This window comes from Microtus pennsylvanicus, chromosome 2 (assembly GCF_037038515.1).
Source record: "Microtus pennsylvanicus isolate mMicPen1 chromosome 2, mMicPen1.hap1, whole genome shotgun sequence".
Taxonomy (NCBI): Eukaryota; Metazoa; Chordata; class Mammalia; order Rodentia; family Cricetidae; genus Microtus; species Microtus pennsylvanicus.
In genome coordinates, this window is record NC_134580.1 from 114731431 (window position 1) to 115019788 (window position 288358).

A 288358-nucleotide genomic window follows, 5' to 3' on the forward strand; every position below is an offset into this window, starting at 1 on the left:
TTGAATTTGCAATCTCTGATCCATGCTGCCCAAACCGTGAGAGCACTGAGACCGAAAATGTTCTCTTAAATGTAATGCCAAGGCTATCAGACTGCTTACAATGCCTATTTATCTCACTTACTGAGAGTTTATATCTCAGTGTGGAGATTTAAATGTGTTTGCTATAGAATGCAGCTTTAGATCCCCTTGGACTTGGAATGTGATGTGCAAGGCATGTGCTGAATTACAAATGACGATCCAAAATTTTCATTTCCAGAGCATACCTGGGACCGTGGAAATGTAATCAACTATTCTTATACAAGAGTAGCGATGAATTTTGTTTGACGTCTGGAGGGATCCGGGTTACATTTAAACAATATTCTGATGCTATAATGAGGTATTCCAGAGAACTAGAGGGGGGCAGGGTAGGAAAACCAGTGGTTTAGATAGTAGTATAATGATAGAGTCATGTTGCAGCAGGACATTGTGCCATCATTCAAACAAAAAAGACAAAACCAGTTGGTACAAAAATGGCCCATGGAGGTGACCTCTAACTGACCTTTGCTTCATTATAATCCCATCTCTGTCTATATCTTTAGTGTGGGCAAATGGCCTGTTCCTTTCACTCATCTGATATCAGGCCACCCTATCGCACCTGGTCAGTTTTTAACTCCTGTTCACATCAGAAGCTGGGTAGAAACCCACTAGATCTGGATGAAAAGATAGAGAAAAGATACGTATCATGACAAGAATTTGTTCAGTGCTGGATCAAACCCAGGGCCTTTCTAGCACTGAGCTCTTTATGGCAAACTCTGGTAACCCAACACTGATGTGTCTGGAACCAGTGATAAGAAGTCAGCTTCAGGAGCGAGAAGTGGCTCAGCAGATACAAAAGAATTCATGCAGCTCTTGAAGAGTTTGCTTCCCAGCATCCACACTGGGCAGCTCACAACTGCCTGTAACTCCAGCATCAGGTCATCCAACACTTGTGGACCCCACAGGCACCACAAGTACATGAGTCGTACCCCTCCCTCAACAAACACATAGCTAAAAGCAATTTCTTTGAAAAAACCTTTTAAAAGAGGAAAGAAAGAAATGGCTCTCAGGAGTACATTTGATATACTTCTCTCAAATGATAGAAAATTTTAGAATAATGGTCTGAATGGAGACTAACTGCCCACCACTTAAAGTCCTCTGTGTACAACAACAGTGATAAAAGATGCATCATGCATGTAAATCCAGTAAGTTCAAGGCCAGGGGGTTACATAGCAAGATAAGGGAGGGGGACATAGTGAGACTTGCCAAAGCAAGAACTCACATGTTAATTTAGTTGAACTTTTAAGACTGTGAGCATCAGGCTTAGGTTCACAAAGCATCGGGCACAGAGAAGACATGGTAATTAAATCAAATTTCGTACCATTCATTTTCTATGTTAACTACATATTGGAAAAAATGATGACTGTGTTTTATCTTTACAGAGTTGAGTTTGCTGAAGGCTCCTTGTATGTGAATTCTTAAAGATACCAGATGATTCTAATATGTGGTGAGGATCAGAGATTTGGCTTTTGAGATCTCTTAGTTACAGCTTGTTTTCTCTATATTTTACAACAAATAAATATGGAAGCTTCCTCCAGGCTGTCTAGCTTTTATAATTCCAGAAGGTGCCAGGCAACCTTCCAGGGGAGAAGAGGTACAAGGACCCAACTGTGGATGCTATGAACTATACCAAACTACCAGGAAAGGTGTGCCAACTGATGCAATAATGGTATGACTATAATGGGAACCACCCTGGCTTTGAGACCCACTCCACAGGAGGGATTCCATGCCTGCTAATATAAGTCCAATCAACACTTCAAGGCTAGAGCAATCATCTAAGGGGTGAGGTTACTGCTGTTATTTTCCTAGATTGACACAGTTTCAACTGCCTTATAAAGTTATTTTTTTTACATTTGTTTATTTCATGTGTATGGGTGTTTTGTCTGTATGACACATGTCTTTGCTTGTATGCCACATGTGTGCAGTACCCTTTGAGGCCATAAGAGAGCATCAGATCCCTCTGACTTAGAGTTATAGACAGTTGTGAGGCCTGAGGGTGTTGTGACTTGAACCCTGGTCCTTTGGAAGATCAGTCAGTGCTCTAAACGACTGAGCCATTTCTCCAGAATGTAGACATCTATGATTATACCTATAGACAAATGCAGCCCAGCTTTAATCACCAAAGCTTCTCTTTGCAATGAATGACAGGGAATGCAGAGACTCTTGGTTCATCAAGATGCCGAGAAAAAGAGATGTCTGTGTGCTCAGCACTAAAGAGTGTATTTACAGCACTCCCTCTGAGGTTTGGGGAATATCATGGATGAGCAGGCAGACAGAATGTGAGACTTGTAGGCTTTGCACTTTTTGTTGAAGATGTAAGCTCTCCGCTTCCTGCTCCAGTAGCTAGACCAGCTGCTTGCTGCCATGCTTGCCCTAATGATAGGCGCTAATCCTTCTGGAACTATCAGCACAAATAAACTCTTCCTTCGATAGTTGCCTTGGTCATGTGGCAGGCTTCCTTAGCCTTATTCCCCAGGGAAACATGAGTGCACTATCTGCTCCTTCTGCAGCCCCACGAGGCAGGACAATCAGATTTGGAGCTCCCATGTCTAAGGACAATCAGATGCGATAAGAAGTCAAGTCAAAGCACAAACTGTTTATGACTGTGAACATCAGCTTATATAGGTTAAGTGACATTGTGTGATGTGGGGGTCCCTCCAGCCAATGAGAGACAGCCAAGTCCTCCCTCTGGCTGGAGGGGCATCTACCTAGATTTTGCTGTCTCATCCTTGGTAGTTTTGAGACTATCCCTTAAACTCAAGCCAGGCTTTTCTCTGTCCTACAGGCCTCGAGGTACAGGTCCTGAGATAATTTTGGCTCAACAACCATGGTGTTCTATTACAGCAGCAAAACAGTAACTAATACAAAATCTAACACAACTGAAAACACTAGTAAGACTATGTATATATCGTATGAACGCACACACACACATGCAAAACAGAGATTACAAATTCCCTTGGCACACCGATTTGGCTGCCTGTGTGCTTAGAGCTGCCCCCGCCACCTGTGTGTCTGGTTTTTTTTTTTTTTGTTTGTTTGTTTGTTTTTTTGTCTATCTCTGTCTCTCTCTGTTATTTTCCCGACAGAGTCTCACTATGTAGCTCTGGCTGTCCTGGAATTTACTATATAGACCCGCTGGCCTAGAACTCACAGAGATCCACCTGTCTCTGCCTCCTGTGTGCTGGGATATAAAGGTGTACATGCCACTACACCTGTCTAGGACTATTTTATTGAGACGGAATTGATTAGCTGTTAGCCATCAAGAGTCACATGCACAGAATTTGGAGATGTGTGTCCAGCAAAGGAGACTGTCTTAGTTACGGTTCCTATTGCTGTAAACACCATGCCCTTAGCAACACTTATAAAGGAAAGCATTTAATACTTGATATACTGGACCAAAGAAAGACTGCAACCCAGCTGGGCAAACTCTAAACTCTGCGTCTCCATGCCTATTGTCAAAGTGCTCTTCAGATCTCCAACTCCTTTCAGCTTTGTTGGTGGCAACACACTTATTTCTCCTGAGCTGATTCCACTTACTGAGCGCTGAGGAAAGCTCCTCAGCAGGTATTGTTAATCCCGCTGGTTGAGAATAAGACCATTACCACAATGTTTGAGCCAAATTTGAAGTAAGCTTTAATTAAATACTGGCTAAGAGGATGTCATCTGGCCAGATCCATTCCTGGGTTCCCAGAAAATGGCCAAAAGTCACATTTTGCAGGGGCTTAAAAAGGCAAAACCATAGGGCCACCATCTACCCCCATCAGGTCCAATCAGGGCAAGTATACATCCTGGTAACTTCCTGCCTGTGATCCTCCTACCTTCATGTGATCAAGTACATTTGGTGTTGTTAAAAATGCTGCAAGATCCCCGGCGGCAGTAGGCAGCGGGCCCACAGAGCAGCTAGTCCCAGGCAGAGACAGCTGCCGGTTCCCGAGCAGTGGCTGGTCCGGGGCAGTGGGGGGGGGGGGGGGGGACGGAAGTGGGAAGAGAGACAGGAGCGAAGCTGCCTCTCTGAGAAAAGACGGAAGAGAGTGCAAGCTCAGGCCAGAAGCTGAAGATCAGCCTGCCTCAGCGGATAAGGGAGGGAGTGGGTGTGGTGTAGTTGGGTCAAACAAACTTGTTCAGGGGAGTGAAACATGTGGCTTGTTATCGCCCATAAATAATTGTTTCCAGGATTTCAGAAAGTATATGTCCTTGGGCAGGAGGCTTACTGGTTAGAGGCAATTCTGTTTCATGGATCTCTTAGGCATAGTATTGAAAGATTAAAACATAACTTTCGTTCTCACAGTATTCCATGACTCTGGCCATCTTCAGTGAAGTTGGTACCAGGGACTGAGGAATTGCCTCAGCCGGTATCCCACGACTCAGGTATCTCCAATACCTTAGGGTCTCCAAGGCAACCAGGGATTCAACTTCACAGTTTCACAAAAAGGCCTCTCTAGGCCTCTACCCAGGGACAACCCTGACATATGACCAACCTCAGCGGTTTTCCTTCATCACGGAGGAAAATGCTATAGCCCCTTACTTCTCCAGAACCATGAGGTCAATGCTGCCAAGTTCTGTTGCTTACTGGGGCTGGAACACAGTCCCCTCATTCGGTTATATATTCACCACCTTTCTGTTTTTCGTGAGTTCCTTCACTGTTGCCTGCTTTGAGGACTCTTTCCTCCTTCTGGGTTGCCTTGTCTAGGTTTAATATGAGAGGAGGTGCCTAGTCTTAATGAAACTTGACATGCCATGGCTGCTTGACATACAAGGGAGGCCTCCTGTTTTCTGAAAAGAAAGAGGGAATGCTTGGGGTCAGGTAGTGAATGTTGGGGGAAGGGACAAGAAGGAGAGGAGAGAGGGTAAACTGTAACCAGGCTGGAAAAACTATTAATAAAAAATACATTATACTTTTACCATGATAATGTCTATATACTTTATGCAAACTAGTGAGGTCAAAAACAAACTTCTATCAGAAGAAACAAAAAATGCATAGTTGAAGTACCTCGAACAAACTATTTCACTACAGTGCAGATTTCCTAACACAGTACCAGTGAGGTAGCCCTGAGACCAATCACTGAAAAGTCCTCTTAATATTAGCTTTAGCTCTTCCCTTTCTTCCTGCTCCAACTTTGATTTCTTTTGATTAGTAAGATGGTAATCCTGCTGGACCCTCTTGGTCCAATAATTTTACTACTCTATGTCCTGTGCACCCTGAAAAAAGGACACTGTCACAGATTTCTTTCTTACTTTCTTCTTCTTCTTCTTCTTCTTCTTCTTCTTCTTCTTCTTCTTCTTCTTCTTCTTCTTCTTCTTCTTCTTCTTTTCTTCTTCTTCTTCTTCTTGTTTTTTTTTTGTAGCTATCAGTGGTTCCTCTCTATGTGCTGATGTACCTCCTAAGGCAATACTCAGGTCTCAATCTTACTTTATAATTATTTTATTATATGTATGAGTTAAGTTTGATTGTATGGATCTCTGTACACCATGTGCCTGCCTGGTACCTGTGGAGGTCAGAAAGGGGGTCAGATCTCCTGGAATTGGAGTTACAGAAGGCTGTGATACCATGTGGGTGCTGGGAATTGAACCCAGGACCTCTGGAAGAACATGCAGTGGTCTTAACTGCTGAGCAGTCTCTCTTACTCCTCAATCTTACTTTTAATCACAATGTGCTTATGATTTATTTTTTTTGTCATTTGTTTCTGCCAGAATGAGCTTCTTTGAAATTATTTTCATCAAGAATTCTCATGCCATGGTTTACCATCTGAATTTGCATCATTTTCTTCAAGTATTAGTGAAGTGTTGTCTTCTACTTTGGAAAAGAATCCTACTACTGCTTAAGCCTCAGGCATGGCAGTATCATTGCTTCTGTATTAACTTCCCAAGTAGTTGAGATTGCAAGAACATGTTACCTATGCTTAGCTATATTTCCAGTATTTTCTATTATAGGTTATATATAGTTTTAGGAAACACAAATGATTTTATTAAAACATCCTAACAAAATTTCACAATATTTAAAATAAGCCAACAATGTTACACCAAGGAAAGTATCAAGTTTTATAAAAAGCTAAATGCGTATGAACAATGGCTTCCATGAAAAGGGAAGACTACTACCTTGCTAGTGGGAAAGGTTCAGGGGTCACCCTTTATTGGAGCAACTCCCATATTTTAAGGTGACACACTATCTTTAGTATTTACAAACCTCCAAACATAAATGCATGGTACAAACACCAGATGTGGTACGATGGTGACAAAGCAAAGGCATCAAGAATTACTATCAGTCTTTACATTTCTATTTCACATTCTTGTCTTTCCTTAAGAAAGTAAGTCTACATTTTTATAAATCATTTCTCCACCAGAACAGGCCATTGGGAGAGAACAACCATTTTTTTCCTTAGACATCTGAACTAGTTTAATAACATAAATATACCATTCTCTTACGTTAGTTTTTATCTTCAATGACATAGGAAAGATCTAAAATCAAATTGGCTGTCTCCACAGCCACCTGCAGGCCACTAAGCTTGGCAGTGAAACAGTCCACGATCAGGTTGCTGGCTGAGTCCACAGCTGCCTGTGACAGGCAGGTTTGTGGTGTAAAAGGATGATAAGTGCTTCTTAAGGAAGACCAGCTGAGTCCTTCCTGGCTGTTGCACAGGCCACAGCCACACCGTGACAGCATATCTGGCCAGTTAACAGAAGCAGAAGCCGCTTGACCTGACCAAAAGTGTCCATACTTCATGTCAATGAGGATTTCACCGCCATCGTGTTCCAAAGAGCCAGCAATGGCTTCTAGAGCACTGCAAAATGCTTCAGCAGCAATCCGGAGTTCCGCTCGAGAATAACCATCCTCTTTGACAATGTCGTCTGCCTTATTGTGAACCTAAAGAGGAATAAGACCAGTGAAAACAGACGGATCAACTCATATAAAAATGCTTCAGAAAAACATGATACTCTATCAAAACCTTGTTCAAAAGGTTATTCACCTTCATTTCCTTAGATCTCGCAACAATGCTGATTGGCCTGTGTGAGTCAACCTGGTTGGCCAGAGGACAATGTATATTCCCAGTCACTAACCAGAATGAAGGAACAGACCTTTTTATCAGTTTATTCTAAATGGCTGACTGGTGGCACCTCCTTCAGTATATAAAGGTCAATGCAGATTATAGGATTAACAAAACAAAACAAAAAAAAAACATGAGTATAGAGCAAAATTGCTAAAGACTAATGTCCCAAATAAAGTACTTATTATATCAGCTAAATGCTTGAGAGCTGCTTAAAATTATACTGCAAAATTACAATTAAGACATCATTTAGGGATATGTGTAATTTTCACTTCAATGTTTGAAAAATGAAGATTCTTCAATTTAATCAAAAGATATTTAGACTTTAAACCTCCTTTTAGTTCCAATATCCTAAATTATTCTGGGGGAAGGGAAAAAAAGGAGAAAGGGAGAGGGAGAAGAAAGAAGAGAGGGGGAGAGAAAACAATGTTCATGTGTGGAGGCCAAAGGTCAAGGTCAGATACCTTTGTCTCTTGTTCTCCACTTTGCAGTTTTGAGACAAGGTCTCCCACTGAATGGGGAGCTCCTGACTGGCTATGCTGGCTGGCTGGCCAAGGAGCATCAGGGATTCTCTTGTCTCCTCCTCCCGGAGCTAGGATTCTTACATGGCTGCAGGACTCAGGTCCTCCTGCTTACCTAGCAAAGGCTTTACCAAGAGCCTTTACCTCCCCAGCCCCATGGAAACGTCTTAAAATAGAATTGGTAAATAAGCAAGTTACGAACTGAATTACGGTTAAAGAACCCATATCTTTGCTCTTTGTAAACAGTTCCTATCTTCTTCTGAAACCAGACTTAAAATTCAGATGACATGGTTTATATTATACACCCCCCCCACTGTTCGATACTGTCCTGTTTCTTCCAAACCCTACTTAAGATATCTCTTTTCTCCAAAACATTTTTTCTACGCATTCAATCTTATTTGTAGATTACATTATCACCCATTGATTATCATTAGATTGGCTAGAAATTGGTTTTTCATAAAGTATAGTTTGATAACTTCTCAGGAATTGGTTTTATCTTCAAATGCATGTGGAGTGATCTGGGAAAGGTGACAGGATTATGCCTGTAAAAATATTCACTGTCTCTCTAGGTCCAGTTACGCCCTGGAAATTCTGTAGGGCCTCTCAGGAGCTGGTCAACCAGGAATATGTGGGGAACATGCTTATCTTTTTGTATCTACTTTCAAACAAAGTAGGCTAGGACTATGAAATAACTGATCAGACCTATAACACACTTATCTAACGACTTTCAGTAAATGGAGACTAACGAGAAGTCTAGATAGTGGGGTTGGTAGGACCCAGGCAGATACCCATTTAAAAACCGTCATGACAGTCTGGAGAGCTGGATCAGTGGGTAAAAGGGCTTGTCACTCAGCCTGACGACAACATGCATTACATGTTGTCCTCTGACTTCCACATGTAGGTGCCATGGCATGTATGAATCCATGTATGAATGCACACATGCATGCATGCATGCACACACAAAGTAAATAGTAAAGTGAAATCTGATCCTTGGGAAATGTGTAATCCATGAAGTTGGCTCTTCTCTTGATGCTCCAGAAAGTATTATACATATTTTGAACCACAGTTTGTTTTTTTTTGTGAGCATTAAAACATTAGATGCTGTTAAATTTCAGAACATCCAATAACAGAATGTCAGCTTCAACAGGCATTAAATATAGATAATGCTCAGAGAACATGGCCAGTTGTTAGGCAAGATTTATGATAACCAATACAATCAACTCAGCACCTTGTATTTACAAGTATTATTTTCCTAAAATATTTTCCACTACATTATCTAAGTTTTGAGAAGTATCAAAGCTTGTTGGTATCATAATTTGGCCATTGTCTCATAAAACAAAAACTGCTGAAAACTTAAGTAATGCAAGGAGAATGTCTAGCTTACCTTGTGTCTGATATGAGCAGCCAAGTGTGTTTCCGTACAGCCACCTCCCAATAATACCCATGGTTCCTTGATTGTTAGCTGTAAGACATGCAGCGCTGTCTGACATGCGAGCTAAGGAACAAACACATCAGAATCAGGATCTCACCCTGGTATGTGAACTCTACACACTCTCATAGTAACTTATAGAGACATAGTTTCAATTTTTAATTCTCTGTGTGTCAGGGAAAGGTGCATGCCAGAACACATGAGTAGAGGTCAGAGGGCAACTTGTGGGAGTCTGACATTTCTTTCCACTGTTTGGGTTCTAGAAATTGAACCCAAGTCATCCACCTTGGATTTTTTTTTAAATATGAAAAGGCTCTGTTTATTGATTTTGTGTGTGTACAAGGGGTCAGTTTGCAAATGAGTTATGACAGGTATAGAGCTTAGAGGACAACTTGTGGGAGTCAGTTCTCTTCTTCCATCATGTGACCCCTGGGAACTGCACTCGCGACATTAGGCCTAGTATTGAGTGCTTTTACCTGCTCAGGTATCTCAGTAGTGCAAAAGGTCCAGATTTCAATTCATAACGAACAAAATCAATTTTCCCAAAATAGTACGGTGACCAAGAAACATTTCCGATAAAGATTAGAGAATGAAGAGAGACTTTTTTTTTTTTTTTAATTTTTCAAGACAGGGTTTCTCCGTAGCTTTTGGTTCCTGTCCTGGAACTAGCTCTTGTAGACCAGGCTGGCCTTGAACTCACAGAGATCCTCCTGCCTCTGCCTCCCAAGTGCTGGGATTAAAGGCATGCGCCACCACCGCCCGGCCTGAAGAGAGAATTTTAAGCCATACATCTGTTTTCACGGAATTAGATTAATATTTCTTTCATATCTACTTTGCTCACAATTGCACAGCCTAAAAACATCAGTGACAATGAGGTTTGCTGGTCCTTCCATTAAAATCCAAATCTAAACCAGGAAGTTGAACAAATGTTATAAAGCCTGTTTATAGCACCAAGCAATAGTAAGTTAAAAAGCATGCAAATCTTTGATTTACTAAGGATGAATTTTTAAGCATGTATGAATCTTTAAACTAACAAACAGTCCTGTATATTGTCAGTTCCCTTATATAAAACTTGCAGAAAACAATAAACTCTACTAGAAAGTAGGTGACTGGGAAATTCACTTTCTGAGTCAATTATTCATACACATTAACAGCAGTACACACAGTCCAGGCATGATCAGCCTGTGGTGTATGGGTTACATGCTTCCCACAAGAGCTATGAATGCAGCAACACATTTGTAGATGGCAATGTGGCATCAAGTCAAAAGGTTGGATGACGTAGGCAACTCATCCTATTCTTAGGAAAACTTCACATCAAGAACCTTTAGGTTTCTTATAAAAAGCAGAAATGATAACGTACAATATATTCCAAGTTTACTATAGCAGCCAACTAAATTAGCTTCTTTGAGCCGTTGCCTTTCCTCTTCCCTCATCTGGTGCTCAGATTGGATCTTGTCTGTACCAAGCTCCACTCTTGAGCTATACCTCCAGTCCCTACTTCTGTCCCTTTGTGACTTATTATATCACAGTGGAAACTATGAAAAATTGTGAAAAACAAAAACAACACAGCCCTTAACCTGCAGCACCTGCTATGACTCCTTCATCCATGCTGTAGGCCCTGGAAATCCACCTACCTTCAGCTCCTCCCAGGCGGTGTCGTTTCTACTGCAGAGAAGCAAGCTGCAGACAGTTGTCTCATGAGGAGTAAGATGGAAAAAGTGTTTGGAGCCAAATCTTGCAGGGTGCAAATCTTTCACACTTCCATAAGTAGTAGAAGCTATTGTGTTTAGGGAACCAATAGGCGTTGCTCCTATTTTTATAAAGTATAGAAAATATAAACTGCATAAGCAAAGATGGAACTCTTAAAATGAATAAGTATCAAAATTCCTAGCTAGTATAAAACCCCTCACCAAAGCTTATCATTTAAAATATGAAATACAGGATAAAGAAATAAAACACATTTTAGATCTCTGAAGTTCATATTCTGCTATTAAGTGATGCTCTTTGCTTGTGTAGGCTCTTTTGGTTTATGAACTTTGTCATAGCTGCCTATCTGTTGCTGTGATAAACACTCTATTAAGGGGCTGGAGAGATGGCTCAGAGGTTAAGAGAACTGACTGCTGTTCCGGAGGTCCTGAGTTCAATTCCCAGCAACCACATGATGGCTCACACCCATCTATAATGAGATCTGGTGCCCAGAACACTATATACATAATAAATAAAATTTAAAAAACAAAACAAAAAACACTCCATCAACAGGGGTAAGGGCTATTCTGGACCACAGTTCCAGGTTAAAGTTCATTACAGTAGAGAAGTCACGGCAGCACTAGCTCAAAGCGGCCATTCTTACCATAATCAGGCAGCAGAGGGATGCGTGCATGCATACTAGTGCTTAGTTTGGCTTTTCAACTTTATATCATCTAGGAATTCCTGCCCAGGAAATAATGCCATGCACAGTGGTCAGGCCTTTCTGGTAGGCAGACTGATAGTATTTATTCACTTGTGCACGTGTGTGTGTGTGTCGTTAGGCATTATACCCAGAGTCATGCTCATGTTAGGCAGATGCTCTACCACTGAGCCACACTCCCAATCTTACAGACCTATCTGAACATCTGTTCAAAGCTATTTTGTACTCTCTGGAAAAGGCACACAACAAAATTACCTATATTTTAAGGAAGTTCAGGATCCTTGAAAGCCTAGAGATCAAAAACCACACGTTAAGGAGAACCTCATTAATTTGAAGAGTGGAAAAGTCCTTTTTTAAAAAATTCATTTATTTCTTTGGGAACTCTAGGGCACACACACACACACACACACACACACACTCTCTCTCTTTCTCTCTTTGCCTAAGAGCTTTTACAAAAATGTAAATAGATATGCAAGTGCCAAAATAAAGAATATAACATACTCATTTTACTTTTCTTGTCTTCCTATTTCTATTTGTTTATCCTTTCACTATCATGGGGGAAATTACATAAACCACAAGTTAAAATGCAAATAGAGTTGATTTGGGTATTAGCAAAATCTCTTAATGTAGTTGTTATACAGGAATCTACACCAATTTCTAAGTAGATGTAAGAAGTAACATTTAACACTTGCATATCAAAACTGTAACTTGTAGCAACTCACTTTTTTGGAGGCTAGTTTTTGTTTGTTTGTTTGTTTTAAATATACTTCCATGTAGTCCAGGCTGTCTGTCCTTAAACTTGCTATGCAGGGGAGGATTGAGGATCTCGATCCTCCTGCCTCTTCCAAGTGCTGGTATTAGGTATGTGCCACCTTGTCCACAGACTAGAAAACTCTAGAGTCGTAATTTTCATGGTGTGTTCTTGGTATCTGAGCTAAGTCACAGAACTGAACTAGCACAGAAAACCAGTGCCATTTACAACACTGGTGCTATGGGAAAATGTCTCAAACTTTAACTTACCAAATCCAGAATACCTAGTATGTTAGGCTGAAAACAGTCAGACCAATGCAAATTAGTACACAATTTAGGTCTGTCCTACGATACCAAGAATGAATTCCAAATAATTACTCAAATGTTCCTAGTAACTTTCATTTTGATAATCGTTTGGCTGACAGTATCCAATGTTTGCCATACTAGTGAACTTTAATAGTTCATTAAGCTGAGAATCACAAGGCAGGTACCATATAGTTGTAGCTATTTGGGAGACTCAAGTGGCTCCCTTAGGGTCAGCATTTGGAGACTAGTCCCAACAACATAGCTGGACCTTGTTAAACAAAAAGCAACCATCACAGTCAATATGGATATAACTGATAATTCCTGATTTTGTCACTGCAGTTACAGGACACTTGAGAAGTGGCTCACATAAGGGACTCTTTAACCTTTCTCCTGACCACATATGTGTGTTTAGTCTTTTAAGTTTGTGATTGTTATTCTAGATATCAGTCTATCACATGATTTTACATGCCTGAGGACTAGACATGTTAGAAACAGAGACTGTAAAAGAACCTAGCTACACGTAGTTTTGGTAAATGTCAAACATGTATAACGTATACCTGCCTCTCAAATTAGGGACAACTATTTGGGCAGAAGTACGGAAATCTCTTGGAGTTAGGATAAAAATGAAGGTGAATATAACAGGATTTAAAAGCTCTGTCAATTTTAAAAATTGTGTGTACAGTATTAAAGACATTATTATGTTAGACTTCTCGACTGCCTATAAAACACTAAGGGTTAGACCATAACAGACTACACTTGGGTTGAAAAAGCCAGCACCACTGTTTCTAATAACTGGGAAGAGATCTTTGAAACTACTTTTGTTGCCAGAGACGAGTCAAATGCTATAAGGTTTGTGGCTTCTAAATATTTTCAAGGTATTAACAGTGGCACAAACCAAAGTTCTCTGCTCAGAAAGGGAGGATGATATATTAGCTTTAATGTACAAAAGCCAAGAGGAGTTTTTACCTGTGACTTTGCTCAGGGGTTCCATCAGAGTCCCTCCAACTCTGTCAATGGCAATAATGTGATGCTCACTGAAGAACTGTTTCAAAGATGGGTGTATAACTTTTTGGCACAGGACAAGACCTACATGGTCACTGACTAGCTGCCTTCCCAGATTAAGCAACTGCTCTAAAACTGCATTCTCGAGGGACACTTGGTAAGGGACCACCAGAGTTCCTTCTCCAGCATTAGAAAAATCTCCCGATAAAGACACACAGAAGAGCGCCACCTTGAGGGCACTTGACTTCCGGGTGGGTAATCTCCTTAATTGAACTTCGGACATTTCAATGAGCAGTCCAGGTAATACAGTGGAATCTGTAACTCCTTGGCCCTTTAAGGGAACAATTATACTCTTCCCTAAAATGATTCGGTCTTCTGTACTCTCTGGAATTGTAAGCAAAAAAGCTTTCAAAAGCAAAGCACTGATGTGATCTGTTTCCTTTCTGGTGAGCATACAGGCAGGTTTGCTGGTTAAGATACTGTGGACCAAGCCGAGGAGGATACGTGTACTATTGAAATCAACCGGGATTCGACAACTACAGGCTTCAGACTTGAGATAACTGGTGCAGAAACTCAGGAGGTCTTTATTTAACTTAATAACCTTCGTGGGTGTTAAGCCTATCCTCTGAGTATTTTCAATCAGGTTACAGCAGAGAATGGCTGTAAATAGGCCACAGTCACTGAAGCAGGACACATGATTCTGCACAGACGCTGTTAGGACCTTCAGTACGGGATGGGTGACTGAAAGGTTGCGAAGCAGGGCTGAGGACTGTGAGGTTGTACACACACTGCCTCCCAAGCCATTGTGCAGCTGCTTCAGCCTCCCTGAAGGGCCATAGCAAGACACTAGGATTCCTTTCAAGACAGAAAGTGTGGACCTGACTCTCTCACTTGTCAATGGTTCAGCTTTACACAGCGATGGCTTCTTAGCTTCAAAACGAGACATCCTGCTTCAGGTGGAACCTGTACAGGTAGCTTTATTTTGTTCACATGTTTTTCATTTATTGCACTGCCATGTGTTTTAACATTAGAAACATTTTTTCACGAACAAGAGTCTGCATTCAGCATTGCCAGCTACAAAAATCAAGTGGTTTACAGACAATAACCAGTAGACATTAATTTAATGACATTAATAATTCCAAGTATTTATTTTGCTTCATTCTTCAATATTCTTTTGTTTGTCTCTGGACTGAGACCTCACAGACTCTTTTGCAGCTCTCTGCATAAAGTATGTTCCAAGATGGACACCTACAAAAGTCACCCCGGCCACAAGAAGCCAGTTCTTTCTAATCCAACTGGGGTTTTTCATTTCTTCTTTTATTAGCAAGTTCAGATTCAAAGTTGCTTCTTTCTATAAGAAATTAAAAAAATTTAGAAGAATAATTCCAAAGTATTTCATAGGCAGCAAATTTAATCATTCTAATACTCTGCTCCATTTTTAGAAAAGGATCTTAACTATCACAAGCATACTGGAAGTGAGAGAAAAGGAAACCAATGGACTTCATACTTTTGCTTCTAGAAAATAAGCAACACATTATAAATCTAAGTTTATTTTTTACCCTTACTGACTAATAGTCATGGTACTAGGTACTCTATAACTCCAGAAGAGAAAAGTAAACACCACCCCAGCTACCTACAGTAGTGACCTTCCTGCAGGATATGCTGGCGCAACAGTGGCACAGGTGCTGGAGTAACCAACCACTATAAAATTGGATTTGAGGCCCATTTCATGAGATGGAACTTCTGTCTGACATTGCCAAAGTGGCCAATAACCTGAGACCAGATAGATACTGGACCTAGAGAAAAACCTAATTATTCTGCTAAAAGATCATGGCAGTAAAATGACATTCTGCTATACTCGTATTAGTGCAGTGCTCAGACACCATCAGAGAAGCTTCCTCCTGCAGGAGACGAGAACTAGTAGAAACCAGAGAATGAGAGACCTCAGAACACTTGGTCCTAAATGGGAAATCATCAAACCCTCCCACCTCAGCATTGAGGAAGAGGAGGTGGAATGATTGTAAGAGCCAGGGTGAGGGATGATTCCAAGGAATCAGTGTCTTACATAGCAGGTCTGGAACATAAACTCACATCAACTGTGGCACCATGTACAGGTCCAAAACAAATGGGAGTCCCAGTGCTAAGATGGGGAAGTAGACATAAGCCTCCATTCCTAACCCAGAAGTTATTTCCACTTGACAACTGCTTTCAAAGAAAAATTAGTTTCTCCTTGTTTCATTGAGTATACAAACAATACATAAAGGCAGGCTCCATGATCAGCAGTTGGACAACATAAAAAAAAACTCATAGGTGTTACTGGAGGTTTTTTTTTTTTTGTCTCATATTGCATTTCTTAACCCCATAGGTCTTTTGTGTGCATATTATGGTTTTTGATTTTGTGTTTTTATGGTTTTGTTTGTGTATGTCTCTGCATGTGTTTCTTGTACATTGCTTGCTTGTTTTCTTTCTTTCCTTTCCTTTTTTTTCCTTGTTTGTTTTGAGAGAGAAAGCCTTGATTTGGAAAGGTGGGGAAGTAAGGAGGATCTGGAAGAAGATGAAGGAGGGGAAACTGTGATCATAATATATGAAAAAAAAATATTTTCCATTAGGAAAAACAAAAAAAAAAAAAGGCTTTGTTCTCTTGGGAACTTAAAAACAAGTTTTTATTTATTTGGTGTAATTTTTATTTTTTAATTGTTTTATTCTGCTTTGAAACTATGCTTAGACAGGACTGCATTTAAACCAAATCCTTTTTAAACACATGACAATAGGATAGCTGTGATGGTTAGTTTAACTGCTAACCTGACACATCCTAGAATCACTGTGATAGAAGCTCAGTGAGGGCAATTACTCAATTAGTAGAAGACTTGCACACTGTGGGTGCACAACTCCCTAAGGAGAGGATTCTAGGTGATGTGTAGAGAGTGAGCGAGAACTGGCACCAATCCCACTCAGCGACTGTGAAGATGAGCCCAGCCACTTCGAGGTCCTGCCACCTTGACTTCCCCAACAATTCCACAACTTGGAATTGTGAGTCAAAAGCAAAACAAAACAAAACCTAAAAAAAGTTCCCTTCTTAAGTGTGTCAGGATATGTGTTAAAGCAACAGGAAAAGAAAGGAAGTCAGCAGTTGTGAGCATTCCTACTGTAGAACTCATTATTACAGTCTAGATTTAGTTGAATCAATCAGTTAAACAACTGTATTAGTATACAAACTATGCTTTATAGACTTGGTTAAAGTCAGAGTTAATTTTATAGTTTCATCTACTAGTCAATCTTTTTCAAATCCCTAGTCAACTAATGCTCTCTAAACTGTTGGTCAATGCCAATTTAAAAAAAAAACAACAATTAAGAATGTGCTCAATGACAAAGAGAAAAGGAGCTCAAGCTTTGCGATTCAATTTCAAATTCTAAGCACCACACAATGTTACCACATACAAACCGAGAAGCAGAAGTGCATTAGTAGTCTATGTAAGGCACTAAAGTGCAAGCCTTAAGGCATGACATTCTGATGTCTTAAGAATGATGTGTAAGAAATTCAGTTTATGGATTTTATCTGTTGAGGCCTGGTGTCATAAAAACAAAGGTTTACCTAATTATTAAATAATGATTTTCAGGAATGTACTAACCACGTTTGCCACTTGAACTGAATTTTGTATTAGTAAACTAATCTTGGGTCAGCAAGATTAGTTTGGATAAGTGGATAAAGCACCTTTCACCAAGCCAAACTGATCTAAGCGATGGAACTGTCTAAGACATGTACCAAGCCTATCTACAAGCACTGTTCAAAACAAAGCAACAACAAAAACTGAAAGTGGGCTTTTGTTCTAACTCCTAGTTTACAGAAACAGATGCAATCCACCAAATTCACAATGTGGGAGATTTCCAACAAAGCAGATGAGGGGTGATATACTCCACTCCTGCAGAAACAGATAATCATTCACCAAATGTGTGCTTGTCTGGATCTAGATGCTAAAAAACTCAGTTTGTTATTCTGTTGTTAACTTTAAAGATAAACTGAAAAATATGATCAGGAACTGGTCACGAAGTCATAGTAAAGAGTTCCTCTTAGTTTTCTCAGTGTGGTCAGCAAATGTTGGTCCCACTGTAGTAGTTTGGATGTTTACCATTACCATTAAAAATACAGAAAGGGTTTACTTTAAATTCTTCTATCAGTTAAAAGAAAAGGATGAGGAAAAAGGTTCCTAGCTCACTGGTAAATCACTTCTAACATGTGTAAGGCTCTGGTTTCAACCCTTAGCACTGCTCCCAAACCAAGACAGAATCACAATACTGCTAATTGTTAATGTGTACTTGGAGGGTCTAGTTTCTACCCTTTCTTTTCTCATAATGTTTGAAACTTTCTACAAAATAAAAACTATCAATGGACAGACACAGCACTTGTTTTCATGAGCTTTGCTTATTTGGAATGTTTAACGTACTGTGAACTCGGCTTTAACTTCCACCTATCCCAAACCAATTTAAATACTTAATTCTCTTTGCCTATCTAGCAGTGTTGGATTTAATTTTGTTTGGTTTCTTGTATTTCTTTGGAGACAAGGTTTTATTACTATGTAGTACAAAGTGCTTTTGAACTTGCAATCCTTCTGCTTTAGTCTCCTGAATCCTGGGATTACAGGTGTGGGCCACCACACCCTAGCCTCTCAAATCACTTACTGCTCATTGGTTATCTAAGGTTTCTTACTATGTTCACCTAACATTTTAGGAAATACTTTCTTTTCTTAGCCTTAATACTTCATTTTTGAGCAAGGAAATTTTTTTTTCTCTTGAAGTCTGACTATAGATCGCCTCTATAAACTTTAAAGTTCCACACATATACCCTAAATGGTCTTACAGCAATCTGAAAGAACTTATCTATAAATATCAAGCATCTAATAAATCTAACTCCCTTTTCCTATCCATGAAAAGTCTTTCTGCATAGGAGCTGGGTATGTAGACAGAACTTTCTGACCTGCCTGGTCCCTCAGCCGTTTAGTCCCAAAGAAACACATAGAGGCTTACATTATAAACTGTTTGGCCTACTAGCTGAGACTAATTATTAACTAGCTCTTACAATTTAAATTAAACCATAATCCTTGCATGTTTAGCTACGTGGCTTGGTACCTTTTTCAGTGAGTCATTTTCATCTTACTTTCTCTGATTCTGGCTGGTGCTTGTGCCTCTGCCTTTCCTTTTCCCATAATTCTTAGTCTGGTTCCCCCCAACCCCCACACTTCCCACCTGGCTACTGGCCAATCATTTTATTAAACCAATATGAGTGAGAAATCTTTATAGTGTACACTATCCCACAGCAAGGGTACTTGTTGCCCTTTTCAAAGGACCTAAAGTGACTCCAGGTCTGGGGATTCTGTCACCTTCTGGCCTTTGCAGGCACTCACATACAAGTGGCGTGAGTACACACAGCCCCACCCCCCCAACAAATCCTTTTAAATACATATAAATTTTATAATACAAACATTATCCCTAAGGCTATATTTTAAATTGCCAAGTTCCTAGTAATTGTTTTGCTACTCAACTTTTCATACCAAAAAAAAAAATCTAGTATTTTAAATCATGCTCTTTATTTTTGTCCTTATGAACATTTAAAAATAAAATCTTGATATATAATAAATTTTTGTTGCTATTGTTGAGGTAGGGTCACTACACAGCTAGGCTGCTCTCAACTCCTAATCCCCTTGCCTCAGAATCCAGAGTGCTGAGATTATAGGCACCGGCTCCAATGATCAATGTTTTTTGTTTTTTTTTTTTTTGAGCCAGGTTTCTCTGTGTAATAGTACTGGCTCCTTGATGAGCAAGCCTTGAACTCATGGAGATCTGCCTACCTCTGCCTCGCCAATGCTGGGATGAAAGGCGTGTGTGCCACCACACATGGTGCTATGATCAGTTTTATAGCAAGCGAGGATATCAATCCTCTTTAAATGAGTAACACTGCACTGAGGTTCTCCTAAAGCTACGGCCTTATGCCAGAATTTACAGCATATTTCTTAACTCAAGGTAAGAAAAGACATACTAGAAAAAAATGGTAGCTCACACCTATAATTGCAGTTAGGAGGCTGAGACGGGAGGACTGCTCTCAGTTTCAGGCCCAATTGGAACTTGAGTGACACAATTACAGAGTTGTAATTTTTTACATGGACCCTTGGGGCCAGTGAGTTTCATCCTTCAGAATTTCTTGGACCGTATAAATAAGTAATGAAAAAGTTAGTGCATACCACAATCAACACAGCACTCATCATGAAAGGCACTTCTGCAGAGAACCTAAAGTTATGAATTAAGTGCAAGAAATACTTCCCATTGCTTCATGTCAGTTAAAATCTTGTTTTGCTGTTAAAGGAGTTTCACAAATGTTTTGCTTTTTAAAACTTTTCAGATTTTGGAATTATGGATGGCGGATCATAGACCTGAACTATATATAATCACACCCTCTTGAACTCAGTGATTTCTACACACAGAAAATTATTCTGAAACTATATCTATTTTTATCTTAAAAATGAGTTTTTGAGTATATCTTAACAAACACATAACTTTTCAATATATATATATATATATATATTGAAAAGTTATTTTTTTTTTTTTGCCAGAGTGCTATAAAATTAAGTTCCCTGTACTGGAAATTAACAAACGGTTGACCAGATTTAATGAAACTTACCTGAAAACTGCAAACTGCTACTTCAGCTACGTTTGGCTCCTTGGTTGACTTGAAAGTCCAAGACTATCTGGCTCAGTGGTATCGTCCTTAGGAATTTGGAAGACAGGGCTGCTTTTGATTTTGTGCCACCCCAAATGTATGAATCCAATTAAAGGTACCATAACAATCAGAACTTTGTATTCTCTCCAGAGGTTCTGAAAGCTCATAGTTTGTTGACATCAGCACACCTATGAAAAGATTACATTTAAAAGAAAAAAATTAAAATTAACCTAAATGCAAAAACATAAACAGTCTTAAATCATGCCTACAAACACAAACAATATACTACACTTCAATAAAGTTCTCTCACAGGCTACCGAGATGGCTCAGTGGTTAAGAGTTCCCAGCAACTACAAAGCAGCCCACAACCACCTGTAACTCCAATTTGAGGGGTTCCAACACCCAGGTTTCTGCTGGCATTGAGCACACATGCAGTGCAGACATATGCCGAAGACAACCTCTAAGACACACATTGAAAAAACTCACTATGAGCTCTTGCTTGGGGGCACTGGCCTAGAATTTCCAGAATGCGATGAAATGAACTCCTCAGAGTGTTCTGAACCTCTCATGGACTACAGAGCTTGACAATGGTCTCATGCTACCTGCCCTAACCAGGGCACAGGTGTCTCTATCATTCATTCGGTTTAGATCAGCTACATTACCTAAGCTTGTTCTTACTACAGAAGAGCAAGGCGGAACGAACAGATATACTTCTACCTTGCTATAGTATGTGGCTAACTACATCTAAGGGTACAAAAGGAAAGGAATGAGATACAGACCCCATTTTTTAAATTTATTTTATTTCTATGAATGATGGCAATTACCCTCTCTTCTCTTCTGTAGTAAAAGATCTTAAAAGTCTTTCCCAGGAAGACTTTCGTTAGGTTTTCTGCAATTGTTATATCCCAAGCTAAAAGACTTCTTGGTGGCAGAAGGAGGAAGAAAAAATATCCCAAACACTTGGGTTCTAGAAAGATATATTAGACTATCCTATTTCTGTGCATTAAAATAATTATGTGGTTATTTTTCATTAACAATTTGAATACAGACCTTTTTAATATAAATTTTAATTTTTTAAACAGGAGATTTGTATTTTGCCTTTGAGGCTTCCTGGGCGCCATCTGCTGGTGCTTTTTTTAGGCACAGTGTAAGGAGTTCATTCTGCTTAAAATACATGAAAAACAACGCTTGCACAAAGTGCAACATAGTCATAGAGAGAACATCAGCTAGGATGCTAAAATTAACTAACCCAGATCTTGTGTTTAGGATGTTTGTTAGTTAAATAACTTCATGTCTTTAATGAAAATGTTGGTGTTGGATATTGAATTTCTGAATTCCAAATATTGACTTGAATAATTCTTTTAAAAATTTAGTCTTTGTAAAAGTAGTCCTTGTTATTTTCAATTTAAACAACAGTTCAAGCTTGGTCCTCAGTGTAGGCACCAGGTACAACTGCAAAAAGCCTAGAGGAAAGGATTCTGAAAGTTTTCATCATAAAAAAATAACCTTTGAAGAGACAGCTATGTTCAACCTAATTCATTGTGTAACACATACATTATCAAAACACCACAAGATGCCTCATATGTACAGGTTTAAAGAAAATAAATGCATATTGTTCTCATGCCTAGCCTGCCCAGAATGGTAAAGAGTGCCTTTCCGCACATTTTCTAGACATATCTCTTAAAATGGCACCAATTTTATTAGACTTTTCTAGTCTTGTAAAACACACACCCCAAACTTCAACTCCTGATGAACCAATGGTTCACAACCGAGTTCTACAGTTTCCACTCCACATAATCCTACTCCTTCACTCAATCAACATCTAAGTCAGGAAATTCATCTTTTTTCAGCAAATGTTAAAAGTTGATACATTATGAGAATTTTACGGTCTTTTCTAATCTTTACCATTCAGTGTATTTATAAGGAAAAGCAGACAACACTGAAACCCTTACAAGATGGTGTTATTAACTGAGTGGCTGTGAGGTGACAAGCTCCCGGCAGTCTGCGATTCGCCAGGAAGAATATGGTGGATTAGAAGTCTCTGAGGTCTCCCAATCCGTCCTTTCACTGCTTTTCCTGATTACCACCAGATATTGTATCTGAATTATAATTATCCTGATTATCATCTGACTTTGGGACTGGTGGGGGAGAGGGGTTGGAAATCACGTGGACTGCTCTAGATTAAATATCCAGTTGCTTGGCTCTCTGTCCCAATCTGCTAATTTTCAAAGGGTAAATTTCTACTCTTCATTGGTTTTTGAGATTTTCATTTCATTCTACTTTTGCTTCTGTAAATAACTTATTGTCTAGAGAATGATAGTTACGGGATAGGATATTAATACCCTGAATTTCTTGTCCACTTTAAATAAATGTCCTCATTCCAACTCTCATCTTAACCTTCCTACTGTCTAAAATAAGGGAACAGTTACCTGTGGTCCAGTCTCATTTGCCACCACACTGTCAGCTCTAACACATTGGTCCCTCTCTTCTGTTTTCACCTACCACTTCTAAGGGTCATCTTCCTCTGCATGCTCGTGACCATTTTTCTCCACTATAAAAAACCAAAGCCTATAATCTTAGAACTAGGAATCACAAGAGATAGCATTGTTCAAGGGCATCCATCCTTCAGCAAAATAGCAAACAGCCCGGGCTATATGAAACTCTATCTCAAAACTAATAAAAACAAATAAAGGCAAATCAATGAGTCAACAATAGTAACAAAATCCTTTTTTCTTGCCGAACTGCTGTTATGTCTGGATTTTGTTTTTGGAGGTGGGCAGGGAAAGAAAAATATGGAGGGAAGGATGGGTCTTGAAGAGGACTGAATTCAGGTCCCAGCACCCTCATAGGTAGCTCGCAAGTACTTGTATGTAACTCTAGTTCTGGCGGATTGAATACCTTCTTCAGGCCGGAGGGCACCTGCACTCATTGCACATATCCCAACAAGCACACACACACACACACATATAAACATAATTAAAAACAAAATCAGGTTAAAATTTTCTTATATTAAGCTAGTAAACTCTGAGAACTGGATATGATGTATTCTACCCTCCTCACTTTTCAAGCCAGTCACCATGTCTTGCTGTTTCACATGCCCCCCCCCCCGCCCAAAAAAAAAAAAAAAAACAAACCCATAGCCCAGACCCTCATGATCTGTAAATGACTTTCTTCTTTTGTGGTCCCATCATCAGTAGCACTAGTCATCACCTGAGAACTTAGCAGAAATGTAAATTCTCCCTGCGTGGTGGTGGCGCACGCCTTTAATCCCAACACTCGGGAGGCAGAAGAGTTCGAGGCCAGTCTGGTCTACAAGAGCTAGTTCCAGGACAGGCTCCAAAGGTACAGAGAAATCCTGTCTCGAAAAACCATAATGAAAGAAAGAAAGAAAGAAAGAAAGAAAGAAAGAAAGAAAGAAAGAGCCGGGCGGTGGTGGCGCACGCCTTTAATCCCAGCACTCGGGAGGCAGAGACAGGCGGATCTCTGTGAGTTCGAGACCAGCCTGGTCTACAAGAGCTAGTTCCAGGACAGGCTCCAAAACCACAGAGAAACCCTGTCTCGAAAAACCAAAAAAAAAAAAAAAAAAAAAAAAAAAAAAGAAAGAAAGAAAGAAAGAAAGAAAGAAAGGTAAATTCTCAGACTGCCCTGACCTATGAAGTAGAAACTCCAGGGTGGTGTCTAGAAACATTTACAATTCCCAGGAAGTCCTAAAGCTGAAGTTGGAGAGCTACTGTGTGAGTGACCTCCAAAAGCTTCTGTACTCCTAAGCATACACAGAGAAATGGGAAGCCATGTTTCTGTTTGCCTGCAAGACTGCATGGACACTTTAGACTACAGGGTCAAAGTATAATCTCATAAAAATACACAAAGGCCATCAAGATTTAGTTTCTACTGACTGGTTTTTCAAGACTAGAGTAAGTCAGGTTAGTAAGAATGTATCATAAAGCAGTGACTTAAGGGAATGAGCTTTGGACTCCTACGCTTGGGGTTCAAATCTTCCCTGGATCCTCTTTGTAAGTACACTGCCTTAGGAAGCCACTTCTTGTCCCTACCACTGGCAGAGAGTAACGATGACTTCCAATTGTGTTGAAATTAACATGCCAGAAACAGCCTCAACTCTGTACAGATAGTTTTATTAGCAGTCTTATTTGGTCATCTGAAAAGGGAGGATGCCCCCCAGCTTTTTTTCGAGACAGTGTCATATATAACCCAGGCTCGCCCCCAATTCATGGATGCTAGACAAAAGCTAAAAATATCCAGATTCTCAAGAACAGGTTTTATGGTTTCAAGAGCTCTTATTTGGAGGTGGGGTGAGGTGTTGTGCCTATACTCAGAATGTAAGAAGTTACAAGATTGCTATCAGTGGAGTGTGTAAGTCAGGTAAGCTGTGAAGGAAATAAGAGAACTTGTCAAGCACAGAAAAGCAGCAAACACAGAGTAGATGCCACGTATGCTTCTCTGGTGACAGTTAATAAAGTTAGTGACCAGGTGACAGTCCTGATACCTGATCTGCACTTCAGAATGTTGGACAAGAACAAAGGCTTTGAGCAAACGTCCTTAAACCTTCATCACAAACCAATTAACATCTTGGGAAAATTGGTTCCTGCCTTAATCTCATAGCCTATCACATTATAAAAATTATCATACATATTTACAACACTATAGTGTGAGCATGGGTAAGTGCTGGATACATTGCAGCTGTTACTGGTGCATCAGCATGACTTCTAATACATGAAAGTAGCCCCTCCAGAAACGCCTGCTTGGGCAATGGGATCATGTATCTAATCTTTTGCTTATAGTTTACAAAATTAGGAGAATACTGGATTGATCTAAATGTCTCCACTATTCATGTCAATTTTCACTTGAGGTATACGTGGAGTTACTTTTATTCAAATGTCCCTGACTGTCCACACATGCTGGCAATACTGCTAGACTAGGGAAACTACCACGGTGAATAAAAAACGGTGCTTGTCCTCCAAGCCAAGACCAAATTTAGAAGGTGGTGATTTTAATAATCTATGATTGAACACCTTATAGGAGCAAAAACAAAAGACCTAATTCAAGTCTGTAGCAGGCTTTCTTTTGGGCCACCAACCAGCTCCGAAATCACGACACAGAAATTTATAATTAGGTATGAATGCTTGGCTTAAGCTTATGCTTGTCCCACTAGCTCTTATAACTTTAATTAAACTGTTTCTCTTCACCTATGCTTTGCTTTGGGACTTATTTACCTTTCGTTCTGTATGTTTTACTCTCCATGTCTGGCTGGTGGCTGCCTAGCTGGCCCCAGGTTTCCTCTTTCTCCCTTGTTCTCTCTTCTTCCTTATTCTCTCTGCCTAACAGTTCCACCTATCCCTCTACTACCTAGATACTGGCTGTTCAGTTTTTTTTTAATTAGACCAATCAGGCGCCTTAGGCAGGCAAGGTAAAAAGAGTAACACATCTTTACATAATTAAACAAATATAGCATAAACAAATGTAGCACATCTTTGCCTAGTTAAACAAATGCAACAACTTTACATAGAAATATTCTGCAGCATAAACAAATGTAACACATCTTTGCATCATTAAAACTAAGAGTCTACAACACAAGTCTCCTGATTTTTCAAAACCACACTTCTCTGTTTCCTCTGAATTAATCCCAGTGTTTTCCAGTCAATATTCACGATTAGTTAACAGCTCCTTGTTTTGTTCCTCTACTTTATTCTCACTGTAGCACAGTTACTAGGGAATCTCGCTTTCTTAGTCCTCACAGGGTGGCTCATTAGGATAGGGAAGGAGTAGGGGCTTGTTTTAAGCAGTTTAGGTGGTTTATTTCCCCAGGGTGTCAATGCTCTGCTTTCTCAAGTTGTCAGCAACAATAAGTAAAGTTTATCTTAAAGATTCAATATCTGAGCTGGGCAGTGATGGTGCACACCTTTAATACCAGCACTCTAGAAGCAGAGGCAGGAGGAGCTCCCTGAGTTTGAGGCCAGCCTGGTCTTCAGTTTCAGGACAGCCAGGGCTACACAGATAAAACCTCTCTCGAAAAACCAAAAGAGAGGGGGGAAAGAGATTCAATATCTGGTTCTTGTAGTATTATGGGCCTGGCATTTCTTTCACAATTCTTGAGCTTCAACTCTTCTTTAGGGTGTCCGCTCTCCGGAGAGCCTTGCTCTAAGCACTTAATCTAAAACTCGGCTTTCCTCCCCCTCTTCATTACTCTCTAGGACTTATCACTAAACTGTTATTCTTAGAATGGTGGGAAGAACCCTCCCAGTCCAGATCACTGATATATGCAATACTGTCACATACACATACACACATCGCAAAAGCAGACAGTATTAATCAAAAACATTTTCCCTCGAACATCAAAAAGGATCCAGGAGGATGAACATAACCTCCGCTCATGTCAGATGTGCTTGGACCTCCAATATATAGTCACAAGTCCGAGTGCTGTTTCTGCTTTCTCAAAGTTGACACGACAATGCTACCAGCTCTATGCTCCAGTGTGGCGTTTCGGGGACGCCCCCACGTCCCGACAGCCCCGGGTGTACCGGCACCCTCCCCGTGAAGGAGTTACTCAAGTTTCGGGCTGCAGACGGAAAGCGACAGCGCAGGTGACCTCCGTCCAGTTCACCTCACAGGTGACTCTAGGAAGCTTTATTCCAACTCTACCTGGTACTGGACACTCCTGGCTACCCACACTCGCACAATCATAGGATAATCACGTCCTGAAACAACTTTCAAAGCCGGCCTTGGGGCTCTCCGTGGCCAGCAGCCTCCGGGTATCCCCGCCCCCAAATACCCTTGGCCGAGGCCACCCTCGACCTTCGCGTGTGTGGGGACTCGCAGCGGGAGCGCACGGTGGCTTCTCCACTGGCGGCTCGGGCGCTCTCACCTGCCCACCAGCAGCTGCACCTCGCGGCCAAGCCGCCGTCGCCGCCACCGGAGCGCAGACCCGGGCTAGGAAAGCACACACGCTACGGACTCCCGCTCCCTTGGCCCAGAGAGACAGGAAGGGGCATGCGCAGCTCCGCGAGTCCCGCCCTCTCTTCCGGTATTTGCTGGACTCTCCGGCGAATGCGAACTGCGGCCGTCCCCGAGTGTCTTTGTCTCTGCAAACTACCGAAAGTGAAAACGTTTATAAAAGCGCATCGCAGCATCAAGGCGGCGACAGACTCTGCGACCTTCCGCTTTTTTGCCAGGTATTTCTGGAATGAATGAAGAAGTCACCCTGCTTGGCCGCTTTTCGGCCTCCGACCAATCAAAAAGCGCCTTCTTTTGTCACTCCGCCTCAATTCCCTCCTCTCTCAGCGTGCAGAACGTGGCCCCGCCCTACGGTCCCCGAGGGACGTCGGAGAGCAGGCATGCGCAGTCAGTGCAGGACGCCGGGCAGGAAGCTTCCGCCCAGACTTGGTGTCCATTTATGCAGAAGTGTAAAGTCTCCAGCTCAGTGCCGGCACTGACTGGTTAAATTCCGTGCTCATGCCGTTATTTTTTCTACTTTGGGGATAATCTTTTGCTCTCTCTGGCCACCCGAACTATTATGACGTTATGTTGAAGCATACTTTCAATTAGCTTTTCTCTGGCATTGTGAAAGCCACCTTTGTTTCTCAACCTTTCTCATCAAAATATTTTTCACACCTCACCGTGTAGTTTTGCGATACCATAGAAACACTACGGTTTTTTTTTTCCCTGTCTATCACTACGTATCATTGGATTACAGTGGTTCGTTATCTGCCAATCGTATTCATGGCATGCCCAGCCTCTAAACAGCCCGCTTCTGCCGCCATTTTTATTTTGGTCTCTTTAAAAAGCTTTGAGGTCAGTAACGGGAGCCATTTTTCGTTTGGGCAGATTCTTCCGGTTATCCCGCTACCTTGACAAGCGTTTTGCCATCATCTTAGGTCCTGGCACTGGCTTCCAGCCCCCGTGAAGCCGGTCTCGCCATCTTGTGTTTGGGCGGTGGCTGCATTCTCAAACGCGCGGGGCGACACAGGGAAAGGGAAGTGAGCCAAAGCCTCCGAGGCTTTGCCTGCCGCCTTTTTGGTGTGAGTTTCCACATCCAGGTACTAGTCCACCAGTGACCCTGGACAGTAACAAAACATAAAAAGCCCGAACCCACCTCCCGCCACCAGCATAGGTAAGAGCATGATACTCTGGCATCTAGCAGTTCCCTCAGCTGCACTGAACTGTTAGCCCATTTTCTATACCATTGCGTGTTTTTGTTTTGATTTCGATACTTTCCACAATCTTCCTCTTAGGCCTTTTCTCTTCGTTACTTTTTGAAAACACTCCGAGTGCTGAAAAATTGTTAAACATCAGGGTGCAAAAAGACTGATACTTAAAATGAAAATAATGTTGAGGGAATTTCTCGCGAATAAAAGTGCCAAACGGACGGGACAGCAATGTGTATGAAATTACAGCTGTCTATGTCCATAGATGTAAAATATAGCCTTCAGAGATTTTTTTCCCCCTTGAGACAAGGTTTCTTGTGTAACAACTCTGACTGTTGTGGAACTTGCCATGTAGACCAGGCTGACGTCTAACTCAAAGAGATTCGCCTGCCTCTGCTTCCCAAGTCCTGGAATTACAGGCGGGCACTACCACTGCCCGCATTCTCAGAAAATTTTAAGATGTGATTTAGGGATTCTGTTCGTTCGTTCGTTCGTTCGTTCGTTCGTTCATTCATTCATTCACTCAGTCAATGCCTTTGTTCAATACTTAACTAACTTTGTGCTATAGAAAGCAAAGAACAATTAAAAATAAAAAAAAAAACAACCACTCAACCCTTTCTTGGGGCTCTCATTCAATATCCTTGCCAACTACCAAGCTGGGACCAGGAACACAGTATTCTATAGTTCTTAGCACTACTGGACAAGCAGCTTAATAGGTTCTTGCTTCTCCTATTTCTTGGGTGTTGTATGTAGCCATAATTGTAAACTAGTTGGCTCATGTTCGACTTACTATGGCCTTGTTCGGTCTGGTCATCTACCAGCCAGGTCAGCACCATCTGGGAGTTTACTTTGAATGATTAGAAGTTGCATGTTGGCACAGTGTGATGTTGACTTGGAAATTTGGGTTGTGGCTTACAGTGACTTTCTGTAGCCCCAGGTTTTCTTCTGTGTCTTCCTTTACTGAGAAATCAAAATCAGGAATTCTCAGACTTGGCTGCCCATGGCAGTCACCTGGGAGGCTTCTAAACCTGACTTGAGACTGGTTATAGACAGAAATCCAGACTCTGGGAGAAATCGAAGTGCTACTAAGGTATTTGATGGCACTGAAAGTGATGTTTATATTTTTCATGCTGTTATGAGTAAGAGTGTGGTGTTTCCCCCCACCTCCCACCCCCAGGACTTTCCTTAAAATACTTAGGATTTTGAAGAGGAATATCAGATTGGGAGTTTGGTGAACCATCTTCCCAGTGACTAGTTACCTTGCCAGTCAACTGCCCAGTGATTGGTTACCTTACACTAGCTACCCTGCCAGTCAACTTCCCAGTGATTGGTTACGTTACACTAGTTATATTGCCAGTCAGCGTCGCTGTCATTGATCACTGTGTGTCTTTTTTACTCAGTGTATTAAGTGGGAAACAAGAATGGAAGTCTCTTGTTCTCATGAGTCTCGCGTGGATGTTTCCATCGTGGAGATGCATGTTTTATCACTGTGAAGGTGAACTTCATTACACTGCAGTATTGATTGTCCACAGTTTAAACACTGCATGGGATATTGAGGGGTGGTTAAGAAAATCTGATCTGAAACTGTCTGTCCTGGCCTCACATCCTGCCTTCTCCACTTTCCAGCTCCACGCTCTGGAATCTTACAGACATCGTCTACCCTTGTGCTTCAGTTTTGTAACTTGTAAGGTAGAACTGTGTGAGAGTTAGCTAAGTTAATACCAGAAACATGCTTTTTAGAAGTACCAGGCATGAACTGGAGGGATGGCTCAGCAGTTAGGAGCTGTGTGCTGTTCTAGAGAACTTGAGTGTAGTTCCCAGCGTCTATACCAGGCAGTTTACAATTGCCTTTAACGCCAACTTCTTGGGGGATCCATGGTGTTTGACTTCAATAGGTGTCTACCCTCCCACGAACATACCCACACACAGGCATACTCCTATATCCATAATTAAAAATAGTACATATTTTTAGAAGAAGTACCTGGCACATAGTAACAGCTATGAAGATATTAGCTGTAGATGTTTATATTATATTATAAATCAATCTTTGGGTTATTAAGATTTTTGTTTACACAGTCCAATGACTGAAATTCTTTGGCTTTCCACTGTGTTCATCCATTTGAAAAAGAGGGTGCTCAACCCGGGTGGTGGTGGCGCACGCCTTTAATCCCAGCACTTGGGAGGCAGAGGCAGGCGGATCTCTGTGAGTTCAAGACCAGCCTGGTCTACAGAGCTCGTTCCAGGACAGGCTCCAAAACCACAGAGAAACCCTGTCTTGAAAAACCAAAAAAAAAAAAAAGAAAAAGAAAAAGAGGGTGCTCTAAATCCATTTTTCCAGGCCAGGAAGATGATTTTCAAATAACTTTTTAAACGAAAAGACCTCGTAAACATAGCTTTATTGAGATAAAATTGCGGTGCAAATAGCAACATCCATTTAAAGTATACAGGGAGGTATGTTCTACACATTTATGCTGGTGTATCACAGTCATATAGTTAACATAACCATCACCTTCAATAATTGGTCTGGTTCCTTGGTAATTCCTTGAGCTGCTCTTTTCTAAGCAATTGCTAACCTATATATAATATAAATAAATAAACATTTTATAGATTCTTATCTCAAAGAAGCCTTGTACCAGATGTTTTTATTCGGGGGTATGTATAGCTATTTTTAATATGATCTTTGTTATATATAGCAATATATTTATGCTGTTATATATGTTAATAGCTCATTTCTTTTTTTTTTCCTTCCATTTATTTTTTTTTCTTTTGTGCTGGAGATTGAAGTTAGGGCTTTGTGCTTTTTAGGCAAGTGCTTTATCACAGAGCTAAACCCACAGACTCTTCAGCTTGTTTGAATTGCTGACTTATCAAGTGTGGCTACATAATCATGTGTATCATTCACTAGTGGATAACCATTGGGATTTTTGTTTTCGTGCTCAATTTCACGTAGTTTTGTTTTCCAGCTTATTTAAATTGAAAAAAAAAAACCCTAGTTTTTAATGCTTACTATATACAATGAAACCAGAAGAGGATAGTGGCAAAACATTTTGTGTTGTTATTTTACTTGTCTTTTATATAATTTATGCCTTAACTTCTTATGAATGAAATATGACATTTTTTAAATTCCTTATTTATTTTTATGTATGTGCATTGGTATTTTGTGAGGCTGTCAGATCCTCTGGAGGTAGAGTTACAGGCAGTTGTGAGCTGCCATGTGGGTGTGGGGAATTGAACCCAGGTCCTCTGAAAGAACTGCCAGTGCTCTTAACCACTGAGCCATCTCTCCAACTCTGAAATACAACATTTTTAAAATGCAAAATACGGTGCTAGAAGTGTATCTCAGTGGTAGAGTTCTTGCCTATCGTGCTCTGGTCCTGGGTCTAACATGAAACTGTGTGTGTGTGTGTGTGTGTGTGTGTGTGTGCGCGTGTGCATGTGTGTGTGTGTGTTTTAAATAAGTTTTCAGGATTGAACATTTCACTTACCAGGCAAATGCTTGACCACTGAGCTGTTATTCTAGCTACTCCTCTCCTGCACTTTAGTTTTGAAACGGAGTCTTGCTAAGTTGCCCAGGCTAACTGTGAACTTCCAGTTCCTCTCTGTCAGTCTCTGGAGTAGCTAGGAGCACAGGCTTTGTCCACCTGGATTATTTATTTCTAATAATTTTTAAATCGTGTGTATACATATGTGTCTCTGTGTGGGTATGTGTATATTAGTGCAGGTAGCTGTAGTGCTCGGGAGAGGGGGTTGGGTCTCCTGGAACCCGTGCTGCAGATGGTTGTGTACTGACTTATGTCCAATGCAAGAGCTACAAGAACTCTTACTGCTGAGCCATCTTTCCAGCCTCAGGATTGTTGTCTCTTGATCTGTATATGTCTAATCATTTAATCTGCCTTAAATCTTTAAAGGTTAGTATGAATATATTGCTTTGAGGATTTTGGAGAATAGTCCATCTACAACTGAGAGTCATGAGATTCTACAAAGTATAGATTTGTAAAGCCAAGCCAGAGACATCCCAGAGCTCCCATTTGTCAGGAGATGGAGAATGCCGCTTATGTATTAAGGTTTAGTGTTTTTCTTAGGGAAGAATGGTCCATCAGTTGCTTTTAGTAGTACTGACACATTATGTTAGAATAAGTCAAAGCTGGCTTAAAATTGAATTTGATTTATGTTACTATGGGGGTTATACGAAATGCAGCTGTTAAAAATATCTTGGATAGAAAAGTTAATTCACGTCACTGTTTTGATTTGTTCTCTAGAAAACATTGATGTTTTGTAATTAAAAACAGTTTAAATAGTCAGGCATAAAAAGAAAATCTTTCTTGGTTTAGTATCTTGAGTTTTGATTCCTGTGGAGTTATGTAACCCCCACTGAAATCGGGATATGGACCAGATCTATCTCTACCCACGCGCTCCCACCCAGTTTCTCCAACTATCCCTTATGTACATCTGTTCTTCAACCCTTAGCAGCCAGTGAAACAATGATATATTCTCCAGTGATACAATTTTTGCACCAAAAGATTAGATTTTAAGAAGAGTATTGATGATATTCAGAATGCCTTTTCTTTTGTTTGATTGTTTTCAGTGAAGGTGAATGGGAAACAGCAATTATCAGAATGGATTTTAGGTTCTAAAGTAAATTGCATGGTGTCCACTTGTACGTTCTTGGGTGTATTTAAGACTAATCATTCACTGAGATTCAGGCACAGAGCCAAGTGATGACATACCACTGCTCAGAGCCCAATGACTGTCCTGTTTCATGAAGAAGAGATCCAGAGACACAGAGGAGTTGAATGGTCTCAGGCCATCCGAAAAGGCAGAAGTGAGAGTCTCAAGTCATTACTAGAGTGCATGAGGATGTTTATGTGTGCTTCTGATAAGGAATCAGATGATAAATAGATCTGACTGTCAGCGCAGCATCCCATGCAGGGTTGACTGGCCTGAAGACTCAGCAGGAAGTGGAGACATAGGTCTTGTGTCATATGATTGGCGTGACAGCAAAGTTACAGAAAAGTAGAATCAGTAATTGGAATTGATCTTGTTACAGTGTTTCAACATCTGTACATTTCGTAAAGGAAAGAAAAATAGTCAGATTTTGTTGTTTGAATGGTTCTTTTTCCATTGTTGATGCTTGTTTTGATTTGTTTTTATGAGCATACTAGGCATTCAAGGTTGCGGCACCCCACCCCAAGTCATAGGAACATCTAATTCTTTTTTGTGCTGAGGTTTCCTTTTAACCTTTATCTAAGTTGTCACTAGTAGGACTTTTGGTCATCTGTCACTTTTTGACCTTTTACTACAGTTTGTTCCTAGGTATCAGTTTAATAACAACAGTGGTGTGTTGGTGGGCAACAGCTATGATTTCTCACGTTTAATTACAGTTGTAGTGGCAGAAATCCTAGGGCCCTTACTATTTTCTGTTCTCCTTCCATAGCTAGAGAGCTTTTTAGGAAGATGATAGAAGCACAATAATTTCTTCAGTGAAAATTGAAGTGGAGAGGTTAGGAGGCTAGAGTTAATATTTGGCCTTTTAAATTGAGGCAACTGCTTTCAAAAGCTGGTCACACAGGCCAGAAATCCTGAAAGAAAGACAAATGGGGATTTCACGTTGCCCTAGATTTTCCCACAGAATAATCTAGAAGGTCACTGACTTTCTTTCTTTGAGTTTATCTCTGCTCTGTATTTAAATGACAGGAAAATCATGTGATATTGTCTAATCTGCTTCTATTCCTTCCCCAAATTAATTTCCCTAAACATCTTAGGCTGTCTGCCTCCGTGTCAGCTACACATTCAAGTGCATGAGTTTTGTTGGGGTCACATGTTATCCAAGTATCCATTTTGTGAAGGAATGCTTGTGTCCAGTTTAGAGACAGTGTGCCCAGGAATGCAGAAGAGAGGACAGACGGTCGTGTTTGTAAGATTTATGTTGTGCTGCAGCTTCCCTACAGGCTTATGTAAAATGTATGGTTTCCATGTACTTGGAAAATACATCTTTTTGGAGATTGTCCTGGATTTCATAACACTAGTCAACAAAATAAAAATGCCAACGACTTTAGACTTTAATAGATAGCTCTTTAGCAAGGTGGGTTTTTTTTTTTGTTGTTGTTGTTTTACATTAGTGCTTGAAACCCTAAGCACTGAGCTTTCTTTTCTTGCAGAAAAGTGGTTTGGAAATTTAAAACTTAATTCCAAGGCTAATATCTTTTCTATTCAAATGAATGTTAGAAATCAGTATTTTTAACAACAAAAGGCTACACTGAAGTGGACTAAATTTCAACTGTTGTCCATTTCATTTTTAAATTTAGATTTGCTTATTTACTTACTTGTGCTGGTTCACTGTTTTATAACTAAGGATTGAATTCAAAGACTTGAACATGTAAGGCAAACCCTGAGCTACATTCCTGGCCTCATTGTACATTATTCCCAGCATAAAACATTAGGATCTATGTATTAATCACAGCTCTTTCAACTTTGTCTGATGCATTAAGTATTCAGTATTTATTACACTGCTTGTTTCTAAACATCTGTTCAGAGTACTTTGCCTTCCATGTAAAAGATTTAATGGAAAATTTGGGATTGGAGACAATAAAGTTTCATTGGATAAATGGGTGTAAATGTAAAATATACTAATAGCCTATAGCAGCTGACTGTTAGAGGACAGAAGCATTGATTAAACAAATTCTGTTGTATATCTGTGTGATGGCTCAGCTATTAAGAAGGACCTGAAAAGACTTTGTCCCTGGGAACTTCCGGTTAGGCAGAGGAGATGCTCTAAGGACCAGGGTGGCGTGGAGGCTAGTGAGCTGAGTATGAGGTAGAAGCTTAACTGGCCGAGAGAGAAACACTTCAGTCTAAATAGTCATGACAGGCTCCAAGGAGCCTGTGGTGCCGCTGTTGGGCGTTGGATGATAGGGAGAGAACATCAGTTCTGTACAGCGTGGGAGGAGGTAGAAGTACCTAGAGATCCATAATCAAGGACGTTTGCCAAGGGCTGTTTGGGTGAAGTCAGTGCAGGTGTCAAGGAGGTTGGTTCTGGAAAGGAGGGTGGGCAAGGATTCTAGTCAGAGGCTTGTGATGCTGTGCAAAGCCTAGCCATTTTGAGTACTGGCTTCCCTGTCACACCCCCCTCGTAGTGGGTGGTGTTCGTTATCTAAATACTGAGAATTGAGAATGAGATACCAAGTAGTTCTCTTAAGAGGCAGTAATTGTGGGGCACCATCAGGATAATACTCTTTTTGGGGTTCAGAACTCTTGGCATTGACATGTGTTAGTATGTGTGGGCTGCTATCACAAAGTACTTTATGTTGGGTAATATTTATTTATGTCCTGGTCAAGGTCTCTAGTCCAGGCTGTCCTCAGACTTCTAGATAGCCAAGGATGACCTCAGCCTCCAGTCCTCTTGTGTATACCTCCAAGTACATCTTCAGCTTTCTGTCTTTCACTGCGTAAGCTTGGTTGTCCTGGAACTCGCTCTGTAGACCAGGCTGGCCTGGAACTCACAGAGATCTGTCTGCCTCTGCCTCCCAAGTGCTAGGATTAAAGGCGTGCGCCACCACCGCCCGGCAGAAAGTATTATTTTAATGTGACCAAAGCGAGCATTCTTTTAGTTGGAGTGCACTTTTTTCTTAGTTAAAAACCTCTTTCCTTATTCTATGCTTAAATAAAAAAGCATATCAGTCTCTCATCCCTTCCTATGACTGAGTAAAGTCTCATGGCATATTACACCGTTAGCCCTTTATGTATTGCAAATACCCAGTTTCTTCCTGTCTTACTGTGGGACTATTTCCCTGACACACAGTCTCAGGAGTGCCATTTTGGGCTGTATGTTAAGTGTGTGCTTAGAGTTATAAGAAACTACCAAGCTGTCTTCCAGAGTGGTGCTACTGCACTGACGTGGCATGTCATCGCTAGCATTTGGTCCTGTTACTGAGTTTATTTTTTTATTTAATGTCCTGGTGAGTATGTAGTGATTCCTTAAGGTTTTATTTCCATTTCCTTGATAGCTAACGATGTTGATTGTGGTTTCACATGTTGACTGCCTTCTATGCTTTTGTTCAGTTCTCACTTCTGATGGGATTGTTTGATATTTTTTGATTGTTGAATTTTGAGAGTTCTTTATGACTCCTAAATATCAATTTTTTTGAAGGCTATGTGAATTGTAAATGCTTTCTCATATTTGGGAGAGAAGTTTAAATTGCTTTTTTGTTTTTACAGTGTTAATTCCAGGTTATAATAAACTACATATCCAGCCTCCAAAATTGTTAATTTTTTTTTTTTGCCTTTATACTCATGTACCCCCAAGTAGTTCATTTTTATACTCTTTGGGGACCTGCCTCCCAGCTACCAAGTAAATACATGGTGACTTATTCTTCCTTTTGACTGTCTAGCCTTAGTTTGACTTGTTTCTAGACATTTTCCTTCCTTCCTTCCCTTCCCTTCTCCTTTCTTCCTTTCTCCTTCCCTCCCTTCCTCCCTCCCTCCTTCTTTTTTTTTTTTTTTGATTTTTTGAGACAGGGTTTCTCCGTAGCTTTTGGTTCCTGTCCTGGAACTAGCTCTTGTAGACCAGGCTGGTCTCAAACTCACAGAGATACACCTGCCTCTGCCTCTCGAGTGTTGGGATTAAAGGCGTGCGCCACCACCACCCAGCTTCCTTCCTTCCTTCCTTCCTTCCTTCCTTCCTTCCTTCCTTCCTTCCTTCCTTCCTTCCTTTCTTTCTTTCTTTTCTTGTGCAAACAAAATCCCCTACTACCACAAATTATGCAGTTGAGTTTCCTGCATTTAGGGAAATCGCAGTTTTCAGCACATCTGGAGTACAATGAATAAGCCTCATCCTGGGAAAACCACCTTGGTGATCATGGTATCTCCCCAGCCAGGACAACTTTAACAACTTAAATTATCCCTTTTTTCCTTAATTATGTTTTGCCTCTGGGCTTTTTATTTTTTTATTCTATGTAAATGAAGGCAGAGCTTTTGTTTTGTCCCAACTATCTGGCCAGTCACAAATAAATACACAAAAGGTTATACTGATTACAGAATGCTTGGCCTATAGCTCAGGCTTAGTGCTAACTAACTCTTATAACTTAAATTAACTCATTTCTATTAATCTACATTTTGTCACAGGGCTTGTGGCTTTACCTGTACTCTAGCATCTTGCTTTTCTTGGCTCATCTCTTTCTTGACTCCACCCCTTTTCCTCTCTGTATTTTCAATTTGGTTTTCTCGCCTAACCTTATTCTGCCTGCTATAGGCCAAATCAGCTTTATTAGCCAATGAGCACAATACATATTCACAGCATACAGAAAGATTATTCCACAACAATTCTATATATCTTTCTTCTTACTCTGTGGCTGGCCCCTGGTGTCCTCCTCTTCTTTTTCCTTTCTCACTCTTTCCTCTTCTCTACAGCCTAGGTTTTTCCCCCTATTTATTCTTTTTACCTGATAGCCCCACCTATTTCTCTCTCCTGCCTTGCTATTGGCCATTCAGCTCTTTATTAGACCAATTGAGTATTTTAGGCAGGCAAAGTAACACAGCTTCACAGAGTTATACAAATGCAACATGAAAGAATGAAACACATCTTTGCATCATTAAACAAATAATTCACAGCATACATGAATATAATCAAATAATCCACAGCATAAATGAATGTAATACATCTTAAGCTAATATTCCACAACACTCATATGTGCATGCACACACACATGAATATACCCACAGGAGTGTGGACATACACCACACTTGAAGATCAACAATAAGATGTCAAAATAAAAAAATTGTTGCCTAAATAAGTGATCATGAAAATTTATAATTTGTGTTTTCTTCTAAGAGTTTTATAGTTTTAGCTTTCACATTTAGGTATTTGATGCACTTTGAGTTAATTTTTGTATGAAGTGTGATAGAAGGGACAAAGTTTATTGCTCTCTGTGTGTTGTCCCACCACCAAGTGTTGAAGAATTCTTCCCCATCAAATTGTTTGACACCCTTGTTGAAAATCATGTGGCCATAAGAAAGGATCTATTTTTTGCATTCTTGATTTTAGTCAGTTGATTTGTTTATATACTTGAATGCAAGTACCATGCTTTGTTGATGGTTTCAATTTTGTGTTAAGTTTTTAAATGGGGACATACAAGTCTGTGTTGTCTCTCAAGATTGTTTTGTGTATGCATATGCCCTGTATTCTCATAGATATTTTAGGATATGCTTTCAATTTTGTAGAGTTAGGATTTGATAGATTGCATTGAGTTGGTAGAATCAGTTTGGCGGAGATTGGTATCTTAATAGTATTAATGTCCTAATGAGTGTAAACATGAAGTATATTCTTATTTACATAGACTTACTTTTCTTTGACTTATGGCACTAGCAATTGACAGTAGGGACTTGCTCATGCTAGGCAAGCACTCTGCCCCAGAGCTAACTCAACCCATTCTTTAGTTTCTTTCAATAATGTTTTATGGTATTTAGTGTACAAATAATATATTTCTTTACTTATATTTATTTCTTTGTATCTTCTTTCTGCTATCAGAAATGCAATTGTTTCATTAATTTCACATTTAGTATTGTTCTTTACTGGCATACCAAAATACAGTGGATTTTAAATTAGTGATCCAGTTACTCCACAGCTCTCTCAAAGTTACTAATTGTAATAGGTTCTTTGTGTTTGTGTGTGTAAAAAAGAGAAAAAGATGGGAGACAGATGAGAGAGGGAAATAAGAGAAAGAGAAAGGAAGACTTTTCTGTATGCAGGAGCGTGTTATTTGTGAATAAAGTAGTTTGATCTCTTCCTTTTCTGGATGCCTTTTTCTCTTCTTTCTCTATTTGCTTTTCAGTACAGTTTTGAATAAAAGCAGCAAGAGAAGAAAGACATTGCCCCTTGCTCATCTTAGTGGGAAGAAATGATTACTCATCATGTATGATTTTAGCTGTTTTTTTCTCTTTTAAAGAATTTTATTAGTTGTTATTGTTTGTGGTGTGTGTGTGTGTGTGTGTGTGAGAGAGAGAGAGAGAGAGAGAGAGAGAGAGAGAGAGAGAGAGAGAGAGAGAGAGAGAGATCATGTGCACAACAGAATTTTTGAAGGTCAGAGGACAACTTTTAGGAGTTGGTTCTCTCCTTTTGTTGTGGATTCTGTGAATCAAATTCTCTGATTATGTGGTATTTTTGTTGATTGCTTTTCAGATGTTAAGCCACCTTTGCATTCCTGGGGTCAAATCAACTTGGTTATAAACATGAGGTGGGCAACTGAAGGGAAGCCCTCGGAGCTTGTACATTTTTCTTGTCAGTTTTTAGGTTACCATATTAGCATAATATTTTAATTAAGGACAATTATAATGAAAATTTTATCTTATACTTATTAATGATATTTTATTAACCAGACCTTCTATATAACATCCCCCAAAGAGAGATTTTTTATATATCTAACTGTATCTTTCCTTTTTTTTTGTCTGTGCAGGTTCTGTAGCTCGTTTGGAAATCAGTAAACCATGGCATCTAAGAAGTTTGCCATTAAAGTAAGTCATGCTCAGCAGCTGCTTTTTAAATGTCCCTCTCTCTCCTGTGTATGAGTTCCGTGTTAACTAAAAGTTGGAATTTTTAAGTTCATCTCTACTCTTTAAGTTTAGAGGTTTGGACATTTTAAGTTTGTTAACATCAACGTTTTAAAAAGAGATCGGTGAGATAACTAATAATTTTTAAAATTTAAGGAATTCTTTGCTTAAAATCTTTTGTGTAGGATCCTTTTTAATCATAAACTTTGTCCCTAATGCTAATATTAATCATTTATATCGCGTGTCCGCGGCATGACTTCTGAGGCTAATGTCCAAGGAGCAGCCTAAGCTGTTGTATCTGGGTGCCTGAGAGAGTGTGCCTGCTGCCTGCTGCCTGCTGCCTGCTGAGCTTTCATTGTTAGCTTTACAGAGGAGAGTCCTCAGTGGAGGGCCTCAGTGAGGAGTTGCCTAGATTTGATTGGAGGGGAGGGGGGATTGTCTTATTTATTGATAAAGGGAGGCCCAGCCCACTATGGGCAGCTCTCTGTTCGGAGGCAGGTGGTCCTGGACTGAGAAGGTGAGGTAAGAAGTGCTGTAAGCCTGAGCATGTTAGTAAGCCTGTGAGAAAGCTAATGGGTGAGCCAGCACAGGGTCCTCCATTGTTTCTGCTTCAGGCTCCTGCCTTGAGTTCAGGCCCTGACTGCCTGCATCCAGGGGCTGTGATCTGGGGCTGTAAGCTAAAATAAACTTCTCCTCTCCCAAGTCGCCTTTGGACAGTGTTATCACAGTATCAGAAAAGAAATAGAACAATCGGTTTCTTTCATTTTTCTCTTTTAAATTTGCCTTCTCTATCCATTAATAGATCTGAGAGCTTAGGTACAGAGTGTTAAAGGGTACTGTGTGACTGAAGATCAGGGGAAGACTTGATAAATATCCTGTGTGAGATCTTGCAGATACTTTCATGTATTTTGACTGTTCTCCTGGCCAGTTCTGTGTAGTACGGTCATTATCTTCCATAGCAATTAAAAACCCCAAAGCCAGCAGGTAAGGGCACTTGGCACAGAGCCTGACTATCTGGGTGTGATCCTCAGTATTCCTGAGTCCCACATGGTGGCAGGAGAGAACCAGTTTTTGGAAGTTTTCCTGTCACCTGCCTTGCACACACACAAGTACATATGACAATCGAAGCCATTGAAGAGAACTCTTAGAAACTGTGACAGGGGAGCTGAAGTAGCTCTTCACAGTGGGTGGCTTCGGGAGGGGGTGGCAGTGGGGAAGGACTTGGGTTTTTTAAGGGGCCCGCACCTGGGAGTTTGGCTATGTTGGACTTGATTTTTTTTCTCTCTCTCTCTTTTTCTTCTTCTTTTGTTTTTGGGATGGTCACAAGGGTGGGGAGTGTGGGGTGGGGTGAACTGGGAAGTGAATGTGATTGAGGTGTATTATATGAAATTTCCAAATAATCAATAAAAATATTATGTTAATAAAAAAGCTCAAATTTCAGTATTTGGTTAATCAAATTGTGAAACAATGTAAAGTTGTCATTTTATCTTATTCTTAGTTATGTCAGTGCTTATTAAGTTTGCTAACATATTTATAAATTTCATTGCTTGTAATTCTGATATGCCTATGCTCTTGAGTATTTCTTTCATAAGGGTGTCTAAGTGGGGAACATTCACTATTTGTTTATAAAAATTATTTTGATCTTCATCTAGATTGCTAGAATCTAGTATGATATTAAATTGATTTTAGAATAATAGTTTGAACATTATTTTATTGTGTAGCAAGATTCTGCCTCAAAGGACAAAAGTCAATAAAATTATCTGGTGATATGCCCCATTTAATCCCAGTTCTGAGGAGGCAGAGGCAGGTAGACATCTGTTAGTTTAAAGCCAGCCTAGTCTGCATAGTAAGACCCTGTGGCAGGGGGTAGAGGGAGGGAGAGATTGAGATTACTGGCTTAAAGTAATAATTTAAGATAATCTCACGTTTCTTTCCTGACTTTGTATCAGTGGTTTCTCCTTTTGATGTTAGCTGGGACTGCAGTTATTTAGAGACTCATGTTTAGGTGAAGCATCAAGTGTGGCATCTTCATATGGTAGCAGTCATTGTTGTTGACTTTGGTTCTCCTAGCATAGTGACTAAGTATAGAGGCCCCAGACAAGAATTCTAAGTACAGAGTAGTGTACTGTGCTCACCCTCAGAGACCTAGATTTAAGTCTCAGCTACTGCACCTGTTGCATTCTCTTGGTCAGAACAAGGACCAGCCCAGGGGAAGGAACTTGACTCGTGAAGTAGGGAGCTTCCTGGGTGGGGAGATGTTGGACTGTACCAGAGCCCAGTTGTCACAGGCATCTCTTGACAGCCCTTGAATGATCAGTCTCTTTCCTGATGGCCTAGTATGACCAACCCTTTTCCTTGTTATCTGTCCTTTGTCTCTGCTGGTTCGTAAGATTTTATTTGTCTTTGATAGTCTACAGCTTTGTTCTAGGCATAGATTTATCTGTTGTGGAATACAGTGTTACACATTCAGTTTTGGGAAATCCTCATCCATTTTTCTCCTAATTGACTCTGTTCTCATTACAACTTATATTTGAAGTTTGCTGGGTAAAGTCATGATTTATTTACACGTTGGAAGAATGAGGTTAATCCGTCGAAGACTGTGCCCTAGCAAGCTCTGTGTTCTGAAGTGAACCAGGCTCTTTGCAGAGTTCATCAGAAGCTTTCTGAGGCTCAAGAGGACACCTGATTTTGGTCAGCTGTGACATGTCAACCCTAGCGCTCTTTCATTCTGTCAGAGATGATATGCTGACCCCATGCTGTCCACATTGACATGACTGACTGACTTTGCTGCCATATTACCCCGTCTCCCAGCTGTGTCTGAAAGGCTTGGAACCCAGCTTCCAGATCAGGGGTGTTACCACAAGCGTGAATTTCAACTTGCAGACTAGCTACAGAAACCGGTCTAGCCCACGGTGATCACGTCCTCCTGCCTTTGATCACACAGCCAAGGAACCAGTTCCCTCACTGTGGAGTTTAGCAGCTCACAAGGGCTTTCCTTTGGGTTCCTTTTCCAAATGTCTGACATAGAGCCCTTGTGAAGGACTCTGCTCTGCTCCGTGGTGCCATTGGTGCTGTCAGCGCATGCCTTCTGCAGTGCGCAGGTTCAGAAGGTGTATATGCTGCACGGCCGTTGACTTTTCCTAGCCGTTAGCTCAGTGCTTCATTCAAAGAGCCCCTCCCTCTTTCTAGCCTAAATATCAGTGTTTAGTTCCAAAGTGCCTTTTCGTCAGGTGTCTCTCACTTAGCCAATCTTCCCATCTGTATTTACTGTACAGGTGAAAGAGGGACGTGCGCACTGTGGGGTGGGAAAGGCCAAGCCAAAAGGTGTCAATCAAAAAGGATAATAGCTATTTAATATTAGTTATGATTTTTCATTTGCAAGTTTATATTTTTTCATTTTTAAAAAATTTAGATTCCACTAGTTCTTTTTTGTATGCTTCCCCAATTTTTAAAATGATTCCATTTTCTCATTTTGTCATCTTAATATAATTCTACAATAATTTATTTCATAATGGTTTTTAAGTTTTTCTATTATTTCTAATATTATATACCAAATATGAAATAAATTGGTCAGTGAAATTGCTGCATTGTTTGTACGACATTAACTTTAATTTTTGTGTTTTGAGATGAGGCCTTCCTATATTACCCAGGCTGTCCTAAATAAAACTCATGCCTTTATTGCCTCAGCCTCAGAAGTGCTGACATTATAGTCTATGTTTGTGTTTTTTGGTATTGTGTATAGCATTATACACATGGATTCATGTCTATGTAGTCCCCCCCAACATACATGGGTAGAGAGATGTACTCTGAAGAGCAGTTGAGCAATTTTAACCCTATTAATTTTTATTAATTGTAACTTTATTTTTGCTGGGACCATTGGCATTCTGCTAGTTGTAGACCAGATTTACTTTCATGGCTCAGGGGTCTACTAACCTGTGGACAGTATATACTTAGGACTCATAACGGAGTTGGGTAGGAGTTTTTTTTTTTTAATTTTATTTTTAGTTGCAGATGCTTTATTTCCTTTTTGTTTTTTCCTCCCTTCCCTGCATCCAGGGTTCTAAATGGATGGACCACTGTTCTCGCTGGTCACTTCTAGGTGTGGAAAAGAGCAGACTTAGTTACATTTTCACAAATGGCAGCTACTGTTTCTCACAGGAATGAAGTAAAAAGCTCAGTTGAACAGCTCCAGCCCCAGAAAACTTATATCGTTGGTTATAGAAAATTGAGCTGAAAAGTATTACGTGATGATGTCTACAGACTGAGTACTCGTATGCTAAACATTGAATTATGTGATGAAAAGATACACAGATGTACGCAGAGGGTTTTTTCTTAACTCCAGCCTCAATGGAAGTGGCTTCAATTGTAAGGCCCCCTTCTTGTCAGTGCCCCTAGGGCATCATGAGTCCTCTCCCCACTTTTCCCAGTCCTGGTTCTAGATCTCCTGACAGCTAAGCTTGACCCTCATAAAGTCATGGTTATTGATAGTGCTGCGGGCATTTGTTACTTTTACTGTTCTTTTCAGATAACCACCTTCTGTCATGACTTTTTCCTGTCTGCAGTAAGCTTGTTTCTGTTTCTTCAGTTTCTTATCTATGTCTTTCTTTCCTTTACTTGGGTATATCTTGGGTATATCTCTTCCTTTCCCAGGTTCTTAAGGCAGAAGCCTAACCCTTTGCCATCAAACCTTTCTTTTCTGTTGTGTGTACTTAAAGCTAGACAGTTCTGTCAAAGCATGTCCCACTTAATTGTGTCCTTCACAGTATGCAACTAAATTGGGGATTTGGTCAAATAATTCATAAATTTCCTTATGATATATGTTTCAGTATATTGGCTATCGTAATCTCTGTTCTTTCTGATAGGGAATTTCTATTGCTCGTATTTAAATTGATCATATTTAAATTCTGTTTTGATAAAATACTGCTCTGTAAGAATTTTAAAATGTGATATTATTTAGAATGATTTTATATCACTGTGTAACATCAAGTATAGTAGTAATATGTAATATTTATGTATATGTAAAACAAGTCAGATTTAACATTTGTATCATTTTGCTATATCGTTACTAATATTTTTGTCCATTTGTTCAATAAGTTGAAAAAATATTAAAATATCAAACTGTGATTTGAAATGTATGTATTTCTCCTTTTAATTTTATTAAATTTTTTTTTAGTATGGTGTGAAACTCTTTCATAGATATATACAAACTTATAGTTACCCTCTCTATTGAATTACATTTTGAAATGTCTTTTTATCTCTAATCATACTTCTCAAATTATAGTCTATTTGTGTGACACTAGTGTAACCTACATTTGGGATCCATTAATCAAGCATAGGCTCCAATGGGAGTGTCAGTGAGCCAAGCCCAGTCGTATGTGCAGTGCTTCCAAAACCACTTCATTGTTTTAATAATGAATGAAAAATAGCATCAGCACAAATTTAAGGAAAGCTTAGAATATAAGAAATAGAGACAAAAGTGAATGAATAAACTTAGAAGGTCAGAGAGACTTTTTGGGGGGATGAAGATTATGAAGTTTAATGTTTATTTTCGCGCTGTTGTAATGACGGAACAAGATCAGGATGTTATAAAGAAGAGAAAGTTATGAGAATCGAAAAGAGTACTTATAAAACATGACAGAAACATAAATTTTTGATCATATCAAGACCTATCAAGGAATATTGCTCAGAAACTAAAACAGAAGTTTTTTTTAAAAAAATGTAGGAAAAAACCCCAAGAGGATTAGAATTTGGTCTTGATATCAAAAGTTGAAGTTCTAGAAATAAAGACAAATAGCAGAAAGGAGCACTATGAAAAGAAAAAAAAACAGTATAATAAGAAATTCCACAAAGGACACAGAGTTCCTGTTTAAGAGCTTGAGTGAGGACCCAGCAAAAATCAATGGAAAAGTGTTGTGCTGAGGCCTGCCTTTCTACAGTTTCACAACAGAGACTTTGTGTGGGGAGGAGGAGGGGAGGGGAAAGGAGAAAGAACAGCAGCACAGAAGGGAAGGAGTGAAGAATTAGGGCAGCCTGCTCCACAGCAGCGAGACAACAGGAATAGTAATACCTCAGTGCTCACGGTTATCACTCAGAAAACCATTTTCCGGCCAGAGTCTCTTCCCAGTCCAACCTTTAAGCACATGTTATGGTGGAATGGAGACATTTTCAAAGATGCTAAGGTCAGGGAAATTTCCTTCCTGTGTGCTCTATCTTAGGATGTGGTTCTCCAAAATGGGGTGTAAACAGAGGGTTAGACATGAGATCCTGGCCATAGAGAATCCAGACTCAGTGCCTAAGCAAATCCCATGCTGATCATTATGCATCAGGTTCAGAGTGTGGTCATTTCCATTGGCCTAGAAAGGAGGGTTCCTGGCAGATAACAAAAAGTATAAAGGAGGAAGAGGCCTCCAGCATTTAAATAGATAAAGAAAAATTCTTTCTGGGCTGTCAGAGGGCCTGGAGTAATTTAGTCAAAGGAATCTAGGAAACTTAACAAAAGAAAAATGATGTAACTCTTAAGTAAAAAGAGAACTGTGTAAAGCAGCAGAGTCAATATGATCTATGGCTCAACACTGAGCAAAGCTTCCATTGCATGACACCTTCAACTCTAGATTATGGAAGGTCGGTGAAAGAGAAGTGTGGGAAGATGATTGTAAGCACTATGCCCTCATTTTCCAGACTGATATAGAAAGTGGAAATGGTAAGAAAATGTAGTTCAAGCATAGAAGTTCACATGATGCTTAATAGCAGATGAAATAGCTAAGTTTCCAGTCTTGTTGCCTCTGGTACATGGCATTTGGGGCCAGAATGGGCTCCTTTTGCTTTGTTTTGTTTTTTGAGACAGGGGAGCTCTAGCTATCTTGGAACTCGCTGTGTAGATTAGACTGCCCTCAAACTCACAGAGATCTGCTGGCCTCTGCCTTCTGAGTGTGAGGATTAAATGTGAACACTATCATGCCTGGCTTCTGGGCTTAGTTTAATCTGTCTATGCAAAGTATTCAGAAAGAAAGTGAATGTAGCGATATATTGTTTGTGCTTTAATAAATAAAGCCTGCCTGAAGATCAGAGTGCAGAGCTAAGCTACTAGAGGCCAAGGAGTGGTGGCTCACACCTTTAATACCAGGGCTACATGAGATTGAATCTGTCTAAAAAGAGAAATAGAACTCATGCAAAGGTATCCCAGCCCTTGGAATTTCATACCTTTAATCCCAGCACTATGGAGGTAGAGACAGGAGTGATATGGCTGGGCAGAGATATATAAGGAGGAGGAGACAGGAGCTCATTGGAGTCTGAGGTTTGATGGAAACAGTGCAGTCTGTCTAGCCAATCTGAGGATCTTTGGTCTGAGCCTCGGTAGAAGTAAAAGGTCTCTCTAGTGGTTACTGCCCTGCTTCTCTGATCTTCAGCTTTAACCCCTAGATCTGACTCTGGGTTTTGATTAATTAAGACCATCTAGAATTCGTGCTACAAGTGAATAAATACATTTTAATGAAATAAATTTATACAGAGTTTTCATGAAGATGCGCCTACTTTTTGTCAACTTGGGGTGAAAAATATTTGAATAGATCAAGTTTTCATAAGTAGCAGACCAACTAATGGCACCAAATAGTGTGTCCTTAGTGTCTGGGTTGTTTGCTCTATGACTTTCCACTGGGTTTAAATTTCTAACAAACAGCTTTTGCCTTTTAAAGTGAAGGTTGTTCTCCAGACCTTCGTTAATCAATGTTTGTTTGTTTTTCTCGTTAATTCTTGGGTCCTTGGTCTTGAACTCTCATCTATAACTCCCTCCCAGATTTCCAGGAAATGGCAGCACCATCTAAGACAGGAACCCTTGGAGCAGCAGCTTTCATGGGGGCATCAAGTCCAAATCCCTGCAGTTTCCAGCAGGGAGGTCTGTCCTCCACTGCAGTGACTCATCCTACTTGATAAACATGGTGGCAATAGCCATGATTCTCTAGTTATCTTAGTCGAAGACTTTGCCCCATCCCAATGTTTTAAAATATTCGTTATTGCGTAAATGTTCTGAGTCAAGGGAAGGTCAGGTTTAGACAGAGTTAGCAGATTATAGCACCCACGACAGCCAGTTGTTTTAGAAAATAAAGTTTTATTTGTACACAGCCACTTCTACTTGGTAAGCTGTTGTTTCTGGCTGCTTTTATGCTATAGTGGGGCTGATTTGAGTAGTTATAATACAGGCAGAACCCACTGCCTACAAAGTACACAGACATGTATATACACATATTGCTTATTTGTATAATATGTGTATAAATATTTCCTAGAGCATATATCACTTTCTACTAGCCATATACTAAATACTTAGTAGGTGCAGGTGGCTAGTAGTGTGTACACATGCACACGCACACATATACACACACGTGTGTACATATATTGCGATGCTTCAAATCCAAGCCAGGGCCTCATGCATGCCAGACAAGAGCTATATATACATTTGAGCTACTCCTGGCCCCTACAGAACAGGTCTAAATGGCTGTATCTTTTGCTGCTCTCACCTGCTTAAATCATGATGGAGTAAGCATTCAAGGAAATTAACCTTGTGTTAAATTGGCTGCAAGCATCAGACAAGCCCAAAGCAAACAGAAATAGATATGAACATACAGGTATTAATCATAGATGTTTATCCACTGAAACACAAAATGGTAGAGAAAAGAAATCAGAACAATAAATTATTGCTTTAAATGTCCAATAACATATATGGTATGTGCCTTGGGGAAACTTCACGGTCCCATTCCTGACTTTAAGAAGTGTAGAATGTTGCCAGGCCTCATTCCCAGTAATTACATCTTAAGATTTAACATGTTTAACTTGGGCTCCAGAGAAGCCGTACAGCGCAAAAGCTCCCAAGCTCATTGTGTGTCTCTGTAGATCATTTCCTCTGCTTCCTGCATCTGTTTTCTTGGATTAGTTTGGTATTACAGCAAAGTCTACGATTCTTTTGGCCATGAAGACTGCTTTGCCGCTTCCCCTCCCCACAACTTTTTTTGTGGGTGGGAAAATTTTTGTTGTGAGAGTTGATTAATTAGAAGGGATTCCTGGCTTCCCTAGCAATGGCAGCCTGGGAAGATTACAGAGCCTGGCTTAGTGACAGGCGGGCCAATCTGTATTTAAGGAAAACTTGGACCAGCCAAATTTCCCTGGAATGTGGATCTGGCTTTGTCTTCTACAGGCAATGTGCAGTGACCCTTCGCCCCTTCCCACCATTGCAGAAGGCTGTCAGCGTCTACTTCTGCTGTTTAACACTGTCCACTTTTTCTTGGGTATGTGGAGAGATAGTGCTTTAGAAAGCCTGAGTTGTTTTCTAAATTTGAAGTAAGAGCTCTAAAGGTTTAGTCGTGTTTAAAAAGAAATAAGAGTTTACTGGATTTTAAAAATTTCTTTATACCCTTACTGTTTATGCTTTTTCTTCTTGATAGCAATTTTAGTTTTATGCTGAGATCTAGATTTTCTTTCATATTAGTTTTTGCATTCTGCAGAAAACCACACAAAGTTAAATATGCTCAAGAGTTGATGAAAATCCTTGGTATAGGAGCAGTGAACGTGAGGAGCGATGCATTCCATTTCCAGAGAAAGAGACGGTTGAATAGCAGATGGGCTGTCAGTAGGCTTTTGTCTTGCTAGCTTGCCTCTGTGAATCACTTGCATCCTGTGTCCTAGGTTTTTGGTGTACCTAAAGGGGAATGTGCCACTGACTGTGTTACCATTGCTTCTTTGAAAATTGATGCATTGATCCGCTGTGTCACATTGAAAACAAGATTGAGACGAGCTTTGCTTCAGTATAGGTTTACTCGACTCATAGAGGTTGAGTTCCACTCTCTGATCTTCTAAGTTTTAAGAACGACAAAACTGAAATGTTCTTAAAGAATAATCAAAAGCATTTTAAGCATTCTGTTCTTTACTAGAAATAAATTTTCATATGGAGAGTGATATGTAGCCCTGAGAACATTTTTATAAAGATACTTGTCAGTACCAAATTTTCAGAGCCTAAGAAGGACCTGCGTGTCTCTTTTCCTGATTCTTAAGTTCGCTGCCTTTTAGACCTCTGTAATTCGGTTTTCTTTAAGAGCTTTGTCTTTTTGAAGACATATGGGATGTGGTGTAGTGGCTGGCAATGTGCTCCGCTCATGTAGGCTGCTGTTTTTCTCAAAGTCTGCTTTGCTGTATTGCCAGATTGGGAAATGTGTGCAGCTCAGTGTGTGCTGATTACTCGATGGAACTGGAACACAGTTGCTCGCAGCTTACGGGCCTTACCCAGTGAGTTCTGCCGTGGGTGCAGAGATGTGGGCTACCTTCTTACACTAGAGGATACGTGCTCTGAGTGCTGATGGCTTTGAAACAAGAGGATTTTTGTTTTGTTTGTTTGTTTTGAAATATAGCTTCTTTTTCCAAGTGTTTTCTATCTGGCCAGATGGTCAGGTCTCAGGCCTCCCTTCTACAGTCTTTTTCCTTGATGTATAAGCATTTTTTTTCTTTTTTTTTTATAACTGAAAAATGTTTAAATCTAACCTTAGCTTCTCGTCCTCTTTTAAACCTCAGCTTCCCACTTGTTTCTAAGTAGTTTCTTCCTAAGTTCATTGCTGTAGCTTCAAACTCGGGGCACGGCTTCTACTTTTCCTCTGATCCGGCTTTTGATTCGCAGGTTCCCGGCACGGCTTGTGATGTCCTTCTTGTCCTTGCCTCCTCTTAAGGTGTCCGTCCTCTTCTGCCTTGAGACTGTTCCTCTTTCCCGTGGTACCCGTGGAAGCCTTTGTTGTCCTCACCTGTCTCTCTGCCAGTCTCTCTGTTTGCCTCCTGCTGCCGCTCTCATCATCCAGACAAGAGTCTGGGCGCTGTTTCCTTGCTCAAATGATTGAGCAATTCTCTTTGTTTAATCAGGTCTAATGTCAACTCTCAGACTGCACTCTGGTAATTACTGTCCATTTCCTCCTTAGCCTGGTCTTAGTTTTCACTTTGCAACTTGGGAAAAAGATCCACCTGTTCCTCTGGAACTGATATCTTTGTATTTTGTGCGGTCACCTGGCCTGTGATTTTTTTTTCTCTTATTTCTCGCCTCTTCTTCTGTAGTCCGTGTTACTTGTGACCGTCTTCCAAGTTTGCCAGATGAATGGATCTTGTTTTCTTTGGTTCAGAAGCCAAACTTTTCCTATGCTAATACACTTCTACTTTCCTTTCAGTCCCCAGTACGTGCATCTTATTGCCATACATTGCACACATTGGCCTAGAACATCTCCTGAGACAGACTTCTCTGCTGTTTCTGCTATGGAGTCACAGGTCCCAAGTAGTCTAGAGTATTGCTGGGGTGACCAGAACCACTCTTTTCTTCTTTCTTTCCTCGTGACCTTTTTTGCAGTCAAGTAATGCATAGTCTTCAATCTGTAGTATATTCTTTACTTTGAAGTTCTGTCTTTTCTTATTTCTTCCATAGTGATCTATAGTGATTTTGAAAATAGTTCAAATAATTCTTTTACAAACAGCCTCTGTTGCCGGGCGGTGGTGCCACACGCCTTTAATCCCAGCACTCAGGAGGCAGAGGCAAGCAGATCGCCGTGAGGTCAGACTGGTCTTCAGAGCAAGTTCCAGGACAGGGTCCAAAGCTAGAGAGCAACCCTGTCTTGACCACCCGCCCCGCAAAGAACCAAACAGCCTCTGTGTATTTGTTTGTGTTTCTGAATGTTGGCACGTGTGTGTAGTTGGTTGTGCAGATGTGCACATGTGTATGGCCAGAGAACAACCGTGGGTGTCACTTGTCAGCATCCATCTATGCCTTTCCTCTTAAGTAGGGTCTCTCAGTGGCCTGGAGCTCAGCAATAGGTTTCAGGAATCCGTCTGTCTCTGCCTCCACAGCTCTGGGATTACAAGTGTTCTCGGCTTTGGAATAAAGTCAGGCTCTCATACTTATTGTGCTGTTTCTGAAGCACACCCCATTAATTCTACTTAAACATAACCAGAGTGACTGCATGTAGAGTTTGATTTTGTGTCATTCAAGATTATGTCTTAGTTAACTCTTCTGGGTTAAACTGTAATACTTTGGTATTTTTCCTGATATACATATTAAGTGTGTGTTTTATTTTATCTTCTCGTGTTAGAAAATGTTTACTAGGAAGGCAGACTCAGGATCTTTGACCAACTGTATGGATTCTCTCTGAGGGCTGTAGAGGGCATCATCGTTCTATATTTCATAAGGTAACTCCTCTAGATACTGTGAGCCAAGGAAGCAGAGCAACTGGCGTGTTTTTTAAAATGGCTGGCTCAGTACCAGATTATCACGCAACCAACCCCAAATGCCCGTCTGTTCGCCCATTGGTTGTATACACACATACATCCAGTGTCTGTTATGTACATGTATATATTTATTGCTTCTGCCTGAATGTACTTACTAGGATATACCACTCTGAACACTACAGTGGAAACAGTCACAAGGACCAGACCTATCCAGAGTGGCCTCAGAGAAATCCTTCTGAGAGTGGCAGAGGCCACCTGTCGTGTGCTTTCTTCTAGGTTCAAGAATCTAAAAATAATGTACTGAGAGGTTCTCCCCTTGTTTTGGGGGCGCCTTAGGGGTCCAGGTCTGTCCGAGCAGTAGAGGCTAGAAGGGGCCAAAAGGGACCGAGTAGTGTTGTTCTGGTTACTCCTCTTCCTGCTCACCTCTGCTCATTGTTCTCGTCAATGCTGCTTTGGGGATATTTGGTTAAGGAAGTTAGGGCTGAGATGGTATTGCGTGTCCTTGGACTTCTCAGCCACTGAGAACTCTGTGGCAATAACATTGTCTTAAGTGGGCAGCTATCTCCCCATTACCTGTACACTGTAAGGATACATAGTGTTTACCTAACCTCTCTCTAGATACTTCTCTGGGAGTACTTTTTGGAACATCCTCCATTAAGTAATACAGGAAGTTAGGTCTCTGTGTGTGTCATTCTGTCACATGTGAGTAGCATGTGACAATACTTTGATCTCAAGACTTCTTGTTATTTACACAGTTGTTTGGCATTCCTGTGTATTCGCGTTTATGTGTATACACACATGTGATGTATTTTGTGTGACATTAGGAAAGAATGTTCTGTTGTTTGTTTCACAAAGGTGTAACATCATAATGATTCTGGTGAAGCATACACCAAGTCTAGCATTCCAGTTCTTGTTATTTGAAAGATGTATTGGATATGAGTATTGGCATCTTGCCCGTGATGCCATTTCGATAATTCTGTCATTGTGCTTGTTTCTGTAGGCTCTTCGATAGCACATCTTGAAATGTGTGTGTATGTCTATGTGTGTGTGTGTATGAGTGTGTCTGTGTGTGTGTGTCCACAGACGCATGTTATGTATGCATGCTGTGCCTCACATTCAGAGATCAGAGAGGATAAATTGGGGTTTGGTCCTTACCATCCACTTTGTGACAGTGTCTCTTGTTTTTCAATGCATATAGCAGGCTAGCTGGCCTGTGAATTACTGCAGTTCTCTGCCTCTGTTTCCCATCCTGCTATGTGAAAGTGCTGGGATTTGTAGACCATACTACCATAGCTCACTTTACATGGGTCTTAGGGAGTGGACCCTAGGCACTAATTATTGGGTGGCAAGCACATCTTCCAGTCACTTCTTGAAATTAGGTCATTAGGTTTTTAAGAAAGAATGCTAGAATATGAAACTAGCATTAGGTTTTACCCAGGATTTCTTAGTTCATCTTGTGGTTTCACTTCTAAAATGACACTTATGAAACCACATTAATCTCTGAACAGCCACCTCCTTATCTATGGAAAGAAATAACAGTATTATCTGTTTCACTGGTTTTTTGATATCAGATTAATAATGAAAGGTATAATGCTATGAAACTGTTTGGAAAAATAACATTCTATGCATGCCATGGAGCTCTCAGTAATTGTTTTACAGCCATGTTCTGGGTAGCAAAGGGACTTGGCCTTGACTTCTTATTTGTTCTTGGACTCATAATTCTTGGGAGTGAGGACTCGTCTAATTCTTTTCATATGTGAAGTTTCGGTTACCAAGTCTTTATTTGTCTTTGCCTGCAAAGCCCTGGTTAGGCCTTTGAGCCACAGGCAAGCCTGATCATCTGCCCCTATCCTCGGGGAGTTTGCAGTGAGAAACTGTGTCAACCTTTAAAAGCAGCAGAGTGAAGCAGAGGCGCTGGTGCACTCTGCACAGCCTAGTCATGACCAGGTTGGATAGAGAAACCGTCCTGATCTGCTTCTGAATGGGCTCTGTGGCCCGTCAGTCTGTTCAGTGTCCTCTTTGTCAGTCAATGCTCTAAGCTGCTTATGGTGGCGGGCAGCATTGATTAGAAGACAGAAAAGTTAGATTGTCGTCCTCGGTATTGATTCCCGACTAGAGACAAGGCAGGCAGCTTCCATTATCTTCCGTTATCGCTGTGTCAATAAGCAAACTTACACAGTACAGTGAGTGGGGAAAACCCGGCTGGATGGTTCCTGCTTTACATGTCGTCTCCTGGGGTCACTCGCTTGGATGCTTAGAGTCAATGACTGCTCTACAGAATCTAAGACGTCACTTGCTTGTTCAGTTCTTTCCAGGATACTCCCCTGCTTTCAAACTAGGTAGCTGGCTTTAGTTTGCTTAAGTGTGGCGGGAACTTCCTCTGGGCATGCTGAGTGCAAGCTGCTGACCTTCCTGAGGTTTCTTCGCAAGCTATGTCTACTGTGTTGTGTCACATCCAGGAGAGGGCCGAGGCCTTGCTTCTTGATGGAAAATCAGTGTCTGTTTTCAGAGACAAGGGAGGGACTCACATTGTCAGCTGAATTTTGAGATTGTCATGATTTTCTTAATTTTAATTAAATGAAGCGTTGCATTCGAGAGTTTCTGGGCTCCACAAATATATATATAGCCTGGCATTCCCATAATACTAAAATTTGTATTTGAAGAATTCTTTTTGTGACATACCTGAAGGAATTTGGACTGAGCTCGTGTCAGGCCTCATTACTAACTGGTACTTTGGAAGGGTACGCTGTTTGGAGTGTTTGTACCCATTTGTTAAATGTTAGGCTTAGGACTGGAAAGATGACGCAGTGGTAAGAGCCTGTCCTCAGTTCAGTGGACCTGAGTTCAGTTCTGAGCACCCACACTGGGTGGCTCATAACCACCTGTAACTCCATCTCCAGGCGATCAATGCCATCTTCTGAATTCAGGGGCATATATACTCACAGGTGAACTCATGCTTTGTGTACGTCTGTCTGTCCTTCCCCCCGCCCCATGAAAAGAAATCCTTAAATATTAGGGTTAATTAAATAGACATTAATAACAACCCATAATTAGGATTAATTAAATAGTGTTTTTTTAAAACCCATATTGAAGTTTCTGACATTGTTTAATATAAAGATATTTGGGTATTGAATCGTGTTTAACAGGTATTAGCATATGTTTCCCTGTTTTGACGTTATAAATTATTCCTAAAATAATGCAACTATTTTTTTAATAGGCTTAAAATTAAGTGTAGGTTTGAAAATCTATGTTGGTATGCGATCGTCTGAGTTACATGGTATTTCAGGTACTATTTGTGTGGGATGGCTAGCATTTGGTTCTGTTAGGTGGGCAGTGATAGTGCTAAGCCTGTGGATTGGGCCCGATGGCTAAGACGGGAGGTGGGGGAGGCTCTGTGCTTCTGGTTTGATGGTTAGAACCACCTGAGCTAGGAGGCTCAGCAAAGAAGCAAGGTTGGGGGGAAAAGAGTGTGGTCTCTGAAGCACTGATGCTCAAAGTGTGCTCCCGGGAGCAGCAGCACCTTCTTCTCTAAGTGTGGCTTTCTAGCACACTGCTCCGTAACCATCTTAATAAGTATCAGGCCTTGGCTATCACAGTTAGCACTATAATATTAATCATTGTGATTCATATCTTTCTGGCAGGGTATTTCATAAAGCAGCTTATTTTGAAATTCTTCTCACCGAGTCCTGGTTAGTTCTGAAAATCTAGTGTCTGGTCTGTTATTCTGACCGTATTGTGCGTCTAGGGAGAGAAGACCCGTGTAAGCAATGTGTGCAGGTGTTTCTCAGACAGGCCCAAGATTCTGAAGGTGCTGTTCTAAATCTGCTATTGGAAGATTGTTAGCTGAACTGATGTCGTTACACACAAAGCCTGAGTGTTTGCTGGAATCGCCAGTGTCATTTTAGGAGTGTGTGCCCTCCCCCCTCCCCCCTCCCCCCAATGCTTGAAGTCTGGCTTTGCTTTGAAGAGTGCTTCTCTCCGGACTCCTGCTTCTTCAGTTCAAGCACAGTTGCTCTTCTCCAGGTAGAGTTTTCTCTTTTTCTTCTGTGGTTAAATAAGGATCATGGTTAACTCCAAAAGGAAAACCAACTGCGTCCTAGATCTAGGCCCCGCTGCTGTGCCCAAGCCAGCCGGGGCTTTTCCACTTCTGCTGGCAGCCTTCTTTGCTTCCTCTTTAAGCCAAGCTCTCAAAGTGAGAAGCAGTTTAGCCTGTGTTTAGGACCTGCTGATTCAGAGGCAGCCGTGCCTTTTGACATGGCACTTGGCTGCCAGGCCCTTGCCCTGACTTGCTTTGGCTTCTTGTTAGCACCTGCCTTCAGGCCAGGCCGCCTTTGCCTTCGCTTTCCTCCAGGAAGCTGTGGGTTTAGGTATGTCCACTGTGGGAAGGCTCCTCTTCCCCGCCGTGCTCCACACTAGTCCTCCCCTCCCCCTCACGCCTTGCGCTGTCTTTGGCCAAGAGTGGAGTGGCTCATGTGAAGCCAGCTGTTCACATGCAGGGTAGGATGCAGAGCCATCCCCCCTGGAGGGTACTTTATGACCTGGGAGTATGAGTGACTCTGAGGGAATTGACCAAGGACTGTTGAGCTCGTGAAGGTCTGGGGGCAGCTCTGGGCTGCTGGTGACCACACTCCCAGGCAACTCCACTATGGGCCGGTCTTAGAGAAGGATTTTAGTCTCTGCATTTCCGTGGTTACTCCCTCTCTTCTGGTCTCTGTGTGCTCCTCCGTGCTCTTTGGAGGACACAGTGACCCATTCCCCAAGCAACATATCCTGCAAGAGGGCTGCACTTCTGCCAAGCTTCTGGAAGCTCGTTGAACAGGTGTGGAGATTTGCTGCCTCAACGGCGGTTCGAGGGCAGTACCTCTTAGTGCGCACACATGGCTGTTGCCCACCCTCGGGCATGGCAGTTGTCCAAAAACAAGGCACAGTTCCTCCAGAAGTTCTATAGTACTAACTGTAGGTTAGAGGCTTGAAAGCTGGCTGGGTTTTGTGGTTGTTCTTTTGTTTTTCTCTTGGCAATCCCATACATATGCTTCATTCTTACAGATAGATCATCATGATGAGTGTTTGTGGAGGTAGGGGCTTCAGTGACGTTTAAGAGCTAGCTGGAATAAATCTAATATTTGACCTGGGCTCCTAGGGCTAGAGAAATCACAGTGGCCTTCTGTGAAGTTGGCAACTGGTTTTGTATGTGATTAAACATACTATTGCAGGAAAGTAGTAAGGAGCATGCCATGTCATTCTAGTAACATTTCTGGATGTCTATCCCGTTGGTGACCTTATGTGTCAGGAGCGGTAACCGGTCTTCGGCAGCGCGAATCTGTTCTTAAATCTTCGGTTTTGAAGCCCTGACTGCGTCCCGGAGACTCATTAGTCATCTCTGAGTCTGCATATTAGCTTCTGACTCAGCACTCCTTGCATACTTCCTCCAGCACATGAAACGACCGAGAATGAGCTGTGGCGTTAGCATTTTTAATCGCCCCTGACGAGTGCTGCTTGCTACCCTTGCTACAGGCTGCTCAGCCTTGCCAGCGGTTGATGAAATGCTTGCTGTTTGCAAGGGTGTCCCGAGGAATCAGATGCTGCTGTATCAGTTCCGATGCTCCTTGCATGGCTTTCACTTCCCACAATGACTGAGTCTCCATCTGCCATGACATGGCATTCCTGGGCCCCTGCCCCCTCCTTGGGTTGGTGACTGGAATGTTTATTTTTAGGAAAAGTTAAAATTATCCATAGAAGGGTGTGTTCTGCAAAATTTACATTCATCAGCCTTGCACAGCAGGGAGCATGGGAAGGGTATGAATGTGTAGATTTTAAAGAAAACCTTTTATGGGAAATTTCACAAAAGGGGAGGAATGTGATGAACATTAATGTACCCATCATCCATTTTCAACATTGAAGGGAATTTTAAATCGAGTGTCATTCAGTCTGAATGCCGATTTTTAAAAAACTACCACGGAACACTAACCCCCATGTGTTTAATCTGTTTTTTTTTTTCCAGGTCTCAGTATCAGTAGCAGTTTTCTCCATAATGCCCCAAAATGTCTTATCTCCTTCCTCTGGTTTAAATCCTAAGAAAAATTACTAACAGTGTAACGGTTATACCTCAGTGCTTTTCTAGCACGCCAGGGCCCTAGTCTTGGTCTCTAGCATTGCAGAAAGCAGACAAAACCTGTGTGCAAGCATGCCCTTGTTGTATGTATGTGCACACGCACGTGTGTGTATGTCCGTGTGTGTGTGTGCGTGTGTGTGTGTGTGTCTGCATGCATGCACACACACAGATGGAGGAAGACAGCCACAGAGACAAGCACAGGGACAGGCACAGGTAGCCTGACTGGGCAAGATCTAGCTCTAAGGACGGGCTCCTGTGACTTGCTTGTTCCAGTGAGGTTCCTATGCCTCTTAAAGTTGCCCTAGTACTGGGGGATCCACTCTTAAATCCATGAGTCAATAGGATAGTGGTTCTCAACCTGTGGGTCGTAACCCTTTTGACAAACATCTGTCTCCGAAAGTATTTACATTGTGATTCGTAACAGTAGCAAAACTAAAGTTATGAAGTAGCAATGAAAATAACATTATGGGTGGAGGTCACTGCAAGGCGAAGAACTGTATTAAATGGTCGCAGCATTAGAAAGGTTGAGAACCGCTGCTATAGGTGATATTTCCTATTCAAACCAAAACAATGTCTGACACAGCAGAGTCAACAAATTAAAAATACCATCTAGAGATACCAGTTTTAAGATTATTTAGATTTCACTTCATCTTCATTGGCATTTTATTTCAGCAGTTTAAAATGTGAATTCAAGAATCTTACATTTCTTTTCATATTTGGTTTATTTATTTATTTATTTTTGAGACAGAATCAGAGGCTGGCCTTGGACTCCTGGTCCTCCTCCCAAGTGCTGGGATTACAGGTACATAGTGTTTTTCTGTTTATAGCCTTTCACGTCAAAGCTCTTGTGATCGCAAAAGAAGGCAGCTGGCACTCATCTTACCTCTTAGTAAATTAGGTGCTTTCCTGTCACCTGACTTCATTCCCACAACACTGGAGCTACACCATATTGTTGACCAATCTCCAGGGAGGTGCTAGGCAGAGACCAGTCACGTCAGAAGCAGGGACTATTGGAGCTGGCCGCGGATACAAAGCCATGTACTTAGATGGAGCTTGGCACCGCTGTCTCTAATCTTGTAGAAAGGTACTGACTTAGAACCATCCTCATCTAGAGTAAGACAGCTACTTATGTTATGGTGATCTATAATTTAAAACTATGTACTAACCACACAACACCAATTTTATGAAGTTGGACAGCAGGTGGAATTCAGAGAGGGAACCTGGGTCCCCTGGCTCCTCTTTTCACTGTCCCTGCCCTTTAGAAAAGCCCTTTAGGGAAATAGATGCACTGGGGACTGAGGTGGTCAAAGGTCAATTCTGGGCCCCCAGCCTCCTTTGTGGAATCTGGCATTCCTGTGTCTTTCTTGTATTCTCTTGGGGGCCGAGCACATGCCTTCTGCATGTGCTTGTTTCTTTTTCTCGTGTTGTGCTTTTGATGGAAGCAAGATGAAAGCTGAGCTGTGAACCTTAATCTTGTCTTTGTGCGTTTCTTTCACACATCCTGTTTGTCTCGGTGTAGTGTAAATGAATGTTTATATTGCTCCCCTCTATTTGATGCTTCTTAAAGCTGTAGCTTGAGGAGCAAGCATTTGCTTGTCTTTTCTAAAGCTGTAGAGAATGACTTCTGCAGGGGAAGTTCAGTGGAGGTGAGGTGATTATCTGCCATCGTGTCTGGATCCTACTTGCCCAAGGTGGTGGAACTGCAGCTGGGAGTGTGCCTCTCTTGTTTGGGGATGGACATCCTCCCCTCCCCATAGTTAATTCTGCTTCCCAAATAGCCATTTCCCCACAGTTCACAGAGGAAAAAAAATGGTTTGCAAGATAGGTGGATATATTGGGCAAGATGGAAGTGGTTTAAAATTAGATTGTGTAGAGAGCTTATTCAACAGCATACATTTACTAGAACCTATAAAATAGAAAATTTATGATATGTAATATATGCTAATAATGCTGGTTCTTTCTATTTATCTATCCATCTATCTATCTATCTATCTATCATCTATCTATCTATCTATCTATCTATCTATCTATCTATCTATCTATCTATCATCTATCTATCATTGTAGTGCAGAAGTTCAAACCAAGAGTCTCGCCAGCAGCGAATGTCTGCCATCCCAGCACCAGGCAGGCTGAAGCAGGGTGACTGGCGTTCATGGCAGCCGGTGCTGCATTTCAGGGTTCAGTCTCAAAACAACAGACAGAACCCTCAGAAAAACAGGAAGGAACTCGAAGCCTTGTGTATGCGGAACGCACTCTTACTATTGGGCTACGCCCAGTCTAACAGCGTTATTTTTGTAAGAAACAGGGCTTTACCTATGACTCACCTACCTGAGAATTTGCAGCATCCTCCTGCCTCTGCCGTTTCCCCCTTGAGACAGCTTTTCACTGTGTAGCCCTGGCTGTCCTCTACAGCCCTCTACCGAACTCCCTCTATAGACCAGACCAGCCTCAAACCCACAGAGATCTGCCTGCCTCTGCCTGCCGAATGCTGGGGTTATTGGCATGCGCCACCGCTGCTTATCTTTGCATTTATTGTCATGGATCCATAACACACAAGAGGTGGCATAATTTTATGGGTCGGCTGTATTCTCTTTAGTTTTAATGACAAAAATATGATTACCAAGAAGGATTTTTAATATGGATTGGGTGATAGTTCGATGAAAATAGAGTTGGGTATTGCAAAAAGTTAGATTTTTATTAATTCCTAGCTATAAAAGAAACTAGAAGCAAAAAGGAATACATTCTTCCCTATGAAAATTTTACCTCAATGACGGGGTTCAGGACATACTGTCCCCAGCTATGGCACCATGATATTTGTGAAACATCTATCTCAATGATGGAGTTAAGGACCCATTACCCCTACATATGAAACTGTGGCATATGTGAAGCAGCAGGCACCGTCAGATTGTCCTTACCTTTCCTCACCTGAGAGGTTTCTGACTGTTTTCTTGAGAAAGTTGTAAGATTTGTGTCCCAGACGAACCCGCCCTGTACTCCGATGAAAAAAAGTCCCTAATGTTTGTCATAGAAATACCTGAAGAAAAGCATACCCATTAGAGCTTACTTTGTATGCGTCATTGTGTGTGTGATGTATATGTATATACATGTTTATGTGCATGTAATGTATGGATTAATGCATGTTTGTGTGTGATGTATGTATGTATGTATGTATTTATACATGTCCATGTATGTGTGTGTTTGTATGTATCATGGGAGCCAGAGGTCAATATCTGATGTCCTCCTAAGATACTCTTTACATTTATTTTTATTTATTTATTTATTTGAGGCACTGTCTCATTCTGTAGCCTTAGCAAGCCGTAACTTGATATATAAATCGGATTGGCCTCAAACTCAATATGTAGATTGGGTTATCCTCAGCCCCACAGATCTACCTGCCTCTGCCCCCTGAGTGCTGAGATTGAACACATGTGTCACTAGGCTTGGCACCTTTACCTTATCTTTTGAGACAGGATCTCTTCATATTTGTGTAGCAAGTGTTTTATTGACTGATTTATCTCTCAGCCCTAGATCTTTTTGTTTTGTTCTAAGACAGGTTGTCCTGGAATTACTTTGTAGACCACCATAGCCTCAAACTCATAGAGATCCTCCTGCCTCTGCCTCCTGGGTGCTGGCATTCAAGGTATGCACCAGTGTACCTAACTTCCAGTCCGAGAGCTTATTTGGGTAATTTTTTTAGTCACACTTTTCCAGTATTGTTCACTTATACATCAACCGTAACATAAAAACAGATTTATTTACTTGTTCAAGTTTTCTTTCTTGTGAATGTCCCAGTTTTATGTGCAATTTATATTAGATACATTTTTGTTTATTACAATTTATATTATATGCATTTTGTTGGCTTCATCTCATTTCTTCTTATGAAAGCTTCAGCCATAAACTTAAGAGGAGTGGGAAAGAATTTTTACTTTTCTACAATGAGATATTTATTTATTTATTCATTCTAAGAATAAAATCAGGTCTGGTGTTAGTTTATAAAATGTTGTTAAAGGAATTTAGGATAGCCTTCACTTCTTTTAGCTAGGAGTTTCATTCACTTACTTAAGTTATTCATTGAGGACTCTGTGCTTTGGTGATAAGCTAATGGCATACGAATAAATGTATAGCAAGCTTCCCATAGCCTTTTCCTAAAGACCTCTTTGTGCTTGTCACTTTGTGAGGCATTCTGGGAGATACTGACATTGTGAAACTTTATGGATTTCTTCTTAGATATCCAGCACTTTGTCTGTTACCTGTGTCCAGAAGAATTTTATGCCTACGTGAATGAAAGAATATGTATGTTGTAGTCATCCTGAAGAAATGTTCTCTTGTACTTAGGATATTGTTTTGGGGTGGAGATAGTTTGCCCAAAACTCACGCTGTGGCTTGCCCCTGATTGCAGCAGTGTTGGAATTCTTTTAATGGATTGCTGGCTTTCAGGAGAGTTTTTGCTCTGGTAATGGTGGAATGGTTCCTGGAAGAACAGGTTGTGATAGTGAGTCTTCCTGAGTGTTGGTCTTTTTGCCCGTTTTTTAGCCATGTGTCCAGCCTACACAAAGTCCTCAATAAAATGTGAGCAGGTGCTGGCACTGTGTTGGACTTCCCAGTCTCCACAACTATGAACAAAAACTCTCTTTTATCTATTAATTTCTCAGGCCCCGGGATACTCTGTTTTAACAACAGAAAACAAACTAAGAAACTTAAAAGCCGTATTTATGTGAAAAAGATAGCTAATCATATGGGATTCCCTGAGTCCCTAAGAGCAGGACCCACTCACTATGACACATACACAGACAACATAGTAGAGATGAAGATGGCTCCGCAGGGAACATTAAGGAGGCAGCATTGACTCTAGCCAGGGAAAAAATGGGAGTTAGTGTTGGGTGCAATAGTGGCTACAGACCTTCAGGAACCTGAGAAATTAGGTTGTGTTTTCAAGGACTGAGGAGTCACTGGCTCTTGAGTCATGAAGCCGTTGGTGGGATATAATAATTAACTCCAGCACCCAGTAAGCAGAGGATGTGGGTTCACTGTGAGTTTAAGGCCAGCCTGGTCTATGAGTGAGTTCCAGGCTTGTAAGGGCTATATAGTGAGACTGTGTGTGTGTGTTTGCGTGTAAACTTATTAAAGTCACTAGGTTGGTAATACTGGTTTTTACATCTCTTATATGCAAGGTGTTTATGTATTTAAGGGGATAGAGTATTTAATTGTCTCATTCTTGTTTTATTTTCTGACATCTTAAGGTAATCAGCAATAATCCCCACTGCTTCCCTTACTAGATTGAGATAATTCTTCCTTTCTCCCTCTCCTTCCCTTCCCCTCTTCTCTTTTTTTCTCCTTCCTTTCTTATTTTCTTCTTTCTGAGACAAAGTCTTTCTGAGCAGCCAGACTTGCTCTCCAGCTCTCTGTGTTGCTTATGTTGGCCTCAATCAAGATCCTCTAGCCTGAGCCTTACTTACAGATAGGTATCACTGGCTTGGAAATAAGTTCTTTTTTATTTGTTTGTGTTTTTTGAAGTATTTATGCGTGAATTCACTGAAGATGTGTTATGTTCATAAAAGTTCAGGAGTAACGATATACCACGCAGGGTAGCTAAACTAGTAGAAAGGCAGGGAGGGAGTGCTTGTGTTGAGAAGAAAAGGTACCGTGTTCTTTTCTGAGCATCGAGCTGAAGAGATATTCTGTGTGTCAGGCACTCTCCTTTATTTCATAGTCCCTGCAGTATCCCAGGAAAAATGTTGATCTTCGGATGAGGGAGAGGCTTAGGGAGCTGTTATGTGTGGGTATGAATCTTAAGTCTTGGGTTTGTATGAATTTGGTTTTAGAAGGAAGATTGATAGGAAGGCATTCTATTAATTCAAAAGACCTCTGTGATGTCCTCTTCCCTGGAGTAGATGATTAAACAAGTATATAGCCAGAGTGCCTCAGTGTCCCTGGTCACCAAAATGTCAGGATCTAAGGTGATGTGAATGGTCTTCTATACTATCTGAAGTCAAGTTAGGTCCATTCAACCTTCAGCTCCAGCACCTCACTCAACACTTGAAGAATTACTCTTTTGGAAGGGTTATAGTCTGAAAGAACATTTCCTTATTAGGACAAAATCATGTCTGAATTTCTGCTTTCCAAACTGACTTTAAAAAATAGAGTGTGTGAACATTCATGTGCATTGGTGTGTGCACATGTGTGCATGGAGGCTTGATGTGCTGTTTCCCTCAATCATTTCTGAGACAGTCTCTCACTGAAGCTAGGCTAGAGCTTACTCGTCCTGCTAAACTGGTGGGCCAGAGAGAGATCATCCTGCCTCTGCCTCTGCTTCTGTGATGATATTTTAGGCCTTCTGTCTAAACCCTGCTTTTTCTTTTTCTTAGAAGACTTTTTTTTTAAATAAAAAATTCAGTAAAGACTGCAGTTGATTTGTGTTTAAATGCATATACCCTTTAAAATTTTTTCATTGACAGTTTTTTTTATAGAAGTATATAGTGAATTTTAACTATTTTTACCCCCTTCACCTGTTCTCATCCCCTTCCCTCTCTCCTGAAAGGAGAGGTGCTTCTTCCCAACAAATTTGCCTCCCACTTTGATGTCTTTTTCTCTAAATGATGAATCACTGAGTTTAATTAGAGGTGTTTGCATGAGCATGATTTGGGGGTTATTTACTAGAGCATGAGCAACTTATTAGTAGCTACACTCTTAAAGAAAATGACAGCCTGTGCCTTAGCAACCGTTACCTACCCGTAGACCCTCAAGGAGGGCTGAGGTCTCATAAGTCTTCTCCTGTGCATGATGGAGTGTTGATGGTCCTAATCTTGCATAGGCAACTGCACCTGTGGTGAGTTTATAGCCATAGAAACCAAATCGTGTTCAGAAGACGCTGTTTGACAGCATTGCTCCCCATCCCATGGTTTCCACACTCTTTCCATTCCCGCTTCCTCTGTGTTCCCTGAGCATCCCTGACCATGTTTGTAGATATGTGATATAGGAGCAAGCACTCAACAGTAACTTATTCACAGCTCTTTGACCAGTTACGGTCTCTGCAAGAAGAAGCTTCTTCAGGGGCAACTCAGGGTAGCACAGATTGTGTGTGGAAACGTAAGTATTTAGAAGACAGTTTGGCAGTGTTTCCATTTGACAAAGCGTCAGTTGTGATTCCCTGCTTGGGTTTATGACCAACCCTCCTTTTTTCACATTAGAACTGCTGATTAGAGTCAGGTCTTCATGCCGATCCTCCAGGCACATGGTTTTCTATAGTCAGAAATGAGTAAGTGCTGCCTGTTAATTTGCTTGCTCCTTTGATTTGTAGACACTTTGGTTCTTTGGGCCTTAGTATCTTTCTCAGTAAACTGAGTTTTGGGTTAGAGTAGATCACATGCTCTTCCAGCTCTGAATGTTTCTGCTGTCTGTGGAAAATGATTCCTTAGGGCCTTAGCTCATAAATGGTTAAAAACAGAAACAACAAAATCAAAATCTAGTTTAATCCCCTTCACTTTGCATTTATTACGTTAAAAAGGGACTGTACTAACGTGTTAGATCTTCTGCAGTTAAACATAATTCCTAATTTTCCGAGGCCAGCTGTAGATCAGGATTCTAAAGGCCTAATGGAAAAGGGTGGGTAATGTGTTTGTCAGGAGGCCACTTAGAGAAATCAGTTCCATGTAATTTTTAATATGGTTCCTTGGACAAAATTTTTATGACTCAGTATTACAGATGTCATTAATTTATAATGGAAAATAGTGAGACAATATGACAATTATCTTTAGACTCAAGAATACTTAGGCAGCAGGGGGAGTGATGATTGAATAGTTCCAACAGAGGCCATTTCAAAATGCTGCTAAGCTGAAGCCCTGGTGGCACCGTTGAGCCGTGGGCCCCAGTGCCTCTGAGCACCCTTATATGCCAGCCAACTGATAGAATGACATCAGCGTCTGTTGGCAGTGCCAGCACCTCATGGTTTTTTCTCACCGAAGGAAACCTACACACATTTGCCTTTCTGGGGAGGCTGTGCTGCACGGGAGGGAAGCCAGTTTCATTTGTTCCTCCCCAGTCAGATTTCCTCCTCCACCTTCCTCTGAACTCTAGGCATTTTAGAGACGTTAGCAAACCTATTGCAGGTGCATTGCAGACATCGTTATAGGGAAGAAGAATAAAATACATCTGTCTTTTGTAAAGTAGGAGCTATAGTGGTGTATTATTTGTGTTTTAATAAAAAAAAAAGCTTGCCTGAAGTTCAGAGGGCACAGCAGCCACACTAGTCGGCCATTGAGGCCAGGGTGTGTGTGTACACACTTTTAATCCCAGGAGATTGAGGCAAATGGATCTCTATGAGTTCAAGGCCACCCTGGGCTACACAAGATTGCTCCAGAAACAGATGCAAGTGGTGGTGATGGTGGTTTACACCTTTAATATCAGTGTTGGGGAGTCACACACTTTTAATCCCAGCACTGGAGAGGTGGAGACAGGATCAATATTGCTGGGCGGAGAGAGGAATATAAAGGGGAACAGACAGGAACTCAGTGAAGTGTGGTATCTGAGGATTCCTGGAGACAGGATCTCCCCTTTCATTCTGAAGATTTGGTGGAGGTAAAAGGTCTCCCTGGTGGTTGGCTGCTTTGCTTTTCTGATCTTCAGCTTGAACCCCATTATCTCTCTCTGGGTTTTTAGTCTTCATGGACGTCATGTCTTACTTTAAGTAGAGCCTCTTACCTGTGCAGCCCGCAGTATCCTAAGAGTAGAGAAATCCTGTAATAGAAAAAGCCACTGGCCTGAGTTGGGAGGTCTGAGTTTTACCTACGTCCTGAGTAGAATTCTGAGAGTTGATTTTGTGTCTTCCAATAAAAATATGTGTTGACATTCTCTTTTGTTTCTTGCATTTTTACATTATTATTGTTGTTATTTGGTGCTCATGCTTCTCATATCTTAATGGACTGGGGAAATCAGACAATAACTTTGTGGAGTCGCTTTCTCTCTTTCCACTTTAAATAGGTTCTAGGAATTGAACTCATGTCACCAGGCTTATATGGCACATAGCACTTTTACCCACAGAGCTATCTCACTGCTCCTGTATGTTGACTTAGCACTTAGAATCATAGTACTTAGAACGTGACCTTATATGGAAGCATGGTTTGGAAAGAGGTCAACAGAGTCATTTGCACAGCTCCTATAGGAAGTGGGCAGTTGAGCACAGAGACAGACATGTACATGGTAATGTTTGAAGAACTCCTTCAACAAGGCATGGGGCTCCTAAGCCCTTAGAAACCTGAAGAGAGAAACGGAATATATTTTTCCTTTGCAACCCTCAGAGAAGCCATCATGCCAACATCTTTCTTTTAGATGTATGGCCCTGGAATTGGGCAACTTTTGATGGTTTAAATCACCCATTTGTTGGTGCTGTTGTGGTGACCTCAGGAAAGTACAGGCATGATTATGCAAAGTCATGCAACTTTGGACAAACGTCTTAACTTGGACATCTGCTTCATAATTTGTAAAGTCAACTTTTAGAGTAGATAATATCAGGACCCTCCCGTTCTGCCGTTTGATGACTAAACTTCAAAAAGTGTGTTCGGTTTTCAGCAAAGTAATTGTAGTTGTATTTCTCAATGTAGCTGAAATATATAAACATGCTGTTTTCAGTTCCCAGTTTTGCTCTTTTCATTCAAGAGTCATTGATGATACTTCCCTTAAGCCTTAGGGTTGGGCAATTCTGTCTCTTCCAAGTTGACACTAAACAATGACAGCATGTCTAGTCTATATGTGAGTATGCTATGTGTCCTAAGAACATTAACACTCACAACCGTATACCTGTTTTCTAATGATTTGGGCTAATGTAATTTGGCAGTCATTTTGAGCTTTTCTTCACTAAACCCTTAGAACATTTTCCTATGAGCATCTATAGGCCTACTGTAGAGTTTCCAAAGCAATCATTTGGTTATTTGCTGGAAGTCTCACCTTGGCAAACAATAGCACAGCAGCTATGTTATGGAATATTTGATTGCGCTGTGAAACTCTGAGACTGTGTTGACTGTGTTAATGAAAGTAACTTTGGATCAGGGAGTGGAGCTAGTGAATAGTTGACAAGAATTAGCCATAGAGAGTTTGGAGGAGCCAGGAATATGGGTAGAGAGATGCACAAGAAGGAATAGGGAGGGACTTAGAGATTCATAGTCTTTTTGGTTTGGATGAGTGAAGACATGCTTCTCTTGATGGGTCTCTGGACAAAAAGGTGGGTCTGCTGGTTGCTTCTCAGCCTCTCTGATCTAGCGGATTTTTACCCTAACATCCGAATCCTGAGTCTTTATTGGTAAATAGAATTACAGAGACTTAGTTAAAACCTACATTTGTTGGCAGAGCCGATGCTGGCTGGACTGGAAATCCTACCAGACAGTGGTCTGAGCGATGGGGTGCTGACTGTGGGGGCCACAGGGCACAGGCAGTGGTTAAAATATCAGTCAATTTAGGTGTTGCCTCTAAGCCAACAGGAAAACAGCACAACATGCTTACACTATTAAGTGTACTTCAACACCAGATTTCCCTAAGTTAGGCAGCTCAAATGGAGAGGCCTTCTTCTTTGGCTTCTGCATCCGTTGCATGCAGTGGTTCAGTGATACAAGATGAAGACTTTGTAGGCAATTATATCTCAGAGGGATACAGGGAGGAAAGAACCACTCACCTCTGTACCAGGAGCTTTTCTGAGGAATCTGAAGCACACACTGTCTCTCTGAACTCACTAACCCTGGACTTCAGGATAATTTTTTAAATGTGCCTTAAACTTTAAGGAAAGGAAATTAATATAAAATTATCTCTTATTTCTAAAAAAAATAAATGATGTATTTGATTCAAAACACATTTTTTAAAGATTCATTATTTTAAATTATGCACATGAGTGTGTGTGCAGGTGCACATGCGTGAACAGGTATGTGTGGATATGTGTGTATACACACGCATGAGTGCATATGCACTTGACTGCTGATGCCCACTGAGGCCAGAGGCATTGGATCCTGCTGGAGCTGGAATTACAGGTGGCTGTGAGTTGCCCCACGTGGGTGCTGGGAATTGCTTGTTCGTACTCTGCCAGGGCAATATGTACTCTGATCCCCGAGTCATCTCTCCAGCTTTACAAAATGAAATTTTTTTTTTAATGTATGAAAAGTTTCACTTTGTTCTTTTATCAGGGGCTTTCCCTAGTTTTCCCAGAACCCATTCATGCCTTATTGCTCTGCTAGGATGCCCACTGCCCTCAGCCCGCCATTATACAGAGACCAAGGGCCTAGGTTGGGCAGTGGATCAGCTTTGGCTAGATGTTCTGATGGCCTTGATGGCTCCTATTTCCTTTGTAGTCTGCACAGAAGTGGTGAAGGTGCAGGACATACTCGCTATATGCAACCAAGTTTAAATTGAATGGAGCTTTTTTTTTAAGGATTATTATTCTGCCTTCCTGAAGTTTTTCTAATACCTATAATTTAAAATATTTTCTTTGATTTAAGCTTTCTGCTTAGTTTCACCCACTCATGCATTTTCTGTAGGTCAAAATGAGGACCTTAAACATCCTCATTGTTACTAGCTAAGTCTAAGGCGGCTCTGATTAGTCACTTGTGTGTCTGTGATTATGAACACTGGCAAAGCACCCTCACTGTGGGAGGACTTCAGATAAAATCTCTCCCATGAACATATCTCCTTTTGAAAGGGGATGCTTTTTTACCATTTTAAATGGGAAACTTGTGGAAGTTTTTTTAATGTTATAACTATCTTTGTATAAATATATAAAGTTGATAATGCTATTTATAATTTAGGTTGTTAACGAATAAATGGTGATTATTAGAATTGTCCACCTCTGAGTCTAAGGGTGGCTCTTTCCCTTGTAGGTTCCAAGTCTTTGTACCAACTTCAGCAGGGCAGTGCTAACGGGAGATACTCCATTTATTTTGATCCATGTTTTCCTGTAAAGTTTTTTTCTTACAGTTTTGTATTGGTTACTTTTCTGTTGCTGTGATAAAACACCATGACAAAAAGTCAGTTGTGGAAGACAGATTATTTGGGCTTATGGTTCTAGAAAGACACGAGTCCATCATGGAAGAGAGACATGGCTCCAATCTGCAGGCAGCATGGCAGGAACAGGAGCGGAGAGCTTATATCTCGAAGCACATGTAGAAACCACAGAGGGCAAAGTAGAAGTGGTACAAGATTGACAACCCAAGGCCACCCCAATGATGTACTTCCTCCAGCAAGGCTGCACCACCTAAACTCCCCAAACAGCACCGCCACCCAGGAACCCAGGGTTCAAATGCCTGAAACTTTGTGAGTCATTTCTCATTCAAGCCATTACAGTTGTGAAGAGAAGATTAAAAATCAGCAAAAAACCTCAAAGATTCTTGATTAAGGGTCATCGTTCCATCGTCTCTTCGTCACATTGCTCAGGAGCCATGCTCTCTCTGCTGGTTAGCTTATACAGACCAAGAAGATTCTAGTAAGGCTTCTAGGAAAGAAAGGTCATCTATGGTTTTAACTAAAATGAGACCTAGTATGCTACAAGAACAATATGACAAGTAAGTTCTGCCCACTGTGCAATGTGTGTGTGTGTGTGTGTGTGTGTGTGTGTGTGAGAGAGAGAGAGAGAGAGAGAGAGAGAGAGAGAGAGAGAGAGAGAGAGAGAGATATTGAGGGGGAGAGAGAGGAGATCGCTATCCTGTATAGTCCAATTACTATTGCATATATGCACATGGGTATAGGGATAGGCACTTGGGACATAGACAAGTTTATCATGGGGCTTGTGTTGAAAGACAACTAACTTTTATATATTAAGGGGCTTCTCTTTGGAGAAGACTCACTCATTCACTCATTCATTCATTCATTCTCCCCCCCCAACAGCCACTGACTGCCCTTTTCTTCTGTTGTGGGGCCTTACAAAATTTCCCCTTTGATATGTTGGCATGCCAACTGGTATTGTCACTATGCAGTCCTCTTGAGAGCTCATGGACTTACCTTAGTATTTCTGTCTCTTAAAGTCCTCTACCCTATTTTCTGCAATGTTCTCTGAGCCCTTGGTGTAGAGGTTGAATTGTAGATTTATCAATTGTTGTTGGGTACTGTCTTAGTTAGGGTTTCTTTTGCTATGAAGACACACCATGTCCATGGCAAGGCATATAAAGGAAAATATTTAATTGGGGGAGGCTTACAGTTCAGAGGTTTAGTTATTATGGTGGGAAGCATGGTGGTTTGCAAGCAGACGTGGTGTTAGAGAAGTAGCTGAGAGTTAGTTCTACAAGTGGATCTGTAGGCAGAAGGAAGAGACAGTGAGTCACATTAGGCCTGGCTTAAGCTTCTGAGACATCAAAGCCCACCCCCTAGTGACACACTTCTAACAAAGCCACACCTCCTCTGACGAAGCCACACTTCAAAATGGTGCTGTTCTTTATGTGCCAAGCATTCAACATATGAGTTTATAGGGGCCATTTGTATTCAAACCACCACAGGTACCTACACTCATGGTCAGTTCTCTGCATTTGACCAGTTGTAGATTTCTGCCACAGTCTCCATCTGTTGCAAAAGAAGCTTTGTTCATGAGCTACACTTATCTGTGTTTAGAAGAGTAAGTGTTTATAGAGTCCAGTTAGAAATCCCATTGGTTTAGGGAATTGGCAGTAGTAGGTTCTCTCTAGGGTCCATTGGAGTTGAATTAAACAGCTCTTGGTCACTCCCAAGATATCACTGCTGCTTTTGCACCTTTTGTTCCTCTTTTTCTTTTTTTTTTAAATTTGAGATTATGTTGTTTTGACTGGTCTGGAACTCTTTGTAGACTAGGGTGATTCCAAATTCACAGAGATCCTCTTGCCTCTGCATTCTGAATACTGGAATTAAAGGTACAATCACTATTCCCAGCTTCTAACTATCTTTTTCAGTCAGTGGTTTTCAACCTGTGGCTCTCTACCCCTTTTACAGGGGTTGCCCAAGACATTCCTAAAACACAGATATTTGCATTACAATTCATAGCAGTAGCAAATATGCAGTCATTAAATAGGAAAGGAAAATAATTTTATGGTTGAGGGTCACATACCATGAGGTATTAAAGGGTCACCGCATTAGAAAGATTGAGAACCACTGTTTTAAGTAGTTATGGTTTGCATTTTTCTCTAAAATCTTTATATCTGAGTGAACTCATTCATTCACTCACTTTCTACCTTTCTTCCTTCCTTAACTTTAGAAGTGATTTCTTTGATTAAATCATCAATCTTTTCTAATATATAGTAACCATATTTCCTAGTATAATATATATTAGAGAAGATTTAGGATTTACTGTTACATATATATACACACATATTCACTACACATTTGTAGGATGAATAATTGATTAATAAATCTTCAGGAAGTCATCATGAAAGCCAATGGCTGATACATAATCTGTATTAAATATAAGCTTAATATTATAAACATTATGTTCTCCTGTGTATGTCTGTTCAGCCTATAACTTTTGGTTTAATAATAACCATTTTTATTTTGTATTTATTGTTCCGATGTATGTCTTATGCCTTTCCTGTAAGCAAATGTGTCCAGCAACAACATTTGGAATTGTTTTGCACATTTTCAAACTTACTCCAGTTGGTGCATGCTGTGTTGTGATGTGCAGTTGCTTTCCTACTCATTCGGTTAGGGCAGGGGAAGCCAGCATATGGATGTGTTTAACTCTGTGATTGGCCTGTTCCATAGTTTTCCCTCTTGTAACTATAGGCTATTTACCTTTCCTAGAAGAATGTTTAAGTTTTCCCTGAGTTTGTGCTGCTCTCAGCCATTTGCTGTGGACATTTACATGTGTGTACACAGGAAGCTCCCGACAGAGGTCTTGGAATTGCTCAACCGCAGAGGACCACTCAGCCTGGCCACACTAGACACTGTACTTTGTTTTATATAGTAATGATGTTTTTCCTATGTCTTTCAGAATGTTTGCTAGTGCCACAGTTTTTGCCATTATTGGTCTTCTGTGTGAAAAAAATGAAATTATATGGTTTAGTTTTATTGTTTCTCTTGGTAGTTGGTGTATGCCCTTCACTATTTTTTTTCTGCAGATTGTTTTATCTCAGTTCTTGTTGTTGTTGACGCTGTGTCTCACACTTTGCTAGGTTGCCTCGACTGGCCTGGACTTCACAATTTCTTGCCTCATCCTTCTAAATGGTACCTCCTCTGACTTGCCTTTATCTTTTGATAGAAACGTTTTTTCCGCATAGTGTCTGTGTCTTTTATATGAGTTAAAATCCTAGCTGGTGACTTGGCTTTGTATGTTGTCTGTAGCATGCTTGTTGTGAGCAAGTTTTAAAGTTTAATATCTGGTTTATCAGACTTCTATGGTTTCTGCTTTTCAAGTTTAACTGAAAAAATACCTGTCCAGCCAAAATCCCGAATGTGCCTCTTATATTGAAAACTGGTTCTGCCCCTCACTTTCTTTGAAATTTGATGTCAAGTGTGTGATTCTTCTTCCTTTGTCTCCAGAGTGCCGGGATCACAGACATGTGACATCATGTCCAGCTTTGAAATTTTGCATTAGTTTTGTCATGTGTGTGATCTTTAATGCCCGTCTAGCCAGTTCTCCATATCTGTAAGTTTTGCATGGATTTGCCAAACTACAGATCAAAAATATTTGAGAAAGGTTGTCTGTGTTACAGATATTCTTTTCTTGGCCTTATTCCCTGAAAAAATGCATTAAAATAGCCCGTTTATATCGTGTTTACAATTACAAGTGTTTTATGCAAAACTTCCCATTTCCTATAAGGATCTGATCGTTTGTGGGCTTTGGTTTGCTCAGGTGGTCCTGGAACCCATTCCCACAGATCCAGGAGGACAGCTGTTAGTGTGTGCATTTCCTATAAGGATCTGATCGTTTGTGGGCTTTGATTTGCTCAGGTGGTCCTGGAACCCATTCCCACAGATCCAGGAGGACAGCTGTTAGTGTGTGCATTTCCTATAAGGATCTGATCGTTTGTGGGCTTTGATTTGCTCAGGTGGTCCTGGAACCCATTCCCACAGATCCAGGAGGACAGCTGTTCGTGTGTGCATTTCCTATAAGGATCTGATCGTTTGTGGGCTTTGATTTGCTCAGGTGGTCCTGGAACCCATTCCCACAGATCCAGGAGGACAGCTGTTCGTGTGTGCATTTCCTATAAGGATCTGATCGTTTGTGGGCTTTGGTTTGCTCAGGTGGTCCTGGAACCCATTCCCACAGATCCAGGAGGACAGCTGTTCGTGTGTGCATTTCCTATAAGGATCTGATCGTTTGTGGGCTTTGATTTGCTCAGGTGGTCCTGGAACCCATTCCCACAGATCCAGGAGGACAGCTGTTAGTGTGTGCATTTCCTATAAGGATCTGATCGTTTGTGGGCTCTGGTTTGCTCAGGTGGTCCTGGAACCCATTCCCACAGATCCAGGAGGACAGCTGTTAGTGTGTGCATTTCCTATAAAGATCTGATCGTTTATGGCTTTGGTTTGCTCAGGTGGTCCTGGAACCCATTCCCACAGATCCAGGAGGACAGCTGTTAGTGTGTGCATTTCCTATAAGGATCTGATCGTTTGTGGGCTTTGGTTTGCTCAGGTGGTCCTGGAACCCATTCCCACAGATCCAGGAGGACAGCTCTTAGTGTGTGCATTTCCTATAAGGATCTGATCGTTTGTGGGCTTTGATTTGCTCAGGTGGTCCTGGAACCCATTCCCACAGATCCAGGAGGACAGCTGTTAGTGTGTGCATTTCCTATAAGGATCTGATCGTTTGTGGGCTTTGGTTTGCTCAGGTGGTCCTGGAACCCATTCCCACAGATCCAGGAGGACAGCTCTTAGTGTGTGCACGGCTTCACATTGGCATCTACTTTTATTCAGTGCCATGTGGAGAGCCAGTTATCCCAAAGTACTCTTCCCCACTGATACACTGTGCTTTTCTGTTTTATATTATTATGCCAGCAGACATAAATATACTTATATATTCTTTTACAAGGCTTATTTTTATTGCTTTTAATTATGTGTACCCGAATGTGTCACTGTGTGGGTATGAGCATATAAGGGCAGGTGCTCACTGAATTCAAAAGAAGGTGTCAGGTTCCCTGAAGTTGGAGTTACAGATGGTTTCAACCACCAAACATAGGTCCTGAGAACTGACTTGGATCCTCTGGAAGAGCGGTGAGCACTTCTTTTAACCACTGTGTTTTTCATCTCTCCATTTTTCTGGCTCCTTCCTTCTTTTTGCTTTTTCTTTTCTTTCTTTCTTTCTTTCTTTCTTTCTTTCTTTCTTTCTTTCTTTCTTTCTTTCTTTCTTTCTTTCTGTTTCTTTCTTTCTTTCTTTCTTTCTTTCTTTTTTTCTTTCTTTCTTTCTTTCTTTCTTTCTTTCTTTCTTTTGTTTTTTTGTTTTTTGAATTTTTAGGCAGAGTGTTACTCTGTAGACATTGGTGGCCTGGAATTCACTGTAGTCTAGACTGGCCTTGAACTCAGAACTCACAGTGATCCATCTGCTTCTGCCTCCCAAGTTCTGGGATTAAAGGTATGTGCTGCTGGGCCTGACAACGTACATTTTTTTCTTTCATCTCTTCACATGTCATCATTAACTATTTTGATTGCTTTTTCATTCATTTATTTTATTTATTTGAAGTTAGGGTTTCTTTGGGTAGCCCTGACTGTCCTGGAACTCACTCTGTAGACCAGGCTGTCTTGGAATTTACAGAGAACCTCTTGCCTCTGCCTCCCAGTGCTGGGATTAAAGGTGTGTGCCACCAGGCCTGACAGTTTATGTATTGTTTTGTCTTTCATCCTTACTTAGTTTGCCTTTCATTCAATTCTTAAGTATCCAGTTTTTACTTTTTTCTTTTCTTTTTTCTTTCTTTCATTTAAAAAAAAATTGTTGATTGTTTTAAGACCAAGACTTTCTTTGTAGCTCAGGCGGTCTTTGAACTTCCAATCCTCCTATGTCAGCCTCCCAAGTGCTGGGATTTCAGTTATTTGCCGCCATAACTGGTCCTATTTTTTATGTCTATCATAGCATAATATCTTTATAAATGTTCTGCTTTCCTTAGTTCTTGTATTCCTGGAAATAATCTTTGCTGTGATTTCCTGGTAGTAGAATTTATAGTTATTGAAGCCACTTTTTTATGAATGAGCTTTATTGTTTGTTTTTCTATTCTTTTTTAATGGACTTTTTTGTTACTACTCTCATTAAGATGAATCATCCTCTTCTAAGTATTGATCATAGCTTGTACCCGACTAAAACGTTCCTGTGAAACCGCCTAAACTGGTGGTGGGAAATGAATATATAGGACGTGATTTTTCAGTTTCTTCACCAATATTAGTTTGTATTCTTATATTCCTCTTGAGTCTTTGCTAGTAATTAATACTTTTCTTCATAACCACCAGTTTCATTCATGTATTCAAATATATTTCAAATGATATTGGATGGTCTATAATTTTTTCCTGATTAAAAAAAAATCAAAAACCAAGCATTTAAGGTTATACCTTCCTTTTATGTAGTATTATTTATCTGGGATGGAAGCTTTTCTGGTTCATTACATTCTTCTAATGAACCAGAATTTTCCCTTTAATTTCTGCTTCTGTTTTCTTTTCCTCTTGTTTTCTCCTTTCCACTCTGATCTATCTGCCTACCTAGATTTTTTTCCTTTAGTCTGTTGTACACTGAGTTAATTTTCTTTTCTATTTTATATTATAGAAAATACACTCATGAAAGGGTGGGAAGGAAGAAGAATTAGAAAATAGTAATAAAATACAAAGTTTCAAATAGAAATACATTTTGGTGTCTTTTGTACAGTTGGTATTAGAGTTATTAATAAATACATTTCAGACTTTATAGGAATGAATTTCAGATATCTTGCCGGAAATACTGGCATATAACCATGGCTACAGAATGCCAGTTAGCTTGATTCACTTATTCCCCTTTTCACATCAAAATATCCCATTGTACCTCATAAGTATGTTCAATTATTATTTGTTACCTTCAGCATGATAGGTTTTAATATGTATTACTTTCATCATAGTCCATTTATAAATATTCTGTGATTGTGTTATTAGCCCTCTTTGATTTATTTAGAGTCATGTCTTAAATTTCTTAAATACATTTTTTTTTGGCATTTATTTTATTTATTTATTTATTTATTTATTAAAGATTTCTGTCTCTTCCCCGCCGCCGCCTCCCATTTCCCTCCCCCTCCCCCAATTAAGTCTCCCCCCATCCCGAAAAGCAATCAGGGTTCCCTGTCCTGTGGGAAGTCCAAGGAACCCCCACCTCCACCCAGGTCTAGTAAGTTGAGCATCCAACCTGCCTAGGCTCCCACAAAGCCAGTGCGTGCAGTAGGATCAGAAACCCATTGCCATTGTTCTTGAGTTCTCAGTAGTCCTCATTGTCCGCTATGTTCAGAGAGTCCGGTTTTATCCCAGGCTTTTCCAGACCCAGGCCAGCTGGCCTTGGTGAGTTCCCAATAGAACATCCCCATTGTTTCAGTGTGTGGGTGCACCCCTCGCGGTCCTGAGTTCCATGCTCGTGCTCTCTCTCCTTCTGCTCCTGATTTGGACCTTGAGATTTCAGTCCTGTGCTCCAATTTGGGTCTCTGTCTCTGTCTCCTTTCATCGCTTGCTGAAGGTTAATATTCAGGAGGATGCCTATATGTTTTTCTTTGGGTTCTCCTTATTTAGCTTCTCTAGGATCACTAATTATAAGCTCAATGTCCTTGGTTTATGGCTAGAAACCAAATATGAGTGAGTACATCCCATGTTCCTCTTTTTGGGTCTGGCTTACCTCACTCAGGATAGTGTTTTCTATTTCCATCCATTTGTATGCAAAATTCATGAAGTCCTTGTTTTTTATTGCTGAGTAGTACTCTAATATGTATAAATTCCATACTTTCTTCATCCATTCTTCCATTGAAGGGCATCTAGGTTGTTTCCAGGTTCTGGCTATCACAAACAATGCTGCTATGAACATTGTAGAGCATATACTTTTGTTGTATGATAAGGCCTCTCTTGGGTATATTCCCAAGAGTGGTATTGCTGGGTCCAGGGGTAAGTTGATCCCGAATTTCCTGAGAAACCGCCATACTGCCTTAACTACCTAAAGTATATTAGGTGATTTGTTGAAATTTCCTTTCTGACCTGGTACATGGTCAGTCTTAAGTTTTAATTTATTTTAATTTTAATATATGTATGTGTGTGTATCTCGATATATATGCTATGCTGGCTATGCTGGAGGGTGCCTTTGGAAGCTATAAGTGGGCACCTGATATCCTGAGGCTGGAGTTACAGGCAGTTGAATGTCACCTGACACGGTGCCAAGAATGTAGCGTGGGTCCTCTGGAAAAGAAGCAAGTGTTCTTAACCGCTGAGCTCTTTTCTGATCTCATCAGTTTCTTTTTCAGTCATTGTATAATTGAGATAATTTTACATTCTATATTTATTAAATTCAAAATTCTATGTAATTTACAGATCAATTTTTATTTGGTTGTCATTAAAATGTTTTACCTGATTACTAAGCTTCTGGCAGTTTTTCTGGGTATATTCTTGCCATGTGTAGTTCATTTCCTCATTTTCACTTCCTGTTTGTGAAAGCTGCTCTGCTAAATCCAAAGTTTATGATTATCATCTTCATAGGATTTTCTGTTTCTATTATCAGGTGTTCTTAGTGGCATGAAAACTTTTCCTGGAATAGTCTATTTTCTGATGTTAATATTTTGTTACAAGTTTTTTTTAATTAAAATTTGTTAGACATTTATTTTCTAAACTTTTCTATTTATCATCTTTAAGAACAAAGAGATGATATTTATCATCTTCTATTTATCTCTTTCTTTGTACCAATTTATTTCCATAGTGTAGTAATCTATACTTATTAACAGGTTGTACTTATTGCAAATAGTAATAAAACTGAAATTTTTTCTGTTATAGTATATATTTTGTTTGATGTGTATGTCTGTATCCTTCTTGTCTTCGGATTTTACCCAAATGTTTTGTATTTTTCTGCTATTCTGACGTCCATAGATGTGTACTTATTCTGTTACTTTAGAATAATTTTTTCATTTCATTGTATAACAAAGATTGTAAGCAGAAGAAAATTCATCTTGGGAACCGCAAGCTAACAGATGTTATTTTTCTTGTAGAATATAAAATCTGGAGGAGGACACCCCACTAGCAACTCAGGCCCTGTCTTTCAGGTTCTCATCCCTTATACCATGGACTTCACCTCTTTTTGTTTGTTTGTGTTTTGTTTCATGGCTACAGACCGGTCTTTTAACTTTCAGATAGCACATCAGTGTACCAGGCAGACAGAGGTTGGGCAAGGACAAATGGGAGAAGAGAGATAGTCATTAAGAAGTCCACTGTTGTCAGAAAAGGAGTGCTGGCCAAGAGATTTATTTCCATTTTGTGGTCCAGAGCTGTGTACCTGACCATCTGTAGCTGGGGAGGCTGGAGGAAATTGAGACTCAGAATTGGAATCAGAGTGTCTACAGAGCTATCTCTCACATGTATTTAGTTCCCAAAAGTTTGCAATGAGCTCTTGTTATTCAGTATTTCGGTTCTTTCTGTAATGTAACTTAGACTAAGCACATCTTGCTTAGACATTGAACAACTGGCACAAAATGAATTGGCTGTTGATATTTACCAAGTACTTGGTATTCCCCTGTTCCCTACTAACTTCAGATCCGTTTCTGGGCCATGAGACGACTTGCTGCATTATTTCAGTTTACCCTTGGAATGCTAGGCAAACACTACTCATCACTGAACTATATCCCAGCTCAGTTTTTTTTTAAGTTTTAAACCTTGTTTTATTTATGCTTACAATCGTTTATAGATGGTTTCAAATGAAATAGGACCAGAGGGATGCTTTTTTTTTTAACAAGTTTATTCCTATAGAATTCACAATTGGTGATTGCCAGTACATCCTATTTTGGATTGCTCTCAGAGCCCATATTTTTAATAATCCATATTAAACCCATTTCTTTTGAAAACCATCCAATATTTAATTTCATTTTAGACAATTGTATCTGTCTAGACTATAACAATAGCAGTTCTCACTGCCTGTTTTCTTCTAAGTGAGAGAAAAGAACGTAAGCAATTAGATGGTAAGTTCTCACTGAGAATTGCAACTAAAAATAAAGTTTTTATACTTTATTTTTCAGATACTTTAGATAGTCAGTCATCACCACCCCTTAATGTGACTCATTGTTATAATGTTACTATCTCAATGAGGAAATAAATAACATTCAGTTTTGAAACAGATACATAGATGCATAGCCTGCTTTATTCAGTTCTAGATTGTTCTTTATGTTCACCTAAAAAGTGACAGGGTTGTGAAATTGTAGCCAACCTTGCTGTATAGTCAGGCCTTATCTCAGACAAGCAAACAAAATTATCCCCCCAACAAAAAGCGAAGAGAAGACTTTGCATTTATGAAAATATCTGTCAATAGTTTATGGCTTTTACCACCCATGGACTAGAAAATATGTGTGTTTGTAAGACCTACTCTTACTACATTCTTTACTTCTCCTTATACCCCATGTTCTTTGGGGGGATTTTTATCTATAGCCAGTACTGTTTTGAGATAAAGTACTTGGCAAGGATGCTTCTGAACTCAAACATCAAATGTAGAATATTTGAGGCCAGCATAGATAGCTAAAAACTTTGTCTACACCAGAATTGTGCATAAATACCAGGTAACCACTCTCTCCTTCCTGTGTTCATTTGGTAGAGCTTCCTTTTCCACTGCCCTGATGCTGTTGGATGAAATGAATGGGTAGTTTTCCAATGTGAATTGTACCTAAAAAGAAATCATGAACGGTTCCATGCAAAGCACAAATTCGGTTGTATGTGCTTACATTGATCGTCCCTAAAACGGGTGAAGATATTACAGTTGCTCTATAGCAGAAACATGAGTGTTAGTAATGATAATGATAATGGTGGCCAGCAGTCTTTTGCACAACAAGCGCTAATAGACAGGACACAAGACAAGCAAGCTGTCTTGTAACCTTTTCCCAAGAGGAAGAGCTTTGTTATACTACTATACCCTGTTGCTATTCATCTAGACCTACTTCTAGTTCAGATGCTGAGATGGTATTAGTTCAGATGCTGAGATGGTATATAAATATACATGTGTATAAACACAGACAGATAGATACACACACACACGCACACACACACATACACACACAGAGAAATTGTATTAATTAAATCACTGCTTAGCCTATTAGCTTATGCATATTTCTAGCTAGCTCTTATATCTCAAATTAACCCATTTCTATTATTTTATATTTTACCACGAGGCTCGTGGCCTATAGGCAAGGTTCCATCTGGCGACTCGCATCTTTCTCCTCTGGCAGCTACATGGCATCTCCTTGAAGCTGCACACTCTCGCCATATCTTTTCCAGCCTGACTATATTCTGCCCTGTCAAGACCCAAGCAGCTTCTTTATTAACCAATGATAATAAAACACATTCACTCACACAGGGAGGAATCCCACATCACATGATGACCCTGAGGATTGGGAGTTAAAGACCAGCTAGGGCAGCATAGTCAGACCAGATACTGCGTTTCTTGAGTAAAGCACATTATTTTCTTCCAGTCAACTAAAGGACTAAAGCTTGGACCCCGAAGAAGGAAGTTTTAGCCTTTACACTGCCTTCCAGGCCCAAGCTTGCATCAGCAGCTCCCCCGTCTCCCACCTCTTGACTTGTCCTGCAGATTTCTGACTTGATAGCCTCTAAGCTGTTGTCTTCCTCTTCCACAGCCCTGCAGTTCTGTTTCTGTGAAGAACCTTGAGAAGTGGCGGCCACTATGCCTTTCCTAGTCTTCACGTTCCAGACATCCTCTTAGCTAGGACAGAATGCTCGCCATTAAAGCTACAGAGGAAATCACTCCAATTTAAATTTGAGATTCATTTATTCTCTTTTCCCTCCTAAGATCTTTCGACAATGATGTTAGTGGGTGATAAAGGAGCTGGGGATACTTTGAAGAGAGGCTGCTGCTATCCATGAATTAATCTGTCCTCACTGAAGTAACCCTTGACAGTTCACATTTACCAGACCACTTGCTGACACCTGGGGCATTACGGAGGCTTTTATACTGCAGCAATACCCTCCCCTCAGTGGCCAGACTCTTTATACTGCAGCAGTACCCTAACTTCAGTGGCCAGACTCTTTATACTGCAGCAATACCCTCCCCTCAGTGGCCAGACTCTTTATACTGCAGCAATACCCTCCCCTCAGTGGCCAGACTCTTTATACTGCAGCAGTACCCTAACTTCAGTGGCCAGACTCTTTATACTGCAGCAATACCCTAGCTTCAGTGATCAGACTCTTTATACTGCAGCAATACCCTCCCCTCAGTGGCCAGACTCTTTATACTGCAGCAGTACCCTAACTTCAGTGGCCAGACTCTTTATACTGCAGCAATACCCTCCCTTCAGTGGCCAGACTCTTTATACTGCAGCAATACCCTAGCTTCAGTGATCAGACTGTTCACCACACATACTCAGTCTCCACAGAAGCCTCCTTGTTTCACTCCCTCTTGATGTCTGCCACTGCACTTAGTCCTGTGGATGGCCACCGCTGCCACTAAGTCCTCTTGATGTCTGCCACTGCACTTAGTCCTCCCTATGGATGACATTGTATTTGTCCTAGAGGCTGGTGGGCAGAACTGTCAAAGACTTTCTTAGTTGCCATTCTTGTATCCACCTCCATTTCATTGTCTTTGCTGCTGTTGTTTGTGATGCTCCTCCAAGATGCTCACAGTATGCACTGCTTTCTATCATGTGATCTTTACTCAGACCACCCCCTGGGCCGAACCATCTCTGCCATTTCCTGTTCTCTTTTCTGTTTTGCTCCTTCCCAGCACACATGAACTGTTTATTAATATGGCATCTATTTTACCTTCCCCTTCTCCATCTTTATCACAGCACAAACTTCTTGAAGGCAGGGATTTTCTTCTTCCCTCCCTCCCTCCCTCCCTCCCTCCCTCCGTCTGGGACAGTGTCAGGGTGGGAGCACTGCAGTACTCAGGGACAGTGTCAGGGGTGGGAGCACTGCAGTACTCAGGGACAGTGTCAGGGGGAGAGCACTGCAGTACTCAGGGACAGTGTCAGGGGTGGGAGCACTGCAGTACTCAGGGACAGTCAGGGGTGGGAGCACTGCAGTACTCAGGGACAGTGTCAGGGATGGGAGCACTGCAGTACTCAGTGTCAGGGGTGGGAGCACTGCAGTACTCAGGGACAGTGTCAGGGGTGGGAGCACTGCAGTACTCAGGAACAGTGTCAGGGTGGGAGCACTGCAGTACTCAGGGACAGTGTCAGGGGGAGAGCACTGCAGTACTCAGGGACAGTGTCAGGGGTGGGAGCACTGCAGTACTCAGGGACAGTGTCAGGGGTGGGAGCACAGCAGTACTCAGGGACAGTGTCAGGGGTGGGAGCACTGCAGTACTCAGGGACAGTCAGGCGTGGGAGCACTGCAGTACTCGGGACAGTGTCAGGGGTGGGAGCACTGTAGTACTCGGGACAGTGTCAGGGGTGGGAGCACTGCAGTACTCAGGGACAGTCAGGGGTGGGAGCACAGCAGTACTCAGGGACAGTGTCAGGGTGGGAGCACTGCAGTACTCAGGGACAGTCAGGCGTGGGAGCACTGCAGTACTCGGGACAGTGTCAGGGGGAGAGCACTGCAGTACTCGGGACAGTGTCAGGCGTGGGAGCACTGTAGTACTCAGGGACAGTGTCAGGCGTGGGAGCACTGCCATACTCAGTGTCAGGGTGGGAGCACTATAGTATTCAGGTCCGTGTCAGGAGTGGGAGCACTGTAGTACTCAGGGACAGTGTCAGGGATGGGAGCACTGCAGTACTCAGGGACAGTGTCAGGAGAGGGAGCACTTCAGATCCTTGATGAGGTCAGGGAGACGAGCATTTTTGCCTTTTGAAAATGTAACATTGAGCTTAAGTTTCTCTCTGAGCACAGGAGGTTATTCCTAGATGTGGAGAAATCGCAGCAGTTACAGGGTCTCTGCAAGGCTTCGGGGGTTTTCCTGGCCCCAAAAATGGCAGCTGTGATGGAGGAGGTCATGTTAGATGGCCTTGCTCTATTCCTGCAGGGAAGAGTATGCAATACACATCCAGCAGGGCTTAGGTAGCCAGAAGTGTGGTGACTCCTTACCCCCAAAGTGAATTTTAAAGTTCACTTATTTACACTGTTCTCATGGCAACGGGAAAACTCTCCTGACCTATAGCCACAGAAGACTCTGTAAAAGAAACTGTAGGAGGAAAAATAGAATAATGCCAGGAAAAAAAAAGTTTTTAATGAAGTACCATTCTTTCGCTTCCTCGGTCAACTGAGAGTAACAGTGTGTGCATTTGGCAACCAAAAGGGAAAGCTCATCTGCTGCTGCAGCATGAACCTGCCCACATTATGAGATTTGGTTTTTGTTGACACACAGTGTAGTATGAAGGTTGGTCCTTCGAATGGAAAGTCATTAAAGACGTGAGAACCAGCAGTGCTCGCTAACCTGAAGCATTTGGGACTTTGAGGAATGGTAAGTGCAAACAGCCCCGAATCCAGAGACTGTCCCAAGCGTTAAACTCTAGACTCTGGGAATGTGGACATGTCTTCAGTTACACGGATGTAGATAATTTTTCTTTCTGTGAGGTCTCTTGTCACTTCTATCTTGTCTGGACAGGGTGGAACTTCTGTGTAAATTCTATTTCTAGCTTGAAGAAACACTGAATTGTCAGCCAAAGCCAGGGCCGCTTGGAAAGTGGGAAAGACACTGAAGATGGGGCCTGTCTTCTCCTTTGGCCTGGCTGTGAACTTGGGGCCCCTGCTCTGCTTGGTGCTTTCTGGGCTGGTGCCCATGGCCTGTGCTGAGCCTTCAACTGGGCCAAGTTGAAGCAAAGCCTCTTCTCATTCTCAAGTTCGTCCTTAGGATCTCTGCTCAGTAACTGTTTTGTAGATCTTTTCTGCCGTGGAACTCTGGGCTTGGAGTTACTGAACACGGTGCTTGGCATATTTCTGTGATTTTTGTAAGAAATCTATAGGCTGAAGACCTTGTGATCCCTTCCTGTTCTCTCTCTCCCTCTTGTTTCTCTACTTAATAATATACATTGCTACACAAGTACACATATAACCAAGCTCTATTAAGTTATTTTTTTCTCCAAAACTGTGTTAAAATAAATAAGATCTCTTCCTCCCCCACCCACTTTAAACCTACCTGCTTCTGAGTTCTCGGCTAGTAATGTCTTGATTCCCGTTTTGGTTGAGGAACTCCATAGCCAAGTTTGTTGCATGCTGCCTCACTTTGTACTCATGGTTATGATATTGAAACTTCAGGACCACACACAGATAGCAAAGTCTCTGGCCACTTAAGCATGTAAACAGTCTGGCTTTTTATAAAGTGGAAAAATATTTCTTGTGCACTATTTTAACATGATCAGCATGTTGAAACTTGGTGTGCAACTGTGTCAACATTTCCTTGGCTCTGAAGAACAAACCTGGAGAGAGCGCCTCATGGTAACATATAAAATGCAAGCTGGTTGTTTACTACTGGGATTTAGGCTGCAATTACACTCTGAAGCAGACTTCCAAACGTGGAATACAAAATAAATGAAATACATTTTCCTAGCATTGTAATTATGCCAGGTACATAGGGATTCCTTTCCAGATGACTAATATTCTCTCCGAGAATCCGAAGGAAATCGGGAGTTACAGTGCTGTGAAGCGCCTTCTTGGTCCCTTATCAGGACCAGCCCCTGGGGTCTTGGTTGTATCCATGGCACACATCCTGAGATGTGTTGGATTTGTTACTACCCGCTGAGCATGTGGATTAAACCGGCAGTTTTCTCTTTTCTTGCTTGTCCCCACTCTGGTCCTCTGGAGGAAAACAAGCAGTAAACAAGCAATCAGGGAAGCAAGCAAGAGGATACTGGCACTTGCTAGGAAGTGGATCTATTCCGCATCAGATGTTTACTGAGGCACTGTTAAGACCCTTAGTTGGTGAACAAAACATTCCTTTCTTCCCTCAATGGGACTCACTCCGGAGTAAGGAGATAGGCCATGAGCAGTAACCAGAACAAATCCTCAGATGATAGAGGTTGGTAGGTGGCAAGTCTTACCTAGCAAGAGAAGCTAAACAGGTGAAATGTATCAAGAGTGGCATGAGGAAGCTGATTGATTTTGATTTTGTTCTTATTTATCCACCTTTACTTAGGTACAGTTGACAAATAACAATCATATATGGTCAGTACACACTGTGATTCTACTGTGATTCTATGTTAGTTGTGTTTACCAATTCCGTCACCTCACACAGCTACCATGGAGGGGCACATGCGAGGAAATCTCAAGGGACGTTAAGTAGGGCAACCCGGGAAGCCCCGGCTGAGAGAACCTGAGGAGGTGACAGCTGCACGCCCTCTCCTTGATTCTAAACCTAGAGGAGACCAGTGTGTTTGAAAAGTAAGGAGACAAGGTGGGTGGGGCGGAGACAAGTGGGGGACTCTCCCGGATGAGTAAATCAGCTTGAAAAGCTCTTGAGTTGTGTGACTGAGGACGTTAGGGAAGTCTTCTGATGGAGTTACGATAATTTTAACTGATGCCCAGAAACTGCCAGGAGCTTATTATATATAAGAGTTACATATTATATGTTCCAGGCAGAGAAACAGTAAGACCAGAGGTTTTGAGAGTGGAGAATGCGGTGGGAGAAGGAGGACCATGCTAGGTGAAGCTGTGCTCTGGGTGGAGTTCTGCCCCGAGTGAAACCGCTCACAGAGTGATACTCTCGTCTCTTCGGTCTTCTCACAAGACCGCCGAGGAGAGACGACTAGAGGATGAACTGAGCATGCGCACGGATGCTGCTTGTAGACAGCGATGTACTTCTTTAGCTCTTCAGTTCTAGTAGAACAGCCAGTGCTCTTAACAGCTGAGCCATTCCTCCAGCCCCAACATTAAAGGTTTTAAATTACCGTTCTTCATTGCTTTCCCAGTGTTAGAGGCAGCCGTGCTGGAGGCTGCCATACCTATACACATAAATTTAAAAGTAAATCTTTTTAGGAAGTATCTGGTGCCTTCCAATGATTAAACAAATGTTTTGTTTTGTTTTTTGCTGAAAGATGTTCATTTGAGCATTATTAATAATACTTAAAAACTTAAGATGACAGTAAAAGTCATTAAACTAATAACTCTATATATTAGAGTTAAAATGAAATAGAATTTCATTTGACTCAAGCAGAACAAAATTGTATGTACAGAATTTTTTATAATGATATTATTGACAAGGAGACTGGCTGTTTTGATTTTAATTTTATAACAATACCTCAAGCAGGCAGGTATAAAAAGTAAGAAATGCAGTATAATTAAGTAAATATTCAATTTCTTTTTTAAAAGAGTAAATGGTTGCTATAAGCCAAAGAGTACTTTAAACACAGTCTTTGCCCTCATACAGTTTGTCTGGCATCCATTTGAAGTCCCTGGAAGAAAGGAAGTTAACAACAGTACAGGGCAGAAAGGGGAAGAGTGTGCCCTGTGTCATGCCAGGCCAGGCCTCTTCACCAGGACTAAGTGAGAAGAGTTGACAGGTGCTGTTTGTCCATTCTGTGCTGGAAAGTAGCAGATTCTAGCAGATGCGCCTTCTCTGACTCTTTGCTAGAGCTACATACTAAAGATAAGGACCGTCATCACTTTTCCCGAGGAGACCACTGTGACTCAGCTAGCACTTGGTTGAATGGGAATTTATACCTAAGGCTGATGGGTCAAAGCCCAGACCATCCTTCTCCCTCCTGTGGAGCCAGCATGCACACTCCAGGAAGAGCACCGGCCCCGGGAGTATTGCTGTGCAGCAGCTCTCTGTTGCTAGGATGCACGGGTAGGGATCCTGGAGGTGGTAGGAGATGGGCAGAGAAGACAGATGTGGAACCAGGCTTGCGAAATCTCTAGAGCTCCGCACCCCAATGTCCTCTTCCTGTCCTTTTTCTAGAAACTGCTGATAAAAGGCGGGGGAGGTATTGGGAAGGGTCAGTGCAGTGCTTTGCGTGGCAGTGAGAAGGGGCTGGTGGGGTCTGTTAGGGGAGTGGAGGCATCACCTGCTCCCAAAGCAGCTAAGCTCCTTTGTCGTTGCCTTTCATCTTTCTCTTCCTATCAGAGCCACTGCTAACACTGAGGGTGGATATTCCCACGCCTCCTTTCACATGGGAGCCTGGGGACTTGTCCCCTCCCTCTCCCTGCTGCAGTACTACACAGGCAGCTGAGGTGCTGGCTCCTCCCACCTCCTTCATCCCTAGACTGCCCTCCCACCCGGGTGCCTTCACACATGCTTTGTGTCAGCAAGTCCTGGTATGATCTAGGGTTTGATCTTGTCGTGGCTAGATTTGAAGATGGCATGAGATACGGAAGTCCGGGAAAAGAATGAATCTTTTCCCTCCGCACTTTACTCTTTTCCCACCCTGTCTGAGGGTCTAGCACTCAAAAGTTGTCTAGTACGGTGATCAAAAGGCATTGGGTTGGCAGACTGTGATCTCATTTTTACTCTTTAGGTGTGAGGCATTGGCTTAGTGACAATTTTGAGCCTCATTTTCCTTATCTGCAAAAGTGAGAGTACAATTCACCACTAGACTAATTGAAGCACCCTGCCAAGAACTTCATGCTATGGACTGGAAAGTGCATCGAGGAGGGCTTGAACTGGATAGCATCTGGGTTCAATATGTATTTGAAGAGTCATTTCATATTCATAATTCCAGAGGAGAAATAGACTGTGAGCATTAGTAGTCCATTTATAGCTGGGTTTTCTTTTTGTTTTGTTTTGTTGTGTTGTGGTGTGGTTGTTAATGTGACATAAACCTAGAGACACCTGGGAAGAGGGAGTCTCAGTGGAAGAATTGGCTCAATCAGATAGTCTTGTGATTGTCTTGATTGAAGACTGAAGTGAGGGGAACTATTGACTGTACACATAGCACCAGCGCAAGGAAAGTAGGCCTGGGCAGTCCAAAGAGGTGAGGTAAGGTGTGAGCCAAGGGATAAGTAAGTAAGAAGCCATCCACCCTGGCTTCTGCTCCAGGTCTGTGCCTTGAGTTTTTGTCCCGACTTCCCTCAGTGTAAGTGTAAGCTGAAATAAATCCTTTTCTCCCCATTGTACTTTTTCTTATAATGTTTATCAGAGCAACAGAAAGCAAACAAGAACAATGTGCATTTATCCATTTATTGCTCTCACAACCACAATGGCTTTTTAGTGGCCCATCTATTTGCCACGGCAAGCCCATGTTTTCTCTTCTCTCCTGCTCAGAGAGAGAGAGAGAGAGAGAGAGAGAGAGAGACTGACTCTTGATTTATATATCAACTCTGAACTAATGACCCTCATTCCTTTAAAATACCACGAGCCATGAGAACTACATATTGTGGTCATATTTATCTTTCAAGCTAGATTACTATAGCTCAGGCTTTGGCCCCATGATGCAGTAAGCTGTCTTCCCTGCCTGCCACTGACAGCGCAGAGCCTGCCTGTTAGAGCTTGCCTAGCTCTTCTGATAATAAGGCAGGCTACAGTGAGAGGGAGCTGGCTGTAGCCTTAGGCACCTGGCAAATTATTAATGGGCCAGCATGAATGGACTCAGCTTGAATCGGGCACAGTGTACCTCTGCAGGATCCTGTCAGCCAAAACCACTGTGTCTGTTGTTTGAAGCAATACCTCTGGCTGCTTCCCAGGTGCCCTCAACACACAACTGTGGAATTGTGCCATGTTCTTGTCCCTTTGTTTACCTTGCTGACAAAAGGGAACCAGTTTGTTTTCGTACTGTTTGGAGTTGCTGATGATTCTTCAAAACTTAAAATGTTTGCAATACATTGTCCCCTTAATCTGGAAACATCTATTTAATCTGCTTTATCTTCTTTCCCTGTGATATAACTTTCTTGATCAGAGTCTCTGAGGAAAAAATAAAAACAAAACCCTGGGACCTGTGCCAGATTCTTTCACGGTCTCTACTGCATCCTTCCAGCCACAGGGTCGCAGCCGCTGAACCGCTGGAGATGCTGGTGGGAATAAACACGGGTCTGAGGTGTTGGCCTCCATCTGCTCATCAGATGTTTTGTTTGGAAATGAAATGTTTCTCCGAAACCCATGTTGACAGTTTGGTACTCAATGTATCAGTCCTCAGAGGTGACTGGATCTGAGGGTCCGACCTCCTGACTAGATGAATCCATTTATGGATTGACAGGTTAATACTTTATAGAGCAGGAACTGTTATGAAGCCAAGCGCATTATCCATCCACCCACCCCCCCTTCGTGAACACTGTGAGGTCAGTAGACTTGCTCTGCTATGGTCTTCCTGATGTTCTGCCTTAGCAGACAGGACCGAACTAACTGGGTCAAGTGTTTGAGGCATGAAAACACTGGACTCATGAGTCAAAACCAACATTTCCCCCTTTGATTTGATTTATCTCAGATACGTGATCAGAGCAGTGGGAAACTGACTTTCATGCCTGATAACCAGGTAGCTGTAAGGGAACGTCCTGAATGGACATCTGCCTCCCTGAAACCTACCTTGAGTTTGGTGTTGGTCTTTTTTTTGAGACAAGATCTCACTCTGTAGCCCAGGCTGGCCTTGAAGTCTTGGCACTCAGCCTTCCCAGTGTTGAGACTGCGGGCTGAGTCACATCAGGCTCCTTAAGCTATTTTAAATGTGCCAGGCCGTGTCCACCTGCCCCTTCACAGCCGCGGTGTCAGTGATTAATACAAGTGGCACCCAGGCATGGGGTGCTCTCTTACGGCCTGACCCCTCGCTCTTGGGAAGGAGTTACTTCTCCAGCTCCCAGCTGAGCAGGTGGAGGTCTGCTGGTAGGTAGGCAGCCTGAGGAGTCAGCCCCCAGTTCCTGGCTGTGCCGACTCGTGCTCCTTGTGACAGTTTTGCTGCCTGCCACAGCCACACTTTTGTCTTTCCCAATTTGGTCTTTTCTTCTTCCATCCAAATAGCTGAGTTCTTCTGGTGACCCCACACATGCTTTCTAGACATCACACCCAGCTTTTCCTTCCATTTTGAATCCTTTCTCCCTTGACAGAATCCTAAAAATGTGGTGCTCTTGGGGAAGCTATAATTTGGTCAATTTTAGTTTCATTTTTAATATGAAATTGCCACAAAGTGAAAATTTATGCTTAATCAATAGAAGTACCCCCCCCTTTTCCTGTTGGAATATGGGGTAGGAGTCTTGAGACTCTTGAGCAAACTTTTTTGGGGGCTAGCAAACGTTTCCAAATAAGGCCGTTTTAGTTTTGCAGGTCATATAGTCTTTGCTTATATTAGGAGAACTGTGAGGCTAGCCTGGGCTTTGTAGAAAGATCTTGTCTCTCAAAATAAATCAACAGCAGCAACAACAAATCCCTAGGAAAACCAAAATAAACAAGAACAACAAAATCCTTCAATTCTGCAATTATTTCATGAAACCAAACATAAATAGAATGCAAAGAAATGAGCATGTCTGTGTCCTAATAAGATTTTATTTACACAAACAGGCCAGAGCAGAGTTATGACATGGATCATAGTTTGTATTTAGTAGGGTTGTTCTTGATAATGAAAATTTTGCCAAAGGGCACGAAGTCGGACAGTCTATGTTGTGTTTGCGTGTTGATTTAATACCTACACCTTTTCTACTCCAAGTCAGTGTTGCTCAGCAAATGAATGTGTTGTCACTGTATTGTTGTCATACTTGAAAGTTCTTAATGAGACAAAGATAAACTAGAAAGGCTGGCTTATTGTAACAGTCAGGGCTTCTGTTTCATGTGACCCATCAATAGATAATCTATACGAGAACCCGACAGTCTAAGAAATTCAGGGGGGGAGAACAAAGACCTCCCAGAGTGTCCATCATTCATTTTGTCGGTAGTCCCTGCTATGGACCTTATATGGTTTATATGTTGTATAAATGCCCTTCGCATCAAGGGCTTTATATGGCTTATCACAGGAAATTTACCTAGGACCACAAAGCTAACAATTAGATTTGGTTGTAGTCCTGGACTGTCTGACTCTAGAACCTACCTTCAATTATTATAAAGTAATTGGATTTAACAGATCAGTCACCTGCAGCTAGAAGACTGGGTTGAAATGGCAGAGACTACTGCTACTCCTTCCTTACCCCTCTTAGACGTAAACATCACAGCGGGTGGCTGTTAGGTGGGACCTTTCAGTGGGAGTTAAGAAATAACGAAACCTGAAGACCTTTGGGTTGAATTGATCTTCAAGGCCCAAGAGGAGCATGAATATGTCAGGTGTGTGTATCATCCACAGATTTAAGGGATCATAGGACTTAAGGAGGAGGTGTAGGCTCTGTTTAGCTCAGAGTTTTGCTGGCTAGGATACAGGATGCAGAAGACAGAAACACCAGGTCTTCTTTCCACCCACCAACCCTCTGCCTCAGAATAAAGAAGTCTGTGTTTCACATATATCTGGGCATCCACTGAGGTACACATTTTCCTGGGATACCTGTGCCTTCTAATGAGGCCAGTGGAGGGAGGGCAACCCACACTAATCAGGACCTTTATTAGTTTCTCATCTTTCTAGCTCAGTGATTTAAAGAGAATACCAACTTGTATCTAATTTCCATTGGGAGTTGCCTTCGTTAGATAAACCTATGCCAAAAGGAAATCTTTAAAAATAATTTCCATTGCTCTGATTATTTGTGGGTGGTATTTTTTTGTATGGTTTCCAAAGCAGTGACCCTAGCCACACTGAGGACAGTCATTTGGTGCTCTTGCCAACTCCTCACTCAGTGAAAAGTGCAGAGAAAGGTGCCTGTAGCTTTGGTTACAAACTCCTTCTCCTGGAAGTGGAATGGGTGGGTAGCTCTCCCAGCCCCAGCCTTTCAGTGTATATCCATCAAGGTATAGTCTAGTTGGTGTGTTTTTCCCAGATTCTGAACATTGCCCCAGGACAACTGTCTGAATTCATTTTGGCACCAGGACAAATGAGAGGATGTTTCCTGTTTGCCTGACTCTTGCCCCAACTTCTTTCTCTGTTCTGTTAAGCTCTTGGCTAAATTCTTTCCTCTTGTAGTCCACATTTTAACTGATGTTAGGGCACCGAGTGCAAAAATCTGCAAACAGTTAGCTTTTCATGTTTGAGCATTCCAGTCAGAACAGACTGAAGTTAAAGTTCTCGGAGCACGGCAAGATCCCCCTCTGCATAATGCATTAAACATTTAATAACTGTACTAATAATCCCAAACACTTTTAATGGGCCACATGGGAGCCTTAATGTGGTTTAAAAAAAAAAAAAGCGTGTTTCTTCACGTCAAGTTAACTTGCATCAAATTGAGAGAAATTCTTCGAAACAGCTTTGAGGGGCTGGAGGTTTCTAAGCCGGGAAACAAGTAGCATATCCTTAAAGTAGTTCCTATGTAGAGAAAGACAATAAAAATATGGTGAGCGCTGACCTAGCACTGAGCATTTGTTTGCAGTTTAATGCTTTTTGAGTTGAGAATCATCACAGGGCTCTGGTGTCTCTGCTGCGTGTCAGGCTAAGCGATTATGAGTAGGGTTGGCAGCTCAGACCACTCTTGGAACACAGGTCTCTGGCTTCAGGACCTTGTTCTTTGATTGGGAATGTGAACTGTTTGAATTTGGTCCTTTTTGAAGTATTGTAGGAAAAAAAGAACATGTAGCATTGAAGGCAAAATTTTGAAGGACAATGTGTTTTGTGTTAAACCGAATTAACATTTATTTCTAAGTTGAATGTTTTACAGAGTTCTTCTCCGGTGAAACAGGTGTGCATTTGAAGCAACACAGTTGCTCTCTGAAACTCGGAAAGAAGTCGTTAGAGCAAGGATGAGTCCATTATTGCAATAACCAGTTTTACTTTGTTTGGCTTGTTTCAAGTAGGGTTGGCTCCTTGCTCTAAACATAATCCAGTCAAAACACTTGCAGTTAAAAAACGTGAATACACTAAGGACTTAGGAAACTGATATTTTTCAAGCATTTTCAAGGAAATGATGTCTTCTGGATAAAATTCATGACATAAGCCTAGCCTATCAGCTCCCTAGCCCTGTACTTCAGTGATAACTTTAAAAAAAATTAAATAATTTTTAATTGAAAAATTTAAAAAATTGCACATATCACCGTCAGTATGGCTATTTATATGGTAGTTATCAGAATATTGCTATAAAACTCATATTTTAAGAGAAAACAGAGGTTTTGCATTGATTTTGCTGTGTAATCATCTCTCTGTCTTGATTCTTGATGATGTTTTTGTGTGGCCTAGTGTATCTGGTCTAGTGTTGCTATTAACATGATTAATGCACACAAATTGTAAATATTGGACCCGTTTTTATTCTATGAGGGAAGTTTAGTTTTCCAGTTCAGAGAAAATAGCAGACTGTTGACTATCATAGATAAACAAAGTCATTAACATTACTGACCAAAGTCGAGGTACGACCCGAAAATCAAGAGGCTAGTTTTCATGTAAGGCTTTGGAGCTGGCTGGGGCGGGGGGCGGGGGGGGGCTGTTGGAGAAATTGCTGCACATTGGCAGCACCCGGGAGTGGGCATTCTGCCTTTGAAGAGTGTGTTTGTTTGCAAATGTCAGTTCCAAGATGCTTTATAATAAACAGGTCTGTTCCTCCCTGACCTTCTCCATCCAGAGAGTTCCAGCCACAAGCAGCTCACCCCATTTAAGGACAGCAGTGATGCAAGCATCTAATGACAGTGAGTGTTCCTAAAAGGAAGAACAAAAAAGCCTGGCTTTTTAAGCAGGAATTTACTGGTATTAGCAAAGAAACTCTCAAAGTGGCTTCACTTATCTCCACTGGCTTCCATTCATCTTTCCTTTTAGCAGAATGAAAACTGGGTGGATAGTTACAGCTTTGTTCTAAAGTGGCCCGTAATGTGCTTCTGTGTTTTACATCCCAGAGGACAGCGAAGTCCAAATATGGCATTGGTACTCAGAGAAGCCTCGTTTCCTTTCATTTCAGTCTATACAATAGGTAATGTACTCGTGTCCAGGTCAGGATTAGCGTGTAGCAACTGCTAACCCGAAAGCTTGTGTTTCTAAGAACTTGAAAGGAGCTGTTTGTCCATTCAGATCAGTTTAAGTGGTCAGGTTTTTGTCTTTGAAAAAGCTTCAGAATCTGTGAATGGTTTTGAGTCAGTCTTTTCCTTTCAACTTCGTGCCATTATCTGTTTCTCAGTCTCTGTAATACCTGCCCTCTGCTGCTTGAAGCTCTGCTTTGAATCACAGCATGGCCAAAGACCAGGTTGATGTGGTACCCGGGTTGCAGTGTGTATTGCGACTTCATTCCTGGAAATGCAGACATACACAGGAAGGACCAGATTTAAAACTTGGGAACTGCAGAGGCCAGAGCTCTATGCAAGTCTGAGGTGGAGCAGGGTATTCTAATAGAAATGATGTGCAAGTTTTCCTGTGTGTTTTCAATGTAAGTGCCAACATTTACTAAAAGAGGGAAATGCTTGCTTTATGGAACTGGGCAGATTCTGTTGGTTAGAGATTATTTTTGTGGTCGTGGGTTGATTGGACAGGCTTGTCGGGACTCTTGGTTCACTTCTGAGCTTCTTGACTGTCGGGCTGTTTGTTAACCATGCAGTCCCTTCACTTGTCAGTGAGAGATTGGGCCAGGTAATATTGACCTCTTTCATGGAGTAGATGAGGAGTAAGTTTAAGAATATTAAGAAAGCCATTGATTCCTTGATTCCTTCTAACTGAGGCTACTGCCTCTGAAGATGGCTGACAGTTGAGCAGACTGATATTCCTAGACAGGGCTTTGTCAATATCTGATCAATATTATCCTTAACAAGTCTTCCCATGCTTCCAGTTCATTACCAATTTCAGCCTCTGTAAGAGAAGGGATTTTTATATTCTAGTGTCTTACAGAGGGAAAATTTACGTTTTTAAGGTAAAATTGTATTGCTCCCCCAAAGCCAACTGTGGTGGTTTAGATAAAGCCTCCTTAGGCTTATATATTTGAATACCTTGCAGTGGAACTGTTTGAGAGGATTGTAAAGATTAGGAAGTGTGGCCTTGTTTGAAGAAGTGTGTCACTGTGGGGGTGGGCTTTAAGGTTTCAAAAGCCTGTTTCAGGTCCAGTCTCTGTCTTTGTAGCTCCCAGCTACAGATCCTGCTCCCTGTCATAATGATAATGGACCTCTAAAATTCTAGCGAGCCCCCAATTTAATGTTTCCTTTTATAAGAATTGCCTTGGTAATAGAATCTCTTCCAGCAATAGAACAGTGATAAGACACAAACCAAGAATGAATACTTTAACAATGAAGAATTCTGTTAGCGGGTAGTGGTTAGCACAGGCCTTTAATCCTAGCACTTGGGAGGCGGAGGCAGGGGAGTCTTTTTGTGAGTTCGAGGCCAGCCTGGCCTATAGAGTGAGTGCCAGGATATGCTCCAAAGCTACAAATAGAAACACTGTCTCAAAAAACAAAACAAACAAAACAAAAAAAAGAGAGAGAGAGTTTTGTTAGACAGTTAAATTTCTATTAATAAAGCATGCTTGCTAAAAATGTTAGGAAAAAGTTAATTAAATCAACCTTGTTACTTTTCTCCTGGAAATTCATCTTGGCACTGATGGATGGCCATTCTCTCGATAGCCCTGAAGCTTTTCCAGTAGACTAAATGATATCTCTTGCAGAGGATTAGCGCTGGCTGTAAGAAAGATGGTATACTACTGTGTTTGGTTTTATGCCCTTTCCTGCTTGCTGTGTTTTCTTTTATGGGCTCAATGCATGTTATACACTAGTTTTTCTTTCTAGAACCCTAGCCCAAGGAGTGGTGACACTAACATATAGGGTGAGTTTTCTCTTAATTTAAACGTCTCTGGAAATACCCTCATGGCATGCTCAAAGTGTATCTTCTGGGTAATTTTAAGCAATGAAGATGAACCATCAGAAGTCCAAATAGAACCAAACACACTACTTATAACTCATAACATTTTTACCCCTGCTCTTCATGACTGTCTGGTAATGCAAAATGGGTCCAGCCCAACTAACTGCAAAAGGACACGTAGTCCTTAAACACCTCAACAGAGCTCAAAACACCTCAGCAGAGCTCAAAAAAGCTCTTCAACTGTGAACCTCTATAAAGTAAGTTTTTTTTAAAAAGTTACTACATATTTGTAATATATAGAGTCACACAGTAAATATTTCTATTCCAAAAGCTAAGAATGGGAGTATAGAATGGAAAGACTAGAAATATGTATTTTATACATATACATATGTGCATGTATAATAACAATTATAATTTCAAAAATACAAAAACTATGAATTACTTAAAAATAAAGTGAAAGAGGACTGACTGTGGAAGCAATTCTGACATAGTTCATCAATGTCTGGCCTCCATAGGTTAGTGTTTCTACACACACACACACACACACGAACCTTTGTTTCTGGGAGGAATAATGAGAATTCTATGTTCAAAAAGGACAAGAAGCTGCCCCCTTACTCTGGGGAAGTGGCCATGCTAAGAACAGTGCCCTGACACAGCATTTTCAGTGTAGTTTTTAGTTTAGCTTGTTATTTAAAAAAAAAAAAGGCCCCTTTTTCATATCCATTATCTGCTCTGATAGATTGCCTCCTTCCTTAAGTCGGTGTACTAACACTAGCACATGGCAGAGAGGTCAGAAGGCATCGTCCAAACATCACTCAGGCATGCACATATCACACACATGCGCTTTTCTACCTTCAGGACATAGGGAATTTTAGAGATAAAATGCCATTTGTGAGACACTTCTTACAGAGTGCTTTAAAGGGATAAGGCAGGAAGATTACAGTTTGAAACCTATTTCCCAGCAGGTGTTAGTAAGTGAAATTTACTTTTCTCAACGAAACATGAAATTCTGTGCATTCACAGTGCATTATAGTAGATTAGTTCAATACATGCATACATATATTTCAATACATATACATATATAACAAAGAATGACATACTTTTTCACTTTTTCAAATTCTCCCACTCTGTTCTCCCTCAATTTTCCTCCTATTTCCAAAAATGCGCTCGCTCTCGCTCTCTCGCTCTCTCTCTCTCTCTCCTTCACACTCACACACACACACACACACACACACACACACACACACACACACACAATTCTATAAATGAGGGAAAATGAGAAAAAGTGATACTTTCTTCTGCTTCACATGATCTCTGCTCCATTTTTTTGCAAATGACAATTTAATATTTTAAAGTTGTTTAATAATACTGTTTATGGTCTAATATCATTATAGTTTTGATTTGTAGTTACCTATATTTAGTGTTCATTTGTTCTTCTTTTTTTAATATGTTAGTTGACCTCATGCACCCATCTGCAGATTGATATTTGCTCTTTCAGTGTTTGACTATTTTGTTGTGTATCTACTCTAGATATGTATTCTCTTTTGGCTGCATTGCTGGCAAACGTACTTCCCCCCATTATATCTAGTGTCTATTTACTGGGTTAATTACCTTCTTTCCTGTGTAGAAACTCTTCAATTTAATTGAGTTCTACTTGCCAGTTATCGCTGTTATTTCCTAAGCTTGTGGGGTCCTGCTCAGAAAGTTATTGTCTGCATCAGTATTTTTGAAGTGTTCTCCAACGTTTTCCTCTGGTTATGCCAGGGATTCGGGTATTAGGTTAAACTATCAATTTTTGATTTTTTTTTTCAGGGTAAAGCATAGTTCCTTTCCTTTCCTTTCTTTCGCTTGTCATATGGATATCCAGTTCTCTGAGTATGACTGTTAAAGGTGCTGTGTTTTCTCCATGAGTGATTATGACTGTAGATGTGTGCACTTATCTTCTGTGTCTTTTGTTCATTGAAGCTGGTCTGTGTATCCTTTTGTGGGCCAGGAAGCTCCAGGCTGTTTTGTTACTGTAGCTCTGCAGTATTTGTTTTAAATTAGGCTTTTTAGTACTCCCAGTATCACACCTTTGCTCAGGTTGACTGACTTTGGGGTCTCTAGTGATTCAATATTAAGCATCATATTTCTGTGGCTATGAAGAATGCCACTGGGGTTTTGACAGAAACCCTCACTTAGGTATTGCAGTCATGTTCACAATGAACATGGAGATCTTTTTTTTCATTTTCAGGTTACTTCTTTCCTATTTTGCAGTTTTCCTTGTAGAGATCTTCCACTCGTTTGCATAGGGTTACTCTTGAATTTTGTTTTTATTGATTTTTTTTTCAGACTCTTAAAATAGGATTGTTTTCTTTTTTTTTTCTTGACTGGTTTGCTGGGTTTGGTATATGAAAAAGCTACTGACTTTTATTTATCAATTTTGTATTCATACTCTAATGAATTTAACAATTCTAAAGTTTCTGGTGCTACCTTTAAAGTCTTTTAGATATAGGGACATGTTGTCTGCAGGTTTGGATAAATTTACTTCCCTATTTGTAGTTCTTTTATTTCTTTATTTTGCTTTCTTTCTCTACATAAAACTTAAAATACTACATACATTAAATAAGAACACTCCTATTGGTCTCATCACTGATTAAATGAAATGTTTTCTTGTTTTCCTCCATTCATCGTGATGCTGGCTATGGGCTTCTCGTGTGTTGCCTGTATTGTGTTGTGGTATGATCTTTCTGTACCTGTTTTCTTCCAAGCTTTTATCATGAAGGGATGCTATGTTTTGTCAGATACTTTTATTTTATTTGCAATTTTTATCTTTTGTTTTGTTTGTGTGCGATTGTGCATTTGTAGACTTGTATGTGGTGAGCCATCCTTGCATCTCTGGAAAGAAACAAACTTAATTATGGTATATGATCTTCATGTTGTGTTCAATCTGACTTGCAGGTGTTTTGGTTAGGGTTTTTATATCTATCTTTACCAGTGGTCTTACCAAAACTTCATCTAGCTTTGGTGTCAGGGTAATAATGGTGTCACAGAGTGAGTTGGAAGCATATCTTCTCTTTTTGTGTTATGAGGTCATTTAGAAACCGTTGATATTAATTTTTTTTGTCTCAGAAGACCTTATTGCCATAATACCATTATGTGGTATTGATTTGTTTAGATTTCTTTTTGTTCAGTTTTGGGAGATCTTGTTTGTCTAGGAATTTACATGTTTCGTCTATATTTTCTAAATAAGTTTCTTATGTTAACTCTTAATGATCCTCTGGATTTTCATAGTGTCTTTGTATCATTTTATTTCATTATTTTATCTTTAGTTTGTACCTTAATGTTTTTTTCTATACCCTAAATATCTAGGTTTGAATTTCAATCATTTTACAAAAGTCTTATGTTCTTAATTGTGTGTGTGTGTGTTATTACTGTGTGAATGTTGTAGTTCATCAGTCATGTATCCATTCCTCAGATTTTCTGTCCCCCTTCAACTATTGGTAAAAATTGAATTTTTAAAGTTGACATACTGACATACTAAGCCTTTTTAAGATTTCTGGGTTTTCTCCCAATAACTCTTTGTTGAATTTCTCATTCATATTCTGCACTGCTTTCCTTAATTCATTTATTTAGTTACTTTTCTTTATTTTCTTGACATCCAGTGATCTTTAAAAAAAAATTCCTTTAAATTCTGCATCCAGTATTTCACGGGTTTCATTTGAATCTTTGGAATCATTTGATGGAGAACTGTGAGCTCCTGGAGGAGTCATGACACCTGTTTTCTCATATTTTTTGTATTTTTAATGCTGAGAGATTTTGGATCAATTCTAATTAATGGTTGTTTGGTTTTTGTTTTTTTAGTTTACTTCAGTCTTTGTGGGGACTGCCCTTTTCTTGATGACCTGTATTGGGATGGCTGGTTATGTGTAATAAATTTCCAGTTGTGTTTTATATAACTTTAGTGAAACTCCTATTTCTTTGAGGCATTAGTATTTTGACATAGTTTGTACTGTGTTGGAGCCTGAGGGTCCTGTTTCCTTGTAGGCCTTACAAGAGTGACATGTGGCTAATAAATCAGGCAGATGTGTTTTATACAGTGGAATCCGTGAGGTATGTCCTTTGTAATTGCTACTTTAATCTTGTCAGCAGCACGTGATCTGAAGAAGCATGGGAACAACCTATGCTGTGATCTATCAAAGCTGTAGTGGACATAGTGTTTTTGTTATTTCTCTCTGCTGTTACTGGGGATGTATAGCCAGGAAAGAGTGTTCAAGCCCCACCTACCCATGATGTCTTGGCGCCTTGTTGACAGTTTGTGGGTTTTATTTCTTATTCTTTGAATTATATAGTCACTAACATTCAAGCTAGGATGTTTTGTGGCTGGAACAAGCTGTGTTGACACATAATCAGACTAGGAGGGTAGTTCAAAAGTAGAGCATTGACACACAATACTAGAAAAGTGTTGTGCTTGATCCTGGTACTGCCTAGAAAGGATCAAAGAAATGAGAATGACAACAACAAATAACAATGAACCATTTGTAAAAATAAAGTGAAAACCAAGTACCAATTCCAAAATCCATGATTTAGGATAGAATTTGTAGAGGCATAAATAATAGCAATAATAATTATAATAGATGTTTTAAATGAGGGCAAAATAAAAAAGAATAGGGAAGGTTAAAAGCAAAAGAAAAGTTAGAATATTAAAAGATGCAGAAGGATGAGAATGCAGAAAGATGAGAATGCTTCTCATTCACCACTGTGGCTCCCTCTGCAACTGTCTTCTTATTTGCTTGTGTTTTGTTTTTACACGGTTATCAGATTGACTAAAATGGTTTCTCTTTTGTATGTTGATGCAGTTAGGTGCTTTTCAAGACTAATTTCTGGGATGTGATTATATTGATTATTTATATGGTAAATAATTTCCCTGTTGCATTAAAATCTTTGTTTCTAAAATGAAACTGTTGTGGAAAACAGGGACCACGACAGCTTATTCATGCCCTCCCCAAGCCTGGATGGTGCATGGCACCAAATGCAGTGAGTATTCTTGAATGATAATAGTAATGATAAATGAACAGATGTAAATGAAAGGATGGGTAGACAAATAAATGGTTTTTTGCAGGAGATGGTGTCTTTTGACTCTGTGCTAGAGATAACTTGTGGGGAAAGCATGGTAAGTCTTAAAATCACAAACAGAGTAAGAAGTCTTATTAAAGTTACTTTTATATCCGAAGTTACGTCATCACTTATCTTCAACTAAGTTCTTATTGAATATATTAGATGCTAAGTCTGTGCTTGAGGATGTGCAATGCAGGTGAAAAGTGCTACCTTTACAAAGTGGGCCAGAAAGCAAAAGCAGGTGTTTGGTGGGTTTTCTGCCCCTCGTTTGTCATAGCCTTGGGAAGGCTGGGCTGGATGCTTCAGTACAGAGGCTGCAGTCATACTTGGGGCTCCCCATACTCAGCAAAGCATGAAGACTGGTGTGGTAGGTGTTGAGAGAGCGGAAAGACCTCTCTGTGGCAGCAGGCCTGAGGTAGGACTAAACTGTGGGAGGGAAGAAGGCTGCCAGTATCATGCTGTTGATTATATGACTTCTTGTATCCATTTGCAATCTACTACACAGTTACAGGGCAGAGCTCACAAAACTCACAGAACCTCAGTGTCCCTCAGTGTCCAGCTTTGCATGTTAGAGGGATGCCCATTTCAGGGATACTCTGTTGACCATGAGCCAGCCTTAGTTCCATGTTGCTGAGACCCACGATTGTTCCATCTGCTGTGTCCAGGCTTTCAATGAAGTCAGAAACCAGAGCTCCCTGGGGCCTACTCAGTGGTGATGAGAAAACAGTCATAGGCGAGAGGTTTAATTGGAAATTCAGTTTGCTCTATACATAAAAATGCCTTTGATGTTTAAAATAATTAATATTTTTGTGAGTTACTTTCAAGTTTTATTTGACCAGTGTGGTGCAGGGTGGCAGTAGTGTTGGCTAGCCAAGTGATGTATGTGCAGAAAACAGCACAGAGCTGGCTTGTCTTCCACTCACTTGGTACATGTTTGAGTCTCATCAGAGCCTCAGTTTACAGATCTCCAAACTGGGGTAATGACAGTGCCTGCTCATGTCCATGTCAGAAGCTGAGTCTGTCCCAAGGGTCTGATTGCTTTCCCATCTTATTGCTTATTTCTTGGACATTTTTCCTTGTGATTTCTTGATTCAGGCTGACTCTACCTCTTGTTGCCAGGACGACATAATAGACTCTTAACTAGTGTCCACATCTGGTTTCTTCCCTCAGCTCTCATCATCTCCTTTGGAGTCAGGATGATCCTGTGTTTCTTGTATTAATCCTGTATGACTAAGAAGTCAATGACACATTATTGAACATAAAATTTAAAGAAAACAAAATCTTTATAGTATATCTAGCCTTTTAATTTTTTGCTCTTACTTTTTTCATAATTATTTCTATAATTCATTCATATTTTAAATATGTCAAATAAAATACTGCGTTTTGACAAAAAGTAGCAGATTCCCATCTCTGCTCTTCTCCTCCCTCAAATCATCTAAACCAGGAAATATTTCATTTATTTAGTTAGAGTATAATTTCATGCTTTGTCGAATTTTGACACAACCTGTTGACATCTGCTATGGGAATCTAGCACTCCCAAACATCTCATTTTCCCATTTATGCAGAGAGAAGCTGCCTGTCTTTCTAGCATCCATAGTTATATCACAGTGTTGATTTAATAACTACATGAGCATTTTCACTGATGATTTTCAACTTTCTACCATGAATCTATTTTCTTATTGTTATAACGGAGTAGGGCTTTCCCCCTAGGAATTTAGAGTCATTCCTGTTAATTTATTCATTTGATACAGTATTTTTTCTGTGACTACTTCCCTCAGAGTTTTCCTAATGAGTTTTATAGTCCCCCAAAGAGCCCCCTTCTCCAAATCATTAAACCCATCAAGTAATGCATCCCTGCATCCCTTTCTGAAGATATTAAGCCACTGCTTTCAGGATTGGTTATATCGGATGTCCTTTTCAGCCCATGTCTCCCTCCTTCAGAGGGGTGCTCTCTTTCCTGCATGATGCTTTCTCAGTTTATTCTTTTGTTTGTTCTTATAACACTCTCCCAAGAAAGGAATGTGTGGAGTTAGGGACGGCTGCTCCTTCCCCTGCTGCTTGTTGGCAGCCAGTTTTTCATCTGTTTCAAGGCTCATCTGTCCCATGATACTGTCTTTTGCTTTTCAGTGTGGACACAAGCTTTGCTACCCTGCAGTTGTTCTCTTTGCCATAGGCTGGATGGCTCTCACTCACCTTTCTACTTGCATAAATGCATGCCATCAGGCTATGTCTTCAGGTGAGATGGTTCTATGGAGGAGAGTCAATAAGATAGGTGATTTCTCCTGGTTTTCAATTTAGGTGTAACAAAGTACTGAGTCAGCCTTTCTCAAGCAGATGCATCAGATTTGTGAGGCTTGCTTTATAAATTGATGCTTTTTGGAATGAGCTAGAGTATAATTCATTAACAAATAAGATTAGTAGTATCTCCTCAAGGAGACGCTTTTCAGTGTGACAGGATGCTTCAGAAGCAGTGAGGCAGCTGACAAGTGCTAACAGTGGAAAATGAGCACTGGAATGGAGGCTGCCCTCAGCTGCTCGCTCCCTTTCCCAGGCTACTGTGACTAGTTACCACAAATGGATAGAACACAATATATAGCTGCTCCTTCACAGTTCTGGAGCTGGCAGTCTGCGGTAAGTTGCCAGCTGGACTAGGCTTTGTCAGCTCTAGAGGAGAATTCCTTTTTTGGTTTGTTCCAGCTTCTTCTGGTTGCCAGTCTTGTTGTCTTGTGAACACATCTGTTTGCGTTCTTTATGCCACCTTCCTGTCGGTGTGGCTGTCTCCTCTGTGTCTTTTCGAAGGGCACTTGTGATTGAATTTAGGGCCCATTTTGCTAATTCAGGGTGCTGTCTTCAAAACCTATAACTTAGTTATATCTATAATGATCCCTTTTCTAAATAAGGTAACCCACATTCTAGAATTAGGGCATAGACAATGGAGCCACCATCCAGCCCTAAAGTAGCTCCGAAAGCACGAGGCCCTTTAAGATATGTGCTCTCTACTCCTAACGAGATGGTATCTTTCATCTGGGCACAGTCATCACTCAGCAGGTGATGTTTTGCTGATTCGTCCTTTCACTTAATGGGTATCATAGCATAAACCAGGCCCTTTGCTGCAGTTCTGTATAGAAGCCAATAAAACGTAAATCCTGGCACTTGAGAACATCCTTGTGCCCAGACAAGACAGTTTTCTCATGACGGCTGCAATGTCCATGTTCATGAATAATCATAGAAATGAGGAGGCAAAACTATGAAGAGAAACAGTCAGTCATCTTAGGCACGGATAGGCCGCAGGAGGACCAGGAGGAAGACACCACGATTCACCCGCTGAAGTATCTGAACTGACTCTTGACTGTGCAGGCTGGCCTTATGACACAAAACAGGGACAAACTTGAAACAACCTAGGTAGCATCATCTCTGTTTATGTAATCAGTCCCCAGATCATCATGTTAGGGCTTTCTCAGACAGTGCTGCCTTTGCATCTCCATGCACCTTCGGCGAGTTGTTTACTGCTAAGGAAGTGTCAGTATTTGTCTGTGACTTCTTAGCCATTAAGAAAGGAAGGCAAAGGGAAAAGGACCGACACACACTTACCGTTACCTCTCATTCTAATTACTCCTCATCATTTGCATTCCATTCTGCTTTTTCATTTGGGAAAGTGAAGGGTAGAAGGAACAGCTAGTGCCTGTGGAATTATCCGGTCTTTTCTGTACATTCTTGGGAACAGAAATGCCATCCTCTGTCATGCACGATCCTTTAAAAATCATGTGTACATAAACCCCCCATGCACACGCCCACATGTGTGTATGTATGTATATGTATCTATGCATATATATGCATAGATACAGACCTGGTAATTATATAAGTAATTGATCACTTTGGGTGTCGAACAATTATTTGTAAGAGAATTTTTAAAAATCTTGTGTGCGTGTATAATGTATTTTCAGGGGAGACATGCTATAATGTATGACAGAGGACAACTTACAGAATCTGTTTTTCAAGCTTTATATAAGTTCTGGGAATGGAATTCATGTCATCAAATTTGTGTGACAAATGTCTTTAACCATTATATTATCTAGCTAGACCTAATTTTAAAATTCTGTTTTCACTTTTGAAATTGATAAAAAATAGTGTGCATTCTTAGAAAATGATTATTATAAAATTGCCAACGTTTTGGCCTGGCCTGCTGGTGCATGCCTGTTATCCCGGCCACTTCAGAGGCAGGAGGATCTCAGGCCATTAACTGCATAGTAAGTTTAAACGTGGGCTACCTGTGAGCTTGTCTCAAAACAAAAACAACAACAATAACACCAACAGGAGGTTTTCCAGTTTGTACCACCTTGCTGTGGTTTGAAGTTTTAAGAGATCAAAAGAGCATCCCGGGATGGAACACAAGGGGAGGAGCTGTGTGCTGATCCTGATTCTCATCCTCTGTGGGAATCCCACATTGGATGTCATCATTTTTGAGATGACATTAATTTTCATAGGGAGGTGAATCATTCAACAAAAATTCGTACCTTCCCCAGTTACTCTTTTTTATCTGATGCCTATAAGCAACAATTCAATGTGTATAGACAGAAATTAATTTTAGTTAGAAGCTAAAGTGCTCTTGGGGAATAAGCTCCATTGGCTTTGCAATACTCTTGGGAAAACCTTTATCTCTTCTCCTGTTATCCATTCTCCTTTTCTGGTCTTTTCCTTGTGCCTCCTGGCAGTGAGTTGCCATTCTACCACTCAAGCCCATTGAATATCTGCTTATGGACCAGGATTTGGGGCGGGGGCAGTGTCCGGCCTTTCTGCCCAGTCTTTGATCCCTGAGGAGAACACCATGGCACTCCCTGTGAAAACCTGTACCCACCTGCCCCAAGTAGCTGACCAGCATTCCTCCCACTAGCTATGTTTTTCTAGGCTTAACAGTTTGACTGCTCAGGTCAGAGAAGTTTGTGATTTGCGATTTTGCCTTCTAACATAAATGTCTCAGATCCTTCAAACTACACTAAATGAAGCCCATGTGAGTCTGTGGAGAAAACCCAGGGCTTGCTTTATTCATGTGACTAACATGGCAAATTTATTATTCCATTTTGACCTGTTTGTGGAAGGAATTGCTTTGATACATTCATGGCTTGTTTGGAGGGCATTGTAGTCTATTTTGTTTTCAGGTCTTTGGTTTTTGTGATAAATTTTGGATGGTGTCCAGCAGTCAAAAAGCATGATCCTAGTTTGCTTCTGCTTTAATGCTGTTTTCAGCCCTGAGGTTAAGAGGACTGCTTATGAAATGGAAATCTCCTGTCTAACTGTTAAGAGGTGGTTTCTTTTTGTAATTTTATTTTACTTTCTGCTCTTTAGCCATATTATAGAAGAGATAAAATCTATGTTCAGAGTGATCACTCCGATCACTCACTTTCTCTTTATAATCCCAGTGTTTCTAAGAAAGGAAGAGCACCAAAATCATGGAAAATCCACAAACTTTCCTGCCATAATTGCGATCAATAAAATGTTCTTTTCATTCTAGTCCCCCTGGATATAAACTAGCACAAGCCAAAATTAGCAATAATCTTCATGCCAAGAGAATTTCATGAGTTCGGGAAGCCCTTTGAGTCTCTGCCCTTAGTCTGGCAATTGTTTCGTCTCTGTGTTAATGGCAGAATCCAAGACCATATTCAGTCTGCAGAGGTCCCATCCACAGAGCGGGGGTTGGGTGCTGAGCAGCAGAGCTGGCAATGTGCAGCTTCTAGTTTTGTCTGCAGTGATGCTGGCTGCCCAGACAACACTCCAACAAATACCTGGTCCTCAGCAGCAGCTTTGGGGAACCCATACTGTGAACAGAGGATGCTGCCTTCATAGCACAGCCAGTCATGACATAAGGGTCACCTGTTTGCAAAGACTGAAAGACTGTACAGAGTTTTATAATGGGATGAATAAAGACTTTTTGGAAGCCTGAATAGCATAAGAAGGCTTACCTGTGTCACCCTCCCCGAGTAAGGGAAGGCAACCCCTGCTGTGAAACTTTGGAGCTTGAAGCTCAGTAACACCCTGGCTCATACTTTCATCTTACTGGTTCATCTTTACATTCCTGGAATGAGTTTGTGTGTTTACACAATTTAGTGAATCTTTGAGCTCTTTTCCTTGTGAAGTCTGTTAACACATTTGGAAAGTCAGTAAACACAGTACCGTGGTTGCTTTGTGGCTTTTAGGTTTTGGCTTTTCTCTGAAATTACCACCATGCTATTAAACTTTGATGAAGTTAAGAACATCTGAGGATAGAAGAAAATAATTAGCAGCGGTTATTCATGTTTGGAGTTTGGGAAGTGTGCTGTTTCCATAAAGGAGTCTGAGGGCTCACATGGTGAGAAGTTCCTTGGCCACATGTAAATCACGAAATGCATTTCAAAATCAGTTTTGATTAAGATGGGAATTTGAGCCTGCCATGGAGAAACAACTTACTTGCACACTATTTATGGCACGAGCATAAAGGTTTGGTATAGAGACGGCGCTTTCTCATCTTTCTTTAAAAATAGTTTGGATTATAAAGAGAAAATAACTGCTTGGGCATAGAGGCAAATCGTTTTCCAAAAGTGGGTTTTAATCCCCTGAGTTGATATCAAGGTGGAAAATAAAGGACAATTACTAATAACTTTTCAAAAGAACCAAGGTTGCAGCTCAACCCTATATAAAAGTGGAAGATCGTGATGAACAAGTTACACACATCCACTGGAGTATGAGTGTGTGTGTGTGTGTGTGTGTGCGCGCGTGCGCGCGCGCGTGCGTGCGTGCGTGCGTGTGTGCGTGTAGTCCTCGCCCCAGTCCACCCTCTTTTTAAAGCGAGGCCTCATTATGTTGCACAGGCTGGTTTCAAAGGCCTAGGCTCCCAACTGCCTGTAGGTGTGCACTATCACACCCTGCCGGAGTCCTCACCTTTACACAAATATTCCAGTTCTGAATCATATTGCTTCTCCCACGGTAGGCTGCCCATAACTTGTCTGCTGAGCAGAGACAAGGACCGAGTGACACAGTAGGCAGACCTGAGCAGCTGACCAGCTTGGAGTGGGGTTAGATGCCCTCCACCTGGCTGCTCTGTCCTGTTAGAACAGTGCTTCTCAGGTCACGTCACGTATCAGATATACACACAGCAATTCCTAACCATAGCAAGATTACAATTATGAAGTATCAATGAATAACTTTATGGCCGGGGGTCACCACAACATGAGGAACTGTATTAAAGGGTCTCAGCATTAGGAAGGTTGAGACCCACTCCACTAAAGGATCAGGCCCCCAGTCCTGCCTGCCTCTGCCCTCCCTTGACAGGTCAGGGTCACTTGGAAAGCTGAGATTTAGTTGGATGCACACACAGATAGCTTCCTGTGCATTTGAGAAGGTGTGTGCTCTCTGCTTTCACTGGGTAGTTTAAGGTGTATCTGGCAGACTCGCATTATGTGGGATATGTCTCCTGCAGTCCTGTTTGATTTTGCCTTCTTGATCTGACATGTGATGGCAAGTGGGTTAGTTGTCTGCTGCTCTTACGTTTCTCATAGTGCTCTTAAAAAGTGGTGTCTTAGTTAACAAACTTTAGCTCTTCTTTCCTGTGAACCGGGAATAATTCTCAGACTGGAAATACAATTTTAAAGACCACAAGGCCTTTGGGCTCATGAAGGTAGCATAAGACAGTGTGCAAAGGCGAGGCCATTTCAGATCCAGACTGAATGTTGCCAGATCTGTTAAGTGTGAAATCCGAAACGTTTCAGTGTTGACATTATAGTTCAGGAGACTTGGATTTGGGACTTGGGGATTAGTGGAGTTCAGCTGGTAAAGTCAGTGCAAATATTCCAAAATCAGACAAAGTCTGAACTCTACTGTGGAACATTGGAGTTGAAAGCCAGGGAGGCTCTGCCCCGGGTTGTGGGCGACACAGCTCCAGCAGAAGAAGCTGCAGATAGAGCCATGGGAAGCAGGATGCTGCTTCCCAGGAGCAGTCTCTGGTGCTGCACTTCTGTGCTGTTCGGTCCCCTGAGCTCTCACTCATAGCTTATGGGTTGTGATGGCTAAGGGCCTACTTTTCAGTAGATTCTTGTTGCCCCAGGTGATATTATACCCCAAATATTGTTTTCTTTGCACTTCCTAGAAAGATTTGCCTTTCTTGATCTGGGCTGTTCGGACATTTCTGTATGTGATTGATGAGTGGGCCCTGAGGGTGTGGCTTTCCTCAGTTAGAAAGGGAGCGGAATGGTCCACTGTGGTATGGGAAAACAGCATTTTCTGTGCTTGGTTTATTTAATAATAATAATCAGGTCTGGAGTTGCCTCTCATTTGTTAGAGCACTTGTCTAGCATGTAGGAAACATTGCATTCAGTCTCTAGGACCACATACCTATGCAGTGTGTATCTGTGTGTCTGTTCTGACCGTGTGATGGTTTCAATGAGAATACCCCACAGGCTTTTATTTGCATGCTTAGTCCCCAGCTGCTGAATTGCTAGGGAGGGATTAAGAGATGTGGCCTTGATGGGACCTTGTGTCACTGGGGTGGAGTTTGAGGTTGCAGACGCCCACTACACCACCACCCTGAATGCTGCTAGTGGATCACGATGTAAAGCTCTCAGCTACTGCCCCAGCACCATGCTTGTCTGCCTCCCACCATGATAATAATGGTCTAAGCCTCTGAAATTGTAAGCAAGCCCCCAATTAAATGCTTTCTCTTTATCTGCTTCCCGCCATGGTAATAATGGACTAACCCTCTGATACTGTCAGCAAGCCCCCTATTAAATGCTTTCATGGTATCTCTTCTCAGCAATAGAATAGAAACTAAAACACAGAGACACATACATGCATATACGCATACATACACTTGCACACACACACATACCAGACAAATCCATGCACACATAGAAACACACATAAACATATGCATGTACACATACGCACAGATATACACATCCTCATGTACACAGACACGTACACAGCCTACACCCTCATACAGGAAAACATGCACATAGACACACCCGTGGACACCCATGCAGTATACACACACAGGCACATGTGCACACACGTTGAGACATAGACACAACACATGCACACATGGGTTCACATACATATACATGCATATACATAATGAAATGACTGTGATTTCTATAAAGAAAAGTGCGAGAGGAGATTAATATTTTAATAAGCTTGATTTAATCCTTCCTCAGTGTCTACATATAACATCATGATGAATTCCAAAATATATGTAATTAATTATATATGCTAATTAATTATAAAGAACTTAATGTTAGCACCTTTATCTACTAGTTGCATGCGAGGACTTTCCGTTTAGAAAGCTGAGTTGAGGGAGGGAATGGGATCTCTTTTCCATGTGGACAATACCACCCTTTCAGCTATGGCATGGTGCAGCTGTGCGGGACAGCACGTTCTCCTTATAACTTACTTCGTAAGAATGACCCTTGTCTAGTGTCCACCTTACATCTGAATCCTTGTTGCATAGTATAGTTACAAAAAAATACCCATCCTGAGGAGCTGTAGAGATGTTTCAATAGTTAAGAGCACTGGCTGCTCTTCCAGAGGATCTGGGCTCAGTACTCAGTGCCCACATGGAGGCTCACAACTAATTGTAACATCAGTTCCAGGGTATCAGATGCCCAGTTTGGCCTCTGGCACACAGAGGGCACATAGACATACATGTAGGCAAAGTACCCATCATGTCAAATAAAATAACCCGTCTGAATAAAGGTTCACAGCCTTTTGTTGTTTTTATTCAAGCTGAAGTTTGGACTGTTTTATGTTTTAATGTTATGAGTAGAAGCTGAAAAACATCGACCTTTATAAGTCAGAAGCAGTAGATTCTGTCAAGGGGAAACCTTAGTATTTCAGAACCCCGTTTGGGGAAGCTGTCTAAATAGGCTTTTTATTTGTGCAAATACAGCAGAGATCCACTGTGCAGTGGGGAGAAGTTTGGCTAAGTCATAGCAGTGTTACGGTTGTTCGGTGCAAGAAATATTTGACTTGATTTTTCTGGATAACTTGGTGCTATTCAAGTAGAGCATCTCTCTGCTTGTAAGTGCTTAGTTAGAAGCTCATTATGTCACCTTTGGGTATGGTTTCTCAGGTGAGTCTTCCTCTAGTGTCTTTCAGGGAGTAAGAAGAATTGTGTTGGGTGCCCAGCAGAGTGATGTTGAGGTGATGGAGGGGAGAGACGGTTTCTCTTTACTGACAGATCCCTAGAGCAGCTTTGTGCCTTGCAGGATAAGAAGGGGCAGAAGCCAATGTCAGGGAGATGGATTAGATCTGAAGTACCATACTATCTTAGCTATCCAAGGACCAGGGAGGAGAGTTGGTTGGCCCCAAGGTGGGGAGCAGGTATGCTGTCCCTCTCCCATCTACAGTACCTCGTTGAGCATCTCTCAGACTTCGTAAGCTTTGGCACATCAACAGATAACAAAACCAAAACCAAATGCAGAACTTACCATCTCATGGAAGAATCTGGCTGTCAGACTAACCATACAGCATCTGGAGAATTTGAATTCTTGAGTCAGTGTGTGAAAAGGAGAATCATGATGCTGCCAGCTAGATATAGGGAGTGTCACCTCAGTATGTAGTAACATGTTTCTATGAAGAAGACACAAGCCCAGACTGCAGAAATCCATGGGTTGAACCCACAGGGAGGTGATGGAGGCAAGTAGAAAGTGCCTTTCATCAGAACCAAGGTTCACTTTATGCTTGTTTGCCTTCTGACATTGGGCTGGTGTATGCTCCGTACATAGCAAATGGATGAGTGGCTAGTGGCCTGCAGAGAAGGAACCCTGCAGAGCACAGAGTTCCATGAGACTGGAGTTCTGGCAGGGCACAGCTCACAGCAGACCATGCAGCTCTTATAAGAACTGAGACCAGTTGCGCAGACTAAAGGCTTGCTGTTAATAGTTAGCCTGGTAGTGGGCATAAACTGTAGGTTACCTGGGCAAACTGGGATGTATGGTTAGCTTCTCACCGAGTTAGCCTTTTCTCTGAGAACAGCAGGGAGAAAACCCCTTAAAAATCTTTTAGTGGAGTAGGGGCTCGGGACAAGGCTGATCACAACTTGATCCCTGAGGAACAGACTGTAGGTATATGGAGGGAGAGAAGTAGAAAAGGCTGATGCGCAGGACCCAGCAAGACAGTGATTGCTTGGACTGTGGGTGGAGGTGGGTAGGTGGGACTCCAGGGTGGGCCTTGTATTTGGCTTCTGGAGAAGGGAGTGTCAGGTCTTAAAAGAGAACCATTGAGCTAGGGTTGGGGAGGAAGCAGATTGGGGTGGGTGGGTATGTAGTTTTAGGCAAGTTGGAAAATGGAGGTATGAATATAAGTTTTCTTCCTTATCTTATGAATTCCCCAAGTGGGAGAGAATGATGTAAACGTACACATTCTTCATGTTCTTTCCTCTGCCCTCTGCCCCTCTACCCACCCATTCACTATTGACTTAGGCCTGAAATGTAAACTGAAAACAATCCCTTTCCTTCCTTAGAGGTGACTGTGTTTGCAAAGTAGGTGCTGAGTGAGCCTGCATAGCAGAGGAAACAGTTTGTCCAGTGAGAGAGGATTAGAAATTTCTTTGCTTCTAGTGAGCTTTCCTGAAGACCCTGAGCTCCAAACAACCTGCTTGGGAATATGAAATTGGGAGCACAGTCAAGAAGAAAAAGAAGCTAGCATGGGGTCTGGAGATGTTCCCACAGGAGCCGGAAAGGCTGGAGTGCTTCAGGGGAACTTAGTTTGTGCTTGGAATTGAGGCTGTGGTTTACAAATATCTTATGCCCCATAGTAATTCCTCTACAGGATCAGCCGCTTTTGAAAAAGCATGGAGCATGAAGCATGGAGCTAGCGTTAGCATGTGGAAGGTGGCTGGCCAGTGGATAGTACTTCTGTTTCTTGAGGTGTACGCAAACCGAAAGAGCTTGGTCCTCTAGACAGCTGTTTACTTGTCCAAGAGAAAAGAGTCCCTATGTCTTCATATGCATGACCCTTAAGAACCAGCATCTCCCTGAGGTGTTTATGAGGTCTGTGTCCTGTGGCAGGTGCTGCCTTCATGACAGGTAACTTTGTACTCTGTGAGGCATGCCAGACTGACCACCCATTACCCTCTTCTGGTAAGGGGCCAATGCTACAAATACACTGAGTTTTTACAACAGAGAAAATTTTAACATTGGTTTTCACTTGGATCAACTATGCTCTGCCAGGTGACATAAATCCCTGTAATGAAACGAATGTTTGCTTTAAAAAGTATAATATATACTCAGACCTTAGAACCACAAGAGAGTCTAACCTTACTTACAGTTTTGACTTGTGGAGACTACCTTGGATATCCCTATCATTTTCCATTTCTTTTGCTTTTTCCCCTCTGCTTAGGAAAGCCTGTCTGGCTGCTTCATTAACTAACACACGTATGCATTTGCATCACTGATAATGCCAGCAATTGCAATGAGTATGGCTTTAATCAACCTTAGTGTCTAATATCTCCGCAGGCATTAGTGTAGCAAGTATTTTAGGCCTGGGATAAACAATTTATGTTCATTAGGGGCATCTTGGTATTTCTTGGTGACATATTTATGTCCTTTATAATTCTGAGATTACTTCATATCACATGGTAAAACTTTGACTACACTGACTAACCGACTCCACTGGGAAGGGGCAGGAGAATATGGGGTTTCAATGCTTATTTGTGGGGTACCTCTAAGAATTTTCTGAATAGTTTTGGCATCTTCTCTTTCCCTTCCAGCAGAGAAGTAAGATACCTTTCAGGTGAATGAATTGACTTTGTTGTATAGAGGAACCACAGTGAATACTTATAAGGGAAATAATGTTTTATGAGGTGTTTAAGTAATTCTTTAATGTAACCCTTTTAAAACAGAAGAGTTTTAGTTAACCCGTTATGCAGCTACTTGACACTTAAACCTGCAGAAGCTAGCCACCATGCTTATTCATTTTATTAGGATATAAAGACATAATGTACGTCTTTTCAGCTGGATCGATTTGATATCGAGAGTTAAGTTAATTGGTACACCTTCCTAGGGGTTTAATAGCAAGAGGAAATGGATCTAATGCATGAGTCTTATTGTGCGATGAATGATGTTGTGTGGAAGGTACTGTTCCATCTATCGCTGTATAAAGAGCTCTATGCAGATTACCCACAATAACAGTGGTCAGTATTTCCGGAAGAGCAGTGCTGTGTTTCTATCATAATATAGTCAATTTCTAAGTATCTGTTGTAGCTCCTACATTATTTCATAAAATGTGATCCCTCACTCGGTCCTCCTTTCCTTCCCTCATTGTTGAAAATGAGCGGTAATGTAAACAGTGCCTTATGGATTAGTGTCGTCTGTCACTTGTTGAGGAGGTGAATCACACGCTGTGGTTGTTTTCCTAACATGTCACATGGCGTTCCCATGAAAACCCTCACCAACACCATCAGTCAGGGCAGAGAATTGGAAGCTCTTTCCTTTGCTATAGGCAGTAGAAGGATGAACGGCAGCCCAAGCAAGCTCTTACTCCACTGACTCTGGACCATTTGCCCTCTTTTGCTTCCTCCTCCTCCTAGCCTCTAATCCTTATAAATTCTCCAACGCTGAGAAGTCAGCCAGCTCCATGTGGGAGCTTCTACGTGGGCTTCTTTACGTGGGCACTAATGACAGGATAAGCCAGATGATCTTTTGTTGTGGGGGCCGGCCTGTGCCATGCTGAATGCTCAGCAGCTCTTGTAGTCTGCCCACTAGATGCCAATTGTGGCAGCCCTAAATGTTTCCAGACATGGTGTGTAGGAGTAAAACTGTATATTGGGGCCAGAATTACCCCCATGGTTTAGAAGTTGAATAGAGTTTTAAATCTTCCTTTAACCATATTATTTGGAGGTTATCGGCACTAACACATTTCACCAATAGCACCAGTGCATGGCATACAAAGCCTGCTGCTTCCTTAAGTTGAGGAGTTGAGGATGGGGCAAAAATTTCCTGTTAAGGGCCAGTGCCCAAGGCAGAATTAATCAGAAAGCACATACCAAAAATAATTTAGCTGCTTTTTTTTTCCCCACCAAAGAAAAATATTTAGCCCCTCTGTCAGTTAAATTAGAAACAGGCACCAACCGTAGAACTTGATTTCATGAGAATAATTCTCTACAAGCCATGTTAAGGCAAAAGCAACGAGGGGAGGACAGCCTCAGAATTCCAGATAAGTAGGAATGAGGAAGATGATCTAGAAAGAAGAAAAGAGGGTGTGCTGCACAGGGAAGAGACCAGGAAGAGCCTCAGAAGGTTTGGGATGTTTTGAAATCGTTACCTGCTTGCTGCTCAGCTTCTAGAAGTCTCAGGTCAGAGTTTATCACTCATTGTTTGAAAGAAGCACAGGTTTATCATTTTCCCCATATCTCCAGTTGTTCTACAGAGGGAATCTGCGGCAGCAGATGCCCAGGCAGCATTGGAATACATATGGTAATGCTTGCGCAAAATGGTCATTCTATTTTGGTTTCTAAGAAAAAAAAAGAAAGTAAGTAAGTAAGAAAAGAAAAACAGCCAATGAAACATCTCGGCCAAGGAATGGTGGGGTCATGCAGTTGATCTCTGTGTGTGTCCAGGGACACAAACCACTGTCATAGGCCTTTGATTGGCAGACTGTTGCCCCCAGCTGCATTAAGGTTACCTGGAATCCTGTTAGAAGTGCAAATTCTCAGTTCCCCCTCCCCCTCCAGGGCAAGCTGTAGCAATCTTTAGTTTATTAGACATTACTTATACATATACACATTAAAGCTAGAGGAACACTCTTTTAGGCCACGGAGACGTGTAGCCATCCATCAGATCCCGAGAATCAGGAGCATCTTACAGTAGATTTTGTAACCATTACTCCAAAGTCAGTGCTGCAGTCTTCAGAGTTCAGTGGCCTCAGGAGACTCTTCTCTTGCCAAGAGGAGGATGCCTGGGAGATGTAAGTTTCCACTGAGAACCTTTATAAGGCTTAATTGCTAATGTGTAGGTGGCAGCTGATACTGACTTGTCCCTCCCACTCAGTTCAGCTCCGCTTTCAACCTCTCTCTCAATATTCTTAATTAATGATCTGCAGCTTCTGAAGCCATTTCATCAGGGGTCTCTTGTCCCAGCATGTTTCTCCTTTGAGCATTTCTTGAAGAGGGTGTTATTCCCAGCAGTCAATTAGAAAAGGAAAGTAGAGGTGGCTCCCAACAAGCCCTGCGACCAATTACCTCCCTCCCTTTATCCCTCTTTGTAGTTCTCCAAAAAATGGGCCGGCCAGGCGAGGAAAAGCTGAGTTCTGACCAGCAGCCCTGGCCTTGTTTTTCTAACGTTTTTGTCCCGTTTGGATTTCGGTTTCCTGCCTTAGGCAGGAATTGATTGAAAATTCCCTTTGAACTCTTGATCCTTTTGTGGAAAGCAGTTATAAGATTGTTTCCCTAGCTGGGAGACGTTGAACACACAGAGAGAGGGGAACTCAGCACCAAACGTTAAAGGTCGTTCCCACCAAAAGCAAGGGATGATTAGACAAGGGACTGCAATCATTTTAAGAATCATACTTGAATTTTGGCTTTTTTCCCCTCTTGATTTGATAAAGCAGGGTGAAAGATGAATGAGAGCTTAACTTCTTAATCCTCCATTTCTAAGTAATTCTTTTTATTGGCTCACCTTCTGTTTACAAGGAAAATACCTTTAAAACTTTTATTGGACCTAACACCTTCTTTGGTAAAGTTCATAGAAATTTCCCAGGTTAGTACCTCTCATCCCTCACGGGCAGTGCTGAGGAGTGTTCTGGAATTCCCTGTGGGATGGGAATCCCCTTGGTTCACTGGGCAGGTCCTATTATGGGGTCCTGATACTCTTTGTGGTTTCAGTCTCTCACTAACATAATGTAACCCGGATTTTTGAGCAAAGAGTCACTTTGGGGAAGTAATTACAGTGTCCAGTGGCTACATGCAGGTTTTGAAATTAATGAATAATCGTTAATTAACCAATCTCATTTGTCACCACTTCACACATGACTCAATATACTACAGGTATTGAATACCCCCATCATCACAGAAGGACACTGGGCTGGTCAGTTTTTTGCTTTGTTTTCTTTTGTTTGCCTTCAGTGGTTTGAGTTACTGGTGAGAATGATGTTATTTATTTGTTAACCCCTGTCAATTTATAACTAATTTATTGATATTGTTACTATCTTCACATTCTACATTGTCATTATTGTTCCCTATTACAGATAGGGGGATTGAGAATCAAGCAGGCTTAGGAACTTACATACATAGGCTTCCAGGAAAGAGACTTTATGTACAACTCTCAAGCCCCTGCTTTCCATGTTAACATTTTCCTCAGAAGGTACATTCTCTGACTCTTGAGTTCAGTAAGCCCACATCTTTAGAGACACATTTTAGAAACACAAAAGCCGGTAACCAGTGTGCATTCCTGGATGTTTGAAGTGGCTGGCATGAACACACGAGGCAGCCGCTCTGTCCTCCCTGTGTGGTTTTGCTCACTTCTCACAGGAAAAAGGCTTGTGTTCTCTAGTGACAGTGTGATGATTCATTCAGTCTCCCAATTTTACGGGTTTGGTGTCAGTATAGTTTGATCTTCTGGGTTGGGTGGTGAGACCACTTCCTGTGACAGATCACTTCCTGTCTGGAAGACCTTTCTGGTCTGTCTACAAGTCTTTCTCACATGGAGCATATAGCAGTCTCCTCATGTTTGTTCTGGTTTGCCTAGTTCCCTGTCCTTAAGGCCCTGAAGAACTAAAAAGGAGTATTTATCTACCGGTTTGGAAGCTATTTTTTCTTTTCTTCCTCAATCCTTGTGACCTGATATTTAAGTATTGCAGCTTCCTTGAGGGCAACCCTTGCTTAACTATATGACAGATTCTCTCAGTCTGAAAATGCATAACAATTAAGCTCTAAATGCATGTAGCCAGGTAGCAATTCATTTCTACTTAGCACCGTTCACCTATTTTAAGACTATGTTCAATTCCACCATATAGGCAAAGGAGCTTTTTAAAAAGGCAGAGTGAGCCTGCAATCAAAGGAAATCTTTCCCATCTCTTCCAAGATGTAGATGCATCAACTGGCTCCTATGGCTCTGGTTGTTTACTATTAATGTTTACCCAATTGTTCATTGCTCTTTTTGTATATAACCGAAGAAATGGGACTCCTCTAATCATTGAAAATCCCCAGTTTTTCGCTTCAAGATTCCTTGGTTCTACCCAAGGAGGTAGGAAGGTTGTGCCACCCCTTCCCCCCTTCATGAGCATCATTCACAAATCTCCCTCTGAGACTACCCTAGATTCAAAATTACCTCTCAGTCTAGGTACAGGTCACTAGGGGAATATTTAGAGGGTTTTTCTTTGACTCATAATAAATTTTATAAATTCCTTCAACTCACGCCAACCTGATTTTTTAGTTTGTCGTCAGGGACATAAAAGGTCCCTGTATACACACAGCCATACACATGTATATAGTCTCTCACACCTGTGCACACCACATGTACACATATATACTTACACAATCATAGAGAGGGAAACTCAGCACCAAACGTTAAAGGTCGTTCCCACCAAAACCAAGGGATGATTAGACAAGGGACTGCAATCATTTTAAGAATCATACTTGAATTTTGGCTTTTTTTCCCCTCTTGATTTGATAAAGCAGGGTGAACACATACACACATATCACATATACACACGCACAGAGAGTAAGAGAAATGGGAAGAGGGAGGGAGAGAGATTTATGATGAAAATTTACACGGACTGATAATTTTGTTGTTTTCCAAACTCCACTTCAGGGTACATAAGCCATCGTTGATCTCAATCATGTCCCAGAACAGCCTGCATGTTGCTAACTACGGATGGGGCCTGCTCTGCAGCCCTTCGGAGACTCTCAGTAGTCCACAGTAATTTCTAGTGAGTTATCTTTTCTTTCATGTTCTCTGTTGCAGAAATATTTAAGAGCAGCATTGATATTTTTTTACTTAGCCATCTGTCATGTCTATAAGCCATCTGCCTGCTCTTCTAACAAACAATGTGTTGCCAGAGTAAAGCTACAAAAGAATTTTGAGGCATTTATTAGATCTTAGTATAGATAGGTAAATACTTATATTGCACATGTGTAAAAGTTTTTAATTGATAATACAGAGTCTAACTAAAGTGTCCTGGAATTTGAAGCAGATTCTGCCTTTGGCAAAAAGGACAGAGATGGGAGAGAGGGCGTGACGTCATCTGCCCTACGGCTAGGCCAATATATCCCTCATCGCTATACATGCTCTGAGCCTGCCATGGGGGCCAGATGACTGACATGAGGGGTCTGCAGATCACATCTAAACATTGCTGGGGAACGGATCTGAAACAGTGTGCGACTGGAAGCCTGTTCTTACAGCACTTTGCATACACTGATGGATAGACTTTCTGGTTTTGTGTGTGCGCCCCAGTGGTGTGCCCCTTCTCCAACTCCATTTTCAGTGGCCTCTGCTTTATTTCCAGCATCATGGTATATCCCTTTCCAAAACTTGTCTGTGATTTGCCCTATCATTAGGCAAAAGGCTTTCTCCTTCCTGAGTAGACCAGAAATAGTTTGCTAAAGGACATCAACCAGCCTCTCACTCTTTTCTCCTTATAGACACCATCATCAAACCCACTTGTTCTGCCTCTCTCTGTCTTCTTCATTTCTTTATTATTTGCTCTTTGTCTCTAGACTCTTTGCCCTATCTTATTAAAGAATCTCCTGGAAATTTTGGAATGACTAGAAGATTGCTCACCCTGACCTGTAGTTAGAAGCCCTACAGTGAGCAAGCAGAAAAAAAAACAATCTCCCAACTCCCTTTGGTCTCAAGTAGGCCACCCTTTTCTCTGCGTCCATTTCAACTAGAAAAAATTGAATTCAAAGAACAGGTCATCCACTGACTTGAGCCAAGAACATTCCTCTGATAGATCTGGTTCACGAACCCTAGATTTGTCCTCACATCGTGCTCTACTGACTGGCTTGAAGGTGAGAAAGTAGCCCTTGGCTTCATCCAGTGGGTGATGTTGATCATTTCTGTGAGTATATGGGGTAACCTTACTTGTAAGCCATGAGCTTGATTCTGTAGTCTTGTTCTAAGGATAGGGTAGAAGAGACAGGGAAGTGGTTCCTCCTAGAGCAACAAGACAGGTGAGCCATTTTCACTAGTGAGGCTTGCCCTAAACTAACAAATCCCCTTCTTTGGTACCTATGTATCATACTTAGTACTGGGCATGAGAGCTTCAAGGTAACAGGAAGGTGTTCATGCAGGCCTATGAGTGGGACGCATAGTGATATAGTCACGTGTTTGCTGCCTGTGGAAAGTTTTAGTGCAGAGACAGGAAAAAGTGCCGTGGCAGTGCTGAGTTTACTTCTGCCAGGGGGTGTCATGGAGTACCATAGGGAAGAACATATTCTTTGTAGAGATCCTTCCCTTGGCTATCTCTAGCCCCAATTCCAGTAGTTCATATGGTGTTTTTCTGGCCCTGCAATTGGCATTTTACATTATGTGGAGTTTCCTAATGCCTTCGTATGGGCCATAGTGGAGTGATAGACAGGACAAGCTGCCATATTTTGCATGTCTCTGTGGTAACAGTTACAGAAGAATGTGCCTTATGTGTGAAGGTGGAAACAAGTATATAGATAACTGTGGAGGTGGGATCTGAGAGCAACAGTCCCTTTGAAGGAGATCTATTGGGTCCTCTTATTTCACGTATGGGAAAACTGGTACCTACGGGATCTCCTTGTCCCCTCAGGATGGCCTTCTCTTGTGTCTTCTTTGTGCAGTTGGGATTAAACACATCTGCCTGGCTCTGGTTTCTACTGCCTACCATACTCCTCTCCCCTGCCTTGGAGGGCTTTCCAGCCTGCCAGTCCCTTAAGGCTCCCTCTGCCCTTCCAGGGCTCCTCTGTAGCCTGGGGCTTCCTGCCCTGTTAGTGCCATGTGCTGACATTGATCTGTATGTCTGCATTAGGAGACTTGAGCATACAGAGCTAACGGGGTCTCTTTCTCTGAATGCTGTGGTTGATTTTTTTCCCCCACGACTTGCTGTTCCACGGGATTCACTGAGGCAACACCTCCCAGGCAGGGCCTTTACTCTGCTGCCTCTGGTCCTAGGGTGAATACCACTAAGGATGGGAGTGGATGCCAAGAGGGTGTGGTACGTGCTGCAGTCCTATGTTGCTGTGTTCCTCTGTTGATGAGGGACTCGGGTGATGTGAAAACCCTTGCACCTCTTTGATCTGTTTTGATTTTCGTGGTGAGCCACGCTAGCATTTTCAGTTTCATGTTAGAGGTACTCTGTAAAGTCAGAAGACAAGGTCTCCTGAAGACTCAGAGAGAAAGCACAACATAGAGTTACACCTCTGACATTTAGGGGTGCAGTAAGTGAAATAACCAGTGTGCTTGTCTGGCACCAAGTTTATGGCCAGAATCCTTATATTTTAAACTTTGAACAAATAATTGTTGCTTCTCATGATGACAGTCGTTATCCCTATAGAATAAGGAGAGAGGAGGGTATCAGTTCTTCGGTGTATTGGGTTGAATAGTGGCCTTGTTCCCAAAAAGGGCTTTTGAGCCCTCACCTTCCTGTTATGCCTAAAACTCGGGGTAATTTGTTTGGTCATATGTTTCTTCTTACTGCTAAATATGAAGCATGTTCATGGGATTTAGAATCGACGTGGGTGTGCGGCCATTTCTACTGGGGCTCATGTTCTAGCAGGATTGTCTCCTATATAGACCAGTCATTTAATGCACAAGTCTGTAAAATCTTAAAGAATGCGTCTGACCCAGAGGAGGTCAGACAACTGTTCAGAAAAGCTTCCTAGAGCTTGCTATGCACCCGGTAGGCTTGGAGGCTAGTGGGGGAGCCCACTACACAATGGGAAATAGTGGTGGGGTTTGGTGAAGGGCCGGACTGCCAAGTTTGGCTAGAATATGAATCCCTGTTGATGACATTACAGGTTCATCTGGGACACCACGAGAAAAGATTCTGATAGTCTAAGCAGGAATGATGTGAACAGAGAACAGGATGGATGTCTGAGAAGTCATCCGAAAATAAATAAATAGTACTTACAAGATGAGGTGACCTTGTCAAGAGAACTAGGGAAAGGCAGTGTGGGGGTGTGTTGATTGAGGTTTCTGTCCCACCCGGTTCCCACAGTCATTCATTCCCAACGAAACACACAGAGGTCTACATTAGTTATAAACTGATTGGCCTAGTAGCTCAGGCTTCTTATTAAGTTTTATAGCTTATATTAGCCCATAATTCTTATCTGTGTTAGTCACGTGGCTTGGTACCTTTTTCAGCAAGGCAGTCACATTTTGCTTAATCTGCGTCTAGCTTCCTCTGTGTCTGGGTGATGACTGCAGACTGAAACTTCCCTCTTCCCAGAATTCTCATCACCCCGCCTCTACTTCCTACCTTGTTTCCCCGTCGATACTTCGTGCCTAGCTACTGGCCAATCAACGTTTATTTAAAATACAAGTGTGACAGGATACAGACCATTGTCCCACAGCACTCTCCCCCACTTTTTTAAACAAGAACTCTAAATTGAATCTCCTTTGTTTAGCTTTTCTATTGACCATTATCTATAACCACTTGTAACCAACGTTCTAAACAAAGGCAAACATTCATAATTCATTTTTGGGGGGAATGTGGGCATGGTTTTCTAGGATACTTCCTGCTGATTGGTGGCACTGATAATCTTATGGGGACTTAAAGAAAATTTAGAATTATGATCAAGTCCTGATTGGAGTATCCTAAGGCTTTATCATCTCAGGCAGCAGTCTTTGAACTGTTCTGGATGTAGAACTCAAGACATCTGGGCCATTCCTCCTATCGGAGACTTCTCAGGGGATCTTCCTTGGTCAAACCTGATTTTTCTTAACACAGTATGAATCCACAGTTCCTCATTTCCTGTGGAAACAAAAGCAAAACCTCTTATCCAAAGTAACATATCTTTTGACTTAAATTTTAAAGTCAAAACTAGAGCTAATGTGCCAAGCAGCGATTTAATTAATACAGTTTCTGTGTGATTATTTCGGGGCTAAGCAGCCATGAACCAACAAGCGGCTCTCTCCTCCAACAGGGGTGTTTCCCAGGGTTTAGGTTGCCACCTCTAGATGGAAAAGTGAAAGTGAGAGTTCCCTGCCTGTGCATGCACAACCCAGTGCACGGGATGGGAAGCTATTTCTCATTGCCCTTGGCTTCACTTCTAATGACCGCCTCTGGCTTGTGGAAGAAGTAATGGTTCCCATGTTTCCTGTCCTGAAGAGAACTGGAGAGTTTTCCTTCTGAGAGTAGCAACAACCTCCTAATTAAGGCTGAGGAGAAAGGGAGACTTTGCCTCCTGCTGTGCTCAGAAGCCTATTTGTTCACCTCAGTTTACTCATGGGAGAAAAAAGTGGAGCTCTGAGAGCAGAGAATTTTAGAAGCCACAGTACTCCTGATTAGTGTAGATAGCTAAGCTCCTGCTACAGAGAACCAGGGCTTGCTCGCTGCTCAGGGAGAACCTCAGAACAGAATCTTCCAGAAACCTAGGAAACTTCTCTCTTACATTGCCAGTGTAAGAATTGAGGATTTATTTATTTGAGAAAAGAAAAATCTAATTAATCTACAATCAAGCATAAACTGGTCTATGAGAAACTCCAGCCTGAACCTTGTGTTTCATTGGGAGCTTCTCTGGACTGAGAAGGGATAGCCAGAGCTTGTTTCTGACCACGTTTTCACGGAGGCAGGCCTCTCTTATTATGATTGTAGGAGTCACACGGCAGTGGTTTTTAGCAGTGCTTGTGGCCTCTAGACATCACAGCTCTCTGCGGTTAGAGTGGTCACAGATATTTGAAAATGCCAGACGTACTTCGCAGCCTTCAGTTTGCCGCTGTCACCGCGTCCATAGTCTGTGATACAAACCATTGCCTGCAAAACATGCACACATTCTTACTGTATCCCAAATTTGGGGTCACTTTTTAAGGTTTTTTTCATAAATGTGCTGCAGAGTAGTCAGTTTTTTAATCCTATATATTACATTTTATGTATTTCAAAAACATTCTAAGCACATTGTGTCAGATTTTCAGTTGGCCGAGAAAAGATTCGTGGCGTACAAACTGTTAATATCCCCCAGCTAAGATCTTGTACTTGTGGCATATGGCCTCCACCTGGTGGCAGCATACTCCTTAAAGGTTAGATCTATAATCAACAACTGCAAAGAAATTCTAAGCATAATAATATACTTGAATATGGCTTTCAAACTCTTATTTTTACTGCAGCCCACAAAAAGAAATTGACCTGTTATCATAAATCACACACAGACTTGCATTTCACAAAGCTTCTCAATCTTACCATGTGGTATATGATATTTTTTCTGGCTTTCTAATGTTCTCTTGGATCTCTTTTATTAAAATAAAATTCTGGATGCATCAAACTAACATTCAGATGACCATAGTACGCCGGCCTCATAGGAGGCCATATAATGTACACACAGATTCCGACATCTTACTTACATTTAAAAAATATTTATTGGTGGTGATTAATTTACACATAGTGAGAATAGCAGAACTACTTTTAGGTGTACAACCCAGATTCCCTTCAGGACCCCGTGGTTTCCTGTCACTGAATTTGACTTCTTTGTGTGCCTCTCAGACACCACCCTGGCGCTTTACTAAACAAGGCTCTTGCTGTCATGGAGCCGGAGAGTAGGCATCCATTAGTCGGGCCTCATTAGCTCGTTGTTTTTGAGATGAGTCCATTTTGGCCTTGTCACCATTTTGGTACATGCCATTCCACTGTGTGAGTAGACTACAGTTAGTTTATTTTCCTGTTGCTGGGCCTTGAGTATGTCTTCAGTCCGGATTAGTGTGAACAGAGCTCTGTTGCCTAGGTGAACCTGTAGGGTGGCCTCGTTGGCCTAGTCCGTAGTCACATGGCTAGTTGTAGGGAACAGGCAAACCATTTGACAGAGTAGTTCAACCCAGTTCCATTCCCATCAGCGGGTCAGAGTGAACTGCTCCATCTTCTGTCTGTTTGGTATGGTGTTGGTCTTTGTAATTTAAGACCTTCTGCATTTCACGGCTGTAGCTACTGCTTGGGAACTGCGTTTGACTGTGAACAGTGATGGTGATCACTCTTTCATGTGCAGCCATCTATTTTTCATATTTGTGGTATCTGTTCCAGCTTAGAATGTTAAAAAGTCTACCAGTCCATGGACGTTGTTTTCCTATTTTGGATACCAGTCCTTCATGTCAGACGTGTGTTTGTGAGGGCGTTTGATCCCGTTTGCAGCGCACACGGCATTCCACTGGTGGTATTGCTGATGAGCAAATATTTCTTCTTTTGATCGTGTCCAGCTTTGTCAACAATTTTTCCTTCAATGTTTTGTGTTTTCTAGCTCACACATAAGAAATCCTTTCCTGCCTTTACGATGAGAATAATAGTTTTTGGTTTTCATACTTAAGTCTGTAATCCATCTCAAGTTAAATTTTGTGTCTGGCAGATGCCAGGAAGAGTTTCATTTTCTGTGTTTGTATCTGATTGATGCTCTCATACCATTTGTTAAAACTGCTTTCACCAAAATTTAAAGCAGAAATCAAAGATCTCCTTAGAGATTTATAAACGTGACTTTCCTACAGGTCTACAGACTGAAGCTCTGGGTCTCTTGGACATCCCCAACCTGTGGTCCTGGTTATACATTCTTTCCTTTCCAAAATGTTCATTTACTATTATATTGGGAATCGCAACAATGACTCCTAAGGTGTGACGATTTTAAGGTTCCAGTCTATTTGTGTCTGGCTACATCTACTCATGAGATCCATGTGCCTGTTGTGGAGTTTGTGGGATTCTCTGCAGTTTTCTGCTAGGCATGAGCTGCAGACACATTCTGCTGTTAATAAGTATTCTCCCCTTCTCTTTCAGTGTGGAAATTTTGCTGTCCTCGTGGATCTTCATATAGTGCCACAAGGTCCAAATAAAGATTCCAGTTGGTTTTCAGAGCAGAAGAAAGAGGTACAACAAAGAAATTTTGTTCTTTAAACCTACTTCTTATTGTATCTGCTGGAAGAAATGGCAGCTCCTCACAGCTTTCATTTTCATTAGTGTTTTTTTTAAAAAGTTGAGTGGTAGTTAGGATAGTTAGGAGTATACCCAGTGACAAGTATACATGTGTTCCCACCTCTGCCCTTGAGAAACTGACACAACCATGTTTCATATGCTAATCTATTGTTGGCGTGTGTGTGTGTGTGTGTGTGTGTGTGTGTGTGTGTGTGTACGTGTACGTGCTTGTGGTGTTAGAGATCGAATCTAGGACTTTTACGTGCTTGGTAGGCACCTCGCCATCTCTATGTCCTCATCCCAGGCTCTGTTGTTTAAACCAAAACTCTAATCCCCTTTACTTTGGGGAAAATGGTCCTCAATAATAAAAAGGGAGGACAAAGAAGCCAAACTATTCCAAGCAAGCAGGGATTTTGATCTGAGTGGTGAGAAAGCCGGCAGCACCTGGAGCAGTTGTGGAATTCACACAATGCTAATCTCCACATCTGTATTAGTCCTTACCTTCCTCTTCACCTCTTCTCATTCTCATGAGCCTGTGACAAGGGAAGCGGAGCTTCATTCTTCCCCCGCTGCTGCTGGCCTGCCAGTGAAGCATATAGTTGGTACGGATGGATTGAGTCTGAACAACACGGGCTTGGAGCATGTAGGTTTGCTCTGCTAATACATGAAATTTTAGGAGAATTTGAAAAGAAAAAACTGTTGGGTAGACTTCATAGCCTAGAAATATTGAAATGTTTAAGTACAATTATTGTACTGTTTGCTACCAACATTTGCTGCCGTTGATTAAGCTCTAGCGTGGTCTCAGTTGTGAGGGTCAGCCTGAAACTGGGTGAGCAGCTGTTGCCACATGAGCAGTTTGTCCTTTCACTAAATTGCATGCCAGAGTACACAAAAGTCTCCACTGTTCCGAAGTACTTGTTTAACCATGTATAATGCAGCTAAAACAGAAAAGGTATCACTTAAGTATTTTTTTTCCATTAGTAGGGCGTTCCAGTCAATAGTTAGCTATTTATTAAAGAGATGGCTCATTCCTGGGGACCTGAGATGAGTTCCCAGCACACACATACGCACAGACACACACATCAGAATCTTTCACACCAAACAAAAACCCGGTTATTAATAGTTAAGTTACAGGACAGTCACCAGTTATTCTTGTTTGCAAGGATTGGTTCTGTGATATCTGACCTCCCCACGAGCTTCCACCTTCTCTGTCTTCAAATTAATGAGTTTGACCAGATAAAGCCTCAGTCTCCTGTGGTTTCAGTCCCCTCTCTGTGAGCTCCTGTGAGGAGAATCATTGTTTCCTTCGGTAGAGATCAGGGACAGGTACCAAGGCAGAGGCCTATTCAAAAGTTTCCCAGCAGGCCAGTTGGATGACGCTGTGGGTAAAGTGCCTGCAATCCAGTACTGACCTGAGTTCAATTCCCATGACAAGAAAGGTGGGAAGAGAGAACTAACTCCGACGAGTCATCCTCTGCCCTCCACATGTACACCGTGGCGTGTGTGTGCCTGCACAGCTGCACACGTATGCACTACAAGTCAATGAGTAAGCGTAATTTAAAAACCTTCAAAACACTGTTCTTCATTTCCTCCATAGTATTTGCCTGCTGCCATTACTTTAGAGAGGTAAATAAGCGTGAACTGTATTGAGCAGTAGTGCTGAATAGAAACAGAACAGTAGCAGAAGAGGGGGAACTGCTGTTTGTGACCAGGGTTCACATCGCTAAAACCAACCTACCCACACGTACATTATTTTTAAGAGTACATTTTCAGTAAAATGGTAGTACCGCCAGTACTTGTGGCCATTATTTCACAAGGATGCCTAGTGACCTAATGCTGAGAAGACACAGGTTTTGTGAATTTCTCATGAAGGAAATTGACTATGTGCTGTCCTCTTGAGGACTTTGTGTATAGCAGGTTAGGACTTTTCTCCACTGTTCTCTTTCTTGTAATCTCAAATTTTAGGTCACCAACCCATGTCCACATGATTCAAATTAGAGCATTCTTTCCACCAAAGTGACTAATATTTCACACAAGGGATCTTGCCCTGCTGACTTTGGAAAGGTTCTCAAGTCCACCATTTCAGGCCCTAGCTCTCCCATGTTCTTTTGCAGCTTGAAGACTTAAGCGGTAGACCTTAAATACTGATTTTTAGGCAGTTTTGACCAAGACATGGTTGATACGGAATGCTCTAGAGCCAAGAGTCACCTCCACTAGAAAGCGCAAGGCTAGATTTCTTGTCAAGTGCCACATGCAGCCGTGTTGTTCCAGCGAGTGTCTATTCCGGGGCAGTGAGGCATAACTTGGCAGAGGTGCATGATGGAACCTGCAGAGAGCTCCTTCAGTGGTGACTGCAAGAGGCCTGCTTGCCCTACCGAGCTGATCTTTCCTCTCCAAGCAAAGCTGCCACCTCTACTTTGAGCAATTCCTTCAATTTATGTTCGTTGCTCTTCAAGTCAGTCAGAGATAATTTATGTCTGTGTCCTCAAAGGGAGATGTGCGGACAGCTTATGACTTCACATATGCTCAGTCAGTGCTTCCTTGTTTTCCATCTCTAGATCGCCTCATGATGGGGACGATCTAGAAACAACCAGCTTGATTGCATTTTAACAGGCGCTTTGTATGAAAAGAGGGCTGGGCCATATGTTAAACACGCGTTTCATTCCCGAGTCCAACTCATGTAGTCGTTGGAGTGAAGGAGACAAACTGAAGTTGTCTCGTATGTGAACTTGAGGAAGCAGACAGAAGCCCTGTTAGCACAGGGAGGTTGTGCCTGTTTCCTGCCCGCTCGTGGGTACTTTACTTGGTCCTCTCACCTTCCTCTCAGATATTGCTGGCTGTTTTCTTCCCTGCATTGCTCTAGGCCTGTTGAGGATGCTTTCCCAAGCCCGGCTGGATCAGTTCTTAGGTATCCGTCTCCTCTGCACATTGCCCATCTTTAATCCCTGAAACCTGATTCCCATAAGGAACGCCTGGAATATAGTGAGAAACTTCATGTGTATGGGCTCTATTTTTGTCTAGCTATTTTTAGTTCTAGCCTTATAGGGTATTTATGGCCAAATTTTAGCAATCCTTGTTGCCTTGTGTGTCTTCCACATATTTTCTAGCTCAGTCATACTTGAACCCTGCATGTGAAGCAAAAATCATTTAATTGCTAGAACAACAGTACGAGGCCAGGCTGCCTTTGTGTTGTGTGAGCAGTGCCAAGCATTCAGCCGTAAATGCTATCTTTATATTCCACATTTAGCTGCAAATAAAAAGAAAGAGGAGACTGGCATTTGCATTTTATGTAGAAATGTCTATGTTTGTGTTAAATCAAGGATTTTATATCCTGTTTAAGGGATATTTGCAATAAAGGAGCGAGCAGCCAAAAACCTGGTTCATGCTGTAATTAGGAAGAATCTCAGTGATTAACCTGTGCTGGCTTTCTGAGAAACAAGTGGAACAAGTTTGAGGTGACCAGAACAACTCTGAATCTGCTACAGAACTGCTGGACATTGATCTAGGATCTTAGTTTTAAAGTACCTGTCCTATATGTAGCTTCCCCTAATTTCTTAAGGTAAACTACACTTTTCTGGTAATGCAGGAAACACTACACAAAATATTGATACCCATTGTACATTTGGATTTCTGAGTTATTTATTTTGTTTCTGTTCTTTGCAAATATTACATGCCAACTGATATCTCTAGAAATGAATGATAATTCTGCATGCTGAAATTGAATTCAGGCCTGGTTCGGCTACCTAGTAATATCTACACCAGAGACATGAGAAGTTACTTTTATCATTCATGAATGAAGACTATTAATGTGATTTTGGAAAGTAATTGGGTCTACGACATCATCACAAGAGTGAGAAGGTCATACTGCCCCTCCCTGCTTCTCTTTAACCTACCACTCTGATCTCTTGTGTTTGTAAACCCAAGGCCAGAAACTAATGAATGATGCTGTTTGCTCAGCAATAAAATTTAAAAAATAAATCTAAACCATGCTGGAAAATGGAAGTTTCTGGCTTTTCTTACACAAATAACATCAGGTAACACTTTATCTGCAGGCAGAACAAGAGTGCAGTGGGATAGTAGGGCCAGAGCTAGTGGCCTCTGTGACCTGTCCCCATGCCACCCATCCTGACTATAGGAGTGTTCTTATACTCCTTTCTGCGTCTCTGAGTACCCCTGAGTCCCATGCTGAACCGTGTAGAAAGCTCCATGGGATTTATCCCCTCCATCCATCACAGTGTGATGGACTGATACTTATATGAAAACATTCTTGAAGCTGTACCCTGCTTTTGAAGTAAGCTTTTAAATCTTTATTTGGAATTGTGAAACTAAGGCAGAGAGAACATCATCAGGCAGAGCCAACACCAGCCATGGAGCTGTCTTTGATAGCCCATTTTCTGTGCACTGCACTCCAGAAGGCTGTACAGTGTTCCTTTCTGTGTTCACAGCTAGGTTCAAAAGCTAACTAAATGCCAGCATTTGCCTTTTCAGTTTGTATAATCTTTTCTTCTTTGCATTGCATTAAACTTGATATGTCTGTTGTTTTAAATTTACTTTAGGAAGTTTGTTTGCTGTTAAAAGAAACCATTGATTCCAGAGTTAAGGAGTACGTGGGCATTTATAAACAGCACAGGCCATCAAATGCAGAATTCACAAGATCCAGTCCCTTGTCCTTAAAAGGTAGGCAACAAGCTCTGAGATTTTGGACAAAGAAAATAAAATTTCTGCTTTGTAGAGATTGCAATTACATTTGACTCTGTTGTGTTAGCATAGTGATACATTGAAAAAATATGCTGTAAAGAAGATACTGTGTTTGAGTAACAAAAATTCACCAAAAAGCCTTAAAGGGCTTTTAATGGAAGGCAAAATATATAAAAATAGCAAGTAAAACATTCTTAAGGAAACTGTAAAATTTTAAAGGTCTGTTTTGTTTTTTTGACAAATAATCTTACAAATGGATTTATATTAATACTGACATAAGTTGATTCAGTGTCTTATGCTTTTAAAAATGTTTTTCCATATGTCACTCAGATGTTCTCAAACAGGAGCAGTGTTATTCCCAGGGGACATTTGGAGATGTGTGCAGAGAGTTTTGGTTGCCATTACTGGCAAGGGGTGGGATGCTGGCCCATTGTTGGTAGAGACCAGGGATGACATTATATTCACAGAACGCAGAGCAACCCCTTCATAGCAGGCTACTAGCTCCCAAACCTAAAGGGCACCATCTCTGAGATTCTATCTGTGATGGCGCAGGTGAGGAAACAAGAGTCTGTAGGTTCAGTGGCTTGATCAAGTACAGGGTCGTCTCAGGACAGAGACTGGGGCTTATTTAGTGCCTTCCCCTCATCTGTCCCCAGTGCTTAGCTTGGTGGCTGTGATAGTGATGTAGGGGCATACTGAGTGAGAACCCTCGTAAGGGATGAGTGGCAGAGCTCAAATCCAGACTTAGCTCCTGTGGCCTCCACCCCAAGTTTTTTCTGTTTTCTCAGTCTTCTGCTTTGATTTTCTGTTTTGTTTTCATTGTTTGTTTCTCACTTAAAATCAGCATTTCATAGAAGCCTGTGGTACAAATACAGTGAGAACATGGTAATTATCAGACTACAGTGGGTAGACGATTGTGAACCCCGTTATGCTAACAGCACACCTGTTTAAGAAAAATACTGAATTATGTATTTCTCTGAACCTTTCTTGATCCAGAGAACTCACCTTTTATAGCTGATAAATAAACAAGTAGTTTTTGTCACCCAAACTGAAAGTCTTAAGAAAATGACATTTTCAAACCAAACAATGTTGCTTCTCAGTGACTACTAACCTATGGGTCTCGACCTCACGGGGGTTCTGTATCAGATATTTAAATTATAATTTGTAACAGCAAAATTACAGCTATGAAGTAGCAACAAAACATTTTATTTGGGGGGTCACTGCCATATGAGGAACTGTATTGAAGAAATAGAAAGATTGAGAACCACAGCTTTAGATGATGCTCTCTGATTTGCCACTCAGTGTTGTTAAGAATTTTAAGTAGACCTGGCCAATCTCACATTTTATCTGGTGCAACAGGAAAAAGAATGGATCCAGATTCTAAGACTCCTATCTCTGTCACAGGTGTTACAGTAGGTGGCTTGATCAGAATTCAAGCCAACCTTTCCATTCCCATCCCAGCCCTGACTGCTGAGGGAAGAGACTAAATACTCAGTACCCAGATTCTCTCACAGACAGTTTTGGTCCCAATATGGCAAGAAAATGTCCTCAGGTTTGTGTGAGAAAAAGGTTTATTGATTTTTTTTAAAAGAGAAAGTGATCTTATTGTGTATACAATTTTGTAACCTTTCCATTATATCACCATTATAAACTGTTGTTGTAAAATGCAGATAAAACTTACTGTTCAAAAACTTTCAAGTGTACACTTTTGGCAGGATAAATATGCACATATTTTTGTACAGTTATCACTTTTACCAATCTCCAGAAACTTTTCATTGTCTAGTCTGAAACTCTGCAGGCATGACTAATGTGTCCTCATCCTCTTGCCCGAGCCCCTGGTCATGGAGGTCTCACTTTCTGACACTCTTGTTCTTTCTACATCAGTGTCTCGTGAATGAAGCCATATAATGTCTGTCATTTTATTCTCTGTGTTATTTCCATTACAGATACATTTTTATCATTCTTACAGCTGCATTTATCACAATTTCACATTTTGTATCATCTTCCAGTATATGTCACAGTACCTGTTCATTCATCTACTGACAAAGTGTTTCCATGTTTTGGCTGTTATGAACATTGTTGTTGCAAACACTCATATACAAATTATCTTTTCAAGCTTTTTGGCTCTTTTGAATATAAATTTGGAAATTTTTGGATCATGGAGTGGTGTAGGACAATTGTCTATATTCTATCAATTATGTTTTAAGTAAATGCTGATTGGCCAATAGCCAGGCAGGAAGTATAGGCATGACAACCAGACAGGAAGTAGAGGCGGGTCAATGAGAACAGGAAAATTCTGGGAAGGAGGAAGCCCATTCCTCCCCAGTCCTGTCCCAACCACAAAAGAAGGAAGATGTGATTGTTCTTCTGAAAAAGGTACCAAGCCATTTGGCTAACATAGATAAGAATAATGGGTTAATATAAGTTATAAGAGTTAATAAGAAGCCTGAGCTAATGGGCCAATCAGTTTATCATTAATATATACCTCTGTGTGATTTCTTTGGGGCTAAACGGCTGTGGGACCTGCTGGGAGGACAGAAACCAGGCAGGACAGAAACCCAAACAACAATGGGATAATTATTTTGATTTTGTTTCTGAGGTTAACATACTGTTTGCCACCATGACTGCATCATTTTTACATCCTCACCAGCATGAGGGTTCCATTTCCCTACATCTTTGCCAACCCTTATTCTTAATATTTTGATAATAGCCATCTTAATATATGTAAAGCAATCTCTAACTCTGGTTTGTTTTGTTGTTTTTGTTTTGTCAGCTCCCTCGTGATTAGTGACACTGGCCATCTTCTTATGTATTCATTGGTTATTCATATGTCTTCTATGAAGAAATGTCTATATTTCTAGTCCATTTTTAACTGGGCTTTTTTTGGAGGGGGGAGGTTGTTGTTGGAAGGCTTTGTATATTATGCATATTAATTCCTTATTAAATATGTAATTTGTAAATATTTTTGCAAATTTTCTGGTTTGTCTTTTCCCGCTCTTGATGATTTACCCTGGTGCATAGATTGTTTTGAATGTGATAAAGCCAGAATGCCATTTTCTTCCTTTGTTCCCGGCCCTGTGATGCTATGCCTATGGAAGTCTTCTTCAAGTCCTGTCTTGTGAAACTTTTCCTCTAAAAGCAGAAGTTCTATGAAATTTTAAAAATTAGCCATTTTATTTAGGAACTTGACCCCATGTGAGTTACTTTTTATATGTAAATTAAAGTTAAAACCCACTTTCATGTGGATGTCTTGTTCTCTTAGTATCATTTGTTAAAAGACTACTTTCCACACTGAATGGGTTTGGTAATCTTGTCACTAATCATTTGAGCGTTGATGCCGGTTTATTTCTGAGCTTTCTCTTCTGCTTCAGTTGTTTGTGTCTGCCACTGGTGCCAGCGCTGCAGCCTCTTGATATACTATAGCTTTGTGGTAAGTTTTGAAATCAGAAAGCTTAAGTCTTGTAATTTGTTACTCGTTTTCAAGATTGTTTTGACTTGTTCCAGGTCCACATTGCTATTTTGATGACTGCAAAGTATTCTATTAAACGTCAGTGCTCATAATTTATTGGTAGAATTAGATTGCATCTGATACTGTTCTAAAGAAGAGTACAGTTAACATTCTAGTAATACACATGCTTGTAACTTCAGAGTTGGATTTCATGTTTATAGTTTTGTGAACTTGAGAGAGAGAGAGAGAGAGAGAGAGAGAGAGGGAGAGAGAGAGAGAGTGTTAGTTAGTTACTGGGGCCACATAGACTCTGAAAGTGTTTTACTAGCTGTATGAGCTACAGCTTTTTCTTTTCCTTTTCGTTTTTTTTTCTGAGCATGATTACCTGAGTTGTTCAGAGTCCAGGCTAGCCCCAAACTTGATATCCTTGTTTCAGCCTCCCAAATACTAGAATTACAGGCATGCACCACACCCAGCCTAGAAGAGCTCTTTAAAGATATTGATGGATGTGTGTTTAAGCATGTTGAGTGTATGTCTGTGTATACAAGTGTGTGCAAACATGCATGTGGCAGCACAAGGCTGATGTCAGAAATGATCACTGTCTACTCTTCTGCCCCATCCTTTGTGTCCAGTTTTCTTAGTTGAACCCAGAACTCATTGGTATGAGTGCTCTTGCTCTAGGGATCCCCTATCCTCATCTTCCCAGGCAGGAATTCTAGGGAGGCAGTTGTGCCCACTGACATTTACATGGGCTGTGGGATCAGAATCTTTGTGCCATGCTTGTGCAGGAAGTGCTTTAATCCCCAAGCCATCTCCCAGTCCCCTGCAAATGACTTCTCTGTTATCATCTGCTCTTGACTTTCTCTAGTTGCACAACAACAAACCAGGTCCTCTGTGCTTTGTGTAGCCCCTGGTGACCATTAGTGGTATAAAATTGCATTTAGTGTAGTGAGATGATAGTATAACCAGAGGAAACCAGGATGGTGCCAATAGAATATTTCATCACTCACTCTTTGAAAGTAAGCTTTATAGGAAAGCCCCATGCTTTGTCTCTTCTCTCATTCTAACAGCCTCTGAGCATATCTGTTGAGGGTCACTCCATGGCCAGTGTCTTTCCCTGTAACCACCAGCCGGTCTGGATTCCCACTTCACCTGGACCGCTGTAGCAGGAACCCCTCTGGCTTCCTTCCATATGGTCAGTGTGCCACCTTCTGTCCATACTGTAGTCGGGCCATCCCTTAAAATCTCATGTCTGCTCTTGTGAAGATCTGTAGAAACCCATTCAGGATATCCTCGGGGTCTCTAAGATAAAGGCCAAGCCCCCTGGGGTCCTGCACGTTTATTTTCCTTCTTGTTTAAATGCCTTTAATTCTTTTCTTGTAATGTTTCATTGTCCTGGAGCCTTTGCTCAAATTAGAGCCTCGTTTTTCCCTATTCTGTGTTGTCTTCAGCTCTCTAGTCAGAGTTCACTCAGGACAGTCATCCTATCTGTAGATCACAAGTACTCTGAACTTCACCTTCTACCATTTGATAAACATCTGTCTTTCCACACATGTGTGAGCCTCCCACAGACCAATTCTGCCCTGTATTTTCTCTGTTGTCTCTCCATAACCAAGGCAGTTCGTGGCATGCAAAAGCAGCAATATATATGTGTGTAGGTGATTGATCCATTAATCCCTTCATCTTTCCTTTTCTCATCAGGTCAGTAATTGCTGTGACTTGCCTGGCCTTTCTCATTTCCTACAGACCTGCTTTGTTTCTTCCTCTGTGTCCTCACTGTAATAGCTTCTCCCCTGTCTGACAACAATGTTCCAACTCAAAAGTTTTATTTTTTTCATCAATTTCCTCATTTCCCCTTTTCTCTGACCACGTGTTGTTTGGCACTTACGTCGCCCACACCATATTGCATCCTAACTGAGCGGTGCTCTACTTACCTGCCTTCCTCCCTCCCTGTGAGGGGAAAGCTGACTGGCACCCCTAGAGCCTCCTTCCCAGATTGCCTTGCTGCAGAGAACTGTCTCCTGGGTGTTCACCCTCCCCACATACTGTTTTCCAGGCATGAATGCTACACAGTTCTCTCTCCCACCGGATCACTCTTCTCAGCTGACAGGTTCACCGTGGGCCAGTTTCTCTTTTCCATTTCCAGATCCATATCAGGGTAACATGCCTCAGCATGGCATGTAAACTGAATGTGTAATCCTGGGTAAGCCGAAATCTACAAGCTCATAACTCTGCTCATTGCTCTAATAAGATTAATCTTATTCATGCTTTGTGAATGTTCTTTATAACAACTGCATAAGCTCCTCCGAGGCTGTTTCCTTAATCTTTTATAAAAATAAAAAGCACAAAGATAATTCACAAAGTCAATGAGCAGCATAATACAGATATTAGCTTCATCCTTCATAAGTCATCTGGAAAGCCCTTTCAGGTCAGGCTACAGTAGTGACATGAGGGAGTCTTCAGAAAGACGTCACCTTCAGTTCCCACCGGCGTCACCTCAGCTCTTTCCTCTAGCCAGAACTGGGTATGACCAATGACTTCCGTCTTTGCCAGACCAGCAGACTAAAGCTCAACCAGGAGAATTGTGCTCTTTTATCGTCATTTATGTTTTTATGTGCTCACTGACTGGACTGTACAAATGCCTGCAGTTTGGGCTTGTTTTAGATTGCTTGCTTGCTTGCTTGCTTGCTTGCTTGCTTGCTAGCTTGCTTCCTTCCTTCCTTCCTTCCTTTTTTCGTTTCTTCCCTCCCTCCTTTCCTCTCATGTTTCCTTCCTTCTTTCCTTCCTTCCTTCTTTTCCTATTGCCATCCCTTCATAATCAGTTACTGACTTACTGCCATTGCCTCTAGGTTCTCCTTCTAATTCATCCACACCTCTACTGCCAAAATAGTCATTTGAAAACAAAATTGACGGCCCTCAGCTTGAGATCCTTTTTGGTCAGAAGCTATAGTTTAATATCCTTCTTCAATTCTTCTTTCCTTGACACAAGCCAGAGTGTATCTGGCTCTTGGTTGAAGCTGATGGGATCTCTGAGGGCCAGCAGTCACTGTTCTGAAGCACAGCTTCTGGCACGGGATGGGGACAGCTTCAGGATACATACCATTTTAGCACAAAACTGATGTTCATCTGTAAAACTCAGGACATAGTACCAAAGCCTCTGCCCAGCCAGAAGAAATTGGTCAGCGCCTGGCCAAGCTCTATGCAACAAAACTGTATCTCATATCTGTTCTGTAGCTGCGGATAAGTCTATGGAGACAAAACATTTGGCTTTTACCCTGGGAATATAGACTTTATTAAAATATTGTAAAGACGAAAAGTCCAACCTTTGATTGGGTGGAGTTTATCAACTGAAAATTTACTGTTATCTTCCTGTTTCCATGAGTTTCCAAGTGATAACAACGAGCTGTTCCCCCCACCCCACGCTCGCGCGTGCGCGCACACACACATACGCATCAATTTCCAGCTATACAGGATATGTCCTCCTCAAATAGATAAAGTTCTAAAGCCCAGCTCCACTCTACCACAGGGGTTCTGAGTGATAGTTTTATGCATTTAACCATCTCTAGTTTATTCATAGCCCATATTTGCTAATTGTCTAAATTTTGATACTAACTATAACCACCATGTTTTAAATAGAACAAATGGAAAACAGCAAAAATGCCTGTCTTAGTTCTTGCACCTGATGCTGCAAGGAGGTCACAGGCACCATATGGGTGCAGGTCTCAGGTACTATTATTATTATTATTATTATTATTATTATTATTATTATTACTAATATTATTGTAATCATGAAACATGTAGTTACCATCTGTTACTCTCTTCTAATGTGTTTTCGATTCCTGTGTCTTTAGCTGACCTGGAGTCTTCATGTTGGGTTGTAGGGTGCTCTAGCTATTAGTAGCTCTGCCTTGACAGGATTATCCTTGATTTTTGTTCCACTAACTTTGAGAATGCTCAGTGGGGCAGGGTGGTAGTAACACATAATCCTGGCACTCAGGAGACAGAGGCAGGCATATCTCTGAGTTCACGATCAGTCTAATCTACAGATTGAGTTCCCAGGAAGCCAGGGCTGCACAGAGAAACCCAGTCTCAAAGAAACAGAGGAGGGGGGAGAGACCGACAGACAGACAGAATGCTCAGTAGATGGGACTGGTGATATTCCTATATTTTCTCCGTAGGGTCCCTTTTCCCTGTGTGCTGTCATTAGCCACCACTTCACTTCTTCCTTGGGCCTCTCCCAGCCTCTGTGTAATGGCTGAGGAGCCTGAAGTAGTTAAATGGCACTTTGAGCTTCCCTACCAGCCCCTGGATGGTCTTATGTGTTAAAGATTTCCACTGAGTCCTGGATTTAGCAGAATCAGGAAGGCATAAAGCAAGTGTTTGCTGAGCTTGTCCCTCCTACATTTGTTTCCTAACACCATGTATTTTGCCAGGACAATACATATTCTGATCAGAGTAAACTTTTCATCCTTGAGCCTACAAGCTTTGCCTGCTTCCATCAGGTCCTGGCCGATGCTTCACATTCCAGCAAACCTCCCCATTGTTATATAAGGCTGCTACATTTGAGTAGTGTTTGATTACATAAGACCACTGACTTTTATCAGTCCATTGTCTTATTTTGACTAAGTGATTTATGCAGTTATGGCCTTTACTTGCCTCAGTATTTTTAGCCATTCAGTCATCACATGACTTCCTTCTCCAGGGCTTTGGAGGTTTACAGACACCATCTGTTCTAATCATTAGTTCTTCCAGTTCTTGATGCTCTGAGGTTGTCTCTAACCCTAAAGGAGGCTCATCCAAGGACTTTATGGCAATGCTCTTCCCACACTGGCCAGGCACCATTTTGCAGAGGATTCTGGGAGAACAGGGGAAATCAAATGGTAGGGTGTGCCATTCTTAGGCAGATCTTCTTGAATGTAGATTACCATTCTCTTAGCATCCTTTTACCAAGCTATGTTTGGCTGGGTCTAACTCAGTAAACCTTACAGCTGAGTTCTGGTAAAGGAGCCCAGTCCTCTCAATTGTCTTTTTTTTATTGGACAGTCATGAGAATGACCTTCTCATCTTCAGTTAAGGTAAGGTAAAATCTGACTGTTAAGAAGAATGCTGGGAAGCTAATCATCTAATCCTATAGACTTTGGAGGATCTCAGGGAGATCTATGAGACACTGAGCTTACAGGAAGTCCTTATTCCCTGAAGAGAGGGGAGTAGTGCCCCAATGGCCTTGACCAGCATACCTGGAGAGCTCCCTGGCTAGTCTTCAGTTTGTCCTTCTACATTGACTAATCAGTAGTCCACAGAATACAATGCTCTCCCAACTCTCATCTTTTATACATGTAGCCTTTCAAGAGTTTTCTCTTGGCAAACTCTCATTATTCCAGGACAGGGCCCTGGTGTTGTCAGACACTGGGGAGGAGCACAGTGTTGGGAAAAACTGAGGAATTGTGGCTACTTGTTGGTCACCTGTCTCTTGAGGATGCTTCTGGTCTGTTGCCACTGCAGCAGAGGTGGTGGTCTGTGGACTACAAATCAGTAAACTGCCTTTCATGTTCCAAAACCACATCCTGTCCCAGCGTAAGATTGCAGGACAGGGGAATCACCCAGTACAAAGGGACAGAAAATGGTATCCCCTAAGCCATTCCCTCTGGGAAGCCTAAGCATCTGCCTACTAGTGCCTGCTACGGAGTGTCCGTCTATCCCCAGTGTCAGCTGTGCTGGTGTCTGACTCACAGCCAAGGCAACCCCTGACACAGGTGTTTTTAGCCACTTTCCGTCCCCATTAGTGGGGATTAAACTGAGGCTTTCTATATCTACACAAGTGCTTCACTGCTGGACTCTGGCTCCAGCCCATAGCCCCCATTCCTGACCTTTCCTCTGAAGATGAGAAGCAGGCTTGGAGTTGTGTAACTTGTGCAAAGGTCATGTGACTTTGAAATGTCAGTGGCTGGGGATAGTACAGCCATCTAATGTCTGATTGTCTTGTGTCTCCCTTAAGGCGAGTGGTGTGTACATATGCTTTCTTTAAATAAAAAAAAAATCTTGTTATTAAAGCTCAGCTCTTTAGACACAGGAGCAGTGTTCTGCTTTTATTACCATATGTGTATCTTTGTGTTAGACTTTGCATATCCCGCCTCTGATCTTGAGACAGGAAAAGAGACATCCAAATAGCTCATCTCCTACTTCAAAGTACTTGGTGCGATAAATTGTCTGTAAAGATAGCAGTCCATTTATGCTTGTGGAGCAGTAAGAACTTTTTAACTTATTACTCTATTCTATGTAACCTTTTCTTTCAGCTAACATCTAAGAAACCCAGCCCTTTGGAAAAGTGTAAGACAAATTAAATTTCCCTGGGTACTGTGGTTTCTGCCTGCCGAAGCTTTTTCCATGACTGTTCTTCTCAGTTGACTACTCCCCAAAAATCTTAGCTGCAGTCTCTAGCCAAAATGCACACCCATCTGCTCATCCTTTTGTGGCATCGTCCCAGGTATGGCATGTGAGTGACCAGGGCAGGAGGACTAAGGCTTCCTCTCCACCTACTTCCTTTGTAGCCTCTGGTGCTGGGGCACTTCACCACCGTGTTAGAGAATCAACGGGTGTTCACACAAGAGAAGAAAAAGACAAGATTGGCCAAAACAAGCAAGTTCTTCCTATTCTTCCCTCTGTCTGAGAAACGTTCCCCTCCCTTCCCCAGTGCCTGATGCAACACAAGGTCCTGCCAAAGAAAGCTTTCTCTTTGCTGTCCAGACTCGGGCTTGTGGTGAGCTCTACTCCCCGATGTCCCTGTGAGTGAAGATGTGTATGTGGCATTTTGTTGTGTATTTATTTTCCCAGCTTATCGAAAACAGAGCCTTTTCCTAATTAAAATAAATTTTGGAAGTGAAACCCGTTTCCCGTGAGCCCAGCCCTTCCTCAGGAGACCCCTGGCACTCTCAGGAAAGCCTGCAAACGGTCTGTAACTCACCACCTATGTGCTTTCCTTCAGCTGCCGCTTCTCTCCGATTTTAAAGGCAATTTAAAAAAAAAAAAAAGACCATACATCATCCATCCAGCAACTGCTAAATCTCAACAAACACAGGCCCTTGATAGATGCGATTTTTATCATCACTTCTGGTGTTGATTGGGCTCCTACTCTGGAGCTCTGAGTGCACACCCACAGCAGGAATAAGTGTGCTTCAGTCACAGACAGAGGGGGTGTAGGCCCTGTCTGACTCTCCCGAGCAGGGGAGAAGTGACAGAGGAGGAAACGCTCACTTGTGTGGTTTCTGGATAGTAAGGCAGCACGGTCCATTTTTAGTTACCTGCTCTGTTAAATGTTCTCAGTTTTCACACAGTGTTTTTTTTCTGATCGCAGCCACTTGAGAATTAAAATGGACTTCTCTAGTCTGCCGTAGAACATAGTGAAAGCATATGTCTTCTTTTTTACACATGGTTTAAATAGTTTTGGCCATTATTTACATTTTTTCCCATAATGTATTCGGTCAAAATATTTTCTAAACTTTCACCCACATACAAAAAAACTTAAAAGGACAGTAATGAAAGTAAGAGCCTGTAAGCCCTCTCGTGAGTGTCACTGTGGCATCAGCAGAGATTGTTTTTCCAAGAATGGGAAACTTGTAAAGCTTGAAGTTTTAGACATTTTACTAAAAGTGTGCTGAAGCAGCAGCGACAGCTGGAGATGCTTTTCTTTCTCAAATGCAGGGGAGGTGGTCTTCACCTCTTACCACAGTAAGTGGAAAGCAAACAGCGGTCCCACCTGGCTCAGCCACCCGACAGGGAGGGATGCTGCGGCGCTGCAGGTGTCTCGTCCGTTGTTTACTGCGTTTTGTACAAAATGAAATACAGAAGTGCTCAGAGACGGGTCTGTGAACAGAGGAGTGTTGTGTTCAGCCCATGAGGTGCTTGATTGACCCACTGGAGACAGTGCTCTGGCTGTCCGTATAGACTTTATTAGAGTGATCTCACTGGCCAGTGAGTGGACTGCTGCTCTCACTCCCACGGCCCTTCCCCCCTGATCTCACAGCCTGAGCATCACAGAGACTTCTTGAAACAAAACCCATGTTGCTTTCGCTTAGGTTCAAGTTATACTTCCAGCCCCTGCTGGGGTGTTTGTAGCAATTCGAGTCCCGTGTTACTTTTGTTGGAGCTCTTGTGACCATTGCAGTCCCCTGTTACTTTTGTTGGAGTTCTTGTGACCATTGTAGTCTCCTGTTACTTTTGCATCTGCTTAAATCTGATCACTTTTACAACTGCAAATTTTGCAATTTAAGTTGCTACATGTCAGTGACTCTACACAGCCCCCAGGAGTCTTAGATGCTAGAAGGATTTTTGTTGTCAAACACTGGTTTGTAAGAATGTTGTCAGAGGTTTGTCTTTCTGGGTCTGGGTTACCTCACTCAGGATCTTTTCTAGAGCTATTCATTTGCCTGTGAATTTCAAAGTGTTGTTGTTGTTGTTGTTTTTACTGCTGTGTGTTCTCCATTGTGTAAATGTACCAAATTTTCTTTATCCATTCTTCAGTTGAGGAGCATCTGGGTTGTTTCTAGGTTCTAGCTGTTACAAATAATGCTGCTGTGAACATAGCTGGGGAACCTGCATGGGACTGAACTAGACCCTCTGACAGTTATGTGGCTTGATCTGTTGTAGGGCCCTGGGAGTGGGGCCAGGACTTATCCCAGGTGCATGAACTAGCCTTTGGGGGCCCATTTTTATGGAGGGATACCTTGCTCAGCTTTGATACAGGGAAGAGGGGCTTGGTCCTGCCTCAGCTTGGTGTGCCCGAATTTGTTGACTCCCCAAGGGAGGCCTTTACCCCCTCAGAGAAGTGGATGGGGAATGGGATGGGGGTAAAAGAGGGTGGGAGAAGGGGAAGGAGGGGAAACTGGGGTTCATATGTAAAATGAAAAAAATTCAAATAAACGAAAAAGAATGTTGTCCGAGGAATTGTACAATTGAGTAAGAGGCCTGCCCTTTACCACCTCCACGCAGACCAATGATTTATTACTAGATTTTCCAAAGACATGCCACTTGTAGGAGTAAGTAGAACTGGTTAGCACTCCTGTCTGTTAAAACTGGAAGGAAAATAGTGGAAGAGAAAGTTTCCTGCTCATAAATTGACATAGAAATGGGACCAAAAAACCAAAACAAAAATCTCTTCTCTTAGGGATCTTTTTGTTATATTTCCAGTTCTGACAGGGCTGTCTAGGCATGCTGCAGACCAAACTAGTGCTTTGCACACAGGGCATGTACTTTACCACCGAGCTGCCTGCTCGCCATGCTACAGCCAGCGTTAACTAGAAATGTCACCATTTCCAGTGCTGACAACTCAATGCAAGGCTCGTGGCTCTTCACTTCTACCCAGCAGATGAGAACAACGCTCACCATTGAAAACCATGGTCTAACGCAGCATGTTGGGAACATGTTACATTGGCGTGTTGGTGTTATGTTATCCAAGTTGTCTAGTTGCTGCGTAGCTAATATGTGTGTATGTATTGGAGAGAAGGGCAGAAGTAGAGGGGGAAAGTGAGATTCCCTGCTAGGCCGTGTTCTCCTTGGCTAAAGCCTAGGGAGGTGACGACCAGTGTGTTTGACAGATTTAAAGCAGTGTTCTCTTCTCTCTGATATAATGCAGTGACCCTTTCTTATCCAGGCAGCATATAATTTTATGTACCAGGCGACAGGATATAAGGAAGCGCTCCCATAACCTGTGTGTTTCTGGATAGTTCTGTGTCCACTGCACCGTGGCAGTAGCCTTCTCACGTCTAGTACGTGTCTGGCCATTTATCAGCTTGTCTGTGCTGCATCACCACTCCCCACCTCCACTCCGGCCAGGACCTCCAAGGTTTTAAAGTTCCCAGGAATTGAGTTTCGTGTTGCTAAGGTTAATAATACTCATAAGTGCTTACAAGAGAAAACAGGTAGAGAGAGCTTGGTGTGTAAGGCGTGCATGAGGGCCTAAGTTTGATCCGCAGAATCCAGGTAAATAAAATTTGGGCATGGAACTCATGCTTGTAATTCCAGTACGTGGGAGGTACACAGGCAGATATCTAGGGCTCACTGAGTGGCCAGACCAGCCTCCTTGGTCAGTTCCAGGCCAGAGAGACACCATGCCTCAAAAAAGATGTAGCTAGAGACTGGAGCTTTTCTTTTGGTCTACACACATACACACACTTCATACATGAGCAAGCACTCATATTTGCATACACACAGGGAGGGAGCGAAGGATGAAAGAAGGGAAGGAAGGAGGGAGGGAGGGAGAGAGGAAAAGGGTAGAAATCTAACAGATTAAATGCCAGTAAGGTCCCTCTGATTCTATAAGGCATGAAGGGTGACTATAGAAAACTGGTATAAAAGAATATACTTTGATTTATTCTTGGCACTGAGAGTTGCTAGCTAAATGCTAAATGCATCCTGAAGAGTAGAGACAATTACCTACACAGAAATTAAAACTAAAGACCTTTCATTCTCAGATTCCCTAATGTAACCCCCTAATTTTTCTGATTATATTTATAATAAAAGTAGAGAATCTAAAATGATGATTTGCGGTAACTAAGCATTTTCTGCTAACTATTTTTCCAACCTGTGCAAGTACATGTGCACAATTTAATATCAATTATGATAGTTTCTGAACATTGGCTGGGGTTGCATGTGCCCTCTACCACCATAAATATTAATCCTATCTCCAAAGGAATTTACCACAAATTTCTGAGTGAGATGTCCACCTGGGTAGTTGCTGGATTATTCCTCTGGAAGCAGTTGGAGACACACTGGCCAGCTGCAGGGCCCTCAGAGTTTTAGCTCATTTAGATTTGCTGTTCTGCCACTGGGCTCTCAATACCAAAACTTCTATCAGTTTCTAGTTTTTAAAACTATTTTACCATCGACCATATAAGCTGGTGGAAATGTGGTCTAATCTGTTTTGTGAACTGCCTTAGAAAAGTTCTGTCTACATGTTATTGAAAAATAATAAAACAACAAAAACACTCAGCATAACCTCAAGTGTGAAAACGTGAATGCCTGGGCTGGCCTGTAGCTCAGCTGATAGAGTACTTACTTGCCTAGCTTAAACAAAGCCCTGAATTCAGTCCCCAGTGCTACATATACCAGGTGTGATGGTACATGCTTATCATCCTAGCTTTTAGGAGATGGAGACAGGAAGATTAAAGCAAAGTCATTCTTGACTACATAGTGAGTTCAAAGCCAGCTCAGGATACAGGAGTCCTTGTATCTAAGTGGGTGGAAAGGGGATGTTTACCTAGAAGTGGTATAAGTTTTCAGTTTTAAGCTAAGACCAACCAAATTTCATTCCTAGTGTCATAGATAATATATGTTCAAGTAAATATATGATTTATGTTTCTGTATTCTATGAACGTGTTTATGTACATACAGATAGCTGCCATGTAAGTTACTACTGAAGAAAATTAAAGTTGCAAGCCTTGAAAGTGGACACCCAAAATATTATTTCCTTAGAAATATTTGCAGGAATTTTGCTTAATTGCAACCAGAAGTCTGACCTGGAAGTCTAGTGTCCTGACCCTCTAGCTGTTCGGTTTCCTATTTGTGGTGTTTTGCTCTCTCCAACTGTGAGAAAATCTATTTTACATGGCTTTAACCCTGTGTATTCTTAGAAACATTGAAGTAGAAAATACTCCCATGGGGAGGACAGCATTCTCATTATTTACAAGAATGACTTGTTAAAGTTTCTCTTAAATAGAAAACATTTTTGAAATAGTTAGCAAATCTTTCTTTTTAGGATCTGTTCAGAAGTAAAAACAGCCCTGAGCTTCCCTTGGAGGTAATGTGAATTTTAAGGAGATTTTTGTATTGTGTAAATTTCCCTTTGATTAGTGAAATATATTTTAATCAAACTGTGGTTTATAAATCATCCCCTTTTAAGGAAACCTTTCCAGATACCCTTCGTTTTTAGTTAACTGAATCTTTTCTTCTCTAACCTTTTAGATCAGTGAAAAATAACAGCATTCTAGTGATTCAGGAGACTGGTTAAGCTGGTCCCTGGGCAAGAAACCCTTCAGTATTCTTATATGTCAAAGGCTCATGCCACGTTTAAACTCGCTTTATAGACCAGGCTGGCCTTGAACTCATAGAGATCCACCTGCCTTGATCTCCTGAGTGCTGGGATTAAAAGCCTGTACCAACCAGCCCTAGCTTGCTATTTTTCAATTAGAGGAAATTCTCTCTCTGTCTGTCTCCCTCTTTGATTGTGTGTTTGTTCCCGTGCGCTTGCCATGGTATGCTTGTGGAGGTCAGAGAACAATTTTGTAGAGTTGATTGTCTCCTTACACCATTACATGAGTTCTAGGCTTACATCATTGGGCCTTTACCCCCTGAGCCGGCTTGCTGGTGTAGAAGAAATCAGTCATAACTATTTCAGAGGATTAAGAAAAAGGAACGCTAGCAGTTAAGTTCAAATTCATTTAGTCGAAGAATATTTTCTTTATTTTTTTAAATTGTAGTATCAGATTTGTGCAGCGTTTCATCACTGCATTAAGGAGCCCTGGACAGATTAGCATTTTCATCCATTTACTGCTGATGCTTCTGCCACGAGTTTACTGTGCTGCCCTGAACTCTGCTGCTCAGCCCCGGGCTATTATGGTTATTTAGTACAGGTATATTGGATAATTTTTCATTTCTCATAGTTCTATACCTAGGAATGAGATTTCCGGTTAATTTTTTATCTCTGTGGTTAATATATTAAGGAAAGTACAGACTATTCCTAGTAGCCACATTATTCTGTTTGTTCCTGTAGTAAATAAGGATTCTATTTTTCTCCATGTTCCCACCAACACGTGTTACTGCCAATTTGGTTGTGCACACCCTAACAAGTGTGAAATGGCATCTCATAGAAGTTTATATTTCTGTCTCCTGATGACTAGTGATGCTTACCCTCCATTTGAATATTTATTGACCACTTAAAATTTTTCTTTAGGAAAATGCCTGTCCATTTCCATTTTAAATGTTCTTACCTCATAGATGATGTGAAACTTTTTCTCTTTGGGGTATCTTCTCTCTTCATAGTCTTAACTTCGACTATATGCAATCCTGTGCATTAATCTATCTTTTATTTTATCAGGCTGTGGACTTCATATCTAAGAAATATTGTGTAGTCCTTGATCACAAAGTTTTTTATTTTTTTCTAGATACTTTATAGGTTTACCTTTTGTAAATGGGTCTTTTAGGTATTTAATTAATTCTGAATGTGGTATGAAGTGGCGGGTTTAACATCGTTGTGGTGGACTATTAGTTTAAGATGTGTTACATTCATGAATACTTATTTGTATATTTTTAATGATGCAAAGATGTGTTGCATTCTTTCTTGTTACATTTGTTTAACTTTGTAAAGCTATTTTACTCTACCTAAAATACCTAATTGGTCTAATAAAGAGTTGAACGGCCGGTAGCTAGGCAGGAGAGATATTATCATGGCTGCCAAGCAGAGAGAATAAGTAGGAGAACTCTAGGAAAGAGAGCGAGGAGAGAGAAATAAAGGAAAGGAAGACACCAAGGGCCAGCGACCCAGCCAGCCACAGAGTAAGAAGGATAGAAAGGTATATAGAATAAAGAAAGGTAAAAAGCCCAGAGGCAAAATAAAGTTAAAGAGAAATGGGATAATTTAAGTTACAAAAGCTGGCTAAAAACAAGCCAAGCCAAGTCCAGGCATTCATAAGTAAGAATAAGTCTCCGTGTATTTATTTGGGAGCTGGGTGGCGGGCCCCCAAAGAGTACGAAGAAAACCAATTAGACATCATCCTTTGGCAGGTGGATATGCAGTTATCTTAGGTCCACTTGTTAGAGAGATGACTCTAACTTCATTTAGTTCTTGGCTGCTTTATTGAAAAGCAAGGGATAGTAAATGTGTGTGCTTGCTTCTGGACTCCAGTCTATATGTCTGTGAAGCTGACCTGCCAGTACCTGTCCACTGTTCACTGTTGCTTCTTAGAAGTACCCTAACATCTGCTTCTTCTTCCCGTTCATTTAAAGAGAGTAGAGGAGAGAGACAGATAGAGAGACACACACAGACAGACAGACACAGAGAGAGAATGAGTAAGTACCTTTGCCCTCCTGAGCCGTCTTACAGACACTTTCCATTCTTTTTAGAACCTGTTGTTGTTGTTCTTCCTAGCAGGATCAAACTGCCATTTTCTGTTTAGTTCAAAAGTCTAGGGGCTAGAGAGATGACTCTCTTTGTAAACACAAGAACCTGAGTTTGGACCCTAGTACCCAAGCTTCCTTTGAGACTAATATTCTTTTTTTAAAAAATGCTGCAAGATCCCTGGTGGCAGTAGGCAGCAGAAATGCTGTAGGTCCCAAATGGTGGTAGCCGGCCATGTGGTGGCAGGCAGCGGGCTCTGGGAACAGCCAGTCCCAGGCAGAACGCCTGATGTCCTCTGGCTGCCACATATACTTGCACACACGTTTACATACACTACATGTGCATCCTCATGCAACAAAATAAAAGCATTAAAATGAAACGAATAACAAAGAGGTACCTAGTGGAATTAAAAACAAATTTGTACATAAAATGGGATTCAAAAAAAGATTTACCCAACACACACACACACACACACACACACACACACACAATCTGTGGCCAGGCCAATGAGATGGCTCATGAGGTAAAGGGACTTGCTAATTACTAATAAACCTGGCAACCTGAGTTCAATTCCTGTAACCCACGTAGTTAGAAGTAGAAAACTGACTCTGCCACAGGAGGTCCTGACACACACACACTTACGCAGAGCTTTGGGGTGGGGGGGAGAGAGAGTCAGAGAGTCAATTTTAACCTGGTCCCTGCAAATGTTATTTTATATTATTGTAAACAACTAATGCTTTAATAATTTTGAAAGTGCTATTGGTCTTACCTAAAGCTTTTCCTCTAAAGTCTTAGATGAAAACTTCCATAAGTTTGTTGGTTCTCGTTATTCTATTTTTTGCCAAATAAGTGTGGAGAAAGAGATCCTTGTATAGTCAGGGTCTTCCTGTGCAGAAATGTGTATTAGTTACCCATAGGGATCGGGTGTGATGACGACACCCCTGGCTGTCAATATTGACTGTCTTTCCTCCTGGACTTTCTAATTACCTCTCAGACCATTTTTGTTTACGTTTCCTTTGGATTATTGTTATCTACTTAGGAAAACAATTTACAGCAGAGTAAGGGATACCTGTGCCTTCCTTGTTAAATACTGTTTTCACTCTTAATAAATTACCTATAGAAGCAAGTTTCAGTCATGGTTTATATTCTGAGACTTTGGAAGAGAGGGCTATATGAATACGAATGCTTAGAAGGAACACATCATCTTTACGGCCCTTGAGTATTTTCATCACATGATGTTATTTAAAACCCTCTTCAAAAGAATCTTTACTTTCATTTGTTACACTTATCGAGCCCTATAATGAATCCCACTTAGCTACTGTGTACATCACTTTTTTTCTTAGAGCCAATCCCATTTCATGTGTAACCCCTTCTACTTTCCCTCCCCTCCTTGAGATTCTTTTAATATAAAACTTAGAATAACTTTTATATAGCAGTGTCTCAACATAAATAGCTGTAAAAATGATCGAAATGCTAATTTTACAAAAGGAAGTAGCTGAGCTGAGTATAGCAGCACACGCCTAATCCTGCTCTTGCCCGGTACTGGCAAGAGGATTAGGAGTTCAAGGTCAGCATCAGCTGCCTGAGGAGCGTGAGGCCAACTCTAGCCACGTGAGAACCTCTGCAAATAAAACAGTCCCACAAAGTTTAGAAGTTTGCTCTTATCCATCTTCAGATTTCTGAATGTCTCAATCCTTCTAGATACAAATAAGGTTGAGCCATTTATCCATGTAGTAGGTTGCATCTCTTTGCAATAAATGAACATCTCTAATATCCCTTCCTCTTCCAGTTTTCTTTTGTTTGCCTATGTATTTATTTAAAAAGCAGGTCAAATGTCCTGGAATTTCTTAGGTTTGGGTTTAGCTATCTGTGTCTGTTGGCATACTGACATATTTTCCCAAACGTGGTATTGTATACCCACTGGCAGTTAGTGCCACTGACCTAATGAGATTGAAGTCCCATTGGCAGTGGATCTTTGTCCTTGATTAGGAATGCTGGGTGGCAGTTGGGGAACATTTCCTATTGTACCTCTGATTTCTGGTTATAGCACTTAATTTCATTCTAACAACGTATATCTAATGCAGATGCAGTTTCCAATCTAAGTTTTTTATTAATATTTTAGATTTGTTCATTTTTATTTATATTGTTAATGAACAATGCTGTTTAAGCAAACAAAATTATAACAACACCACCCTTATATCTCCTTCTGAAACTTGTCTAAATAGACAGTTAAGATAGGCTGATCCCAGCACTCTGATCAAAGTAGGCTGATCCCAGCACTCTGATGGATATTTCTGTGAGTTCAAGGCCACCCTAAGTAGTGAGTTTCAGGCTAGCCAAGGTTAAATAGTAAGACGTTTTAAAAAAAAAAAAAAGGAAAAAAAAGTTAAGATGGGTGTTTTGGGGAGGGGGGAGGCATGGTTCCTTTACCAGTCTGAATCTCTGTTAGATCTGATTTAAATCTTAGGAAGCAGCATAAGGCATGGTGTGCCTGTAATCTTGCCTTTAATGTGTCATCATGACACATTTTATATGAACTCTTTAGAACTTATAGAGGATAAAACTAAAAACTGTGGGTTTTATTTATTTCTTCTTTTTTTTTTAAGGAAGAGAAAACAAGGCGTGAGACCCATTTGCAGAAATCATGTAAAGGTGTGGCAATAACTAAGCCAATATGCATTAATGTCTCCTGAGTTTCCTGGGTAGTTTGAGCTTGGGTGCCTTAGAAATTACCTTTCTCCTATTGCCCCTCCACTGTGCTATAGAAGCCCTGAAAAAGACCTGTTTGTGTTTAAGGAACTAGGGTAACACACCTCTTGTTTGTGTTTAAGGAACTAGGGTAATGCATCTCTTGTTTTCAGAGAGAGATCATATATTTTTTAATGATATATGCTGTGAAGTACAACCATTACTCTAAGAAGATTCTGATTAATTTGTTTGTGACATCCTATAAATCACCATGATAATATTTAGAACTCAGTGACTTCCAAACTGACTCTGCATCTGAATTTTCTGGAGCTCTTTAAAAAGGACATAGCTGTCTGGCTATCTATCTTATATATGCCATAGACGCCTCATCTGCTGTGGTAGTTCACATTCCACAAGCCATGTAGATAGACACCATAGACCCACGGCTGAGAAGTGAAGAGACTTATCTGAACATCATGATAGTTGATTTACTAACTGAAGAGAAAGTAGAAGAGGTGATCAATTTGGGAAATATTTAATGTTGCCATCCATGATTTGAGTAGTGAATGCATTAGGACCAGGAAAAGGACCCCACAGGTCCTAAGATGGAATTGAAAATCTAAATGGCAGTTATAGAATTAAGAGGCCTGTTCTTACTAGCCAAATGCTGAACAAGCCAATGTAGGGGAGAAGACAGACTCTCTGAATGTCAGGAGAAAGTCAGAAAGCGAGTGGCCCAGGACTAGGAAACAAACACAACCATGGTGTGAAAGACCCACGCTGTGTCCTTGCGTTTGTTTAGTGATTCCCCTGAAGCCCTGTTGTGTTCTGCTTCTCATCTCTACTAAATTCCTGACACAGATGTTTGCCTTTCCAGAACCACTCTGGTATTCTCTTTCATACATCGCCCCTGAAGCTACATCAAAAATACTATCAAATACCTCTTGGTGGCCAGCTCAGCGTTTTGTTTTCATTAAACTCCTTCCTGAGACTTCTGTCCTTATCTTTGTCTCGCTGCTACTTGTGAGCTCTTCTTTGCTGCCCTTAAGCGTTGTTGTGCCCTTCTCTCTCTCTCTCTCTCTCTCTCTCTCTCTCTCTCTCTCTCTCTCTCTCTCTCTCTCTCTCTCTCACACACACACACACACACACACACACGCTGCCTTTGGATTTCTCAGTGAACACACTCAACTGTGGATCTGTCTTACTTTTTGGTCAGATTTTTCTCAGTACATCCCCCAGTGTGACTTCTCCCCTGAAATCCGTTTTGTTCTGCCTTCCAAATAGAGTCACCCAGAATACTCATTGGTCCTTCTCTGAAGTTTTATTCATTATCTTATCAGCTCTCCATAAACTCCGTGTCTCTAGCAAGCTACGATTTAGCTATGATGAATTCACAAAGGTGCGGCTCTCATCGCCATCCATCCCTCTGCGCACCAGCCCTCTTTCTGACTCTGCTTCTGGTATCCATTTGTCATTTGTCTTGACTGCTGATGAAGCTCACTTTCTCCCACTTGGCTTTGTTAAAAGCTTGAGACCATAGTCATGGAGTTCATTTCAGCATAGACTAATTCCTGAGTGGTCCAGGGAGAGTCCTCCTCCAGCGGTGGGAGTGGTCCAGAGAGCCCTCCTCCAGCGGTGGGAGTGGTCCAGAGAGCCCTCCTCCCCGCTGGGAGTGGTCCAGAGAGCCCTCCTCCAGTGGTGGGAGTGGTCCAGAGAGCCCTCCTCCAGCGGTGGGAGTGGTCCAGAGAGCCCTCCTCCAGCGCTGGGAGTAGTTGGCTCTTACTAGCTGAACCTGAGAACAGACTGAAGAAAGTACTTGATTAGGCTGTAGATAGGCATTATCTCTCAGTGTAGTTTAATGGATAGTTTCCAGTTACAAACAGATCGGTTACCTGGGTTTCTGAAATTGGCATAAAGCTCAATTAAAATTAATCAGTTAAAATTAGTGCATCTAAGGTAAATTTGTTTGTTTACAGGAACAATCTGGGCAAGAATATCTTGTGTTTGATTGGTAAAACACATGGTGGGGGAGGGTGATCATTGTGGATATGTCTATGGTGACATATATGCTTATAATCCTAGCCTTTGGGATCCTCAGACGAAAGGATTTCAATTTCAAGGCCAGCCTGAACTGTCTCAAGCTAACACAGTTATTTACTTAATTTTGAGTGTCAGATACAAGCCTGCTAGCAACAAAATTCATTGATTTACTAGCAGTTTCAAGCCAAAGAGCAGGACAAGGGATGCAGAACCACAGGAAGCAATATAAAGTTTGTTTAGTAAATGCAATGATTCTATCCTGGAGAAGAGTATGCCTTATGAGCCCCTACCCCACCTGTAAAGGACCCCTAGCCAGTGTTGTGTGGATCTGTGTAGGTAACCACAGCTGCTGAAAACTCAGGATTGCAATGGGCATGTCATACCCAGAGGGCAGTATTCCATAGTAATGTTCATTATTAGGCTCAGTGACTTCAATAGTCAAAGCAGTATAATAGTTGCATAAAACTCATTTTCAACTGTTTGGGAAAACATTAAAGCTCTTAAAAACGATCAAGAGTTTTGTCATATTAAATTTATAATAAATTTTATTAGAAAAAATGTTAGTTTCTTGAAATTGGTCTTTATATGGTTTGGGGTTTTTAAAATTAAATGTCCAAAAGGATTTTTTTAAATGTACTTTGACAATCTAAATGAAAGGACAAAAAAAAACTAGGAGTAATAAGTAATATTGATGAAGAAAAAAGTAATATTGAGAAGCAAGAGAAGAATTTGCTCTACCACATTAAGATTTGCTACAAATAAAGTTTAAGTAGTTGTAAAGGAATATAGAAAAGGGGTATGCATGACAGAACTGAGGTTGTGGGTCAGAGTGAGCCTTCCATCTGATTTCTGACTTCTCATCTGTGACATTGATTTTGGGTATAATAGGAATTACATTGGAATTGCACTGATCTGACACGTGTTGACATGTGCTTGTATTCTCAGCATTTAGGAGGCTGAGGCAAGGTTAAGTAAGACAATCAAGCCTGAGCTACTTAGAAAGACCTCGTCTCAAGACATAACATATATTAGTCACTACCTGTTGTCTATCTAAAGAACACTGTTAGGCAGGTGTAGCTGTGCACAGCAGCATTGGGGTGGCAGTAAGAGCATTGGAGTGCATTGCTGGACTTGATACTGTCTAAAATAAAACCACACATAGGGGCTGTGGATGACTCAATGGATAACAGTACTTGTAACCAATCCTGAAAACCTGAGTTTCCTACCTAGTGCCCACATAGTGGAATGAAAGAATCTACTCCGCAAGTGTCCTCTGGCTGCCACATACATGCCATGTCTTGTACCCCAGTCCCTTTGATTAAAAACTACAACACAAGTAAATAATATAAAATAAATAAATCACACATGGGGATGTGAAAGGGTATAAGGAAATAACATTGAGATATTTATTTATTCATTTTTCAGGTGGGGCCTTGCTCCATAGCTCAGCCTGGCCTTGAATTCACTGTATAGCCTCGGCTAACATTCAATGGCACATCTTCCTGTCTCCTCCTCCCAAGAGCCGAGGTTACCGATGTGTGCCACCATGATCAACAACATTGAGTTTTCTTTTTAACGTAGTGGAAAAAAATTATTATATGGTAATTTCTTTTTTAAAATGTAGTATATAAAATAGCAGGTGTCCTCCTTGCATTTCCACACATGCTTTGCCTTGGTCGGTCCTCTCTCTGCTTTTCCCCACTCCCCCCACAACTCACACTGCTTCTGAATTACTCTTTTTGTTTTGGTTTGGTTTTTGTCATGTGAGTTCTGTTACTGTCTCTGTCTCTCTTCCTGGTACCTCTCCACCTCACGGGGCCTTTTTGTGTACTCACAGTTACTCCTAAAGAAACACAAATGTAAAGGTAGATGCTAGGATCCACGTATCCTTAATGTTGGGACTTTAGAATAGAGTCAAAAAGACAAATCACAAGGAGATATGCATTCCCTGCGCCTGAATTTCTTTTTAGGTTAAACTAATCGACTAAATCAAAGCTGAATACTGCCTATCTGAGCATTTGGAACTGACCAGCTTTCCTTAGACTCTGCCAAGCACACTAAGGAGCAGGCTCCCCTAGTGTGAGGAGCTGATACGGAGGAGCTGATACTGGCCGCACCAGGCTGAGCTGCACATCCGGAAAATTTATTTAGAATTTACACTTTATCTTAAGTTTGAGTTTCTCTCCAGTTTAAAATACAAATAGGTTTTATATCAAGTTTGGATTACTGGTTTTTCTGATACTCAGTCCTAGCTTCCTAATGGCACCTGGTGGCTGGAGTTGAATGGCCAGTGTCACTTTTAAACACGAGTGTGGTTCTCTTTGGCTTTCTCAGCAGATTTCAACCCTTTTTCTATTAACTGCTTTGCCTCATAGGCATGCAGCTTATCACCTGGATTCGGTTGCTAAGGAAGGATGGAGTTGCGTGTGTGTAGGCACAGCATCCTCTCAGCTGATGTTTCAGGTTGTTTTGGTTTTCTGATGTTTTATATATCCTGATCAGCAATCAGGAAGTGGACAGGATGTTTGTCATGTTCTATCTAGTACTGTGATTTTACAGTCTGGTTGGAATAAACCAAGGTTCGTGACTCTTTCTCTTTACACGTGGTGCTAGAATGTCAAGAGCTGGAATAGGCTTTCTGCAAGACAGGGAGGCCTGGAGGACATGCTGCCTTAGCATGGAAAAGATATTCTTGAGGGGCATACTCGGACAGCTAGCAGTTCAAGTAACCAGCCACCTCATTCAGATGGCTTATGAAAAATCTGTTTCTTTTATTAAACAAAACAAAATCCATATGAAGAAAAATCTGAAATAATTATCTCTTTGTTTGTTTATCCCAGCACTTGGGAGACAGAGGCCAGCAAATCTCTGAGACCTAGGCCAGCCTGGTCTACAGAGTGAGTTCCAGGACAGCCAGGGCTACACAGAGAAACACTGTCTTAAAAAAAAAGAAAGAAAGAAAGAAAGAAAGAAAGAAAGAAAGAAAGAAAGAAAGAAAGAAGGAAGGAAGGAAGGAAGGAAGGAAGGAAAGAAAGAAAGAAAGAAAGAAAGAAAGAAAGAAAGAAAGAAAGAAGAGGAGGGGGAAGAAAAGGGGAGGGGAGAGGTAAAGGAGGAAGAAAAAGAAGAAGAAAGAAATTTTGACTGCCCTATGAAAGCTTTCCATTCCGTGTTAACATTCACTGATGGGCTAACAAGGCCAGCAGGGTGGCAGGTAGCAAATCTGATTTGTAAACAGGAAACAGTCTGGCCTCAGTTCTTTCATTCAGCTTAAGGTCTGTTTGTTCCATTTATTTTGTCATCAAATAGATATAACTTTATTGCAATGCGGAGTCTAGAGCTATCATTAAGGATATGAAATGTTATCTCAAGAGAACCTTTTCGAAGTCTCTAAGTGTCTTGGGTAATAGATAAATGTCCAGCCTAGGACCAAATATTCCATGTGTCAACCTAAATTGTTTCCTAGTTGCCATCTTTTTCTAGGCTCCTGTGTACATACTCTTAAGTTTATAACAAAACGCTTGTGTCTTAATTCCCACGAAATCCCTGTTTCCAGCCCTACCTATTACCAGCAATAGTGCAGGTAACATGTAAGCCCATGACAAGCTTTACGAGTCCCCATGGAGTCTCTTGCAAGGCCATGCCTCAGAGTTTCTTGTTATGTTTTTATGGGCAGTATCAAGCTTATAATTTCTTTACCTTTTCTCTCTTAGACTTTCTTACAAGGACATATGCAACTTTCTGAATAGATGTGGTGTATGAAGCAACGAGCTGTATACTTTCTTTTCTGAATGAAATAGCTGTGAAACAAACACTTCCCATCTTCTCTGTGTTTCTGATCTAGTCTAGTACGCAAGATACTGTCAGTGCTGGCTAGACATGAGCATTTTTCTTCTTGTTCTCTTAACTCAGTCACAGCCAAGTCTTCAAATGGAGAGCAAGCTCTTCCTCCTGGGCAGTCAATTCTGCAGCAACACACAGCATTCTCACTAATACAAAAGAGACCACAACTCCACCCCTTCACTGAGCTTACCCTTGTCAAAATGTTAGGTTCAATGTCTACAATTGAACCATGGATTTCTTTGACATCATTAGTAGAACTAAGTATTTAAGTTACAGGCCTCCCAGTCTTTGAACTGCAGGTATATTCAAGGAGAATCCTTAAATAGTTAAAGAAGTCAGAAGTTTTACATTTCTGGCATTCTAAAAGACCATGCAAAGTGGGAAAAAAAATGCAGCTGAGATTTCTTTCTTTAAAGCTCAAATCCAGATCGGGGGTATTCTCTTTGGATGACTTAGCAAGGACTGAAGTAACCTGCCACCAATCCCGATGATCAAGCTTGATTCCCTGGAGGGCACATGGTAGACAGGCACCCGCTCCCACAAGTTTTCTCCTGCTGTCCGCAAGCTTGTGGTGAGCAGGCCCCCACTGACACCGAAAGTAAATAAGTACATCTAATTTTAAAAATTCTTTGTGATGACAGATCAATCAGTTTATAGGTTTGTAGTTATAAAACTGTTGGTGGGGAGTAATATTAAGATTAAAGGTGAGATAAAAGAATATATCTGTTAAAGTGCATAGTCTTTGGTTGGCTCCCAGTTTGGAAGAAAATCAGTGGTCTCTATTTTGGGACAGTTGGAGATAACTGAATTTAGACTAGCTGTCTGAGCAATAGTGTCGTGCTCAACTGCGGTATTGCAGGTTTGAAATTTGTGAGACTAGAGGTGTTTTTTGGATTTGGGAGTTTTTATATAGATTTCATTATTTAAATAGTCCTCATTTAAAAGTCAGAACTCTGCAATGCTACAAAATCTAAAACTTATTGATTGCCATGTGAGTGAACAGAGATTTTCAGATTTGAAGGGAGTTTGAATATTCAGGTTCGGGATGCTCAATCTAGTATGTGGGTAATAAAGGAGAAGCTCCTTAGTGCTTGGGCCGAGACTCACGTATTAGGAAAGCGAGTCTTCATGATGGCTAACTTATTCTGACATGGTTTAGAACACATGTATATCAAATATGATAAAAGATTAGTCATTATGCTTTACTGAGTCTAAATGGTGGAGTTCGGGGGACTTGGTGGCACTCAGTCTGATTTCCTGGATATCTGAAGCTTTTATCGTCATCTGATCAAATGCAGAAGTTCCTTCAGTGAGAGAAGATGAAGGACACGAATGTTCTTCTTGAGCTTGCCTTGTGCTCTGGGAGGAGGCTTTGCTTGCTGAAAGAGAGCATGCAGTGGGTGAATCGAGCCCATATAAACCCGTGAAGCAGTGAATGCCAGCCATACCATCCCATCAGCTCAGCAGGGCACGCAGAGACATTTTCCCCAGCTTCCCCCATACATGGTCTCAGAACAGTGTGAGGGTGGACTTCTGTGTTACGCACTGTGCCACCAACTTCCCTTGGCAGCTGCCGGGATTCTTAAGTTATTCTGGCTATGCAGCCACTGGAAAGCTAATGAGGCTGAATACTTTCACAGTAAGTAAGGGTATTTTCTCTCAGTGACTTGGCACTGTGAATTAGAATAACCAAGTGTAAATGGCCATACCTTTAAAATGAGGGCCTTAGCTACTGTTCTGTTGCTGTGAAGCCCATGACAGGCTCAGGCTGTCTTGCTCAGTGTCTGTCTGTCTCTGTCCTGCTCCCTTCCCTCCTGCTAATCAGGATGTAGCTGTCAGCCACTTCCCTCGCACTGGGCCTTTCTGCATGCTGCCATGCTGCCTGGTGTGTTGATAACCCTGTGAAACTGTAAGCAGAGCCCCAGTTACATGCTTTCTCTTGTAAGAGTTGCCTTGGTAGTGGTCTCTTCCCAGCAATTGAACAGTCGCAGAAATTGTCATCAGGGAGTGGCATATTGCTGTGACAGGCCTGCCCATGATATTAGTTGGAAGAATATGGAAGATTTGGGGATACTGGACTAGAAAAGCAGTTGGGAGCTTTAAGTGGGGCTGGAAGGGCCATATTTGTAGGAGCATGGAAGGCAGTGCTGAAAGCAACTTGAACTCTGGGGCCCCAGCTCAAGAAACTTCAGAGGGCAAGGTTATTAGCAAGTAGCTTAGAGACCAGTCTTGTGAACCATCTCTTCAGCCTTGCGTCTTTTTATTTCTAATAAAGACATAGTGGAACAGTTTAAGACAAAGTGTCCTTGTTCCTTGAGAATCTGTACAGCTTTTGTGGACAACCAGTAGAGCCCAGTAGAGAGTTTGCAGTAATGGGGCCTGTATTGAGCCCTCAGTGGAGAGTTGGAGGCTATTTGTAGAATGGAGAGAATGGCAACAGGTCTTTACTAAGCAGGGAATGGAAGAAGTGGGAGTCCGAAGTCCTTGGGGGCTGCCTAGAGGTAAGGAAAAATACGTACTTTCTAGTACTGGACAATATAAATTAGATCTCGGAGTGGACAAAGCTAGGGACTTGCGATCGAAAGAGACTTCCATTACAAAGACATCTGCCTCCCCCAAACCTCTGGTTCTTCCAGATCTAAAGACAGTGTTCCATAGTAGAAAAGGGTCACCATAGCCAGTGAGAAAACAGACTACATGGTGTGACTTGCCGGTGCCTAATGATCTTAGACGATAATTGCCAGATGGTTTGGAAGTGAAACGCTGTTTCTTCTTATGTATCTTCTCCCCAGTCCCCTGACGGCTCTTTTTAATCTGTGTCTTATTCTTTGGCATTTTGTTCGTTTGTGTGGTGAATTTCAGTCATTTCACACCCCCCATCACCATCTGTCTTCCCCCACTCCTTCTGCAGCTGAAATCCTTCCCAGCCCATCCCTCTCATTCTTCAGTGTCTTTCTTCTCTGTGTGAATTACCCACTGAGCTTGTTAGAGTTGCTTCCATGAGCATGGGTAGAAAGTTACTTCCTGCAGCGTGGACGACTTACCCGTGGTTACACCACAGAAGAATGACAGCCCTTTCCTCAGCACTACTAATTGTTAGCAATTTTTAAGGTAGGGGTGGGGCCTCGTGTGCCCTTCCCCATTTCGTGATGAAATGATGATAGGCTCAATCTTGTACAGGGAGCCACAGATCTAGGAGTGTTTCTGAGTGTAAAGGCCACGTTGTGACCAGAAGACGTCTATTTGCAAAGCATTTTCCCTTCCTCCATCTCTTCCAGTCTTTGCTTACTCCCTCCCATAATTCTCTAAACGTTGGGAAGGGTGAGAACAATGGCCCATTTAGGGTCAAGCACTCTAATATCCTCTCTTCTTGGTAATTCTGCCAGTTATGAGTCTCCGTATTAATCACAGCTTGCTTCAACGAGAAACTTCTCTGACCAAGGCTGAGAACCTAACATGATTTTCTGCATTTAGAACATTAATGTCGGAAGCTGGGAGATGATGCTGAGTAGGGAGGACACAGACCTCCTGGATATTTTGCCACATTACTGTTATCTTCAGAGTAGTGCAGCTTTGGTTCAACCCTGAGCAAGTTTAAAACCTCAGTGGCTAGTTGAACTCTGTAAACTCAGTTTCATTAAAAACAAAGATAAGAATGTAGTAGTCTTTATATCTGTTATCTATGGAAATGTAAGACATCTCCCAAAGCATTTCAGCTCGGTGTGTTTCAGTGGCAGTAATATTCTCTGTTAATATATCAAGTTTAGTTTGCCTTAAAAACTGACACAAGTATATTTTGTGTTTAATCTCTCTTTAAACAATAAAGTTTCATGTAACCAGTAGAATTAGGTTAAGCAGATGCAATTTTTTTAGCATGTTAAACTTAATATTTCATTTGAAGGACCATTAGGGTGCAATCCCCAAGACTACTAATAATACAAACCACTTTAGGAGTGATGCCCTGACATAATCCAGCCTTGGGGGACATAGGTGCACGGGACTAGGTTCTGTCCTACTGATTCCACTAACAAACCACTTGGCATATGCCTTGTGTTGTTTTCTATAGGCGGAGGCACTATATTGGAGCTTTATTGTTTAGGATTGTTTACTCATTAAAATTGTTTTGGTGTAGAGTTTCTTTATCGTCTAGGTGGTGTCCCCCGGGTAACAGGCTTCATGAAAAGCAGAGGAGTGGCTTACGTGATCAGCTTTACATTAGCCCCTTCCTGGCTATAACTTTCTGTTGCTGAGGTTTTCGTCAGAAAGAATTCGAAACTTTGAACATGCCGTCTGCATGTTAAGTGCTTAAACCTGCAGACTAGCAGAGGCTATTGTACACTCTCTTTCTCGTTTTACCCTTTGTAAGACTCGTAAATAATTATGTGAAAATTCACTTCTGAATTTGGATGTTTCCAAATTGCTACAGATTCCTCTCCTATAACCACTCCTCCCCTGACAGTAAGGCGAATAAGGAGATGCGGAGGTGACTTCTATCTTCTCAGTGGCGTAAAGAATGAAACACTTGTTTAAAGCACTCCGAGAAATGCCAACCTTGTACAACTTAGCGGAAGCAAACAATATGGCTGAAGTACAATCTGATTTTTACTGTGTCGGGAAAAGTGTATTTGATCACTGTAAATCTGGAGGTTATCCTTTTGTGGATGTCACTGTCATTTCACAATCTGTGTGACTGAAATAATTCTTCTGTCGAAGCCATTGCATGTGTAGACAGAACATCAAGTCCGTGTTCTCCTGTGGCCTGAGCCTGCTTGCAGGGTGGTCGGAACGGTAGTAAGTGTAGAAGAGGAAACTTCTTTGGTTGTGTTTTAACTATACACACGGTTTCAGAACAACCTTTGTCATGGAGGTAAAGATAGTAGGGACTTTATTTCCCTACAGAAGTTCTCATGATTCTCAATCTCTGTCTTGAAGGCTTAGCAGCTTTATGGGTTGTCTCATTGCCGGGAAACACTCACCCTCAGGACTGTGGTAACCAGAAACATTGTTACTTGATCTTTTCAGAAAAAGTCAATCCAGTATTTTATAACCCAAGGAAAAACTGGAGGAGGGTACCAAAGAAAGGAGGGGAACGGCAGGCAAGTGCTTCCTTGTGGAAGTTCTGTTAGCACACAATCAATGGCCATGTCTTCACTTGCACACATAAGATTCTCTGTTTGGAGCAGAGTTTATGCAGTAGCTACAGCTTATGCCTTTTTAAGAGAAATATAATATTTCATATTCATTATCATTTAAACACATTCTATTCTTGATGGATCTTCCTTTTGGCTCCAGTTTGAGACCATTTGCTAAAGTTCAGCTTTAGGATTGCGTACTCTTTCAAAACGGTTGTGTCTATTGGTACTTCTGCCAACAGCATATGAAAATGCTGACATTTGCAATCTTTTTTTCTATCTGTTCTGGTGAATTGGGAGCTCAGGGAGGATGCACGTTGTTGATGGTTTTAACTTCATTGATAAAGATGAGACTGAACTTGAACCAAGGAGTAACTTACTTACAAATTATACTCATTTGAATAAAAGTTAAACTATTCTTTTAATGTTAAATAGTGGACATTAGAAGGTGGCCAAGATCTATGCATCAGTTTAGACCTAGTTTATCATTCATCTGAAATCATTAATTTTCAGACACGTTAGACCTCCTCATTTGCCCATTTTACAGATGAGGTGACTGAGTCACTTCATAGACTTAGGATCATGCCAGGTGTTTTGTCCTGACCTCTCAGAAGAGTCAGTATGATAATATTGTTCTCCCACTCATGGGAGGCCTCTGTTACTTCTTTTATTCTTTTATTTGTTAAATATTGAGTGCATAGTGTGGCAGGCATTGGGCAGGGTCTCTGGGATTCAGACAGATTTATAATCTAATGATGTCACTATCATATTGCAGGTTACGGCTTTCAGATCACAGCCTATTTCATCAAGAGAGGGATACGCCTTCGCTGTATTCAGAGCTCACAGAACACTGGTAAGAATCCAGTTTCTTGGACCAGGCATTTCCATAATCAATTTGTCCAAAAGAAGATTGAAAATAGGAGACTAAATGTTCTTATTTGCTCCTGTGGCTATGTCATTTAGTATTTCAAAGCATATGATCCCTCATGCTCCATGCATAGTGCTTACTGCCCACGAGAACAGAGAGCAGAACCACGGGACGCTTCTTCCTAATGCATCACAAGGGTTTCATTGGGTTTCAAAGGTGACTCAGTGAGCACGTGAACTTTGATTCATTTTCTCAGGTTTGGGGCAAATGAGCTATAAGAAAGTTCTTTCCCAGCCCAAAGCCAGCAAACCTTCCTTATGTATTTAATGAGGCCAGCTTCCAACCCTCACTTCTGCAAGTCATGATACAAAAAATGATATCATGTCCAGTCAGCCACAGTGACATCAGGAGATAAGAACCATTCCCTCTGTGCAGATCTGAACATTAGAAAGTTTAGCTTAGCTATTTTGGACAATGCCTTTATGAGTATAAGATATGAAACAATGACTTTGAAATTGCCTTCGTGGAAGTTTGCTCATAAAATAATAATCATTCATGTCTGTACTTTTTTGTTGCTCATTACCCTCTTTGTTTCTTTTTAAAGAGGTTATTTTTATTTTCTGTGTGTGAGGTCTGCCTGCATACATGTATATATGTTTCCAACATGTGGCTTAGTATCCTTGGAGGAGAGAAGTGGGTATTGGATTTCCTGGAATGGGAGTTTTAGATGCTTGTGAGCCAACATAATGGGTACCAAGACTCAAAGCAGGTCCTCTGGAAGAACAGATTGTGCTCTTAACCACAGATTCACCTCTCCAGCCCCTATATTAGCCTTTTATTGGAGTCATCTACCTTGTTTACCTCACTCACAAAGTTAACCCTCTAACTCATACAATGCAGTCTAGCTATGCGTTCTGGTCTGGACTGATGTTTAAATCTTTATTTATGTATTAAGGTAACATAAATCAATTATTATATAATCAAGTAAAGTGATTGAAAAAGCTTTTGAATTGACTATCATAATCTATTCATATCTTATTTGAAAGTATTCATGATTATCGCTCTTTTTTTGAGATGAAAAATAGAAATACAATATAAATGGAGTGATAATCTTGAATTTTAATTCTCATCTCCTAAATAACATTGTACTTTAATTTTTTGATTTATTTATAAGGAAGAGAAAGAACAAATAATGAACAGAGGCTACTTACAACTTAATTCCAATCCCAATAATTTATTTCAAGAATTAATACATAAATAGTAACTGTTTCTATAATTTTGTTCTTAGAGCTTTCCAAAAACTATCTGAGGTCTTCATTCATATATAATTTCTGAATTATAGACACACCCATGACCCCACCTGCAATAAAGCCTTCCTATTGGAGGCCTGGTTGGCTGAGACCAGAACAGCAGATTGGGCTGAAGTCATGAATCTGAATCTGAATCTGAAAATGAATCATGAGTCTGAATGTTGGCACATCCTTGTTAGGTAGCGGGAGCCAGGTGAGGCAGGATGGGTGGAGCGTTTGCTTAGAGCATTTGACCTGTTGTGATGAGAGGCATAGTTTAGAACAGTAGTCACCAAAGAAACACCAGTGTCCCAGGGTCTTAGTAGAACCACTCCAGGAACATCAGTGCTTTCGGTGTTTTGTACACTCTGACCTAGCCAAGTAGTATACGGTGTTACCTGTATTCATATTGCGCATTTGTACAATTCACGTCTCTGTGATTAACTGACAGTTGAACCAAATGGAAGCACGTTACTATCTCATTCAGGACCTCACATGTAGAATATTGAAAGGGCCCCCTTACCAAACAGGAGTTCTAAACAGAAAGCAGCATCTAAAACAGAGAACAATTATAATGGCCTGCCTGGAGGTTCTGTCTGTTCTGATAGTTCAGTGGCTGTGGTATACCTTGGCTCTTCCTCAGCTCACCCTGCCCAAGTGGTGGAAACCCTACAGAGAGAAGGAGGGAGAAGAGACCCCAGTCCCAAGTATGCGCATCTTGCCATAACAAAGCATTACCAAAGAACCTGGGAACGAGAATTTCTATTTGCATGGTATTAATGCTTTTAGTAACTTGGTCTTCTTTGTTTTGTACAGAACTTCGTATATTTCCTGACAGATTTGTGGTCTGTGTTAGTCAACTTGCATTCGGTCCTGATACTTGGGCAAGCCAGAATGAAAAATCGGTATGTATGAAAAATATTATGTGTGAGAATCTTCTTAGTGCTAAGTAACCGTGGTGGTAGCTGTGTGTGGTGGTAGTGGTGGCGTGTATGTGGCAGTAATATACGGTGGTGGTGGCGTGTGTGGTGGTAATGTGTGGTGGTGTATATGGTAGTGGTGGTGGGGGTTGCCTTCTATTATCGGCTATTCAATGTGTTTTAAGAGGTTAGAAATGCCTTGCCTTCTGTTTTGCATGGTAACACTGATCAGTTCATGAATTTGTTGATTAATGTGTTGGGTTTTTGTTTCTTTCTTCTCTAATACCATGAATATTTAATTTGATAACCAGTATCTTATCGCTTTCAACTTTAAATGAAGCAACAACACATGAGAAAACCTTGATGGTGTTTGTGATGGTATGTAAATGAGAAGAAGCAAAATCTGTGCCTCCCCTAGAAGTTTCCACTGGGGTCAGTGGCTTCTGAATTGTATTCCATGGTGAATCACTGGCGTTTTTCATGAGAACTAGTGTTTCTCCCCAGTGTATTATTTCAGAGCTAGTAGAGTTCATTTTCTCTTGCTCTCTTTTCTCATGCTAAGCTTGAGCTCTATCAGGGCCTCGTTCTCTTTCACTGGACTTCTCTGCTCAGACAAATAGATGTAGAAAACCTACTCAAAATGTTGTAGCTTACAACTGTGTCTTTTAAGCTTCTCGTGTGCTTTTGACAGTGTCCTTGTTGTGTGTGTATGTGTCTTCCTGCCGTCATAGTTCAGCCTATTTAACTTGTCCTTAAAAAAAATAAAAAATAAAAAAAAATTAGATCTCTGGCTTGAACCTTCAATGAACAGGAAAAAAAAATATAGAAGATATTAACCCAGCCATAAAGTATGACATGATTATTATGCTTCTAAAATAATTTATGGGGATATTAGATTATCCCTATTGCTTATTATTTTTTAACCCATTTGAAATTTGGCCCTCATAGTATAAAATCAGCTTCTTATCTCATCTTAAGTAAATACATAAGTGTTTCAGAGGCTCTGTGAGACAGTAGAGACCCAGAAAGAGCAAAGAACTGAAAATTCACCCTTGCATTTGGTTCCTTTGTTTTGAACAGAGGATCCTTTCAAAAAAGCCCGTGTAACCCTTTTATTTCCTCTTCGTCCATCAAAAACAGTCTCTCTATGTAAACATAAAATAAGATCAGTGAAGCAAATCTGGCCAAAGGCAGTAAAAGTTTATTTTTTTAAAATATTTTCAGGACATTGCTTTATCTTAGTAAATTAATAAATACTAAAGTAATTCTGTTGGCATATATTTTAATAAAGATTGCTTAACTGATTTTTCAGAGCAAGAAAAAAATTGATCTGTAGTTTAAAAACACAGCTAGAACTAAACTACCAGAATGTTATTGCTTGCAGATGGGATATAGGAGAAATCAGATCTTATATCTGGTGTGTAATGGTAATACTTAATATCTTAAATTGTTAAAAAGGAATTAAAGCATCTGAATACAAATGAAACATTATCCCCTTGGGGGACTCTAGTATTTATACAGATGTAAGTTTTCCGAAGCTGCTGTTATATAATTCCTGCAATCTGGAGAACTTCCTAATCACTGAAAACTTTCCTTGTGAACCAGTCTTTCATTTCATTTAACTGTCTGAACACTTTACATGGGAACTCCATTTCCTCGTCTTTAGCCTGTTCTGATCTTTATTGAGTACACGATCAAAATTGCCCATATTAGTGCATAAGAAAAGTCATTTATATCACACAGTTCTTTCTTTTTTTGGGTGGTTCATTTTAGTTATGTCTCACTTTCTCTTCACGTACACTTTCTCAGCAACACAGACAAGAGTCAGGGAAACAGAGTCTAGCAGGTAACTACGCCATTGCCGCATGTGCTCCTGTCTCACCGAACAACTCCCCTCCTCAGAGCCTCCCGCCCACCACTTTCTCAAGTGTGTCTGCGTAGCTGTGAGTAGCCAGGCCCTCCTGCAGACCCCTCATCAAGCCGGTCATACTGCCTCCCCCCCCCCCCACTAATATCTGACCTTTTGAGAGTCCACCTTCCCAGCTATTTAGGGATCAATCAGCCATCTTTCCCTCCTCAATGCCTCCTGCCAGAGAAGAAATTCATTCTCATGATGAACTCCAAATACCCAAACAGTTCCCTCCTCCGCAAGATTTCGAATTTCTTTTCATTTTATATGATCACAAGAGGGCAGGATCCATCGAATTTTCTCCTGGTAGTCATTCTCAAGGAACTTCTGATTAGGAAGGCCTGAGAACTTGGCTCCCCACGTAGCTATATTGGCAATAAACTGCAGTTATTTTCTTATAATTGTTTATGACTCAGTGTTTTACATCACAGGATTAATGGGGAGTGGTCTTGTTCTTGATAGCAGCCTCAACCTCTCACTGGTACTGTAGCCTTCAGGGAGTTTTCCTTTAGTTTCCTCTGCTCTCTGGGCCATCTGTGTCTTAAGTGAGAACTGACTAGGAAATCTGGGAGCATCTATTAAAAACTACTTTGCCTAGGGAGTCTTTCAGCCTTCAGAGTAGGAAGCCAGCAATATTTAACATGCCAGTTCTTCAGGGTAGCTCCACCAAAGAACATGTCCCAGATCAGGCAGCACAAAAGAGGCAGAGCAGAGTGCGAGCCGTTTCTGCTGTTCCTTTACCACCGCACTAGAGAAGTATGTTCACCTTATCAACTTTCTCTGTCCATGGGGGACAGACAGTAGAAGAAGGGTCCTCCGTGTTGCAATAGCCCTGCACGGCGTTCTTATGTTTGGCATGTGGGAACTGAGCTCTGTACTTTGGGAAGCAAGGGCATTATTATGAAATGAGTCACTGTATTTTTCTTACTAGAGTTTCTCATAAGAAATCTCAACTCTCCTAGAGCCTCAGATCTGACCTTCTGCTGGACGTGGCGCCTGAGTCTTTCTGACAGTTCTCACCTTTGCTGTTCTGTTCACTTCTTCAGCTTTTACTGTACTTGGTTCTATTCCACAGTATTGACTTCCCTCCTCTCTCTCTCTCGCTTTCTTTTTTCCTTTCTTCCCCTCTATCACAAACTTAAGTCTCCTGTGTAGAGACTGTTCCTTTTCAGTTGTAAAGCCCTGGAGGTTTGGAGAAATCTGAAGTTACTTACTAGTTCCTGTGACTTCTTTATTGAAGTTACGTAAATAGGCACCGACCTCTGTATATATCTGGGACATTTCAGGGTCACTGCAAAGCTACTGTTTGATTGTGCGCTAGTTACAATCCACCCCTAGTCTCCAGAGACCACGGTTCCCATCTACTCTGACCATTGCAAGGAACAAAATGTTCTGGGTGCTGGCTATGTACCAGGGTCTCTATTGGGCTTCAGTGACAGAAAAATAAGAAAATACTGTTGCCTTCTAACTGCTTATAGTCTGGGAGATTGACACATATCCGGGTCACCTAAAATCATTTTATACCCTTTCTACTGTTCCAAAAGAAAGTCCAGAATTTTAGACCTCCGTTCTTTCTTTTAAAGCTGCACTGTGTTAAAGTTTGTGATCCCTTTGTAAATTAGAAAGTGACAAACCGTATTAGTGCTGCCCTAAAAGCAGACCCGTGCGTTAAGGTTTTATGGTTTTCCATCTTGTCCTTCACCTGACTTGTGGCTGAGCTATGAAAATAGCTCTCGAGATTGCACACACACCGCAGCTCTCAGGGCAGAGTCCTCTCTGTAGCACGGACTATCTGAAAAGTTTACTAAGAGGTCCTGACCATCAACAGCATTTAAACACTGAGTTGAATACTTCTCTTAAGCCAGGCTACTAATAAAAAGAAAAAAAAACACCTTCTCATTTATAAATATAAGATTGAAGAAAAAATTAATCTCAAGCAATAAACTGCCCTAGACTGAGTTGTATTTAGCATGGGCCTTACATTCCTCTGCTGGCTCAGTCCTCCTCCATATGCAAGAGAAGGTGGAACATTATCCCAGAAATCCTTTCTTACATAGACTCTCTGTCAGGAAAGGAAAATACAGATGAAAATGCACTAAATAAGAATTTTAATATGATTTTTACCAACATAGAGTTTTTTTTAATGCAACAATAATCTTGCGGATCAAGTAACATTTTATTTTAGGAAAGGTAAACAAAAGTTATAAGAAACGATTTTAGAATTATAGTTTTTTAAAAAAAGGAATAGAAGAAATATACTACTTGAAAATTCGAGTGTTCTAACTGAATTCTGTGCCCTGATGAGAGGATAAGTAGTCCATGACTTTGCCAAGTTTTGGATGAAGTATCATAGACTTTAAAAAGCCACTTGTCCCTGACTATACTTTTGGTTCATCGTGAATTACACGGAGCTGTCAAGATGTTCCTGCAACACTTGGGAAAGGCCCTTAAGTTTGGAGGAAAGGCAGATCACTTGTTCCCGTTTTCTAATATTTCAAACTTGGTTCTTTCTTAGCATGTGATTACCAAACTCCTATATGTTCATTGCACCAAAAGGCTAAATACAAACACACACAAGGAAAGCAAAAATTACCCTTGACTTCCAGCCCAAAGAACCTCTGTTACCAACCTGATCTTTGTTTCTTCAGGCTTAATAACTAAGGTCAGTGCATATTTATTTTTGCTAGGATTCTATTCATTTATAAGTTAGTTTATTCCCACTTTTCTGTTGATGTTCTATTGTATATTATATTGTATATTATATTGTATATTATATTTCTACTTACTATATAAAATATCCTCATCAAGTAAGGAGAGTAATTTGAAGTGAGCTTATCATCTGTCTTTCAATTACGTATCATTGATGTGTGGCAGGAAGCGTCTGTATCTTTTCCACAATGATTTCTCCATGGAAACTCTTGACGTTGTATTTTTACATAAGATAAATATTTTCTACAATCTATTAGTTTGAGATGTGAAGTCCTTTTCACTCTATATGGTGACCAATGTCATGCTAATCATGATCTATAGGTTTCAAGAGAAAGCGACATTCTGTTACTTCCACTGATGGATTCACCATCTAGGTCTCATGCCAATCACTTCTAGGGACTAGGTTTCCCTGTTGCCCCATAGATTGAAATATTCACTGATGTCACTAAGATATCAGTGTTCTCCTGTGAAAACAGCTGTTAGATGCACAGGACGGGTCCTCACTATAGCTTGGTAGAAGGAATGCTCAAACATCCTGACAGAAGGCAAGATATAAGCACTGAATTGAATATATCCCTTTAGTCAGACTATTATTTAATGCTAAGGAATTCTCACAGTCCTTGCCCCCTGCAGAGGCTGGCTGCCAGTTCCTTCTCCAGGTAGCTGGGATCACAGCTCAGGATCAAAACACGGTCAGCAGATAGTCAAGGGACTGACTGGGGCAGTGCCCTCTGTAGAACATTTTGCCTTAGCAGTACCCTCATCACTGCCCTGGACTGGCAGGTGACTGATCTTAATGAAAATGCTAGTGAGGGCAATGAAGATGTTCTTTCTTGCTTTATTTTTCTAGACTACAACACAGAAAATTTGAAAAACTATTTCTTCAGGTTAAGATCTTTTTAACAATTAAATATTACATACTTGTTACAGTGATCTGAGGTCTTATTCTTCTTTCCTAATAATAAAAATCTCCCAGGTGTTTAACCAGTAGTATTGCAAGTGAGATATGTTGTATTTCATTGCCAGAAGGTAACCTGCCCACTAATCATTTGGACTCTAAGATTGATAATAGCTAGGGTAATCGGAAATGACATATCTGGTTCTCTAATCTTCTGTACTTGTTTTACATAATGTTCCTTCTGTGTTCAGAGGTCTATGCTCATTGGTCCTTAGCGACCAACTAATTACATTGCAGATTAATTTGGAAAAATATACTATGGAATAGAACAGTGGAAAAGATATTGAAGTTAAAATATAAAGACCTGGTCTTGAACACTACATCTCCCATCACTTGCTGGAAGACCTCAGACACAGACAATGTTTGACTTTAGGAAATTAGCCCCTGTTTTGGTACACAGAGGTAAATGAGATATGTGCTATAAAGCCTGGCTAAGTTTTCCCATCAGCCAAGTGAAATAATACATATTAAAATGGCTTATAAACTCTGAAGCACTTGTGGGTACTAATTTTCATCACCATTATTTCCTTCTTCCCCAGCGAAGAGTTCATAAATGCCATACTGCTAGATTAGTGAATGATTATATGTCTTCTTCGTGGTCTTGAAAAGAGAGTAATACTTGGTAATACCCTCTGCACATAGTATTCTCCCAAGAAGGTTAGGGCCTTGTTTTAGTGTGTCTCTACTTTTCATCTCAGCTGCATTTTGCAACTACAAAACTGCTAATGCAAACAGCTGAGGGATAAGCCCCCATGTCCTCCGCTGGTCATGCGGACTCTGCGGTCCAGTCGCAGAGGAGGAAGAACTATGGCGTCTGCCCCTCTACGCACCTTAGTTTACAGCAATGGTCAGTAGACTCCTGTAGAGATGAAGCTTTGGAAGAGAAACCCAGTCATTTCTCTACGGTATTAGGGGTTGGGAGATAGCGGGCTTCTCAGGCCTGGATTTCTAGGAGTTCATGCTCCACAAAACACCCACAGGGACAGCACAGATAGAGTTCAGTGTGTGAGTGGGGTATGTTTGGAAAATTCATTAATAAGCAGATGATTTAGAATGCGGCACTCGTTTTCTCAAGGAAACAATGTCATGATAGAGGTGAGGTTCCCAGACAAGTCCACAAAAGCTGTGCCTATCAGGAGATATGAGTCTTGGAAAGAGGGGGCCTGGCTGTCTGTGCTCAAGGAAAATAGCAAGAGCTATTTCTTCCATATCCCCAGGCGGAGGGCCAGATCTAGAAAGAAATTTGAGACAGACATCTGTGATGTCTTCCCTCTGGCCTTTTGCCTCTTTCCCAGTATGTTCTGGCTTCTTTAGTCCATCTTTTAGCCAGCATACTACCTGCATAGTATAGACTTGCCCACCACTCTCTTCTCCCCTTTTGTCCAAGGCCTTGACCTCAGCCCCGTGAGCGGTCACAGCAGTCTGAACCCTGAATGAAGGGCCGGCGACTTGCTGTGGCTGCTGGCACATTCGCAGCCGTAGATATGATAGAGGAGGTACTTTTGAACAAGGAGACTCTGGAGGTAGGCCAAGTTTCACTGAGGTCATTCACCGCCTGTTTTAATATTTATCTGATCAAAGTTAAATAAATCTTATACAACACTAATAGTGATCAGTAGCCCCCTATGTCAGCTGCAGACCCAAACCTATGTGTCTTTTAAAATACTGTGTTTTGTCATACTTGTCTGTACGCAAGACTCAACAGTAGCTAAGGTTGGTCAGGATTCATTTTTAGGTTCTCAAGGGCAGGTGAATGTAAACTGGAAAATCCTTGTGAAGTGTACACTTCCGACAAGATAACTTCCTTCATTTTTCACAGATACCATTTTTAGGGCTACATTCTTTGCAGTTACTTACAGGTATTTCCCTAGAATTGTACAACAGCTTCCTAGTCACAGCTTCAAAAGAGAAGTTTTGTTTTGTTTTGTTTTTTTCCTTTCTCAAGACAGGCTCTCACGTGTCCCAGGCTGACCTCAAACTCACTATGTAGCTGAGTATAATGTTGGCCTCCCGACTCTGCTGCCTCTGCCTATTCAGTACTGGGGTCACCAGCATGTGCACCATGCTCCGATTATGTACTGCTTGAGCCACATCCTCAGCCCTATGGAAAGAAAACCGGTATATTATTTTAAAGGAAAAATCAGTAATATTTGTGCCTAACCTGGGTGGTAGCACAGTCCACAGCCTGGTTCTCTCTCCCCTAGAGACCCAGCCTTTCGTGGAAGCAGAAGAGTGAAAAGCTTAGGGGAGGAAAAGACTCTCCCCTCACTGTGGGAAATGGGCAGGCAGGTGGCTTGGCATAATAGAACCCTCGAGATGGAGAAGACTTGCTTCTTCACACAGCTCCATTTAACAACTGCTGATCCCTGTCCTGCCTGCTTTGCCTAAACTAATACAACACACGTCTGCTTCCATTGTTTTTAGAAAATGACTTCAGCCCTGTGGGATTCATCAGATGCCACCTCCCTTTTTATTTTGGTCCATTTTGCTTCTGTTCCTTTGAGTTAATACATGATACACCTGAATGTGCCTATCTTTTGACCTGAATGTGTCTATCCTATTCTCTCTGTCTGCCCCCGCTTTTATTTCTTTAACCTATTGCTCAGTAGTTTAAGAAAATATTAGACATGAACTTTGGGAGATGCTTCCTCCTCATTGTTAGGACACATGCCTGGGATGACTGTGTCAGAATTTGGTCTGAGATGATGTGGTCTCGTGTTCAAGCTTCATTCTTGCTCCCTCTCTATAACCCCCCAGCTTTCTGTCCTGTGTCACACTTCAGAACCCAGACATACCTGATACCCAGTAGGCACTGCACTGAAGTAACGTCATATACTTCAATGCTCTCAGCTTTATACTTTAATACTGTTACATGTTCCCTAAATAAACGGGTATGATATATTACACTTTTACTCTGCTCCTGGTGTTTATAGAAGGTATTGTTGGCAGAGTGCAGGGGCCTGGCACCTACAATAACTTATTCAATACAACAAACTTGAGAAGAGATTCAGTGAGTGGTGACCCTTTTCATTTTCAACAGACAGACAGGACGAGATTCCACATAGCATGGGGGCATAAATGAGGGTTTTACTGATGTCTCTGACAGCTCCAGACCTTAAGGAGAGCTTGATCAGAGACACAGAGAGGATTCTGAAAACTCAGTTTCACACCACTGTTAGCTCTGCCAGCCTCTGTGCTGGCTCTGTTCTCTGCCTGTATATGGTGGTTGGTCCTGGCATCTCAAGGTCTTTTCTTCCCAAGGGGAAAGAGAACAGACTTCCACCCACGACAGCTGTGCTGGCTCGTTGTATATCAACGTGACACAAGCTAGAGTCATTTTGGAAGAGGAAACCTCAATGAGAAAACACTGCTACCAGACTGGCCTGTGGGAAAGCCTGTGCTGCCTTCTGTTGATGACCAGGGTATAAGGACAGCCCACCTTACTGCCGACGGTGCTACCCCTCAGCTTGTGGTTCTGAGTGCTATAAGAAAACTGGCTGAGGAAGCCATGGGGAGCAAGCCAGTAAGCAGCCGCCCTCCATGACTGCTTCTTCAGTTCCTGCCCTGACTTCCTGATGGGCTGATACAGAAGTATAAGATGCACCAAATCCTTTCCTCGCCAAGATGCTTTGGCCATCATGTTTTAGTGCAGCAACAGAAACCGTAACTGAGACAACAGCCATGCTGTGTGTGTGTGTGCGTGTGTGTGTGTGTGTGTGTGTGTGTGTGTGTGTGTGTGTGTGTGAAGGATTAAGAAATGGATGCTCGACAAAAATGAGTCAGTTTTCCAAATCTCTCAGCCAGATAGTGACTAGAAGGGACTGTAGCCAAGGACTTCTGATTCAGAGTCACCTCGCTACATCTCCATCCCACCAGACAGCACATGACATGTGGCCACTGTGCAGAAAGAGAGAGCACTGCCTAGGACAGCCCTCCCGATGAGATGTTGGGGAAAGAGAGAGCACTGCCTAGGACAGCCCTCCCGATGAGATGTTGGGGGAAGAGAGAGCACTGCCTAGGACAGCCCTCCCGATGAGATAGATGTTGGGGGAAGAGAGAGCACTGCCTAGGACAGCCCTCCCGATGAGATGTTGGGAAAGAGAGAGCACTGCCTAGGACAGCCCTCCCGATGAGATGTTGGGGGAAGAGAGAGCACTGCCTAGGACAGCCCTCCCGATGAGATGTTAGGGAAAGAGAGAGCACTGCCTAGGACAGCCCTCCCGATGAGATGTTAGGGAAAGAGAGAGCACTGCCTAGGACAGCCCTCCCGATGAGATGTTGGGGAAAGGGAGAGCACTGCCTAGGACAGCCCTCCCGATGAGATGTTGGGCAAAGAGAGAGCACTGCCTAGGACAGCCCTCCCGATGATATGTTGGGGAAGAGAGAGCACTGCCTAGGACAGCCCTCCCGATGAGATGTTGGGGAAAGAGAGAGCACTGCCTAGGACAGCCCTCCCGATGAGATGTTGGGGAAAGGGAGAGCACTGCCTAGGACAGCCCTCCCGATGAGATGTTGGGGAAGAGAGAGCACTGCCTAGGACAGCCCTCCCGATGAGATGTTGGGGAAAGAGAGAGCACTGCCTAGGACAGCCCTCCCGATGAGATGTTGGGGAAAGGGAGAGCACTGCCTAGGACAGCCCTCCCGATGAGATGTTGGGGAAGAGAGAGCACTGCCTAGGACAGCCCTCCCGATGAGATGTTGGGGGAAGAGAGAGCACTGCCTAGGACAGCCCTCCCGATGAGATAGATGTTGGGGGAAGAGAGAGCACTGCCTAGGACAGCCCTCCCGATGAGATGTTGGGGAAAGAGAGAGCACTGCCTAGGACAGCCCTCCCGATGAGATAGATGTTGGGGGAAGAGAGAGCACTGCCTAGGACAGCCCTCCCGATGAGATGTTGGGGAAAGAGAGAGCACTGCCTAGGACAGCCCTCCCGATGAGATGTTGGGGAAAGAGAGAGCACTGCCTAGGACAGCCCTCCCGATGAGATGTTGGGGAAAGAGAGAGCACTGCCTAGGGCAGCCCTCCCGATGAGATGTTGGAGGAAGAGAGAGCACTGCCTAGGACAGCCCTCCCGATGAGATGTTGGGGAAGAGAGAGCACTGCCTAGGACAGCCCTCCCGATGAGATGTTGGGGAAAGAGAGAGCACTGCCTAGGACAGCCCTCCCGATGAGATGTTGGGGAAGAGAGAGCACTGCCTAGGACAGCCCTCCCGATGAGATGTTAGGGAAAGAGAGAGCACTGCCTAGGACAGCCCTCCCGATGAGATGTTGGGGAAGAGAGAGCACTGCCTAGGACAGCCCTCCCGATGAGATGTTGGGCAAAGAGAGAGCACTGCCTAGGACAGCCCTCCCGATGAGATGTTGGGCAAAGAGAGAGCACTGCCTAGGACAGCCCTCCCGATGAGATGTTGGGCAAAGAGAGAGCACTGCCTAGGACAGCCCTCCCGATGAGATGTTGGGGAAAGGGAGAGCACTGCCTAGGACAGCCCTCCCGATGAGATGTTGGGCAAAGAGAGAGCACTGCCTAGGGCAGCCCTCCCGATGAGATGTTGGGGAAAGGGCTTTGGGAACTATGAATTTCTTTGGGTATAGAGATTTTTTTTTCCTTTTTACAAACTCCATGATTTATGAAGACACCAGGGTCTCTCTTTCCATATTCCAAAGTGTGCTTCATACGCCTCTTCCTACTCACAGGTAAAGATGAAAGTGAGCCATTGGAGGTTGTAAAACTGGTCCCGGAACAAGCTAGCACTGACTTAGGAGACATTGTGCTGCACTCTCCTTCGGCTTTGTGCTCTCTGCCATTTGATTTACTGATAAACCCGGGACAGATCATTTTTTGAATGTGCCTCATATGTATACACGTATTATAATACTCGGTGAATTGCCTCCTTTAAAAATGTAGTTGGGCTGTCATTTTAACTTGGGGTACACAAAACAGAATCAGAAGACACCCCTCTCCGTTATAATAAGAAAGTGATTCAACTCTCAAAAGATGAAGATGATAGTGGTGATAAAAATATATTACTATGTTAATTACTCCCTGGGGGGAGGTTCTACCATCCTTGGGTAGCATATTTTACAGTCTTATGAACAGTAGTTTGGTGGCCGAGCTCTTCTACAGGCATTCTGTCATGGCAGTGAGATATACCAGGAGTCCCTTGTACAGGTGTTCTGTCATGGCAGTGAGATATACCAGGAGTCCCTTGTACAGGTGTTCAGTCATGGCTATGAGATATACCAGGAGTCCCTTGTACAGGTGTTCAGTCATGGCTATGAGATATACCAGGAGTCCCTTATACAGGTGTTCGGTCATGGCTGTGAGAGATACCAGGAGTCCCTTGTACAGGTGTTCGGTCATGGCTGTGAGATATACCAGGAGTCCCTTGTACAGGTGTTCGGTCATGGCTGTGAGATATACCAGGAGTCCCTTGTACAGGTGTTCGGTCATGGCTGTGAGATATACCAGGAGTCCCTTGTACAGGTGTTCGGTCATGGCTGTGAGAGATACCAGGAGTCCCTTGTACAGGTGTTCAGTCATGTCTATGAGATATACCAGGAGTCCCTTGTACAGGTGTTCAGTCATGGCTGTGAGATATACCAGGAGTCCCTTGTACAGGTGTTCGGTCATGGCTGTGAGAGATACCAGGAGTCCCTTGTACAGGTGTTCGGTCATGGCTGTGAGATATATTAGGAGTCCCTTGTACAGGTGTTCGGTCATGGCTGTGAGATATACCAGGAGTCCCTTGTACAGGTGTTCGGTCATGGCTGTGAGAGATACCAGGAGTCCCTTGTACAGGTGTTCGGTCATGGCTGTGAGAGATACCAGGAGTCCCTTGTACAGGTGGTAATTCTGCAGGGAGTAGACAATGTGTGTCTGTCATGCACAGGAGTAATCATGTAGTCATTGGCATTGCCACCTCATGCTATTTGCTCATGTTGCATTAGTTCCTGACCAACATCATCTAGCCCTGGGATGTGGTAACAGTAATAAAACCTGCCTCGCTGAGCAATGTCAGGAGTAACATTGAAGTGTGCCTCCATTTCTCTGTTTTTCCTTAATAAAAAATTCTTCCAAAGTATTACTTAGCCTGTGCTGGTCAATGTGGTTTCCACTGACTGATGTGGGATGTCCTTCTGTATATGTGTTGCTTTTATTGGTTGATGAAAAAACTGTTTTGGCCAATGGCTTAGCACAGTAAAGCCAGGCAGGGAATCTGAGCAGAGTTATATATAGAGAGAAGATGTCATGTAGCTGCCGAAGGAGAAAGATGCCAGGACATTACCAGTAAGCCTCAGGCTTGTGGCGATACATAGATTACTAGAAATGGGTTGACTTAAGATGTAAGAGCTAGCTAGGAATATTCCTAAGCCATTGCCCGGTGTTATAATTAATATAGTTTCTATGTGATTATTTGAGTCTGGGTGACCAGGAAACAAAAGCGCAGACTCTGCTTACATAATGGTGCCCAAATGTTTGGCAAGAATTTTTATAATAAAGCCAGAGAAAGCTTTCACTGATGTTTCATTTTTCTTCTTTTCTTATTTCTGGGGACACTTTTGTTCTCCTTCCTTATCAGTTTCATTGTCTCTTTTTCTGCATCTTCAATATCTTCTCATCTGTTTTTTCGATCCAAACATGTTGCATTGTAGCCCTTGTCTGAGTGGCTTTGGACACCATATGCAAAGACTTGCCCAGTTTTGCTTTGGTAGCTAAAGAACAGAAATGTATTGCAATGTATCGAAAGCGGAGTCATCAGGAATAAGGACCAATAGCTTCACTGAAGAGGGTTTGGCCTCTGCTTTCAAGTTCATACTTTACTACTCCATGTCAGAAAGAGAGAGATAACAGGTCTTCACGTGATAGAAGACAGATGGGCAAGCAAGAGCTTCCTCTGTCGGGTTCTATAAGGGAACCTGATGGCACTCATGAGGACAAGGCCCTCATGACCTAATCACCTCTTCAAAGCTCTACTTCTTAATACTTTCACATTGACAGTAGCTGAATGTTCGGGGGAGGGGCACACAAGCCATGCTGCGTGTTTGTTTCTCCTGTTGACAGAAGCTCCATGAAACAAGGTCTTTTTCTCTTAGTCTACATCTTCTCACTGTGTGCTCAAAGCTGTGCTTGCCAGAGGTCCGTGATACCTGATTGAATCATTCCACTAGACTCTGCTCAGTTGCCAGTTCCATGGGTTTTAAAAGCCATTCACTAATTCTTCTGGGTGTAAGACTCACTGGGGAGCTTGCCTAAAATATACCTGTCCTGACCCCAGCCCCTAGGGATACAGATGCAGTAGAATCTGGGTGGAATCTGTAACATTTCTTAACAAGCTCCCAGGGTGATTTCACGGGCTAATGCAAGCATACTTTGCAAAGTTTTGTCTCACTGGCTCATTGTACCAGGTTAAGTTCATTTCTCTATTGCTCCCCTGCTTAAGTGTTGTTTCACAGCCGAGTGTGAATCACCTGGGAGCCTAAATATAGATCCCCTAGCCCCACCTCAGACCTTGTGAATCAGAATTTCCATGATGAGTCCTAGGAATCTACGAAAGAAAGGAAGAAAGAAAGAAAGAAAGAAAGAAAGAAAGAAAGAAAGAAAGAAAGAAAGAAAGAAAGAAAAGAAAACCCACCTCCCTTGGTGCCTCTGCTGCCGCCAGTCTTCTGCTAGCCTTGATAGTCCCATCTCGTCTTACAGACCCTATGAGGAGGTCCTAACTCAGGAGCAAGTGGGTGTCTTCTTTGTCATTTTAAGCCCATTTCTCGATCTGTCCCACGATGTTCGAAAGTGCTGCTCAGTAAGACAAGTCACTGTGGGATGAACTCCAAGGGGAGTCACACTTGCCAGATGCCTTTGCAGCTTGGATATCAGCCATTGCTACACAGACATCTCAAAACTGTTCTCTGACTGGAGCCAATGAGTGTGGCATGGCTGCCTATCTTGATTTGGTGAGGATGCCCTCGGTCATCCTTTTTGTCCAGGAATTCAATGTTCCCCAGAACAGACAACATGGTATACTCTCCTTCCTCGTTGTATTTTTTTACACTTCTCCAGCTCAACCTTCCCCTTGGATCTGCATAGAGGGACATGCTTGGATTGGCTTCACGCTTGGAGTGTATCCACTGGTCTCCAGAGAGATAGTGAAAGGCCCTGAACCCTTTGTCCTGGGGCCTACCTGGACTTCACAAGTTACTGAGGGCAGGGTGTCCCCTTAGGTTAGACTTGTAGGGGAGTAGTCTTGCCTCACTTCTGTTTGGGTGCTTTCTCAGGTAGAACACTTTAAACCAGAACCGGTAAAATCTGACCAGAAATGGAAACAAAATGCAGTGGTGGGGATTGCTCAAGTGGTTAAGAATAAACTCTACCGAGAAATCGTATTCACAGCACTTTATCCTCGGCCTAGGTGGACAGCAAGCATCCAGGCTGTGAAGAGTAAGTCCTCTCCTGCTTGGTCTGCTTCCTGAGTTCCTGACCTGCTTACTCTGGACATAAGAGTTAAATGCTCGCCTCTTGGAATGGGGTAGATTTGTTTGTGTTCTTGCAGAAGGTCGGCTCATCGCTCACACAAAACCTAAAACCTAGTGATATCTCCCCTGCTAGTGTGCTCCATGGATTTGCGTTTTGGAGTTTTGTCTCTGGATAAGCGGCAGATTTCATTTTTATGCCAGATAAGAACATCAGTAATTAAGAGAAATCCCTGCGGGAAATCCTATTCCCAGGTGATAGCTGCTTCCCCAGGCTTTTGAGGCGAGGGGGCCAGCTCTGGAGACTCCGAGCTGTGATTTAGTGACAGACAGATGGAACTGACTCTAGAAATATATGGCGAGCCATCCGATGAGTCCTGACAGTTAAAGGACTCAAGGAGACATTTTTTTTCCCTGCCCACCTAGTCCTCATACAAATGTAAATATATCTCTTTCAACAAGTTGCTGAATGTGGTTTTAATTTATAAGCTAGAGATCAGTCTTACTGAGTGTACAGTCAGGAGTGTGTGTGTATGTGTGTGTGTTTGTTCTCTCTCTCTCTCTCTCTCTCTGCCTCCCCCTCTTTCCCTTCCCATGTCGCCCCCTTCCCTCCCCCTCTGTTCTCCTTTTCTCTCCTCTTTTTTGAAGTCACAGGTTTTATACTTTTTGAACTGGACATTTCCCCTGTCACTTTTCTTCCAGAGACTTCCCTGACCCCATTGTCAGGGGCCTTTAAGACAGGAGTAGTATTTCTTGAAGTAGTATTTCTGCTGTATTTCTTAAAGACGTTTTTGAAGTTCCCAGAGGAACTACATGTGGTTTTAAAACATAACTAAGACAGTGGCTGAATCCATACTGCGATTGAGATTTGAAGAACCTGTCACTGTATCATACTTTATACAGTGTATGCAGAACCCATTGTTGTTATTTATGACCCTGTCTGCCTTCCATTGTGGACTTCTTCCAGCCTTGGGGAATTTACATCATTCCTAATAGCAAAAGGCTTTCTGGTTCCCACAGAGTTGTTCAAAGCCTGACTCATGCTCCTTATGTTAATTGTTCAGCTCTGAAAATACAGCACTTACAGGGTGTGGCTGCGAGGGGAAAATCAACTGTATTTACAGGGCATGCAGGACATGTTTAGAAGTGTTTCACACATAAATCTCCATCGCTCCCAATCCCTCTCAGCCTAACCTCTTTTGCCTTCCCCCCAACTTAACTTGGAGTATTCTTTTCCCAAAAATTCATTTTAGGAAACAACCAACTAAAAAAAAATGACGACACATTACCGTGCAGTACAATCCAGTATAGCCAGTTATACTCTGTTGACTGACAATTAAAGCCAATTTAGGTTACAAGTGGACATGTCTTTGAAAGATGCCGGCCCAGGTCTGAAGCATAGGCATGGCCCAGAGCTCATAGATCCTCCTAACCTAATCTTGTGAGCACTGATGAGATCGAGCCCTTAGAGATACCCCGAATGATACTCATGGCTGCCATCCTTCAGAATCTGGGGAATACCACCATTCATTCCTATGTAAGCCTACATAAAACACGGGTCTACTGATAGGTACGGTTCCTCATAGTCACTACATTTTAGAGGAATTTGATGGGGAAGAATTACTTGGACTCTCAGAAAAGAAAGAGCAGATAACACCTTATCTGGGCTATCAGCTTCTAACCTATGGGAAGAAATTCCAAAACATTATGTGGGTCAACTCTGGCAAAGGTTGCCATAACTTTAAATTTTGTAATTATCTCTTTATGAAGCTTTGTGGATATGTTTTTTAAAGATAGATAATCTGTGTATAAGATTACGGCAATGACTACTATAAGAAGCCAGAGACTCCCAGGTTTTTGGTGGTTGTTTGTTTGTTTGTTGTTAGTAACCGAGATTGAAAAAAAAAACTTCATTTTTAAAATGCCAATATTAAAAGGTTTAACTTGCAGTTTGGATGCTCACCTTACTAGACCGGGATGGAGGTGGGTGGTCCTTGGACTTCCCACAGGTCAGGGAACCCTGATTGCTCTACGAGCTGATGAGGGAGGGTGACTTGATCGGGGGAGGGGGAGGGAAATGGGAGGCGGTGGTGGGGTATTGTTTTATGGCTCACAATATTGGTAAATAAGGGGCATGTGGAGGAAATCTCAGGATCATCAGGACACTGGCTACTGTCTTCTCACAAGCCTGCTGCTGCTGGCTCAGGGACTCTGCCTTCTGAGGCCACAGAGAGACCACATATTGTTCTAGATGCCTTGGGATCTGCATGTTTCACATTACGGTTTTGTGTGTTTGTGGTACATACTCATGCATGAATTGTATACAGAAGAATACAAAACCAGTGTGACACCAGAAAGTGCCGACTGAAAGCAATTGAAAGAACCTAAAACAGCAGTCTTGTTTTATTTGGTATCTAAAGAAGTAAAGCTGTCCACCTGAGCATTCCTAGAGTCGCTGTTTTCCCTGGATTTCAGCTAATAGGCTCCTGTTTGAACCTTTGTTATCTTTTGGAGTAGACAAAAAGAACCCTCCACGGACTGTCTGACTATTTCGCTGGGTGTGCACAGAGTTCACCTTCTCCTGGTACAAAGCTCAAGAAAAACACTCTACAAGAAATGTAGGTCCAGCATGTTCCCTTGTTCTCACTTTCTGACTGCCTGTGTGGATAGTCTATTACTCAATGAGAGTGTGTGAAACCTAATCAGACGCCCCTTTGCCATTGGTCCGGCCCACAGCCATATATTAATACATATCCTTCCCACCTTCCTGTTGCTCTTGTTCTCTGGACAGTGGGAATGGACTCCTTGCTTCACAGGTGTGTGTTGCAAGGGGTGATTAATTACAAGCTCTTTGAAGATGCAAAGCACCTGCTGCTGCTGTGTTTCACACAGCTCTTGAGGTAACTTGCAGACAGACCTAAAAACTCCACTCCCTCTGTGAGATCCTTCTCTGACTTTGGTATAATTATGGCAGTCCTTGGGCCCCTTACTACAACATATTTATGGTTTTTTTTTTTCCACAGAGCTTAGCCAAAGTAAATAATCCAGCTTCGATGCTTGAATTTAATGGCTGAAAAAGTTTCTTGCTATTTGTAAATGTATTGTTGTCAACTCCTTGCCAAAGTTAAAGACTTTAGTCTCTCGATTTCCTAAGCACTTTCTGTCCTGCCATGGAAGTTTGTTTTAAAGTTTGCCTTGTCTGTTGTGTATCCTGTAGAAGAGGGAGGTAGAGAGATGATAGCTAGGTAGATAGACAGACAGACAGACAGACAGACAGGGTAGATATACTGCTTATCATGGTTGTACTTTATTTAATGTTTGTTGTCTGAATGCTTTCCAAGACTGACCAAGTCCGATTCACTGAGGCTTACTCCCATATGCTTGATGAATAAACCCGGCACCTACTGAGTCATGTCATTAGAGAATCTTCAGATTAGTATTTATTCCCATATATAAACAATGTGTGCATATTTGTACATATCTGTGGGTGTGCACACACATCCTGTGCTTTGGATGTATCTAAAGCCTTCCCTCCTAGTAAAAGTCAGTATATCCACCCCAGGGAGAATTTTCCTCTGACATCTGAAAATGCATACCTGTTTGGTTAAAGTGATTCCATTTAAAAATGATGCCATCACTGAACCAACACTGAGACCTTAGAACATACCCCAGTTGTGTGGAAAATGCGGAGGTTATTACTTAAGCCAATCTGTATTCAACGTACACTTTGGGGATTTCCTAGCTATGCTGAGGTGTTGAGGAGAAGCCAGCTGGCACGTGCCTTGTTCTCAGGTGTAACAGCTGGGGAGTGGGGGTTTGGAGGAAACCATGCCGTTGCAAACCTCACATGCCATACAATCTTAATTGTCTGTTTTAGTGTGAGAAGAACTGAAGGAAAACGCAGTGCCAAGAGCAAATCACAGGCCAGCGCGGACCTTGTGGGAAGATCTGGTGACTCGGTCATTACTGTGGTACCAAGGAGGAGGGATGCCTCGGCTGTTCTCCTGTCAGAATCCATGGGTCAAGCACAGGATGACATAAAAGCAGCCAAGAGCCACCGGGGACTTCCTGTTCAAAAGCTGGAAAATGTTTCCCAGACTGAGCCAGAAGACACTAGCAGCCAGCAACAACCTCATCCTGGGGAGTGGCTAAAGTCGGGGCTTCTAAGCAGGAGCCCTATGTGTAGCTATGAATCAGCATCACCAGGTCCAAAGCAAAGTCCACGAGCAGCCAAGACACAACAGAAACGCAGGAACTGCGGCTCTGCGGAAGACTCTGACCACCGCAGGAGAGTTTCTCTTGGAAATGATGGGTTAGCCCCAGGAGACGGGATGGTGGGAAAGAGCACAGCTGTCAGTGTTTTGCCAGCGTTAGAGTTGTCAGATCCAGGGTTGCTTTTGAATCAGGATTTGGCAAAAGCCACGGCTAAAGAAGAGCTACATGCTTTGGAAAATCTCTCCTCCAGACACCTTATGACCAACATCCCAGGACAGGCACAGCAAGCCACCCCGGCTGCAGCTGACGAAAGATTAGCGACAGTTGAAAGCGGCCCAAGCAAAAAAAGAAAGAAATTGCAAAGTTCTAGCAGAGGATGTAGTGGCAAGAAAACTTTGAGTGTGTAGTTCCCGGGATTTGGAAAAAATTGGGGTAATCTCTCTAAATAAACAGATGTTTAGAGGCTGGAGGACTGTCTCAGTTTTTAGGAGCACTTACTGCTCTTGCAGAGGACCTAGGTTGGCTTCCAAGCATCCACAAGGTGACTCAGAAGCATCACGAACTCTAGATCCAGGAGACACAACACCCACTTTTGGCCCCCATGGGCACCGGGCATGCACATGGTATGTATACACACAAGCAGGCAAAATACACATACACATGAGATAAATCTTTTTTAAAAAGCTGTTTGTGTTGGGATTAGACTTCACAGTCACCTCCTGGAGGCTGTTTTTCTAATAGGCGTGTTACTTTCTCATCATGTTTATAACTGTCTCCAGAAAACACTGTGTTGACAAAGAGCCCTCTACTTGTCAAGGTATATAGGACCCCGTGGAGAAACCAGTAATGTGGGGTTTTCTCACCGCATCACTATGGAGACCTCCTGATGGGATACAGAGAGATGGTGCCCTACGCTGCAGGCCAGCTCTTGTGCTCCAGTCCTCTTGCTCCTCAAACTGAGTACATGGCAGTGAAAACAGGCTAGTGGTTCTCAGCGCTGTGGTTCTATGCGAAATGCAGGTTTTGGAGTCTGAGAGGAGCTATGATTCTGAAATAACACTAAAGCTGACAATTCCCTAGGAATTATTTCCTCCAGCCTTGCCACCGCGGCTTCCATCAACTGGGGCCACATGTGGACACGTACAGCCCTGTGCTCCCTCGGACTTGTGAAGTATTTAGATTGTGTGAGTCACTTAATTCCCAGGTTCTGCTGCAGGATGGAGACAGCGCTTAGGGAGCTGGTTAGCTGTAGTTGCCAGAAATGTACAGGTAATTCATCTCAGCCTTACGTGAAGACATGGAAGAGGTGAGTTCTGTGTGACGCAGGTCTGACCCTGTCCTTGTTCACACCTCTAATATTCCAACTACAGTAAGGACAGATCAGAACCCATTCCAGTTCCAAGTTGGAAAAATTCACAGGGCATTTACATGTTCTCTTTGGTTGTATAGCCTGCTCTTAAGAAAGACAAGAAACCTAAGTTGTCAGCCTGGAAGTTTCATCCAATCATCCCAGCCTCAAAGGACCAGAAACTACTTGCTGTTGTTTCTTTCCTTTCCTTTCCTTTCCTTTCCTTTCCTTTCCTTTCCTTTCCTTTCCTTTCCTTTCCTTTCCTTTCCTTTCCTTTCCTTTCCTTTCCTTTCCTTTCCTTTCCTTTCCTTTCCTGCCTAGCTTTTTTTTCTTGAGAGATAATTCCCAACCATTGAATCCTCAATGGAAGTCCGAGTAGCCCCCATTATACACCAAGAAGCAGCTCGCTCAGAAAGATCCTAAAGTCAAAGCCAGTCCTATCAGAATGATGGGCTCTAAAACTAAGATATTCCGACCTGGAATCAACAGGGTTTTACTGTTTAATGGTTAAGGTCAGACTCAGTCCTTAATTGTACTTAAATGAAGGATTTGCTTTCAAGAAATGTTTTGTTTTTCAAATCTGTTATTGTAGGAAATAATGATTATTGTGACTAGTGAGAAAAAATAGTACGTTTGGTTTGTACATAGATGTGGTCTTTCACACAGTCTTCATGCACAATGGATTTTAACAGGATTAGCAGGGAATGGCTCTGGGCTCCCATAAGTGGCATATGTTTAAGGATATGCCTTTAAGGATTTTGCCTTTAAGCATTTTCCTTCGGTGTAGCTGAAACACCTCTACATCTCTTGTGTCTTGAATGGTTTTATAATTCTTTGAATATATGGACAAAGGGGGAAATTAGTCCCAAGTGTTTTGTTAATCATCAGGTGGTATATTAAATATTTTCTACTGTTGGGAGTGGTATGAGTTTTTATATTCTTAACTATTGTAATAACTTGGCATTTGAAATTCTGAGACCCTGTCAGTGTTGATAGTCAAAAACAAGTTCTTCAACCCCTTGGTACCCAAATTAAATTTATATTCAGGTCCCTGTAATTTTGATACTTACAAGAAATATCCATCCATTTCTCCTGATATCATTATAACTGAAGAACTTTCTCAGTACCTGGGATGCTAAGCCACCTCTATGTTCTTTCAAATGACATTTAATAAGTGAGAACTGGTTAGGTCTTTTTTTTTTTCTTTCTTTCTTCCTCTCCCTCCACCCCCATTTAAAATCCTGTGGGAGAGGCTGGGCCTGGGGCTGTCCTAGCACTCGGGAGGCAAAGGCAGGCAGATCTCGTGAGTTCGAGGCTAACTTGGCTTACATAGTAAGTTCCCAGATAGCCAGAGCTACATAGTGAGACCCTGTCTCAAAACAAACAGATGAGAAAAGGTATGAGAATAATCTGAGGTTTTTCTTGCACAATTGTTTTTTCTTTGCCACTGGAGGTAAACTCACCCAGATATGCATATGATATGTTAAGTGAAAAAGGTCACTTGGCACTAGAACAGAGTAAGAACCACATCGTTTTGTTCCCTTATTGCATGCTAAAGAAATATGGAAATGCATTTCATTCTTTAAAAATAAGACTCATGGGCTGTTGGTGAAGAAGGCGCTTTGCATGTGCAGTTCTCTGGATTTGATCCCTAAGATATCAGTAAGAAAGAAAAATACACAAAACTTCTGTAGTTTGATTTCTGAAGAATGTAGCTCATCTCTGGATGAACCTTCTCAAAGTGTATTTTGGAGATGATGCTGGGATCTCAGTATAATTATTTTATGTTTGCTGTTGTATTTAGATTTCAGCAGAGATCCTGCCTATCGGTGCCCTTTGGCTTCAGAAAGAGCCCCAACTGGGGCAGACACATAGGGAAGGAACTATCTATGCCCAAGAGAATGGCTAGGATCAGTGGCAACATTCGTGTTTCCTTAAGCTCCTTGGCAGACCTTACTGTAATATTTCCACAAAACGGTAGTGAATGGTCCTCTGAATAACAAGCAACTTTTCAAGAGCCAAAAAAGCTCGCTGTGCAGCATGCTGGGACTGGAATATGGAAATTGTTTTAATTTCTTCTTTTCTCTTATGAGGAAATCACTGCATTTGGTTTGTCAAGACAAGAGAGTTCATTCCCCAGTATTGAAACAGTGATGAACTGAAACATGTTGGAGCAAGTTTAAAAAAAAAAAAAATAAGTCAAAATTAAACTGGCTTCTCTTAAATAGCTTAAAGCTTTCCACAGTACAAAATAAATTAAGCATTGTAAAATGAAGTTAACTCAAGTAACCACTCCGTACAGAAATGTAACCATATATATCATCAGCCTTGCTGTTCCAGGGTATAATTAAATCCTCAGAAATCTGCGGAATTCCCTCTAATTTGGTTTCTATATATATGTAATGAGACAGGGAGTGAAGGTATGTCAATATGTAGCATAACAGGGACCTTAGATGGATGAGATTTCCTTTATCATCTGAACCCATTCAGGTAAATTCCATTGGCAGCAGAGAATTGCCATACTATGTTAAGTGTTCCCATCACCATTCTCACCAGAGATTGGCAATTAGTTTACTGAAGCAAAAGTTGGTAAAACCACACATTTGACTCCCCAAAGCATCTGATGGGTTCTAATAGGTGGTAATTTGACAGATTCTCAGAATGAGTTTCCGTGTAGAATTAGACATTGCCAAATCTCCAGGAGAGCCCTGGTCCTCTCATTTAAGTAGCTTAAATAGTCTGAATGTCTAGCGAATAAAACCATTTTGTATTGAAAATGTACCTGTTTATGAATAAATATGTGTGTTTTGTGTTGTGTCATCCAGATTGCTTACTTTGTGTTTGTGTGATGAGCGGTGGGGGTGGGGGGGCGTCTCACTATATATCCCACAGTTCAAACTCACTACATAGCCCACACTAACCTCAAGTCTTGGTCCTGCCTCTGTGAGGAAATCGTGTGTGCATGTGTGTGTGTGTGTGTGTGTGTGTGTGTGTGTGTGTGTGTGTGTGTGTAAGAGAGAGACATGCTGTTCAAAAACAAGTGAATTAAGCTCAAAGAATGCATATCCAATGCACCCTTTTCTGAACATGTTATTCTCAATTATGTTCTACCTGAAAGAATGTCTTTCCTCCCAGGAACGTTTCTTGGGTTCGGGAAATCTTGCTAAGTTAAAGGTACCATTTGAACCACTAGCCCAAAAGATGTAGGTTTAGAAAACCGAGTGAGAATCATTAAGATCAAATTGACCCTTAAGGTTTTAGGCTGTCTTAGCAGTCTAAGTCCGCTCCCATGGTGCTCCTAAGTGAGTTCTGTGGACCTCTGAGGAAGGGCTTTCATAGTCTTGACACCTTCCCCAGAACCCTGACTTTCCCCAGGTGACCTCCTTTACATGCTGCTTGAGCTTCTGGTCTTTATTCAGTGCTGCTTGAGGTTCTGGGCCAGCTCTTTAATCACCTCAATGTTTCCATCCCTTGGGCCTGTGGTCACTTGTAAGTAGATTTCCCTGGTGGCCCTTTTCCTGTCCCTCCAAAAGCATTTCAGTGTCAGTTCAGAGATGACGTCAGAGCTTTGTGTGAAATGGGAAGGATGACTCCCAATGGGGAAGCCCATTTCTTAGTGTTTTGGTCGTCTTGGTGCACTGGGTGGCAAAGCCCACACAAAGGATTCCCTGCCCTGGGCTGGAGCCTGGACTGGAGAGCTGGAACAACGTAACAGCAAGGCACTGCATGGCATTGCACGGTACTGCAAGCTGCAAACCCTGGGTCCAGGAGCTACACTACCATGAATAGGTTTTCTGTGTGTTTTGATATGTCACTTAACCTTCCAGTCTTCAGTTTCCTCATCTTTCAAAACTGTCTAGTATTTTAAGTGTAAACCCATTGCCCTTTAAGTACTAAAGTAAGCGTGTCACACCCCGATGTTAATTTGTCCATCTGTCTAGAAATGCTTCCCACAGTGGACACTAGTTGGAATCACCTCTGTGGCTTGTCGATCAGTCTCTAACCCTCTGGGATTGGTCGGGACTGTATTTTAGTATTTTTAAAACCCCTCAAGCAATGACTCATGGGATGTCATATTAAGAACTACTTTTTCAAAATGGGGTATGTGTGCTTATGTAAATCCTGGATGTTGACAGGCCGGGTTGGCTGGAAAAAATAGCCCTTAAAAGAGGGCTTTCTTCAAATCTAAAGTACGCCCACTTTCAGACAAATGAGTAGGAAGTCTTTAGGGACGAGGTGTCAATAATAGCTGTGCATTTTAATCAAAGGGTTGTGTTTCCTTCTGCAGTTTTCCCGTTCCGGAGTGTTAGACCCCGCTCATCATTCTCCACATTGAGATATTGTTACCCTCATTCGGAAGATGAGTTTTCAAAGTGCCTAAATAATTGTCTGGAATTTCTACATAAACCTCTGGGGTTTGCCTTTGATCCATGATCATTAATATCATTAATAGGCCCTCTAAAAACGCATGTGCATCTCAAGCTAGCTTTTGGCAGAGCAACGAGAGAATGAATGCTTTTAAAATATTTTGGCTCAGAAAGCGCATGTGAAATAACCCTGTGGGAAAATCAGGAGACTTTCTCATCCTGCAAAGGATTACCTAGGATGAGATACTGACCTTGTATTTTAAGTTCAGTTACATTTCTTAAAACCCCCGTTCATTACCCAGCCTGATTTATATTAGAGGGCGAAGTAGCTGTGAGAGGCTTCTAGGATGATGTACAGTTTGCGTTTGTTGTTTTCTGCAGTTCCCAGAAGACGTGTGTGTGTGTGTGTGTGTGTGTGTGTGTGTGTGTGTGTGTTTTCTTTAAAGAAAAAACAGCTTCTGCAGGAGATTTACTACAGCTTTTCTCTCAGAAAGTAGCTGGAGACTTCTTTTCCTGGGGCTCTAAGGCGATCAAGCCCCAGAAGGCTAGTGTGTCAGGGTGAGCAGAGCGCTGACCTCCACGGGGGAGAGGTCACCTCAGCACAGAAGACTCAAAAGGGAGGAAGAGAAAGCAACTCCGCAGCAGGGATTTGACTTGCTGTAGGGCAGAAGAGCTTCTCTAAAGGGGTCCCCAGTCTCCCACGCCCTTTTGCCTGCTCTTCTGTTCCTGCTCGGCACCATGCTCAGCACACTCACCACGCCACACAGACACAAGCACACACAGCCCGCCCTCTTGCTAAATGTCTCACACCGTTTCTCCACCTGCCCCCAAGCAGTGTGCAGATTGGCAGCCCCTTCTCCAGAGGAGGCAGGTGATGGGTGGGCTGGAAATTTTGCTAGGCTTAGTGACTCCAAAGACCTGTTGAGTTCCTCCTCCACATGCCTGTCTGGTGAGAACATGGACTTTCTCCCCCAAACCCTCTGTGGGTGCCTGGGAGGGCTCAGACCAGCTCATCCGTTCTTGTCAGAGGAAGGCTGAGTTGGTAAATCGGACTTGGGCCGGGCGCTTGGTCCATATCCCAGAAGGAGGAGCCTGGAAAAAACCTCCAAGGATGCCAGAAGCTTGTGAAACAGCAGCATGGCTTTATTTACGTACTCCCCCTTAAAATGCTCCCCTGGTAAGCTATTCTGCTTAATGGGAGATACCCAAGAAACACAGGGAAAAGCTTTCTCCAGTGGCTCATCAGTGAGAATGGTCATCAGAAGGGATTTCTGGGACCAGGGACTCTGTGCAAAGGAGTAGGGGGCTGAGGCGTGTATCTGCTGTTATAAATTCTGTTGTGAAGCTAAGAATCTCTAGTTGGAAAGGACTCAAAGCATGCTCCATCCATCTTGGGACTTTCCGCAACAAATCGGCATGCTTTCTCTTGAAGATGACATTTCTTATCAAATCCAATGTTCTCTCAAACCTCGGATGTACATGAAGTGGGCTCTTGTTTTGTATGTTTGTTAGGTCTAATGCCAGATCCCTGTAATATTTTAGGCATGCCCACTGGATTTGTAAGAACCCCTAGCTGCTCTGCTAGCAGCTGAGCATGTCTGCCTAAGCCAGCTGCCCAGCACATGAAAGCCAGACAGGGGAGGAAGGAGAAAGTTTGACATTTAGTCTGTTCTCAGTCCAGGCAGGGAAAGGCCACTATGCAATGTGACAGCCATGGAGTGAACATAATTGCTGGGAAAAGCTCTGTAGGGGAGGAGCCATTACAAAAAGAGTATTTCTGAAATTCCCAGTCTGCTGAAAACCTCTTAAAAGTGGTCAAACATCAGGTCCTTTCATCGCAATAAGAAACTGATCCAATGCCATGTCTGAGGTCCTCCAAAACCAGGCACCTCAGCTGGGCACTGATTTTAGAGGGGAGGAAGGAGAAGAGAGAGCTGTGTAGTCAAAGGCTGTATAGTCAGCAATGTTGTCCATGCAGACTGTTGTGTGGAATTTAACAGGGTCCCAACTTGGCTTTCTTGTGTTCGCTTGTTTTTGTTTCCTACAGTCCTGTAGTTAGTTCATTCTCATCTTGAGTGGGCTTTTCTTTCTGCTACATTGGTAGCAGGCACTGAATTGATCAAGGAAAAAGCCAACCATTTGTGTAATCACCACCCAACAGAGCTTCTGAATGTGAACACAGCCTGGTTCGATCCCCCTTGCAAGAGGGCTGTAGCTTTCCATTGCTGTATAACAAATTGCCATGGATTTACTGCTTTGACAACACATAAATCAATTACTTCATCATTTCTGACACCTTTTACTTGGATCCTCTGCTCAGTGTAACACTGAAATTGGGATATTTGTCGCATTTTATCCCCATCTGAAGACGCAGCCAGGCAAAAGTCCATCTCTGACCTTCCCTGCATTATAACCTTCTTCCTTGCAGCAGCAGGTGAAGGGTGCCCATTATCCAGCTGGCTATGCCAGGGATCTTCTAGAAGCCTTTCTGAGCCCCTCCCCACCTTATTAATGGAGAGACCGCCACTGTGTTGAAATATCTCACACGCTGAGTCCACTGACTTCTCCTTTGGTGACCAGAGACATTTTTCTTCTAAAAACGAAAACCATCACTGTGGTCTGTGACTATGTGGTGTCCTTGAAAATTTCCATCTTTATGTCCACCCAAGTGAGACAGTACATTTATGACCAACCATCACTACTGTACAGTATTTGTTCAACAACAAGGGGCCAGGGATCCTTGGAGGCCATCACTAACTCTGCAGCTTGTAGCTCTTCTTTGATACGTGTTCATCTAACTGAATACCTTCATCCTTTAACGGGCTCTTATCACATGGCAGCTAAAAACTAATAGCAGCCTATTTTCTTTTTCCTATAATGATTTCAGTATTGCATGACAAAGAATTCTGGAAATATCCAAGTTGGTCCAAACCCAGAGCACAAAAACAAGGCCCTAGTGGGAGAAAAATTACAAAACCCAAAATGTGGATGGACGAGCTCTTACTGGAATCCAGGAAGTCTGGCCCAAGAGCACTTGCCTTTGAGCATACAGTCTGGCCTGCGCACCAAGAGCGTGAAAGTAACAGTCAAATGTCGAGCCAGGCCACTGTGGAAGCAGAAGCGCTGGAGTAAATATCTTAGAACCTCTCTGGTAACTGAACTACAGCCAGCGTTGTCCAAATGAGAACACACAGGAAGCAGGAGATGGTTGGGTGCGGATGGAGAAAGGAGGGCGTGATGAGACCTGACCCTCTCCTGTCTCACCCCTTCCAGCTCCCTTCTCCTTACCCCAGAGGCATGTTGCCTTAGTTTTATTCAAACCTGTAGGCCATCCACATTTGCCCTTTGAGTTTTCTAAAATACACTTCCAGCACCACAAAGCCATAGCTAACCCATTGGGAGGATTCGAATGTTCTAACTTGAACTTGAGTAGTTTTCAGAGTTTATCCAAATCATTCCTTCATCGGTACCCGGTGCAGAGGGATGGTCTGACCACACTGACATCACAAACAGGGACAGAGGGGTAAAAGATGACTCAAGGGGGAGATTCTAATTCTTCAGCCTGAGTGGGGGAAAGCAGGGAGTGAGAAGCATTTTAGTGAGGGAAAGCAGAGCTGCGGTGGAGATGTGCCTGTCGCAGCCAGCTGTGGCAACCAGTGGCCCACTGAACATAGCTACCTTTGGCTCGTTCATTCAATCTGGATTTTAGTAATTTTAAATGGTCAGATGGCTTTTCTACTATAATACAGAAGGAAGGAGCCTTCCCAACAAGGCAGGCATGCTTAGGGAACATGGGATGAGCGGTAATTGTGTAGCGGCTACTACCAGGCCACCCCAATCGGACGGACGGTTGCATCGGGGAGGCAGGCAGACCCAGCAGTGACACCAGTTTTAAAAATGCCTATCAAGTTCTATGTATACACATGCATGCATATGAGTGTGTATGTATGTACATGTAACTGAACTGCGTGTGCACACAAGCGAGGGAAGGGTGAAATCTGTGGAGACCTGCCTGTTTCCTCTCAGTACCCCTTTCCTGCAATTCATTTTCTAATTCTATGAAGCAGAACCTAAAGAGGAAGTCCGAAACTTCCCAAGAACAAAGCAACAGCCCAAAGGGCTGGGACTTCATCTACGATTCAAAAAACACCTACGGTTCCCTAACTCGGAGATGCCACCATCAAGGTAAATGTAGTTAGGGTACGTCACAGCAGATTCTCCCTGGAGCCTCCATGAGCTTTTATTTATTTTCTGTTTAGCGCCCATCACAGTGCTTCATGGAGATCTCAGCCAAGGCTGGATCCTGGCATAAATCTGGTTAAGTTCCCAGAAGAAGCACAACACCAAGCAGTCCAGGAAGGAGGGGGCTCCAAATTCTAGCTCTGGCTGTTGCTGTCTGAACAACCCCCAAACCTCTGGAGGCCTCAGTTTGCCCCTCTGGGATCCTTTGATGAGGAGGATCATGGCTTATACTGGCGACTCTGTCGTAGAGGTTTTTCAACTGCACATGTCTCTGGGAGGATGAAGCAAAGAAGTTACCCCCCACCCCCTACCCCGTGCGCCTTATGCTAATCACAGAGGGGGCAATGCCTGAGTAGTCATTAGAAGAGCAGCTGCAAACCTGGGCCTCCCCTGGAATCACCAGGAGCCACACACATCCTACCAGGACAACACGATTTTAAAGTTGCAACTTCCATGTTGCTGGTACCTGTTTCTGCTCTGTGGATAAAGAATTCAACCTTTCGCACTCTAGTGTGGGTATTTTCAGAGGGATGGGCTGGGGAGGCTACGGGCAGACTTTCTTTCATTCAGCCTTCTTACTGGATTTAAGAGCCTTTACTCTAAGATAATTTCCCTGACTTGCATATCACAGGTTAATACTGGACCCGTGCATAATGATACATAATTTGAGACTTGTAAAAGCTGCTTTGGACTTGAAAGAAACACACTCTCTGCCAGAAAGGTTGTACCTGGCATGCAAGAGCAAGTAGTGCTGGTAGAGACTGTGTGTCCAAAGCAAGGGAGCCACACCCTTTGACACGGTCTCAGAGGATGCCATGCAGGTGCTGGGTCCCTTGTTAGGTTGCCTTACCAGGCAACCACACAGCCACAGTCCTGCGAGCACCCACCCCCAACCTTGCTTGCCCACATCACGACCACTGGAAAAAAAAATTGCTCACCAAGAAAAAATTCAGTACTTTTAGCACACCCAGAAACACTGCATAAAGTTGAGGTGATGCAACAAGATTGTCCTAATGACTTCTAAACTTTGTTTTTAAGGCTTCTGGGACAAGAACCTCAAAGACCTGCCTCCAGGGGCCTCATTCTACCTTGGATAACCAAGCCATTTGTTGGCATTGTTAGAGACTGACATAGTCTGAGCCAGGATGTTTAGCTGCTTGTGCAGTAGGGGAAAAAAATGTTAAGAAAAATAATTGTTGTTTTTGCAAACTATCTATTTAAAAACTGAACCTCAGGAAGCAGATTTGTGTTCCAATGCTTGGATGAATCAGAGCTTACAAAGTATAAATACACATTAGCAGGAGAAGGCTTCCCATAACCCATGTGCTTATGTCTTCCCAGCCCGGGAACCTCTGAACTCCTGTTTCTCATTCCCAGTGGAGGAGGCAAGAAAGCAACCCACAGTCAAAACGGAAGTGGTGGAGCTGCATTCAGCTGAAGTTCAAACCCCGATGGGCCTCTAGGACAGTTTTTTTGTTGTTTCTTTAAAAGCAGCTGATATTTAGCAGCTTACTTTGTTCACTTTGAGGCAAGCAGGTATAACATTTAAAAAGGTGGGGACCGTACATCTGCTTTCCTTGGCTCCTTTCTACCAAAGAAATATTACTAAAGAAGTTAACTTTGACTCACTGACCCCTCAGATCAGCTAATAAAGATGAATCACATAGCCCACAGCTTGCTTAAGGGGCAGTGTAATCGTTTTACTTAAAAATGATGTCAGGTGGTAATTTAGCAACAAACTGGCTTCCAGGCTATTTAATGCCATTTAACAAGGAGGGAAAACATTGTAATTAATGAAGAGCATATACTTTAGTACTTCAGTGGAGCTGTTCTCAAACTTTACTGTGTGCAAGCAAAAGGGGGAAGGGACAGAGGAAAGCCTGTTGAAATTGTAGACTCTGAGGTCCTACTTGGGTGAGTTCTGATCCTATGGGGTCTTGGGCTGGGCCCGGCTTCTGCAGTGAAGAAAGTGAGAGGCATGCAGACTCACTTGCATTTAGTTAAGTGTTCCTCCTCCGCAGCTGTCTAGAATCTAGGGACAACGTCTCAGGTAAAACCATCAGCCTGAGGGTAATTCCCTTCTGGCATCTCATGGTGTATTCTAACTTTCGGGTTCTAGCCCGAAATGTTTCCCTCCCAAAGCTTCTTGCAGGAGGGCTGAGAACATCTCCAGGAGGACTGAAGCCGAGTCCTCTTTTCTCCTCCCTGACCCCAGCATAACCGGGCCTCCTTCGCTTCCTTCTCTCTCCACAATCCTGGCTCTGAGCCGTGCCCACAGGAGTCTGACCTATGCCCTCCCTCTACTCAGTGTCGGGACCAAAGGCTCGTCAAGACAACACCCATGAATCTCAAGATCACTTCCCTCCTGGAATGAAGAACTGCAGAAGCTCATTAATTTTTTTTTTCTTGGCACAGAACTACTTGGCAGCTATCCAAGGAATTCTAGAGTCCTGCAGAATCCAAGTTTACAAACCACCAGAACAAGGTATTACTTCAGAATGCTATTTGAATCTGGTGCTGCTTAACAGGATTGTCTCCTGGCTTTTAGGGTCCCTACTTCTCCTCCTCTGACCCCACCTTGCAGAAACCAGCTGTCTACCCGCAGAGATTAATGACAAAGTATGGCTCCACCAAGGTAAGATGTCATGGGCATCTAAACTCATCACTATCTGGGTCCTTCTGAAGCACCTCAACGAGGTACCCAAACAAAACACGGCTGGGCACTCTTAGGGCTGTTAGAGACATTGAATCCTTTGATGGTTTCTGTTCATGCCCAGGGATTCGGGGACACTTAAAGCCCTTAAATGAGTTGCCCACCTGAGAATAATCCCTAGACTGGTTAAAAGAGAGAAAAAAAAAAACTTCCTGGAGACAAAACAGAGCATGCCTCTTCAACATTGGTTGACCCCGTTTGTGTTTGACCATTAAGTTCAAAGGGCCATGAACAACTCCAAATGCCGAGTGCGAGGGAGCATTCTGAGAAAGGTAAGCTTTGGCCTCCTATCCAGAAGCAGGGAATTCCTAGTGACTCCGCATAGCTCCTGGAATGTGTCCATGAGCTTTCCCAACTTATCCCTAGCCGAAGAGGAACCAGAGGCCAGCCGCCTGAATCCCGCAGTGTGGGAAAAAGACAAGGCCCCTGGAGCCACCGGGGGCCACAGTTCTTGCCCTTTGCAGATTATAGAGGGCAGTTGGATCTTGTAAGCTCTCAGGAAGTCAGATACCCAGCACCCATGGTCTGCATGGTGAGGCAGCCCAACACTCATTCTCTGGGTCAAGGTGGTCACTAGACGGGCCCTAACATCAGACTAGCCACTGTGTGGCAAAGAAAACCTCCAGGGATAGGATAGGCCTACACGTCAAGCCATAGGCTGTGGTCTGTAATGACAGCAAGGTGACACTAGCCATCCAATCCAAACAGCTAGGAGGGAAATGAGAGAGCACTAAGTCTCCCCCTTCACCCTGACACCAATCCCAAGCTGCTGAAAACCCTGTCGGTGCTGCCAGCCCAGTGGGCATTCCCTGTGCGTGCTCCCAAACAATTCACCTCCACACTGCGAGCCATTAATCCAGTGGTATTTATTCAAGCAGTATCCACACTTGTCAGATAACAAGGGAATCGGGGGCCCCCACAGCTCCCGCCCTCACAGCAGCCCCAAGACTTCTTGAGAACCCAGATAAACTTTGCTGTTTGAAAGGCTTTAAAAGTGCATCGCCCTGGCCCCTTTTCAGATGCTCCATCCAACTGAACGACCAGCACCAAACGGTGGGATGGAAAAGCCAGCAAGAACTACAGAAGCTCAGAAGAGGCCACACTGTTCCATGTTTTCATACAAAAAAATTTAATAAATATTACTTTTTTTCAAAATTTATTGCCAGGAACAACACATCAAAGATGCATTTTTATGTTCATATAACACTAATAGGACAATACAAAGTATCTTCCCGCTCTCAACGGTGAACCAAGATTACTCTGTTTCATAAGCCTTTTTGATCTTGAACTTGGTAATAGCACTTTGATTTCCTCACTTAAGGCAGGCAGTGTACTCTATGGCAAATCTAAACAGTGATCTAACTGGACATTTTATGGTTCAAGTATTCATCTAGCTTATTAGAATACTCCCTAAATGCAGTAGACAACAACAACAACCAAATCAAAGCGACAAGTGGTTCAGCATTACATACGAATGGTGAAAAAGAAATCAGAATTTACAAAGGAAGACCGGTGTGCTTCCAACGTCACACAATTCATCTGATTGTTTTTAATGGGATTCAACCACTCACATTCTGGCTAGAGTAAGTCATAGCTCAGTTTGTTCCCTTAAACTGCTCCGGAGCAGATCGACTGCCTGTCGCTTTTCAAGTCTAAAGCAGGAAAAAAAAAAAAAGGAAAAAAAAAAGGACCTGTTCTAGACTAATTCTCAATCTGCCTCAGTCATCCTTAAAATGCCTTAAAGCAATGCAATAAAGAAAGGGATGGAACACCTGACGTCAGAAAAAAAAAATTCCATTAGTACTCCCAGGTGAAGAAGCCTATCTTATCCTTGCAAGAGAAACTATTTCCAAACACCTTAATTCTGGCTTACAGGCAACATGGAATGAGAAAAGTTCACCAGAAAAAAACTCATATGCTTACAACGCTATCCAAAACCTTCAGTTCTAAACACATTACGTATAAATAAAAAGGAATGATGTTTTAAGGCTCTTGATTATTAAGTTAATAAATCAAATATACACAGTGATTAATAAAAAAAAGAATTATTTACATAGCTATACAAAAATTCTACTTTTGACACATTTTTCCTCTTTAAATTCTTCATTTTTACCAGCAACTGCTGACATCAAAGGCCCCCCCTCCCCCAACAACAAAAATACAATAAAAAAAATAAATAATAAAGTCATTTGTGATAGTTGCTGTGGTTCTGAGCTGCAAAAGGCACTTTCAAATACAGAACTACTTGTACGTCATCATAAAACCAATATACAAAAACAACTCAAGAGTCAATAAATATAAATAAAACTATGATCCTAAGGCTGCCTCACCATTAGGACCGCTGGCACAAGTGGAAGCTCCTGGCCCAGGGCTGGGCAGCTCCCGGGAGCCCCGACGTGTCGGCCGCAGGGAATGTACACCCAGGCACATTCACTAGATTTTGCATAGCTGTGAGCGCTGCGCTCGACGGCCCAGCCAACCACAGAAAACTACCGGTGCCAGTGGAAGCCAGCTTGTCGAAACTTAAATTAACACAGGGTTCTAAGTCAACAGCCTCAGACTGGAATACGACAACAGTTTAGAGAAAACTACAAGCCCCAGGGTGTCCTCAGACTCTACATACGGTGGCAGCCCCACTGTCTGCTATACGATGTACTCCATCCGGTTCAAGCTCTGGGCACTTTCCAAGTCTCTGTTGTCCTGTTTGTTTGTCCAGTTCGGGTGTTTTGTCGGTGTGCCGCTGGGGGCCTTATCCTCTCTGTCTACCAACGTGTACACGGGCTGTTTGGCAAACCTGACTTTCTGCTGGTGTTTATCCATGTCGTCCTCCTCCACTTCGGAGTTGTGTGTCCTTATCTTTGACATTTTGGAGTTCTTGTTCTCATAATCCTTAATGGGGACTGTGTTGGCTCCGTGTTTCTCAATGGGGTTTTTGATCTGGTTCAGCTGCTCCCGCACATTGTTGGTGGTGTTGTCCTCGGAGGCAGAATGAGTGTGGCTGCTGGGCTTCCGCCGCTTCCGAACACACCAGTAAAAGGCCGTCACCAAGCAACAGACCCAAGCCACTGTTAAGACAGAGCTCAGCAGAGGAACCAGGAAATCTGAAAGATAGGCCAAAGACCAATTAATTGAACTCTCAGTCCAGGAACAGAATACCAGTGGTGGTTCTCCTGTATTCAGTCCCTAAGAGGGGCGCTGTGGGGCAAGTCTCTTTTCACAGCTGCTGCTATAGTTTGTCACTTCGCAGCTTGGTAAGCTCTGGCTGAGAACTGGCCCCTTAAGATACTTGTCTCCAGAGGCACCAGCTAGATAGAGGAGTACTCCTCTCCCAACTCCACATGACAGGGATTGTTTCTGGTCCCAGGGAGTCTGGCTACTTTGGTGGCAGAGGATCAGGGCTGATTTCAGAATTAACAGAAACTCAAATGCAAGCGTGAACAGCGCAAATTCCCCAGAGTTGGAAGAATGGTGGTGCTCCGGAGCATCAAAGGGTTAAATTTGAATATTCTGACAGGCCATCCAGCCATTCCCCCAGTGAGTGCCTCTCAGCGCTCAGGACAAGCTATGCTAGGCTAAAAATGCCAAAGCTGCCTTTGTACAGCATCAGGGCAGGTACCACTCTGCCCCAGGGCTGTGCAGTGGATTTAGATCACACCTCTTCTTCATGGGAGCTTGCCAACAAGATAGTGCACACAGCATGCGAGTGGGCTAGAAGGGTCAGGTCATCAGCCAAGACCAATATAGGTTTTGTGACCTCGGACAAGTAGATTGATCTGAGTTCTCTCAGTAGAGGGGCTTCTAAGATGCAAGAGGTGGTGTCAGATCACTCCCAGCTGACGGCTTTCCTGGATGGTGTGGTCACATCAACTTCACAGCCACCAGGAAAGGATGTACTCCAAATGGGCACCCACCTGTTCTGTTTTTCATAGGTCGCCTCTGAACTCTGACTTCGGCAACAGCAGCAAAAAAGGAGCTGTTTCCTTCACGTTTACTAACGAGTTCTATTATTTTATCAGTAATTTCCTTGATAGGGTTCCCATCATCCCGGATGTCTTCCGCAGACTAGAAAAAAAATGAATTAACAGATGGTAGTCATCATTCGAAATGAGACAACAGCAAGGCTACCTAATGCTTTCAATGCAATTGCTGTTTGATATTGCCCAACTTAACTCCCTTGTAATCATATAGTTAGTAGTGAAATGGTCTTATACTCACAATGGCCACATGTATTTCATTGTTTGCTGATAGGGAAGGCTCACAGGCTATGTAGATCGAATATTCAGCAGAAACATTCTTTAGAATATTCAGATTCCTCAATTCACTGCAAATGTGCTCGGTGGTAAGACCCTACAATGATTAAAAACAAACATTAAGACACATGTAAACAATGGAAGAAAAAAAAAGGTTCCCGGTCTCATCAACTGCTAGATTCAATCTTCACTTTGTTCTAAGAGACAACTTTTGGCTACAGAGAAGTAGATGACCCCCCTCATTTGCCATACTACATTGGAACAAGCAGACACACTCCCATTTCTCATTAAAGAAGTTACGTACTGGAGACATCATCTCTTTGTTGAAAGTGAAAGTGATGTTTGCACAATTATCCTGGTAATAGGAGTCGGACGTGCACTTGGTCTTCACTGGCTGGAGACTGGAGGATCGACACTCGCCCACACCAGTGCAGGGGTGCACGAAGCACTGGTCATCGAGGACCGGAATGCAGCTCTGCCCACTGGGGCATTCACTGTGCCCTTTGTGAAGCCGGCAAGGTCTAGGGCCACACCAGACCTGTGGAGGAGAAAACAGGAGCTGGTGGCTTAGCAGGAATAGCCACCCGTGATTAACGCTGGGGAAGTGCGGCAAACTTTCATCGCCCTACCTTGGAGCAGGCGACCCGGCCATTCAGGCACTGGCAGGTGTTACAGTCATCATCCCATTTGGCCCCGTCAAGTATCACTCTCCCCATGGTGATGCAAGATCTCCCTGAAACTGAGGGGTGGAGACACTTAAATAGGAGTTTCCTTTGCCACCGACTGGAGCAGGGTTCTGAATTGTTTACCCCCTCCCTGTTAAGACATAGTTACGCTCAGGTCCTTTGCCACGTGGCGACAGCTCCTCCTACAATGTCAGGCATGTGCACTGGCCACCCCAACTGACTGCTTGCTTTGGGATATGACCTGAGAGATCCTCTAACGGAGCCTTCACAGTTGAGCTAGCCCCCGATGTGCCTGCCATCTGTTATAAAAAGTACATGCCTCAAAGACAGCTGATGATCAGCCAGCCAGAACTGGACCTGGAATCGTTACTCTGCTCACCCATCACGCTACATGCCATGAAAATAGATACTACAAGCCACTGGATTTTAAGGATTTAAGGAATTTTGTAACGCAGTGATTTGGGGGCAACAGAAATCAATAGCTACCCTTCTACTTTTCCCTTCCTCCCTATGGTAAACAGTCAAATGGTGGCTGCAATGTCCACTCCACTTAGAAGATGCACAGGTAGCCAGACACCGGCACACCTACCTTCATGGCATTTGGCACCACTATGTCCTGGAGGGCAGATGCACTGGTAGCCGTTGATCTCATCCACACAGGTGGCCCCGAAGGCACAAGGTGAAGACTGGCATTCATTGATGTCTAGGAGAATTAGGTTCAAGTTTAGGCTTTAATATCGACAAGGATTCAAATCCTTAAGTACAAGCTCAGTGAATTTCCAAGCTTGTTGTATACAACAAACATATCACTAATAATTCATGAAGCCTCTATTAGCCGCTGGCACCCAAAGGCCATCACTGTCCTGACATCTAAAGCCAAGAACCTTGGGAGGGGCAGCATTTCCCTTAGGTTCTCTCTCCTCTGACAGTACACTTTACAGCAAGGTTGACAATCACTCCCTGAAAATGGGTCAGAGTGAAAAGTTTAACTCCATTAGACCATAATGTCTGTCCCAGTGACTGGAGTCTGACAGCACCCTGTAGCTAGGCGCAGAAAATGGGTAAGAGCAAGTAAGTATAGCCCAATACAATAAAATTTCACTTATAGAAACAAGTGGGACTCATGTGGCCCCCAGACCATCCTTTGCCTGCCTTAAAAGGCAAAGCAGATACAGCTTATCCATCTAGTGCTGAAGTCCAGCCCATCTCAGTAAGATGCAACTGCCACTATAATTTCAAAGAATTTGGGGAACAGAACAAGAGAAACAAAGTATTCTGCACTTCTGTGTGTGTGCACGGGGAGGGGGGGAGCGGTTAAAGTAGAAAAAAACCCAGAATTCAGTTTTTCTTCCACTTTTTGATTCTAATCATTTCTCTGGGGCCTAGTCAAACCCACTACAGAAAAGTCTATAGAAGCCAGAAACCCAGCTGCCTGCGTGGACAATGGCTTGGCCATAGTTTCATGCTAATCACGAGGGAAGTAACCACTTTCCTCAGGGCCCCCGCATAGCTTAGCTGTCAAATTCTATGGCTGGCACGCTCTCTGAGAACAAGGAACGCTGTGCCACCCAGAGAATGACCAGGGAGGATATCAGCCAGGGGCATTTAAATCCATGTTGGAGGAAGGAGATTAATTGGAACTGTGCTCTTAATTGTCCTTAAAGATGAAAGATTTGAGTGCCGAAGTGGATGAACAAGCAGAGCCATGGGAAAATGAGATACGGTGGTACTTACTTATCCTGCAGTCGGGCCCAGCAAAACCCGGGGCACATTCACACCGATACCAGTTGTCTCCATCTACACAGGTCCCGCTGTTGTAACTAAGACATCAAAGGTGACCTTAGTTACCAACATCCAGGTCTACAACCCTCCCATCACATGAAGCCCTGCCTGCCCGAACATCAGCTCTCACACCCCAGGCCATATCTGCTGCTGACTAAGGAGCTTAAAAATACTGATGCCTGGGTACCACCCCCTGAGAATCTAATTTCCTAGGTCTCTGTTTGCAGCCCAGGCACTGGGACTTTTAAAAGCTCCCCAGGTAATTCGCGTGTGCAGCCCAAGGTTGAGAATCATTGCTCTAAATGAAGACACAGCCTGGATAATTAAAGTGTGGCCCACAGAGCAGCAGGCCAGCGTCACCTGGGAGCTTGTTAGAAACACACAGCCCCACCACAGACCTCCTGAATCAGAACCTCCCTTTTCACCTCCATCCCTGGAGATTCCCATGCACCTTACAGCCAAGTACCAGCTTAAAAGGTTGCCACACTTACCAAGGATGAGGGCTGCAGTCATTGGTATCTGCAAAGGAAAAAAAAAAAAAAGACTTAACTTTGGGGGTCTTTGTACAAACACCACCCAAAGGATACAATCACACTTAAGTCAGATATGTTGAAAACCTATTCTAAATTGGAAGCAGGCCTGGACCATACTGGGTTTCACTTGCCGTGGGACACATGTACACAGGAAGAGGCCCTGGTAGGGAAAGGGGGCAGGGGCGGGGGTGGGAATGGAAGGAGGCAGGCTGCTGGTCAGACCGGAGCTGGGAACAGAGAAACCATCTGTCCCCACTTATCTCACGGGTGACTTTCTCATGGCCAGGTCAGGGCTGTATCCCATCAAAATCATTAGTAAGGACCCAGGTGACACAGAAGCAGGCATCAAACAGCAGTGGCTCTGGTTTCAATTCCAAGTCCCCATGAGTGTCGAGGATAGCCTACAGTGGTCCAGGAAGAATTCAAGGGAGGCCACTCACTCTGAGTACAAATAGGCCCCTCCCAGCCTTCTTTGCAGACACAGGTGAAGGAGTCGCCGTTGACCACACAGGTGCCTCCATTGTGACAGGGGCTTGGCAGGCAGCTACTGTTCCTGGCTATAAAACAAAAAGAAGGTTAAGGCCACCCTTGTTGAGGATCCCAGGTGGTCTGAGGGGGCGAGAACCAGACCCACAAAAATGATCACTGAGTCCCAAGAGCCTAGTGGCAAAGAAGGACAGATGACAGCCATGCCCATAGCAGATCCCACCTAAGGCGGAAGGTTACCTATGTTGCAGGTTGTTCCTTCCCAGCCACCAGGGCACATGCACTTAAATGCATCCCCTTCATCAGAGCAGGTACCACCATTGTTGCACGTGGCCTCGTCACACTGGCTGTCACCTGAAGAAAGACGACCTCGGGTCATGAGGGTCTCTGCCAGAGATCTTCCCTCCCACAAAAGACAGTTGGGAGGACCCTGGCAGCAACACTCACGTGAATGGCACGTCTTGCCTTTCCATCCATTTTTGCAGTCACAGTAAAAGTCATTGACCAGGTCTCGGCACGTACCCCCATTGTGGCAGGGGTTCTGGCTGCAGTCATTTATGTCTAGAACCAAAGAGACACACAGCTGCAGGCGATCCCAAGTGCATTCGTGATAACAAGGGTACCTTTCCTACAGTGATATCCAACCCTGGCTTTCTATACCGCCTCCGGGAACAGGTGGGTTGTCCTGGGGCTTCGATATAATCACCCTTTTCGAGAAGCTCCAAGCCAGGAAGAATGAATACAAGTTAGGATACAATCTTCTGGAATGCCAATGGCAATTACAGTCCAGATGGACAAAAATTACAATCAAATCAGAGAGGTTCCTCCCAGGCCCGTATTCTAACTACCAATCTATTTCCATCATTCCCCAACAGTCGCTCCTCCCCGCTGACACCCAGCAGCCTTAATAAATGCCAAGGTGATACATGAGATGAGGTCATCACAGTCACCAGGAATGGCAGTCTCAGGAAGACCACAGCAAAGAAGGGCTTCCATCCCTCCCACCCCCATCCCTCACCCTGGAGCCATCTGTCCCCCAAAGCAGCCCCAGACTCACTGGTCTCACAGTAGGCCCCCTCCCAGCCGTCGCTGCAGATACACTTGTAGGAGTTAACGCCATCTATGCAAGTGCCGCCGTTTTTACAGGGGTTGCTCTCGCAGTCGTTAATATCTGTGAAAGGGAAATGCGAGGGAGAGTGAGGAGCCAAAGGGCACAGCGTGAGGTCACCAAGCACTCACTATCTAATGACCTCCATAGCTGCCTCCAGAGAATGCACCTGGAACCACCACCACCCTTTCTAGGCAGACACTTCTGGAGGGGGCCTCCCTTTTTAAGAGCCTCATCCATTGGCTAATTTGGTAGGCCCGGGCAAGAAACTTCTACAGAAAAGCAGGACCACCCAAATAAGAGTCCAAGACATTACAAAGTCATCTTAGGGAGCTCAAGAGGCTGTTGGTGGTTTAACCAAAGGACTACTACCTCCACATGGGGCCTAAATAAACCTTTCCTAGTCTCCTCCACCTTCATTTCTGACTAAAGCAATTCAAACACAAGTGCTCCCCAAGCTGGGTACCCACGGGGCTCCCGATTCCCGGTGGACTCTTACTTTCATGGCAGTAGGTGCCGGTGAAGCCTTTGTTACAGTCGCAGGTGAATTTGCCTCCCGACTGGCTCTTGCACTTCCCATGGGGACCACAGACGTTAGAAGAGATATACCGCACCCCCTCAGGCGTGTCGTTGGAGGCCATGGCCACAGTGCAGCTGTCAATCACTGAAGACAGGCTTGGGATCAGTCTGCAGCCACACTCCCACAGACAGCATTTCTAAGCAGAGAACTTAGCCCATGCCTGCCTGGTTGGAGAGGGCCACCCTCGGTCTAATGAGTTAACAAGACATCCAGAGGAGCTTGGGGACCAAAACCCAACAATGTTCCTATGACAGGTAAAATTAGGACTTCCGGGCAGACAGAATATTTTTTAAAGTTACTTTTAATGGCACCTTAACATCTGATTTGTTAAATGTTGTCAAAGAAGGAAGAACACCTTTATACTTTTTCCTCTATCTTTCTTTTCCTTTTTTCTTCCTTTTTTAAATTCTTATATATTTATTTATTTGTTTATTTATTTGGTTTTTCGAGGCACAGTTCCTCTGTATAGCTCTGGCTGTCCTCAAACACCTGCTTCTGCCTCCTTTTAGTGCTGGGACTAAAAGCCACTGCCTGGCTCGCCTTCTCTATCGGAAGCAAAGCTAAAGTACAAACCTATACAAGTTTAAAGCTATACTGCCCAATGTAGTAGCCATAGGCCAGTGCGCTTATTTTTAAATGAAACACACACACACACACAAGTGTCAAGCAGTCAAGCCCTAGGGACATGCTAAATGCCATGGCTACTGTAACTTCCGCTACAGAGCACCACTCACAGGGCTTCTCAGATCAATTCTTTTTGTCACAAACTCGGCCACCTCTGAACTGGAAAGATAAATGAATTTCACACTCTCTCCCTTGGGCTACTCATATACGTGGCTCTCCCAACTGGCAGCCTGACAGATTAGCTCCATATGTTCTCCGTTCCCCTAAGTGACCAGATAAAGTCGTTCCCATCTGCAAGCCTTCCTCCTCGTCGTCATTTACCACTTAAAAGGGGAGGCGGCGGGAGATGCTCTAGAGAAAGACAGGTCCCTCCCAGGGAAGGGGGGGAGATACCTTCACAGGGGGTTGTGCGACAGTGGTCTTTCAGGTGTGAGCAGTTCTTGCCCTCATAGTCCTCAGGGCACTTGCAGAAATAGTCACTGGCACGGTTGTAGCACTGGGCACCGTTCTGGCAAGGGTTGGGCTCGCAATAATCAATGTCCAGCTGTCAAGGGGCCGAGGAAGAAGGAAAGGATCAAAGCAAAACAAAGGTGTCACCATCGCTTCTCTAGGCGGTAGACACCTGACCCCTCCCCAACCACTTCTACAAGGAGACGCCCTGTACAGGACATACCCATAGAACCCATACACCCATAGAACCACATCCCAGGAAATCACTAAATCACAGGGCAGAGGGACAGAGCAGAAATGCGGCTATGGAATGAAACTCAAAGTCAAGCAGACCGGCCACAGCAATCAAGAAGAAACTCATTCATCAACACCCGCTTCTACCAGCATTTGTCTAAAGGAAATTCCCTAGTCAGCTGGGCGCTAGTAGATGCCAGAGGCCTAAGCACTAGAGTAGGGGAGGGGGCAAGAAGGAAGGGGGAGGGGCAAGGAGGAAGGGGGAGGGGGCCAGGGCGGGTGGCAGAGCAAAGGTTTCAATGTTAAAGCTTGGTGATCTGAAGGGTTTGCCTCGGCTCACCTGACAGAGGTTTCCAGAGAAACCAGTGGGGCACAGACACTGGAATCTGTTGATTTCATTCTGACAGTGACCCCCATTCAAGCAGGGGTTGCTAGCACACTCATCGATGTCTCTTTCACAGTGATCGCCTGCATAGCCAGGTGGACAGATACAGCGATAACCATTAACCAAGTCCTGGAAAAGGAGAAGGGGCGGGGGAGAAACACATGCAGATGTTTCTATGTGTTCACAGACACAGAACGTCAGTGGTCACCCGCTGACGTGGCCACATGTCAAGCTTGCATGGACCTGCACTTCTGAATACATGACTTTAAATGGCCCTCGGGAGGCTAGGGTTGTTGAGGGACTCGACTTGTCACCTACATTTCTTTTATTTATTTATTAAAGATTTCTGTCTCTTCCCCGCCACCGCCTCCCATTTCCCTCCCCCTCTCCCAATCAAGTCCCCCTCCCTCGTCAGCCCAAAGAACAATCAGGGTTCCCTGCCCTGTGGGAAGTCCAAGGACCACCCACCTCCATCCAGGTCTAGTAAGGTGAGCATCCACATTTCTAACCCCATGGGAACAAGACTCTCTTAGTATCACATAAATCTTAAGACTGTTTCCACTTAAGCAATGGTCTACATACCCGACAAGAGGCGTCATTCTGACACTGGCCAAGGCAGTCATTGATATCTGCAAAAGACAAACGAGTCATTGCGTTAAAGAGGCCCACGACATTCAACAAGGCTTACCTGAAAAGTACAGACCTGATAAAAGTTTCAATCAGATTTCCCCGGGCTTCCGGTTGAGATAAAGTTATTACACTGGGTGGGGGGCCCTCCCTAATCCTCCAGGACAAGGGAGTGAAACCTCACCTCATTGTTTCAATCACCTTATCAGAATATGCCCAATTTTAGCAGCTAACAAGCCCGATAAATTGTATGTTTTCCTTGCTGTGCTAGCCTGGCCACTCCCTCTCCAAAAACATTCCCCTTCCAGCTATAATATAAGGTTTTCCTTCTATTCAGCCAGAGAGGGCCTAAACAGCTCCTACAAAGCAGTGGGCTCTATCCCTAGCACCACAAAGCAAGAGAAAGAAGTTTCAGAACTGCAGCAGGGGAGTGATAGCTAAGAGACACCATCACCCAAATTTCACAGAAACAACAACCACCACCACCACCCAGACCAAGTCACTCACTTATGTCACAATTCTGACCCATCCAGCCAGGAAGGCAATCGCAGTAGTAGCTGGCGATCAGATTCTTACAGGACCTGGCATTTACACAAGGTTTGGCCTCGCATTCATTTGCATCTGAAAAGAAGCAAGGATGAGCACTGACAAATGGGGGGTTTGTCCCCCCCTCCCACCCCCCTCGTCCCCTTAAAAAGCATCACCATAGAGTCGGTGTGAAATACGAGACATTTTAACAAGCTGGCTAAATAAGCAATAGTAGGTGTCCTCTATCTGGAGCGTCCGAGCCCTCTCGCTAGCCTTTATCCAATAAGGGACGCTAATTGATAACTTTCCTTTGGGCTGCCAGCTAACAATCAGCCCCCAACAGAATGACAGAAAGTCACCAGGCAGCTCTCTGCAAAACCCAGGGCAGCCCAGTTGCTGGGATTTAAATGTGGTGCAAAGAATGCAGACAGCTCATTCCTCATGAGGTCATCCCGGTTTGGAACCCAGCTGCACACTCCTTGGACAGGCGATTGACATGGTCCAAGGAATCCCAGGACTTTCCCACAGGACCTAAAAGTGCTAGGCCATTTGCATGTAAGTTATTTCTCCCAAGGCCCATTAGACCCTGATAATAAATTACTTAGTATGATGGAGCGTGCACGCGCGCGTGCATACACACACACACACACACACACACACACACATACACACGCACGGCTTGGCCACACGCTCATCTTTCCTCACAGCTCTAATGAGCAGAGCCAACCTTGGCAGAGAACTTATGGTCACAAGTTTTCTTACCTAACTGACATGTCTTGCCAGTCCACTGGGGCGGGCACACACACTTGAATCCATTCACCAGATCCTGGCAGGTGCCCCCATGGGAACAGTTATTTGGAGAACAGTCATCAATGTCTGTCCAATGAGAACAAGAGAGGCCCAGCAGTTTAATTTCATTTGACCCACTTGGCAATTAGATAATGCAGCGGCACCCTCCAGAAGAGGAGCCCTCACCTAAGAACGGGACGCCTGCTACAATACGCGGCCAAGGAGAGCCGCAAGTAAGGGAGGTGACGAAAAGGCCCAAGCCTTGATTTTAGCTTTAAATCCCCTACTGCCCTAGTTCAGTTAATCCGTCTCTAAGCAGCGAGACGGAGAATAGGTAGCTGGAGACATACAGAGCATCAACTCAGTGGTGACAAGGGACATTCTCATCTGTGCTTAATCTTCACTTTTAAAAACACCTTTTCCTTCATGGGTCAGAGATGGAAAAGAGGAGGCACAGAAAAGTCATTTTCTTATACATGGAAAACATCCCTATGATTGGCTTACAAGTTTTCCCAAAAGTCACATGCACCGAGGCTGCAAAAGCCCCTGCCAGAGATGTCATTCATTTATAACGTGTGCCACACTCGATTTACAAATTGTCTCACCAAGACTGCATGGCAACCCTCGCAAACGGGAACTGCTTGCTACTGCCCTGGTTAAAGGCGGCTCAGGGAAGGTTGAAACGACCGCTGGGGTCCCAGAAGTCACTGCAAGGGCAGAGGTACCTACCACCTCCAGAACCCACATCCTTCAACACGCCACATACTGCTCCCTAAGGTGCCAAGGACAGTGGTTTTCAGGCTTGGCTGAACCTCAAAACTCCAGGAACTCATTAAAGACCACAGACTGCCTAATTCTGGTATTGTGCGTGACCAGAGTTCTTCAGTGAAAAGCATCCCAATACTCTGGTCAAGCCTCACAGCCAAGCTGCAACACAACTCCTTCTCTTGGATCCCTACGACCATATTCAATGGTTGGCCTCACTTCTTGTCCCACAGGATTGGGGGAGACAAGTCCAAAACTCACATGCGAAGGAATCTGATTCTAGCCATCACAGACACATCACTAGCCACCTTAATGGGTAGAAAGGGGATCCTGGAAACTGTCCAAGTGCTATTAGACCACCCACCAAACTATGGGAGGTACCCATCCCTCTTCCACCAATGTAGACATATCACTAAGGCACACATTGGACCAGCCCAGGTCTCTCCCATCAACCTTCTCTCTTAACACAATAAATAACCTTCCAGAACGGAACCATGACAAAACCTGGCGCTGACTTACTTGTGGAACATGTGGGCCCAGTCCAGCCTGGAGAACACTCACACTCAAAGCCCACGGAGGTCTCCTTGCAGCTGCCTCTGTTGTGGCAGGGGTCCGAGAGGCAAGCGTGCTCAGCTGTGGAAAGGAGACAGCAGGTCAACAAGGGAGGAGAGCATGTGGGGCCCATGATTCCTTCCCTCCAACATCCATCCCCTGCCTTGGCGACTATTCTAAGCAGATTACACCAGCAACGAGAGCAAGTTGGTGACTCCGCTCCGCTGTGGTGTGACTAGGGTAGACACCTTCCAACGAAGCTTGTTCAAGTCACATTTTCAATATCTGCTGGAGCTGAGAGGGTCACTTAAAAATCCTGCAAATACCATTGTCTGTACCACCTCAAAGCGTTAGGGATTCGGAGACAATTCATAGGCTCACAGGCACTGTGATCTTTTTTTATAGGTGTGTTAAGTGTATGGATTTTTCTTTGGGTATCCTTAAAATTTGTCATGTTTCCCCATGAACATACACGAAGGCCTTTATCAAAACAATGCATCTTAATGAATTGTAAATAAAATAATCTAGCTCTGTTCATCAGTTGCCTAGCCCCGTCCTGCGTTTCTTCAGTGAGCCACTGGATTTAGCTACAGATAAACCCAAGATCCTTAGGCGACATTACTATTGACACCTCAAGCTACCACTTTCTAGCTCCAAGTTTTATTTTTTGGGTTTTTTTTTTGAGAACTCCCTACAATATATCTTGATCATATTCATCTCTTCCCCCAAATCCTCCCAAATCCAACCCCCACTTCCCTACCCACTCAACTTTATGTCTTAAAAAAAAAAATAACAAGGAAACCTATTTGATTTTCAAACGAAGTGTACAGAAAATGAGGGGTCCCGCCCAGCATGGGTCACTTACCAATTTCACAGTTGGGTCCCGAGTAGCCCTCTGGGCAGGAACATTGGTATTTGTCAGGACCAGTGTTGCTACAAGTTCCCCGGTTGAGACAAGGCTGATGAGTCCCACAGTAATTCAGATCTGCCAAAAGTCCCCAAAGTGATGAAAAAAGCAAAAAACAAACAAACAAACAAAAAAAAAACCTGCTAACTGGTCCTAGTTCTAGGCCATGCATGTTTTAAAAATAAATAATCAACCCACAACATTAAAGGTGAATTCAGTCTTAATAAGAGCCTTTGCAAAAAGTTAAATAGGGCTGGGGTATACCTAAGCTAGAGCCCTAGCATCTGCAAGGCCCTAGGGTTAAGCTCCAGCAACACCCCGCCCCCCCCCAAAATAGAAGTGGTATTAATGCTATTTTACCACATAACCTCAGTTCCCCCAACCCCTGCCAAGTCCCCAGGCCACTGTCAGCCTCCACAGCGGTCATACCTTTGTCACAGAGCTGTCCACCCCAGTTGGTCTCACAGAGGCATTGCCAGGGTTCATTGCACGTGCCGTGGACACATCCAGGGTGTGGGATGCACTTATCGCAGTACAGGCCCTGCCAACCATACTGGCACCTGCAGGCAGACAGACAGCATAGCCCTCCCTTAGCCTTCTGAGCAGAGCAGCCGGGAATGCGCCCAGCTAGCGCACACAGCTGTTGCTGTTTCTGTTTTGCCAGAAAGGACAGGATGGCAGACTTGCAGGGAGCTCTGGAGGAATACTTCAGAGTTAGACCAATGTTTGTCCTCTCAGCCTCCTCTGACAAAAGGAGAGCTGTCTGGGGAGCGGCCAGCATGGGGTGCCCCCTACAAAGCCATTCTCTTCCCAGGCTCCCAGGAATGGACTCAGGGGTAAGGGCTGGCATAAATCAATCCCAGGTCCTAGTCAGGACAGACCATACAAGGGGAAGGAGCCTCTGGCGACAACAGCCATATACCTCTGCAATGCTGCACCAGAAGCCCAACTCCACCCTCCACACCACCTCAGTGCACAGAATTCAGCGAGAGCGGAGGGTGGCAGGGAAGCTCCTCATTGCTTTGGCAGAGTCAAACAGAAAGGAAGGAGAGCAACCTCAGTACAACAACCTGGATCCCTAAACCCAGTTCTGTAGGAAGGAGAGAGGAGCAACAGCGCTGGGAAACAGTTCCATAGATCATTCATGACCCACTACCCCGGCCAGGCATGCTGATTTATAGTTATTTCTCAGTTTAGAAAAAAACAAGGGGAAGAGGTCAGTTTAGTTTATCTAGTTCTAGAGGAGTTGAGTTTCCCTTGTAAGTACCTTATTCAACAGACTCTTTTGAGGTCAGATGGAACTTTTGATGCCCAAACAAAAACACAAACATAAACCTTCACCTGGGGTGGAAAGGGCAAGGTCTCACACCATTCTCCCCTCAGAGTTTCCAGGCCTCTGCAACTTGAGCCTCCCTCTCAAAATCCATCTCAAACAAAGGGGCTGGGGAAAGGTAGGGACCAGCAGGCAGCCTGCTAAAGGCACGAAGGTGGAGCAAATGTAGGCCCTACAGAACCAGCCTGAAGCAGAGCTGAGGGAAATGCAGGATTAGCTTTAGCTCTGTAAAAAACCTCTCAGCTGTGACTCAGGGGGAAAGAAAAGCAAACCACCCCCTGGTGGTCCTCCCTCCCTCCCTGACCAGAAGGGCGGTCTTTCAGGGAGCTGGAGGCAAAGAGCAAATCATGGTCGTGGGAAAAATTATAGAAATCTAGCTATTAGCTAATCACCCAGCCTGAGAAGCCACTGAACCCTTGAGAATCCTGACTACTTCCTAACTTCTCAAGACAGCCATCCACACCCAAACACCGACAGCCACTAGAATGTGGGGCTTAACGTTAATCAGACACAGGATTCTGGTGTCTGTAAACAAGAGCAAATGACAAGTGACTATTTTAAAAGGCTGACCTAAGAACAGGGGACGTCATTCGGTAGGAACAATTTCCTTCCGAAGCAGACACCCAAGTTGGTGGGAGATAGAGGGTAGGGAGCCATTCTGTCAGCTCAGTATTCTTAGCTTAGAAGACACAATGGAACTGATGGGGCCCTGGCAATACTGTCTTCCCTCAATGTCCCAAGAGGAAGGATGGTTACATTTCTTCAGTTTGCCTAATAAAACCAAGCAGGACAGCTGAGGACCCAACCTAACCCCCTAATTAATAAAGGTTCAATGCCCAAGCATAAAAAAAGCAACCACAGGAGGCCATGGATGACTTCAAACGAAAACAAACAAAATCCTGACCCTAACAGGGACATCTACCAAGTTATCCCAGGGTAATGATAGATGATTAGCATTCTCATGAGAATCAGAGACTTTCCTGAGATGATGATTCATCATTAAGTTTGATATTTTTGGCAGGCTGGCACTAACCCAGCCTGTCCACCCAGGAAGGGGCAACCCGAGTCTATAACAAAACCGATGAAGCTTTTTTTTTTTCCCTGTGGGTGAGTCAGGAAAAAAAAAAAAAGCAAGCCCATGTAATACATAACCCAAAAGACAACTTACAGGTAACTTGCCTTGCAACTATTTCTGGAGCAGGACCCAACCTGAACTTCCTTAGCTGGAAGGTTCTGTTTTGATATTCGTTCAGGGCAGAGAGAAGGAACTGGGCTGGGAGACTATGCAGATGGCGTGTGGGAAAGTTGCACCTTAAGTAAATAAGGGCACTGGTGCATGTCTGGGCAGGGAGTGGGAGGTGAGACTTCGAAAGAGAAAGGGCTCAATTCTGGAAACAAAGCCTGTTGTTCTGGCTGGGAGGGACCTCCCCTGCCCAGCAGTATGTTTATTCTGATGACAGAGGCACACAGCTCAGCCGGCCTTGCTGATACTCATCAGAGCCAGGAGCAGGCTCCAGGGCCCTGGCATCACTGGCTCTCGCGCTCTCTCCACCACAGCCTTCATTAGCGGAGCCCCTGCAGGTGGGTTTCTGCTTGGGTCTCTGGCAGAGACTGCTGGGGGACGTCACAGTCAGCTGCAACCATGCACACTTGCAGTGGGCCAATCCTGTTCAAGCGCCCGCCCTGCAAATCCACTTACTCTGGGACAACCTGTTCTTAGTTTACTTCCAGCTGCCTTGAGTCTCTCTTCAGCCTCAAGTTAGCCCGCCCGTGGCTCAGGAAGAGAACACGGGCTGCAGTTCAGAGTCATCAAGGTCAAGCCTACAGGTGACCAGTTAAAGGAGCGGCCCTCGTGCTTCCTCAAGGAGAAATCACTCAGTAAAGTTGTCAAAGGCACACTCCTAGGCCCACCTGAGGGCTAGGGAGTCAGTGGTACTTGGGTAGGGCCAAGAAACTATTTCTTGCCTGCATTTCTAATAGTTCCTTGTTAATTCTCTAGTTTGGGGGTAACACAACCCACTGGGGTCCAGCACAGACCCTCAAAAATCTCAAGAACTACTTTGCAGTAAGAACACCAGGTACCTCATGTGCCTAAAGACTGTTTAAAAACTGTCTTTGACTCAAGTCAGAGCAGCTTCCAGAGCAAAGGTGACAGGACTGAAGGGTCCACTTGGTGTCTCATCGAGTTTGCTAATTCTTAAAGGCTCTGGGAGAATAAAGTGTGAGGCCAGTCAAAATGCCACAGACACCAAAGGTATTTCCTGAAACAAGGCTTTTCCAAATTGGCATAATGTACATTTCAAAAAGCCCCCCAAACCGGGCATCGGAAGGGGAAACAGGCAGGCTAGGTTTCCGTTTAGCTCCAGCATTGTCCCCGACCATAAAGAACAGACTTCAAAGGGCAGCAGCAGAGCCGACAATTCATCAGACTCAACTGAGCAGATTCCAGCACAGCCATTAACCTCTCAGCACCAGCCCAGCTCCCGCCTGCAAAGGGGCCAGGAGATTGTACTAATCCCATTTTAAAGAATGCTGGACTTTCGCCTGTTGATGGGAAAAGTGGGGGAGGGTGACAGCGGAAAAGCCAGGGTGGAGGAGGAGACACAAGGACACAAAGCTCCATCCCAGCCCAGGTCATCAGCACTTAAGGAAGATTACGAACATGTCTTATCAATTTATAGAACAGTTAATGCATGAAGATACCAGCTATGCCTGCTAAGTTTTGTTGGTTTGGGTTGTTTTTTTGGACCAAAGAAGTACATTCCACCAAACAGCTGGCATGATTTAATAAGCTTTGGATGTGCCTGTCTTGTTTTTTTCCCCCCAACTTATTCATTCTCCAAAGAAAAAGAGGCACATTCACAATGAAGTCAGTCTCTGTGTAGCATCAAAGAGGAAAAACAAGAAAAAAGGAGAAATTACTGAAGATCCATTGTTCATTTACCTGCAGTCACCTGGGAGCTTGCAGGAACCATGCTTGGGACTGCAGCCCTGTCGGCATATAGCTGCAAAAAACAGAAAGCTTTATTAGCATACAACACTGCCTATGCCTTTCAGACCACTGTCGTGAGAATGACCTAGTATAAAAAAAATGGGGGCCCACATAATAAGTCCAGGTTCAAACTTCAAGGCCATGTTAGCAGATCTTCAAAATGCAATACTGTTTGGGGACAAAATGGAAATACATGATGAGGGAAATCCCTTAGGTCTATTCCGTGAGCCTTGTCTGGCCCAGATCCCCTCAAAACAGAATAAAGACATCCTGCCTCCCTACCCCAACTCTGTCCCATCCCCATATCTTCAGGTGAGCCTCCCACTAAATGCCTGGTTTCAACAATCCCACGGGGCTAAAGAACAAGGCAGGCTAATCTTGTGGCCAAGTTGCCTCACAAAGCAAATTCTATACTTCTCATGGGAAAGAAAGAAATCAAGCAGACACTTAGGGAAACACACACACACGACACACAAACGTTAGAGAACTTAAGTAATTGTTATCTAATTTTAAAATATAATTATTTCAAATACATTGAGCAATTCCTTCTGTCACCAATTCCAGAAGTGCCATCTTTTAAAAGACAAAAAACTATTGTCATACCAGCTACTGAAGAAAGGAATACTGCCCAAGAGACCATCTGCCCTCACGTGCCCTCTTCCTCACAGTTCAAAGATAAACAAAAGAGTTTATTTAATTATTGTGCAAATCAGGAAGGGACATTATATGTCCATGAAGGGACAGCAGATGACCTGGGATTCCCCAACTCTATTGCTACGAATTGGAATTACTGAATTCTAGTAGTATAAGGGACAAAAGACAGTAAGGGACTCTCAAAAAGCTTAGGCTCCTTAGGATGGGTTCGGTCATAAGGAATGTTAAAGTATAAGGTAAACACCTCCCCTCCCCCCCTTAATGTCACAACCTCAAAGATGTCCAGTGAAACTTGCTGCAGTGACATGTGAGCGCAGGGCAGACATCCCCCATGGCACTGCCTGCTCAATCATCACTGGCCTGGCCTGTTCCTGTTTGGCATCAGGCTCCGCAGAAATACAGTCCGAGGAGGAGATGTGGTAATAGGAGAAAGGAACGGGGAGGCAGATGAGGCTGAAGGAGGAGTTGAGCAAGGCTATGGTCTCAGCTGGGGTCTGACTTCAGCGAGATCCCAGGGGAAGCTCTGGAGTGTGAATCTTATACCACAGCGTTAAGGCAAAGGGGCTGGCCTTTGGAACGCGCCCCTCCCCGTGTCAGTCACTCTGTAACTGTTTGCTGCAGGGATGGGGCAGAAGAGTGGCTCCTGCTTGGCCAAGGACAACTCCCTGGAGAAGGAGCAGCTGCGAGCTGTTAGCAGCCAACCCTCACAGCAGATGGGGGATGGGGACACCAGCTGGAAGAGGGGATCTGGACAGGGCACCAAGAGAATCTCCTACATACAGCATCTTCATGGTTCGGTCCACGATAACAGCAACATCCCACCCTGCCACTGGACAGCTTGCTGGAAGGGTGGGAACCTGGCACCAGAAGCGACAGGCCGTCAGCATTCGCCAACCCACCCAGCTGCATGCACACATACCTACCTTTGTTACACTCAGGACCCATCCAGCCTTCCATGCAGGTTTTGTTGCCATTCTGGTCACAGGCATAGTGTCCAAAGAAGTCATCTCTAGGCCGACAGAACTTATTGCAGCCAAAGCCGTAATAGTGGTCATCACAAGTCACTCGGATCTGATACTCAAAGTGGGCAATCCCTGTGTTTTGTTTCAGTGTCTGCCATTGCCGGCTGGGGTTTATCATGCCTGAGTGAGAGGCCTTTTCAATTATGCTATCAGGTTCTAGAGGCAAAAAAGAAAAAGAAAAAAAAAGATGACACTCATTAACATTCACATTAGCATCTTCTGCTCTGACTATTTTGGCTACTTTCAGACTAGAAACACTCATGGTACAAAAAATATGCCAATTCATCCCTTAAACTCGTTGCCAGGTGCTTCATATTATTTCCTTGCGTGGAAATACCATTAAATCCATGCACCTCATCCCTGATCCAGAGGCACTCAAGTCAGCAATGTTGGCCTCTTGCTATTCACAGCTGTAATGGGACTGTTACAGTTTGTTGAATGGGACTGTGGGGTCAGCAACAAGAGCTATGCTAAGAACGTTAGGGCAGATTTGGAGGAAGCAGCAAGAACTATGCTAAGGACGTTCATGCAGATTTGGAGGAAGCACACAAGCAACACACTCCATCCACAGATGATTCCCCATTCCCTGCCAGCAAAGCCTTGTGGGCCCATCTTCCAACAGCTCCCAGGGCTGCACTAGCAGCAGTACCACAGTCTGATCCTTGCCCAATAGATATAATGCTGTTTAAACTGGCCTTTAGTGACACGTGACCATCTGATTTGTTCCTGTGCTCTGGGTCCTTTGCCAACTTTCCTAACATATTGCTGGCCACACTACTTTGCAAAAAAACTCCTAAATGTTATAGAAGGCTGCCCCTTGGGAAATTTTACTTTTAAAGAAATTTAACTGTTCCAGATAAGGTTAGTAATCTGTATTTTCATTTGACTTTCAAGTTTTCTTGGAAAAGCTCTATTTTCTTCGCTGAAAGTCAAGGGGTAGATTGCAATACATGAAAAACACAATTAATAAATGCTTAAACTGGCATTCCATTGGCAGCACCAAAAACCTCTCACTCAGGTTCCTTAAATACGCTTGCTAGGCAAAGTAATGTCTAGAGTCCAAGCAGGTCTCAGAAGCAGTAAGGCCTGGCCTCTACACTGAGGTCACCTGCATCTAGTCTAAGAGAAGAGACAGGTACTAAAATAGTGCCAAACCCCAGGAGCAAGGAGTACAGAAGGATGTGAGCAGCCAAGGCTCGCAGTCAGCACTCAACTTGGTGCTATGTTTGTTTTCTTAAACCTGCCAGTCATCACCTTGTCAAATGCAAGGCCACCTTGGAGAGGCAAGGTCGGCCCTCCTTGCAACTGTCTCTGTGATTCCTGCACACCCACACCACTGTTTTTCTAGGCCTTGGGCCTGTGCTCCTAGACAAAGCTAGACAAGCCCTACAGGTGACCAGAGGAAGAACTCCTGGGTGGCTCCATCTACAACCAACACAGCCCCAGCCAGTCTGGACTGCGGTGTGGGCAAGAAAGGCCTTGAACAAGCCCATGTACCTTCAGGCTTACATCCAGCAACACACAGAACCACATGCCGGTAACACCGTACTTGAGTTTTTGCAAACATACACAGAGCAAAGAATGGCAAAAATGCCTCTCCACTAACTGCCTGTTTGCTTTGCAGAGTCAGTTAAGAAATGTAGAGGGCTGTTACTGCGTGGTTATAAGAGCTTAAGGAAGGAACTGTTAAACACAGTAGCCACGTCACAAAGGTATCTTAGCTTCTCTCAGGCGGATCCCAACCATCATTCAGACCACAGGTCAGGACCATCCTGAGGGTGCTAAATGGTGCAGAACTCTAGTTCAGCACACTTTCTACCTGCTTCCAGGAAATGCTGTGAAGATGGTAACTTCAGAATCCGCAGGGAACCAACAAAGCTATGAAAACAACTTGACACCCACTGAGGCAAGAGGCTCCGGCATATGTGACACACTCTATGCTGTCTAGGTTATGGAGCCCGAGTTTCCTGCGTGATGACTCTACACTGCCACCTGACTCGGCTCTCCCATCAGCTTAGGCCACTAAGTACCAGGGGCAGCTCACCTGCGGTAGTTCCAGCCTTAGGACTGGAAAGGATGTGAGCACACATCCCAGTATGTTTCAATGGCATAAAGGTGCATCATGAAACATATACACACCCTTGTACACAAAGAAGCAAGGAGGGGGAACACAAAGAACACGACCCAAGGACCAGCCAGAAAACCTAGACAGTAGCCTTAGCTGAGAAGGCTAAGCTATATAGAAAACCTGGTCCCAAGGATTGCTGGTTATGTTTACCTACCCCATCAATCAAATTATCACTACCATATCCTGAAATCTTTTGCTCAGGTGGAAAAAGAGAAACTTGGATCTTTATATGCTATAGTCCTGATCCACATTAGAAATGACTGGACGTCAGCCTTGGAACTTCAGAAGCACCCGAGCTTAATCTGGTCTAGACTCTGTTCATGAGGGTTCACTGCACAGCTAATGTGAAAAGGAAATCTGTCCCCAAGTGATGTTTGCACCTCGATGAGCTACCGACAGACAGCCTGCACCGTTGGCTTCCTTGGCATTCTCAAGTGCTTTAGAAGGGCAGAGGGTAAAGAAAACAAGGAGTTGAACATCCTGGGAAGAGCAAATAGTACACATCAAAATCCTGGGACAAGAAAGAAATGTGATACACTCAAGAATAAAAATCAATAAAGAATACCTAGGATATAGACACAGTAGACATGGTGTGTTAAGACAAGCCAAGAGGAAAAAGAAAGAAAAGGCCCAAAAAGATCTGACCCAAGAGCTATGGGAAGCTATTAAGCAGCTAAACTATTAAACTATTAGGGTGGCCATCACATGTAATGGTCAAGAAAAATAAAACAAAGATGGAGCAAGAATGGAGATGATATTGGAAGCTGACCAGAGCCAATAAGGACAGGCCCTGTGGCAGTCATGCTAGCTCAGATGCAAGCAGGCAGTGCAGTGGCCAGACCTGCAGCAGCAGACATGTTAGCAGGTGCTTGGATTCTATAGAAGGCAAAAGGACAAGATTGTGCAGAAGTTGGAGACTGTGAGGATGGGGACAATAAAAGAGCACACAGGGGCCATCCAGATGTATGGCTTATGGCACTGGTTCTCCAAATCCTGGTGCTTATCACCCGGAAAGGGCTCCGTTAAAGGGGGAGTGCTCTCGGAGAGGACAGACCCCCCAATTTGGCTTTGACCACTGAATTTGTGATACCTAGGAAATATAGACAAAAGATAAAGAGGGAGAATAAGAACCCAGAAAAGCCACCTGCAAACTTAACTGCAATGGGCACCTGGGAGGACGTCGCCCACTCTTCCTAGAATGTGAGATCTGAGAGCACTTTGTTCTCACCTCATCCGGGAACAAGTTAGCCTAGGAAGAGATGAGATATCCAGGAATCCCAAGGAGGGGGGATTACCATTGCCGAGAAACGTGGACAACTATGGGGAGCTGTGGATGTGCGGTCCCTGGGAGCACAGCTCTGGAGTGTGATACAGATGCTGGGGTAGGAATACTCTCCTGGGTCCTTATCAGACATCCTACCCTGGTCAAGGATGGATAGCAATCCATCCACTGGATTTCTTAAACTGCTAGTAGAATACCAGTCCTGCACAGAAGGTCCATTTCTTCTATCCCCCTGTGCATTGCACTGTACATAAGGGAAAATCTACACAGAGAGCTCAGTGTTTGTGGAAGGGCAGAAAAGACAGGTATTCATGACCTTAGCTGACATCAATCATAAGCAAGACTGGCCGAGAGCCCTAACACCACCCTCAAAGGATAAATGTGCCTCACTATGAGACAGCTCAGATCCTGGTCTTCTACAAGCTCCTTTCTAGGAAGGGCCAGTGTCTAAATAGCTGGATGGCAAAGAAAGCGGACATCCCAAGTGACAGGCAGCCTGCCTCACACCAGGGCTGGGCAAGGATTCCGTGACCCTAAGCGGCCTAGGAATCCAGCTCTGCTGAACTGCCCAATGAATTTAAATGCAGCCATAACTATACCCATGCTATATAGAAACTGACTGCCTTCAGCTATAGTAGAACAGCACAGTGATGTTGACAAGCAAGAAAAGATGGTATTGGCAGTAGAAAAATATAAGAAATGGATGGGAGGCCAGAGAAGCAGAAGGAAAAAGACATTCTGGGAGCAGAGGGCAAAGGTAAACGTGTGGTTTTTCCTGAACAGAACAAAAACTCTCAGAGAGGTTTTCCAATGAGAACCCAGGCTCTGGCAATCAAAAAGGGACCGTCTACTTTGGCGTGAGGGAAGACATGTTAAGTCACAGTGGACCACCGTCACCAGAGCACACCGTCACTGCCTCACCCCTACCCCGCCTCAACCCCCACATACCCCTCTGCAGGCCTGAAAAGCAACCTGCCTAGAAAACAGAGCCATCTTTCAGAAGGGACAGGGCAGGTCATGACTTCAGGGGCTCTGAAATTCTGCTTCAATGGGAGGTTTGTGGCGAGCAGTGTGGGAAACTCAGGCTGGCTGGAGGCTCACCTGCCCACCCAGTGAAATTTAAGGTTGGTCTTTAGAGACCAGCACCTCCCTCCGCAGCTTTATCTTTCTGATGAGAGATTAAATGCTCACTTCAAGTTTAAATGGACTCTTAAGAAGCCACCACTTTGATCCTTTAGCAGTCTACAAGGTTTTAAAGTTGTAAAACCATTAAGATCTCCATCCAGAGATAATCTAGGTCCCTTTTTTTTGCAAGGACTGAGTAAACTGGGAGTCTATTCTGGCTACTTAATATTTTCAGATGAAAGTTTTAGGGAGTGAAGGCAGGGACTCCACAGACAGGTTCAGCCCGGTTGGGGGCAGGGCAGGTGGGAGAGGGGCACTGGGGGCTTGTCCTCTGGCAGATCTGCCCAGCACTGCACTTCACCAGCCTTTCGGGGGACAGTTCCCTGGGGAAATACTTACGAACAGTGTCGTTACTGGAATCCCATGCCTCTACCAGCAAAGTGTAGGACCTCTGCAAGACAGATAAGCAAAGTTTAGTGAGTCAGATAGAATGGGTCAACCCTATGATGCTGCAGTCTCGGGGCCTCCCTGTGTGTTCTGCCTACCCAAAATAGAATGTCAAAGAAGCAGCTGGATATCTGAAGCCAGACCAACCTCTACTTTTTCTCTTCAGCTCTCATTCCAGGCTGATACCTCCTTCCACCCGGCAGGGGCAAACTGGGGCTCAGACCAAGCAAGCCAGCAGCCCAGAGTCCTGATCAGAAAATAGTACCTCCCTATATGGGAACACATAACATATAGGTTTCCCAAAACTTTTCAGTCCCTAGTTCTCGTGCATGAGGAAAAAAAAAAAACCCACACAAAGAATTCCTCCCAAGCCAACCTACTCAGGTGTTTGCACTGAGAAGAGAGCTGCTAGGGTTACGCTTTGGGCCCTGGTGGGGGCAGTCCCCAGGGAGGCCCCCTTTTCCTTTTCAGAACCCCTTTGAAAGCCCTGTCTGTGTGAGACCATCCCAGCTCCCACAAGTATCAGGTGACTCTCGGAAGAAGGAGGGGTAGGGCTCAAAGACTTAAGACAAAGGCAGCAACCTAACATGGGTGGTGGGGTGGGCTGCGGCCGTCTGTGGGAGAAAGTACAAAGGAGAAGCCACCGCACACCCATGGGTTATATTTATTGATGAACCTATCTGTCAATAAGATCTAACATTCCTAGAATAATCAGTTGGGTAACTAAACAAATTCCCTGGATCCTGGCAAGATGCCAGCCATTCTGCTCCAGTCCTCATTCTTTTCTGAGCTTGTCTCTGAATTCTGCCTTCTTCCCCAAGACCCAGGTCATGAGCAAATCTCCACGTTTCCTCTTCCCTCGCAATAGGCACTGAGGTGAAGTTTGCTGAGCCTATCTGGGGGCTGAGAAACACAACTGAGTAAAGGAACAGAACAGGTTGCTGGAGCCTTGCTCTGCCTCCACCAGGAACCCAGGCAATGCTTATGTTGCTCCGATAACCACCAACGCCACCAGAAACACTGCTGCCAGGGGAAGAGATGGCACCGATAGGGTGAAGGCCTGGGAGAAAAGCAGGAGGTTTCATTCATAAATCAAGGCCAGCTTATTACTCTGTCAGTGACACAGCAGGTCCGCTCTGACAACAAAAATATCTTGCGATAGACCCTGCCTTGGAATTCAGCCGAAATATGTTTCATACTTACAGCAGGATTCCATTTCGTTCACTGATAACTGTGGGAAAATGCTCACAAAGCAAGCAAAACCGGGCAAGCTGGGGCACATACCCAGCCCTCTCTGGTTAGTGGCTGTAGGTCCAAATACATTGTTATTGTCGTTAATATTTTATTAGTGAAAGTTACACCTTATTTACAGCCTCTTTAAGCTTCCGAGGACTTCCTACAAATTACAGGACTCTTCCCAAAGAGCAGCAAGAAATTATATTTCTGTACTGATTCATGGTGAGAGCCAAGTCGAAATGAGGCCAGATGTGTGGCTGATTCTGTATAATTAAGCCCTTCATTTGTTGGTCACGTTGAGGCCCACATCCTTCACTTCAACAATATTGCTGTAATTAATCCTCTGATTAAATGCATTGATACCAAGAGTTTTGACAGACTTGCACAAGCACTAAACACACATAATACCCACAAACACCACTGCAAGGGAAGGTGCCGTGGAACCAGCTGGCGCAGCAGGATGAACTCAGCTTCAATAGTCAAGGCAGAAGGAATCCGTAGACTTTGCACAAGAACTTGTAAGATCAAGCCATCTGTCAGGTTCATCTTGGATTCGAAAGTTGATGACCAACCCTACCCCGGCTAGAGGGAACAGAACTGTACCACAGCCCCATGGGCTGGCACCATGATCTTTCAATCAAGTGCCTTCCTTTTGGGAGGCGGAAGTGGGCTTGAGTTAGGGTACGGGGCCTGCAGTGACAACTTTGCTCTCGCTTGAGAGCCTGGATTAGAGTTCCCGGTCTCCTGGGGCCTGGGTGCCCTGCCTTCAGAGAAAGGATTCCCTGCAAGGCTTTTATTAAGAGGCATTCTTCCCTCCCACTCCATCCCCACACTATAGATCAACAATCAAGATAATTTGGCAATGATTATTAGTTGCTAGGGAGCTTTAATTTTTTCCCAGGCCCACGCTTGACCTCTGTACATCCCCAGCTATATGTCCTAACACTGCGATGCTAGACCGTGTGGACCTCATGCCACTCAAGCAGAGACCCAGCCACAAATCAGCACACGTGACTGCCTGCTCCAAACCACCCCCAGCAGAGGCCAAGTCCCCAGTCCAAGGAGGGCTTGGAAGGGGCTCAGTTGTAGCTCAGTCTTAACTTCACACCCAAAAACCAAACAAACAAACAAACAAAAATCCTGAGTTTCTGGGATTCAAACAGTAAAAAACTTTGAGGAGTCACCTGGATTTCTTCTTGTGTCCTAAGTCTCCCCAGAGTAGTAGTCTGGGGGCAAAACAAGAGGCGTGATAGTTACCAGATCTTCCATCTGGATTTGTGAGTGAGTCACTTCTGGCCCTTCCCAGCCCGGGGCTCAAGGACATCTGGCAGCATGGCAGCTGACTCCCAATTCTTGTGAAGCATCAAACAGGACTGGTCAGCTTTCAGAATGGCCTTTTGGGAGATTTCCATGCAATGCTACCTACAGAAGAGTCCTGGCATCAAAGTCCCCAAGGCATACCACAGTCACCAAGTTGCTGTACCAAGGCTCTGTCACCAGGCACCACCTCCTATCCTCCCCACTTGAGCTGCTGATCTAGGGTTCATTCTTTGTCCTGCCCCACTCCATGGCGGTTACCTTGGCACTGGGCAAAGCAGTAAGCACTTAATTGCCACATTAAGTGTGGGGGGGGGTATGTAAGAAACAAAGGTGATTGTGTTGGCAGCTGGGAGCTTCCTTTTCCTGGCAACAGTGGCAGCCAAACCAAGCCCTAAGAAGTGGCTGCCTCCTCTCCTGCCAAGCGGAGGGACACAAACAAACCGCCATCCAAACAGCACGCGTGTGGAGTCCAAAACCCCAGACCGCTGCGACAGGCAGGCCCGCCAGAGGCAAGCGCATCCTGGGAATGCCCCGAGTGCCAACACAGCCATTGTACATAGCCTGCTGGCCCCGGGTCTGTCAGGGGCCCTGCATGCGCTCTGCTGACTCAACTGTTGCTTCCTGTCACTTGTCCTGTATTAGCAGTATTTCTGGAGAGGCCCCATTCTTCTCTGTAATCCTCACTTCAGTCGGTCCAGCCAGCTCTATTGTCCTGCCTGTGTCTGGGTGGCCAGAGTATAAAATATTCCAGGCACAAAACATGTGAAACAAAAAAGGTTTCAGAGAGTCCATGTGTGGGCACACACAATTCCTGTCTTTTAGGGTTTGGACAAGGTGAGGGGTGAAGAAAAGGCCACTCCCCCTAGTGCGTGCAAGCTGAGGCTCCCGCCATAGAAAGCAACCATTTCTGCAGGGTTTGACATGTCAATAGAGTGTGATCTGGCGACAAAGGGTGATTTTCTCATCAAAGCCCACCTCAAAGGCTCACCAAGGGGCCCCGGAGCTCATATCCAGATTGGAGACTCTCAATGAGAGGCCCCTAACCCCGTTCCCATCATTACCCTCACCTGTTAGAAAAGCATCCCACTGATAATTAAATGCACCAGTTACAAAAGGGTGGCGAGGTTAATAGATAGAATACCGAGGAGCCAGCCAAGCACAACCATCCAGTTCACACAGAGCAAGCCTGAACAAGAAGCCTTTCTACTTATTTACCAAAAGCGCATAGAAACTGGGCTGAGCTGGTAGAGGACTCAGTTTGATTATTTACATGCCCCCTTTAACCACTAGGAGCCACCCTGGGAATGTCTTCCCCACGCATGTGCTACTCCAATAAGAGATGTTACTGACACCATGAATAAGGGCCAAGGGGCTGCCTGTGGGCCAAGGAGTAATCAGAAGTCAGCAGCAGCAGTTTCTGAATTCAAGACCTCCCTACCATGTTAGAATCTTCACTTTCATGCCTCCAGATGTGTCCTCCAGCCCTTGGAAGGAAAGGTTAAGTCGCTTTTGTTCTAACTATTTTTAAAGTATATTTAAGAGCTGGAGTCAAATGCCACTTCTGAGCAGCTTGAATCCCAAAACCTCAGGGTCGGGGATACTGCTAGCCCTTTACCAGGGAAAATTCTCAGGACTGTTTGTCATTATGGATCATCAAGGTCTCTCTATGCACACACATAGTTTATGCGCCCTCACATTGTTAAGTAATCTAGAAAACCTGACACTGGGACCAAGTCTGGCCCTTCTTCAACAGGAACAGCGTGACTTTGAGTCCGGCCGCCCAAGCCTGCTGCCTGCATCCCTGTTTTCACATGTGAAATCTGAAGACAACTATTGGCCTTTTTGCAAACAGTCTCTTTCCTCCATGCTAAATTTCCTGCTTGTCCTCTTTCCAAGGCGTCCCTGAAGGTCCCAGCACGTGTAAAGATGTTAGGCTCTCTGGGCAGTTATTCCTCTAACCACATCACTGCGGCCTTGTCTTCTGACCCCTTCAGCTTCCAACAGCACTGAGCCTTAAGCTTCCCCATTTTCTACAAATGTTCTGAGTCCCCATAGAATTATGGGTGTGGAGCTGGTGGGCTGCAAATTCCTGTAAGTACTGGAGGTTTGAGCGAGTTGCTAAGAAACAAGACAAGGGAGAAGAAAATAGAGACGGTTATACCTGCAGGAAAAGGAAAACTATTAGAAACCAAGTAAGTCCTTGGGACAGCAGCCCACGCAGGTCACAGCTATTCTACTGTGCTTGCAAAGCCACCCGGTCTCAATGTTTCCCCCAAAGCTTAGTACTGCAACATAAACATGTTTGAGGCAGATTTCTTAAAGAAAAAGGATGTTTTCTCCATACATAGATCATCCCTTGGGCTGAACACATACACCAAGGCACTGTTTGCACACACGCTAAGCACGCAGGCGAGGTACAGAAAAAGCTAACTTAAAGAGAACCTTATTCCTCTGTCGCCCATGTGTCCACACACATCTAGAGGAACGATGGCAGAGAGCATAATTATACCCAAGGACTGGTAATTTACATTCTGGGACTAACCACCTGAAGGCAACTTGACTCTAACCCTGGTTATTTAGTTACTCAGGCTGTAAGTGTGAGAAGGGCTCAAGCTGGCATCCTTTTGCCCTGTTACAGTCACATTCCGTGGGCTTTTCCTCAAATAATTAATCTCAGCAAGACTCTGAGCCATGTCAATGGTATTTAAAGATAAAGCCAGATACTACGGTTGTCTCCCCCAAGTCATTGCAATTTAGGGCCACCAATGCAGCTCTATGACTGAGGTTCTCAAAAACACAAGTAATTACACTAATGCATTTTTAATGAGCAGGCACTCCTGGGATTTTGAACTAATTCGGGGAGGTGCAAATTAACCATTTCAGTGATTTATAAATGCTTATTCCCAAATCATTTCTTGTTAAGCCCAATTACCTGTCATAATGATGCTCTTATCACCTAGTACCCCAAATTGAGAAGAATAAATCAAGCCAGTTGCTGCAAGTTGAGCTCCCTTGCAGCACGGATGGCAACACAGGGCACGATGCTGAAAGACTGGGACCAAGCAGCTGATACCAAGTGGGATGTAGCCCAAGGGGGATATAACCAAATGTGTTGCTGATGAAGGGAGGCCCACTTCAGAGCATCGCTCATGCTGGGTGAAGATTGTGTTTCACATCTGACCAAACCATTTCCTCGTCTGCCTCTCTAGACCACGAACGGGACCATGATACCAAACAAAAAGACAGGAATTACATGACCTTCACTGGACTAAGTCTTGCCAACCGCAGTGTTTCCCTTCCCTTGTAAGCCAACTTAGGAGGACTTAGCCCAAATGACAACTGGGCCTGCTTAGGGGTTGGCAGCTTATGTGGCTAAGAGGCCAAGGGAGCCTGGAGTTTCTGTTTGCTTTTTAAACTCTGTGTTCTTTCCTTGAGTCCTAGTATCTACACATCACATTCCACTGTTACCTACCCAAGGGAAATTTCTTTTTTTTTTAATTTGTGGAACTTAGGGTCTATGAGAATATCAGGCCTATACTCTGCCAGTAAGCCACCCCCTGCCCTGGAGACCAGATTTTTGAAGACAAACTTCTAATGTTAATTACTGAAGTGAATGAAGCTGTGCTGTCCACTAACGAGGGAAGGTTAAGGCTTGCCCAGGAGCTCACTCACCCAGGAGCTGTTCTTGAAGGTTACAGATGGCCACGTTTCTCTAACCACACCGAGGAAAATAAACTAAAACAATACACCCAAACTTCAGCTTCCCCTGGGAAGTAGAGCTTGTATTTCACAGGCGGCCTTTCTGGGGGCAGCAGGGTGGAGACTTGCTTATGAGTGATGCATGTACTTGGCCCAGCTTCAAAAGAACCACATTCGCAGTGCTGACCCAGTGGTCTCTCTCTCTTTCTAGAAAAGTCGAGTCTATTTCATGGTTGGTGACCCGTGGGGCCTGAAGGCACTGAAGAGTACTCAGCGCCTTCAGTGGCGGCAACCTGCTATCCACCCATACCATTTCAGCTCCTTGTATGTGAAGGGCTCTGCCAGGTGTCAAATGCAGACAGCCACACTTCTAGGTCACTTTTCCCCAGCTAGCCTGAGTAGCAAGCCTGTCTGTTTTCATCCAAGTCATCCTCCCTCTGACCCCTCTCTCCAAAATAAACCTCAGCCAGGCCTGCCGTTTTTTCCACATCACTAATAAGACTCCTTTTATGGTCTTGTGAAAAGCGAGGGGGTCGGACTGATCCTAGGGAGGGTGGAACCACCTGCAGGCCCCTTCCTCCTAAAGTCCAAACACAGTTCAAGGGCAGCCAGCATTCACCCTAAGCTTGGACCCAGCCAGATTGAGAGGTGGCCAACCTCTTTAGCTTAAAGTTCTCCCTAATAGGGGATTAACAAACAAGACAAACATTCTTTGTAAAAGTGAAATCCCACAACAGACACAGCCCGCAGATCTGAGGAGAGTTTCACTTACAGCAGCAAGCCCCTGCCAAAATAAGACCCCTTTAATAGCATGTTTTCGATAACTGTCTTATCGCACCCACGGCAGAGGCCAACTCCTGTAAACGCAGACTTTAAGAGCCAGCTCAGCTTCACACACAGACTGAGCCAGACAGGCTCCTCTCCCGCCCCTCTTCAGAGTTTCAAATCACAGCCCAAACCCGCGGGTAGGAGGCAGCAGAGCGCACCCCATCAGAGCACGTGGCGGAAAGCAATCCTCCGGGGCACAGAGCTCCCCCCTCTTACCACCCACCCTCGGAGCTCAAGTTTGGCCAAGCACCAGTCCTGGCAGCGAGTCACGCCTCCTGGACAACGGGCACACCCCCACCATTTCCCTTTCCTCCCCTTCTGCAATCGCACCCATCTTCCTTCCACCCATTTTGGGATGTTGCAAGGGCTTTGCTGCAGAGTCTGCCAGCTGTACGCCGGCCTCAAGCTGTTCCGAGGGCCACGAAGGGAGATGAGGGGGCATGCACTTGCACCCGAAAACACAACTTCCAGCGGGCCTCCCCTTACTAAACCTTGCCACAGCCCCGGAAGGGCTTGCGGAGGCCGTGTGCCCTCCGGACGAGAGTGTGCGCCCGCCCTTCCCGGGGAAGTTTGCAAACACAGCTGTTCCAGAGCTGGGGAACCGCTGGGAACAAGGCAGCCAGGGCTTCACCAAGCAGGGGCGGGAGGAAGGGGCCGGCAGGGGGCGGGGGTTCCCAGACTAAAGCCTAGACACCAGGCGGAGACACCCCTGCAGCCGCCATCCCAGGCTGGGAGAGCGCCCTCCAACACACCAAAATCTCCCCTCAAGTCGCGGGAAACCGGCTCCCCCACACCCTGCAGGAAGGACACACCCGCCCTCGGGGCGGCTCACGGGAAAGGGTAGGGTGCCAACTTGGACAGCGTTCGCAGGGCAGACTGTGCGCAGTCGCCTTCCAGGGCGCTCTGAGTTTTAATTAGTTAAGCAAAGAGATGACCTCCTGGTTGAGGGCTATTGCAAATAGTAAGTATAAAACTAACATCCTTGGGTACTCCCCTTTCCCAATCCTCTTCGGCGTCCCCATTTCAGTACATTAAGCAAACACCATCGAGGATGGAAGACCCGCCTGTCCCATCTTGTTCAAGGTCTAGCTATAGCATGGGCTCTCATTTGCCACCCAAAAAAGCCTCTCCACTTAACGCCAAGTTTCAAGCCAGGGGCTATTAAATCCTTCTCAAGGGAATACAGGACTCGGCCCCGCGTTCGACTCCGTCCGGGAGTCGTTCACTCACCGGCCAGGCGAAACTGAAAGGCAGCACGATGCGGTTACGGTCGTTGCCGCGGCTGGCCTTGAGATTGAAGGTGTTGCCTCCAATGACAGGCGTGGACCCTGAGCCGAAGCTGCAGGGTCCCCCGGCCGTAACGCGGGACTGATACTCCTTGAGGCACACTTTGAAGTACGTGTCACACTCGTCGCGGATGCACTTGCGGTCGCCAGGGTTCCGGGCACCGCCGCAGCAGTTCCCATTCTGCAGTTCTCCGTTCACGTTCTGCATGGACAGGATCTCCAGCTCAAACTGACCCGAGGCCCCACACACCTGCCGACGAGGAAGGAAGGTCAATGTCTGAGAAAGTTTTTCTGTCGAAGTGGAGACTCCCTGCGATCCCCCACCCCACCCCCGAGGCGCGAAGACTTCGCTGCAAGTGAAAATAATTTTGCAAAACTAGGTTCAGGGCTTGACCTGATTCAGGGGCATAAAAACCAAGTACGGGAAAAATCGGAGGACAGCCCCGAGGGGCCAAGAGCGTGATGAACGCCCTCTACCCAGCCTGGAGGAGTTTATCTTTCGAGGCCGGAGTCTTCCCTCTGGGGAGCCGGCGTTCCCAGACCCACTGCAGCCCCAGGGTCGGGGAGCCTGCTCTGGGAACCACAGCCGCCCGTGTCCAGGACGCCACGAGGGAAGGGAGAAGAGTGCGGAGAGGAAGAACGGGAGAGACTCCTACCTTGGCTCGCAAGGCACAGAGCAGGGCGAGCAGAAGGCTCAGGGGGCGCCCGGGCCGGCCGCGGGTCCGTGGGGACCGCATCGCTGAGCCGCGCGCCGCGGGCACTCCGGACGCCGCCACCGCCGCCGCTAGTGCTGGTGCTCCCGCCGAGGCTGCCGTCGCCGCTGCCCCCGCGGCCGCCGCGTCCCGGCTCTAATATACTCCGTGGATTGGAGCATGCACGACTGGAAAACAACACCACTTTTCAAAAGCCCTTTCAAGAGCAGCGCGTTCCAGAAGGCAAAGAGGCCGGCCTCCTTTTATTATTCTGATCGCTTCTTTGAGGCGCTCCCCCTCCTCTTCCACCTCTCGGCTTTCTTTCCTTCTCTCGCGCTCCCCTTCTTTTATTATTATGATTATGCGCAGCCTTTTATTCCCTTTCAGATCAGCTGCATGGAACGCGGGGGAGGGAAGGGAAAAAAAAAAAAACCTGAGCCTAGCTCGCCGGCCGGCTGCAGGTAACACAATGACGCGTGCCCGCCTGGCTCTCGGAGAGGGACCCGGAGCGCCCGTCTGGGAGTCGCGTCTCTGGCTGGCCACCTCTACCCAGCACGCGGAACAAGGCGCATGCGCGATTGTTAATATTCATAAGGGGCGTGTCCGCTTCAGGACACGCCCCTTTCCTCCGGGTTGATGGGGAGGGGAGGAACTTAGAAGGAGTTGGGGGTCTGCGGGATGTACGGGGTGGCTTGGCCGTCTGGGGGGCCCCACACGCAGACCACTGCCCTGGGGACCTCATGCCAAGAGGAAGGAAGGACCCGGGGGGGACGTGGAGGAGCCCGTGGCTCTGAGCCGCTCGGAGTGCCTCCGCCGGACCGCCCCCTCGGTGCGCGGCCTGGGTGCCCAGGCAAGCCCCAGGTGTAGGCGCCGTGGTGCGGCCCGGGCAGTTGGGGCGGGTGGCTTCCGCCTTCCGAGCCGCCTGCGTCAGCTGCGGCTTTCACCCCGGGAGGAGGGCCTGCCCGCCGGGAGCCCGGGCCGCTCCCAGCGAGCGAGCGAGCCCAGAGCTCTGCGCTGGCGGCGGCGAGACTGGCGCGCTCGCCGCCGTCTGCTCGCCCCGCAGAGGCGACCTGGGCAGACGCTGCTGGGAACTTTGTAAAACTTTCCCGGAGCCAGACTTGCCGCAAATTCGAGGGAAAGCCTCGGCCGCGCGCCATCCCTTCCCAAATCCCAGTCCGTGGAGCCTCGGAGGGCTCCCAGCTTCCTTTACAGACCACGCCAGGGCAGAGGCGTGGGGAAGCAGGGGGAGAGGGTGGCGGGCACCCGAGGGCTCTGCTCAGGCTTCGGGGAAGAGTTTGCAGAGACGCGGAGGGCTCCGCCAGCCTCCCGCCCCCGCGCAGTGGCGGGATTGCACCTGTAGGCGGCCTCCGTGTTGCTCTTTGGGTGGCAAGGCTTGGCCTGAAAAGAACCTCTCCGCTGTCGCGGGCCACAGAACTTGGCTTCTCGTGGGGCGGGGAGGGGTGGTGGAAACCAATGCTATTTTCCACCTTGAGTTGGGCCTTGCAATTAGCAGCGACACTCCTGGTCATAATCAAGGTCAAAGGGAACCCACGGGCTGGCCCAAGCCCCTGATAGCCCTTCTCCAGCTGGGTTTAAAGGGAACTCTTTAGGAAAACCGATTTCCATTAAAGGACTGAAGAACGAATGGAGTTTCATACCAGTCTTTGGGCTTTTCATGAAGAAAAGTGTGGATTTTCTTAGATCGGTTTCATGCTCTAACCCTTCAAAACAAAGGCCTGACGAGTCAAGGGAAAAATAGTTTCCAACTATGACAACATAAAGGTAGATATTTGTGGCGATCTACATTATAGAAAGTGCCAGATAAACATTTGGTGGGGTAAAGAAAGCTGATCGGTACATTGGTTCAAGGCTACCCCAGATGGTTCAGCAATCTTGGCGTTTTAATCATCCAAAAGTGATTTCTTAATGGCAATGCGCCCCATCTTGATCATTCCCGAGGAACTTAATACATAATTGGGAAGCACATAGCCTAAATCAGAATGAGTTTGTAACTGGTCACAGAAGCACCTGTCTCAGGCAGCAGTCGCGTGGGCATTTCTTCAGATACCCAGCTCCCATTAATTATCACTAATGTAAAGCATCAGCTGTCGACTTTAATGCGATGCAGGCTTTACCTACTAAAATTTCCAAAAACACTGTAGTCCCGACTTCTCCTTCAACCCCTCACTTTTACCTTTAGTTGCCAAGTTAGGGTGATCAATCACGGTTTTAAAGCAAACGGTCGGGTGGTGAGAAAAAAATTACACAGCCCATAAAGGCCGCAGAGGTCTTAGAATGTATAATCCTTGAGGTTCACAGGTCTAAAGCTGTCTTAAAGTTTAAAGCTGTCTCCAATAGTCCATGCCACCTGAGGAGGTTGCAGAGTCAGGCATTCAGTTGAGAATTTTTGAGCCAGTCACCTGAGTTACATTGAAGAGCTACCTGGCCTTAGTAATCAGTCGTCCTGCTGGTAACAATCCCAGCTTCATGAAAGCTGAGATCAGTACCTGTGCCCCGGTGAGTCTGGCTCACTTCATAAGTAGGAAAGACTGGTTCTGAGTGCTGAAAAGCACCTAAATAACTCAACAGGAATGTCAGATCACTACTAAACACCAAACACAGCAAATAGCACAGAGCCCTAGTCCTTTCTGAGCCTGGGAACGCATATTTGAGGAAGATAGTTGTGAGTTCCAGGGGATTCTTTCAAAAAATTTCACTTGGGGCTCTTCCAGTGAGCTGGGAGTCCCCCAAGAAGCTAGTTACGTTTACTGCAATGGACGCTGGGTGGAAGCTCCGTCCTCTACTTCCTAGATCACCCACCCCCGACCTCGAGAATGGGGAACTACTACTAAAAAAATTTCAGATATGGACATTTCCCCTTGCTAGGCCATCGTCTGCCTTTGGCCTTTGCTTTTCAACTGTAAATGAATAGTTCAGAAAACATTCTCTTGAAAAATGCCACATAGCCATCACCCTTACCCCTGAGAGAAAGGAGGGGCTCAGAGCCAGATACCCTAGGACCTGTTGCACATGTCTGGGTATCATTGTCATTTTTTTTTAAAGATGATGCCTCAATTTCTTTCCCACAAAATGTGGCCCCACCTTTACTGAATCATCCCCCAAAAGGACTGATTTCCCACAGAGCTTCCCAAGAGACCTTCTAGTTTTAATGATTGTATTTTAAACCGTTTCATCAACAGAAATCCTTAATCAACACTGATGAGAATCAGCTAATCGATATTGATTGAGAAGTAACTGCTCCATGCAGTAGCATGGATGATCTAAAGGATGTCACGTGAAGGGGAACAAGCCAGGCACCAAGAGTACAGCATGTGTGAGTTCCTTTAGACACAGCTCGAGAACAGGAAAAACTAGTCTCCCGTGAAAAATGAAAGATGGTAAGGGTGCTGGGTGGTTGGAGATTTGACGAGCTTGATGCTTTCCTGAGCGTGAGATAAGGCTCCTATCTGTGTCTTAATAGGGGCCGGGTGACGCAGGTGTCTGCATTATCAACTTCCATTAACAAGCACATTTGAAATCAGGGCCAGTCTTTATTTGCTTAAGAAAAGATTGAAAGATTGAGAGTCTCCCCCCCCCCCCATTACTTATGTCAATACAAAAGCATTTAGGGAATATTTGAAATGACACCTACAGTGAAACTTCAAATGCCTAAAAAGTAGCGAATGCCTAGGTGGCTAGCTATGCTGCCTAAAGAAAGCAATAAGGTCTTAGGGCCTAGCACGTGGGAAGCAGGAGGATCACTTTGCTTTCGGAGTCAGCATGGTCTGATACGCTGAGATTCTATCTCAGAAAGACAGAAGAATGAAAAGAGGTGCTAGGAGAAGGGGATCAATGAGTCTAGGGAAGAGACTTGTTCACTGTAAAATTTCTCCAAATTTCTCGTTGAAATGCCAATTATAAAATGCTGAGGAAGTAATTATTGATATGCCTGATATTATCCAAAGTTCCAAGAACATGGAAGAAACCACCCAAATACTGGACCTCAGCAGGGTAGAGCAAAGCATACATATTCAAGGACTGGCAGGGGTGTAGATGGGGGTAGTAACCAAAGCACACTATTTGTTTTTCCCCCTATTCCTTGTCCTTCTAATTCTTTTCTGCATTGCAGTAAAGTCCAAATTAAAGAGAAGGAATATATAATGCACCCTTTAAAATCTTTTATCTTGTTTGTAGACTATGTTTTATGCATACGTCTGTTTAGCCTGCATGTGTGTATATTCACTACATGCATGTCTAGGGTCTAAAGACATCATAAAATTACATCCGCTACCCCGGACCTGGAATTATGGATACCTGTAAACCACACTGTGGCTTCTGGGAACTGAACCCAGCTGCTCTGAAACCATCTCTCAAAGCTTCTCTAGCCTTGTTTGCAGAAAAGTTATCGCATCCTTTCAAGTCCTAGTCTATGGAATGAATACTTTTCTCTCTCTTTTCAGCAGAGAAAAAGGATGCTTACATATCCTGCAAGGTCCTCTCGTCCTATGATGGGCCACTGCTTCAGACTCTTGGTCAAGCCTACCAGAAATTCTGCCCAGTCAGCCCTCCAGGTAAGCACAACTTTTCCATATATGTCCGTCTCCCTGGATTCTTCTCATTCTTCCTCATTATAAGAAATTGTACATAGAAAAAACCCCTACCACCTAAGGTTGGACTACACATGAAACAGTAAAAGTCAGGTTAAAGTAATAGTTCCCACACCAATCATAAATAAGGCCTGAGTTTACCCACCAAGTATAAATTAAGAACAAACATAGTTTCCAAAGTTTTATTTTACATACACAAATATATCTGAATTAATTTTCTTTTGGAAACAAACCCTGCAAATCTGTAGCATTATCGGGACTAATTTAGTATGAGGCTATTTTAAATTTCCTTTGGCTATGGCCCTGAGTGGATATCATTATAATTTTGCCTGTCCTGGCCAGGTGTGCCTCACACTCACTGTCGATGTGAACAGAGTTTTGTTTCCATGTTCTCTTTAACAAACCATCACAGAAAATCTCTCTAAACATTAGACCCAAAACTTAGGCAGTGTGGAACTAATGTCTCCATTTTATTCTTTATGATCCAGTGTTCTTATTGATATTTTATCACTTTTGGAGCTATGGGGATAAATAGTCCTACTTATAAAGGTTTTTTTCCCTAGAGTTGAGTCTTTGAGGGGAAAATATCCTGAGTATAAGTTGCTGTCGCTTTCTATGTTCACAAAGCACCTAGAAATGTTCCCTGGTCCTTCTCTGTGGCACAGGTGTAAGGAGATGCCCCAATGCTGGATGGCACCTGACTGATTTGATGACCTGGTTCATAAAAATCCTATGGTACTTTGCTTTTATAACCCAAACTGAGCCATTTGTTCAAGTGACCAATCTAAATGCTCTTGCAAACCTTGCAGCTCCTAAAAGGAACCTAAAGAAATGTACACTTCCGGAAGCAGGTAGCATTTGAACACTGACAGGGCCCAGTGCATGCTGGGAGTATGTTTTCACCCCACTTGCAGGCAGGTTTTCCAAAGAAATACAGAATGAAACCTATGTCTACGTCTAAGGGGGTTAGGGAGGGAGGAAAGCTGCTGGAACTTGAGAACAAGAGACTTGAATATATTGAGTTATCTGGGAATTTTTCCAAAACATGTAAATTTAAGTGTCAAAGAAAAATGATTACACCTGCCAGTGGTCATGGTGTTTCATGTTTGGGTTAATGTTTCCCAATAAATTACAACTCTGCGTCTGTGTTTGACACTTCTGTTCTCAAGCCAGTAGTCTCTTTAACTGATATGTGCTCCAATTTAGAAGTTATTAAGAATATCAAAATGGGTTGATTGTAACATTTATGTTTAATTTTCTCATTTGAAAGATAGATCATTTTTATGGTTGTTTTATAACAAGAGTGCGTAAGGACAGTTAAATAAATATTAGCAAGCATAGGGATATTGACCCAGTATAAATGTCTGGATCTTCAGTGCTAGCCATAGTATATGTTTGCTGATACATAGATATTTTTATAAACATCATTCAGAAATTATTTCAGGACAATGGAAAAATTCCTTTTTCTTTTGTCAGTAAAGGCATAGAAAATTTTTAAAAGGCAATGAAGGAGGAAATTTGATTTCCAGAAGATTATTATTTTATGCACTGAAGTAATGATATTTTTCTTAAAGCCAGTTAGAAACTGGAGAAATCAACTATTTTTGTGAAGAGGAACTTAGGGGATTTTTTTCCTAGTAGACCACACGTGTAATATGCCTTCATAGTGCAATTTGCCCATGGACAGAGCTGCATCACTAAAATTACAGGGGGTTGGCAGTTAAGCAAGCAACACCCATAGTCTCTACATAGTTCTCACTAGCTTCTTAATATTTCTGGAAGACTCTTCTTTGGTTTGGGAGCTGGGTTTTGTTCTTAAACTGTAGTAAAGTACTCATAACCAAGTTTACCATACTGAACTATTTTTAAGTTTGATGGTGTTTAGAGCATTGATGTTGTGCAATAATCTCTAAAAGTGTTCCACGTTGCAAAACTGAAAGTCAATCCATTCAATACCTCCCTTTGTCTCCCTCTTCCTTTGGGCACCTGGCAACAACCATTTAACCCTCTGTCACTAGGTACTCCATATAAAGTGGCTGCCTACAGCGTCTATATCTGATTTCACTGAGCAAATGTTCCCGAGGTCCATGCACATTGCTGTATATGTGAGGATCCTCCCTTTCTGCTGGGGTGTAACTCGTCAGTAGAGTGGGTTCCATTTCTGGTAATTATTGCAAAACAAAGCAAAATATATCTTCATTTTTAAAAAAGTGTGTGTGTGTGTGGTGTGGGCATATGTGCACATGCAGGTAATTGCCCCCGTGTACACAGCCAGAGGCTGGAGTTGATATTGGATGACTTAATCCATCTCTCTCTAGTTTATTTTTGAGGCAGAGTATCTCTTACTGAACAGGGAACTCATGATTTAAGAGGACTGGCTAGCCAGTGGTGTCTGGGGATTCCTCTGTCTTCCATACAGTTGGTGTTATAGACAAGCATCCCCACATCTAGTCCTTATGTGGTGGGTGGGTATCTGAATTTGGGTCCCCGTGATTGTACTTTCCTCACTGAATCATCTCCCCAGTCCCTACTCTCTATTGTTTAAGGCTGATGTCATTATGTTTGAATTATGCATTTTTTCTAATACATTGTCTTGTGATAGACAGTTGAGTTGTGCCTAACATTTGGCTCTTTTGAATAATTCTGTTTTGTTGGGTATAAAATATCTCTTTATGTCCCTGATTTCAATTCTTTTGGGCATATACTGGATACCATGTCTAAGTGTAATACTGACCAAGTGGGTTGTGTCATGCTTAAGAAAGGGCAATGTAAGGTCGTAATATGAAGACCTTTAAGTAGAGCAGCTGAAGGACTTAGGAGAGGGTCCAACTGGAAAAGAGAGGAAAGGAAGCCGAGTGTGTTAGACAGACTGATAAGTAAGATGACTTGAAATTCTGCAATGGCATTTTGGGCTTGGTGGATGGAGGTTGCATGAAATTTGACTTTTAACTCAATAGAAAGACCATTTGTTTCTGTAACCAGCCAGGATACAGTGATTCCTCGCCATCAAATATAATCAAGCAGAGGTTTCTCTGGACTATTGTAAAAAGAAAGTGAGAACAAGAGATTCTCTGTCATGACTGGGAGGTTGTGCTGGGGAATTTCCTGGGAATCAGATCCACACACAAAGAATATCTAGCAGCAAGCCTTCTCATACTCTCCCCAACGTGCTCCTCTGAATGCAGTCTCAGAATCAACAGTATTGGCATCTACCTGGCATCTACCTATATAATTCCTGCCTTGTGGGACTGAAGAAAGGGATCAAGAGTTCAAATCTAGTCCAAACTACCTAATGAGTTCCCAACCATGTCTGAAAAAAAGAAACAAAAAACAAACAAACAACAACAACAACAAAAAAAAACACCTCAGAATCTTGGGAATCTCAGGTCTTTGTTCCAGAACTCTCTGAGTCAGAACCTGCAATTATATAAGATGTTCATGTGATTTCTATGCATGTTAAGGTTTAAGAATCCCTGGCCTAATATACAAGGATCCCAGTCTTCCAGAATTGTGTTGCTTGTACTGCTCTTTCTACCTACCAGCCATTCTCTCTCAGTCAGCAGAGAACTGTAGACAAATGAACAAACCCAGCTGAGGTCAGCTTAATGGATCTTGGTCAGCAGAACCTTCCACTCAACCCATACTCTTGTGAGAATTAACAACTGGTTCTTTTAAATCAGGCTTAGAGCTGGTTTGTTGGATAGCATCATTTCAGCAACAGATCTTTCCTCTGTGGGTGAAATTAAAAACAAAACAGACAAACAAGCAAACAAAAAACCAAGCAGAACTGCAGAGTGTCTGCTCTTACCATTCAGTGGAAGATCATTGTCACTAGTGAGCTTCTGAGAGCTACATGCATCTCTGGGTAACGAACTGAACTCAACAACCTCTACTTGAGTCAGCAAAGAGTGAAAATGGCGTCACTAGAGACTTGTTCTGCTCAGTGTACCTAAGGTATTTTCAGGCCTCTCTGCAACAAATCTTGACTTAAACTTTGTAACCAAATTTTTAGATTAATGTGACTGACCAAAGCTCTCTGTCCTTCCTGTAATAGATGCTGTATGTTCCCCAGAGCATGGAGAACTCTTGCAGTCAATAGACGGAGTTCTCATGTTCTTGTGCAATTCAGTTACAAAAAGGGGTAGGATGGTAAACTTTCCAATCATCAGTTGGGTGGGTTCCCAACCTGTAGTTGTTATTGTAATTACATCATTCCAGGCAATGTTACATAAACTGATGGAATAAGTGTGCCAAAAGAGAGCTGTTGCTTCCATGCATACTAAATCAAATATAACTGGAGGAAAACAAATATGAGGAGCTAAAAGTAGATTCTCATCGAATAAACGTGACCAAGGCAACTTTAACAGAATTGAAAATGTCTTAAAAATAGAGAACAGAGTTTGCATTCTGACTACTATGCATTTTACTTCCTTTGCAGTTTAAGAATGAACACTAAAAAGATGATGTATTATCTGTGTAGTTGGATGCAATCCTACCACTGTAAATTAAAAAAATTGTCTTATGTTAAAAGATGGGCCGACAAATATCAATTTGCATGTTTTCTGTTGAAGTGAAGCATTTGTGTATCATCTTTCACGATACCATTTTTAACCAGTGTTTTTGATTAACAAACCAATTACAAGTGATGATTGTATCACTTCAGGAGGTTTTATTCTATTACTAGAGTCTGGACCAGTGCCTGACATATAACAGAAACACGATTACCAGCTGTTGAATGAATCTGTTTTAGATGGCTGGCAATATACATCATAACAAAAGCAGACATGTTTTCACACACCAATGTGTTTTAATACTGACATTTAAGAACCAGTAACCTAGGGAAGAAGAACTGTCTTAGTAATTCAGTAAATCTTTCTAAATATTGCTTCTTTATAAAAGACTTTAAATAGAAGCAGAAAATTCAGGAGTTTGCCATTATTGATAATGCGCTACTAGCATGTAGAAGCATCATCGGGAAGGCTTGTAATTGTGAAACTAAACTTACAGAATTTGTAGTTAGTCTGAGGTAGCATCCTAGAATTTACATTGCTAACAAGGTCCTTCTGTAAAGCCCAAACTCTTGAGAGTCACCAACCTACTAATCCCTGAAGTGGATAATTACTAAGGCCATCTGCCTCTCCCTCTGGCCATGCACATCCTGGACCATTTAATTCCTTCAAATGGCACACCTGATTGGACATTTGACTTCTGTGTTTTCCCAGCCAGTTTCCAGTTGTCTGGGTTCCTTGAGGAACAGAGTGAGACAACTGAGGTGTGCAATCCTGGGTCATTTGTGAAGCACAATAGTGTCATTTTCTTGTTTGATGTAACCCTACAGCAACACTCTAAAAGTGACAGTAATATACCCACGCTACCGATGGGAGGACATCTGTGACATTCTCAACTGAGGTTCAGAAGGACAGACCCTTGGATACCCACTTTCCTCCACAGAGTTATGTAGCTAGTAATCAGTGGCATAAGTGTCATGGTGGATTGAATGAGACTTGAGGGCCTTCTTTTTTCCATAGGAGCAGTGAAGGCTCTGGGTTACTATGCAGTTAGGATGGACAATTAAATCTAGAGTAGAAATTCTTAGACTCTAATCTGCAGGCAAATCCTGTGGACACCTTACGAAAATGCAGATTCTTATTCTATAGGAGGAGGGAAGGCCCAAGGTTAGATCCTACATTTCTCACAAGCTGCTCATTGATGCTGAGACTGCTGGTCTCAGATCATGCTCATAAATCCTAGCAGCACCAGGGCAGACCCTGGATGTCTGCGGGCAGAAAAGAGAGCTCCTAACAAGTGCTTTTAAGCAGATCACACCCACAAGATAATTTGCCTTTCTTTCTTTCTTTCTTTCTTTCTTTCTTTCTTTCTTTTCTTCTTTCTTCTTTTTTTCTTTCTTTTCTTTTCAATTTAAAGAAGGAACAGGAAATTTCCTATTTTAAAAACTGAGTTCATATTCATAGAGGTGCTCCAAGGCCATATAATCTGCATGGAGCTGAGTCCCCAGAAGCTTGTGCCCTACCATGATTCCCAGGGAAAAGAGGAGGGGGTGGGTCTCTGTTCACTTCAGAGGCATGCAAAGGGAATCTGCTTGGTCCTCCTAATTACCATCGAAACCAAACTGGCGTCTGGAATTTGAGCAGAGAGACTGTAAATGCTTCAAGCTTTAAAACTCTTTCCTAATTTCTAGCCTATCACTGGCTTCTTTTCCAGTTTTACACGTTAATGTTTTCCCTCACTGACCTGGGTTTGGTTGTTCAGACCTTTAACCTCAGCCCTTGGGAGGCAGATACATGTGGATCAATGTGAGATCCAGGCCATTTTGGTGTTCTTTCAAGAACTCTAGCTAAGGATACATAGTGAGACTTTGTCTCAAAAGCCAATCAGTCAAGCAAGCAAACAAAAAGCCTAAAAATGTTCCCATTGTAGTTATTTTTTTCTGTGCTGAGTAGCTGCATGAACCTAGCGCCTCATGTGTGCCACAAATAAGTGTCTTTAAAGTGTGTGTGTGGGGGGGGGGCAGTTGCCCTTAGACTCCAGTCAGATGTCTGTGACCTGGAGTTACAGTTGGTTGTAGCCGCCCAACATGGGTGCTGGGAATGGAACTTGAGTACTCTGGAATGGTATTACCTGATCGTAACCCTTGATCTGCTCTCTGGTCCCTTCTTTTTACTTTTTATAGCAAAGTCTCACTAAGTTGCCCAGGCTGGCTTTGAATTCACTCTGTAGTTCAGGCAGGACCTTCTGTTTCAGCCACTTATATTGCTAGAATTATAGTTCTTTGCCACCAGACCCATCTGAAATTCTTCTTGGTGTAGTACTCTGTGAGCTTTGACAAATGCCGTCTAGACACAGGGCATTCCCATCTTGCTCAATTTCCTGCTATGGTCCTAGGTAAAAGTTCCTTCCCCTAGATGTTATAGTTCTACGTTTTATAGAATGTCCCATGAATAGAATCAGACAACAGTGGCCTTTTGAGTCAGACTCTTTGACTCAGCAGAATGTACTCATGATTAACATATGTTTCTGCATGTTAGTAAGTTCTATCCTTTTAAATTTCTGAATGACATGCTAAAACCAGTTTGTCTACCCCTAACTGAGAGATCTTAACATTTCATCCTTTATTTCTAATGAATACAGCTGCTAGAAAGACTTGTGCACAGGCTTCTGCTTAAACACACTTTTTATTTCTCCTAGGTAAGAATCAAGGAGTATGCTTATTTGGTCACTTGGTAAGAAAATGACAAACTGTTTTCCCAATGGCTACGCCATTTGGCATTCGTCCTAGCAACCTCTCAGTGTTACTTCTGAGATTGCTGGCCTCTGACCACGGGGCACGTTTCACTTTGGGGATCTCAGTGAGGAGCTGCTGTGAGCAAGAGCCACCCAAGAGAATGTTGAGATCAGAGGTTTGGGGAAAGCTGGAGAGGCTGGATTCCTTTCCCTAGTCCCTTCCTAGCCCCATCTGTTGAGGTCTTCTTGGCGGTTCCTTGCCTATGTCTTTGAGTCTGCCTCTTCCCCAAGGAAGTATGCAGTCCTCCAACACTACCCTTCTGGCTAGATAATGTGGCTGTGAGAGACGCTCCTCCCCACCTGAAAAGACTGAAATGTTCTGAGATCAGTCCTCAACACACTTACCACTGACAGACCTCTAGCTGTCTCGTTCTCCTGTCCTTCACTGGGCAGCTGCAGGGCCAGCCCCTTGTCCCAGCTCAGCCCTTGTGTGTTAACCTGAAAGCTGGTCCTATCATTTAATCCAGATGAAAATCTTCTCGTGTGCCTGTGCTTCTGCCCGCTCCCTAAGGTACAGTCTGCCAAGGTAAACCTGGGCTTAAGTCCTGTCTTATAGAAAGAAGATGAGAAATGTTACAGGTTTCCACGCTCTATTCAAGATACGGACTCTTTCCTAATCTAGAAGTGTGAGTCCTCACCCCTGCTGGGCTTTCTGAAAAAAAAAATGACACTTGGGATTTTTTTTTCCTGTACATTCATTTCTGAAAAGAGCATCATTGAGCAGAGGTAAACTCGAGATGGCTTGAGAGGAGCTGTGTCGTCTTTCAAATTTCCTATCACCCAGCTGCGTAAGGTCTTATTGATGGCCAGCTGAGTTCCTTTGGGGTTTTAATTTTGGAGGTGTTTTTGTTTTTATTTTTGACAGGCTCTGGCTGTGTATTTTAAGTTAATCTCAAATACATTATGAACCCAGACTGACTTCACATTCCCAGACTCCTTGCCTCAGCCTCTAGAATAGTGGGATTATGAGACTAGACCAGCTCACTGTTACGCTGGCCGCCAGCTGAATTCTTTCAGTTTAGAAAATGTGGATAGAGGAGGCTGTGAGCATCAAATATAGCTTTTATATTCCAGAATCACTGGCATGTGTCATGAGGAACACAGAGACTCTCCCACCCCATCACTGCAGACTTGAAAGAACATTCCCTATAAGAGTTCCCTAGTTCCCGCAGTTTCAGAAAAACAAAACACCATAGAAAATTTCGTACACAAAATAAATTCCTTTTGGCTTGTTTCAGGACCCAAGCAGTATTCAGAGAATAAATGGTCTCAGGTGACTAATTAAAGGTGACTTCCTTATAAGGAAAATTACTATATGAACCCCATGAAAAATCTTTATCCCTTGTTGGGCAATATTTATTAAACTTCTAGTTTATATAAGATGATCCAGGGAGCATATGGAGAAAACCAAATGTGAAGACCATCCAGAGAGCTTTGTAATCATAGAGCACATTAAAAAAATAATATCAGAATTGTATCAGGAACATTAAACCCGTAGTCAGCATGGACAACCTTAGCTACACAATGAAATCACCTGGGGAACTCTAAAAATTGCTGATGCCTCAGCCCCACCCATGAGATCTTGATTTAATTGGTCCAGGTTGTAGCTTGAGCACTGAGGATGTTTAACATCTTCCAATGTGTAGCCATGATGGAAACTCCAGGCACTCAGCTGCACAAAAGAAGAGAGAAAAAGAATGACATTAAACCAGTACCTTCCCTTTCACCAGGGACCCTCCAAAGTGTATCTCACCCAGGGGTGTAGAATGAGACAGGCTTCAGGACTCACGAACACACGGGGATGTGGAACTGTACCATGATAGGAACTGAGAAAACGCCAAACTGATTCGTGCATGTGTAGGATGGGATTGAATCATAGTGGTATGAGAATAAGTGAAGGAGACTCGAGAAGGACATGTTCCATGTGCAAAAGCAGCTGAAAATTGTTCTACGAGAATAATATTTTAGTAGACCTGAGTGGAGACTCCAGCACTACTATTGACTAGCTCCATAATTTCTCTAGCCTTTATTTTCCCATCTGAACAATGGATACAATAAATGTCTCTTCCTTTTATGGTGGAGAGAAAAATCAGGTCATGAATGTAATGAACTTAGCTTGATTCTTGGCACGTAAGCTCTCTACATGTTTGAGATGTCCATTATCAGATCAATGGTGGTGGTTAGTAGTGTGCCCATAGAGACCTAAACTAACCTCAGTTAATGGAAATGAGTGAAGTTCATTTGGGGTTAATAGGGTCTAGAAACCTAGTTCACTGTATGAGTATTTGCCTCTAAAGATTGAGGACCCGTGGTCAGATCCCAACACCTAAGTCAGATAGACAGGTGTAGGTGAGTGTCTCTGAAACCTCAGGGTTATAGGACCAGGAGACAAGAGAATCACTGGGCTTAGCATCTGCCTACCTCTGGGTTCTGTTAAGAGACCTTGCCTCAAAGTAATAAAGTGATAAATTTGCCTCAAAGTAATAAAGAATGATAAATTAGAACACCAGTGTTCTTCTTTGACCTTCTGAGAGCACATAGACAGAAATTTAAAAAAAAATTTGAGAAAATAAGCCAAAAGTAACTCTTATAAACCTCATAATGATTGATCCATTTGAACCCCAAGACTCTTTCCTGTTGGAGGAAAGTCTGAATATATGCCGTACATATAGAGAAAGAAAGAGGCTGTTCAACTAGAGATTTGGGCAGCATGTTATATATATATATAATAATTGTCCAATGAAGAGTTTTACTGGGTTAATTTTGAGTTGAAATGGAAGCATCTGGGACAGGAGTAATAGAGACTTCCTTCCACAGGAGGGGAGAGGAGGGTAGGGTAGCGAAAGAGAGAGGAGGGGAGGGGAAGGTGGGGAGAAGAGTGGGGTTAAGTTTGGCAATGGACAATTAATTTCTAGGCTTGAGTGATTGCATCTAGGAAACAGAAGTGATCCGAGTGAAGAGAAAGAGGACCCTGGTTTTGCATGTTGTAATGCAGATCCCAATGAGTGGGCAGTTGAGGTGAAGTCAAGAGATTGTCTCACTAGCAAGGAGGCTAGTGAAGAGCGTCTGCTTACTTGGGTCCTGCTCTGGGCCCTTGAGCCCATTCTTCTTGTTGCCAAGGGAAAAATGAAAAGGGTGACAGGAAGAGTCCATTGTTTTCCCAGAGATCAAGGCTCATGCATCCTTGTGGGCTTTATGTCTCTAGACTAAAGCACAGGTGGGAGTTACTAACCTCTCATTTCACTCTGAGGACCAAAGTACCCAGTCTCTGCAACCAGCCCTCCTTCAGGTGGTCTTCCTGTAATTTGCAAAGTCCTTCCAGTGCTGACCTCTCAGAGAGCTGCTAGATAGTTCCATAAAATCCTGCTAGTTTTGCACAAAGCATCCGAGTTAAGTAGGACTCCCTTTGAGGATTTTGTACACTGACTGGTGACCCTTCCTTCCCGAAAAGTCTGACTCAGCAGATCTTAGGTAGTACCCAAAAATATGCTTAGCAAGAAGCCTTTCCTGGGGCCACTGCTACCACTGCTGCTGCTTAGAGGTGCACACTCTGAAGGGCCCTAGCCGAGTCTCCCTTTTCTGCTAGCTCCCTCAGCTGTGGATTCTTGAATGTGGACCACTGTTTATCTTGGAATTAAACTTTAGCGAATGCTCTAGCTGACGTTAGTTGGCATCTGATTCCAAGGTGTAGCGTCTCTTTGGTAGGACTCAAGCATTGTTTTAAAGTCAACTTGGTGGGAAATAGAATATGTAATGTCCATATCCTTTCCAGAAGGCCCAGTTCTTCTAATGTCTTACCTGAGCACATGAGCTATGAAGGTGTAAGAGGTGTATGAAGGGTCAGATGTCTCATTAAGACTTTGCAAATTTAGCCGGGCGATGGTGGCGCACGCCTTTAATCCCAGCACTCGGGAGGCAGAGGCAGGTGGATCTCTGTGAGTTCGAGACCAGCCTGGTCTACAGAGCAAGTTCCAGGACAGGCTCCAAAGCTACAGAGAAACCCTGTCTCGAAAAACCAAAAAAAAAAAAAAAAAAAAAAAAAGACTTTGCAAATTTAAAGTCTATGTTACAGTGATGCGTTTTCTTTCCTCGTCTTTTCTTTTTTTTTTTTTTTTTTTTGCTGTTGTTTTGTACCTGGGGGATATTTTGGAAGGTAGACATTCTCTTCCTATTGACATTCTTGACCACCATGTCCACACTGCTGAGCTTCCTTTGAAGTTTGAGTCCTCAGACATTTCCAGCAAGGAATCCCTATGTCTCTTCTCCATCTCGTGAGATGAAATTCTGTTTGATTTAGTTAGGGTACCACCTCATCTCCTTTCTTGGCCCCCACGTCCAGGTATCTTGTCAAGGAGCAGCCTGCCGTGTGAATGATCTGCTCAAACAAAGCCACTTTTCAACCACTGCCCTTTTTTAAGTCCTGCAGCTGGGTTTTGAGGTTTGGTTACCAAAGGGGAAAGATAAGGATAGGCTGTTGCTTCTTGGTGACTGGAGGCTATGTCTACGGATGGCCATGTTGAGAAACCAAAGCAGCCTAGTGTTGGGTATAAGCAAATGCTTCTTAACCCCTATTTGGAATTTGCAATTCCTCAGTTGCCCGCCGAGAAGCCTCAAGTGTGCGCGTTGCTTTTTACCTCTCCAGCTCTGTGCTGGGAACCCACCGGTCCTGCAGTACCTACACTGGGTTCGTCTCTCCTACAGAAGGGCGGTTCTTAGGCAACAGCTGGAGTTTATTTTGATCTCTGTCTTTTGAAGCCAGAAACTGTTCATGTGTAACTTTAAAGAAAACTGTGATTTTTTTTTTCCTAGCACAAAGCTGCAATTTCAAGGCAGGATTCTATTAAAAACAGACAAATAATTCCCATTCCTTCCTGGTCCTGCCTATTGTTTTCTTAAGTTTGTTTGGATTCCCAGATTGAATCCTTCTGTCTTAGTCTCCAAAGAGAGGGTCCTGGCCATGGCTGCCCCATGAGGTTGACTGTCTGGTGAGGTCCTCAGGGGACACTTCCTGTTTCTCTGTCACAGAGGCCTACGGAGGATGTGGGAGAATGTCTCCTGTCTTCCCTATTCAGAGAGCCTTTTATTTCCTCCTTATGTTTTGTCTATAGCCAGCTTTGGTTTTCCTTAGAAGAACTGTTCCTCGGAAGAAGTGTTGGTCCAGAGCCAGCACTACTTATAGATACTCGGTAAGTCCCGGTGTTGGTTTAAAGAACCCAGGACTGTATTCAACACCCAATCCACAGCACCTACAGAAACACATCAAAGACTGCTATCTGCTGCTAGCCACATGCTTCTGGATGCCTCCAGTGCGTGATGCCCCATGTGTACAACATGATCCTTTGCCAAGGAAGAATCCTTTATGATGCAGCCATGGCTCCATTCTCCCAGAGATCCCTGGTGTGGTCAGTCTCTTTCACATAGTCATTGCCCATTGGTCAGAACTGGACGCTAGTTGCAACTCAGAATCAAGAGTTGGCTTTCCAATGGAGAACAGACCTGAAATATAAATGGGCTGTTATTGTCACCTTCATATGATTTTTTTTCCTCTGTTACAGCATGACCATATAATGGCCTAGCGGGGACAGCGGGACATCCCTGTCCCCTTTCTTTTCGCTAGGGAGGGTGCACGTTCTTGGTGACAGGTGTCAATGCACTCAGTTATACACACAGGTAAATGTAGACTTGCTGAGAAATCTGTTGAGAGAGGAAGCAATTATTTTTTTTCAGGCTAAGTATTCTGAACTGTGTCTGGTGAAGAATCTTAGGCTTTAAGCGGAAGCCTCTGAAGCTCCTTTCTCAGAGTATTCCAAGTAGAAACGGGCAAGCCACATTCTTTCTAAGTTTGCCTTTTCCTTGGGGGAAAGCGAGGGCTGCCTGAGACTGGCAGATGCAAATGCTCTGAGCATCCTGACAAAGATAGGAACTTTAGGCTAGTGCAAAAAAAAAAAAAAAAATCCAAATAAACAGATTTTCAAACAGACCAGCTTTCCTCTTGGTAGCTGAAAAGGAAACCCCACATCCAGGGGGAATGCAGATCAAAGCGAAGTCCACAAATGATGCAGAAACACATAAAATAACAAACAAGCCCGGTGGGAAGAGGGAACTTTTTGTAAAAGAATAGGCCTCTTCATATTACACTGAAACTGAATGCAAGATTGCAAGCTAAGATACATGAGCTGGGAATACAAAGCTATAGTTTCTTTTCCCTTTTTGGGGGGCTGGGGGTTATACCTTTAATAGGTCACTTTGGAAGCCACTAAAAGCAGCAGACAAAAGATAGGCCCCTTGTTGGAAACCTTGCCTCCTTTACCTTTGGCAGTTGTCTTTGCCTCTCTCTTGGTATAAACTGGACAGAGTAATTAATCTATTCTGGCTGTAAAAGTGGAGCCTGAAATGCCCTGGCCTGTGAACGTTTCATATCAAAAGCAGAGTCTTTTTCATTCTTCAAAACCCAGTTCTACTGATTGGTGTCCTAGGTGAGAAACAATTAAAATGGCTGACGTGATAATATTTTCGTTTGCAGATCGTCCTTTCCTCGGTTGTAAAAATTTATTTGAGTGAACTTTTCAGGAGAATCATAGTTAGCAAGGCAGAAGAACCAGTCTTGGAGAGCTTTATCTTTGGGAACTAGGCCTGTTTAACATATATCTATGTTGCTAGCAGGGGCTGAGCGGCTACTAAACAGCACCGCATGCTGTTGCTGTCTATTTAAAAACTGGGATCACTGCCTTTGCTAAGTGTTCTATGCTATATGGGGGCACTGGGATGAGTGCTTGTGGTGTCCGGCCTCTCTTTTAAAGACCTTGAGGTGATATCAGGCATTGCATTGAACTTGGTACTCATGTGTGTCTTTCACTAGGAAAGAGGACCCGACCGTCACCTTTAGATAATTTTTAGTAATGTCTCTCAGGCTGTATGAGTGACCTCAGAAAATTATTACCCGAGTCTGTTTCTCCTAATGGGATTTTGGGTCACCACATGTATTTGACTTCAAGTGCGTCGGCCCTCACTGAATTGTTCTCTCTGGAAATGACATCACTTTGCCTTCCTGCTACCATAGAACAATTCTACCTTATTGTTTCATATTCTTGGAAATGCTGTGGTAATATACAAAATAAACCAGTTCTTTAAATTATCTATCTGTCTGTCTATCTATCTATCTATCTATCTATCTATCTATCTATCTATCTATCTATCTTTCATCTATATATCGATCTATCTGAGTAGAATGGGGGTAGGTTAGGTGTACCATGGCATGTATTGGAGGCCAAAGAACAACTTGTAGAAGTCATTCTCATCTCCTGCCATGTGGGGTTGGGGACTGAACTCAGGTCATCAGGCTTGCTGGTAGGTGTCTTTACCCACTGAGTTATATTGCTGGCCCAGAATAATCTGTCTTATCCTCACATCATAAGCTGACTTCTCTATATTTCAGTGATAGGCTCTTCAGCTACCTAGACTGGATTCTTGAATGTGACATGGAGCACAGACAACAGTGTGACAAGCTGTCCTGCCAGCCTCATTAATTCCTGGCCCATTGTTTCCCCAATAATCTACGGTTCTTTTCCTGTCACACTTTTATACATCCTTGAGTTTGTCCCTGGGGTCTCCATTCTGTTCCCCTGACCTTTGCTTGTTTCTATACTGAGACTATACTCTGCCTTAGTATCAAGCATACACAAATGGTAGCTATTTGGTAGAACTGGTTTTTCAGTTCATCTCCATTCTTTTTAAATTTGGCTCGCCTATCCTTGGGCCTTTTCTTTTCCATATATCGTTTGTAATCTGCATGTCAAAGTCTATGAAAAAATTCTGCAGACATTTTTTTATTTTCAAATTAATTATGTTAAAATTATGTTTGAATTTCCAGATTGAAGTTCTTATCATTTTAAATCTTCCCACCTATAAACATGGTATGCTTCCTTGTATTATTATTTACTAAGGCTTTTTTACTGAAATATTTGTTGATAGAATTCTTGCCAATCCTTTTCCAAGACAGCATCTTTTTATTGCTTCAACTTTTGCTTTTGGCAACCAACAACACCGACTTGTGCGTTCCATATCTTTATTCCATAAAAGCCCAGATTTTTAAATGTATTCGGTGGTAAAGGGAATGTATATAATATAGTGTATGTCTTCAAATTTCATATTCTCACTAGAAGCAGAGAAAGGCGGACCAATGGGAGTACATGGGCATTCCATGGTAGCATGCCAGCTGTTCCCCTTGGAAGTTGATGGTAATGTGTACAGTTAGAAAGAAGCCACAGACAGACTGGTTCAGTTAGAGAAGGACCTGCAGGAATGGTGGGCGAAAAGTTCAGTAGCATTTTGACCACTAGATGAAATATATTAGTAGAACTAAAGCATGTGCCCATAAATTTGTATATATTTTGATAACAAGATCGAGGACTGTAAGAATGAAGACTGTGGTTGGGTGATAGAGAACCTTGAATGTCAGGATCCATGCCTTATCTTTTGCTCTCTAGAAAGTCTCCCAAAGCTAGAGGATTCCTTGAGCTTTAATGGTTGGCCACTGAGTCCTTTCCACAAAGAGACAGTTGGACAGCGCAAGTAGGCTTCCATTATATTTTTTTAAATTAATTTTTAAAAATTTATTTTTTTCATTCAAAAATTTACACTTCCTCCTCTCCTCCCGTTCCCCTCCCGCTCCCTCACTCACCCTCCTCCCTCCCCATCCCTCCTTAAAAGAGGGCAGGGAATCCTGCCCTGTGGGAAGTCCAAGCCCCCCCCAACACACACACAACCAGGTCTAGGAAGCTTTGCATCCAAATAGACTAGGGACCCAAAAAGCCAGTACATGCAGCAGAAACAAGTCCCAGTGCCTTTTCCAATGGCTTCTCAGTCAGCCCCCATTTTCAGCCACATTCAGAGTCTGGTTTGATCACATGCTCCTGGTTCAGCTGGATTTGATGAGCTCCCATTAGAACAGGCACACTGTCTCAGTGGGTGGACCAACCCTTCACAGTCTAGACTTCCTTGCTCATCTTCTCCCTCCTTCTGCTCTTCAATTGGATCTTGGGGTCTCAGTCCATTGCTCTGATGAGGGACTTTGTCTCTATCTCCATCCGTCACCAGACGAAGATTCTATGGTGATATTCAAGATAATCATCAGTGTGATAGTGGGGAAAGGCCAGTTCAAACACCCTCTACTCTGCTGCCCAAGGACCTAGCTGGGGACATCTCTGTGGACACCTGGGATCCCCTCTAGAGCCAACTCTCTTGCCAACCCTAAAATGACTCCCTTAATGTAGAGATATTTTCTTCCTTGCTCCTATATCCACCCTTCCTCCATCTCCACCCTCTCACTACCCCAAGCTCTCTCCAGTCTTTCCCTTCTCCCTTCTCTCTCCCCCTCTCCCCTTCCTCCAACCCCACCCCCACCCCTACCCCCACCTTCATGCTCCCAACTTTTGCCTGGCAATCTTATTTGCTTCCAATTTCCAAGAGGATCTATATAGGTTTTTCTTTGGGTTCCCCTTGTTATTTGGCTTCTCTAGGCTTATGAACTATAGGCTTAATGTCCTTTGTTTATAACCAGAGTCCACAAATGAGTGAGTACATACCATATTCATCTTTTTTGGTCTGGGTTATCTCACTCATGATAGTGTTTTCTATTTCCATCTAGGTGTGAGAAGAGAGCAACAGGAGCCTACCTTGCTATCCGAAGAATGCTGTTCTGGGAACGGGGCACTGTCAACTACTCATTGTGCTCTAGGTGACATCCTAGCCCAGAAGATTTCTTTGAACATCACATAAGATTCCTTGAGAAAAACAATGACAAATTCTTTACCAATTACTAAGGTAGTGTCTCGATTCTCCTCCTATGACCGTTTCTGTGTAGCTAGAATGGAGACCGTATTAATCCCATTTCAACTTTGCCATCCATAACCAGTAGGGGTTGCTAGACCGAGACTGCAAACATGGAAGACAGAGGGGGAACCTCTTGCTTCAGCTATCGTGACCAGCTTTATGGCAACATCAATTGACTCCAGTCTGAGGTTAGCCACTATCTGTGAACACTCTCAGGGACTCTACCATCAATTACCCAACCCCTATTTTTGGAGACCTAGGTCAAGCTCCCAGAAGTGATCAGCCTTGAGATCAGCATCATCTGAATTCAAGTTTAATAATTGCTTCTTTTGAGTGATGTTTCTGTCTCCTTGCTAATTGATCCTGTTCATACTCTTTGAATTAATTAAAATGTTCTATCCAGATATTTCTATTATATTCTTTTTACTTGATCACTGGTATGGTTCCTGACTCCTAACTAGTCTTCTGGTTTTTATACCACATTTCTTATAAGGATCAAGGGTTCATGGAAACACAGATAGATGGGCCTATATCTAGAGCTTCTGATTCCATAGATCTTATGTGATGCTGTTCTCATGTGGTCTAAGGCCTCACTCTGATAGTGATTTAGCTGGACAAAATGGCTTGTTTCCAATGGCTTTTTTTAAACACTTCCACAGGGATCCTTAGAAATAGTAGCCCCAAGTCAACGAAATTACTATTACATTGGTAGTGTTTTGAAGGCAGAATGGGCATGGTCCAGATCTTACTTATCATTCGCCAATATAACAAGGAAGGAAATAGAGTACACATTATCAACCTGCCTGCAGTATGCTCACATGTAAGGTTCAAGAATGGCATGTACGACTTCTGAAAGTCTATGGACCAATAGGCATCGATCAAATTAACCCTCATTCCACCCCTCCCCCCATTCTCTTACTACTTCCCTGTCCCAACTTCACATACTTTTTTTTTTTATACCCACTGAATATACTTAATATATACATGGGTGTAAGGCCAATCCACTAGAGTGTAGGTGGCTCTTCTAGGTCTGTATCCCTGAAGAAAACCAAGTGTGCCTCTCCCATCAGTCATCAACTGCCAATAATTCCTCAGCTGTAGGAAGGACTTCATGACCCTCTCCCCAGTTTATGCTGAGTTGAGCCTGTGCAGGTCTTGCAGATGTAGTCACAGCTGCCACGAGCTCAGGTGTGTAACAGCCCTGTCCTGTCAGAAAAGGACTGCCACTGCATTTACTCACTGTCTCTAAGTCCTAGGACATGGAGAAATTAAGATGGCACTGATCTGGAAGCTTCTTCCCTGCTGTACTGGCTAGTTTTCAGAGTGCTGGGACATGCAATGCGTGCCCTCAGGGAGGGCATATATTTCCATATCTATATCTATATCTATCTATATATTACTAGAACTAGAGTGGTCTAAAATGTCCTTACTTAAAAGTCAGGCAGATGATGCTGTTTTTTAGGTGATGTCTTTGTTGGGGCTGAATACTGACAAGCAACCTTTTTATAGAGTATGGGTTTCCTCACAGGCTGATGGCTGGATTCCCAAGAAGGAGCAGATGGAGAAAATGAGGAGGAAAAAGGAACACTCAGCAGGAACTTCATGTAGCAACCTTGGAAATCATATAAAATCACATCTTCCATAGCTTATGAGTTACATATATCTGTCAGAAGTCACAGCCCAGGTTTAAGATGAGAGGTCCCACATATCAGACCAAGATTCTGAAGAGTAGAAGAGATCAGCAATACTGTTGTGGATATTTTGGGGGGAAAGTCTCTGTCAAACTATCCTCTTGACACCCGTCAGGTTTTGATTTTTAGTTTTTATGAGGCATCCCTATTCTCCCTTCCCTTTTAACCACTAGACCAGAGGTAGACCCTAACATGGGACCTGGGCTAATATGATTCATCTCTGGCCAAAAAGTTCAACTAAACAGCAAAGAGATGATAAAGCCAGTGTGGTTGGTAGAGCTCTGGATTGGGGCAGGCACTTTTGGTCCATGTCTTTAGAGGAGCTACAATGCTATACTCTATTACACACAAACGAAAGGAATGAGAACGGGAAAAAGACACATTTGTTTCTAAGGGCTCCCATCTTTGATGTCCACCAGACTTCCTAATCTTGGGTTAAGAGGCACAATCTTATGCCATAGAACACTCTGCCCCGCTTTTCTAACCTATATTCTGTTTTTCTGTCTTCTGGTGGACTGTGGGACAGGCGAAAAATTATTCTTCAAAAGAGAGATTTCTGTCTATGCAGTAGGCTGTTTCACACTGGGATGTTCTTGGATCTGCATTCCATGGCTCCTGCCCTTTGATTTTATGTTCCTTATCAAAGGTATCTCCACCTTCCACACCCATTATTCCTCAACTGATATTGTGGACTAGAACAAATATCTCATGGAACTAGGCCAGAGCAAATAAATGAACATTTTTTTCTAAAACCAGCTAAGTTTTAAAGTTTTAATTCAACAAAGCAGTAGGAGAGATGCTTGGAGCTGCATTTTAGGAAACATAGTGAGGTGGGATGTTCAGTGACGACTTGGTTAGGGAGGCTGCTAGGCGTTTGTACATTCGTCTTGTCTGGTTCTGGGAGCCTGTGCCCAGATGGTCTGTGCTTGGACTCTAGCATCATGAACGACTACCTTCCTGAAAGGGTGACCCTTGGCCTACTGCAGCCACTTTGCCCACACAACATGCAGATTTCTAGAAGCATCCAGGAGTTTATGTCTTCCTGCTGAAGCCTGTAACTCAGGATTGCCTAGTGTGTGTTTCTGAAAGCCTAGTTTATCTCCAAGTCAGCCATGTTCTTGGGTGTCATTCATGTCTTCAAAGTGTTTGCAGCATGGGACTTTACATGACATAGCCATCTCGCTTGAGTCATAAGACTTTACATCAAATAGCCATCTTGCTTGAGTCCTTTTGCTCCTGGTTCTGGGACCCCCCATTCCTTTACAAGTTTTCACTGAGAACATTTGAAAATATAAATCATGCATATAGTAAATCTTCTCTCAGGCTCTGCTTCCAAAAACCCAACCTAAAGTGTGAGATAAAATGATATGGTTAAAAAAAAAAATAAACACACTCTTTAAAATGATCAAACAAATGTTCAGATCTCTGCTTACAGAATTGATTTATTATGGTGCACCAGTTATGTCTCTAACTTTGACTCCCTATCTAGAAGACAGAGGTGATAATTATTAACTTGTGGCTTCTTGTAGCCAATATAGATTTTATCTCTATAAATCTATAACTATATCAAACAGGGCTTGAAAGGCATAGATCAGCCTTGCCTAGTAGTATTTTCCATGGCACAAAATTCTGTTCTCTATTCCACATGGCAACTACTAGTGATATATAGTTACTAATTTTAAGTGAAAACAAATGTTTAATTATTAAGGTATGTAGGTGCATGTAGCACAGGCCTGCCATTTTGGACATCTCCAGGTAATAGTATCATAAAGACACGTTCTCGACTTTTTAGTAATTTACTGTGATTATATAAAGTGTGGTTTTGGAAATAAGAACAAAGATATTAGGAGTGAAGGAAAATAATGCCTATAACTTATTCTCAAGTGGTCTTGAGAAATACTGGGAAATGCTAAGTGCTAGAGAAGTTCGGTGAAAGTTCTATTAGGTTTTTCTTTTTTTTTTAAATGAACAATAAAATGTTAAAGAGAATCAGAATTTATACTGGTAAAATAAACTGGAGGATCAAAAGGCATCCTCACACTCATATCACTTAGAAGTATGGAGGAAAACACTAAATAGGAGAAAACAAGTTACTTGAAATAGTGAAAACATGCCTAAATTCTTTCTATCCTAATCTGCATGATCGCTTGCAATTTCATTTTGAAGATATTCCAAATAAGAAATTTATTTCTGGCTGGACATGGTGGTTGGTGCATAGTTGTTATTCTAGGACGTAGGAGACTGAGGAAGGAGGAATTTGAGTTTGAGGCCAGCCTGACTGACATAGTAAGTTCCTAGTAGACACATACAAATATGTTTCCTTTCTTTCTTCCCTCCTTCCTCCTTTCCTCCTTCCTTTCTCCTTTCCTCCTTCCTTCTATCCCTCCCTCCCTCCTTCCCTCCCTCTTTCTTTCTTTCTTTCTTTCTTTCTTTCTTTCTTTCTTTCTTTCTTTCTTTCTTTCTTTCTTTCTTTCTTTCTCTATGTGACTTGTTGTGGCCAGTGGAATAGCAAGGGTGGATATGAGCAACAAATACTTACCTTTTCGTATTTGCCTTTCTTGATACTCTCAGGCTCTTGAGTGCTCTGCATCTACCACTATGGGATCAAGCCTGGACAGGCCTGTTGGCAGATGAAAGATCATGTGCAGAGGGGCCTTGCCATGTCAGTCTTATACCTCCATTCTTGGCTAAGGTCCCAGATTAAAGATAAGGTCTCAGATAGGAGATGTTGGGTCCTCTAGCTCAAAGGTAGCTGTATTTACAGCATGCTAGTTGCTATAACAAACACATTCCAGATGCATAAAGGCTCCGAGAAGTATTTTCACTTTTGATTTACTTAAAGTTTCTAGCCAGGTCCGGTGAGTGAGTGGGTAGATCTATTAAGGCAGGAATCTTTTACCTGACGGTTCTACCGTTTTCAGCACTCATTTTACTTACATCAGCTAGAGAAGAAAAGAGAAGGGGGAATGAGTTGTGTGGAGTTTTATGGCCCTGACCACAAAGCGACACGTATCTTTTCCATATATGTTGTACAGTCAGAACTCAGTCATATGACCATACCTCATTACATACTGGTGCAATATTTAGAAAACTTACTAGTGTTATGTGTTCATTGGTATTATATGATTTCATAATGTTGTGCAATGTGAGCCCATCCATCCCCACAACTGCTTTCATGCTGTCGACCTGAAATTCTGTGCTGAGTAAGCAATCACTGCCCAGTCCCATGTCCGTCATGTGCTGATAACGACTGTTGTACTTTCTGTTGTGTGACTTTGATACTGTCACATATCTCCTGTATGTGACCATACTAAAGTCTTTCTATGGCTAGCTTAGTTTTCTTAGTATAATGTTCTGAAGTATAATACAATAATATATAATATATAATAATAATGTTCATAGCATAGCATGTGTCAGAATTTCATGATTTTTTGTTGTTTTCCCCCTTTTATAAAAAAATAGATTCTTGCTGGGCATTGGTGACACATGCCTTTAATCCTAGCACTAGGGAGGCAGAGAGAGGTGAATCTCTATGAGTTTGAGGCCAGCCTGGTCTATAAAGCAAGCTCTGAGACAGCCTGATGTATAGAGAAACCCTGTCAACAAAAGAGAAAAAAAAAAGATTCTTTTCTCATACAATATATCCTCATATAGTTCCCCCTCTCTCTCCTCTCCCTTCGCCTCCCCTCCCCTCCAAATCTATTTCCTGTCTGTCTTTCATTTGAAAAGAACAGGCTTCTAAGAGATAACAACAAACATGACAATATAAAATGTAAGATAAGGCAAAAACTCCATACTCATGTTGGCCTCAAATTGGATCATCCTGCTTCAACCCTCTGAGTATTGAGTGTTGGGATTACAGACATATACCACCATACCTGGTTAGAATTTCTTGCCCTTTTTAGGACAAATAATATTTTACTGTACATATAGTCTGCATTTTGTTTATCTATTCATCTATCAATAGATACTTTGGTTGTTTTATGGAATAACTGTTATGAATAATGCTGCTATGATCAGCATTATTCATAACAGTTATAGACATAAGAAGACATAGTCTTGTGCACTAAAAAAGAGAACAACCCACATTTGTGAACCATTACCAAATCTTGGCCTTGGCTGGTGCCCTGAGGTGAGGGATAAGTTTAGTTGCAAGGCTTGGGGATCAATGGGGACAGTCTAGGCATAAGATTATGAGGCTTCATGGAGACAGTGGAAAATACGTCAGAGAGCAGTCATCTCTCTGCTTCACCTGACAAGAGAAGGCAAATCTCATTTTTTTTTTAAAAAAAAAGTATAATCATTTGAATTGATGGACAAAATTTGATTTACGAAGTTTGGTAAGCAACTCATCAAGGCAGCTATACATAGTATAAAAAATAATTAAATCCCACTTGTGGACCCAGTTTAACTTTAGGTTGTGAAGTTAGTTTGTAGGCCAGATTCATTCTGGTTGGAAAGGCCTCGGAAGTCATATATTCTGTGGGTGAATACCAGGCTCTAGTATGTGTTAGACAGTTAGGCCAGGGGCGTACTTTAGCCTGGGATTCTGGTGGGTCTCAGTCCATGGTCAAAGATCTGCCATAATGAGGCAGAGAATGGTATTTTTTTTCTCAGAGATTTCCATACATGTCCAAAGGAGAAACAGCTGCCCATGCTATATAGGGGATGGAGGCAGGGCTGAGAAGGAGGAGAGAGAGAGAGAGAGAGAGAGAGAGAGAGAGAGAGAGAGAGGGAGGGAGGGAGGGAGGGAGGGAGGGAGGGAGGGAGGGAGGGAGGGAGGGAGGGAGAGAGAGAGAGAGAGCGGAAGAAGAAGGAGGAGAAGGAGAAGAAGAAGGAAGAAGAAGAAGAAGAAGAAGAAGAAGAAGAAGAAGAAGAAGAAGAAGAAGAAGAAGAAGAAGAAGAAGAAGGAAGAAGGAGGAGGAGGAGGAGGAGGAGAAGAAGAGGAGGAGGAGGAGGAGGAGGAGGAGGAGGAGGAGGAGAAGAGGAGGAGGAGGAGGAGGAGGAGGAGGAGGAGGAGGAGGAGGAGGAGGAGGAGGAGGAGGAGGAGGAGGAGAATTAAATGTGAAATGACCATGAGATGGGCATCCAGATGGTGACTTTCACTGTTGTGCCGGCTGCTGCTGGCATCATAAGAGGCTGCTGGGAGAGGAGCCAGGTTGCGGCCTCAGCAAAGAGGTGATTTCACCGTTAGTCACAGGCGCCCTAGGTATTTACCGCTCTAAGACTGTGTAGACATACATTTCCTCTAACCCTGTGAGTGGCTGTAGGTATGAGCTTTGTACTGGTCACACCTTAGGTGATTAAGAAGTACAGCAAACATTGGGACTGAGAAGCTCATTATTTTCTTGGTCAAGGGATGATGACCTGGAAGTCACGGTATGATTGCCTATTTACATTGTAGGTAAGTTTGGAGACTTTTGTCTGTCTCATGGTTTCACATCCACCTTAATGGATCTGTAGCACCCTTATGCAATGCCAATGTGGCTAGGCATTGTGGAACGCTGAACCCTAGCCCCACTAGTCCGCATCCTTGGGTTTATGATCTGAACAAAGAAAATGAAAGCACGTAATCCCAGAAAAAGCAAAGTTAAGTCTAATGTAGGCAGGATAGCATGAAGGTTGAAAGGAATGTGGGGGTGAGAGAAACAGTCCTGGACAGAAAGAGGGAAGGGAGTAGAGTCAGAGCTAAGGTCCATTTCTCTCTTCCCAGAAATCAGGACTTTGGGTAGAGCAAATATTGTTCTTGTTCACCTGATACACAGGTTACTACTACTTCACCTGCTCAAGGAAAATGAAGATCAATTAAGGAATTTAAAGCAGATGTTTCCTACGTTTTGTTGAATCTGGGGCCCATTTTGTCAAAGGGATTTCAGTTTTTTGAAATGTGAAGCTCATGGGGATGGCGGGTGCCAGAGACAGCAGTGACTGGAGGAACCGTTGCTGTGCATTATGGGAAAGCGAGAAATGTCTGTCCTCCGAACAGAATTCTTAGAAGTCCCAAGATGTATACACTCAGAAGGCGGGAGTGCATATGATGTTTTTAAGGTTCTGTTCTTGACTTGTGTTAAAATAAAGATGTAACCGGTAGCCACATAACAAGTATCGCGACCCTTTTCATGCTTACAATTCCAAGTTCTTAGTACTACACTTTCTGTTTGGCAGGAGGGTAAGTGGAGAAGGTGAAACTTGCCATGTTCGGACAACATGTGCTCATGTGCCTCCAGTTTGGATCCAAAGGCACAATTTGGATCACAGAGTTGGTTATACTCCTTTGCCAAGTTGGGCAAGGAATCCTGGCTGCAAGTTGTTATTTAAAGATGTAGAGGGCCGGACTGGATGTCAAGGCATCTGTATTTGGGCTTCTTCGGTGCCACTGTTTGAAAAAGCAAAGATATCTGGCTTTCCTATTTCTTTCCATTTTAATGTAGAATGAGTGTTTCTTCAGTCCTCTTACAGAACTTCATCTTGAAAAAAGAAATGAATCTTCTCTCCAAGCTGGCATCTCTGAAATAGTTATTTTGCAACAAAACTGCATCTACTAACTAGTGCTATTGCTTCTGGGTTAGGGTTTTGGCCATGATTATTGTGCCAATGTCTCTGTTGATTATAAAATGAAATGCTTCACTTGATGACTGATATTCTTTCCAGACAGACAAAATATGTTGCAGAGAAGTTAAATGTGAAGATTATTTATGTCACACCACTAGGGAAACTAAATACTCAGTAGTTAAAAAAAAAAAAGAAACAAACAAAGAAAGAAAAAAGTCTCGAGGAATGCTAGCTGAGCGTAGGTGCTCCATGCTCACTGCTTTTCACCCTGGGGTGGGATTCGGACATCAATACTCTGACTGATGGGAACTCTTCTTGGACATACTTTTTTATTATAATTTAATAAAACCCTGCTGATCTCTGTCTGAAGTGATAGACCCAGATATGAATCTGATTCTGCAGTCTCTTATAGTAGAAAATAAGCCATTTCCAAATCCAAATTTGAGGAAGACATGAGATAACTTTATTGCCCATGATGTTTGTATTACTCAGATTTTTAAAAACTGATAGAATAATTGCACATGTGCATGTCTACACATAATGGCCAAAGCCATTGGAGTAGTCACCATCTCAAACATTTTATGCTACTTTTGTGCTTTCTACGCTCAGGAACTTTTGACAGACAAGCGTATTTAAATAAGAAAATCGTGTCTGAAATATGCAAACAAGCTGCTTGCAGGGGGAAGATGAGCAGGGAGTACATGGTCAGAATGAGAAGCAGCCATGCCACCCTGGGCTGGGAACCGGAGACGAGTGCAGTAATGTGATTATGGTAATGACTCAACAAGTCATCGTCTGCTGCCTTTGTTTGCTGTAATTAACTTTTTGGAATTGCATAGCCTCTGTCTCTGGGCTCATCAGCTGGCCCAGTTCTTGTGTGTCTCAGGTCTGTCATTTCTTTCTGGGTCCGGGAGCTTTTAAGTGCATTGCTAAATGAATTCATTGCTGGAACAAAGCTTTGGTGGTCGAATAGAGATGGCTATCTTTTGTTGTCAGACATTCAATCCCATATAGCAATCCAATTACTTAGGCCGTTTGTATCAGTCTTATTAGGACTGGCCATTCAGGCCAGCTCCAATGCTGATCGCTGTGTCCTGGAAGAATGTGGTGGAACAGATTAGTACTTTAATGAGAAGCTTTCTGAAGGCCAGATCCCTTCCATTGTGTACATATATCGAGATCTAGGAATCATTTTTAGGCGAGGGCCCGGAGTCGCTGTTACAAAGGACTGATCAAAGGATGGCTGGAAATCTGTACAATTGCTTCAAGAAATTTTATGGGTTATAAAATATTGGCACAGGTTCTGTCTGTTATGGGCTATCTGACAAAAATCTCTAGTAGGCTGGGAAAGGAAATTGCTTATTGGCGTTTATTCTGTGGGATGGCTATCTCTGGAGTTTGCATTTGAACTCTCTCTTCACTGTGCTACAGGTCAAATTCTGTAGTCAGCACGAACATTCCAGGAATGTGGGCTGCACAAAATCAACATAAGCCTTGCTCCATAGTCTGCTACCCAGAGAAAAACATACAGAGAGAGCGGCCCAGACAGGGGTGTCCAGATAATTGCCAAGGAAAAAAAATCGCAGAGTGGAGGAAGACGGTGGCAGTTAATGTGTGGATGTTGAAACCTGAAGTTAATGGGTGAAGGAGGAGTGAAATTTCTGAGCCCCCCAGGTCTGTCAGGAAAAGGTGATGATTGGTTTCCAAGACTCCAAGAAACAATACCCAACCTCTGCATGGCATGCCTTTAGCTTTGGAAACATTTATGAAATGTCACGTGGAAAGAAGTTTATCTTAAAGGAAGCAAGTGTGTCATACTTGGAATGTTTTTAACAAACAGAAAAGCATTGATTTAATGTAGAAACTTTTAAACAAATGCAAAAATATCCTGCCCTCGGATTCAATCATCAGAGGAAATCCTACAGCTAAGGGCACTAACCTGCTCCCTAGGGCCGACCTCTGACTCAAACAGGTTTCATTTCTTCATTTCTTGCTCTTACTTTTTCTTTACATTTCTTACTCTTTATTTTTAATTATTTTTAAAAACTTTTAAAATTCACTTTACATACCAACCACAGTTCCCCCTCCCTTCCCTTCTTTCCCTACCCCCTTCCATCCTCTCCTGAGAGAGGGTAGATCCTGGTCCCACTGCCAGAGGCCCACGAAAAGACCAAGCCACACAACTGTCACCTACATTTAGAGGGCCTAGTTTGGTCCCATGCAGGCTAGCTCAGGTCAGTTGTCCTTGTGGGTTTCCCCACATGATCTCGACTCCAGGAACTCAGCCTAGGGCTTGGCTGTGGATCACCGCATCTGCTTTCATCAGTTGCTGGATAAAGGTTCTATGATGGCAATTAAGGTGGTCACCAGTCTGATTACAGGAGGAGGCTAGTTCAGGCACCCTCTTTGCTATTGCTAGGAGTCTTAGCTGGGGTCATCCTTATGAATTCCTGGGTGTTTTCCTAGCCCCAGGTTTCTCCTTAGCCCCATAATGGCTCCCTCTATCAAGATATCTCTTTCATTGTTCTCCCTCTCCATCCCTCACCAAACTCACTCATCCCATTTCCTCATGTTCAGTCAAACCAAAATAAAAAACCTCTACACCATTATCACCTTTAGAAATATTAGCAATAGCCCAGGGCTGGTGGCGCACACCTTTAAACTGAGCGCTCAGGAGGCAGAGGCAGGCAGGTCTCTGTGAACTCAAGGCCAGCATGGTCTACAAAGCTAGTTCTATGACAACCAGAGCTACACAAAGAAAAAAAAAGAATAGAAAAGAAAAAATAGAAAAGAAATATGTGGGGGCCACAGAAGCTTAAATTAACAGTAATTCCTTAGTTGCTACCAAAATAGTCACTTTATAAAATTTCTCATAATCAAAATTTGTAAAGCTCTGGCCAGATTTTTATATTTTGTTTTTAGTATGGGATCTTTGGGATGCTTTTAGATTATAAATACCTTATTCACAGAGTTGCTTGCCTCCTGCTGTATAAGCTGATGTCAATTAAATGTTACTAGAGCAATCAAAAATCAGAAAAAAAGATATGTTTGTATGGGAAATGTAGACAATAATATTGCATATTGATTTGCAAAGATTCATATGCAAATGATCTGGCATTCTGTGTCTGATTCTGAGGATACCTCTGAGGGTTGGAGAGAAGGGAACAGCCCCAAATGATGCTTCCCCTTGGCATGGACCTTCTTCTTGGCCTTGACTTTCACATCCTCTCTCAATATCATGATCTCTAAAACAGCAAACCCCCTAAACAAATGAACAAAACCCAACACACTACCAACAAGAAACACTCCTGTTGGCTTTGGAGTTCTTCTGAGATCCAAACTCAGAAGGATTTGGTGATGAATTATTTCCTTTTAAGAGGCATAAAATGTATGCACAGCCCCTATATTAAAAGAAATTAATGAAACTAATAAGTTAAGTTACTGAATCAAAATAGTGATTGAGCCGGGCGGTGGTGGCGCACGCCTTTAATCCCAGCACTTGGGAGGCAGAGACAGGCGGATCTCTGTGAGTTCGAGACCAGCCTGGTCTACAGAGCTAGTTTCAGGACAGGCTCCAAAGCCACAGAGAAACCCTGTCTCAAAAAACCAAAAAAAAAAAAAAAAAAAAAAAATAGTGATTGAAATGCAGCTGTAGAAAGGTCTTCATTCAAGTCCTAAATAAGGCGTGTGTTGTGTGTGTGCTGCCTGTGTGTGTTATCTGGTGTGTATGCATGCTGTCTGTGTATACTTTCTTTGTGTGTATATTGCATTTGTGTGTGCATCTTGATGGATGTGTGTGCCGTGTTTTATGTGTATTTTTATTTGTATGACTCTATATGTGAATGTGTACAACATCTATGGGGTTGCCTCAGTTTTTATCCATTTCTTTTTAGGATAAAACCATAGGAACTAACAAACGCAGAATCTGCTCCATACTAAGAAATCCAGAGCCACTGGTGCCTGCTTTCTTTTGTTAAAAAAAAAATTGGAAAGGTCATCCACGATAGGAATAAATGGAGGCAGAAGAAAATCAATGTTTAACTCGGAAATATTTTTTAGTTAATCATCCCTGACTGCTCACACTAAGAGGGCACTGTTAGGTGTTGGCAAGTTGAGCTTGAAGTCACTAAGCTGCTAGTAAAACAGCCTCATGTCAGAATTTGTACAACCCCAAATCCTGATGCACTATAGGTTTAGCTTAAAATGAACATAAATCTTCTGCAAATGTGAGCATGTGTGTATAGAGATGTTTTGGGGATTTGTTTTCACTTATGAAGGTTGTGCAGCAAGACTTCTCTTGTTTAGATATTATTTTTAAAATGTAGGACCGATATCTGGTAGGAAATTGGCTATAAGATGTAGAGGATCATCTTGTAACCTCTGTATAATTGTGTGAAATATGATGGAATGCAATTTCTAAGCTTGAGGCTTTTTGGAGAGTGTTTTGATTTTGTATTATAGTCTGTCTTTAAGAAGGTTATGGAAACTTTATGGAGCCAATATTTGCTCCAGTGGGCACATGGACTTCTTAGGCTCCTCTCTCTCTCTCTCTCTCTCTCTCTCTCTCTCTCTCTCTCTCTCTCTCTCTCTCTCTCTCTCTGTGTGTGTGTGTGTGTGTGTGTGTGTGTGTGTGTGTGTTTGACATGGTCAATGACAAGGAAAGACCAAGGTTTTGACAGGCTTTGTTCTTAAGTCTGTATGCCTGAAATGCTTATCTGCCAAACAAAAGAAGTAACTCCTTTGGCCTGTAAATGTAATGTACCCATTCTTATTACATTAACACTCATGTTAAGCTGAGTCTGTGAAGAGAGTCATAGGAAAGCATCAACCTTTTCTTACAGCCGTCGTGGGATACCCTGCTGAACATATGGTGCTCTGCTGTGGCCCACTGCTTAAGAGCTATGCCATGGGCACTGCTTTATAATCAGAGGGTGATGCAGCTGATTCCAAAACCATGAGTATTCTAGGAGTCCAGAGATGTAGCCTCTCTGGTATTCTGTTTCTATTACATGGGGCAGCTTATAATGATTCGGCAGCCATGAGAGTCAGCAAAACTACATGTGAATTATTACAAAAGCTTGATTTTGATTTACACTTGGAGAGCATTGAAAGAGCTTATTTTAGAGCTTTCCAGGAATATAAATGGGCCAGATTGGTTTTACAGAAAAAATAACAAATACCAGATTACATGTATCTATCTTCTTTCTCATTGAAAAAATAGGTTGCATGTATTTTCTGTCCTTTTATGACCAATGTACTAGACTCTGATGGAACACTGATAAAATGGCTCTATTCGCTATGAACTTAGATCTTGAACTGTGAAATGATCTTAAATAATCTCAATTATGGGGCTAGTGAGAGGGCCCAGTAGATAAAAGTGCTTTCCACCAAGTTTTATTATTTATGTTCAATCTCTGGAACCTACAACTTAGAAGGAGAGAGCTAAATCTCCACATAAACACCAAAATATGCTTATCTTTACACCTGTGAACCACAATACATAAATATAAAATAAAAATTAAAATGTCATTTATACTGTTACTTTAATTATTTGTTTGGAATCTCTGTATTAGATTTTCCTACTCAAGGTAATTATTGAAAAATGTAGGTCCAAGCAAACAAGTATTTGTTTAATGTTTTTAAAATACTCTGAATTTAATTACAAAACTATACACATATGCATGCATTATCAAAAAATGCACCAAAGATCCAGTATAAAACTTAACACATAGAAGCTGCTAGAGGAGACTATGTCAAGATATAGGTGCTGGAAAGGATTCCATAGCTTGGCAAGCAATCCCAGGACTGAGTGATAGAATCATATGAAATTAAAAAGTAAAGAAAATGGTCACTAGAGTGAACCAAACTCAGCATAATGAAAAAAAAAACTATTGTCAACTACACGTTGATTAGAGGATTAATACATAAAATACATAAAGATCTGCAGGAACTGAACACCTCAGAAAAAGCCTAAATCACCTCATTAATACAAGGGGCAATGAATTGAATAAACAATTCACAAAGAAGAATTACAAACGGCCAATAAATATCTGGGAAAATATTCAACATCTTTAGACCTGCTTTGAGATTTTGTCACAACTTGGGTAGAATGGCAGTGATCAAGTAAATGAATGGCAGTAGATGCTGCTGAATGCATAGGAAAAGAGGAGCCCACATTCATTGTTGATGGGATTGGAAACGTGTATCTATTTGGAAACCAGTATGAAAGTACTTCTCTATTGCTGTGACTAAACATTATAACCAAGGCAACCTACAAAAGGGAGTATTTAACTTTAGATCTCATGGCTCTGGTTAGGGTCTGCATCTATCAAGGCAGGGGTATGGCCGCTGGTGGGCTCACATGACCTTGCAGCAGTAGCTGTAAACTTACCTCTGATACACAAGCAAAAAGTGGGGGATGCAGTGGCATGACCAGTGAAATACCTCCTCCAATAAGGTCACACTTCTCAACCTTCTCTCAAACAGTTCTGCCAACTGGAGACTAAGTATTCAAGCTTATGAGCACATGGGGGTCATTTTAATATCCTTATTTAAACCACCACGGGAAATTTCTCAGAAACTAGAAATCAAGATATCCAATGACCAGCTATGGCATTATTTTGACTTTATTCCAGAAGTTCTTTAGGTTAACAAATCACAGGTATGCCTACTCTTCCAAGTGTTTTGGCATTCATGACAACTAGCTTAGATGTTCATCAAAAACAGAAGGGATAAAGAAAATGAGATACACATATACACTTTCAGGCAACTGAAAAGAAAATGAAATCATGACATTTGTAGAAAAACAGATAATTAGAGATCACTATGTGATGTGGGATTCCCCTCTGTATGCTGTGAATACCATTGGTGAATAAAGAAATTGTTTTGGCCTGTTGATAGGGCAGGGTAAAGCTAGGTGGGGAAAACTAAACTGAATGCTGGGAGAAAGGAGGCAGAGTCAGAGAAAAGCCATGTAGCCCCACTGGAGACAGACACTGGAACTTTACCTGGTAAGCCACAGGCTTGTGGCAATACACAGATGAATAGAAATGATGTAAATTAAGATGTAAGAGTTGGCTAGTAAGAAGCTAAAGCTAATAGGTCAAGCAGTGATTTAATTAATACAGTTTCTGTGTGGTTATTTTGGGATCTGGACAGCTGGGTAACCAATAAGCAGCCTCCTTACAACTATGTTAAAAAAAATATGCTAGACTCACTAAGGCAAATGTCAGATGTTTTCTCTCATTCTAGATGTAAAACTGTAGGTGTGTGTTAATCTTGGTTAACTTGACTATATCTGTAACTAACTAAAACTCAAGTACCTTGGCATGCCTGTGAGGGAATTTCTTGATTGGATCATTTTAGTTGGGAAGACCCACCCTACATCAGGGCCACACCCTCTGGAGGCAGCTCACATAAATGCTCACAGAAGGAAGCTTTTGCTTTTTGCCTGCTTGCCCTCACCCTTACTGGCAACTTCACCTACCATGTTGCTGACACATTCCTTTCTTGGTATTAGAATCCACTTCTCTGGGTTCCCAGAGTAGACTACAGATGGGTATCTCTCTAGGAATCCTTCAGGACTCTGGCATTAGATTAAGACTGCTGAGACATCCAGGCTTGTGGACTGAACAACTACAAGGTTCTTGGCCTTCCTCCTGGGAGACAGCTATTGTCAGACTGCCCTGAACACTGCCTGTAAACCACTGTAATAAACCCCTTTTAATACACACACACTTCATTCTATCTGTTCTTTTCCACTGGAGAACCTAACTATGACAGGAAGGGAGTGGGAGACGATATGAATGTAAACAAAGCACAATGACCTATGTATGAGATTTCTGTAATTGACACATATAAAAATACTTTGTGTACTCACCTAAAAAGTCAGTATAAAGTATGTGCTTTAAAGTATCTTCAACAAATTATCACCTTCCCTGAAGTTAGAAAGCATCATAACCACATCAGATCAGCACACTTATCCTGATAGAATCAACTTATTTGTTTAGTTACTTTGTTTCTTTTGATCTTATAAGGGGCCTCGGAAATGAGTGTCTCAAAGTCGGGCCACTTCCACATCCTTAAAAAAAACTTAAAGTGAACATTCCTTGATAGAATGATAAAACAATCATATAACATGCTTTTTTGGGCATCTATGAAAGATCCAAGATAAGAAATTGACACTTTTTTTCTTGACAAGAGAAAAACAAAAAATAGAAGCTGTAGGTTGCATCTATTTCCTGCTAGGAGGTAAGTAGAAAGGGCAAAAGGGAGCCTGACATTTAACATCCTTATCTGAATCAAACACTGTCAATAAAGGGGCTTTCAGGTGTCTTGCAAGTAAAAGTAAGTGACCAATCTGTGTGCACACACATACAATTGTGTGTGTGTTTGCTTGCGCTTGTGCTTGGGTGAGATAGGGTAGGGTGCAGCACAATTACACTAAAAACTTTCTGGAGCTATTGGCTAAATTTTTCCCGAAGATTTCTTTGGGGATTAAAAAGTATCTTATATTATTTTAATTTAATTTAAAAATTAAAAATAGTTCCCAGCACATTCAAATCCCCCCAAAAGTATTTAGATGTAAACTAGAAGACAAATCTGAAAAAAGAAAACAGATTTAGAAGAGGCTAATACTATAGGAAATCGCTTTGGTATCAGTCTCTACTGTTAGCAATTGGGCCTGTGGAGGTACAAGCTGGCTTCTGAAAGCAATACTACTAGCTCATGTTCTTTCCTGGCTTCCAAATTCTTAGCTGGTGCCACTAGCGTCACTGGATTTGTTTATCAGTTACTTTTCTATTGCTGTGATAAAACACCATAACCAAGGCGACTTATAAATGAAAACATTTGACTGGGCTTATGGTTTCCAAGGGTTAGAGTCCATGAAGACACAGAGAAGGCATCCCAGGAGGAACAGCTGAGAATTCATATCTCAAAGTGCAAGAAGGCAGAGAGCACAGCGGGAGATGGAGGGAGGCATTTGAAGCCTCAAGCCTGCCTTCTGTGACACACTTCTTCCAACAAGGCTACACCATCTCCTAATCCTTCCCAGACAATTCCACTAACTGAAGAACAAATATTCAAACACACGAGTCTACGGGAGTCATTCTCACCACAGTTAGCAAGTTCAAGTGCATCAAAGGCTTGGGAGAGAACTGTGAGTGAGTGAAATTGAATGGCTATGACGTGCATGATGGGGGTGAAAGAGCAGAGTAAACCTAGAACAGGCATGTTTTACTGAGAAGCCCCTGACTTTCAGGTTTATAAATGAAAGTTTGGACCTGGCCAATGGAACAAGTTTGTGGGGAGAGTCAACTCTTTGACTGTGGTGAATCTGAGCTAGTTTTAGTCCAGATTGAAACATCAAGCCTTAAGGCTCTCCGTGAACCAACATAGTGCTGTGAGCGGAATAAGATCCAGCATTCATGTGTGATACAGAAAGAGTATGCTTATTCAGTTCTGGAAGTCTCGGGACTGAAGTTTGAGTTCACCATTCCCTGCAGTGCTGCAGAAACATAGAGATGTTATCCATGTATCATGTGGTAGCCCCCGAACTGCTTGCTTTTCACATGCACAATATAGACAGGCATGCCTGCCCTGGTTAGTTCCTCTATTTCCTAGGAAATGTTAGCATTCAAAGCTATACCACCAATGCAAAAGCCACCGGTCCCATGTTCTCATTCTCCTCCATTATTGGTTCTGTAAAGGAAAAGAACTGATAGAATGAATATACCTATATCTGTATCTATATATGTATATTTTATATACACATATGTACATGTGTGTATAAAATATACTTAGATTTTAAGGGGTTTATTACAGTGATTTACAGGCAGTGTTCAGGGCATTCCGACAATGGCTGGCTCCCAGGAAGAAGGCCAAGAACCTTGTAGTTGTTCAGTCCACAAGCCTGGATGTCTCAGCAGTCCCAATCTAATGCCAGAGTCCTGAAGGATTCCTAGAGAGATACCCATCTTGAGTCTACTCTGGGAATCCAGAGAACTGGATTCTAATACCAAGAGAGGAATGTGTCAGCGACATGGTAGGTGAAGTTACCAGTAAGTGTAGGGGCAAGCAGGCAAAAAGCAAAAGCTTCCTTCTGTGAGCATTTATGTGAGCTGCCTCCAGAAGGTGTGGCCCTGAAGTAGAGTGAGTCTTCCCATCTGAAATGATCCAATCAAGAAAATCCTTCACACGCCCAGCTACTTGGATTCTAGTTCATTACAGGTATAATAAAATTGACAACTCAGAGTAGTAGTCATACTTACTGGCTTCAATTCTTTGAAAAAAAAGGATATTGTATACAAGTTGAATCTGTTCAAAGCTATTGTGTGGAGGTGTGTGGTCTGTATTCCTGTCTGTACACATGGCAGGAAGGAGGAAGATTTGGGTATCTTTCTCTGTCACTTTCTGTCTTAGTCTTCTGGGTCCTGTTCAGCTAAGGCTGGCAGTTGGTCAACTCAGCCGTCTCCTTTCTTGGCTACTCCCAGGATTTGGGGTTAGAGGTGTGTACTGGGATGCATCTGGCTTGCTATATGGGTGTTAGTGTCTGAACTCATTTTTAGAAAGATTTGGTTTTAATATTCTCTCTCTCTCTCTCTCTCTCTCTCTCTCTCTCTCTCTCTCTCTCTCTCTTCCTGTCTATGTGTGGGTATGTGTGCTCAAGAGTACAAGTATATGCAGAGGCCAGAGGTTGCAGATCTCCTTTAGCCTGGAGTCACAGGCTGTTGTGTGCTACCCAACGAGGGTGTGGAAACTGAACTGGCTCCTCTGCAAGAGCAGTACTTCAGGTCCTCCGTCTTCAGTCTTACAAGTGTTTTACCTGCTCAGCCACTTCTCTAGCAACTGTCAATCTTTTTTAACCACAAGCCGTTAGGAAATAGAAAGATAAGTAGAATATTTCTGGTGAAAATTTGTCACCTGAGTAGAGATGTCTGAAGTATGAAACATGCCACAGCTGTTAAAGATTCAATCTGAAAAAAATACAATGTAAATATATCAATAAGGGCCGAGGGTGCCGCTCAATGATAGAGTGCTTGTCTAGCATGCTGAGGCCTTCACTACAGTCTCTAATATTGAAAGACAAAGAACAAAAAATAGCTTTTATTGATGGCTATATCATTCTTTCCTATTTATTGTTTTGGACATTTGGGGGACTATTAATCATACAAATTAATTTCACTTATTTCTGTTTACATTTTAAATAAATATATCTGCTCAACATATTAAACTTATATAAACAATTCATAATATCTTTCTATGAACTTTATTGATCTTTATGAAAACTTTTAATAAATTATAATGTCATAATCACAAAATCCATGCATATGTTACAGTATTTGTGAGGGCAGGGATTGCACCTGTAGTCATCCTATATGGAATTGGTTCCAAGACACCAATATATGAAAATGCTAAAGCCCTAAGATGAGCTGCAACAGTTTTTCATATTCTCTATGATTTATCTATTTGTAACTTTTATTTTCAGGTAGGCTCTTACTGTGTAGTCTAAGCAGTCCTGAAACTCTCAACTTGAACTTTGTGATCCTCCTGTCTCCACCTCCAAGTGCTAGGAATACAGACATGCACTACTTCACCGGACTGTTCACCTAAAGCATCATCTGCAGGTCACTTACAATACCAAAGGCAACGTAAATGCTGTGCAACTGGTCGTCAGTCTATTATATTGCTTCTGAATTACAACACAGTAGAGTCTGCTCAGGTGCAGCACACTTGCAACTTTTTTGGAAATCGTGTAATGATTTTTATCTGTAATTAGTTCATTCTGCCAACATACATACTGAACTTTATGTAATGTACTCTCCATCATGTATCCAGAACCCACACAGCCCAGTGTCTACCAGAAAATAAGGGCTCTGTAAAAATCATTTAAATGAATGTATGTTTTGTATGAGTATGTATGAAAACTGTGCTCATGTGTTATTGCCTACAAAATGGATCACTTTCCATACAATCTACCTCTAAGATACAACACAGCCTGTCATGGAAGACTTTGCAGCCTGATAAAACTCGTTTTACTCCATGTGTAGGTGTGTCGCCTTTTTCACGTTTCTGAACTGTAGGGATTTGATAAATTATGTTTATGCAATACAAATGATGGCAACAGATGTATCAATCTCATTCCCATTCTCAGGGTTCTACTCAGCAGGAAGGAAGGTATGATTGGCTATAGTGGCACCTGTAGGTTGGACCTCAACACTTGGTTTTAAATTACTTTTCTTTTTCATCAAACTGTTTTATTAGAACAACTCCTCGGCAGCATTCATTTTTGCTGACAGACCTTTGAGTTGATTTTTCTTCTTTATGCATGTGGGTATTCACACTTTCAGGTGAGAATTTGCCTCACGAGAAGCTGCATTTTTTTCATGGAGAATGAATTGTCACCTCACATTTCCCATCTGTCCTAAAGGAAATATGCTTATTTTTAGTGAACATGCTAAACCCCATAGGGGGCAGGTGAGAGATTCCCTTAAGCAGTAGGCTACAGTTTTCTTTCGTAGAGTATTCTCTTGGTAATTAACAGATCAGGTTTCTGAGATCCTCATACAAAGCAGCGGAACTCTTTGCAAATGAACATGTTAAATGCATGTGTGTTTCTGTTTCCTTGGGAATGTTGCAGCATGATTTATCCTATAAAAATCTAACATTTTCAAAACTATCTTTAATTTCTTGGATTGAAAGGTGGAAGACCTTATTGCAGAGTGCAGTTCCTCTGGAAATGAATGGTAACTTTTCATTTTCCTCCACTTCTTGCTGATGGAAATTGTAAAGATTGCAGCTATTTCCCTCAGGAGATTATCTTCTGTTGGCTGCCATCCTAAATTTTGAGATGTTTATTCAAGAAACAATTCAAACAAAAGGGGGGAAATGCCCTGGATGAGAGACTGCCTGTAATCATAATGAAAAACGCTTGATATTGAATCAAAGGCATGGAATATGGTGTCGTGATTTCAGATTTTGACTCTCGCCTCTGAGGTCAGGCCTCTTCCCTCCCCCTCCAAGAAACTAAGAAACTGGGATAAAAGAAAAGAATATTGTTGCAAGCAGCACTTATTGTAGTCTCTCCTCCCCCCCATTATGGTGTGATCACCCTGTGAATAAGGAAGCCTGTGATTGCTCAGGCAGTCTGATGTTTTCTTTTGCTCTGTGGTGGTAGCCAGTGAACTAAGTTTCCAAAATGTATCTCTTAAATTCTCTTTATCTTATTAGATATATTTATTGCATATACCAATGAGTTTCTGACATTTTTAAGACATGCATGCAGTATGTGTCTTCATCATATTTATTCTGACTACTTTTTTTCCCCTTCCTTCTCCTATTGATCCCTCACCTTGTTGCAATGAGTTTAACTAGGCTTGTTTATGTGAGCTTAGGTGATGCACTATTTATAGAAGCATGGACAACTTACCGGTAGCTACACCACTGAAGAAAATGTGCATCACAGCAATCTTTACCTTTACCAATAGCCCCTTGGAGAGCAGGGGAGCGGGGCATGCCTTAGGAGCCCTTCCTTCACCTGGGTAGTGGTGACCAGTGAACTAACTTCCTGCAATGTATCTTTAAGAAGCAAGCTGGGACAAGTAGAATAACAAATAGTTCAGGCAACAATCATCCATGGCTGTTCAACCCAGAGGGGCACATTAAGTGAGAAACAGAAGATTTACAGCATCCCAAATTATTTTAAAGCAAATAAGGACAAATAATCACTGTTCAGTAAAGAAATGGGACAATATCTTAATCCAGACAGAAATTACAAGCACTAAAAGGAGACAAGTGGTTATCATGGCTTCTGCAGTTAAAGGATTCTACAGAGAGACAATAAAACTGAGCATTGTAAACTCACCTAAATCCTTTACGGGACAGAACGTTGTTAAATCATTACTAGGGAGACATGATGAATTTTCATGGTCTGTGTATAATGTTAATGTTAAATTTCTTGCATTTGGCAATTGTACTGTGGTTATATATCAATTCTTTAAAAAATGCACATTGAGATATTGTAGAGGAAAGGCATGCTACTTAGTTGTAGTCACGCAGTTCAGGAAAAACTATCTTTGAGTGTATGTATAGATGGATATACATGTGCACACACACACACAGTGTGAAAAGAGGCAGACAGACAGAGAGACACAAAGAGAGGGGCTAATATTAAGGGAAATATCACAAAACATTAAAAAATTTTTAAATCTGGAGAGCAGAGATTTAGCATGCTGATAGAATGTTTATCTAGTATCTACTAGGTCCATTTTCTACCTTCAGCAATGTTCTGATCAAGCAAGCAAGCAAATGAAATTGGTGAATCTACTTACAGAGTGTTGGGATTTATTTATAAGATTCTTGCAGTTTTTTATACATTGGAAAATTAGATGAAAACCTTGAAAAATAAGCTGTATGACAACTCCCTACAACGTTCACATATACTTTGCAATGGGAAGGTTTTCAGAGAGAATTTGGAACGTACAAAGCTCAGATATTGGGGGGAAAACATGAGGAAGAGCCCTGAAAGCATATGTCATAAATATTGTTAGAAGCAGTCCTTTCACAATGACAGACTCCAGAAATGCCCTGCCTATCAAAATAATCCCATTAAAGAAATATCAGATGGCTGCAAAGCCCTGAGAGTCCAGGGTGCAGGGTGATGAAGGCCTGGCTAGGTGGTTGATTTATTGGCTGGCTTAACCTTTGTGTTACTGGGAACCTGCAGAGCAACAGTCTGGGTCAAACCTGTGTGCCCTTAAGCATCCTTCTGAAGGGAACAAGATGAGATTAAACCCAGGAAGGAGCTCACTCTCCATCCTTTAAGTGTCGGATTCCTAGAGCTGACAGGTGGTCATATATCTTCACTTAGTGGCCTGGAGTAGCTGCTATGGCTGGGGCCCACAATCTCTTGTGAGCACATGTAGAAAAAGTTGATTCTTCATGGAATCTCTTCCAACAAGATAGGTTTAACCAGTGAATCGTAAGATTTCAAGTACGCACACTTGCTTGCCCTGCTAAAGCTGGGCAGTCCATCTGAGCTTCCCAGGGAGGAGAGGACTTGCTAACCAACCATAATTGGTTGCCAGAGAATGGAACTGTTGTTTAACCAGTTTTAGAAAAAAAAATCTCAGTGGGATCTCTTTTAACACACACCTGTAATCTGGTGGTTCACCAACACACGGTTAACTGTACACAGACCATTGCAACTCTCTGGGATGCACCCTGTGGTGTTACATAGAAAGGAAAATTCAGTCCTTTATTACTTAATCACATTGCTCCCTGTAAGAGGTTTTCATTATCCCATAAAATGCTTTCCAGGGGCAGGGAAAGGTGGTTTGGAAGAAATTTTATTGACTTTCCTTGTTTCCAATTTTGTGAGGTTTTCAGAATACTTGTTCCCTTTTTAAAAGTGTGGCTTCATTCTTAGCTCTGAGTTTTGTGTAGGGTTGGGTCACATTTGGGGCCATTTTGTTTTGCTCTATTCACCTAGTTTAAGAACAGTTTTTCTCTAAGTGTAAATGGCACAGAGGGTCCTATGCAATCAAAGTGTGTATGATTACAACTGGAATTGTTTCAGTGTCACAGGTCAAAACCATTCTGTAAGATGGAGCCAGTTTGGGACCCAGTGGCCTTTCAAAGCAATTGACTTCAAAAGAAGAATGAGGTCCGAAGTTGGGGCTTCTAATTTTCAAAGAGCTGTACAGAATTTCTCAGGATCTTTTATCAGCGTTTGAGAGGGACATCTTGGCTATTGTGGTTTGGTAACAGTTAATTCTTTTCACATTTTATTTCAATGATTAGTGGTGATAGGAATAACAGTATTATTAATGATGATAGGAATTGTTGCATGGGAGGTCATAGATGTAGGGGATTACAACGCTCTGCCTGTTACTGAGTACCTGACAAAGAGTCAAGAAACCAGAAAGAAAACATCTTTGTGTGTCTATCTTTTGTGCAGAGCATATGAAGAGGCTCACTCAATGGTACACCCGGCCAGAGTCTGAGACTTTTTAGTAGGGAATCTGACTTCTACGTACATGGCTTATTTGGCAAAATAATATGAGCCCAAGGCTTCTTCTGATTTAACTGTCTTAAAAAATAATTCCATGGCTAGAACTCAAAATGTCAAGGTGTAGGTCTAAGATTTTTAAGGCACGGTTGAGCTGGAGCCCAAGCTGTTTGGAAGCTCTGTAATTAAGGCATTAAAGTGGGTATCTAAGAACTTTATTCTGAAGACTGGGATGTAGCTTTCCCCTCAGGGAGAGGGGAAACAGGACATGTCATTTCTGACAGAGGTGACATCATAGGGACTTCATGAGACAAGACATTCTACCAGTGGGGTTTCTCTACTATGTGGCATGACTTTCTTGTAAGACTAAAAGACATGTGTTTCCTGGAGCCCTGATCTTAGATGGAGGGAAAGGAGATGAGAGGGGGAAGGGGACGGAGAGGAGAGAGTATTATTTCTCAATTTCTTTTGATTGTAAGTCGCTGGATCCATGATAACTTTGGAGTGTGTCAGGGGTGAGTCTAACCCTCGACAGGAGAAGTGTTCAGGCCTCTGCAGAGGACCCATTTCTTCTCCACCCAGGATCTACAGCAGCACTAGAAAAGGAATTCATTTTCCTTCTTGGTGTGCTTTCCCCCCATGTTCTGGCAGCATAGATAACTTTCCCTTGAGACCAAAAGTACAAAAGCTGACCCTGCATTTCCTCAAAGAGGCAGACTGTGTTTGGTTCAGGAATCCAGTGGCATTTCCCCATGTGAGCAGTGTGCATGCCCCAGCTTTCTTCCTGAAGTGCTCACATTTGCATGGTTGCCCTGCACATGGTTCCCCCTGTCCATTCGTTTAATTGCACCATGCACTCTGGTTGTATTTTAAACTACGTTCAGCCACTTGCCATATTAAGCAAAAAGCATGCATTTATCTCATCCCATTAGGTGCTGATTGGTTGTAAAATGTCCTTGTAAAATGTGCTCTTGTTGCTAACCTCATTTGTATGATGGAGAAGTATTTGGAACTTGCTAAAAATCACTGAAATTAAACCAGAGCAGTTACTTTACAGCTTTATGCTAGTTGAATTATTAGAATCCCAAGCCCCTAAGAGCCCCTGGAGTCTTCCAGTGTGTTCCTATAGCTCCAGGTGAATCGGGCACTTGCAATGGCCATGCATGGTGTTGGGCTTTTCCTGTCTCGGGCATCTCCTGGGAGGGAGATTTCCAGACTTCTCTTTGTAACCCAATCTGATACTTATCAACTTATACATCAAGAATTCATCCTAAAAGCTAAGCTGACATCTTTCTGGACTGACTTAAAGCCAATTTTTGGTTGTTTTCTCCTTGGAGATGGAGAACTTTGATCTAATAACACTCCATGTATTGCTCAACCACCCTGAGGGGCGAAGCTCAGTTCCTTTAACCATTTCTCTTCCTTGCTCTTTCCCACCCTGTAATCAGGTTTGCCTTTTCTAATCTCCAGCTAATATGTTCTTTAAATATCTGCAGTTTGTTTATGTGCAAAAATTGTGTGATGTTTCTGCTCATGTTTCCATGGTAGCTTTCTTTATCCGTCTGCCAACTTTTCCCTCATTTACCCAGCCTGAGAACATACGTGGCTTCCATGGGTAGCACAGTTTCAGTGTCAGAGAGAGCCACAGTAGCAAGTAGGAAGATAGCAGACAGAAGTACAATCATATTATGCTGCGTTGCTTTGTGTGGGGTATCTTGAGAATAGCTTAGACTTTAAAGAGAGTATGCATTGAGCAAAACAAAATCTTCTGCAAAAACAGATTTTCATTCTTTTCTCTTTTTCCCTTACTGCCTATACCACCTCTGCTAACAACAACAACAACAACATTAACAACAACAACAAAATCACTTTCCCAGGTGGGGATGGCTCAGTGGTAAATCATGTATGTAGCATCCACATGGCCCTGGGCTCAATCCTTAAGGCACATAAATAACTAGCAAATAAAGCAGACAACAGTGAAAAAAAATAAACTATACTGGGCGTTCTGAGATTGAAAAGCCATCTCCTTTAATGTCCTCACACAGATGGAATGTATTATTTGGGAGATTTTTTCCCCCAATGAAACTGCTACATTAGGGTAGGAAAAGTGGCACTGATTTCCCAGGACTGGGTTGTCCAGGAGCTCCTGTCCTCTCAACAGTCACACTGATAAGAACAAGCCACTCCCACAATGCCATGGGGCCCTTCAGTTGGAACTAGCATGGGTGTAACTTCTTTACTTCCTGAACCTCCATCAGTTATAAATATGTGGAAATGGAGAAGATTAAGCCATTATGAGAATTTTCTTCTGAATAATTCATATTTTTTTTCAGGGGTAGAACTGTGTGTTCCCAGCCCCCTCCCCTTGGATTTGAACCAAATATTGAAAGTTCACTCAATTTCTTCTGAATAGGAGAATTCTAACCAAGATAATAGGTTCTGGGAATAGACTGAGTTTTTGTGTTCCAGTGAACAGGATGTAATAAAAACTCCATAAAGAGGCAACTCTGCCATATACTTTGAACATTATGTTTTACTAATGATTTCTGTTTCTTAACTCTTGAGGGAAAGTAACACATGATCTGAGCTGAATTGAGCATAGTTGAAATAAATTTGGAGCAGCCTTTCAACAGCTTTTCACTGAACATTATCCTATTCTCAAAATCCTTTACTTTAAATAAGTGAAATCTAGATTTTTGGTTGCCTTGGCATTAAGTGTTTTTTCTTTCCTTTCTGGAAACCTTACCATCAGTCAGCTTTCTGTGTGGTTTGATTTTCACACAGAATCATTTTGCTCAGTAGGAAATGAGCTTGTGAGGCTGAAGGCCAAGGTGCTGATGCTGTTCTAGGTCTTCTGTTGAAGAACCGGTTCCAACCTGTCTCCTCTGCCAAATAAGTCATTAACAGGCTAGGAGGGCTCTCTTTTCCCTTTCTGGAAGTGACTCCTTGGGGTTCTGTAGTTCTACATCTACAGAAAGTGTCTATCTTTCAGGGCACACAGATTCGATTGAAATATCTGCCTCTTCATGTTCATTCTTGGCCCAGCAATCAACTCTGTCTTTCTTTTCTTCTTTCTCCTTTGGAAGGCCGGTCGTTGATTACAGTGACAGCTTTTTGGAGAGCATCTTTGAAGCCCCAAGTTTCATACACATTGGGTGTCTACTGGATTCCAGCTATCTGGGACAATTGAGGTTGGCCTACCAGTCGCCAGGAAGGTGCCAGTACTGGATGAGTTCAAGCAAAGGGCTGGCTTTGTTGGAATGAAAGGATTATTAAGGTATCATAAGAATGGGAAAATAAGAAATTGCCGTGGTCTAGATGGTAATGCTCTTTAGCATGGGGTAGAGGAAGAGATAGTGGCACACTGGCTAGCCCCTGGGTTGAGTAGGCTTATTGATATAAATAAACTTTTGAGGTATGTGTATGGGGAAACACAATAAAGTAAAAAAGAACACAGAGACTCTTTTTACTTATTTTGCCTGAAATCCTAAATCCTCACAATAAGTAATAGCAGCTATCACTCCCGGAACACTTACTGTGCGGTATGTAGTTTAAGGCCTTTGTGTAGTATCTAGTTTAATTTCACAGCATTGTTTTAAGGCAGGCATCATTATATTTTCACGTGATGAAATTGGGATCCATGCAAAGTGTGAATATCTTAAATGAGTGTAACTAGGAAAAGCTGAGTTTGGGGCAGTCAGATGTCAGGGGTTGAGAGCCTTTAGGCAGAAAAAAACTAGGGCTCCACAGTGTCAGGTTTCTTCTGTCTGCACCTGCCGAAAGGGCCATGTCTTTCTTGGGAGTTAGTTTCTTGTGGGGTGTGGATGCATTAGTGTTCGATACAGGGAGATGGCTGTGTTTCATAAAGTGCAGAGTCTGGAAGCTTCTCTGAAGCTTTCCTAGACACTCCTTTTGGTCTCGAAAGCTCAAATGCTGGGGTTTGTAGAGCTGAGCCCTGAAGTTCTGCTGGGACAATGAGAGGAACGTGACTCTTAAGACAACTGAGCAAGAGCCCCAGCAAAATGGCATTTTATAGAAGAGGCTCCTTCAAAGCAAGTCACACAGAGTATAATTCCTTAAATGAATTATTCTGTAAACAGATTGGAGCCCATAAGATTTAAAAATAACACAGCTGGGTAGCTGAAACAGTTCTGCCTCCACAGCAGTTTCAACCCATTCAGCAACTGTAAGAACTTCATCTGATAAAGGAGATTTTGTGTCACATGTTTAAAGCTGGATTTAAGGCCTTAAGATGCCCCAAAATAGTAGAAGATTATCTTTGCTTGTAGGTGTCATTGTGAAAGAATCATAAATGGCTGAAATATTTATATTGATCAGAAACTGCAATTGGGAAGAGGAGGAGGAGGAGAAGGAGAAGGAGGAGGAGGAGGAGGAGGAGGAGGAGGAGGAGGAGGAGGAGGAGGAGGAGGAGGAGAAGGAGAAGGAGAAGGAGAAGGAGAAGGAGAAGGAGAAGAAGAAGAAGAAGAAGAAGAAGAAGAAGAAGAAGAAGAAGAAGAAGAAGAAGAAGAAGAAGAAGAAGAAGAAGAAGAAATATCTGAGCATAAAGCAAGGATACAAGACCTTGTTCTTAGTTTCTCAGCCCCAAATCTCTGAGTATATTGGAGCAGATGTTCTCACAGGAAGAGGGAAAAATCTCAAGTCTGGCCCATTGTCCTAATCACTGCAGGTGATTGCACCGGGTCACAGGTTTCCAGGTTCTTCTGTGCAGGTTCTGACAAGATGGATGGGAAGCCAGAAATATGCACTTAAGCCAACCCCCTCAGGTGCGAGGTTTACAATCAAGGAGGGCTGGGAGACGCTTCTGGTGAGCATAGAACAGACGGAACAGCATAGCTCCCTCACAGCACCCTGTGCTAGTAGAGCAGAGACTAGAATTTCTTTATTCACTTTTATTTTTTGGCTACAGACTTGGTGCACTTTTCATATCTCTGAATATGTGTGCATTGGGTAGTTGCATTGTGATATCAGGTACAGAAGCATGAGGATGTGACTGGAAGGCTTGATACATTGAACTGTTAATATTATTTTGAAGTGTAGTCAGATGAGTAGAAAATTTTCAGCTCTGGGAGCAAAAGTGTTAATTTATGAAAATGCAATTATTTAATCTCCTGGTAGAAGTAAAAAGAATAAAAAAATGGGGAGTAAGATATACTTTCTAAAGAATTAGAAACTATTGTAGCATCTCTGCTTTGTCCAAGGCTCATGGGAAGAGCAATGCCTGACATTCTAGAACATACAGAGAAGAGAGCAAAGCGTTTTTGCGATATTTGCAACTTTCCCTAACGAACTGTAGAGGTTGATTAGTTCATGTGTCTTTGCTCCACACTGTAGTTTGAGGTCAGGGACTTCATCTTATTCTTTAGTTGTCCAGACCAATGCCTAACATCAAATAATATTGATAATTATTTGTGGAGCATTTATTTGAATTTTAAAAACAACCTTGTGGTGTCAGCATAATTAGAACCCCCATATCACATATGAACAAACAGCAAGACACCTTCCTGATTGCTGAGGGATGAAACACAGCTTCTGACCTGGAAGAGTCCAAAAAGAGGTTTAGGAAGAAGGAAAGAAGAGGCTTAGGAAATACCGCAGATTTGAGAATGGGCACAGGTAAGGTCAAGAGAAGCCTGGGAGGGATATCAATGAGCTTTGGAGGCTTGGAAGGAATAAAGCTAGGTATGCTTAGGTGTCAGGCGCAGGCTGTTCTTGGAGCAGAGCAGGGCAGTGAGACAGAGAGAGGCATGGTGGAAAGGCACTTCGTTGGTGTGATCTGAGAATGATTATGGATGGCCATGGACGGTTCATGGATGGTCTTGAACTGGGCTAGGAACCTTGACTTTATTCTGTCCACAATGAGAAGCAATGGAGAACCTGAATGGTGAGTCATTATGATGGTAATGTTTTTCTGAAATGACCATGTGTACAAAGAAACTTTGGAGATGCTACCCACTGACAAAGATAAAAATCAACTCATCTTTTTTTTTTTTTTAAAAACCTGAATGGTGAGTCATTATGATGGTAATGTTTTTCTGAAATGACCATGTGTACAAAGAAACTTTGGAGATGCTACCCACTGACAAAGATAAAAATCAACTCATCTTTTTTTTTTAAAAAAAACCTGAATGGTGAGTCATTATGATGGTAATGTTTTTCTGAAATGACCATGTGTACAAAGAAACTTTGGAGATGCTACCCACTGACAAAGATAAAAATCAACTCATCTTTTTTTTTTTAAAAGAAAAAAAAAGAATGACAGCTGAGATACTTTCTGGCAGAAAAGGCATTTCTCAGAGTGCTTCTGGATTAAGTTTCAGAATGACATTAGCTATGGTGGTGATAAATGATCTTTTAAACTTACAGAACATTTATCAGCTGAGCGCTCAGGCCCTCAGGTAATGCAAAGAAGGCGCGTGGACTAGAAACATGAAATATGGGCCAGTTCACCATCTACTAACTAAAATGTTTCATCTGGTAATCACTGTGGAGCGAGATTTATTTTGGGTTTCACAAACATCTTTTTAATTTAAATTAGATTTAAGGGATTCTCTCTCTCTCTCCATCATCTGACTTCCTAGAGCTAGCATTTGCTAGACTCTTTTTTTCATTAACCCTCTCATCATCTTCTTCCAATTAATTGTTTCCCCAAAGTGAATTCTATGTAGCACCGAGAAGTTATTGACAGCCCTGGAGGTTTGCGTTAGTGATAAGCTTCATAGAGACTCTGCTAAGAGAGTTTTTAAAGGACATATGAATGAATGTGATTAAGATTAAAATTCTGTCTGATAAGATAGCCCAGGTTGACTTCAGACTTTTTAGGTTGGTGAAGATGCTCTTGAACTTCTCATAGTTTGCCTCTATCCTCAAAGTACTTGGAGTTTGTTCTGTACCACCATGCCTGGCTTATAAAACAATGGAGATAAACCTCATAATCTCATGCCTGATTTGCATGCGCTCTGTCAGCTCAGCTCAGTTGGTTTTGCTACATGAGACCCTGTTTTAATAAAATAAAACAACAACAACAAAAAAAAATCAACTCATCTTTGCATGGTTGGGTGGGGCAGTCTTCTCTAGCAGGCTTTTTGGGGAGGCTGTAACAGTGAATGACAGAAAGATGCTGGAGACGCTGAGAGCTGTTTTCACTAAGACGTTTGCCCCCTGGAAATCCTGCTAAGACTTCAAACTTTACGTTTCCCAAACTGAACTTGGCTTTTCAATGTCCATACCTGCTTTATGTTCTATGTTATTTATCTTTAGTGAACAATATTCTGTTTCTCGACCTTAGCCTTATTTCTGTCTGTATTCCACTTCTTTCCCAAGGCCCCAAAAGGTTAGCATCTTTGTAAGGCTTATAAATAAATCTCCCATACCGATGCCCTTGAGTTCTGCACCTGGGGATGTTGCAATAGTGTCTCACTCATCTCTGGTTTATGCCCTTCTCCCTCTAATCCATCTTCCACACTGCTGCTACCGGATTCGCCTTTTGACGTTTGATCTTCTGAGTCAGTCATTCTTGGAAAAATGTTGCAAAGCTCACCTTTGCTGACAGCAACAATTTTATATTTGGTCCCCAAATGAAATCTTGTCGAGAAACTTTAATATGACAACTAGATAAAAAGCAAGCTACTTTAGTCAGACCAGGAGAGCATCCTGGATCCTTGCCCGTTCTGTCTCCACAACACCCAGAACACAGTAGATTTCTCAATAAATGACAGTTTCCTGAGCCTCATGATAATGGACATGAGGAATTTACTTATCTTATGGGCTATTGGGGCAATTATGTCTCTCCAGTTGAGTCAAAAGAAACTGTTATTTCTATATACCAAGGCTGACTTATGATTGGCTCACACCCTGATAAATCCATTGGATACTGGATATTGTAACTTGCCAGACAGCCCTGCTCAGTAATACAGTGCATGATGTGTCGGGGGTTCATACTTGGGAGCACATTGTAGGGTAGGAACTGCAAACCCCGGTGTGCCTCAGAACTCCACATCAAAGCAGAGGTTGCGGCTGAATGCATGGGACTATAGCAGCATTGGAAAGTTGAAAAAATATATCATACTATCCTAGGTCAGGGACCTTATTATAGTACCTGCCTGTTTGCCCTCTCTTATTCTTTGCACTGGAATGGAATTTGCATGATTAGAATGCTCTCCCTTCACCCTCATAAGTCTATATCTTGCTTTAAGACCCACCCCAAAAGCTTTCTCGGTGTAGAGTTCTTGCCTCAGCCTGGTTCGCCTGAGTCTTAAACATTTTCTCTCCTCTCTAGCCCCCCACTGCCCTGACCTTGGCCTCTTTTAGTCACATGTCTCTTCCTTTTGTGTAGTGTGTGTGTGTGCTTGTGTGTGCTTGTGTAGAGGTCAGAAGTTGGTGTCATTTGTCTTCTTCAATCATATCTATCTTATTAATTTTTTAGTCAAGAGCTCTCCCTGAACCTGGAGCTTGTCAGTTCATTTATACTGGCTTCCACTGAACCCCAGAGGTCTTCCTAACTCTCCAGTGCTGCTGTTATAGGCACATACCACAGAGCCTTGATTTTTAATATGGGTGCTGGTCATTGAATCTAGGTCCTCACGCTTGCGTGTCAAGCGCATTACTGAATGAGGCATCCCACAGCCCCCTACTTTCTTTCTTCTTAAAACCAAGATAATTGACTGACTTAGCCTTGAATTCATTCTCAGGGACTAGGGCACAGTTTGAATTTGCTGCTCACATTGTCTGCTGCAGGAGTACCAGCTTGGTGAGCATCCTGAAGGAAGAGACGAAGATCGAAGATTGTTATTGTGTAGTTCCCACCATGAAGCAGGCAGGGTCAGGGTTACAGCAGGCCTCTTAAGA

General features: G+C 42.6%; 5 protein-coding genes and 1 non-coding gene across 9 annotated transcripts; 1 reads left to right on the top strand and 5 right to left on the bottom strand.

The window, feature by feature from the left end:
• Positions 1-6017: 6017 nt before the first annotated feature.
• On the bottom strand, positions 6018-14479 carry Mkks (MKKS centrosomal shuttling protein). The gene is made up of 4 exons (XM_075962299.1): positions 13498-14479; positions 10703-10878; positions 9024-9134; positions 6018-6937 (listed from the first exon to the last, which is right to left on the bottom strand). The coding sequence occupies exons 1-4, from the start codon at positions 14477-14479 to the stop codon at positions 6500-6502; spliced, it is 1707 nt and encodes a 568-aa protein (XP_075818414.1). The 3' UTR covers positions 6018-6499.
• A 13-nt stretch (positions 14480-14492) lies between these two features.
• Positions 14493-14842, bottom strand: LOC142844027 (uncharacterized). The gene has a single exon (XM_075962302.1). The coding sequence runs from the start codon at positions 14840-14842 to the stop codon at positions 14690-14692; it is 153 nt and encodes a 50-aa protein (XP_075818417.1). The 3' UTR covers positions 14493-14689.
• A 5361-nt stretch (positions 14843-20203) lies between these two features.
• LOC142844026 (uncharacterized) lies at positions 20204-20409 on the bottom strand. The gene has a single exon (XM_075962300.1). The coding sequence runs from the start codon at positions 20407-20409 to the stop codon at positions 20230-20232; it is 180 nt and encodes a 59-aa protein (XP_075818415.1). The 3' UTR covers positions 20204-20229.
• A 7775-nt stretch (positions 20410-28184) lies between these two features.
• Slx4ip (SLX4 interacting protein) lies at positions 28185-189666 on the top strand. 4 transcript variants are annotated; one of them, XM_075962304.1, is made up of 9 exons: positions 28240-28367; positions 30028-30090; positions 39849-39906; positions 127081-127170; positions 131772-131892; positions 163944-164021; positions 166142-166230; positions 183804-183904; positions 185164-189666. In XM_075962304.1, exons 3-9 carry the CDS (start codon positions 39880-39882, stop codon positions 185906-185908), a joined length of 1251 nt encoding a protein of 416 aa, XP_075818419.1. In that variant the 5' UTR covers positions 28240-28367; positions 30028-30090; positions 39849-39879; the 3' UTR covers positions 185909-189666. The 4 variants fall into 4 exon arrangements, with proteins under 4 accessions (XP_075818418.1, XP_075818419.1, XP_075818421.1 ...); XM_075962303.1 differs by lacking the exon at positions 30028-30090 and having other exon boundaries at positions 28185-28367; XM_075962306.1 differs by lacking the exons at positions 30028-30090; positions 131772-131892 and having other exon boundaries at positions 185164-185295.
• LOC142845338 (U1 spliceosomal RNA) lies at positions 37124-37282 on the bottom strand. Its single transcript, XR_012909897.1, has one exon. It is a non-coding gene; the product is annotated as a U1 spliceosomal RNA (small nuclear RNA).
• Positions 189667-199281: 9615 nt separating the features above from the next.
• Jag1 (jagged canonical Notch ligand 1) lies at positions 199282-233654 on the bottom strand. The gene is made up of 26 exons (XM_075962307.1): positions 233466-233654; positions 232754-233059; positions 224393-224444; positions 219360-219614; positions 217735-217795; positions 213887-214017; positions 213416-213535; positions 212518-212631; positions 211207-211320; positions 210424-210537; positions 209872-209918; positions 209245-209418; positions 208614-208764; positions 207516-207680; positions 206966-207079; positions 206356-206469; positions 206149-206262; positions 205863-205979; positions 205381-205408; positions 204842-204927; positions 203697-203810; positions 203051-203160; positions 202726-202959; positions 202387-202518; positions 202083-202233; positions 199282-201272 (listed from the first exon to the last, which is right to left on the bottom strand). The coding sequence occupies exons 1-26, from the start codon at positions 233544-233546 to the stop codon at positions 200815-200817; spliced, it is 3657 nt and encodes a 1218-aa protein (XP_075818422.1). The 5' UTR covers positions 233547-233654; the 3' UTR covers positions 199282-200814.
• Between the last annotated feature and the right edge of the window lie 54704 nt (positions 233655-288358).

Excerpts from the sequence above, each read along its gene's own strand:
- Mkks (XM_075962299.1), bottom strand. The coding sequence starts at position 14,479 with ATGTCTCGTTTTGAAGCTAAGAAGCCATCGCTGTGTAAAGCTGAACCA. Across the intron at positions 10,879-13,497 it reads ACCCCTGAGCAAAGTCACAG|GAGCAACGCCTATTGGTTCC; the intron begins GTAAAAACTCCT and ends TTATAAAAATAG. Across the intron at positions 6,938-9,023 it reads CTGCTCATATCAGACACAAG|GTTCACAATAAGGCAGACGA; the intron begins GTAAGCTAGACA and ends ATTCCTCTTTAG.
- LOC142844027 (XM_075962302.1), bottom strand. The coding sequence starts at position 14,842 with ATGAAAAACCCCAGTTGGATTAGAAAGAACTGGCTTCTTGTGGCCGGG.
- LOC142844026 (XM_075962300.1), bottom strand. The coding sequence starts at position 20,409 with ATGAGCTTTCAGAACCTCTGGAGAGAATACAAAGTTCTGATTGTTATG.
- Slx4ip (XM_075962303.1), top strand. The coding sequence starts at position 39,880 with ATGGCATCTAAGAAGTTTGCCATTAAA. Across the intron at positions 166,231-183,803 it reads CAAGCCAGAATGAAAAATCG|ACAAAAAGAACCCTCCACGG; the intron begins GTATGTATGAAA and ends CTTTTGGAGTAG. Across the intron at positions 183,905-185,163 it reads AAAAACACTCTACAAGAAAT|TGTGAGAAGAACTGAAGGAA; the intron begins GTAGGTCCAGCA and ends TGTCTGTTTTAG.
- Jag1 (XM_075962307.1), bottom strand. The coding sequence starts at position 233,546 with ATGCGGTCCCCACGGACCCGCGGCCGGCCCGGGCGCCCCCTGAGCCTT. Across the intron at positions 213,536-213,886 it reads TGGACAGCTCTGTGACAAAG|ATCTGAATTACTGTGGGACT; the intron begins GTATGACCGCTG and ends GACTTTTGGCAG. Across the intron at positions 207,681-208,613 it reads TCGCACAACCCCCTGTGAAG|TGATTGACAGCTGCACTGTG; the intron begins GTATCTCCCCCC and ends GCCTGTCTTCAG.